Here is a 216,441-nt window from a genome sequence, read left to right as displayed (position 1 = left end):
TGAGGCATGCCGGGAGCAAGAAGCAGAAAGGAGAATTACTTTGAAATGATTCTATCATGCATTAATTACATTGTTTTCATGTGAATAAAACTTAATCATGAAAATCTATCCCCCTGGATATACCTCTTCTGCGAAGACTTTTGTGTATGAGATGATGATCGGCTTTGTTTCATTTATCCATATATGTATATATATATATATATATCCATTGTCGTCCCCTTTTGAGCCTATAATATTTTTCTTCTGATTCAACCCTAACCAAGGACCACCCTCCACACTAGGGGGCAAGGTGGAAAGAATTTGCTCACATGAGTGAAGATATCAATTCAATGGAGATATCAAAAAGTGAACCAATGCCAAGTGCGAAGATCCAATCAGAACAAAAACAAAGCAAAAAAGTGAAGAAAAAAATAAAGACAGGAAGCACATGTAAAGATTTTCTCGAGTCAAAGCATCAAGCTTCCAACTATGAGATTGATCAAACACAATTACTCAAAAATCACTTCACTCGAAGACCATAGAGCATCGAGAAAGACACATACGGGAATATTCAAATTGAGCAAGACGGGATTGAAAGCATCAGAATGAATTAATCCTTGGTTCAATACCTTGAAACACTTGTTTGGGCCTATTTATCCATTTCTTTCAAAACCATGAACCATGACCTACATTACGTGCCTTAAAAAGTCCCTTCTAATCATACGTGGATTTCTAAACAGAATAGACTATCTTCATATTTCATTCCGCCCATCAGGATTAATCTTTATTTGCAAAAAGTTTTCTAAAATCTTTAATGCATGATAGAGAAAATAACAAAGGGGGTTCAAGACGTAAATTATGATGACATCTTGAAACCAAAGGAGGATTCGAGTTGAAAACCTGAAAAGGCAGCTCGAATGTAAAAATTGTGCAGTTGAGGTGATCGCACAAATTCCTTGATAAGGCATCACACAATCTGAGCGTGACCATGGAAGTTGGGAGCCGGTGAACACTTCCAGTAGAGGAGCATACAAGCTACCACATCAAATCAGTGAACATCAAAGAAAAACCATTGACCAAACACAATAACCTGAGTTTCATTTTACCCTTTCCTTACCTAACCATTTCCCAAAGATAGCTTTGATCTTGACACTTGTCAAAAAGTTATAATTTATTGAAGGATTAATAATGTAATTAATTCTTTGATGTCTAATGAACTCTAATTTTATGATTCATCTCAATTGTGAAACCTAAAAGGGGCAATATTTTCAAAACTTTTTGATTAAACATTTTTCAAAACTTTTCTAATACATTTTCAGAACTTTTGAAAATAAAAGAAGAAGAAAAACACTTTTCAAATAATACAATATCTCTAGAGTGGATATTGGTATTTGACATGTAGCTCTCAAACACAAAGCTCATTCTTAGAATCAGTGCTGAAGCAATCAATGAGGAACAATGGGCATCTTTAAAGATTCAACAACAAATGTTGGGGCATATTTGGAGATTCAACATTGAATATTGGGGCATATTTAGGGATTCAACATCCTGATGCAAATGATCAGATCTTCTGAAGGCATTTCCCCCACATGCAGAATCAAACAGACAAAACACGAGGAGATAAAACTAATTCATGTTGCATGCATCTTAGACATACTTAAGATCATCACATTCGTCACTTTTTATACATATTTTTTGCAACTTTTAGAGTTAAGTTTCAACTTCAAGAAGAAAGATACTCGATTCAAATGCACACTCAGAAATTGATGGTGGATGCTCAACTTTACAGCGAAGGGACTTCCCAGTTTCATTCAGAGTCAATTTCAACTTCACATTGAAGGATATTGAACTCGAGACAACACAAGCTCAACTTCACAGCGAAGGGGCGACTGACTGTCAACAAACAACTTCCCAGTTTCATTTAAGAGCCAATTTCAACTTCATAGCGAAGGATATTGGACTCAAAACGACACAATTTGCTCGAGAGTAGATTTCAAATTCACGACGAAGGATATCTAACTCGAAGACAAACTTCACAACGAAGGGGTCATCCACGGTTTTAACTTCACGACGAAGGGAATCGTGTCCACCCACAACATACAATACTTGGATTTCAATTTCACGACGAAGGATATTCAAGTCAAGGCTCAACTTCACGACGAAGGGACCATCCACGATTTCAACTCCACGACGAAGGATATCGTGCCCACACATCCACGGTTTCAACTTCACGATGAAGGGAATTGTACACACAAGCAACATCCATCTCTAGATTGGATTTCAACTTCACGACGAAGGATATCCAACTCAAAGAATGAGTGTCGATCAATAAACTTTCCAGTTTCAGAGTCAATTTCAACTTCACGGTGAAGGATATTGGCCTCGAAACAACGTAACTTAACTTGGATTTCAACTTCACGACGAAGGGAATCGTACCCATAAGCTACATTCATTGGATTTCAACTTCACAACGAATGATATCCAATTCGAGGCTCGACTTCACGACGAATGGGCCATCCACGAAACAAAGTTTTGTCTCTCTTGAGACAGTTCTCTTGAAACAAATTTCGTATCTTTTGAGACATTTTTCTTGAAACAAATTTTGTCTCTCATGAGACAGTTTCCCTTGAAACATATTTTATCTCTTTTGAGACAGTTTCTCTTGAAGCATCATTTGTGAGTCGGGTTCTCTTGAAACCAGTATCCCGAAAGATGGTCTGTCATCCTCATCACGTAGGAACTGTGTTATCCCTCGACCATATCTCTTCATCACGTAGGAGCCGTGTCAACCTTAGATAACCAGTCGTCCTCATCACGTAGGAACCGTGTTATCATCCGTAAAGATGGCATGTCGTCCTCATCACGTAGGAACCGTGTCATCTCTCGACCAGATCTCCTCATCACGTATGGGTCGTGTCAACCCTTATACGATCCGAACTCTTTTAAGTTTCAAAAACAAAAAATAGATCTGGACAAAAACTAGTTGTATTTTTCGTCTTTACCCTATTCTTGTTAACACAAGAATGTGCAAAGAGGAGCAGCTGTAGACACCCATTTTTGTCCGGGTCAAAAAAATATTATTAAATATTATTATTATTATTACTATTATTATTATTATTATTATTAATTATTACTATACCTAAACCACTAAATAAATTAATCTCCACCCACACCACTATCCACCAAATCATCCACTAAATATTAAAAAATACCACACTAAAACCCACCAAACATTAAATAAGGCCCCCACTTATTCCACTATACCCATTAAAAACCACATTATTCTCCACTAAAAAAAACCCATAAAATAACATGCAATTATCATTCAATTATCATTTTGCAGGGAGAGCCAAACGTGGGGGAGACCAGATAATACACCAGGGGAGCAAAACGTGGGAGGCCAGATACGAGAGAGAGAAAAGGAAAAAAGGCTTCAGTGATTCTGTCAGATTCTCGCCAGTGATCAGAATCTACGATCAATATTCTGAACTGTCAAAAGTTGCGCAAGACCATCACGAACAACATACTGAAAATTCATGACGATCAGACGGTGGACGGCGGTGGATCGGAGAAAATAATCCGAACGGTTTTTGGCCTCTTGCCTGCGATCGGAATCTCTGATCAACATTCCGAACGGTCAAAAGTTGCGTGAGGCTAGCACAAACAACATACTGAAAATTCAAGACGATCGGACAGTGGACGACGGCAGATCGGAGAAAATAAGCCGAACGGTTTTTAGCCTTTTGTCGGCGATCGGGATCTCCGATCAATATTTCAAACAGTGAAAAGTTGTGTCATGTCAACACGAACAGTATACTGAAATTTCATGATGATCGCACGGTGGTGAATCGGAGAAAAAAATCTGGACGGTTTTTGGCCTCTCGCCGGTGATCGGGACTTCCGATCAACAGTCCGAACGGTCAAAAGTTGCATGAGACCAGCAAAAACAGTATACTAAAAATTCAGGACGATCGGACGGTGGACGACGGCAGATCGAAGAAAATAAGCCAAACGGTTTTTAGTCTCTTGCTGGCGATCGGGATCTCCGATCAATATTTCAAACGGTAAAAAGTTGTGTCATGTCAACACGAACAACATACTGAAATTTCATGACGATCGGACGGTGGACGGTGGTGAATCGTAGAAAACAAATCCTGACGGTTTTTGGCCTCTCCTCGGTGATCGGGAACTCCGATCAATATTCCGAACGGTCAAAAGTTGCGTGAGGTCAACACGAACAACATACTGATATTTCAGGACAATCGGACGGTGGCACGGCATCACATCAACACGATGGCCGGTGAATCATTTATGACACATGTTATGTATTTTTGGTATAATTTATGCTTAATCCCTGAACTTTTATGTGTGTTTTTCATTCCAGCATATGAATATATATGTTTTCTTGATTTTAACACTTTAGTTTCTGTTATTTTATTTTAGTCATTTAATTTTATGTTTTTGCTATTTATGTCATTTAAATTTTTGTTTTAGCTATTTTAGCCTTTTGGGTTTATGTTTTTACCATTTAATCATTTAAGTTCATGTTTTTGCTAGATCTATTATTCAAATAAATAGTTTCTTTAATTAATTAATTTGAAGCAAGTTATTAATATTTAATAAATAGATCATATTTTAACTTGATATTTGACTCAGGATTTCCACCATTACGACAACGTGTAAGCGAAACAGTACCAATTTTAGACGCTGTGGGGGTGCTAATCCTTCCCCACGTGTAATCGACTCCCGAACCCGTTTTAATCGAATCTTTGGTAAACGCAGACTAACTTTTGTCTTAAAAAATTATTTTTCTTAAAATTGTTTTAAAAGACGTTTTTAGGTATTCGACCTACCTAACCCAAAGGTTGATGGAGACTCTATCCAATTTAATTAAAAATACACATTTTCCAAAATTAAAAGTCATAACTGTTTTTAAAACAATAAATAATCGTTCTAGCGGAGCCGCCAAGCTGTCGCAACCGCCTCTCGGGTGGGCCCGAAATTTGGCTTTGACTTGGAATAAAATATTGGAGTCGCCACCGATCATTTATTTTTCGTAAAAATTTGGTTGATCGGATACCATCTTACCTGATCTGCGTTTTACCAGAAATATGTCGGATTCAGGAGTCGGTTACAATCAAGGAAGGATTAGCACCATTGAACTGCCCTTTCGGTACCATTTAATTTGTCGGTTGTCTTAATTGCGAAAAATTGAAATTTAAATTAAAATTTAGAAATTCGATTCAAATTACTTACCTTTGATTGATTAATATTATCCTAAAAAGATCATAAATAAAGTAAGAAAATAAAACAAACAAATACAAAGAGTTATTATTAAAATCGAAATAAAAAAATAGTAACTAAAAGGAATAAAATAAAATTCACATTAAAAATTAAATTGAAAATAATTAAAATTTATGGATCGAATTAATTTTAGGAACGAGCTGCAAAATAAAAAACAGAAACTTAAGGGATTAAATAGCAAAAGAAATAGAAGTACAAAAATAGCACAAATAGAAAATTAAAGGATTAAAAATAGTATTAATAGAAACTAGAATGTTAAAATAAAATAACAGAAACTAAAGTGTCAAAATCAGAAAAAATACAAAGATAACCGTTTAGATGTATTTTCTCTGATCTGTTGTCGTTCACCGTCCGATTATTCTGAAATTTCAGTATGATATTCGTGTTGACCTCGCGTAACTTTTGACCGTTCAGAATGTTGATCGCAGGCCAGAGGCCCAAAACCGTCCAAATTGTTTTCTCCGATCCGCCACCATCCACCGTCCGATCGTCTTGATTTTTCAATAAGTTATTCGTGTTGACATCGCGTAACTTTTGACCGTTCGGAATAGTGATCAGAGGTCCAGATCGCCGGGGATAATTACGGCAGAATTCAAGACCCTTTTATTATCTTTCTTTCTATTTTTTCCTTTAATTTTCTTCTCTCTCACGTGTGGCTTCCTCTCTCCTCTTCTTGTATATCCTCCCCTTCTTCCTCTCTTCTATTATATATATATATATATAGCATAGGAAAATAATTAGTATAAGTGAAAGAATAAAACATAGAATAAAATATAGAAGAAAATGTTGAGTGGTGAAAAGTTTGGTGAAGACATGAAATATGAGATAGGTGGATTTAATGGATTTTTAGGTTTAGTACTTAGATAATAATAATACTAATAATAATAATAATTAATTAATAATATTTTTTCGATTCGGACAAAAACGGGTGTCTACAAGATGTTCCAAACCAGTAATTCTTCTCTGATGCATGTGAAAAGAGGGGAAAAGACAAGGAAACAAACAACCGTGGCAACACCGGCAAATGCTGCTCTCGAGAAAGTAACTAGCTTCTCTGCTAAAGTCACCGCCATTAAAAACACCGCAAGGACAACTGAAGCTCCGAGGAACTGGTAAAACACGTTCATCTCATTGGGGTGTTTAACCGGCTTCATCGTCCGAATTGTATACACAAACACGACTGAAATCGCAGCCGGAAGCCACCCGATGAGAAGGATGAGAGATTTCGAATCATTCCCGTAAACAGCGAGATAAATCTGAATCATCACAGCTCCACTGAGTCCGGTGAACCCCTTCAACAGACCCAACATCGAACCCCGGCTCTCAGGGAAGTTCTTTACGCTGGTGACAAGCGCACCAGTATCAGCAAAATTCTGGGAATTTGCCCCAATGCAAATATAAACACACATTTGCCAAACCTTCGGCTTCGCTATTCTTCCGGTCACGGCTAACCAAATCATGAAATAGCCTCCGAAGTTGAATGCAGCGCCGAGTAGGAGAACGAACCAAGTGGGAGTAACCTCGGCGATAAGGCCGGAAAACACCCCGACGTTAGCACCCAGATCCTTCGAGAATCCCAAGAGTTCATCGGCTTTGAGTCCCCTTGTCGTCGTCGAACTGCCCATTGCCTCCTCAACTATACTTCCAACTTTCTCTGTTTGTAGTCTGCAGGAATGGAATCGAGAGGAAGAAGAAGAAGAAAGGGATCTGTTGATATAAACTTTGCAGGGTTGATTAAAGAGTTGTTAAGCAAAGGATTATAGATAAAGACAAACTACTCGGGGATTAGACTTTTAAGTTTGACAGGTCACGTTATAGATATTTTATGGTGCCGTTTTCTATTTCTAATTAGGACACGTACTTTTATTAAAAATCTATTTATATAATATTTTATTTTTATTTTTCGTTTTAAGATATATTATTTATAGAGAATGTATACATGTTATCAATAATTAAGAAAATTATAGATATATATTATTTTTTAATAATCCAAACTATTAAAAAAAATGGGTAAAGTACATAAATAGTCCTCTGATTATAGGATAATGTTATGTTTAGTCCTTAAACTATCAAAAGTTATAAAATTGTCATCCGACTATTCATTATGTTCCAAACTCGTCCTTTTCCGTTAAAAAATTAATGATCGTATGAGTTGAACGTTAACATGTTGATTAAGATATGATAATCGTTTTAGATTATGAGACCAAATCTTACCATATTTTAGTTAGTTAGTTAACGTCCAACTTAGACTGTTATTAATTTTTTTAACGAACAATGACGAATTTGGAACATAATAAATAGTCGGGTAACCATTTTATAACTTTTAATAATCAATAAACTCAAATCTGATCAATTATTCTTCGAGCTTTGTGAACAAAAGGTAATCTCTCACATTCTGCTAGAGAAGAAATTAGAAAAATGATAAACCCTATTGGTTGACGCCACAAATTCCATCCCTAAGAACCATATTTTGATTGCGCCTCAACTATATCAACTGTACTTGAACTGTTAGATAATTTTAATCTATGATAACATCATTGTTTCCGTCGTTAGTCCAAATATAGAAGACTATTTTATAATTATTAATAGTTGGAGACTCAATAAAATAATATCATATAGTAATGAGACCATTTGTATACTTAACCCTAAAAATAATTTTAAAATTATTTTATTTTCAAATACTTGTTTTAATTAAACATTTTAGTTTAAATTTATACAAATTTAAATTCTATCTTCAAACTCACTAAAGTAAAACTACTTATCTGTTATAAACTATCATCAGAATAGTTTTTTTTTTAAATTTATCCACTTTAACAATTACTTGGTCATATATTTTTCATCAGAATAATCACTACAAACTATTTAAAAACAAACAAAATATATTAAATAAAATTTTGATAATTATCTAATAATTTAAATATTTAAATAAATTTGGTCTTAATTTTTTTTAAATTATTTAATATTAAGTTCTTTCTTCAAACTTATGAAGAAGCCATTCTTATCCGTTTTTAGTTATAATCAGAATAATCCTCTTTTAACTTATCCACTAATTGCCACATTTATTGTCTCCTTGGGGTGATTGGTCATATATATATAATCTCTTATCATTTCTTCGACAATTATGTATATAATTATTAGGGTAAAGTTCACAAGTAGTCCCTCGATTATAAGGTGATGCTTTGATAAGTCCCTCGACTATTAAAAGTTATAAAATAGTCATTCAATTATAAGATGTTTCTTTGTCTAGTTCATCCGACTATTAAAAGTTACAAAATGATCATCTGACTGTTTAGTATGTTTCAAACTCGTACTTTTTTGTTAAAAAAATGACAACAGTTTAAGTTGTATGTTAACCTGTTGACTGAGATATGATAGATTTTTTTTATCATATGATAGAATTTCTCATATCTCAATCATCAGGTTAACATCAAACTCATATTGTCGTCAATTTCTTAACAAAAAAGGACAAGTTTGGAACAGACTAAATAGTTAGATAACCATTTTGTAATTTTTTATAGTCGATAGACTGAACAAAACAACACACTATAATCGAAAGATTATTTTATAACTTTTAATAGTCGAAAGACTCAACGAAATATCACCCTATAATCAAGGACCATTCATATACTTGACCCTAATTATTAACTAAAAACACATTTAATTCACTATGTCGATTAAATAAAAGATATTTAAGCGATCAAATTTTTCTTTCCATTTGAACTTTGATTACCATTTTCCATTAAAAAATGCAAGGTAGCCTTGATATGTATTTAAACATACAAACAAACAGCCAATTCCCTGGCAAAGAGTCCGGTAAAAGAACAGTCACGCAAACTTCAAGCCTGTAAAGGGTTACCAAAACCGTTATTAGAGTATCACGATCATGCAATAACGATTTTAGAGGGCACCAAAACTGTTATAAAACGGCCACTATTTAAATCCCTGGATACGGAAAACACCTCCGTATCTGGTTTCGAACTTTCTATTCCTGGTCAATTCTGCATGTAAAGGGAATAAGAAGAACGATCTGCATCCCTACAACTACCTATGAAAACTAAAAAGGAAATACATAAGAGTTACTTTATTAGACAAAGATGAGTGATTCTCAAAAGTATTGCTTGTCCTCAATAAAAATAGCCTTGGCATTTCGGCGATCCACATAAGCATTTCTTTTTTCCATAATCCGCTCCGTTGCTTTCGCTCTCATCTGAGTGTGGAATGCCGTAATCGTATGTCAGCTCTGTCATCAGAGGGGTATGTCTCTTAGCAAAGAAAGCAATATGGAGGAGAACTTCATGGTTATGTTTATACATGATCGGCTGCCAGAAAACGTTTGGAGAGCAACTATCATTCATAAATCGAGCAACGTTTCCACTGTTCTTTGAAGTTATGGTTAGGGGAGATGGCATATCGTAATCTTCAGCAGTGTCGGAACTTTCCTCTCCTTCTAATTTAGTTTTGTAATTCCACTTGAAGGATTCATAGACTCGATTTGTCTGAAAACCGTACTCATTGCTTTCGCCGTCTATCCCGTCCTGCCTTGTGTTAGTTTCGTCAATTACTTCACCTGCATATTCACAAATGAATGTACCTGCACGAATAGGGTCCCATGATCACAGACCCGAACCCCTATCTTTCGTCTTAAAAACTTCGAAGTGAACCTTGAAGCCAGTCTGTGTAACCCTATTTTTGCAGTTAGGAAGGCAGTGGCACAAGGAGCCACATTCATATATCATGGGTTTTCGACAAACTATAATCTCGTACGCCGTGTAAGGTAAATCACCTTCATTCTTTTTAATGCAGCAGCAGTTTGAGTTTCCGGCTAGACACGCTTCACGACAATCGCAACCAAAAGAAGGTTACACTAACTTGAATGATTTTGAGTATTTGATCGTAGATAAATAAGTGAAATGAGCGGGGCCCTTTTCATCATCAACCTCATTCACAAGTGAAACGGGTATGCTTTCTGCACCGGAAGTGAGGTCGGGAAGTACAAGTCCATCTCTTGAAGATAAACCTCCTTTCCATTTCTGAATCAATTTTCAAGTCGCAAAACGTCTTTTTGCCTAGGGATCCTAACTAGTTTATACTTGAACATATTACAACTCGATTTTCCCTTCTCCATCCATGACTGCTGGACCTTGTAAAGCCCATCGTATACATAGACCTTCGACGTTTGGTGGGAGGTATCCTGGAAACCTCGAATGACTCTTACTTCATTGACTCGATGCAAGCTCATTTCCAAAGCAAGATTGTCCCTCACAAGCTTCTGATCGGATGCTTCTTTATCACCACTGGGCACTGGCATTCCCACCATGACCAGTATATACCAAAATATCAGGATCTTCGACATCATCATCATACTTTCCAGATGAAATGATGCTTACAGCCACTCGTTCTCCCCTCTAAATCACCCTTCATAGACATGGGGTCAATTCCAGCCATGCACTGAGCATGCAACCCCACTAAGCACAACTCCAATCGGAAGAAGAAAATGTCCCCGATTTCAACACAAGGAATGACTCTGATTCTCTTTCTCGCGTTAGTTCGCACCCCTTTGCTCATCATTATGTTGCTAGCTTTAAGCACCGAACGCTTAATAATCCCAGAATGCGGTTCAGCACTGTCTTCCATTTGGCTAAGCTTTCTCCTAAGTGCATCAAACCTCCAAAGCACATTTTCAACCAATTCCCTGTTCCCGTCATCTCGCTCAGATAAACTAATTCCAAGATTTAAATCAGTAACAGCGGTGAATGCAAACTCAAAAACTTTCCTTTTGTTCGCTTTATTTTTAACGGAACTCAACCCAACTGACTTATGTTCATGCGCATTTTGGCCATTAGAAGCCGATGGTTCCGCTCTAAATAACTGAATCGGCACAGCAGGATAGAACTCGTTTTGGTTAAGACCAGGCATTGAATGAGATCCTTGTGATATGCTAAAGGGGGAAAATGGCGAAAACCCCGACGGAAGGGGGCCATTAGGAGGAGCACAAACGAAAGGCGGACCGTTAGACACAGTTGGGAACTGAGGAACCAAAGTACGTAGCGGTTTTACATCCAAAACTTTAGATTTATCCCTTAAATTTGGTAGAACCGTGTTTATACTCGTCCATTCTTCCATTACAAATGAAAAACTGAAGCTTTTTCAACCAAAATTCTCTTCTTTTTTTCCACAGAACCCAGTGATACCCACTTCAGTTTTATAATCATTAACTAGTTTATGCACAAACCAAATATCCAATGTGAAACAAAATTATACAAAATTCAATAAATACCCACTTCATTTTTCTCCATCCTTACTTTTTTATGCACAAAACAATGGCATACACGAAACCAAATTACACAAAAATAAACCTTTTAGAACAAAACAAAAAGAATCCTTTTTTTCTGAACCAGGAGATACTCATTAATCCATGACTTCGCTATGCAAGCAAAAAATCAATGAAAATACATAAATTAACTAAGAGATTAGGGTTATGTTGCATACAAAAGAGAGAGAAGAAATTATTAAATTCGAAATGAACACAGACAAGAGGCGATTACCTGTCGAAAGAGAGACGGGAAGCTTTGTTGTAAGAATTATTTGAGTTGGAAGTGCTTCCGAGTTTCACCCGATTTAAGACGGTGACTTCTTTTCAATTTTGGGTAAACTGCATAATTATCACTTAAGTATGAATAGGTTTCGTCTTTTAGCACTAAAGTTTAAAACATAATAAAATCATCAATAATGTTATCGTTTTATAACAAATCGATCACTTAACGAATACGTAAAATGTTATCATAAGTTTAGAGATTTTTTTCATTTGAAAAACAAATGTAACATTTAGGTTATAACCGTTTTCCACAAGTAAATTTTTCGATTAGAATAGATAACATTTTAAGTTATAACCTAAAATGTTACGATGTTTATAATAAATCATGTAGTTCACGTATTTTTTTAGGTTTAAACCTAAAAAGGTATCATGAGTTTAAAATCTTTTTCATTCGAGAAATAGTGATAACATTTTAAGTTGAAACCATTCTTCTTATCGAATATGTAACATTTTAAATTGACAACCAAAAACTCATTTTTCTTTATTTCTTTTTTCTTATCAAACAATTATTATTCTATCCTTAAGAAAATCTATCCTTAAGAAAATCTTATTCAATGGCTCCTTATTTTAGGCGTTTTACCTTATACTCTCCCTAATGCTCTAGGTATGATTCACCTCCTCTCTTTTCTCATTTCAACGTATCAGACGATTAGTAGATTAGATTTATTAAATTAAAATTAAATTAAATTAATAAAATATATAAATAATAAGAAATAAAAATATACTTGTACAAATTTACTTTATTAAATAATTTGATTTATAACATTTTAATAGTTTAATGGTCAAAGTAAAATTGACCCCATAGTTCAATGACTATTTGGGGTAGTTTACCCAAAAATTTAAATTCACGTTTTAAGATCTAAATCTGAAAAGGTTTTCAAGGATGAAAATATGGAAGGCAAAAGCTTTAGAAAATCTGGGCAGCTGAAAAGGGTTTCTAACCAACCATAACTTGATATCAAAGATGCACTCCCATATGGTTTTTACGTCAAAAATAACAAGAAAATATAACATTTGAAAAAATAATAAGGAAAATTTTGAAGAAAAAAAAGGAAAGAAAATAAGATATCCAACCTAAAGCAACAACTCTAAAATCCATCACATATCACTAGCAAACACCATTCTTACGTAGTCAGATCCATTATAGCTGAAACGATATCCCCATCGGCAGCCTTGAGTGCCTTGACAGCCTTGGACCTGGAGACTCCCGCTTGTGTCATCACCAACTCAATGTCCTTTGGCTCAACTCCCGTTTCATCAACTTCTTCATCTTCCTGAGCCAAGGCTGATGACGACTCAGGTTTAGACACCACGTGGCTAAGATCAGGAGCCTTAAATTGCTCGGCAGCCTGAGTCTGCAATTGTGAGCTCAAGTCCTCAATCTTAGCCTCTCCAAATATAACATAGGTATCTGACGTGGGGCTCTTGAAGACGTCCGGCTTTGAAATGATAAATAAGATCTGAATTCAACGGTAAAATCAGTTATCATCTAGTAACATACGAGGCAGGGAAGTAATGAATGGTTTAACACTATGGAAAGGGGGCTGACATTTTTGCTCTTCTTGACGGTGACTCGGCTAACACCTGGAATTGGTTTCATCCCGAGCTTCAACATAGCTTTGCGACTCTTCTTTTCGCTTCTGCTTTGCTTTGACCTACCAGTTCCTTCTCCATCAAGATGGCCTAACAGTACATACAATAGGGACAAAAAAATGAACCTCTGAACAAATACAAGTGAAGAAATAACAACCATCCATGCATCACTCATTTATATAAAGAGCAGTTCTCCATTAACATGCTTTTCAATATTTTTACACAGTGATCCACGGAACATGTAATGCATTAATTGGTAAATAATAGATGTCGCTGGTACAAATGAAGTTGCTATGAGGTATACAAAGAATAAACTAAGAACTTTATGCATTGACAATTCAATATTGTCATCGATGAACATGAGACAGTATCTAAATTCATCGAAATAACAATTTAAGAAACTACAACAGAGCTCATTTTGTATCAACCCATAGGTAAAAATCGAGGAGGGGACAACTAGACATGCAGTTCTACAGGTTATGATTCATATCAGTAGCACTAATATAATATGGTCCAAATGCAGGAATGTAATTGATCCGATCCAAATTAAAGCAGTATAAGCTTGATCTGAAGCTCGAGCAAAATTCAAGATTCGAAAAGCTAAAACCAAATATTGAAGCACAAGAATTGAGCTAAATCAACCGGTTGAAATACTGAATATCAACTTGACTAGGAAGTGAAGTTGGTACATAACCACAAATTCAAGCTGCATTAGCCTGTGACTAATGATCCAGCTAGCTTATCTTAAAGCATTTAAAATTTGCTTACATATCACCATACATATATCAATTGAATTATATTAAAATAACAACTAAGCAAACAGAATTTAACCAAATACTGTAACATATATTTCACTCCAAATCAATTTTTTAACAAATGAACAAGATATTACTGAAATAGGAAAATTTACCGTCGGCATCATCTTCATCGTTGTCATCATCCTCCTCGTCGCCGTCTTCTTCGTCGTCGTCATCATCTTCAACTACAGGTTGCTCGGAATGTGAACCCCGAAAGGAGAGAAAATGAAAATCAATAATAAAAAAAGAAGAAATCAAAATGAACGAGTGGAAAAGAAAAAGTTACATCGATTTTTTGTTGTTCGAGATGAGCGGTGAGGATCTCTTCGATCTCTTTGTCGGTCTGAGCAGCCATTTTTGGTTCAGAGACAGAAGCAGAAGAAATAAACCACGTAAAATAAAACCCTAAAACCCAAACATGAAAGCGTCTTAAATCAACAGTGAGCGGCGGTGTGCTCCTAAATTACAACTTTGACACTCTTAAATTGTAATTTTTTAACTTTATTATAAGCTTTTTAAATCATTTTTTTAATTTACTATTTTTTAATAATTATTTTACTACTTAAATTATTATTTTATTACTCAATTTAGTCTAGATTTTGTAACGCTATGACATAATAATATTATAGGTTAAAATCTATATCTAACCTGATTTAACACACATATGTGACATAATAATAAAAAAATACTTTTAATATTTAACAAAATATTAATCATTTTAATCTTTGTTATTTTTTAAAGCTCTTTAGTCTTCAACATTTTATTTTAAGACAAAAGACTCCATCCATTTATCAAAATGCTAGTTAATTTACTATCAACGTCTTGAGATTATGTAACAGACTTACATAACATTACATGTTGATGTCGTAGTGTCACATGTACAAATATAATGACATGTTAATATTTTTTAATAATCGTAATCCAATGAAATACTGATATGTGTTACCATCTCATTAATTTAAATTTAATACACAAACACTTACCGAAAATAAAATATATTATTATCTCTTATAATTGCATCACTTTATATTCTCAACTGAAAGTCTCATGTAAGTTAGGTTTAATGAAAAAATAAGTTTTCAAAATATATCTTAAATTCGTTTTAGGTCTCTATTTTTTTGTTAAAAATAAGTGTCTACTATTTTCTTCATTACACATTTAGGTGCATATGTCGTAACAATCATTAAATTCAACTATTATCTAACAAGTGTTATATATATATATATAATTTAGTTTTTTAAAAAACATAAATTTTTTTTTGAAATTATAAAAAATCTCAAAATTCTAAAAAATCTTAATTTCAATCCCCTTATTATTGTCGGTCTCTATCAACGCCGTCAATCACTCAAAATCCCAGCAATGTGCGACTGCTCAAACACCCAACGGTTAAACCCCCATGTTTCAAGCGACGATTGCAGTGAAAAATGAATGATTGCAGTGACTAGGTGATTTGGCTAAGGATGACGATTTCTCCCGTTGTGCGTTGGAATCTGATTAGATGAAGTCGTCAATGACAAAGGGAGATAACCAAGGCAATACCGGCGGCGACCGGCATGGGTAAAAGGATTTTAAATAAGGGTTTTAGAAATTAGGATTTTTTTTAGATTTAAGAAAAAATTAGGTTTTTTATAAATAATTTAATATATTTTTTATTTTAAAATAAAAAACTTTAAATTTTCATAAGTTTGGCACGTGTCAGATAACGATTGAATTTAACAGTTGTTATAGTCCAAACACTTAAAAGTCTTACGTCGAAAACAATAAGTACTTAATTTTAACTACAAATTCTTTAAGCACTTAAAATTAATTTAAGCCCTTAAAATAACTTAGAGTGTACTTTGAGTTTTTATTTTTACATTAAATCTGTAAATTATAATACCCAATAGTGAAAATGTTGAAAAAAATACAAACAAAGAAAATAAGGCTTTAATATTTTAGAAAAATATTACCTGGAGGCATGGAAAATGAAACTAATTTTCTTTCTATACTTTTTTTTGTTAGTATAGGTAATTATAATATAATATATATTTGAAATTTTTTGAATTATTTAAAAAATATTTTTTTAACTGTTAAGATCACTTATTCATTCTTTCTATATACTATGTTGGATTTATAATATATATATATACACTATGTTGGAAATGGCCGATAAACTAATAGTGATGTTACTGCAAGCTCAATAACTCCTTCTATGATGGATGATAAAATAATAATATTATTTTAATTTTAAAAAATAAAAATAAAGTAATTACATTTGTCGTAATAGTATTCTTTAACGAACTTTACTATATATGTATTTAAAGATGTAACGTTAAAGATGTTAGACATTCATTTTGAGCGGAAAAAAATTAGACATAAAGTTAACGTTATATAGTTTAGAGATTTATTTTTGCATTAAGGCATAAAAAAGTCAAATGTAAAAGAAAGGGGAACCTCTTTATGTATGAGAGAGTAAAATTTGATTCGATTAAAAATTAAAATTTTCAACTTGATTTGATTCGACTAGTAATTTTATATATTTTTTTTAAAAACAATTCGATTAGATTTAATTTGACTTGTAATTTTATAAAATTGACTCGAAAGAATTTCAAATAAAATTTGAGTATAAAATAGGATTTGAATAACTCAAATATTTTCGTAACTAGTGGATTGATTTTCAAGTTTAAATCAGATCCTTCAACTTTACATGATATATGTATATCATATATGAAAAATATATATACATAATGTATAATCATAAGAATCATCTAAATTTAAATTATTTAATGTTATAAATATTTACAATTAAATTTAAACGTTAATTTAAATAACTTTAACAAATTTTTTTGATAATTAAGTTTAACGAAGTTAATCATCGGCAAAAGCGGTAAGTATAGTGTAATTTACAAGAGTATACACAGTAATAAGACAAAACTAAAAGTAGATCTCTTTAGGTTTTATTTTACTACAACGTTAACTTCCTCATTTCTCTTTCTCGCCGCCTTCTTTTTCTTTTTCTTTTTCTTCTTCACTCTCTCTCTCTCTCTCTCTCTCTCCCTCTGCCTCTACCTCGTTGGTACATTCCCTCTCTCTGTTTCTTCATAGGTTCTTATGCATTTCTTTATACGTACTTTTATACGTATATACCAACATAATATGTGATGGGTACTGTTTTCAGGAGAAGGAAAGTTTTTTTTTGCCTTATTTTGTTTTTGTTTCTTTCTGGGTTTTTGTTTTTTCTTCGTTTGTTTACTTTCTTGTTTTATCTTAATGGGTTGTTTGAGTATAGCTTGGAATATATTTCTTTTGCTATTTCTACTTTCATGATCATTTCTTACTTCTCATGTATGTGGGAGCATGTATCATGTATCATGTATGTGAATATGAATATGAATATCATGACGCATGCATGCATGTTGACATGAGCTTTACTTGCATGATGATATCTGAATTACAAATTTGAGGAAGGTGGAGGATTTCTTTGAATTTTCCATTGTTAGCTTTTTCTTTTGAGATGCTGCTTTACTGCTCTATTGCCCCCTCTGTTGGATCATAAACTTGATCCATTATGGGAGCCTAAACCCAAACCCAAACTAAATTGATGTCATTACTTACATCATTTAATTAAAGATGTCATTGCTTACATCATTTAATTAATGATGTCATTGCTTACATCAATTTAGTTAGGTGAGAGTTAGATATTTGTTGAATTTGTAATGGTTTAAATTAGTTTATTTGTGTGGTGTAGGATTGTTCTTGAGTAGTATAAATACCCCTTCCCATTTTAGTTTTAAGCATCAAGAAAAATTAAGAGCTTCTAAGTGAGTGAAGAAGCAAAGTCTTATAAGAGTGAGTTGTAGTTCTTGTTTTCGAGTTAGAGTACTCTTGTAATATTTGTTTGAGTTTCAATAAAAGTTGTTTGTGTGAGCGTTTTATTTCCAACAAAGTGGCATCAGAGCGAGTTGGAAAGATCGAAGGTCTCGACGAGAGGAATACGCCGCCGCCAGAATTTTCTCAATCTGAGTTCTGACGCACCGCCACGCACCGCCGGAAGACTGCTGCCAGAAAATCGAGTTGACTCACTGAATTGAGCCGATTCAGCCGAGTTGGAGCCCTTGACCGAGTTGTCCAAGTCCCTCCAAAGTTTTTTTTCATCGTTCCGGATTCATCCGTGCAATCGGATTTTACAAAATCTCATTATATTGAGAGATATGGCAAATGGTATGGCACCATTCCAAGTTCCGACACTCAACAACAACAACTACGACAATTGGAGTATCAAAATGAAGGCACTTCTTGGATCACAAGATGTGTGGGATATCATAGAGAAAGGCTATAATGAGCCTGCGGATGATGATGTTTTTGCTACTCTTACACCAGATCAAAAGACAACTTTGAAGGATTCAAGAAAGAGAGACAAGAAGGCTCTCTACCTCATCTATCAAGCATTAGATGATGATGGTTTTGAAAAGATTTCAAGTGCAAGCTCTAGCAAGGAAGCGTGGGAGAAGCTGCAAACCTCTTATAAAGGATCCGAGCAAGTGAAGAAGGTTCGTCTCCAAACATTAAGAGGTGAATTCGAATCCTTAAACATGAAAGCATCTGAGTCTATTTCAGATTATTTCTCAAGAGTAGTAGCTGTTTCTAATCAATTAAAAAGAAATGGTGAAAAGTTAGACGATGTGAGGATAATAGAGAAGATACTCCGTTCGTTGGATCCCAAATTTGAGCACATCGTCGTGACGATTGAAGAAACTAAAGACTTGGAAGAAATGAAGATCGAACAGCTCCAAGGATCATTGCAAGCATACGAAGAGAAGCATAAAAAGAAGCATGAGTTTACTGAGCAACTCCTCAAGCTGCACTCAAGGATATGCATGAGAGCCAACGCAATGATAGAAACCAACGTGGCCAAGGCAGAGGTAGAGGCCATGGACGAGGTGGAAGTCGAGGTCGTGGACGAGGCTGGAATTACAACAATAACAATTCCAACAACAACTATGAGAAAGGAGAAAGCTCAAAACGAGGCCGTGGAAGAATTAATCCAAACTCAAAGTATGACAAATCTCAAATTCGATGTTATAATTGTCAAAAATTTGGGCATTATGCTTCAGAATGTAGAGCTCCCAACAACAAATTTGAGGAGAAGGCCAATTACGTGGAGGAAAAGACAGATGGCAAAGAAACTCTTCTTCTAGCACGAAAGGAAACTGATGGTGGCCAAGCAAATTCCTGGTATCTTGACAGTGGTGCAAGCAATCACATGTGTGGAAGGAAAGACATGTTTGTGGAGCTAGACGAGTCAGTAAGTGGAAATGTTTCGTTTGGAGATGATTCCACAATAGCAGTGAAAGGGAGAGGTAACATTCTTATCCGTTTGAAAGATGGGAGACATCAATTTATTTCAAATGTCTACTATGTGCCCAATATGAAAAGTAACATTTTAAGTTTAGGGCAACTAGTAGAGAAAGGTTATGATATTCATATGAATAATTATAATCTTTCTATAAAAGATGATAAGAATAACTTCATTGCTAAAGTGCCGATGTCAAAGAATAGAATGTTCTTGATCAACATACAAAATGATGTTGCAAAGTGCCTGAAAGCTTGCTACAAAGATGCATCATGGCTTTGGCATCTTCGATTTGGGCATCTCAATTTTGGAGGTCTAGAGCTATTATCTAAGAAGGAGATGGTGAAAGGACTACCTCACATCAACCATCCTGACCAACTCTGTGAAGGGTGTCTAGTCGGGAAACAATTCAGGAAAAGCTTTCCAAAGGAGTCAGAGACAAGAGCTAAGAAGCCACTTGAGCTCATCCATACCGATGTGTGTGGACCGATCAAGCCAAGCTCTCTCGGTAACAATAACTATTTTCTTCTCTTCATTGATGATTTTTCAAGAAAAACCTGGGTATATTTCTTGAAACAGAAGTCAGAAGTTTTTGAAGTCTTCAAGAAGTTCAAAGCAGCAGTGGAGAGAGAAAGCGGTAGAAAGATCAAAGCCATGAGATCCGATCGAGGTGGAGAATTTACTTCCAGGGAGTTTCAAGAGTTCTGTGAAGCAAATGGAATTCGTCGACCAATGACAGTTCCTAGATCCCCCCAGCAAAATGGTGTGGCAGAAAGAAAGAATAGAACAATCCTCGACATGGCACGAAGCATGCTCAAAAGCAAGAAACTACCCAAAGAATTTTGGGCGGAAGCAGTATCGTGTGCAGTCTACTTGTCAAATCGATCTCCAACAAGAAGTGTATGGGGAAAGATACCGCAAGAGGCATGGAGTGGAAGAAAGCCTGGCATTTCCCACTTGAGAACCTTTGGAAGTATAGCCCATGTTCACGTACCAGACGAGAGAAGAACGAAGCTTGATGATAAAAGCGAGAGTTTTATCTTCATCGGCTATGATGCTAATTCGAAGGGCTATAAGTTGTACAATCCAGACAATAAGAAGTTGTGATTAGTCGAGATGTGGTCTTCAACGAAGAAGGAGAATGGGATTTTAACTCTCATACAGATGACTTCAATTTCTTTCCTCAGTTTGAAGAAGATGAGCAGACAATGGGGGAACAACTAGATGAATCTCAACAAGAGCTTGCAACTCCACTCACTTCACCAACATCAACCACTCAAGGAGACTCATCACCTTCATCATCGTCAAGTGGGAGTCAAAGTGAAAGAGTTGTGCAACGCACAAGAAGCCTTAGAGATCTCTATGAGGTAACTGAACGACAAGATAATCTTACATTATTTGTTTGTTTGCCGATTGTGAACCAGTGAGCTTTCAAGAAGCGGTACAAGAAAAGAAATGGAGAGATGCGATGGACGAAGAAATCAAGGCCATCGAGAAGAATGACACATGGGAACTTACCTCACTTCCCAAGGGACATAAGGCGATAGGTGTCAAATGGGTGTACAAAACAAAGCAAAATGCCAAAGGAGAGATTGAAAGGCACAAGGCGAGGCTAGTTGCTAAAGGCTATAGTCAAAAGTCTGGAATTGACTATGATGAGGTATTTGCTCCTGTTGCTCGATTGGAGACTATCAGACTAATCATTTCTTTGGCAGCTCAAAACAAGTGGAAGATACAACAGATGGATGTAAAGTCCGCCTTCCTAAATGGAGTTCTTGAAGAGGAACTTTACATTCAGCAACCATCAGGCTATGAAGTCAAAGGGCATGAAGACAAGGTGTTGAAGTTGAAGAAGGCTCTTTACGGGCTAAAACAAGCACCAAGGGTATGGAATAGCCGAATCGACAAGTACTTCCAAGAGAATGGTTTCAACAAATGTCCCTACGAGCATGCTCTATATATCAAGATCAAAGATGAAGATATTTGATCGTGTGCCTCTACGTGGACGATTTGATCTTCACTGGAAGCAACCCAAGCATGTTTAATGAATTCAAGGATGTGATGATGAAAGAATTCGAGATGACAGACATGGGGCTCATGGCGTACTACCTTGGCATTGAAGTTAAGCAACAAAATGATGGAATTTTCATTTCACAGGAAAGCTATGCAAAGGAGATACTGAAGAAGTTCAAGATGGAGAACTGTAAGCCAATAAGCACACCGGCAGAATACGGGATCAAGATGACCAAACATGAAGAAGGCGAAAGTGTAGATCCAACATTCTTCAAAAGTTTGGTAGGAAGTCTACGCTATCTAACTTGCACGAGACCCGATATTCTTCACGCAGTTGGATTGGTTAGTCGCTACATGGAATCCCCAACAACCATCCATTTTAAAGCTGCAAAGAGAATTCTTCGCTATCTGAAAGGTACAATTGACTTTGGCTTGTTCTATTCAGTTTCTAATGATTACAAGCTTGTTGGATATAGCGATAGTGATTGGGGTGGAGACATAGATAATCGAAGGAGCACTACTGGATTCGTATTTTTCATGGGAGATATTGCATTCACATGGATGTCAAAGAAACAACCGATTGTCACATTGTCCACTTGTGAAGCGGAATATGTTGCTGCTACCTCATGTGTTTGTCATGCAATTTGGCTTAGAAATCTATTGAAGGAGATTGGTTTGATACAAGAAGAGCCTACCAAGGTTTGTGTCGACAACAAGTCAGCCATTGCCTTAGCGAAGAATCCAGTATTCCATGATCGAAGCAAGCACATTGATATTCGCTACCACTATATAAGGGAGTGTGTTGCAAGAAAAGATGTGGAAGTTGAATATGTGAAGTCACAAGATCAAGTTGCTGATATTTTTACCAAGCCACTGACCAGCGAAGACTTCTTAAGATTAAGGAACCTACTAGGGGTCACGAGATCAAGTTTAAGGGAGGGTGTTGGATCATAAACTTGATCCATTATGGGAGCCTAAACCCAAACCCAAACTAAATTGATGTCATTACTTACATCATTTAATTAAAGATGTCATTGCTTACATCATTTAATTAATGATGTCATTGCTTACATCAATTTAGTTAGGTGAGAGTTAAATATTTGTTGAATTTGTAATGGTTTAAATTAGTTTATTTGTGTGGTGTAGGATTGTTCTTGAGTAGTATAAATACCCCTTCCCATTTTAGTTTTAAGCATCAAGAAAAATTAAGAGCTTCTAAGTGAGTGAAGAAGCAAAGTCTTATAAGAGTGAGTTGTAGTTCTTGTTTTCGAGTTAGAGTACTCTTGTAATATTTGTTTGAGTTTCAATAAAAGTTGTTTGTGTGAGCGTTTTATTTCCAACACCCTCTCCCTCCAGTTTCTGCAAAATAAGTTTCTTCCATTTCGTTCTTTTTTTTTGGCAAATTAGTCACCAAATTCTTAAATTTGTTCATATTTGTTATCTTGTATTGTATTTAATTCAAAATTCAATTGAGCTAACAAACACTGCAATGTCTGGAATGGTTTCTGATAATTGAAGAACTTAGTCAGCTGTTACTAAAATTTGGAATATTTGTTCAACAAACTCTTTCTGATGTCTTGTTTCAAATTCAAAATTCAATAATAGAAATGCATTTTTTATGATAGTTGGATTCCAGGCTTCAAATATGGTAGCGTTTTATACAATTTGCCTTATGTATCTGCATAATCACTGATTTCTTTCATCTTACATGGTCATATGAAATTAATGATGGTATACATTTAATGGCTTCTGCATTGTCTTATAGTTCTAACTTCCTGTGGGGGAATTCTCTAATTTCATTTCTTTTTTTCTTCTTCTTTTCATTTACCTCCTTTGATCAAAATCATTTGTGCTATTCCCGCCTTGTTTAATTACCGAATTAGCTAATAATCTAGCTGTGTTTATCTTTTAGTTCACGCGCACATTTGATTTTGGAAGATTTGAGTTTTTGAAATTTAATATAAGCTGGTTTTTAATCAGCATGAAGGTGAACCATGGAGCCATCGTCTTTGGTGCATTGCTTTTTGGTACTATGACTGTTGTATGGCTTCTGAACGGATACTGATGGATGTTAATCCAGGTAATAAACTACATTGTGCTGCAAAAGCTGCAGCTGACAAGGAGAAGACGGTTCCCTTGGATAGCTTTGTTTAAGGTGGATGAATAAGTGCAAAGAGAGCATTGATAACATGGAGGTTGTGAGGCATAAACAAAATAAGGCTCCCGAGGATGTCGAGGTTGATATAATAGGATGCACAAATAATAATGACACTACAACAGTTAAAATTGAGGATCCGGATGCAACTGAATGTTCCAGCTCATTTGCTGACACCGCATCTGATACCGATAAATGTTCTGGATTGAGTGATGCTGAAGTCGAATCTCAGTTCGTTGGTGATGCTGCTTTTGCATCTGCTAACGAACCATTTAGTAGTGTGTTTCATATAAGGTTTGCTTTCTTTCCATATTTACGACCTTTTAATCCTTATATATATGTTTGAGCATATCAATAATTTGGATATGCATGTATTTATGTATGTGTATACAGTCAATATTTGGCTACAACTAAAGATTTCCTGTGGTAAATTCTTCAGTTTTTGATTTGTTCCATCCAAATCTTTATTCATTGAAACATTACGTGATTCAAATCAATTTTCACTTTGCATAGCAAGCAGACATGTCGTAATCTTATTTCGTACTTGCCCTTCAGGAAGAAGAGGCTGACAAGCCATTGGAGGAACTTCATTCGGCCTCTCATGTGGCGCTACAAATGGAAAGAACTGAGAATCAAACAAATCGAGTCTCAAGCAGGAAAATACACCAGAGAACTTTCAGCATTCAATAAGAGAAAGTTTCTTGGAATTGATCAATCTGCACTGGAAGGTTTTGGTTCAAAATCATTGCCATTTTCTAGTCAGTATAACCGTAAAAAGGCCATCAAGCGGAGGAGAAGAAAGAGAATTGAAGAAGTAACCGATATAGCCTCATACATGTCATGTCATAACTTATTTTTGTATTTTGGTACGAGCTTTTCCTTTATTCTGCTACGTTTTTGTAGATTTTGGTTTCTCTTAGTTTTGATTGTGAAGTGATCTTTGTCATTGCTTGGTGCAGCTGATATGGACCAACATACAGATTGCAATGATAAATCCGGCATTAATAACGATCAATTGCTTTTCGAGTTCAGAGATGAAAATAATTCCTTGGAGCAAGTACTTAGGAAGATTGAAATTGTGCATGCTAAGGTTCAGAAACTCGGGAATCAATTCAATCAAATTATGTCAAAAAATGTCTCGAAGTTCTCTTCCTCTGAGAATTTAAGCTTCCGTGCTGCTTGTGATGCTCAAACCAGCGTCGCCCCTAGCCCTACGTTGTCAGCTGGCAACGGAGACACAATATCTGTCGGACCTACATTTAACTCAACTCAACAAATTTGCGAATATGCTGGAGATATGGTTATTCCTGCATGTGCCATTTCAAGTTATGGAGAGGCTTTCCATGTTCCTGATATAATCGAAAGCACTGTTGGATTATTGTCGTTTGCTGAAGTTACCTGCCACCAGCCACCACTTGTAGACTCGTGCGAAGATGTAAGCCCTTTTAACATACAGAACTACATGTGTATTCTTGGCTGATGTTTTACCAGATAAGATAACGCCATCGATTTTTATTTTGAACTGAAAGTAAGCTTAACTGATCTGCATTTTCTTTCCCCTAGATATATGATAATTCATTGCAAAGATTTCCGGAGGCATAGGTTAAAACACTGAAAAACGAAAACAATCTAGCAAGTCTGGGTCTCGTATCCCAGCATCGGTTATTTCCTCTGCTATCCGCAGGCTTCAACCTCCTTTGCACAATAAAAGACTGTTATCTGTTTGACATGTTTTTTTCGGCTTCTCATGCATGAACTACTCTCGATTTAGTTATGGCAAATGAGAATCGGTTCATTATGATACCTGATGGCATTTGCAGATTGTGGAAAATGTTCCGATACAGAATGAAGGAAATGCCGGAGATAAACAAGCTTTAATGGCAAGAAACAGTCAATCTATGAAGGAACATCATCAAACCGAGAAAGTAGGAGAGAGCTCCAACCCATCTCGTGTTGCAACATCAGAGCCTAATAACGCAACAAAAAACGTTGTGTCTCAGGATCAATCAATTCTGAGATCATGTCTAGCTTCAGACATCTGTTTCCCCAAGAGTAAAAGAAAGCGAGGGGAACGTAAAGCTGGCTCCGTCGGTTGGAGCAGGAAACCTGCAGGTGAGCCTGATAATAGCCAATGACTTCATTTCTGATGGTCCACTAAGTTTAGCAGGCTCTATATTGCTAACAAATCAAAGCACAGAGGCACTCAGTAGGCACCATAACTGGAACTCCGATTTTTTGGGAGCCACTATATTGTAGTTTCTGATATACTGGCCTCAAACAACAGTTTTCATGGGGCCAAAAAACTAACCTACAGCTCCATGATTTGCTGGCACAGTAAGCTACCCCTCCATCTCAAATGAGTTAAACAACTTATCATAGTGGAAAAGCAATGTATGCCTCAAATTATGGCTATGGTCATCTATGTTACTTAGATTGGGGAGGGAGTGTCGGATACGAGTAGGTGTCTAATACAAGTACGTTCGATTTTTTTCCCTTTTTTGTTCGAGTTTTTCCCGCTGTGGACAACTATGATAATATTGTCCCAAAAGTTGCGAGAATTATGATGCAGAAGATGGGAGTTATTGAAGCAGAAACAAGAGCAGGAGACTGTAGTTGTGCATGCTGTTAAGGATGGGGGCCATAATTCACACACACTTCAAAGAGTGTCAGCAATTGAACATGTTGCCACTTCAACACCTTTGGTTTACTGATTTCTGTTTCCGAAGTCGTACAAAACATGGTAGAAAAAGCAAAAGATGACTGCAAATCCGACTTGTATTCTTTTGACCCCGTAAAACAATATTTGTCAGTCTATGGAAAGATCATATCATTTGATATCCCCTATTCAATAAAATCAGAACAACTTCCAATTTTATGTTCAACACTTTTATGTGTATGTAAATATATTTTGAAACGGCACAAATCAACTTATCTTATTGGTTAAAATGATCGTTGTTATTCTTAGAGATCATGAATTAGATTATCAGTGATTGCAAGAGTGGTTGGACATTCATTGTAAAATAATTTGAGAATATTTAGAAGATATATATACTTTAAAACCAATAATCGCTCAATTGGGTAAAGCTCAAGTCTCGTATGGAGTGATACATGCATGTGATTTAGAGTAAGGTGTTTATGTTGAAATTTGATTTTTTTATATTAATCGTTATAGTGTCTGTCAACCATGTCATCAAAAAAAATAACAATCAATATGATTAAAGTTAATGAAGTAAATTGATTAATTAAAATTTTCATTATTTTATTTTTTTATTAATCCGAAGTAAGTACAAAATAGTATTTGTACAAAGATAATTTTCAACCTCTCAACATTGATGCTTACACCCTTGACATCTATGGTGCTTGAACCTGAGACCTCAAAAAATATTAATAATTCATTTATCACGGAGACCACTTGATTCGTACATTTCTATTTTGTTTTTCACTAAGCACAAAAAAATCCTTAAACCTAAAAAACAATGAAGTTGTTAGTGAAGTTTTATAAGCAAGTACTATTATTTAATATGGAGACAGGCAATGTGAAATTAACCCAACATCCCCAATCATTATGTCTCTCTCCGCAGCAGCTTTTGGAGTTTGTGATATTACACCACCCACGTTCTAACATTTTTTTAATTAATTATTTATATTCAAACTATTAATTCAGATTTAATTTTATATAAGTTTATTTTAAGAGCGATATTTCGAATGCAGTTTGTTTAATTCTAAATGTATTTTAACTTAAAGTATTCCGTAAAAAATTGCCATGGAAAGGTTAATCATGATTTATTCATCTTTATAGTCTGTAAACATAATTGCTCTTTGCCGTCCCTTAGCTTATCATTAGATTGCAAATATTGATTTAAGCATTCACGTATTTTATAATTAAATAAAAATTATTATAACTCTACCTATTTTTCTATTGATTTTGTCAACGATGACATCAGTCTTGATCATTTTATTTCGTTCTTGTTGTACATTTCTTTTACCTTATAGCACGTTATTTGCCTACCCCTCCAATAGATTTGCGATAGTGTAAAGGTTCTTATGTTACTTGTATTTGATTTGTGATTGTCAGTGGTCTTTCAGTAATTAGATTCCCTTTTGTTGATGTTTGTCGATGTGTTCAGATCTATTTTACGAAACATTTATTGTGGTTCGTTCGTTACTCCATCATCTGTAAAACGTTTAGTTTAATTAAGACAAATGAGTATTATTGACGATCACTAGGTTACTATGAACGATAAATGTCATATTCAAAAGAATATTTTCACTATTATTATGTCTTTGAGTTTTCTTTTTTATTTTATTTTATGTTTGAGTTTTTTTGTGGACATAGTCCCTAAAATTCTCTCTTTGATTAAATGATCAGTCGTATTATTAAAATTATATCTTATTTTATTTTAATAAAATTCAATAACGTTTCAAGATTTAAAAGAAAATATATAAATTATTATTAGCAACATTGGAGATATTATTTTTACTTTATGTGAGTTTAAAAATTGTAATATATTTTATTTATTAAAACAACTTTTAGATTTGGCCCGAACTGTTCGGCAGATTCCCACGCGTTACGCACCCATTCGCCGCTTTGTCCTCAAACAATTCTCACCCGCTGTGCGAGACAAGCTACCTTTAGCTAGTAGCCTTTTTTCCTTATTCTTAGCTCCTCGAAAACAACGTTTGACTTGCATGTGTTAAGCATATAGCTAGCGTTCCTTCAGAGTCAGAATCAAACTCTTCTTTTGAGTATGATAGAGCCCTGCAGTGATAGAACCTGGTGAACCGGCGGACGTATTACTTTTCAAACTTATGTGGACCTTTTTTCTCTAACGTTTTTTCTACTTTCTTTAGAAAAATGATTGATATCAAAGAGTCTCGGTCTAATTACTCAACTAATCCACTTGTGGTGCTATGTATAACAGTAGTGTATTTATATAAAAAAAATAGGTTCGAAAGTTGGTTATATATAGAGAATGACTAGCACCCTCACAACGTTATAAAATCAGTATCTAATCGATTAATTGTTATCTTTACAATCAATACACAATTCAAGATCTAATGACCCAATCTATTTAGCTTGTTGACCTACGAATAGTCATAATGATCGTATGTCTAACACCGTCAGCTAGAATCATTATAAATACCTCTCAGCTATAACTAGAGGTTGATGTTCTCCACAATCATCTTCACATAGACTCCCATCCCTTCAATTCTCTCACAGAAAAATACCAACCAACAATTATACTTTTACTAAATGCGACCTCCGTCTAAATCAAAAGAAGTGAACAGTCAACGACGGACGAGATAAACTTATTCTCATTTATAATTATATTTATATTAAAAATTTATTTATAATAATAATTTAAATAAAGTTATATTTTTCATCCATTAAATGAACATATAAATTAAGTCACCCAACTACCGAAATGAAATATGATCGTGCATGATTATTGTAAGAATGGGAAGCCAATGCCAAGCATGTGTTCAACTTCAACGACATTAATTACCCCAAACAATACCACTTGCTATAATTATAAAAACCTTTGGAGAGAACATGATTATAGCATCATGTAGCCTCTGCCTGTTCAAAATGATCTTCAACAATGACTTTAGGATACATCTCAAGTTCATGTTAACTTAGGATCTGCATTAAACTCTTTTCCTCCCTAGCTACTATAAACCAACGCAACAATAATATTCCAATATATAAATTAAAATTAAAATATATAAATAATAAAAAGAATTCCTAATTAAAGATTTCATTATTATACTTATACCTATAAGTAATAATATTCAATGACCGATGTATGATTTTATGTTAGGGAATACCAAATTATATTTATACTTATTTGAAGAATAAAACATCAATTATTCGAGACGATATTTTCTTAAAAGCCAAATTTATATAATCATGAATATTGAACGAATACCTATAAGTTCACGACGGTATTCGATTTTTCCGGCGAATTTTATATATTCCGAGGGTCATTGGTTTTGATTGCTTTAGTTTTGCTCTTGCATTGAATCTTGAACGAGCTGAGAATTGAGGGAAAATATGTAAACAAGTTTGAACCGTTTATATAATCATGCTTACATGGATGATTTCATGTCACATTAGTTAGATGCTGATGATTTCAAAGCTTTCAATTCTTGATTAGATGGTCTTATATTAGTAAGATGAATGTTCTTCGATAATCTGCATCTTTAAGCATTTGATATCTTTGGTACCCTTTTCATGACAGTTCAGCTTGATGAATGAAGTCAGATGAGTTTCTGATCATGGTGTTATTTCAGTATGTGATACTGTTTTTTTTTTAATTAGTGAAAACTGGATAGAGATCGGAACGATGATGGAAAACAAAAGGAGCCCTTGCTCTGTTGATCATACCAGTTTCACTTCTTTGGCATCGAAACGACAGAAGTCCGACTTATCGATCCCCACCAAGGTATTTAGCCTTCTTTACTCAAATTTATGTCTCCTCTTAGGAATATATATTCTTCTATAGTCATTTCATAGTTATACTAAAGGAATCCCTCACCCTTTTTCGAAGGAAGATGCCTAATTTATATCCGCATGGCATAAACTACATTCTCTCGACTTATTTTAGGGGTTATATTCTCGAATATGGTCACGATTGCGTCTTCTGCTATTATTATTTTATCTGCAATGTCAAATTGGTTTCTAGCAATGCAGAGTTTCATCTCTTCATTTCTTCTTTCTGCATACTAATTATTTTAACAGATACAGCTTCTGTTCTCTTGGAAGCAATGGAATACATACGGTTTCTTCACGAACAAGTTAAGGTCGGTTTTTCTTGTCCGTTTTACCTAAATTATCATAGCATGCGTATTAGTTGGTGTTAGTTGCAATTTCTAAATGCATGCTTCTAAAGATCAGCAATTGAAAATTCAGTGAACATATACAGCCTATTAATGGCTTATGATTTACCAGTTGCAGTTATGATTTTAATTATCGTTGTAACATTATTAATGGCTATGACCTTGGTCAGGTTTTGAGTGCTCCGTATCTTCAAACCGGGCCGATAAAACATGCAGCGGAACCAGGTACACAAAGAAATTAGGATATGTAAACATAAAGCCCTATTTACTTCTCATGCTCAACCATTTGTCATCATTTATGTTGAAACACAATGGAACCATGAATTTAGGGAGCCATCATTGGAAAATTATGGTCGGATTTTAAATCGGTTTTTCTTCCAGGATGTAGAGCATTATAGCCTGAGAAGGCAAGGACTATGCCTCGTTCCAATATCGTATACCGCCGGAGTTGCTCGTAGCAACGGTGCCGATATTTGGGCTCCCATCAAGACCACATCGCCAAAATTCGACAAGGCTATCTCACCATTCAATTGACATTTTTCATCGGCTACCGATAGTCTTTGAACATCACTTGAATGGAGTTTAAAAGGTAACCAACTTAATATCGGATGTACAAAATTTCCTAATGCACTAATACAGGATGTTTGTAGGCAAAAACTATTAGGCCTTGATCCGTAGGATTCTGGTATCGAAAAATGCAGTCCGACACCTTCGTCGTTTTAATTCGGTGCTCGGATTAAGCTGCATTTAATCAATTCGATTATAGAAGTTAATTATCGTCTAATTTGATACGATAAATTTATTATAAAAGCCTTTATTATTTTTAGAAAATACTTTATAAAAGTAGGTCTCCTAATCTAGGGTTGATTAAGATTAAATTAACATAAGAAAGTATATGTCACTATCAACATTATTTTTCTTTTACTTCCTATTCTTTGAGGTTAATGTTTTTTTTTTCATTAGTGCATGCTGATGAAGATACACTAGGAAAATTAATTAAAACTATCAAGGAATGGGTTTGATTTAAATCGATATATTATTTTATTATTTATTGTTTTTATAATTTAAACACTTATATTTTTAAAGTTAATTTTATTATTTATTACAAACATCATAAGTTTGAAGGTTTACTACAACCTTTATTTAAAGTTTTTATATGGGAAAAACTACAAAATCTGTCAACAATTTGCAGGGACCTGTAGTTTTACCATTTTTAAATGGCAATCGATGTGGGCAGTTTTGAATCTTTGTAATCATTTGGGAAGACAAAGTCGGTCGAGCGTAACACAAACGAATCTCCCACAGTTGCAGTCCTCCAGTTTTGTTTCTGTTACAAGCAATTTCAGGTGATGCTTTTGTATGGCTCTGAATTATTTTTATAACATCTTGAACCATATAACGGTTTCCTGGTGTAAGTCCCGTAGCTGAATCAAAATAAGTTAGAAATTGTGTTAGGAAGATGAATTATCAACTATTTAATCTTAAAAATTGTTGTATATAATAATAATAATAATATGATAGTGAAACCCATAGATAATACATCATTCCAACTTTTCAACCATCTTATACATAAACTCAATAACAGAAGATATAAAAGCAAGTACAAAGGAAACATACTCACCTGGATTTGTTAAGCCTTGTCTAAGCGTTAAGGCAGATTTGAAGTAATCAAGAGGATTATTAGGGTAATCAGAACATGTTCCATGCTTTAACCATTCAGTCTCCCAAAAGCCAGTACCCGGTTTAGTAGGGTTCTTCAGGTCCGGCCATAATGATATTAAGTTGCTTTCAATTGGAGTAAATGCAGTAGTCTAAATTAGAGAAATAAACGTTAGATCATAATATAAATTTAAATACAAATAAAAAAAGTAAATTAAAAAGTTGATGAGATGCTTACCTCAAGAACTAGTGGGTCAGTAATGGGTGCCTGGGAGTAACAGGGATTAGTGGCTGCGTTGTAAGGGGGAATCGGAACGTCGTTGGCATCTTGAGGCCATATACCGTGGATGGTTAAGACAGTCGGGATGGGAGTACCACAAGCCATGCTGCCGGAATTACACACAGCAAGAGGCCATTGGAGACTGAGTTTATAAAAATGTATGGGGGGTTGAGCTGTAACTAGAACCAAGAAACAAATCACCAAAACAACCACCAACTTATAATTCAACAACATTGTTACAATCAATACTCTCACAATCAACATTCACTATGTGTATAATATTTACAATGGTTAGTCCTTTTTATATTGCAAATGTAGCATCAAACTTGTTTCTGTTTCAGTTTCTATTTCAGTCTGTTATATTGAAAATGTGTTTCTGTTTCAGTTTGTTTTAAGTGGGATACACCTGTGTTTCAGTTTATTCAGTCTGATTGTAGTGGTGGCACACACATGGTTTCTGTTCGGAAGTTAGGCATCAATAATTTACAGCCCTTAAAACCCAAACATCAAATGTAATTTAATAAAATATAAGATTTAATTATCCATGTTATGCAGTTTGGCAGCAGCTGTGATTAATCACGCATTTGTAAACCATTGGATCAAATTAAAGTACATTTACAAGAACCAAATATTACAAAACTAAAAACCCATTTACAAATCTAAACCCAAACATATGCATAACATGCAAGAAGATTCGAAGAAGGGATGAATTTTGGAGAGCAAGAAAAAACGAAAAGAGAAATGCAACCCAATCACTATCTTCGGACAAGGGAGAAAAATCGACAGGAGAAACACCATTTTCGAACATGTTATTTATTCTGTATTTTATTTCAGTCCCTTGTATATGGCTTCATAGTGCCGGATTTCAGCCGGTTGAACTAACTGAGTTGCTGGAGCTGCTAACACAGCCAAACAATCCAGTGTCATGCTATAAATTCAATATAACATAACATTAAGACATTGCACGTGTATTACGGGTACAATATTGTATGTTGTTCTACATTCGAGATGGAATTCGAAAACATATGAGGAGATAAACAGTGAGAGTGGAAGAACAATGCATGAATACTGCAGAAGAATGGTGTAATTTCTTTTCAGTGGACTAAGCTCCATCTCTTCAATAGTATTTCACGGGAAAGTGAAAATAATTAAAGTCTTTAAAACCCCATCAACCCTTCAACTAGATTCTCTTCAAAGTAATTAGTAACAAATCTTAAACCTTTGAAGTCATCAGTTTGAGAATATGATCCTATAAGGACCCTCCAACGACATGAAAAAACTATCAAAATACTCATATTCGGCACTCACATCCAAGCAAAAACAACCTAAAACAAGACCTATGCAAGACTGCAATCCATTTACCTCTAAAACAAATAACTAAGGTCAAGAATGAAAATCATCACACAAAAAGTCTTGAATTCCAACTCTTAAATTGGAAAAACAAACATGCAAAACCAAGCTAACTCTTTATAAGCACAAACAGAAGCTCATGTGAATTATCATATATATGCAGAAAAAAGACAACAATTTCCATAAATATTCCACAAACGGAACGCTTTCAAGAAAGTAGTACTACCCCATTTACCCCTGCAAATACCCTTAACAATGGCTTCACACAAAACAAGACCAAACCATTGACACTGTTTCATTGGATCTAAAGTACATATAATAATAATAGTTCCTATGTTCAACTTCAAATTACATTCAACTATTGGGGACGTTGAGCTCTCAGAAGCAAATTCAAGTTCGAAGAGCACTCCGTGTGTGGCATATATATGCACCTGCAATCATGATATGCAGGTCAATAGAACTGAAGATCAGAGTTAAAACCTAAGAAAATCTGTAGGACGTAATTTCGTGCATCCACTAAAACAACCAAAAGCAAACAGAAACCTAAACAAGTCAATATCTAGGGCATGTATATACAATTCAAACAATAACAACAATACTTGAGAACATCACTGGACAATATAGTTGACATAAAGTGCATAGGAAGAGACCAAATCCCATTAAATCTTACCTCTTTTGTTGTAGCTCCCCATCCATCTTAGTATTCAACATCAATTTGTTTCACCTCCGGCTGGCCGTCGTATTATACATTCCTCATGCTCTGATCTTCCATTCAATGGAACCAAGCTCTCAACATAAGCAGTAATGTGCATTGTTTCCTGATAAGCGTGAATACCAAGATTTCTAAGCTCTTGTATGGACGGATCAAATAAAACTAGTTCTTGATCCGAGTTCTTGCAGTAATATGCAAGAAGTATCAACATTCTTATACGCATCTTTTACTAGTAGTAGATATCTTAATAATACATATATTCAAAGACGAAGTCAGAATATTAACTCAAGAGAAACATAAAATAGTTAAATATAAAAATAAGAAAAAATTTAGATAAATTAAAAATTGAAATATCTAAATAAATATGTATTCATATATATTTTTCAATAATAACAAATTGAGAGTAATGCCCCGGTACGATGCATAGCTTCATCCCTATATATATTTGTCTTAGCAATTTTACATTAATTTTATTCCAAAATATTCATTTTCTAAAAGTATTCATATATTTCAAATATCAAAGGGTTAAAAGAAGTAGCAACGTTTAAGGGATATTATTCAATAAATATGAACATTAACGTTGTCATTTGCCTATTGCATTGAGAAACTGCATTACAATAACCATTCTCTGTTACTTTCGCTTTCGTGGAAACCTTTTTAAGTCACATTATAAATCTATATCTTGGGAAAAAAAACTCTGGCAACGATGAGTTATCGGTCTCACCTCTGGCAATATGTGACTCTATATTCGAACGGGCAACATCTAACATTGTCTCGATCTCTTTCTTGTACTGCACAAAGATGGTAAAAATACTAAAGTCAACCTCTTCAAATTTTAAGGCTAATACGAAAGCAGGGAGAAAAAAAGGTTTTCAAAGTATGGGATTCGTCGATATGATCGGTGAAGACCATGGTTCAGCTATAGCAATACCTCTTCGACAGCGCCTGACTTAATTTTCGATTGCATCACACACCTTTTCTTAAAATGTGCACCTACAAAAAATTGAAACATCAATTAGTTCAATTCATTGATGTCGAGGAAAAGAAAAGACATGTTTTCAAACTCAGAAACTGCTTGAAGATGTTCATTACTTTCATTATAGACTGATGCATGCATTAAGAGCTAATATCATGTCAGTATAACTTGTAATGAGAGACACAAATCTCTGGAAGACCATATCTCAACAAGAGTTAGATTAGATGAAAAACTAAAGCCAACGCAAAAATGTCAAAAGATATCCCCAAGGGGACACAACCCAGCCACAAGAACTTAAAGAGTCCAACTTGGAAGTCTCAGATTGAACTATGTGAAAGTAGCGAGTTGGATTTAGCAGAATACTGATGCCATTGGTAGTTTGGTACCATAATCTCCATATGTATGGCCAACTTGGAAGTCTCAGATTGAACTATGTGAAAGTAGCGAGTTGGATTTAGCAGAATGTCGGAGGGCTACGGCCATTGTATGGCCATTGGTAGTTTGGTACAATAATCTCCATATGTACCATTAGGGATGTAAATGAGACGAGATAGATCGCGAGCTACTCGAGATCGACTCGATCAAGACTCGATAAATACTCGGATCGAATGGACTCGACTCGAGCTCGACTCGAGTTCTTAACGAGCCGAAACGAGTTATTCGATATTCGACTCGAAAAGCTCGTGAGCAACTCGAAAATATAATATATTAAGATTTTATTTTTAGAAAAAATAAATTATTAATAATATTAATATGTATGCATTGATTTTTTTTAAAAATACAGTAAGATTTTCATGTATTTAAGGTTAATGTTCGAGTCTGAGTTTGAGACTTCAATCGAGTTAAGTTTAAGAATTTTTTTTTCATTTCGAGCCTTTTCGAGCTGCTCACGAGCTTTAGTTCAGGATTTCGAGTTCGAGTCGAGCTTGAAAATTTTAAGCTCGCGAGTTTTCGAGTCGAGTCGAGTCAAGCTCCATTTCAGAGTTTTCGAGTCGAGTCGAGCTCAGCAATACTCGAGCTCGACTCGGCTCGTTTACACCCCCTATGTGTCAGTAAGAGTGAACTTTTCTTTTTGGAAGCAAGTAAATTAATGTGTCAGTTCCAAAGGGATTTTTCCTACTCCGACAGTTTGAACAGAAACTTTCCTCTTGATTGGACTTAGGTGAAGATAAATGCATGATCAATAGCAGTGAGGATGATATGCAAGAAAGTTTATGAACAAACACATGAAAAGCCAGCAAGTGAACTGGTGTGTCAAAAGGACAGTTCCTTTTGCAATAATGAGTCTTACAATTCCCCTCTTGATTGGACTTAGGTTATGATAAGTTTTTGGCCGTGCATTATGGAGCAGATTAAATATTAATCATCTGTAATACTAATGTTAGTTGTAGACACACTTCCTATTTTGTAGTATATACAAAAATTGCATCCAATAGTAGCAATGCTTTCACTAAAAGGGTTGATTTATTCTGTTTCTATGGATCAAAGTTCATTTTATTTTCCTCAAAGAATACAACACAAATAGAGGAGGATTTTTTTGTAACAATCCTTGGTTATCTTTTATTTATTTGTTTGTTTTGGGATCAAAGTTTGAATTATTTATTCATTGGAGTGAGGAACAAAATCAGACCGGAAAATAATAAGAAGGGGAATATTGCTTGCACAGGCAACAGTGAGACTGCAAGGACCTTGCACAAAACAAAAATGTGGGGTATAAAACTATATTCCAAATCAAGAATAAAGATACCCAGCTAATACTTGCTTCAAAGTAGGTGCCAAACTGAACATCATGTGCCTGTTGTACAGTTTCAAAAACCTACGAGAAGAGAGAAATTGAGTAAATTCAATTAAATCAACCAAACATAGAATCTACAATAAAGATGCAAATGATGTTTTTTTTCACTAAACATAGAATCAGCCAAACATATGTATCACAAACATTGAAGTTTTTTTCATTAAAGAAGTAAGACAACCTTAAGTTTATTAAATAATAAATTACTAAACAGATGAAAAAAAGATGTCATACAAGCTTTTTCTTATCTGATGATAAAACAAAATGTTGATCCTCAGTCATGGCACTGTCTGGAGGGCACATAGGATTGTTACAAATGGATCTGAATGTAATCTCTCTCAGTTGACCTTCATATTCATCTGCAGCATGCCACTGTCCCATCTGAAAGTAGAACAGCAGAGTGGGTTCAAACTTTCAATTCATTCAACTAGGGATGAAGAAATCCCTGGGAAGATTACCACTAATTTATATGAGGGAAAAGATGCCATGTTTATACCATCAAAAGTTTAGAGATGTTTAAATCAAGTTTAACCTCGACATTCGGATTTTACAAGCAATATAAATGATTCTAAGACGAGCATATCAGTATAAAATGCACAATAATACGAAAGGTATGCTTAATAGAATAACCATGGAAGAATACTAAAGTGATCTTATCTTACTGTAAGATTTTTGTCTTTCCGTGATGAGCGATATTCGTTTGTGAAATTAGAGTCATCACTCAATAATAAATTATAAAGCTTCTCAGTTGTGCAAGGAAATACATCTTGCAGGAAACATTCATGAATCATAAGCATAGAAATTCACATCATAATAAAACCCACAAAGGCAGAAAAAATTGGATGCATACATTGTATACCAACTAGAACATGTTCTTTGATAAAAGGTATTTTTTCAGTTTTAGGTTTAGATTCTTTATCTGGAGGAGTTGGAGCTTGCCTTCTACTACTGCTCGCACGCAATGCTGATGCTGCTCGCTCCTACATGTTGGCAAAATAATCAAATAAATATATTTTTCATCTAATCAGTTGGTTCAAAAGGGGGGAAATTAACATAAATACAAGCAAACAAGGATTGAGACAAGAAACAATCATTTTGTGAACCTAAAAGCAAAAAGTTCAGAGTTGTTGTAATATTTGCATTCACAACCAATTTTATTCACCCTGAACATTCTCATTGATCTAACCATGTAACTTTGTTTCCTGGGTAGTTGAAACACATCATTGGGGCATATCACAGTTGGAACACTGCCTCTTAAACTGTATTGTATCAATTCAGTTAAGGACTTCCCTTTATTATTCAGCTTTTACAATCTCTCCAGCCACATATTCCCATCTGTTCTTGTTTCTTTTACAATTTTAATCCTACTCGCTGAACACAAACCAGCATTTCCCTACCTCTTCAGCTTATATAAATAACATTTCCCAGCACCAATATTTCCCAGTCTTGATCTTTACCCCCTTTCTTTGAGCTCCCACAGTATTCTCAAGTTCTCCAATCCATCACAAGCAAAATTCTTCCTTTTTCACCCAATTTAGCGAGTTCCGATTACGGAAGTACATATATATATGGCTTCTTCAAAATGCATTTACAATTAAATTCTCCTCTCTCACAGTAGATGGAGAAAATAATAAGAATAAGATTGTTTCAGCACTAGTTGAATATCAAAGGCCATCTTTTTGGGGAAAAAGAAAAGCCCTCAGCTATTAATTTTCAGTGTTTCTAAAGATGATAAGAAAACTAATTTTCTGTCCATATAAAAGTGATAATAAAAAATCAGGATTGAAATTCTGCAAAAGAAACAATCAAATAAGAAGTAACAGATCACAGGGAGAACTTGAAAAAAAACCTTCTTCTCAGCTTCCAACATTGCATGGTGGTTTTTTTGTTGCACTCTGTAATGCTCATACTGTGTGGTTCCTGTTCCAAAATGATGCAAATTTATACCCGACTCTACCTGAAAAAAGAAGAAGATAGAAAAATAAACACACATTTACTCAATTCATGTTATAAACAGTCTCACTCATGCAATTTGTGTTACTCCTTACAATGTAATAACCTTAATATGGTTTTAAAATGAAAAGATTTCTGAATGGGAAACTGTAGAAAGGGGGAGGGGGAATCGACCAGTGCAAATGACCAAAATAGAAATTACATATAATTTTAAATGAAAAAGAAGAGTGTTCCTTCAGAATGTGATATCACTGCATCTTTCTTTAATGAAAAAAAAACCCTTTTTCTCATTCAAGAATATAATTGAGCACAAAATGCAAAACAACCATCGAAATAAAATTAATACAAAAAAATAATGAAAAATGTAAATTTTTGTATACGACTGTAGTATTTTTCACGTGCCAACAAAGCACCACAAGATTGGTAGAGAAAAACTTTTGCCAGCAGTTCACCACCAAAGTGTACACAAACTTGTAGGAAAGACGGGCACGAAGCAGCATTGTTAAGTATCATGTAAAACAACTAGCCATTGGAATAAAAATCATAGAAACAAGAAAGAACTGGCGTAGTATGATATGTGATAAAAATAATGTTATAAACATTCTAGCTGAATGAGAAAACTTCTCCGGAATTTCTGAGGTCCAAAAAATATTATATTTGAGATTCATTATTATGTCTAAAGCTAAAATAAAAATAATAAAAATCAGAACCGAAGTTTATGATATGAAATGCTAATAGGAAGAGAATATTTTTTTTCTTAAGAAATGTAGACCTAATATAATCTTTGTAAAACATAAGCACTAAATTTCAAAAAGGATTTGGTAATAAATAACATATGAAGTTACTGAAACACGGTGAGAAATCTCTAAATGACACTGTAGAAAAAACTGTCATATGAGGTAACCAAAATAGGGACCTGTATTCCTCTATAAGAAAATGGCTAATCCTCAACTAACAAGTGATTGCATTGCTCAAGCAAATGAGCTTTGTAAGTCACTGGAAAAAAGCCTGAAGGTAGCACACTAGGCTGACATAAATACTACCATTCCATGTTGTATCACAACCACCTTCATTGTGGAGAATATGTATTTTTTCCATTAGATTCAGTCATTCCAAAAGTGGAGGACATCAACGGATCCGGATCCAGGTCCAACGAACCCAGGGTGAGTAAAAATTTGATTCGATTGTAGGTAAGAATGATGCATAAGTACATTACCATGGTTGAAAGGTAAAGTCCAAAAAGGCTTAAACAAATAGAAGGTAGTTTTGTTGATCACCGAACCTAGAACTAATAGCAATAGGTGCAGAGGCCCTAAAATTGAATGCAAAGACAAAACAAACTGTAAATGAAGCTAATGTGAGATGAGACCACTTAACATTTATTAGTTGAACTAAAAGATGAATTTAAAAAACATTAGCCTAAGAAGATATAAAATAAATGAGCTTTGTAAGTCACTGGAAAAAAAGCCTGAAAGTAGCATACTAGGCTGACATAAATGCTATCATTCCATGTTGTAGCACCTTCATTATGCAGAATATGTATTTTTTTTCCATTAGATTCAGTCAGTCCAAAAGTGGAGGACATCAACGAATCCAGGTCCAGCGAACCCATGGTGAGTAAAAATTTGATTTGGCTGCAGGTAAGAAGGATGCATAAGTACATTACCATGGTTGAAAGGTAAAGTCCAAAAAGGCTTAAACAAATAGAAGGTAGTTCTGTTGATCATCCAACCTAGAACTAATAGCAATAGGTGCAGAGGCCCTAAAATTGAATAAAAAGACAAAACAAACTTCAAATGAAGCTAATTTGAGATGAGACCACTTAACAGTTATTAGTTGAACTAAAAGAAGAATTTAAAAATCATTAGCCTAAGAAGATGTAAAATAAAACCCATGGGGAGAGCTGGAAATGTAAAAGCATTATTGTCAATGTTGTCATCTATTTTGTTTTCTAGAAATAACAGCCACTGTTGTGAGTATATCCAAGGATGTTACCCTATTCTTCAAATGCCTAGCATTAGTTCCAATTTGTCTAGTAGCAGGAGAATAATGAGGAACGAAACATATATGCCCAACAGTTAATCAGTCTCTAAGTCATACGCTTTGAACTTCATCCTCTCCACAATAGAAGAGAATGAACAATGATAATGGTGTCACAATTTTTTTATTTTCTAGCTTTGTCAATGAAATGCATAAGGGCTTTTCTTTTTCTGTTATGTTATGCTCAACTGCTACTTCCTTGCTTTTCAACCCATTAAACAAGGACAAACCCTTATGAAGCAAATATTCAATTAAAAGCTATCCATTTAAAACAACAAAAACTCAAATTTCCCCAATGAGATTTTGACCTCAAATTAATATAAAATTTTATTGCAGTTCAATAAAAAAAATAAGGAGAAAATCCTAGTACATTGGCTAAAATTTATACCCAGAAAACAGCCAAAACAACACATTTGGTAATGTCAAGTTGATATTAGTAACTCATATCGAGCTAAGAAAGGACATAATACTCTGTTCAAAATCTTGAAAGAGTAAATCCTAAAGCTCCAATGCTTAGTAAAGAATTTAGTTGCTAACCATCATAGCTCCCTAATGGAGGTACACCATGCCCACCCACACCCGTCCGAAGAATGATTGTTATTGCAGGATTAATTAATGCATGCCGACTCTTACGAATCTGCATAGATAAAATAAAATATTATATGCATAAAATAATTCAAAATTTTCTCCAACTTGGTCAAGAAAATGCATGCAATACTTTATAGTAATTCATTTTTATTCCACAAAACCAACTTTGGAGAAGTGTTGAACAGAAAAATATAGCATACCTCATCTATATTCTCAAATGGAACTACCACCTATTATTTAAACAAAAATTGTTAAAGATTTGAACATATATCCTTTCAGTTTACAAGTGTTAAATATACATAAAATTTCCTATCTTTTTAGTTAGTTTAGTCATTTTCCCCTTTAAAAAAGAAAAATAAAGGGATTAATGCATCTCTGGATTCTACCATTACCAAACTGACTATTACGTTTCAGCTTACCTTATGAAGACAAAAAACCTTGGTAATTAATACAACAAACTGGTAAGCTAACCTTAATTTGTTTGGAGAACACATTAGAATGGAAACATATGTGCCATGCCGAGACATACATACGACCATGGTGCAAGAATGATCTCTCAAGTGCACACGAATAACTATGCTCCACAACCTGAAAGAAATGTCAGTTTGTCAACTGCAGCTAGAAGTGATGAAACAGGACTGCCCCCAGAACTAATATCTGTTACTCTAACCATACCATGCCCAATTTATTTATAAATAGTTCTAGTTAGAAATACATTCTATGAGACTTGCCTCATCTGGATGGAGGTTAAATATTGTCTGTAAAGGCCCTGGCTTTTGATGAACCACTATAGGCCCTTGTTTTTCTGAAGTGACCCTTCTTCGAGCTCCAGCTCCAGCATATCCATTTACACGCCTGTCAACAGAAGCTTTCAAACTACTCAATGAAATATAGAGACAATAAACATGATTACACCTGTATTTTCCATTAAGAGGGACTAACACTGGAAATTTTTCATCTTAATTATTTTCATTTTTAGCATATATTCGTATAAAAAGATGCAAAATTACCTGGAAGAATTTACAGGTGATTTTTGTGTTGTAATGTGTAGACAAACCTGAAAGAAGTAAAACCTCTTATTGATCGTCATAAGAATTAATAAAAGATGTAAAGAAGCCAGAACTTTTTAATGAAAGAGCACCTGTCCAGGTTCCCTGTCTAATGTATGCCATACTGGGGTGCTTTCACCTACACTTTCAACTGGAACAGTAACTTAACCAAGGATTGCACTCTTCCACACTATATCCCAGTCATATATTGTCACATTTATCTGCAGGGTGAGTCAAAAGGATTCTCTTAGACAAATAATACCACATAGGAAAAAAGAAAAGTTGTTTTAAATATGTCTTCGTAAAATTCCCTTTGATTAAAATGCCAAGAACAAGAAGTGTAAACCTGACAAATATGGTATTAGGGACATTCATGTTACATGGATTGGACCAGCAAAGATATAATCACAATTTGCAGCACCCAACTTCATAAGTGAATGTAAAATTGGTACAATTTTATGATAGGATCCTTGATTTTAGGATTTATTATTTTAAATAACCTATTTCTTAATCTTATGAACTTATATTAGAATATTTAATTTACTTAAATGTTTTTTGTTTCCCGACTCGACCCGAATATCACACTTAAAAAACCCGACCCGACCCGAACAAAATAAAGTTTCACCCGACCCGACCCGAATATATGAATTAGAAATCCGACCCGACCCGACCCGAAATAATAAAAAATTATTTTTATTTAATAAAAATAGTGACTTAATTGAAAAAAAGAGGGGTATTATTGTAATTATTCCTAAATATATAAGGTAAAATTATATATATTTTCGGGTCGGTCCGGTTTTTTTCACCCTAAACCCGAACTCGACCCGGCCCGACCCGAATATCACACTTAAAAAACCGATCCGACTCGACCCGAATATCACACTTAAAAAACCCGACCCGACCCGAACAAAATAAAGTTTCACCCGACCCGACCCGAATATATGAATTAGAAATCCGACCCGACCCGAAATAATAAAAAATATTTTTATTTAATAAAAACAGTGACTTAATTGAAAAAAATATATAGAGGGGTATTATTGTAATTATTCCTAAATATATAAGGTAAAATTATATATATTTTCGGGTCGGTCCGGTTTTTTTCACCCTAAACCCGAACCCGACCCGACCTGACCCGAATATCACACTTAAAAAAACCCGACCCGACCAAAATAAAGTTTCACCAGACCCGACCCGAATATATGAATTAGAAACCCGACCCGAAATAATAAAAAAATATTTTTATTCAATATATGAATAAGTTACCAAAAGATTGATGAGGGTAGTATAGTCAAATTTCAATTCCCTCCAACAAGGGAATTGAATTCCATCCATTTTTGGATGAAATTCACTTTCCCTCATTTGATGGAATTGAATTCCATCAGAGATTCCAATTCCCTTGAAAAACTTGAACCATGGGAAAGTGGTGGAATTGGATTCCAATTCCCACCAATTCCAAGGGATTCCATCAAACCAAACGCCACCTAAGTCATTTTCCGTGATGCAGGCATATAGTGTACCATTGTACTCTATTCAAGAAAAAAATTGCCTAAAAGAATTTCACAAAATTATATCTCAATTTTTTTTATAAATTTGTAAAGGAATTATTGTTATTCCTTGATGTCACGGTTCAAGCATCAGGAATGTCAAGAATTCGAGTGTTCAATATCAAAAGGTTGAGAGTTATCTTTGAACAGATATTACCTTGTACTTAACTGAGATTAATAAAAAAAGAAAATATTTAACTATTTAACAATGAATGTTCATATTTTTGTATATACGGTGCTCAAACTTGGTACTAAGGAATAACAATAAATCTTTTAGCCCTTAAAATCATTTAGATAGATAGATAGAGAGATGAAATTTTAAAATTTTAAGGATACAAACTTAAATTATCAATAAAAACATGAAAAATTACTTATAAAAATTTAAAATTTTAAGTGGTGTGATCGCATCCTCCAACACCCCAGGGTCCATTACTGATTAGCACAAATTACTTGGTTCGATATTAAAAAAAGAAATTGATTTTTTATCGAGTCATTAATGAATCAGTTGCAGTAATTTGAGCATTTAAGTGAGTATAATACTTCAATTGAATAGAGATAATTTTTTTATTAAACTAAAGTTAATTACAAAGTAGTATCTATTTTATATATTATCAACCATTTGATAATAAATATCTAATTACTCTTGCAGTCGTTGGTGTCCCGTGACGTTTAAGTTACAAACGAAATTTGATTAAACTAAAAGCATAACAACAATGAAAAAGATGGGCAATATAATAACATTAAGTCGAGATTCGAAGAATACTGATATGAATCTCAAATCAATCCCAAATTCATAAAATAGAATATTCAGGGAGGAGTTTATCTAACATTATCAATTACCAAATGAAACAATATTCATAGATATGATTAAAATAGAAAAATTAGGATGAGTTGCTACTTTATTTTCAAACACTAGTTTTTTTTTTTTACAAATAAAATTCGTTTATTTTTTTTAAAAAATGAAATATTTTATATTTAATAAATGTTTATAATCATAAACGCAAACTAAATATATAATTAGGATATATTACTATATCCATTGATACAAAAATTCAGTCATTTAAGATCAAATAAGGATTATACAAGGAAAATATTAAAAATTCATCCATAAAAACTCGAACAAAAGATCGATACGAACAAATCTGATTGCATCGTCAAATGAACCATAACAAGATATCAATCTTTTTAAAGAGCATCGATAACCACAAACCAGAGTTAAATGTCGTGAGAAAATATCTTTGAACGCAAACCGCCTATCTAAATCTACTATGAAGTCTAAAGCATAGAAGATCAACATGATAACAAATAAACATCATATTGATCAGTCAACGTCATCAAATCCAACCATGATAAAATTAAATGAAAAGAACGACTAAAACGATCGAGAAAAAAATCGAAAACATGCAAAAAAAATAGAGAAAAATGTGTCATGAAGGTAGAGGAAAGCATGTCATAAAGATAGAACCATTGAGAACTAAAAAGTAAAGGAAATGCATAGAGGCGATACAAAAAAATAAAGGAAAAATAAAGAACATCGACGATCAACGACCAACACTAATACCGTCGCCAGCCAATCAAAGAAGAAAAAAGAGGCGAGCCGTTGCACAAAGTTAATAGAAAACTTTTAGGGTTTGTATAGGTAGTTTTGCGGTATAATCTGACAATTTTCGATTGGACTTAAAATGTTATACTTTTTTATAATATTTTTATTGAGCCTATTTCTGCCGTTTTTAACCTTAAATTAAGTTATCTTTTTCTAGACTTTCTCGGGTTTGTATAATTCTTTTAGGAGATAGTAGTTTGTTTACGTTAAATGTGTAAATAATAAGAGTATAACTCTGAAAAGATAAAAGCCAGCTGAACTTCCCTTTTAGAGTCTTGGTTCATAGATATCATTCATTCAATAAAATTAGTCTGTTTAATTTCAAAACAAAAAGGAAAAAGTGAGATGTTTCTTCTTCAAAGTTGAACCTTCAATTTGTGTATTTACTTTCTCAATTCTCATTTTTCAAGTTGTATGGAGTGAAGAACACTCATCAAATTAAAGATTCGATTTTACCAACAGAACAAAAACTTGAAACAACCAATTCATTGGTAAAGAGTCAAAGACAAGTAAAATTAAAATAACAATAGTTCAAAAGTGATTCTCAAACAAGGAACTAAGTGAAATACCAAGCATTTTGGCATATCTGAAGTAAACTGAACACCATCTACCTGCAATAATAGCCTATGGAAAAACCCACCATATATGGTCTTCATAAGTTGTCACTTCTGCGAGTTATGGCATGAGTATAGTCGGCCTTCCTAGAACAGGCTATTAACACAAAAACGAAATGCATGAGGAGATCCCAGACCCAGTTCGAAAGCCAAAATCGTTGCTTGTCCTCCATGAAAATAATATTGGTTTCATCTAGAAATCTTCGAATTCAAATCTCAAAGATAAGCCTGCTGAGATTAATGAGACTGGGAGAAAAGCAAATCTCATCAAGTGGCCATAACAGATCTCTTCTCATTTCAAGCCAATTGTAGTTGTTCTTTGAGATTTGAGCAACTTTCATTCATTTTGCGTATCCTCAACAGCTTTGTTGAATGAAGCAGCAAGGTACTCGGCAAGACTTTGTTGAGAGTTAAACTTGTTTGAAGAAGCCTCTGAAACTTTTGCCTTCTTTGGGTCAATGGATTTCGGAAGCCATGAATTTGAAGTGCCCGGAGTACTCGAACTATCCCTTCCAGCTTCTTGTCTTTTCCATGGAATAGGTTCTAAATGCTGCCAAGGATCTTCCAACATGGATTGATCAAAGTAACTCTCTGGCCCTAATATCCTGTTTGATGCTGAGCTACGACCACGAAAACCTTGTCCTCGTCCGACACTCCTTCCTAAACCAGGAGTGCTGCTCCCAGTGTATCCACGACTCCTGCCTCTTCCTGGACTGAAATAAGCACTACCTCCAGATCCTTGATCAAGATTCAGCCTGTTACCAAACATTTGAGGCCTGGCTGTTCCATAGTTGAAACTAGGGCCATCTCCTAGAGAAAAGTAAGGGCCGGGCAAATTACCATAAGTTGATGTATTAGAAGGATTCCAGACCCTTTGAGAAGTTCTAGGATGCCTGGGAGGATTACTATACATTCCTCTCGGTGTTCCATCAGATACCAAGTTATAATGATCAGTGGCCTGTGATCCATTCCAAGCACCAGATTGGCCTGGATGCATGAGTGAAGGACTTCTTATTCTTGGGTTGTATGGACCATGGTTGTATACACCTTGAGCAGGTGAAAATTGGCTTTGCATCTGATGGACAGGCAAATCCCTATCGAAGTTCCTTGGTCCTGTCAAACCAGAATAGTAGGCCGATCAATTAGAAAAACAAAAAGGAATACCAACTCATGTTAATTGAAAAATTAGAGAAATTCCATACAACTAGTTTTAACTTTTAACCGATAACTCAATTCACAAATGTTCAGCTTAGTAGTAGCACAAATCAAATATTATTGCATGCATCAATAATAATATCGTGGTCGTGGTCGTGGTAGTGGTAATACGTGTCTTCGACACGTCCGCGCGGATACTATCTTTTTAGAGAAAATTCTTAAGAAACAAATGCAATACCACCAGTCGCATTGCGATTTTCAACTATCGCAATGCGAATCTGAAAATCGCATTGCGATTTTGGACTATCGCAATGCGAATCTGAAAATCGCGTTGCGATTTATACTATCGCAATGCGAATCTTAAAACCGCGTTGTGATTTTCGACTATCGCAATACGAATCTGAAAATCGCACTGCGAATCTTAAAACCGCGTTGCGATTTTGGACTATCGCAATACGAATCTGGAAAATCGCAACGCGAAATGGGGCCATTTTTGGAAACTGAGTTGCGAAGTTGGAGTTCGCGTTGCGATTTTGTTGGTCATTTTGGCAAATCCAAAAAAAGTTGATTAAAATCGTAAATTATAAGTCATTTTCGGTCACTGAGGTTATTTTCTCTTTTCTATTTTGCATGACGAGAAGAAAAGGGGTAACGACAATGTGCAAAGATTAACAATTAAATGTTCTTGGACTGCACTGACGGGCCAGGCCGAGCCCTCTACTTCTCTAAACCCATAGCTTATCCTAAATCAAATTGAATAAAGTATATAAATGATTTTCGACTATAACACTATTTTGTTGAGTCTCATGATTTTCGACTATAACACTATTTTATTGAGTCTCATGCTTCTAAAGATCAGCAATTGAAAATTCAGCGAGCATATACAGGCCGAGGGTCATTGGTTTTGATTGCTTTAGTTTTGCTCTTGCATTGAATCTTGAACGAGCTGAGAATTGAGGGAAAATATGTAAACAAGTTTGAACCGTTTATATAATCATGCTTACATGGATGATTTCATGTCACATTAGTTAGATGCTGATGATTTCAAAGCTTTCAATTCTTGATTAGATGGTCTTATATTAGTAAGATGAATGTTCTTCGATAATCTGCATCTTTAAGCATTTGATATCTTTGGTACCCTTTTCATGACAGTTCAGCTTGATGAATGAAGTCAGATGAGTTTCTGATCATGGTGTTATTTCAGTATGTGATACTGTTTTTTTTTTTAATTAGTGAAAACTGGATAGAGATCGGAACGATGATGGAAAACAAAAGGAGCCCTTGCTCTGTTGATCATACCAGTTTCACTTCTTTGGCATCGAAACGACAGAAGTCCGACTTATCGATCCCCACCAAGGTATTTAGCCTTCTTTACTCAAATTTATGTCTCCTCTTAGGAATATATATTCTTCTATAGTCATTTCATAGTTATACTAAAGGAATCCCTCACCCTTTTTCGAAGGAAGATGCCTAATTTATATCCGCATGGCATAAACTACATTCTCTTGACTTATTTTAGGGGTTATATTCTCGAATATGGTCACGATTGCGTCTTCTGCTATTATTATTTTATCTGCAATGTCAAATTGGTTTCTAGCAATGCAGAGTTTCATCTCTTCATTTCTTCTTTCTGCATACTAATTACTAAGTTGGATATGGTTTGTTTGTAGCTAATAGAATCCTAATTTACTCCTTTTTCGCAATAGGATAAGAAAGATAAGGTCGGGGAACGAATTGTGACTCTGCAGCAGCTTGTTTCGCCATACGGAAAGGTACATTGATATTTTGTGCATCCATTATTATGGACATAATTAGTGTGGCAAAATGAATTTTGGGCATCCACTGGAGTTTTTGCCTACAAACATCCTGCATTGTGACTCTCTAGTTGATGGACTCCAAAGGGAAACCTTATCATCCCTTCGTAAACACACCAATCCATTATTAGGTTTTATTTCTTTCCATATTTACGACCTTTTAATCCTTATATACATGTTTGAGCATTTCAATAATTTGGATATGCATGTGTGTGCATGTATTTATGCATGTATTTGTGTGTTTTGATTGTGAAGTGATCTTTGTCATTTCTTGGTGCAGCTGATACGGACCAACATACAGATTGCAATGATAAATCCGGCATTAATAACGATCAATTGCTTTCGAGTTCAGAGATGAAAATAATTCCTTGGAGCAAGTACTTAGGAAGATTGAAATTGTGCATGCTAAGGTTCAGAAACTCAGGAATCTTCTCGATCAAGTTATGTCGAAAAATGTCTCGAAGTTTTCTTCCTCTGAGAACTTAAGCTTCCTTGCTGCTTGTGATGCTCAAACCAGCTCCGCCCCTAGCCCTACGTTGTCAGCTGGCAACGGAGACACAATATCTGCCAGACCTGCATTTAACACAACTCAACAAATTTGCGAATATGCTGGAGATATGGTTATGCCTGCAAGTGCCATTTCAAGTTATGGAGAGGCTTTCCATGTTCCTGATATAATCGAAAGCACTGTTGGATTATTGTCGTCTGCTGAAGTTACCTGCCACCAGCCACCACTTGTAGACTCGTGCGAAGATGTAAGCCCTTTGAACATACAGAACTACATGTGTATTTTGGCTGATGTTTTACCAGATAAGATAACGCCATCGATTTTTATTTTGAACTGAAAGTAAGCTTAACTGATCTGCATTTTCTTTCCCCTAGATATATGATAATTCATTGCAAAGATTTCCGGAGGCATAGGTTAAAACACTGAAAAACGAAAACAATCTAGCAAGTCTGGGTCTCGTGTCCCAGCATCGGTTATTTCCTCTGCTATCCGCAGGCTTCAACCTCCTTTGCACAAGAAAAGACTGTTATCTGTTTGACATGTTTTTTTCGGCTTCTCATGCATGAACTACTCTCGATTTAGTTATGGAAAATGAGAATCTGTTCATTATGATACCTGATGGCATTTGCAGATTGTGGAAAATGTTCCGATACGGAATGAAGGAAATGTCGGAGATAAACAAGCTTTAATGGCAATAAACAGTCGATCTATGAAGCAACATCATCAAACCGAGAAAGTAGAAGGAGAGAGCTCCCACCCTTCTCGTATTGCAACATCAGAGCCTAATAACGCAACAAAAAACGTTGTCTCAGGAGCAATCAATTCTGAGATCATGTCTAGCTTCAGACATATGTTTCAGTAAAAGAAAGCGAGGGGAATGTAAAGCCGGCTCAGTCGGTCTGAGGGGGTTACACTCTCTCTCCCTCTGCCTCTACCTCGCTGGTACATTCCCTCTCTCTGTTTCTTCATAGGTTCTCATGCACTTCTTTATACGTACTTTTATACGTATATACCAACATAATATGTGATGGGTACTGTTTTCAGGAGAAGGAAAGTTTTTTTTGCCTTATTTTGTTTTTGTTTCCTTCTGGGTTTTTGTTTGTTCTTCGTTTGTTTACTTTCTTGTTTTAGCTTAATGGGTTGTTTGAGTATAGCTTGGAATATGTTTCTTTTGCTTTTTCTACTTTCATGATCATTTCTTACTTCTCATGTATGTGGGAGCATGTATCATGTATGTGAATATGAATGTCATGACGCATGCATGCATGTTGACATGAGCTTTACTTGCATGATGATATCTGAATTACAAATTTGATTACAAATTTGAGGAAGGTGGGGGATTTCTTTGAATTTTTCACATTGTTAGCTTTTTCTTTTGAGATGATGCTTTACTGCTCTATTGCCCCCTCTCCCTCCCGTTTCTGCAAAATAAGTTTCTTCCATTTCGTTCTTTTTTTTTTTTGGAAAATTAGTCACCAAAGTCTTAAATTTGTTCCTATTCGTTATCTTGTATTGTATTTAATTCAAAATTCAATTGAGCTAACAAACACTGCAATGTCTGGAATGGTTTCTGATAATTGAAGAACTTAGTCAGCTGTTACTAAAATTTGGAATATTTGTTCAACAAGCTCTTTCTGATGTCTTGTTTCAAATTCAAAATTCAAGAATAGAAATGCATTTTTTATGATAGTTGGATTCCAGGCTTCAAATATGGTAGCGTTTTATACAATTTGCCTTGTGTATCTGCACAATCACTGATTTCTTGTATCTTATATGGTCATATGAAATGAATGATGGTATACATTTAATGGCTTCTGCATTGTCTTATAGTTCTAACTTCCTGGGGGGAATTCTCTAATTTCATTTCTTTCTTTTCTTTTCATTTACCTCCTTTGATCAAAATCATTTGTGCTATTCCCGCCTTGTTTAATTACCGAATTAGCTAATAATCTAGCTGTGTTTATCTTTTAGTTCACGTGCACATTTGATTTTGGAAGATTTGAGTTTTTGAAATTTAATATAAGCTGGTTTTTAATCAGCATGAAGGTGAACCATGGAGCCATTGTCTTTGGTGCATTGCTTTTTGGTACTATGACTGTTGTATGGCTTCTGAACGGATACTGATGGATGTTAATCCAGGTAATAAACTACATTGTGCTGCAAAAGCTGCAGCTGACAAGGAGAAGACGGTCCCTTGGATAGCTTTGTTCAAGGTGGATGAATAAGTGCAAAGAGAGCATTGATAACATGGAGGTTGTGAGGCATAAACAAAATAATGCTCCCGAGGATGTCGAGGTTGATATAATAGGATGCACAAATAATAATGACACTACAACAGTTAAAATTGAGGATCCGGATGCAACTGAATGTTCCAGTTCATTTGCTGACACCGCATCTGATACCGATAAATGTTCTGGATTGAGTGATGCTGAAGTCGAATCTCCGTTCGTTGGTGATGCTGCTTTTGCATCTGCTAACGAACCATTTAGTAGTAATTCAAAATCTTGAAAGAGTAAATCCTAAAGCTCCAATGCTTAGTAAAGAATTTAGTTGCTAACCATCATAGCTCCCTAATGGAGGTACACCATGCCCACCCACACCCGTCCGAAGAATGATTGTTATTGCAGGATTAATTAATGCATGCCGACTCTTACGAATCTGCATAGATAAAATAAAATATTATATGCATAAAATAATTCAAAATTTTCTCCAACTTGGTCAAGAAAATGCATGCAATACTTTATAGTAATTCATTTTTATTCCACAAAACCAACTTTGGAGAAGTGTTGAACAGAAAAATATAGCATACCTCATCTATATTCTCAAATGGAACTACCACCTATTATTTAAACAAAAATTGTTAAAGATTTGAACATATATCCTTTCAGTTTACAAGTGTTAAATATACATAAAATTTCCTATCTTTTTAGTTAGTTTAGTCATTTTCCCCTTTAAAAAAGAAAAATAAAGGGATTAATGCATCTCTGGATTCTACCATTACCAAACTGACTATTACGTTTCAGCTTACCTTATGAAGACAAAAAACCTTGGTAATTAATACAACAAACTGGTAAGCTAACCTTAATTTGTTTGGAGAACACATTAGAATGGAAACATATGTGCCATGCCGAGACATACATACGACCATGGTGCAAGAATGATCTCTCAAGTGCACACGAATAACTATGCTCCACAACCTGAAAGAAATGTCAGTTTGTCAACTGCAGCTAGAAGTGATGAAACAGGACTGCCCCCAGAACTAATATCTGTTACTCTAACCATACCATGCCCAATTTATTTATAAATAGTTCTAGTTAGAAATACATTCTATGAGACTTGCCTCATCTGGATGGAGGTTAAATATTGTCTGTAAAGGCCCTGGCTTTTGATGAACCACTATAGGCCCTTGTTTTTCTGAAGTGACCCTTCTTCGAGCTCCAGCTCCAGCATATCCATTTACACGCCTGTCAACAGAAGCTTTCAAACTACTCAATGAAATATAGAGACAATAAACATGATTACACCTGTATTTTCCATTAAGAGGGACTAACACTGGAAATTTTTTCATCTTAATTATTTTCATTTTTAGCATATATTCGTATAAAAAGATGCAAAATTACCTGGAAGAATTTACAGGTGATTTTTGTGTTGTAATGTGTAGACAAACCTGAAAGAAGTAAAACCTCTTATTGATCGTCATAAGAATTAATAAAAGATGTAAAGAAGCCAGAACTTTTTAATGAAAGAGCACCTGTCCAGGTTCCCTGTCTAATGTATGCCATACTGGGGTGCTTTCACCTACACTTTCAACTGGAACAGTAACTTAACCAAGGATTGCACTCTTCCACACTATATCCCAGTCATATATTGTCACATTTATCTGCAGGGTGAGTCAAAAGGATTCTCTTAGACAAATAATACCACATAGGAAAAAAGAAAAGTTGTTTTAAATATGTCTTCGTAAAATTCCCTTTGATTAAAATGCCAAGAACAAGAAGTGTAAACCTGACAAATATGGTATTAGGGACATTCATGTTACATGGATTGGACCAGCAAAGATATAATCACAATTTGCAGCACCCAACTTCATAAGTGAATGTAAAATTGGTACAATTTTATGATAGGATCCTTGATTTTAGGATTTATTATTTTAAATAACCTATTTCTTAATCTTATGAACTTATATTAGAATATTTAATTTACTTAAATGTTTTTTGTTTCCCGACTCGACCCGAATATCACACTTAAAAAACCCGACCCGACCCGAACAAAATAAAGTTTCACCCGACCCGACCCGAATATATGAATTAGAAATCCGACCCGACCCGACCCGAAATAATAAAAAATTATTTTTATTTAATAAAAATAGTGACTTAATTGAAAAAAAAGAGGGGTATTATTGTAATTATTCCTAAATATATAAGGTAAAATTATATATATTTTCGGGTCGGTCCGGTTTTTTTCACCCTAAACCCGAACTCGACCCGGCCCGACCCGAATATCACACTTAAAAAACCGATCCGACTCGACCCGAATATCACACTTAAAAAACCCGACCCGACCCGAACAAAATAAAGTTTCACCCGACCCGACCCGAATATATGAATTAGAAATCCGACCCGACCCGAAATAATAAAAAATATTTTTATTTAATAAAAACAGTGACTTAATTGAAAAAAATATATAGAGGGGTATTATTGTAATTATTCCTAAATATATAAGGTAAAATTATATATATTTTCGGGTCGGTCCGGTTTTTTTCACCCTAAACCCGAACCCGACCCGACCTGACCCGAATATCACACTTAAAAAAACCCGACCCGACCAAAATAAAGTTTCACCAGACCCGACCCGAATATATGAATTAGAAACCCGACCCGAAATAATAAAAAAATATTTTTATTCAATATATGAATAAGTTACCAAAAGATTGATGAGGGTAGTATAGTCAAATTTCAATTCCCTCCAACAAGGGAATTGAATTCCATCCATTTTTGGATGAAATTCACTTTCCCTCATTTGATGGAATTGAATTCCATCAGAGATTCCAATTCCCTTGAAAAACTTGAACCAAACATGGGAAAGTGGTGGAATTGGATTCCAATTCCCACCAATTCCAAGGGATTCCATCAAACCAAACGCCACCTAAGTCATTTTCCGTGATGCAGGCATATAGTGTACCATTGTACTCTATTCAAGAAAAAAATTGCCTAAAAGAATTTCACAAAATTATATCTCAATTTTTTTTATAAATTTGTAAAGGAATTATTGTTATTCCTTGATGTCACGGTTCAAGCATCAGGAATGTCAAGAATTCGAGTGTTCAATATCAAAAGGTTGAGAGTTATCTTTGAACAGATATTACCTTGTACTTAACTGAGATTAATAAAAAAAGAAAATATTTAACTATTTAACAATGAATGTTCATATTTTTGTATATACGGTGCTCAAACTTGGTACTAAGGAATAACAATAAATCTTTTAGCCCTTAAAATCATTTAGATAGATAGATAGAGAGATGAAATTTTAAAATTTTAAGGATACAAACTTAAATTATCAATAAAAACATGAAAAATTACTTATAAAAATTTAAAATTTTAAGTGGTGTGATCGCATCCTCCAACACCCCAGGGTCCATTACTGATTAGCACAAATTACTTGGTTCGATATTAAAAAAAGAAATTGATTTTTATCGAGTCATTAATGAATCAGTTGCAGTAATTTGAGCATTTAAGTGAGTATAATACTTCAATTGAATAGAGATTTTTTTATTAAACTAAAGTTAATTACAAAGTAGTATCTATTTTATATATTATCAACCATTTGATAATAAATATCTAATTACTCTTGCAGTCGTTGGTGTCCCGTGACGTTTAAGTTACAAACGAAATTTGATTAAACTAAAAGCATAACAACAATGAAAAAGATGGGCAATATAATAACATTAAGTCGAGATTCGAAGAATACTGATATGAATCTCAAATCAATCCCAAATTCATAAAATAGAATATTCAGGGAGGAGTTTATCTAACATTATCAATTACCAAATGAAACAATATTCATAGATATGATTAAAATAGAAAAATTAGGATGAGTTGCTACTTTATTTTCAAACACTAGTTTTTTTTTTTTACAAATAAAATTCGTTTATTTTTTTTAAAAAATGAAATATTTTATATTTAATAAATGTTTATAATCATAAACGCAAACTAAATATATAATTAGGATATTACTATATCCATTGATACAAAAATTCAGTCATTTAAGATCAAATAAGGATTATACAAGGAAAATATTAAAAATTCATCCATAAAAACTCGAACAAAAGATCGATACGAACAAATCTGATTGCATCGTCAAATGAACCATAACAAGATATCAATCTTTTTAAAGAGCATCGATAACCACAAACCAGAGTTAAATGTCGTGAGAAAATATCTTTGAACGCAAACCGCCTATCTAAATCTACTATGAAGTCTAAAGCATAGAAGATCAACATGATAACAAATAAACATCATATTGATCAGTCAACGTCATCAAATCCAACCATGATAAAATTAAATGAAAAGAACGACTAAAACGATCGAGAAAAAATCGAAAACATGCAAAAAAAATAGAGAAAAATGTGTCATGAAGGTAGAGGAAAGCATGTCATAAAGATAGAACCATTGAGAACTAAAAAGTAAAGGAAATGCATAGAGGCGATACAAAAAAATAAAGGAAAAATAAAGAACATCGACGATCAACGACCAACACTAATACCGTCGCCAGCCAATCAAAGAAGAAAAAAGAGGCGAGCCGTTGCACAAAGTTAATAGAAAACTTTTAGGGTTTGTATAGGTAGTTTTGCGGTATAATCTGACAATTTTCGATTGGACTTAAAATGTTATACTTTTTTATAATATTTTTTATTGAGCCTATTTCTGCCGTTTTTTAACCTTAAATTAAGTTATCTTTTTCTAGACTTTCTCGGGTTTGTATAATTCTTTTAGGAGATAGTAGTTTGTTTACGTTAAATGTGTAAATAATAAGAGTATAACTCTGAAAAGATAAAAGCCAGCTGAACTTCCCTTTTAGAGTCTTGGTTCATAGATATCATTCATTCAATAAAATTAGTCTGTTTAATTTCAAAACAAAAAGGAAAAAGTGAGATGTTTCTTCTTCAAAGTTGAACCTTCAATTTGTGTATTTACTTTCTCAATTCTCATTTTTCAAGTTGTATGGAGTGAAGAACACTCATCAAATTAAAGATTCGATTTTACCAACAGAACAAAACTTGAAACAACCAATTCATTGGTAAAGAGTCAAAGACAAGTAAAATTAAAATAACAATAGTTCAAAAGTGATTCTCAAACAAGGAACTAAGTGAAATACCAAGCATTTTGGCATATCTGAAGTAAACTGAACACCATCTACCTGCAATAATAGCCTATGGAAAAACCCACCATATATGGTCTTCATAAGTTGTCACTTCTGCGAGTTATGGCATGAGTATAGTCGGCCTTCCTAGAACAGGCTATTAACACAAAAACGAAATGCATGAGGAGATCCCAGACCCAGTTCGAAAGCCAAAATCGTTGCTTGTCCTCCATGAAAATAATATTGGTTTCATCTAGAAATCTTCGAATTCAAATCTCAAAGATAAGCCTGCTGAGATTAATGAGACTGGGAGAAAAGCAAATCTCATCAAGTGGCCATAACAGATCTCTTCTCATTTCAAGCCAATTGTAGTTGTTCTTTGAGATTTGAGCAACTTTCATTCATTTTGCGTATCCTCAACAGCTTTGTTGAATGAAGCAGCAAGGTACTCGGCAAGACTTTGTTGAGAGTTAAACTTGTTTGAAGAAGCCTCTGAAACTTTGCCTTCTTTGGGTCAATGGATTTCGGAAGCCATGAATTTGAAGTGCCCGGAGTACTCGAACTATCCCTTCCAGCTTCTTGTCTTTTCCATGGAATAGGTTCTAAATGCTGCCAAGGATCTTCCAACATGGATTGATCAAAGTAACTCTCTGGCCCTAATATCCTGTTTGATGCTGAGCTACGACCACGAAAACCTTGTCCTCGTCCGACACTCCTTCCTAAACCAGGAGTGCTGCTCCCAGTGTATCCACGACTCCTGCCTCTTCCTGGACTGAAATAAGCACTACCTCCAGATCCTTGATCAAGATTCAGCCTGTTACCAAACATTTGAGGCCTGGCTGTTCCATAGTTGAAACTAGGGCCATCTCCTAGAGAAAAGTAAGGGCCGGGCAAATTACCATAAGTTGATGTATTAGAAGGATTCCAGACCCTTTGAGAAGTTCTAGGATGCCTGGGAGGATTACTATACATTCCTCTCGGTGTTCCATCAGATACCAAGTTATAATGATCAGTGGCCTGTGATCCATTCCAAGCACCAGATTGGCCTGGATGCATGAGTGAAGGACTTCTTATTCTTGGGTTGTATGGACCATGGTTGTATACACCTTGAGCAGGTGAAAATTGGCTTTGCATCTGATGGACAGGCAAATCCCTATCGAAGTTCCTTGGTCCTGTCAAACCAGAATAGTAGGCCGATCAATTAGAAAAACAAAAAGGAATACCAACTCATGTTAATTGAAAAATTAGAGAAATTCCATACAACTAGTTTTAACTTTTAACCGATAACTCAATTCACAAATGTTCAGCTTAGTAGTAGCACAAATCAAATATTATTGCATGCATCAATAATAATATCGTGGTCGTGGTCGTGGTAGTGGTAATACGTGTCTTCGACACGTCCGCGCGGATACTATCTTTTTAGAGAAAATTCTTAAGAAACAAATGCAATACCACCAGTCGCATTGCGATTTTCAACTATCGCAATGCGAATCTGAAAATCGCATTGCGATTTTGGACTATCGCAATGCGAATCTGAAAATCGCGTTGCGATTTTATACTATCGCAATGCGAATCTTAAAACCGCGTTGTGATTTTCGACTATCGCAATACGAATCTGAAAATCGCACTGCGAATCTTAAAACCGCGTTGCGATTTTGGACTATCGCAATACGAATCTGGAAAATCGCAACGCGAAATGGGGCCATTTTGGAAACTGAGTTGCGAAGTTGGAGTTCGCGTTGCGATTTTGTTGGTCATTTTGGCAAATCCAAAAAAAGTTGATTAAAATCGTAAATTATAAGTCATTTTCGGTCACTGAGGTTATTTTCTCTTTTCTATTTTGCATGACGAGAAGAAAAGGGGTAACGACAATGTGCAAAGATTAACAATTAAATGTTCTTGGACTGCACTGACGGGCCAGGCCGAGCCCTCTACTTCTCTAAACCCATAGCTTATCCTAAATCAAATTGAATAAAGTATATAAATGATTTTCGACTATAACACTATTTTGTTGAGTCTCATGATTTTCGACTATAACACTATTTTATTGAGTCTCATGCTTCTAAAGATCAGCAATTGAAAATTCAGCGAGCATATACAGGCCGAGGGTCATTGGTTTTGATTGCTTTAGTTTTGCTCTTGCATTGAATCTTGAACGAGCTGAGAATTGAGGGAAAATATGTAAACAAGTTTGAACCGTTTATATAATCATGCTTACATGGATGATTTCATGTCACATTAGTTAGATGCTGATGATTTCAAAGCTTTCAATTCTTGATTAGATGGTCTTATATTAGTAAGATGAATGTTCTTCGATAATCTGCATCTTTAAGCATTTGATATCTTTGGTACCCTTTTCATGACAGTTCAGCTTGATGAATGAAGTCAGATGAGTTTCTGATCATGGTGTTATTTCAGTATGTGATACTGTTTTTTTTTTAATTAGTGAAAACTGGATAGAGATCGGAACGATGATGGAAAACAAAAGGAGCCCTTGCTCTGTTGATCATACCAGTTTCACTTCTTTGGCATCGAAACGACAGAAGTCCGACTTATCGATCCCCACCAAGGTATTTAGCCTTCTTTACTCAAATTTATGTCTCCTCTTAGGAATATATATTCTTCTATAGTCATTTCATAGTTATACTAAAGGAATCCCTCACCCTTTTTCGAAGGAAGATGCCTAATTTATATCCGCATGGCATAAACTACATTCTCTTGACTTATTTTAGGGGTTATATTCTCGAATATGGTCACGATTGCGTCTTCTGCTATTATTATTTTATCTGCAATGTCAAATTGGTTTCTAGCAATGCAGAGTTTCATCTCTTCATTTCTTCTTTCTGCATACTAATTACTAAGTTGGATATGGTTTGTTTGTAGCTAATAGAATCCTAATTTACTCCTTTTTCGCAATAGGATAAGAAAGATAAGGTCGGGGAACGAATTGTGACTCTGCAGCAGCTTGTTTCGCCATACGGAAAGGTACATTGATATTTTGTGCATCCATTATTATGGACATAATTAGTGTGGCAAAATGAATTTTGGGCATCCACTGGAGTTTTTGCCTACAAACATCCTGCATTGTGACTCTCTAGTTGATGGACTCCAAAGGGAAACCTTATCATCCCTTCGTAAACACACCAATCCATTATTAGGTTTTATTTCTTTCCATATTTACGACCTTTTAATCCTTATATACATGTTTGAGCATTTCAATAATTTGGATATGCATGTGTGTGCATGTATTTATGCATGTATTTGTGTGTTTTGATTGTGAAGTGATCTGTGTCATTTCTTGGTGCAGCTGATACGGACCAACATACAGATTGCAATGATAAATCCGGCATTAATAACGATCAATTGCTTTCGAGTTCAGAGATGAAAATAATTCCTTGGAGCAAGTACTTAGGAAGATTGAAATTGTGCATGCTAAGGTTCAGAAACTCAGGAATCTTCTCGATCAAGTTATGTCGAAAAATGTCTCGAAGTTTTCTTCCTCTGAGAACTTAAGCTTCCTTGCTGCTTGTGATGCTCAAACCAGCTCCGCCCCTAGCCCTACGTTGTCAGCTGGCAACGGAGACACAATATCTGCCAGACCTGCATTTAACACAACTCAACAAATTTGCGAATATGCTGGAGATATGGTTATGCCTGCAAGTGCCATTTCAAGTTATGGAGAGGCTTTCCATGTTCCTGATATAATCGAAAGCACTGTTGGATTATTGTCGTCTGCTGAAGTTTACCTGCCACCAGCCACCACTTGTAGACTCGTGCGAAGATGTAAGCCCTTTGAACATACAGAACTACATGTGTATTTTGGCTGATGTTTTACCAGATAAGATAACGCCATCGATTTTTATTTTGAACTGAAAGTAAGCTTAACTGATCTGCATTTTCTTTCCCCTAGATATATGATAATTCATTGCAAAGATTTCCGGAGGCATAGGTTAAAACACTGAAAAACGAAAACAATCTAGCAAGTCTGGGTCTCGTATCCCAGCATCGGTTATTTCCTCTGCTATCCGCAGGCTTCAACCTCCTTTGCACAAGAAAAGACTGTTATCTGTTTGACATGTTTTTTTTCGGCTTCTCATGCATGAACTACTCTCGATTTAGTTATAGCAAATGATAGTCTGTTCATTATGATACCTGATGGCATTTGCAGATTGTGGAAAATGTTCCGATACAGAATGAAGGAAATGCCGGAGATAAACAAGCTTTAATGGCAATAAACAGTCGATCTATGAAGCAACATCATCAAACCGAGAAAGTAGAAGGAGAGAGCTCCCACCCTTCTCGTATTGCAACATCAGAGCCTAATAACGCAACAAAAAACGTTGTCTCAGGAGCAATCAATTCTGAGATCATGTCTAGCTTCAGACATATGTTTCAGTAAAAGAAAACGAGGGGAATGTAAAGCCGGCTCAGTTGGTTGGAGCAGGAAACCTGCAGGTGAGCCTGATAATAGCCAATGACTTCATTTCTGATGGTCCACTAAGTTTAGCAGCCTCTATATTGCTAACAAATCAAAGCACAGAGGCACTCAGTAGGCACCATAACTGGAACTCCTTCGATTTTTTGGGAGCCACTATGTTGTAGTTTCTGATAAACTGGCATCAAACAACAGTTTTCATGGGGCCAAAAAACTAACCTACAGCTCCATGATCATGATTTGCTGGCACAGTAAGCTACCCCTCCGTCCAAATGAGTTCAACAACTTATCATAGTGGAAAAGCAATGTAAGCCTCAAATTTTGGCTATGATCATCTATGTTACTTAGATTAGGGTGGGAGTGTCGGATACGAGTATGTGTCTAATACAAGTACGTTCGATTTTTCCCCTTTTTTGTTAGAGTTTTTCCCATTGTGGACAATTATGATAATATTGTCCCAAAAGTTGTGAGAATTATGTTGAAGCAGAAACAAGAGCAGGAGACTGTAGTTGTGCATGCTGATAAGGATGGGAGCCATAATTCACACACTTTGAAGAGTGTCAGCAATTGAACATGTTGCCACTTCAACACCTTTGTTTTACTGATTTCTGTTTGCAAAGTCATACAAAATATGGTAGAAAAAGCAAAAGGTGACTGCAAATCTGACTTGTATTCCTTTGACCCTGTAAAACAATGTTTGTCAGTCTATGGAAAGATCATATCATATGATATCCCCTATTCAATAAAATCAAAACAACTTCCCATTTTATGTTCAACTCTTTTATGCGTATGTAAATATATTGTTTGAAACGGCACAAATCAACTTATCTCAGTGGTTAAATGAATCGTTGTTGTTCTTAGAGATTATGAATTCGATCACCAGTGATTAAATTGAATTCTATTTTATTTTTTATTAATCTGACGTAAGTACAAGACAGTATCTGTTCAAAGATAATTCTCAACCTTTCGATATTAAACACTCACACATCTAGCATTTGTGGTGTGTGGACCCGAGTTTGTGATATTACACCACCCACGTTCTAACATTTTTTTAATTAATTATTTATATTTAATCTATTGATTTATTAATTCAGATTAGATGTTATATAAGTTTATTTTAAGAGTGATATTTCGAATGCAATTTGTTTAATTTATAACGCTAATATTTAAATCTATGATCTATTAATATTTTCTTTTATAAAATTAGAGCAATCAATCATCGATAAATATATAATATAAAAAATAAATTGTACTAGCTGCCAAAACAGAGCCCACCATTTTGGTGGATTTTAGCTTTTAGGCATATAAAATTCATCTAGTTTTAGGTAGGGCTCATACTTTAACGATATTACAGAGGTTAAATAATAAATAATTGATTAAAATATATTTTAAATCCCTATACCCTTCATACATTTAGAATTTGATCCCCTTACTTTTGTTTTCAAAATTGTATTCCTCTATTTGTTTTTGGATTTAATTGTTAAATTCAGATATATTACATTTTCTGTTAAATGAATGCTGAGCTGGTATTTTTTATTTTAAAATATCACATCAACAAATTCAAAAAAGAAAATTCAGTTTTAATAATTAGATTGGATCTTTAAATATGAAAAATTAAAGGAAGTGTTTGAAAAAAATAAAAATGAAAGGATTAAATTGTAAATGCATGAAGAGTAATGTATTTCAACTTAAAGTATTCCATAAAAGATTGCCATGGAAAGGTTAATCATGATTTATTCATCTTTATAGTCTGTAAACATAATTGCCTTTGCCGTCCCTTAGCTTATCATTAGATTGCAAATATTGGTTTATCGTTCACGTATTTTATAATTAAATATAAATTATTATAACTCTACCTATTTTTATTTTTATTTTGTCAGCGATGACATCAGTCTAGATCGCTTTATTTTGTTCTTGTGGTACGTTTCTTTTACCTTACAACACGTTGTTTTCCTACCTCTCTAATAGATTTGCAATTGTCGTTTGTATATGATTTGTGATTGTCAATGACCTTTCAGTAGTTAGATTCTCTTTTGTGATTGTTTATCGATGTATTCAGATCTATTTTGCGAAGCATTTACTTTGATTCGTTCGTTACTCCATCATTTGTAAAACATTTAGTTTGATTGAGACAAATGAGTACTATTGACGATCACTATGTTACTATGAACGATGAATGTCAGATTCAAAAGAATACTTCGACTGTTATTATGTCTTTGAGTTTTCTTTTTTATTTTATTTTATGTTTGAGTTTTTTGGTGGGCATAGTTAGGCATGTAAACGAACCGAACACACACGAACGGAGGTATGTTCATGTTCGTTCATTTAATAAATAAACGAACATAAACGAACATGAATATAAACGAACAAAATTTTTTTTTGTTCATGTTCGTTCATTAAGGAATATAACTTGTTCATGTTCGTTCATTTAATAAATGAACGAACATAAATGAACGAACATAAACGAACATATAATCGAACGTTCACGAACGTAAATGAACGAACGAGCCCTTTGTTCATGTTCGTTCATTTAATTAAACGAACGTAAATCTTGTTCATGTTCGTTCATTTAATAAATAAACGCACATAAACGAACTTCCCACCGCACGGTTCATGAACGGTTCGCTAAACGTTCAGTTCATTTACATGCCTAGGCATAGTCCCTAAAATTCTCTCTTTAATCAGTCACATTATTAAGGCTGTATCTTCTTTTGTTTTAATAAAATTCAATATGGTTTCAAGATTTAAAAGAAAATATATAAATTATTATTAGAAACATTGGAGATATTATTTTTGGGAAGTTCTACCGTAGGGCGACCTTAATATACGGTAAGGAAATGCGCTATCGGTTTTGTTATTATTTTTTTTAACAAAATCTATAAAAACAATTACCTAAAACATTATTGTTTCTACCTAAAACATTAATGTTTTTTAACATTTTCGGTAAAATGCCCAATAATAACAAAACCGGTAGAAAAAAAATAACAAAACCGATAACACTTTACCGGATATGTTAACAAAACTGGTAAAGTGCCCAATAATAACAAAACCAGTAGAAATAATAATGTTTCTGATAATTTTTTATCGATTTTGTTAAAAAAATAATAACAAAAATAATAACTTTTCTTAGCCATATATTAATATTGTCGCACGTGAAACTTTTCAATTATTTTTATTTTATGGGAGTTTAAAAATTGTAATATATTTTATTTATTAAAACAACTTTTTGATTTAGCCCAAACTGTTCCGTAGATTCCCACGCGTTACACACCCATTCGCCGCTTTGTTCTCAAACAGTTCTCACCCGCTGGGCGAGACAAGCTACCTTTAGCTAGTAGCCTTTTTTCCTTCCTCTTAGCTCCTCGAAAACAACGTTTGACTTGCATGTGTTAAGCATATAGCTAGCGTTCCTTCAGAGTCAGAATCAAACTCTTTTTTTGAGTATGATAGAGCCTTTCAGTGATAGAACCTGGTGAATCGGCGGGCGTATTACTTTTCAAACTTATGTGGACCTTTTTTCTTTAACGGTTTTTTCTACTTTCTTTAGAAAAATGACTAGTTGCTCAACTAATCCACTTGTGGTGCTATTGGTATAATAGTAATGTATGTATATCAAAAAATATGCTCGAAAGTCGGTTACATATAGGGAATTACTAGCACCCTCACAACATTTTAAAATCGGTACCTAATCGATTAATTGTTATCTTTACAATCAGTACAAAATTCAAGATCTGACGACTCAATCTATTTAGCTTGTTGACCTACGAATAGTCATAATGATCGTATGTCTAACACCGTCAACTAGAGTCATTATAAATACCTCTCAACTATAACTAGAAGTTGGTGTTCTCCACAATCATCTTCACAGACTCCCATCCCTTCAATTCTCTCACAGAAAAATACCAACCAACAGTTATACTTTTACTAAATGCGACCTCCGTCTAAATCAAAAGAAGTGAACAGTCAACGACGGACGAGATAAACTTATTCTCATTTATAATTATATTTATATTAAAAATTTATTTATAATAATAATTTAAATAAAGTTATATTTTTCATCCATTAAATGAACATATAAATTAAGTCACCCAACTACCGAAATGAAATATGATCGTGCATGATTATTGTAAGAATGGGAAGCCAATGCCAAGCATGTGTTCAACTTCAACGACATTAATTACCCCAAACAATACCACTTGCTATAATTATAAAAACCTTTGGAGAGAACATGATTATAGCATCATGTAGCCTCTGCCTGTTCAAAATGATCTTCAACAATGACTTTAGGATACATCTCAAGTTCATGTTAACTTAGGATCTGCATTAAATTCTTTTCCTCCCTAGCTACTATAAACCAACGCAACAATAATATTCCAATATATAAATTAAAATTAAAATATATAAATAATAAAAAGAATTCCTAATTAAAGATTTCATTATTATACTTATACCTATAAGTAATAATATTCAATGACCGATGTATGATTTTATGTTAGGGAATACCAAATTATACTTATACTTATTTGAAGAATAAAACATCAAATTATTCGAGACGATATTTTCTTAAAAGCCAAATTTATATAATCATGAATATTGAACGAATACCTATAAGTTCACGACGGTATTCGATTTTTCCGGCGAATTTTATATATTCCGAGGGTCATTGGTTTTGATTGCTTTAGTTTTGCTCTTGCATTGAATCTTGAACGAGCTGAGAATTGAGGGAAAATATGTAAACAAGTTTGAACCGTTTATATAATCATGCTTACATGGATGATTTCATGTCACATTAGTTAGATGCTGATGATTTCAAAGCTTTCAATTCTTGATTAGATGGTCTTATATTAGTAAGATGAATGTTCTTCGATAATCTGCATCTTTAAGCATTTGATATCTTTGGTACCCTTTTCATGACAGTTCAGCTTGATGAATGAAGTCAGATGAGTTTCTGATCATGGTGTTATTTCAGTATGTGATACTGTTTTTTTTTTAATTAGTGAAAACTGGATAGAGATCGGAACGATGATGGAAAACAAAAGGAGCCCTTGCTCTGTTGATCATACCAGTTTCACTTCTTTGGCATCGAAACGACAGAAGTCCGACTTATCGATCCCCACCAAGGTATTTAGCCTTCTTTACTCAAATTTATGTCTCCTCTTAGGAATATATATTCTTCTATAGTCATTTCATAGTTATACTAAAGGAATCCCTCACCCTTTTTCGAAGGAAGATGCCTAATTTATATCCGCATGGCATAAACTACATTCTCTCGACTTATTTTAGGGGTTATATTCTCGAATATGGTCACGATTGCGTCTTCTGCTATTATTATTTTATCTGCAATGTCAAATTGGTTTCTAGCAATGCAGAGTTTCATCTCTTCATTTCTTCTTTCTGCATACTAATTATTTTAACAGATACAGCTTCTGTTCTCTTGGAAGCAATGGAATACATACGGTTTCTTCACGAACAAGTTAAGGTCGGTTTTTCTTGTCCGTTTTACCTAAATTATCATAGCATGCGTATTAGTTGGTGTTAGTTGCAATTTCTAAATGCATGCTTCTAAAGATCAGCAATTGAAAATTCAGTGAACATATACAGCCTATTAATGGCTTATGATTTACCAGTTGCAGTTATGATTTTAATTATCGTTGTAACATTATTAATGGCTATGACCTTGGTCAGGTTTTGAGTGCTCCGTATCTTCAAACCGGGCCGATAAATAACATGCAAGCGGAACCAGGTACACAAAGAAATTAGGATATGTAAACATAAAGCCCTATTTACTTCTCATGCTCAACCATTTGTCATCATTTATGTTGAAACACAATGGAACCATGAATTTAGGGAGCCATCATTGGAAAATTATGGTCGGATTTTAAATCGGTTTTTCTTCCAGGATGTAGAGCATTATAGCCTGAGAAGGCAAGGACTATGCCTCGTTCCAATATCGTATACCGCCGGAGTTGCTCGTAGCAACGGTGCCGATATTTGGGCTCCCATCAAGACCACATCGCCAAAATTCGACAAGGCTATCTCACCATTCAATTGACATTTTCATCGGCTACCGATAGTCTTTGAACATCACTTGAATGGAGTTTAAAAGGTAACCAACTTAATATCGGATGTACAAAATTTCCTAATGCACTAATACAGGATGTTTGTAGGCAAAAACTATTAGGCCTTGATCCGTAGGATTCTGGTATCGAAAAATGCAGTCCGACACCTTCGTCGTTTTAATTCGGTGCTCGGATTAAGCTGCATTTAATCAATTCGATTATAGAAGTTAATTATCGTCTAATTTGATACGATAAATTTATTATAAAAGCCTTTATTATTTTTAGAAAATACTTTATAAAAGTAGGTCTCCTAATCTAGGGTTGATTAAGATTAAATTAACATAAGAAAGTATATGTCACTATCAACATTATTTTTCTTTTACTTCCTATTCTTTGAGGTTAATGTTTTTTTTTTCATTAGTGCATGCTGATGAAGATACACTAGGAAAATTAATTAAAACTATCAAGGAATGGGTTTGATTTAAATCGATATATTATTTTATTATTTATTGTTTTTATAATTTAAACACTTATATTTTTAAAGTTAATTTATTATTTATTACAAACATCATAAGTTTGAAGGTTTACTACAACCTTTATTTAAAGTTTTTATATGGGAAAAACTACAAAATCTGTCAACAATTTGCAGGGACCTGTAGTTTTACCATTTTTAAATGGCAATCGATGTGGGCAGTTTTGAATCTTTGTAATCATTTGGGAAGACAAAGTCGGTCGAGCGTAACACAAACGAATCTCCCACAGTTGCAGTCCTCCAGTTTTGTTTCTGTTACAAGCAATTTCAGGTGATGCTTTTGTATGGCTCTGAATTATTTTTATAACATCTTGAACCATATAACGGTTTCCTGGTGTAAGTCCCGTAGCTGAATCAAAATAAGTTAGAAATTGTGTTAGGAAGATGAATTATCAACTATTTAATCTTAAAAATTGTTGTATATAATAATAATAATAATATGATAGTGAAACCCATAGATAATACATCATTCCAACTTTTCAACCATCTTATACATAAACTCAATAACAGAAGATATAAAAGCAAGTACAAAGGAAACATACTCACCTGGATTTGTTAAGCCTTGTCTAAGCGTTAAGGCAGATTTGAAGTAATCAAGAGGATTATTAGGGTAATCAGAACATGTTCCATGCTTTAACCATTCAGTCTCCCAAAAGCCAGTACCCGGTTTAGTAGGGTTCTTCAGGTCCGGCCATAATGATATTAAGTTGCTTTCAATTGGAGTAAATGCAGTAGTCTAAATTAGAGAAATAAACGTTAGATCATAATATAAATTTAAATACAAATAAAAAAAGTAAATTAAAAAGTTGATGAGATGCTTACCTCAAGAACTAGTGGGTCAGTAATGGGTGCCTGGGAGTAACAGGGATTAGTGGCTGCGTTGTAAGGGGGAATCGGAACGTCGTTGGCATCTTGAGGCCATATACCGTGGATGGTTAAGACAGTCGGGATGGGAGTACCACAAGCCATGCTGCCGGAATTACACACAGCAAGAGGCCATTGGAGACTGAGTTTATAAAAATGTATGGGGGTTGAGCTGTAACTAGAACCAAGAAACAAATCACCAAAACAACCACCAACTTATAATTCAACAACATTGTTACAATCAATACTCTCACAATCAACATTCACTATGTGTATAATATTTACAATGGTTAGTCCTTTTTATATTGCAAATGTAGCATCAAACTTGTTTCTGTTTCAGTTTCTATTTCAGTCTGTTATATTGAAAATGTGTTTCTGTTTCAGTTTGTTTTAAGTGGGATACACCTGTGTTTCAGTTTATTCAGTCTGATTGTAGTGGTGGCACACACATGGTTTCTGTTCGGAAGTTAGGCATCAATAATTTACAGCCCTTAAAACCCAAACATCAAATGTAATTTAATAAAATATAAGATTTAATTATCCATGTTATGCAGTTTGGCAGCAGCTGTGATTAATCACGCATTTGTAAACCATTGGATCAAATTAAAGTACATTTACAAGAACCAAATATTACAAAACTAAAAACCCATTTACAAATCTAAACCCAAACATATGCATAACATGCAAGAAGATTCGAAGAAGGGATGAATTTTGGAGAGCAAGAAAAAACGAAAAGAGAAATGCAACCCAATCACTATCTTCGGACAAGGGAGAAAAATCGACAGGAGAAACACCATTTTCGAACATGTTATTTATTCTGTATTTTATTTCAGTCCCTTGTATATGGCTTCATAGTGCCGGATTTCAGCCGGTTGAACTAACTGAGTTGCTGGAGCTGCTAACACAGCCAAACAATCCAGTGTCATGCTATAAATTCAATATAACATAACATTAAGACATTGCACGTGTATTACGGGTACAATATTGTATGTTGTTCTACATTCGAGATGGAATTCGGAAACATATGAGGAGATAAACAGTGAGAGTGGAAGAACAATGCATGAATACTGCAGAAGAATGGTGTAATTTCTTTTCAGTGGACTAAGCTCCATCTCTTCAATAGTATTTCACGGGAAAGTGAAAATAATTAAAGTCTTTAAAACCCCATCAACCCTTCAACTAGATTCTCTTCAAAGTAATTAGTAACAAATCTTAAACCTTTGAAGTCATCAGTTTGAGAATATGATCCTATAAGGACCCTCCAACGACATGAAAAAACTATCAAAATACTCATATTCGGCACTCACATCCAAGCAAAAACAACCTAAAACAAGACCTATGCAAGACTGCAATCCATTTACCTCTAAAACAAATAACTAAGGTCAAGAATGAAAATCATCACACAAAAAGTCTTGAATTCCAACTCTTAAATTGGAAAAACAAACATGCAAAACCAAGCTAACTCTTTATAAGCACAAACAGAAGCTCATGTGAATTATCATATATATGCAGAAAAAAGACAACAATTTCCATAAATATTCCACAAACGGAACGCTTTCAAGAAAGTAGTACTACCCCATTTACCCCTGCAAATACCTTAACAATGGCTTCACACAAAACAAGACCAAACCATTGACACTGTTTCATTGGATCTAAAGTACATATAATAATAATAGTTCCTATGTTCAACTTCAAATTACATTCAACTATTGGGGACGTTGAGCTCTCAGAAGCAAATTCAAGTTCGAAGAGCACTCCGTGTGTGGCATATATATGCACCTGCAATCATGATATGCAGGTCAATAGAACTGAAGATCAGAGTTAAAACCTAAGAAAATCTGTAGGACGTAATTTCGTGCATCCACTAAAACAACCAAAAGCAAACAGAAACCTAAACAAGTCAATATCTAGGGCATGTATATACAATTCAAACAATAACAACAATACTTGAGAACATCACTGGACAATATAGTTGACATAAAGTGCATAGGAAGAGACCAAATCCCATTAAATCTTACCTCTTTTGTTGCAGCTCCCCATCCATCTTAGTGTTCAACATCAATTTGTTTCACCTCCGACTGGCCGTCGTATTATACATTCCTCATGCTCTGATCTTCCATTCAATGGAACCAAGCTCTCAACATAAGCAACAATGTGCATTGTTTCCTTATAAGCGTGAATACCAAGCTTTCTAAGCTCTTGTATGGACGGATCAAATAAAACTAGTTCTTGATCCGAGCTCTCGAGAAACAACTCGCCATTTTTCCAAAACCCCAAAGGCCTCTCAACTCCAACAACAGATTCAACACTGAATTGTTTAGTCCATGACCCATTCATAACCCATAAATCAAAAGACTTGTCAGTTACTTCCCTTGGGTAAAAAAGAGCACCAAGCAATCCATTGAAGTCCAAAAGTTCCAAATAATATTGTTCTAAACTCCCACCAAATTCAGGCAGTGGTGAAGTTGAAAACTTTTCATTAACCATATCAAACGAAAGAATATGGTGATCAACTGCAATTGCCTCGCAATAAATAAACCCATTGACATAATTATTAAAAAAAATAGAAGCAAAAGCATAAACCCCAGGAAATGAAATTTCCTTCCATGAATCACTTTTAAGCGAATATAACTCAACTTGTCTGGTCCAATCTGCCAACAACCCATCATCTAGATTCTCTTCAAAGTAATTAGTAACAAATCTTATACATTTGAAGTCATCGGTTTGAGAATCATACCCAAAACCAAGGAAATTAAAACTAGAGAAATCCAGTAGTCCAGGAGGGCGCTGGACTGTTGATTGAGGAAGGATTTTAAACTCTCTGGTAGATGGGTTCCAAAGGGTAACATTCTGACCAGTACTACCTCGTTCTGATAAACACAATATTCCATTACAAGGGCCATGAACGAAAGGTCCATCCACAAAATTCTCAAAAAAGGGTAAGTGAATATTGTGTTTTACTCTAAAGTTTTGGTCTTTCTCGGTCGAAAGTTGAGAGAAATAATGGATGTCATCAGGGGTGCCACCATGACAACGTTTGAGGAGGAGATTAAGGTTATTGTTTTTGAGGTTGTTCTGATGATGTTTGTTAATGAAATGAGGGGTTTCAAAAGATGAAGACCAGGGCTTACAAACGCACCTGAAACGGGTCAAGGATTTAACAGGAAGCTTTGAGAGAATCTCCAACACCAACATCTCTGGTAATTCGGTTCTAGTTTTGATCAACTCTTGCATCTTCCCTCTTTATCTTCTCTATTTCCTTTGTGTTTTTCAATAGATGATTTTGTTTGGGGGAAAGAAGATGAGAACTAAAACGAAAGAAAACCAAGACAGACAAAACTTATAACAGGTAACGTCAAACGTTTTTCTGTAACAAGAAAACTTCAATACAAACTGATCATTGGTTATACTATTTTGATGGGCCCTTTTAAAACCCATTAGCTTAGACAGGGTTTGTACAATATTAATAATATTTTAAAATAAATAAAATAATATATTTAATAATAATAATATATCTATAATCATTTATTATATTTTAAATGATTAAAATAATCGATTTTATAATAATTTACTACATTTTTTACTATTAAATAATATATTTTAACATTATAAAAATAAAAAAAAACCTCTAAAACTTTAAATATATTATAAATATAAATGAGTAAATTAACAATTTATATAAGGTCGGGTTGGATTAGTGATTTTTTTACCTAAAATATAGTCTCATCCCAACTTGAATCTATATATTATATAACTCGTCATGCCCGAACTCGAAATTTCAATAAACAAATACTGTTTTTTTCGTAACAAGAAAATAATCATAGGTGACACTACATTGACGGGTCTGGCCGAGCCTTTGGTAACTTCTAAAATTCATGAGCTTAACATAGGTAGGGTTGGCACAATATCATTCCCTAAACAGTTGAAATATCAAATATTATTATGAATTTTATTAAGGGTAAATTATACAAGTGATATCTTAAGTTTTTTATCCGTTAGTTTTTTGTCACCGGTTTAAAAAGTTTTTAGTTTTGGTCACTTTCATCTTTGGTCCTTATTGTTGGTAAAAATGGTTAAATTTTAATTTGACCTCTGAATTTAGACAAAATATTAATTTGACCTTAAACTTTACATAAAATACTAATATAACTCTTAAACTCTATATAAAATATGAATTAACCCGTAAATTCAGTCAAAGTTAACGTCTCTACTCGCCACTCATCGTCGTCATCGCCCATCGTCAGTTTTCATCACCAGTCATCGTCGTCGATTGTCATGTCAACACACGTCGCCCATCTTCATCTTCATCTTCATCGTCGTCTGTTCATCTTAACCCCTAAATTCACACTTTTTTGAATCAATTTAAATGTCTAGTGTTATTATTTAGGTGTCTCATTCCTCTTAGTCGTTAAAAATTTCATTACTAATATTTGTCGCTTTTTTAATATTTTTAAATTTGTATTTAAAATAAAATAAAAACTTAAAATTATATTTTTTTAATTAAAAAAACTTAAAAATTCTAATACTTTGAAAACTCTAATTCAAGTAGTCGGTGAGAATTTTGAGAAGGTTTGTCAGTGAAGTAGGGTGTGAAAGTCAAAGTACAACAATGGCATTAATGCAGAGTTTGAACTTTTTGTTAATTCTAATAGGTCAAAGTTTTCTCACTCCGTTGTACTACCACACATGGTGCATGTTCCTAACGGCATTTTGTTAATTCGGCCACAATTTTCTTTAACAAATTCTAAATGTAATTCTAATAGTATCAAAAAGAGAGGGAAAAATTTTAGTGAATAATAGAATGGTTCTAGTGAGTTTAAAACTCATGATCGGTCAAATATGTTTGTTCTAATTTAGCCATAATTAACTTAAGGGTGCAAGGCGAGTCAGTTTGGATTAATCAAGGCAATGCTTTAAAATTGGGAAGACAATCAAAAAATATATGTTTTTTAGAGTAAATACTCATATATTAAAAAAATATCTTCAAGATAGATATAAATTAAATTTTATGATATATATAATTTATAAAATAAATAATTAATTAGAAATTTTGAATTTCAAAATGTGCAATTACCCTGAATATATATTAGTATATATTAAATTAAAGCTCTTTATTTAATCTTATTGTTCTCATCTTCTATAATTAATTATATATTATATCCTCATATTTTATGAGTATTTATACTTTATCTCCTTAAATTAAAATCATAATTCCGTCCTCATAAACGTGGTTCTACCGCTGTTACTTCTTATATATATTCAACGAATTTTAATAACATTTACATATATATATTCAATGAGTTTTAAAATAGTGGACATAAATCCCGTGAATCTTACAATGATCCTATCATAAACTCGTTCATATATAAAAATTATGTTCAATGTTACAAATATATTAGGGACACATGTCAACATTCTTATACGCATCTTTTACTAGTAGCAGATATCTTAATAATACATATATTCAAAGACGGAATCAGAATATTAACTCAAGAGAGACATAAAATAGTTAAATATAAAAAAATAAGAAAAAAATCTAGATAAATTAAAAATTGAAATATCTAAATAAATATGTATTCATATATATTTTTCAATAATAACAAATTGAGAGTAATGCCCCGGTACGATGCATAGCTTCATCCCTACATATATTTGTCTCAGTAATTTTACATTAATTTTATTCCAAAATATTCATTTTCTAAAAGTATTCATATATTTCAAATATCAAAGGGTTAAAATAAGTAGCAACGTTTAAGGGATATTATTCAATAAATATGAACATTAACGTTGTCATTTGCCTATTGCATTGAGAAACTGCATTACAATAACCATTCTCTGTTACTTTCGCTTTCGTGGAAACCTTTTTAAGTTACATTATAAATCTATATCTTGGGAAAAAAAACTCTGGCAACGATGAGTTATCGGTCTCACCTCTGGCAATATGTGACTCTATATTCGAACGGGCAACATCTAACATTGTCTCGATCTCTTTCTTGTACTGCACAAAGATGGTAAAAATACTAAAGTCAACCTCTTCAAATTTTAAGGCTAATACGAAAGCAGGGAGAAAAAAAGGTTTTCAAAGTATGGGATTCGTCGATATGATCGGTGAAGACCATGGTTCAGCTATAGCAATACCTCTTCGACAGCGCCTGACTTAATTTTCGATTGCATCACACACCTTTTCTTAAAATGTGCACCTACAAAAAATTGAAACATCAATTAGTTCAATTCATTGATGTCGAGGAAAAGAAAAGACATGTTTTCAAACTCAGAAACTGCTTGAAGATGTTCATTACTTTCATTATAGACTGATGCATGCATTAAGAGCTAATATCATGTCGGTATAACTTGTAACGAGAGACACAAATCTCTGGAAGGCCATATCTCAACAAGAGTTCGATTAGATGCAAAACTAAAGCCAACGCAAAAATGTCTAAAGATGTCCCCAAGGGGACACACCCCAGCCACAAGAACTTAAAGAGTCCAACTTGGAAGTCTCAGATTGAACTATGTGAAAGTAGCGAGTTGGATTTAGCAGAATGCTGGAGGGCTACGTTCATTGTATGCCAATGGTAGTTTCGTACCATAATCTACATATGTATGGTCAACTTGGAAGTCTCAGATTGAACTATGTGAAAGTAGCGAGTTGGATTTAGCAGAATGCCGGAGGGCTACGGCCATTGTATGGCCATTGGTAGTTTGGTACCATAATCTCCATATGTACCATTAGGGCTGTAAATGAGACGAGATAGATCGCGAGCTACTCGAGATCGACTCGATCAAGGCTCGATAAATACTCGGATCGAATGGACTCGACAGAAGCTCGAGCTCGACTCGAGTTCTTAACGAGCCGAAACGAGCTATTCGATATTCGACTCGAAAAGTTCGTGAGCAACGCGAAAATATAATATATTAAGATTTTATTTTTTTTTAAATAAATTATTAATAATATTAATATTTATGCATCGATTTTTTTAAAAATACAGTAAGATTTTCATGTATTTAAGGTTCATGTTCGAGTTTGAGTTTGAGACTTCAATCGAGTTAAGTTTAAGAATTTTTTTTTCATTTCGAGCCTTTTTGAGCTGCTCACGAGCTTCAGTTCAGGATTTCGAATTCGAGTCGAGCTTGAAAATTTTAAGCTCGCGAGTTTTCAAGTCGAGTCAAGCTCCATTTCAGAGTTTTCGAGTCGAGTCGAGCTCAACAATACTCGAGCTCGACTCGGCTCGTTTACACCCTTATGTACCATAATAAATGTCACTTTAAAGGGAACAAAACTCACCTGCTTTGATATCTAAAGTAGATGAATTTTCACCATTGGTCTCTGCAATCCATTGACAATGTACCTGATGCAGCACAAATAAAATAGTGTCCATTTTAATGTTGAAACTAAAACATATATAATAGAACAGAAACAAGAAAACATCAGACACACACAAACACGAATATATAAGTTGATAGTTCTTCCAAGAGGTTAAACTGTTACTCATACAAAGTTGATAAGATGTCACTCATATATTTGGTCTAATCTTATATTGAACATAAATCACTATTCCTGTTGCCAGTTGGCAAGTGACCAGTTAATCTGCAAGATGGTCTGATCGTAACTGACAGGTATGGTCATTCATTTTAAATATCTAACACTAGAAAATTTTCCTTTGACTCACCTTTAACTCCCCACTTTATATCCGATGGGGAATTAACAGGAAAGGCTAGAAGATGGTGGTTATAGGTTATAATTAATACCAGTAAGAGTGAAGAAAGTTTACAAGCAATTTCATGTGAAGCCAGCGAGTGAACTTTTCTTTTTGGAAGCAAGTAAATTAATGTGTCAGTTCCAAAGGGATTTTTCCTACTCCGACAGTTTGAACAGAAACTTCCCTCTTGATTGGACTTAGGTGAAGATAAATGCATGATCAATAGCAGTGAGGATGATATGCAAGAAAGTTTATGAACAAACACATGAAAAGCCAGCAAGTGAACTGGTGTGTCAAAAGGACAGTTCCTTTTGCAATAATGAGTCTTACAATTCCCCTCTTGATTGGACTTAGGTTATGATAAGTTTTTGGCCGTGCATTATGGAGCAGATTAAATATTAATCATCTGTAATACTAATGTTAGTTGTAGACACACTTCCTATTTTGTAGTATATACAAAAATTGCATCCAATAGTAGCAATGCTTTCACTAAAAGGGTTGATTTATTCTGTTTCTATGGATCAAAGTTCAGTTTATTTTCCTCAAAGAATACAACACAAATAGAGGAGGATTTTTTTGTAACAATCCTTGGTTATCTTTTATTTATTTGTTTGTTTTGGGATCAAAGTTTGAATTATTTATTCATTGGAGTGAGGAACAAAATCAGACCGGAAAATAATAAGAAGGGGAATATTGCTTGCACAGGCAACAGTGAGACTGCAAGGACCTTGCACAAAACAAAAATGTGGGGTATAAAACTATATTCCAAATCAAGAATAAAGATACCCAGCTAATACTTGCTTCAAAGTAGGTGCCAAACTGAACATCATGTGCCTGTTGTACAGTTTCAAAAACCTACGAGAAGAGAGAAATTGAGTAAATTCAATTAAATCAACCAAACATAGAATCTACAATAAAGATGCAAATGATGTTTTTTTTTCACTAAACATAGAATCAGCCAAACATATGTATCACAAACATTGAAGTTTTTTTCATTAAAGAAGTAAGACAACCTTAAGTTTATTAAATAATAAATTACTAAACAGATGAAAAAAAGATGTCATACAAGCTTTTTCTTATCTGATGATAAAACAAAATGTTGATCCTCAGTCATGGCACTGTCTGGAGGGCACATAGGATTGTTACAAATGGATCTGAATGTAATCTCTCTCAGTTGACCTTCATATTCATCTGCAGCATGCCACTGTCCCATCTGAAAGTAGAACAGCAGAGTGGGTTCAAACTTTCAATTCATTCAACTAGGGATGAAGAAATCCCTGGGAAGATTACCACTAATTTATATGAGGGAAAAGATGCCATGTTTATACCATCAAAAGTTTAGAGATGTTTAAATCAAGTTTAACCTCGACATTTTGGATTTTACAAGCAATATAAATGATTCTAAGACGAGCATATCAGTATAAAATGCACAATAATACGAAAGGTATGCTTAATAGAATAACCATGGAAGAATACTAAAGTGATCTTATCTTACTGTAAGATTTTTGTCTTTCCGTGATGAGCGATATTCGTTTGTGAAATTAGAGTCATCACTCAATAATAAATTATAAAGCTTCTCGGCTGTGCAAGGAAATACATCCTGCAGGAAACATTCATGAATCATAAGCATAGAAATTCACATCATAATAAAACCCACAAAGGCAGAAAAAGATGGGATGCATACATTGTAGATACCAACTAAAACCTGTTCTTTGATAAAAGGTATTTTTTCAGTTTTTAGGTTTAGATTCTTTATCTGGAGGAGTTGGAGCTTGCCTTCTACTACTGCTCGCACGCAATGCTGATGTTGCTCGCTCCTACATGTTGGCAAAATAAATCAAATAAATATATTTTTCATCTAATCAGTTGGTTCAAAAGGGGGGGGGAATTAACATAAATACAAGCAAACAAGGATTGAGACAAGAAACAATCATTTTGTGAACCTAAAAGCAAAAAGTTCAGAGCTATTGTAATATTTGCATTCACAACCAATTATATTCACCCTGCACATTCTCATTGATCTAACCATGTAACTTTGTTTCCTGGGTAGTTGAAACACATCATTGGGGCATATCGCAGTTGGAACACTGCCTCCTAAACTGTATTGTATCAATTCAGTTAAGGACTTCCCTTTATTATTCAGCTTTTACAATCTCTCCAACCACATATTCCCATCTGTTCTTGTTTCTTTTACAATTTTAATCCTACTCGCTTATCACAAACCAGTATTTCCCTACCTCTTCAGCTTATATAAATAACATTTCCCAGCACCAATATTTCCCAGTCTTGATCTTTACCCCCTTTCTTTGAGCTCCCAGAGTATTCTCAAGTTCTCCAATCCATCACAAGCAAAATTCTTCCTTTTTCACCCAATTTAGTGAGTTCCGATTACGAAAGTACATATATATATGGCTTCTTCAAAATGCATTTACAATTAAATTATCCTTTCTCACAGTAGATGGAGAAAACAATAAGAATAAGATTGTTTCAGCACTAGTTGAATATCAAAGGCCATCTTCTTTGGGAGAAAGAAAAGCCTTCAACTATTAATTTTCAGTGTTTCTAAAGATGATAGGAAAACTAATTTTCTATCCATATAAAAGTGATAATAAAAAATCAGGATTGAAGTTCTGCAAAAGAAACAATCAAATAAGAAGTAACAGATCACAGGGAGAACTTGCAAAAAAAACCTTCTCAGCTTCCAACATTGCATGGTGGTTTTTTTGTTGCACTCTGTAATGCTCGTACTGTGTGGTTCCTGTTCCAAAATGATGCAAATTTATACCCGACTCTACCTGAAAAAAGAAGAAGATAGAAAAATAAAGAAGATAGAAAAATAAACACACCTTTACTCAATTCATGTTATAAACAGTCTCACTCATGCAATTTGGGTTACTCCTTACAATGTAATAACCTTAATATGGTTTTAAAATGAAAAGATTTCTGAATGGGAAACTGTAGAAAGGGAGAGGGGGGAATCGACCAGTACAAATGACCAAAATAGAAATACATATAATTTTAAATGAAAAAGAAGAGTGTTCCTTCAGAATGTGATATCACTACATCTTTCTTTAATGAAAAAAAAACCCTTTTCTCATTCAAGAATATAATTGAGCACAAAATGCAAAACAACCATCGAAATAAAATTAATACAAAAAATTAATGAAAAAATGTAAATTTTTGTATACGACTGTAGTATTTTTCACGTGCCAACAAAGCACCACAAGATTGGTAAAGAAAACCTTTTGCCAGCAGTTCACCACCAAAGTGTATACAAACTTGTAGGAAAGACGGGCACGAAGCAGAATTGTTAAGTATCATGTAAAACAACTAGCCATTGGAATAAAAATCCTAGAAACAAGAAAGAAGTAGCGTAGTATGATATGTGATAAAAATAATGTTATAAACGTTCTAGCTGAATGAGAAAACTTCTCCGGAATTTCTGAGGTCCAAAAAATATTATATTTGAGATTCATTGTTGTCTAAAGCTAAAATAAAAATAATAAAAATCAGAACCGAAGTTTATGATATGAAATGCTAATAGGAAGAGAATATTTTTTCTTGAGAAATGTAGACCTAATATAATCTTTGTAAAACATAAGCACTAAATTTCAAAAAGGATTCGGTAATAAATAACATATGAAGTTTTTGAAACACGGTGAGACATCTCTAAATGACACTGTAGAAAAAACTGTCGTATGAGGTAACCAAAATAGGGACTTGTATTCCTCTATATGAAAATGGCTAATCCTCAACTAACAAGTGATTGCATTGCTCAAGCAAATGAGCTTTGTAATTCACTGGAAAAAGCCTGAAGGTAGCACACTAGGCTGACATAAATGCTACCATTCCATGTTGTAGCACAACCACCTTCATTGTGCAGAATATGTATTTTTTTCCATTAGATTCAGTCATTCCAAAAGTGGAGGACATCAACGGATCTAGGTCCAGCGAACCCAGGGTGAGTGAAAATTTGATTTGGTTGCAGGTAAGAAGGATGCATAAGTACATTACCATGGTTGAAAGGTAAAGTCCAAAAATGCTTAAACAAATAGAAGGTAGTTCTGTTGATCACCGAACCTAGAACTAATAGCAATAGGTGCAGAGGCCCTAAAATTGAATGCAAAGACAAAACAAACTGTAAATGAAGCTAATGTGAGATGAGACCACTTAACATTTATTAGTTGAACTAAAAGATGAATTTAAAAAACATTAGCCTAAGAAGATATAAAATAAATGAGCTTTGTAAGTCACTGGAAAAAAAGCCTGAAAGTAGCATACTAGGCTGACATAAATGCTATCATTCCATGTTGTAGCACCTTCATTATGCAGAATATGTATTTTTTTTCCATTAGATTCAGTCAGTCCAAAAGTGGAGGACATCAACGAATCCAGGTCCAGCGAACCCATGGTGAGTAAAAATTTGATTTGGCTGCAGGTAAGAAGGATGCATAAGTACATTACCATGGTTGAAAGGTAAAGTCCAAAAGGCTTAAACAAATAGAAGGTAGTTCTGTTGATCATCCAACCTAAAATTAATAGCAATAGGTGCAGAGGCCCTAAAATTGAATACAAAGACAAAACAAACTGTAAATGAAGGTAATGTGAGATGAGACCACTTAACAGTTATTAGTTGAACTAAAAGATGAATTTAAAAAACATTAGCCTAAGAAGATATAAAATAAATGAGCTTTGTAAGTCACTGGAAAAAAGCCTGAAGGTAGCATACTTGTAGAAATCAGAGTAATGATATAGAAATCAGAGTAATTCTCTGTATTTTCTCTTATTCTTTTCAATATGACAGATTACATATTTATATACAAAATATCTCTCTAAAGTAGGAAACTCTAAGAAAGGAAAAATAATAATCCTAGGATATGATCCCTTAAAATAACGGATTGTAGAAATCTATTTACAAAATCATATCTCTATAGGAATGGTAACAAATCATATCTCTATAGGAATGGAAACAAATCATATCTCTATAGGAATGGTAACAAATCATCTCTATAATTCCTACACTCGCCCTCAAGCTGGAGAATATACATTGTATAATCCCAGCTTGAATAGGAATTTATTGAAAACAGGCTTTGGCAAAGCCTTAGTAAGAATGTCTGCAACTTGTTCTTCTGAAGGAATGTATGAAAGTGTGGCTGTCTTTTTGTTAACTTGATCAGCAATAAAATGCCTATCAATCTCAACATGCTTTGTCCGATCATGTTGAACTGGGTTCTTGGCAATTTGAATGGCAGATTGATTATCACATAAAACTTCAAAGTGATCCTCTTGATTAGTGACAAGTTCTTTCAGTAGTTTAAGTAGCCAAATTCCTTCGCATATTCCCAATGTTAGTGCTCTGAATTCAGCTTCAGCACTACTTCTTGAAACGACAGATTGTTTCTTACTTCTCCAAGTTGTAAGGTTTCCCCAAACAAAGGTGCAGTAGCCACTAGTGGATCTCCTTTCAGTAAGGTCTCCGGCCCAACTAGAATCTGTAAAGATCTTAACAGTTATGTCTTGTGTCTTCTTAAACATTAAACCGTGTCCTGGAGTTTTCTTCAAGTACTTGAGAATTCTATTTGCTGCTGCCATATGCTCTTCAGTAGGATTGGTCATGTGTTGACTTATCACATTTACAGGAAATGCTATATCTGGCCTTGTCAAGGATAAATAAATTAGTTTCCCAACTAATCTTTGAAATTTCTCTTTGTCTACTAAGGACCCATCTTCTTTGTTGAATTTCAAGCTCGCCTCCATTGGTGTATCATTCGGCTTACAACCAAGAAAACCAGTTTCTTTGAGTAAATCAAGTACATATTTTCTTTGGTTGATTACAAGTCCTTCTTTTGACCTTGCCACCTCCATTCCTAGGAAATACCTTAGCTTTCCCAAGTCCTTGGTTTCGAATTCCTTATTTAACAACTTCTTCAAATTGCAAATCTCTTCTTCATCATCTCCGGTAAGAATTATGTCGTCCACGTACACAATAAGGATAGCTTTCTTATCTGTAGAAGTTACCTTGATGAAAAGAGTATGATCGGCGAGGGACTGCTTGTAGCCGTTTTTTAGGATGACTTTAGTGAACCTCTCGAACCAAGCTCTGGGTGATTGTTTTAACCCGTATAGAGACTTGTTGAGCTTGCAAACCTTATTGCTACCTTCAGCAGACTGTAAGCCAGGTGGCATTTTCATATAGACTTCTTCTTCTAGCTGACCATTAAGAAAAGCGTTTTTTACATCAAGTTGGTGTAATTGCCAATCGCAATTTACAGCCAAACTTAGGAATACTCGAACAGTATTCAGCTTCGCCACAGGTGCAAAAGTTTCTGTGAAATCTATCCCATATGTTTGCGTAAAACCTTTGGCCACTAGTCTCGCTTTGTATCGTTGGATGCTACCATTAGAGTTATACTTTACAGTAAAGATCCATTTACAGCCAACAACCTTTTTTCCTTGAGGAATGTCTGTAACAGTCCAAGTAGCATTTTTCTCTAGTGCAGAAATTTCCTCTTCAACAGCCTTTCCCCATTTAGAATCCTTTAGAGCTTCAGTTATGCTTGTGGGAACCTGTTCTTTATCCAAGGTTGCTGTAAATGCTTGAAAAGAAGGCATCAGAGAATTATAACCAGCAAATTTTTCAATAGGATGCTTGGTGCACTGTCTAACCCCTCTTCTAATAGCAATAGGGAAGTCATCTAGAGTAGTGGAAGTAGACTTACTGATTTCTTCTTCTATTTCGGCAGCTGGACCCAAATCCAATTCTCGGCAAGAATCAGATTGCAAAACAGCCTCAGGAATGTGTTTTCTTTTCCTTGTATAGAAACGAAGCTGTTTGATTGGTGTTGTTTGTGGGAGATTTTGAATGGGAGTAGGTGTATTTTCAGGAAGGGTATTTAAAGTGGGTATGGGTGAAGTAGTGATAGGAACTACCGGTGGATCAATGGGAGTAGTTACAGGTAACAAATCTATAGGTAAAGACAAGGATGATGGCAATTCTGAAGGTTGAGAATGAAAAGTGGGTGGAGATACCTGATATGGCTGAAAATCTCTCTATGTCTCCCCCTGAATTTCAGCCTGAATGAAATAGGGATCCTGCTCATAAAAAGTGATATCCATAGTGGTGAAAAATCTTTTAAAAGGAGGATGATAGCATTTATAACCCTTCTTGAGTGAAGAATACCCAACCAATACACACTTTATAGACTTAGGATCTAACTAGGACTTATTAGTAGCAGTGTTTTGGATAAAAACAGTACAACCAAAGATTTTAAGAGGTAGAATGGAGGATATAGGTTTAAAATGTGGAAAGTATTGCAAAAATATAGATTGAGGTGTTTTAAAGTGTAAAATCTTACTAGGCATTCGGTTAATTAAATATGTGGCAGTTAATAAGGCTTCCCCCCACAAATATTTTGGAACATTAGTGGTAAATAGAAGTGAACGAGTAACTTCAAGGAGGTGTCTATTTTTCCTTTCGGCAACGCCGTTTTGTTGTGGGGTACCAACACAAGAACTAAGCTGAACTATACCTTTTCCTTGAAAAAAGCACCCAAAGACTTAGAAAAAAATTCACTGTCATTATCAGATTTAAAGAGCTGGATTTTGGTTCCAAATTGAGTGAGAACCATGTTATAAAATTGGGCAAAAACACCAGCAGTTTCGGATTTATCTTTGAGCAAATAAGTCCAAGTTATCCTACTGTGATCATCAATGAAAGTGATAAACCACTTACAATTATCAACATTCTTCACCCGAGAATGACCCCAAATATCACTGTAGATCAAGGCAAAAGGGTGAGAAGGTTTGTATTTAGAAGGAGAATAGGATGATTTAGTGTGTTTGGCAAGAGAGCAAACTTTGCAAGAAAAGGAAGTTGGTTTTTTATCAATGAATAGAGCAGGAAACAACTTTGCAAGATAATGGAAACTAGGATGGCCTAAACGAAAGTGCCATAGCATAATGGTATCATTTTGTTCGAAAGTGGTGAACGATTTAGAGATCTCGGTTGTAGTAGATGAAGGGAGGATGTAGAGGCCATTCTGCAAGCTGGCCTTACCAATCATCTTCTTCGAGTTCAGTGCCTGCAAAGTACAGTCAATATCAGTAAAAATTGCAGAGCAGTGCAAGTCGATGGAAAGTTTACGAACTGAAATGAGATTGCAAGCCAGAGTTGGTACAAAGAGAACATTTTTAAGTGTCATATGTTCATTGAGAACCACAGTGCCATGACCTATTTTGCACATGGAACCATCAGCCGTTTTGATTGCTTTACCGACGTTTGGGAAAAAATTATAAAACAACCCCTTGTTACCAGTCATATGATCTGTTGCACCAGAATCGAGGATCCAATCAGGAGTCAATTGAGAAGATAAAAAAGCTGTAGGAGATGTAATAACCAGACCGGATGATTCTGTTTGAGTGTTAGAATCAGAAAAATTTTCTGGATTTGAAATAATCTCCTGAGTTAACGAAGGAGATGTAGGAGAAGAAGTTGCGGACATGGTCTAGGTTGGAAAGAAATCGTAACCTAAGCTGATACCATGCAGAAATCAGAGTAATGATATAGAAATCAGAGTAATTCTCTGTATTTTCTCTTATTCTTTTCAATATGACATATTACATATTTATATACAAAATATCTCTCTAAAGTAGGAAACTCTAAGAAAGGAAAAATAATAATCCTAGGATATGATCCCTTAAAATAAGGGATTGTAGAAATCTATTTACAAAATCATATCTCTATAGGAATGGTAACAAATCATATCTCTATAGGAATGGAAACAAATCATATCTCTATAGGAATGGTAACAAATCATCTCTATAATTCCTACAATACTAGGCTGACATAAATGCTATCATTCCATGTTGTAGCACCTTCATTATGCAGAATATGTATTTTTTTCCATTAGATTCAGTCAGTCCAAAAGTGGAGGACATCAACGAATCCAGGTCCAGCGAACCCAGGGTGAGTAAAAATTTGATTTGGCTGCAGGTAAGAAGGATGCATAAGTACATTACCATGGTTGAAAGGTAAAGTCCAAAAGGCTTAAACAAATAGAAGGTAGTTCTGTTGATCATCCAACCTAGAACTAATAGCAATAGGTGCAGAGGCCCTAAAATTGAATAAAAAGACAAAACAAACTTCAAATGAAGCTAATTTGAGATGAGACCACTTAACAGTTATTAGTTGAACTAAAAGATGAATTTAAAAATCATTAGCCTAAGAAGATATAAAATAAAGCCCATGGGGAGAGCTGGAAATGTAAAAGCATTATTGTCAATGCTGTCATCTATTTTGTTTTCTAGAAATAACAGCCACTGCTGTGAGTATATCCAAGGATGTTACCCTATTCTTCAAATGCCTAGCATTAGTTCCTATTTGTCTAGTAGCAGGAGAATAATGAGGAACGAAACATATGTGCCCAACAGTTAATCAGTCTCTAAGTCATACGCTTTGAATTTCATCCTCTCCACAATAGAAGAGAATGAACATTGATAATGGTGCCACAATTTTTTTATTTTCTAGCTTTGTCAATGAAATGCATAAGGGCTTTTCTTTTTATGTTATCTTATGCTCAACTGCTACTTCCTTGCTTTTCAACCCATTAAACAAGGACAAATCCTTATGAAGCAAATATTTAATTAAAAGTTATCCATTTAAAACAACAAAAAACTCAAATTTCCCCAAGGAGATTTTGACCTCAAATTAATATAAAATTCTATTGCAATTCAATAAAAAAATAAGGAGAAAATCCTAGTACATTGGCCAAAATTTATACCCAGAAAGCAGCCAAAACAACACATTTGGTAATGTCAAGTTGATACTAGTAACTCATATCGAGCTAAGAAAGGACATAATACTCTGTTCAAAATCTTGAAAGAGTAAATCCTAAAGCTCCAATGCTTAGTAAAGAATTTAGTTGCTAACCATCAGAGCTCCCTAATGGAGGTACACCATGCCCACCCACACCCGTCCGAAGAATGATTGTTATTGCAGGATTAATTAATGCATGCCGACTCTTTCGAATTTGCATAGACAAAATAAAATATTATATGCATAAAATAATTCAAAATTTTCTCCAACTCGGTCAAGAAAATGCATGCAATACTTTATAGTAATTCATTTTTATTCCACAAAACCAACTTTGGAGAAGTGCTGAACAGAAAAATATAGCATACCTCATCTATATTCTCGAATGGAACTACCACCTGTTATTTAAACAAAAATTGTTAAAGATTTGAACATATATCCTTTCAGTTTACAAGTGTCAAATATACATAAAATTTCCTATCTTTTTAGTTAGTTTAGTCGTTTTCCCCTTTAAAAAAGAAAAATAAAGGATTAATGCATCTCTGGATTCTACCATTACCAAACTGACTATTACGTTTCAGCTTACCTTATGAAGACAAAAAACCTTGGTAATTAATACAACAAACTGGTAAGCTAACCTTAATTTGTTTGGAGAACACATTAGAATGGAAACATATGTGCCATGCCGAGACATACATACGACCATGGTACAAGAATGATCTCTCAAGTGCACACGAATAACTATGCTCCACAACCTGAAAGAAATGTATGTTTGTCAACTGCAGCTAGAAGTGATGAAACAGGACTGCCCCCAGAACTAATATCTGTTACTCTAACCATACCATGCCCAATTTATTTATAAATAGCTCTAGTTAGAAATACATTCTATGAGACTTGCCTCATCTGGATGGAGGTTAAATATTGTCTGTAAAGGCCCTGGCTTTTGATGAACCACTGTAGGCCCTTGTTTTTCTGAAGTGACCCTTCTTCGAGCTCCAGCTCCAGCATATCCATTTACACGCCTGTCAACAGAAGCTTTCAAACTACTCAATGAAATATAGAGACAATAAACATGATTACACCTGTATTTTCCATTAAGAGGGACTAACACTGGAAATTTTTTCATCTTAATTATTTTCATTTTTAGCAGATATTCGTATAAAAAGATGCAAAATTACCTGGAAGAATTTACAGGTGATTTTTGTGTTGTAATGTGTAGACAAACCTGAAAGAAGTAAAACCTCTTATTGATCTTCATAAGAATTAATAAAAGATGTAAAGAAGCCAGAACTTTCTAATGAAAGAGCACCTGTCCAGGGTCCCTTTCTAATGTATGCCATACTGGGGTGCTTTCACCTACACTTTCAACTGGAACAGTAACTTAACCAAGGATTGCACTCTTCCACACCATATCCCAATCATATATTGTCACATTTATCTGCAGGGTGAGTCAAAAGGATTCTCTTAGACAAATAATGCCACATAGGAAAATAGAAAAGTTGTTTTAAATATGTCCTCGTAAAATTCCCTTTGATTAAAATACCAAGAACAAGAAGTGTAAACCTGACAAATATGGTATTAGGGACATTCATGTTACATGGATTGGACCAGCAAAGATATAATCACAATTTGCAGCACCCAACTTCATAAGTGAATGTAAAATTGGTACAATTTTATGATAGGATCCTTGATTTTAGGATTTATTATTTTAAATAACCTATTTCTTAATCTTATGAATTTATATTAGAATATTTAATTTACTTAAATGTTTTTTGTTTCCTCGAGAACCCTAATCCTTGGTCACCAAGATTATGAAACCTATAAATACGTAATGTCCTATGGCTATTTTTTCTGAAGCAATCAAATATAACAAAAGGCCTTTTAGCAATTGTTTGGAGGTTAATCCCCTCCAAGTGATCAAATTTTATTTTTTTCTTGTTAGTTTTCCCAATTCCCTTTTGATAGAACCCTGGGTTCTTATCATTCTAATAGAAAATGGATCATTTAAAACAAAAATGGTGCTAAAAGAATTTTGAATACTCATCTTAAAGCACCATTGATGTTCATCATGTAAAAGAACCATAAGAAGATAAATAACAAGTTTTAAAGATTGTTACAACATACAAGTAGAGAAGAAAAAATTAGAAGAGGGAGAGAGAGAGAGAGAGAGAGAGAGAGAGAGAGAGAGAGAGAGAGAGAGAGAAAGCGAGAGAGAGAAGAGAGAGAGAGAGAGAGAGAGAGAGATGGTTTCTCACCACCAGAATGAAACTAGGATCATTAAGCTCCCACATAAAATGCATATCGAAGAATCTAAAAGAATGAAGAGTTCTTTTTTTAAAAGGAAAACATTAGTTTCTCTAGAACACAAAAAGTATAAAAGTATTCAACCTGTTGTACATCTATAGGTTAAACCAATACTTTAAAGTACTGTTTCGCATGACGGATGGAAAAGATGGATGATAGAAAATTTGTTACTCAAAATTTAGCCAAAAAGCTGGTATGTGTCTGGAAGTCCAAAAAAACTGTCTATTTGCCTCAAGAATAACATGTACATCGAAGCAGGAAGAATGATAATGCTGCTTGCTGGAGATAAAATATTTTGCTTTAAATCAGAAGCACATGCTAATAAACTGAACCCACGGTGTCGTACAGAGAACACAGGTTAAACAAAGAAAGCATGCGTGAAAATGTCCAAGTGCTGCCTATACAAATCATAACTTATAATATAAACCTGGACAGGAAACTCATCTACATAGAAATTGAACTCCCCTCCCCACATGGGGTTTCTTGAACCAGGGATCATTGAACTGGAACAACACAAGTAAATTCTTAAGAAATGTAAACATAATAGAGGTACATAAGATTATATTTCTTTTAAACAAAAAAAAAAGTGTTCTTATGCAGAAGCACAAAGCTATATTTCAGACATTTATTAGTTCTCGAATACAGCATTGTGGAAAATAAGTGTTATGCTTACAGTCAAATTATAAAATTTCATTAGTTTAAAGTTTATACATGTATCACATACACGGTTATCCAGTTCATCAAAGAATAAATGATAGAAGAGTATCAATATCACAGACCTAAGATCAAGAGATCCAAACAACAAAATGAACTTTGTGCTTTCTTTAGTTATCAACCTTTAACCCTATCACTAGTTTTAATTCATATGAACTCTGTATCTTTGCCTTAAGCCAACAGATTTTACAAAAGCTTCAATGCACCACAGTTGAAATTTCATCAATCCACCTTTGACGAGGAGTGTGGAAAGCTGCCGAGATTAAATAGCTGTCAAGATAAGGAGTTTATGTTTATCATAAATTCTAGTTCTAAATTGCAATTTGCTTGTACTTTTATGAGTATATTTTATCTTCTTAGAATATAAAATAAGTTTTTTTTAGGAAATAAAGGTTAGGGAAAAGATACCTAGTAGTACTTTACATCTATAATTCTCAGCCTGTTTAAATAGGCTGTTTTTTTTTAATCTTTTCAGCATGCAATTTTTTTTTTTGATAGGAAAAGTAGGACTCATTAGAAACCCCCTTCATGATTAACGGAAACTCGGAAAGAGTTCCTTAATCATCAAAAGGAGGATCAGAGTACCTTGAATTTCATTAATAAACGAAAACATAGGAATACAATACCCTGAACTCCTTTAAGGAGGTCGGCAAAACTAACCAAACAGACCTTAAAAACAACAAAAACAAATCAACCAATACCAGCTTTGGCTAGAGTATCAGCCTCTAGATTAGCTGCCCTATTAACCCTTCTAATAACACCTTCAAAATCTCTAAGTTTCCCAATAATATCCTTAACAACGTGAGCATAAACGACAGGACAAGAAACTGGGTCCTTAACCCAGTCGACGGCCACTCTGCAGTCACTCTCAATTATAAGGCGATCCTTGATCCTGTGTCGAAAAGAGTCAAAGAAAAATAAGCCCTTGGAATATCTACACCTACAACATACAATGGTTAACCCCCCCCCCCCAAATAGCTGTCTTATTTATAGCACGAACATCAAATAAAAAACACTTTTTTTCCTTAAAGAATCAAAAGTGCAACTATATATCTATAAAAATATTGAACAGACAAAAATTAAAGAGAAAATTAAAAAAAAAACTCAAGATCAAGTAACTGGTTAGTTACATGCAATTTCTCAATTCTCATTTTTCAAGTTGTATGAAGGAGTGAAGAACACTCATCAAATTAAAGATTCGATTTTACCAACAGAACAAAAACTTGAAACAACCAATTCATTGGTAAAGAGTCAAAGACGAGTAAAATTAAAATAACAATAGTTCAAAAGTGATTCTCAAACAAGGAACTAAGTGAAATACCAAGCATTTTGGCATATCTGAAGTAAACTGAACACCATCTACCTGCAATAATAGCCTATGAAAAAAACCACCATATATGGTCTTCATAAGTTGTCACTTGTACGAGTGATGGCATGAGTATAGTCGGCCTTCCTAGAACAAGCTATTAACACAAAAACAAAATGCATGAGGAGATCCCAGACCCAGTTCGAAAGCCAAAATCATTGCTTGTCCTCCATGAAAATAATCTTGGCTTCATCTAGAAATCTTCGAATTAAAATCTCAAAGATAAGCCTGCTGAGATTAATGAGAATGGGAGAAAAGCAAATCTCATCAAGTGGCCATAACAGATCTCTTCTCATTTCAAGCCAATTGTGGTTGTTCTTTGAGATTTGAGCAACTTTCATTCATTTTGCGTATCCTCAACAGCTTTGTTGAATGAAGCAGCAAGGTACTCGGCAAGACTTTGTTGAGAGTTAAACTTGTTTGAAGAAGCCTCTGAAACTTTTGCCTTCTTTGGGTCAATGGATTTCGGAAGCCAGGAATTTGAAGTGCCCGGAGTACTCGAACTATCCATTCCAGCTTCTTGTCTTTTCCATGGAATAGGTTCTAAATGCTGCCAAGGATCTTCCAACATGGATTGATCAAAGTAACTCTCTGGCCCTAATATCCTGTTTGATGCTGAGATATGACCACGAAAACCTTGTCCTCGCCCGACACTCCTTCCTAAACCAGGAGTGCTGCTCCCACTGTATCCACGACTCCTGCCTCTTCCTGGACTGAAATAAGCACTACCTCCAGATCCTTGATCAAGATTCGGCCTATTACCAAACATTTGAGGCCTGGCTGTTCCATAGTTGAAACTAGGGCTATCTCCTAGAGAAAAGCAAGGGCCGGGTAAATTACCATAAGTTGATGTATTAGAAGGATTCCAGACCCTTTGTGAAGTTCCAGGATGCCTGGGAGGATTACTATACATTCCTCTCGGTGTTCCATCAGATACCAAGTTATAATGATCAGTGGCCTGTGATCCATTCCAAGCACCAGATTGGCCTGGATGCATGAGTGAAGGACTTCTTATTCTTGGGTTGTATGGACCATGGTTGTATACACCTTGAGCAGGTGAAAATTGGCTTTGCATCTGATGAACAGGCAAATCCCTATCGAAGTTCCTTGGTCCCGTCAAACCAGAATAGTAGGCCGATCAATTAGAAAAACAAAAAGGAATACCAACTCATGTTAATTGAAAAATTAGAGAAATTCCATACAACTAGTTTTAACTTTTAACCGATAACTCAATTCACAAATGATCAGCTTAGTAGTAGCACAAATCAAATATTATTGCATGCATCAATAATAATATCATGTTTACACAGACAAAAATAGTAGGAAAAAGAGTACCGGGATGGGATGGTGTGTGCCAACCACTGGTAGTTGGCGATGTAAACGATTGTTGCACAGTCTGGTTATGAATGTTGCCCCTCTTCTTGTTAGCAGAAAATGCTGCCATGGGGTCAGTATAGTAGTCGAAACGTGGAGCTCCGCCAAAGTCATCCTGCATGGTCGACGGTGTCTCGATCAACGGATTCGAAAGGCAACCAGGCATTGCAGAAGTCTCGAGGTCATTAGACACTTGAGCTTCCATGCGCATTGCTTTCAACCTTTCCTTTCTTTTCTCAGATTCCTCCATTTAACTAGAAGAGGGAACGTGCAAACTTCTTAAGAATGATACCAGCTAGCAAAATCTAAAAACAAATCCTGTCTTTTGCGCATAAGATTCAAAAGCTTTTGAAAGATGGATATAAGTTTCAACCTCTAGTTTTTAAATTTACTTAATTATAAGGTAGTTTCAATTACCACTAAACCACTCAATGATTTCAAATTTTAAATATTACAAATGAGAATACTTCCACCTGCAAACCGTATTGTTCACTTTCACTTTACAAAGGAGGAGAGTAGATAACACAAACCGAACCATGACTCAAAAACGCATGAGTCGAGTACAAATCAATGTTCAAATAAAGTTTAGGGTTTCAAAGATTACCTTGTTGAATTTTCTGGTCTGTTGGAAACTTGAAGGCAATAGAGGGGTTGGATTACGGACCAGAGGAGGAGGAGGAGAGGGTCGGAGTGGGAATAAACAGGAGAAAAGAGAAGATGAATTCCTGCCAGAGCGGTGGCGTATTTGGCGATGCCACTACTTGGGAGAATTTTAGAAAAACTTTTTTTTCTCTATCTTATTCGGATAATACAGAAATTTTCAAGTTAAATTTATATCACTAGTATAATATAATTTAGGGTAAAATACTATATTCCTCATTAAACTATACTCTCTCTCCTATTTTACTCATTGTACTTTTAATTTTTTAATTAACTCACTGAACTCTCAAATTGCTCATGTTTTGATCACTATGAATTATTTTATTATTATTATTGAATAACGTGACTTTTTTTATTATTTAATATAAAATAATTGAAAATATAAAATAAAAATAGAAGGTGGTCAGACACCACAGTCAACTGTGGTCGTTCAGTCTCAAATTTCATGAGTCTTGTTTGTCTCGATCCTTGAGTTCAAATTTGGTGGTTTGTTTCACTGGAAAATGTCTCAAAACCCATGAAAATTGACTGACACATTTTGGCTTCCTCACTTTTGATCTCCAATTCGTGGACTTCATAACAAGTTCTGGCAAAATGTAGGGTGGATTCAGACTCGGTGTCGAAATTAACAAGACCCTTGAAATTTGGGACATAATGACCACCATCTATGGTGGTCGGCGATGATTTCCGACTACCTTCTATTTTTATTTAATATTAAATAATAAAAATGTCACATCATAAAAATAATAAAATAATTCAGAGTGATCAAAACATGAGCAATTCGAAAGTTTAGTGATTAAATTAGAAAAAGTAAAAGTACAATGAGTAAAATAGGAGAGAGAGTATATTTCAGTGAGGAATTGTGTTATTTACCCTTATAATTGAAGGTAAAGTATGCAAATGGTCCCCGACTATAAGATATTGTTTTGTTAAGTCTCCAACTATTAAAAGTAAATAGTCCTTCAACTATAGGGCGTTGCTTTGTTCAGTCTGTAGACTATTAAAAGTAACAAAATGGTTATCCGACTATTAATATGTTCTAAACAATATTTTTTTCGTTAAAAATGATGATTGTCTAAGCTAGACAATAACATATTGACAAATGATTGTCGTTGTTTTTTTTTTCTTCTCTACTTTTCCTTGATTTTTAGTCACTAGATTTTATCTAGGCCTGTAAACGAACCAAATGTTCAGTGAATCGTTTGTGAATCGTTCGACGGGAAGTTCGTTTATGTTTGTTTATTTATTAAACGAACGAACATGAACAATATTTTGTGTTCGTTTAATTAAATGAACGAACATGAACAGAGGGCTCGTTCGTTCATTTACGGTCATGAACGTTCGGTAGTATGTTCATTTATGTTCATACATTTATGTTCGTTTATGTTCGTTCATTTATGTTCGTTCATTTATGTTCGTTTATGTTTGTTTATGTGCGTTCATTTATGTTTAGCCTAATCTCTCTAGACCCATTTAAAATATTAAAGCCTAATAAATTTTAATATGATACCCATAAATATTTTAAAATTCAATTAGTTTTAAATACAACTAAAAAAGCTCAAACCAATTAAATAAAATATAATCTTAAAATTGTTAGGAAAGAAAAAAATCTATTTTCATTTATGTTCGTTCATTTGTGTTTGTTTATTGTGTTCGTTTATATTCGTTTGCATATGTTTGTTTATGTTCTTTCATTTGTGTTTGTTTATTATTTAAATGAACGAACACGAGCAAGCTACATTCCTTAACGAACGAACACGAACAAGAAATTTTTCGTTCGTTTATATTCGTGTTCGTTCATTTGTTCGGTTAAAGTTAAACGAACTAAGATGAACATACCTCGTTCGTATTCGTTCGATTCGTTTAGAAGCCTAATTCTATCGACGGTGCAACCCACTTAACTCAATCTTCAATGCCAACCCCATAGATATTACTTAAACTTAAAGGCATGTTGTGCTTGAGTCACCCACATAGATATAAGATTCAACACTCTTTGTTGAACACCAATACATTCCTTATTTTTCAAAGAATCCAACAAGTTATGGAAAATATAGGATAGAAGAAATGGGTTAGTGGTGGTTTTTAGCGGATTGTTTGTTTTGATTTAGATGAAAAGTTACAAACGGTAATTTAGTGGACTGAAGGAGTTGATAATAGAGAGTTTAGAGAGAGTACATGTTCCTTCTTTAATGTTGATTTGTATATATGTCTTTATTGTTGATTGTAGACCTAAAACGATAATATTTATTTATAGGTTGATAACATAAATAGATTTGACTGTCAGATAATAAATTTAGTTGATCGTGTGAATTTTTCGGCGATAACATACAAAGACTGTAATTATAAAAGAAAGATATTTTTGAAAGTTTTGAGAAACTTCAAAAACCTTGTGACTCGATAGACAGAAAAATAACAATGAAAAGGATACGGAGGAAATAAAATATAAACATTATATCAAAACCATAAATGTCAAAGAGGAGAAAATCTCTTGGACATGAGAAGAACAATTCGTTTTTAAAAAGTCCATCGGGACATGGATCGAACTTTCTAAGCACTCAACACTGATTATCATCTGTTAAATTAGAAAATTAGAACAAAGTTCTCGCCTTATTAACTTTTAGGATAAATTACGTGTTTAGTATTTAAACTATCATTTTGATCCATTTAAGTATCTAATTTTCAATTTTTTTAAAAAATCATACATAATATGTAGTTTTTGTTTCATTTTTAATACCCGTTAAAAAGTTAATATTAAATTTCGAAAAAGAAAACTAAAAGTTTAGGAACTAAAACGGATCAAAATTTATAGTTTAGGTATTAAATGTGTTAAGTTTTTAACGGCCAGATACTAAAATGAAACAAAAAATAAACGTTAGGCAAGATTTTCAAAAAAAATAAAAATTTAAGTATTAAAATGGACAAAAACTGATATTTTATTCTAATTTTTACGAAAAACTCCACACATTAATTTTCAAGTAGAAAATCAGAACAAAGGATAATATATTTTTTAGGTGATTGAGATTTGAATATTATTATTTATGATAATATTATTTATGATAATAATATGATGTTTGTTTCAATTTTTTAATAAATGTTTATGTGTCATTAAATAAATAGAACTGTCCACTAATAATAATAATAATAATAATAATAATAATAATAATAATAATGCAACTTGTTCTTAAAAAGATAAATTTTAATATGATGTTTGTTTCAATTTTTTAATAAATGTTTATGTGTCATTAAATAAATAGAATTGTCCACTAATAATAATAATAATAATAATAATAATAATAATAATAATAATAATGCAACTTGTTCTTAAAAAGATAAATTTTTGTTAACAATATCTATATAGTATTAGGTTTAAATCCAAATTAATATAATAATAATAATAATTGCAACTTGTTTTGGAAAATATTCTTCTTGTTGAGTTCGACTCACTATTCTTTTAAGATAAACTCTATTATTTTAGATTAAGGTTTCATCCATTTATGTGGTGGATAGGCAAGAGTAACGATAAATGGGGCGAGATGGAAGGTGAATTAGGGATGGCTGATTTGGAAATATATATTTTTCTATTCAAAATCTGAATTTATTTGAGTTTAAGATGATTTTATCGGTTTTGAAATCTAATTCTTTTCGTAAGATAAAACTTAAATTTGATCCAATTTGACATAAATATATTTATATAAAAAAGTTAATTTTATTAGATAAAATAAATATCTAATTAGAAAAATAATATAGTAAGATGTATCATTACAAAAGTTAATTGTGTCATACATCCTCAAACTATGATCTTATTTTTAAATTGGTCCTTAAATTTCTAAATGTTCCAATTTTATTTCTAAACTATGACTATCATTCTAAATTTGTTCTCCAACTTCTGAACATTTTAGTTTCATCACCAAACTATATCCTTCATTCTAAATTGGTCCCAGAACTTTTTCAACATTTCAATTTCATCCAAAATTAAATGTATATACTAATCGCATTCCATGTTAATAAAATCGTTAGGACAAGCTATATTATTATATGTTTGAAAAAAAGTTTAGGTTAAATTATAGTTAAAACTAATTTCATATTTGGATGAATTTGGGGTGAACTTGAAATATTAAAAAGTTTGGGGACCAATTTAAAATGATGGTCAGTTCAAGGATAAAATTGGAATGTTCAAAAGTTTTAAAACTAATTTAGAATGAGTATCATAGTTTGAGGATGAAATTAGAATATTCAAAAACTTAGAGACCAATTTAAAAATAGGATCATTGTTTGGACACATATGTAATTAACTCTTATTACAATTATCGATATATATATACTGTATCATTATATTGTTTTTCGGATCAGGAGGATTGACTTTGACTGACCAATCAACGCAGCGAACAGTGCCCTATAACATTGGCTCAAATCAAGCAAATATGTCCTCAAATTCCATAAACAAATGATGCAGAGATCACAAGTTGTGACTCGCCAACTCACCCGTGACTCACAGAATCTTGCACACAAAGGAAAAAATATCAAAACGGGGGGAATTACCATCCCAATAAAGAAGAGTGAGCAACCAATTAAAGCCATTAAACTGAGCACCTTCGTATACTTCCTAAAGCCATTGACAAATTTGAAACTTGTACAAGCCACTTTTAAGTACATAACATATTATTCTCTCTAGAAATTTTAGATTTAAACAGTTGTATATATAGAATATACGCGTGTTATTAAGATTCTAAATTGATATTATATTATAATCACTTCAAACTAATAAAAAATTAAAATGTAATTATTACATAAAAAAATAGTAAACATATGAAAACATGGGGTGTGGGCAATTTCATGTAACCAACACTCTTCTTCATCAATGCTTTGGGAGCTCCTAAACTCTCTGCATTTTCTCTGTATTTCTTGTATATATCGCCTCTGTAATACTTTCTGGTTCTAAGAACCAAAATGAGAGAACTCAATGCTCCAAAGAAGGTAACAGCAGCCAAAATTATAAACGACAACCTGTAACAATGAGTGCCAATACAAGTCAAAGATTTCACAGATGATCGTGTTAAACCTTTCTTCGCAAGATCCTTAATCGCCTCTCGATCGTATAAAACTCCCGTGAGCCTCACGTTGAAGATGTATGAACCGAGTGGACTCAGCAATTGTCCACAATTGAACAACGTGGAGTAGTATTTCAGCCCGAATAGTTCAGAAATGATGGCGAAAATCAATGGCAATTGTGCACCGAATGAGAATCCGATGATGATGGATGCTGCATAGAGGTAGCCTGGAACTGGAAATGCAGCTAAAAGGTAGCCGATGCATGCGAGAAGAAGGACCATCGTCATCATCAATGGTCTCGGAAGCTTGTATTTTACGATCATCGTCTCCGATACGAAGCGGGAAAACACCCTTCCGAAGAAATTCTAGATGCTAACGAGGGAGACGAAAGAGGTGACTGTTTTATTCGGGTAGCCGAGTGACTCGCCGATTTGCCCCAAGTTGTCGAATGCGGTTAAGCTTGGACCCAGTCCACAGAATGTTGACAGAAACAAAACCCACATGTCGATGCTTGTTAATGCTTGTAGAATCGTGTAGTCTTCTCCTCTCTCGGGCTTGTCAAAAATGGTTAAAAAACATGACTTTACTACCTTTTTCATCGTCTAGTTGCCTCGGTTCAGCTACTATGATCTCGGTTGGAGGATCAATGAGCAGTTTTTGGATGTTCCAAACCAGTAATTCTTCTCTGATGCATGTGAAAAGAGGGGAAAAGACAAGGAAACAAACCACCGTGGCAACACCGGCAAATGCTGCTCTCGAGAAAGTAACTAGCTTCTCTGCTAAAGTCACCGCCATTAAAAACACCGCAAGGACAACTGAAGCTCCGAGGAACTGGTAAAACACGTTCATCTCATTGGGGTGTTTAACCGGCTTCATCGTCAGAATTGTATACACAAACACGACTGAAATCGCAGCCGGAAGCCACCCGATGAGAAGGATGAGAGATTTCGAATCATTCCCGTAAACAGCGAGATAAATCTGAGTCATCACAGCTCCACTGAGTCCGGTGAACCCCTTCAACAGACCCAACATCGAACCCCGGCTCTCAGGGAAGTTCTTTACGCTGGTGACAAGCGCACCAGTATTAGCAAAATTCTGGGAATTTGCCCCAATGCAAATATAAACACACATTTGCCAAACCTTCGGCTTCGCTATTCTTCCGGTCACGGCTAACCAAATCATGAAATAGCCTCAGAAGTTGAATGCAGCGCCGAGTAGGAGAACGAACCAAGTGGGAGTAACCTCGGCGATAAGGCCGGAAAACACCCCGACGTTAGCACCCAGATCCTTCGAGAATCCCAAGAGATTGAGAGTGGTCTGATCATAATCAAGAGTAGCTTTGATCTCTTTCGATTAGGTTCCAAACAGATAGGTTGCACCGGCACCGGCCATGATTAGAAAAGATGCAAAAAGTGCGAACCATCGTCCTCGAAGGAACTGTACAGTGAAAGGCAACAGTTCATCGGCTTTGAGTCCTCTTGTCGTCGTCGAACTGCCCATTGCCTCCTCAACTATACTTCCAACTTTCTCTATTTGCAGTCTGCATGAATTGAATCGAGAGGAAGAAGAAGAAGAGAAAGGGATCTGTTGATATAAAATTTGCAGGGTTGATTAAAGAGTTGTTAAGCAAAGGATTATAGATAAAGACAAACTACTCGGGGATTAGACTTTTGAGTTTGGTAGGTCACGTTATAGATATTTTATTGTGCCGTTTTCTATTTCTAATTAGGACACGTACTTTTATTAAAAATCCTATTTATATAATATTTTATTTTTATTTTCGTTTTAAGATATAATACTTATAGAGAATGTATACATATTATCCATAACTAAGAAAGTTCTGGATATGCATTATTTTTTAACAATCCAAACTATTAAAAAAAATAGTAAAGTACATAAATAGTCCTCCTATTATAAGATAATGCTTTGTTTAGTCCTTAGAATATCAAAAGTTATAAAATGATCATTCGACTATTCATTATGTTCTAAACTCGTCCTTTTTCGTTAAAAAATTAATGATCTTATGAGTTGAACGTTAACATGTTGACTGAGATATGATAGTCGTTTTAGATTATGAGATCAGATCTTACCATATCTTAGTTAGTCAGTTAACGTTTAGCTCATATTGTTGTTAATTTTTTAACGGACAATGACGAATTTGGAATATAATAAATAGTCAGGTGACCATTTTGTAACTTTTAATAATCAATGAACTCAAATCTGATCAATTATTCTTCGTGCTCTGTAAGCAAAAGGTAATCTCTCACATTCTGCTAGAGAATAAATTAAAAAAACGATAAACCCTATTGATCGACGCCACAAATTCCATCCCTAAGAATCATATTTTGATTGCGCCTCAACTTTATCAATTGTACTTGAATTGTTTGATAATTATAGTCTACGATAACATCACTGTTTCCGTCGCTAGTCCAAAAACATAAGACTATTTTATAATTTTTAATAGTCGAAAGACTCAATAAAATAATATCCTATAGTTATGGGACTATTTGTATACTTTATCCTAAAAAATAATTTTAAAATTATTTTATTTTCAAATACTTGTTTTAATTAAACATTTTTAGTTTAAATTTATACAAATTTAAATTCTATCTTCAAACTCACTAAAGTAAACATACTTATCTGTTATAAATTATCATTCTTTTTTAACTTATCCACTTTAACAATTACTTGGTCATATATTTTTCATCAGAATAGTCACTACAAACTATTTAAAAACAAACCAAATATATTAAATAAAATTTTGATAATTATCTAATAATTTAAATTTTTAAATAAATTTGGTTTTAATTTTTTTATAATTATTTAATATTAAGTTCTTTCTTCAAACTTATGAAGAAGCCATTCTTATTCGTTTTTAGTTATAATCAGAATAATCCTCTTTTAACTTATCCACTAATTCCAACAATTATCGTCTCCTTGGGGTGATTGGTCATATATATATATATATATATATATTTGCCATACACATATAATAATCTCTTATCATTTCTTGACAATTATGTATATAATTATTAGGGTAAAGTACACAAGTAGTCCCTCGATTATAAGGTGATGCTTTGTTAAATCTCTCGACTATTAAAAGTTATAAAATAGTCCTTCAACTATAAGATGTTATTTGTCGAATCCTCCTACTATTAAAAGTTACAAAATGATCATATGACTATTTAGTATGTTTCAAACTCGCACTTTTTCGTTAAAAATTTGACAACAGTCTAAGTTGGATGTTAACATGTTGACTGAGATATGATAGATTTTTTAGATTATGGGATCGAATTTTATCATATCTCAGTCATCAGGTTAACATCTAACTCAGATTGTCGTCAATTTCTTAACGAAAAATGATGAGTTTGAAACATACTAAATAGTTGGATAACCATTTTGTAACTTTTGATAGTCGAGGGACTGAACAAAACAACACCCTATAGTCGAAAAATCATTTTATAACTTTTAATAGTCGAAAGACTCAACGAAACATCACCCTATAGTCAGGGGAGAATTCATATATTTTACCCTAATTATTAACTAAAAACACATTTAATTCACTATGTTGATTAAATAAAAGATATTTAAGCGATCAAATTTTTCTTTCCATTTGAACTTTGATTACCATTTTCCATTAAAATATGCAAGGTAGCCTTGACAGGTATTTAGACACACAAACAAACAGCCAATACACTGGCAAAGAGTCCGGTAAAAGAACAGTCACTCAAAAGTCAAGATTGTAAAGGGCTACCAAAACCGTTATTACGAGTATCAGGGCACCAAAACCGTTATAGAACGACCATTATTTAAATCCCTGGATACGGAAAACACCATATCTGGTTTCGAACATTCTATTCCTGGTCAGTTCTGCATGTAAAGGGCACAAGGAGAACAATATGCATCCCTACAACGACCTATGAAAACTAAAAAGGAAATACATAAGAGTTACTTGATTAGACAAAGATGAGTGGTTCTCAAAAGTATTGCTTGTCCTCAACAAAAATAGCCTTGGCATTTCGGCGATCCACATGAGCATTTCTTTTTTCCATAATCCGCTCCGTTGCTTTCGCTCTCATTCGAGTGTGGAATGCCGTAATCGTATGTCAGCTCTGTCATCGGAAGGATATGTCTCTTAGCAAAGAAAGCAATATGGAGGAGAACTTCATGGTTATGTTTATACATGATCGGCTGCTAGAAAACGTTTGGAGAGCAACTATGATTCATAAACCGAGCTACGTTTCCACTGTTCTTTGAACTTATGGTTAGGGGAGATGAGATATCGTAATCTTCAGCAGTGTCGGAACTTTCCTCTCCTACTAATTCAGTTTCGTAATTCCACTTGAAGGACTCATAGACTCGATTTGTCTGAAAAACGTACTCATTGCTTTCGCAGTCTCTCCCGTCCTGCCTTGTGTTAGTTTCATCAATTACTTCACCTGCATATTCACAAATGAATGTACCTGCGCGAATAGGGTCCCATGATCGCAGACCCCAACCCCCTATCTTTCGTCTTAAAAACTTCAAAGTGAACCTTGAAGCCAGTTTGTGTAACCCTATTTTTTGCAGTTGGGAAGGCAGGGGCACAAGGAGCAACATTCATATATCATGGGTTTTCGACACACTAGAATCCCGTATGCCGTGTAAGGTAAATCACCTCTATTCTTTTTAATGCAGCAGCAGTTTGAGTTTCCGGCTAGGCACGCTTCACGACAATCGCAGCCAAAAGAATGTTGCCCTAACTTGAATGATTTCAAATATTTGATCGTAGATAAATAAGTGAAATGAGCCGGACCCTTTTCATCGTCAACCTCATTCACGAGAGAAACATGTATGCTTTCCGCACCGGAAGTGAGGTCGGGAAGTATAAGTCCATCCCTTGAAGACATACCTCATTTCCATTTCTGAATCAATTTCCAAGTAGCAAAAGCGTCTTTTTTGTAATACCCCAAAAATTTAGCTAATGACCAAAATGCAAATTTTGAAAGTTTGGTGGTCAAAGTATAAAACTTGGAAGAAATTTTAGGGAATTAAGTGATAAAGTTCCTAAAAAGAATTTTATTCCATAAATGGATTTATTTAGTGACAGTTTATAATTTGGTAAAGTCTGGTAACCAAAGTATAAACTTTGAAAAGTTTAGGGACCAAAATGTAATTTTGGAAAAATTACAAGTGGGTCACGAAAATAAGAAATAAAAATATATTATTTTCACATTTTTTAAATGTTGGAAAATAATATTTTATGGTTTAATTTCATGTTTAAGTTGAACTGTTTGATTAAAGTGACTGAATTATAAATTTTGGAAATTTCAAGGGCAAAAAGGTAAAGTGAAAAACTAATTTGTTCATCTTTGACTATTGAAAGATGACAAGGCTGATATTTATTTGATTTTGAAGATGATAAGGATATGTATCTTGGTTTAATGGTGATTATGAAGTTTCATTAAGGGTAAATTGGTATTTTCCAAGTTAATGATTTAAATAATTTTATTTAAAGGATGATAAGGATGATATCAATCAAACATATCATTCCAAAGTGTTCTTCTCTTCTCCATGGACGTGAGAAAGCTTTCAAGGTTAGAAAAATATTTTTATTTTCAATTTTTGAGCTGATTCCTTTGGAATTGGAGTTATGTCGTGAGATAGGAAAGTGATCTAAGCGAAAAACGCTATCATTTAGTACCAATATTGCTTTCTAATCTTGTTGGATTTAAAAGATCCCAAATCTAAGGGTTTATGTTCATGATAGGATTCATGAAATTGATGATAAATCTTGATGATTTACATGTTGTAGATTCATATTCAAGTATGTATGATGATTAGAACATGTTTAATCTTTCTAAAACGTGTTCTTTAAGTTTTGGCCATGGAATGTTTGAGTAAGAATAATTATGGAAAAATTATATATGGGTTGGAAATGATGAAGGAAGTATTCTACAAGCTTTAGAAAATTTGGTGACTATTTCGTAATTTTTGAAAAGTTTGAGATCAATTCATAAATTCTGGAAAATTGAGGGGTTGTAGTATAAGTGTTGTATAATTGATGTTCTATGTTAGAAATTGTTGACTGGGAATTTAAATGAAGGTATGTGATAAAATGGTGAAGGACCATTTTATGTAATTGGAAAAGTTGGTGCAAATGTTAAAGGGAATTAGTAAGTGTTAAATACTTGGTATAAAATGAGTTTCAAGTATATTATGGAATTGTTAGGGGATGTGTTTATGTTAGTACAATACTGACATAATTATTGATATGAATTTGTGATTTAATACAGATTGTGATTGATTTGTAATCGAAGCAAGTCAAATAGAAAAGGGTTTATTGTGGACAAATAGTGAGGATCATATTGTGGACTATATAAAGTGTCAAGGTGAGTGCAATACATGTATGATATTATACATGGATGTTGTATACATCATTGGAAGACTTGCGATAAGTCGACCTTGTTTATATCAGCATGATATATGTCATTTTAATACTTTGACATGATATTGAAATGTCATAGTATGAAATTTAAAATGAATTGATCATGAAAAATGTAATATTTTACCATGAATATTTTCAGGTATGAACTGCCCAATGTTCAATATTGATAATATACTTTGCCGTGGATGGATTGAATAAATATACTATATGCCCAAGTAAGTCATTGAGGGACAGTGTATAGTTGGCATGCCATAGAGTATAGCAACTGCAGGTTTATAATAACACTATAGTGTAAAAGGGCACTAAGTGCGGGAAGGTGGATACGACCTAATGTATCATGTCCGGATTAACACTATAGCGTAAGCTTAGTGTAGGTGGTGGGCACGACCTTATGTGTCATATCCGGATTAGCACTATGGCGTAAGCTTAGTGCAGGTTTAGCACTACGGTGCAGGTATTTTACTCGAATACCCAGGGTCCTCAGGGTTTTATATGGGTTATGGGCTATGGTTTTATAGATTATTGGTTAATAAATGGTAAGTATGCAAATAAGCCTACGAGCTTATGGAATAAATGGAAAGTATATGGGAAAGAATTTTTATATTCAGTTATAATGTTTTGAACATGGTAAAATAATGGATATATTAGTAACATGACTTTTATGACAATTGATTTTTGACATTGGAATTCATGCATGAATTGTATTGCACTGTTTATTATTATAATTGTCTCACTAAGTATATACTTAGCGTGTGATGACTTTCACACGTAGGTAAAAAGCCAGTAGTAGAATAAGGAGTTCAAAGCGACATCAAGTATCGAGAAGTATATTTCAATATCAGTAAGACATCCTAAGTTGTAATATAAATTTTATTAGTGGCATGTAATTATAAATGTTTTATTTGCTTTGTTGAACAAATTTGGAAACAAAATGATAATTTTATGAGTTTTGTATAATGCTGAAGTTACTGTAGCAGTTATTGTAGCGGTACTATAGCTGTGCATCGATGCACTATAGCAGTGCATCGATACACAATATTAATTCGAAGTTTGGTGCATCGGTGCACTGTTCACGTCACTGTAGCAGTGTAGCGGTACACTGTTCACTATTCACGATACTGTTCATTACTGTTCACGGTACTGTTTATCACTATTCATAAAAAAATCCTTTGAATTAAATTTGTTATAATGAAATATAAATTATATGGAATGATATTTTTTATAATATCAATTATCATTTTAAAGAAAATAAATTTTAATCACTTTTGAATGAGAAATAGTTTTTAAAATTCGGAAAACATCTATAATCTGTATATGTTTAATTATACGGATTATGGGTGTTACATTTTTGCCCAGAGATCCTAACTAGTTTATACTTGAACATATTACAACCCGATTTCTCCTTCTCCATCCATGACTGTTGGATCTTGTAAAGCCCATCGTATACATAGACCTTCGACGTTTGGTAAGAGGTATCCTGAAAAACTCGAATGACTCTTACTTCATTAGCTCGGTACAAGCTCCTTTCCAAAGCAAGATTGCCCCTCACAAGCTTCTGATTGGATGCTTCGTTATCACCACTGGCATTCCCACCATGACCAGTATATACCAAAACATCGGGATCTTCGACATCATCATCATACCCTCCAGATGAAACGATGCTTACAGCCACTCGTTCTCCCTCTAAATCTCCCTTCATAGGCATGGGGTCAATTCCAGCCATGTACTGAGCATGCAACCCCACTAATCATAACTCCAATCGGAAGAAGAAAATGTCCTCGATTTCAACACCAGGAACGACTCTGATTCTCTTTCTCACGTTAGTCCGTACCCCTTTGCTCATCATTATGTTGCCAGCTTTAAGCACTGAACGCTTAATAATCCCAGAATATGGTTCGAAGTTATCTTCCATTTGGCTAAGCTTTCTCCTAAGCATCAAACCTCCAAAGCACATTTTCAACCAATTCTCTGTTCCCGTCATCTCGCTCAGATAAAATAATTTCAGGATTGAAATCAGTAACAGCGGTGAATGCAAACTCAAAAACTTTCCTTTTCTTCGCTTTCTTTTTAACGGAACTCGACCCAGCTGACTTATGTTCATGCACAGTTTGGCCATTAGAAGCCGGTGGTTCTGCTCTAAATGACCGAATCAGCACAACAGGATAGAACTCGTTTCGATTAAGACCAGGCATTGAATGGGATCCTTGTGGTCTGCTAAAGGGGAAAAAATGCGAAAACCCCGACGGAAGGGGGCCATTAGGAGGAGCACAAACGAAAGGCGGACCGTTAGACACAGCCGGGAACTGAGGAACCAAAGTACGCAGCGGTTTTACATCCAAAACTTTAGATTTATCCCCTAAATTTTGTAGAACCGTGTTTATACCCGTCCCTTCTTCCATTACAAACGAAAAACTGAACCTTTTTCAACCAAATTTCTCTCCTTTTTTTCCACAGAACCCAGTGATACCCACTTTAGTTTTATAATCCTTAACTAGTTTACGCACAAACCAAAGCTCCAATGTGAACCAAAATTACACAAAATTCAGTAAATACCCACTTCAGTTTTCTCCATACTTGTTTATGCACAAAACAATGGCCTACACGAAACCAAATTACACAAAAATTAACCTTTTAGAACAAAGTAAAAAGAATCCTTTTTTTCCTGAACCAGAAGATACTCATTTATCCATGACTTCGCTATGCAAGAAAAAAAAAGCAATGAAAATACATAGATTCACTAAATGATTAAGGTTATGTTGCATATAAAGGGAGATAAGAAATTATTAAATTCAAAATGAACACAGACAAGAGGTGATTACCTGTCGAAAGAGAGACGTGAAACTTTGTTGTAAGAATTATTTGAGTTGGAATGCTTTCGAGTTTCGCCCTATTTAAGACGGTGACTTCTTTTTAATTTTGGGTAAACTGCATAATTAGTCATAGGTTTCGTCTTTCAGCAATAAAGTTTAAAAAATAATAAAATCATCAACAATGTTATCATTTTATAACAAATTGATCACTTAACGAATACGTAAAATGTTATAATAAGTTTAGAGATTTTTTTCATTTGAAAAACAAATGTAACATTTAGGTTATAACCGTTTTCTACAAGTAAATTTTTTGATTAGAATAAATAACATTTTAAGTTATAACATAAAATGTTTCGATGTTTATAATAAATCATGTAGTTTAAATAATTTTTTAGGTTTAAACCTAAAAGGCTATCACGAGTTTAAAATCTTTTTCATTTGAAAAACAATGATAACATTTTAAATTGAAACCAATATGTTTCAAACATAGTAATATTTTAAATTGACAACCAAAACCTCATCTTTCTTAATTTCTTTTTTTCTTATCAAACAATTATTATTCTATCCTTAAGAAAATCTTATTCAATGGCTCCTTATTTTAGGCGTTTTACCTTAGACTCTCCCTAATGCTATAGGTATGATTCACCTACTCTCCCTAATGCTCTAGGTATGATTCACCTCTTCTCTTTTCACATTTCAACGTATCACATGATTAGTAGATTAAATTTATTAAATTAAAATTAAATTAATAAAATATATAAATAATAAGAAATACAAATATAATTGTACAAATTTACTTTATTAAATAATTTGACTTACAACATTTTAATAGTTTAAAGGTCAAAATAAAATTGACCCCATAGTTCAGTGACTATTTGGGGTAGTTTACCCAAAAATTTAAATTCACGTTTTAAGATCTAAATCTGAAAAGGTTTTCAAGGATGAAAATATGGAAGGCAAAAGCTTTAGAAAATCTGGGCAGCTGAAAAGGGTTTCTAACCAACCAAAACTTGATATCAAAGATGCACTCCCATATGGTTTTTACGTCAAAAATAACAAGAAAATATAACATTTGAAAAAATAATAAGGAAAATTTTGAAAAAAAAAAGGAAAGAGAATCCATCACATATCACTAGATAACACCATTCTTACGTAGTCAGCTCCATTATAGCTGAAACGATATCCCCATCGGCAGCCTTGAGTGCCTTGACAGCCTTCGACCTGGAGGCTCCCGCTTGTGTCATCACCAACTCAATGTCCTTTGGCTCAACTCCCGTTTCATCAACTTCTTCGTCTTCCTGAGCCAAGGCTGATGACGACTCAGGTTTAGACACCACGTGGCTAAGATCAGGAGCCTTAAATTGCTCGGCAGCCTGAGTCTGCAATTGTGAGCTCAAGTCCTCAATCTTAGCCTCTCCAAATATAACATAGGTATCTGACGTGGGGCTCTTGAAGACGTCCGGCTTTGAAATGATAAATAAGATCTGAATTCAACGGTAAAATCAGTTATCATCTACATCTAGTAACATACGAGGCAGGGAAGTAATGAATGGTTTAACAATATGGAAAGGGGGCTGACATTTTTGCTCTTCTTGATGGTGACTCGGCTAACACCTGGAATTGGTTTCATCCCGAGCTTCAACATAGCTTTGCGACTCTTCTTTTCGCTTCTGCTTTGCTTTGACCTACCAGTTCCTTCTCCATCAAGATGGCCTGACAGTACATACAATAGGACAAAAAATGAACCTATGAACGAATACAAGTGAAGAATAACAACCATCAATGCATCACTCATTTATATAAAGAGCAGTTCTCCATTAACATGCTTTTCAATATTTTTACACAGTGCTCCACGGAACATGTAATGCATTAATTGGTAAATAATAGATGTCGATGGTACAAATGAAGTTGCTATTAGGTATACAAAGAATAAACTAAGAACTTTATGCATTGACAATTCAATATTGTCATCGATGAACATGAGACAGTATCTAAATTCATCGAAATAACGATTTAAGAAACTACCACAGAGCTCATTTTGTATCAACCCATAGGTAAAATCGAGGAGGGGGACAACTAGACATGCAGTTCTACGGGTTATGATTCATATCAGTAGCACTAATATAATATGGTCCAAATGCAGGAATGTAATTGGTCCGATCCAAATTAAAGCATTATAAGCTTGATCTGAAGCTCGAGCAAAATTCAAGATTCGAAAAGCTAAAACCAAATATTGAAGCACAAGAATTGAGCTAAATCAACCGGTTGAAATACTGAATATCAACTTGACTAGGAAGTGAAGTTGGTACATAATCACAAATTCAAGCTGCATTAGCCTGTGACTAATGATCCGGCTAGCTTATCTTAAAGCATTTGAAATTTGCTTACATATCACCATACATATATCAATTTGAATTATATTAAAATAACAACTAAGCAAACAGAATTTAACCAAATACTGTAACATATATTTCACTCCAAATCAATTTTTTAACAAATGAACAAGATATTACTGAAATAGGAAAATTTACCGTCGGCGTCATCTTCATCTTTGTCATCATCCTCCTCGTCGCCGTCTTCTTCGTCGTCATCATCTTCAACTACAGGTTGCTCGTACTGTGAACCCCGAAAGGAGAGAAAATGAAAATCAATAATAAAAAAGAAGAAAACAAAATGAACGAGTGGAAAAGAAAAAGTTACATCGATTTTTTGTTTTTCGAGATGAGCGGTGAGGATCTCTTCGATCTCTTTGTCGGTCTGAGCAGCCATTTTTGGTTCAGAGACAGAAGCAGAAGAAATAAACCACGTAAAATAAAACCCTAAAACCCAAACATGAAAGCGTCTTAAATCAATCAGGGAGCGGCGGTGTGCTCCTAAATTACAACTTTGACACTCTTAAATCGTAATTTTTAACTTTATTATAAGCTTTTTAAATCATTTTTTTATTTTACTATTTTTTAATAATTATTTTACTACTTCAATTATTATTTTATTACTCAATTTAGTCTAGATTTTGTAACGCTATGACATAATAATAATATTATAGGTTAAAATCTATATCTAACCTGATTTAACACACATATATGACATAATAATAAAAAATACTTTTAATATTTAACAAAATATTAATTATTTTAATATTTGTTATCATTTAAAACTCTTTAGTCTTCAACATTTTATTTTAAGACAAAAGACTCCATCCATTTATCAAAATGCTAGTTAATTTACGATCAATGTCTTGAGATTATGTAACAGACTTACATAACAATACATGTTGATGTCGCAGTGTCACATGTACAAATATAATGACATGTTAATATTTTTTTAATAATCGTAATCCAATGAAATAATGATATGTGTTACCATCTCATTAATTTAAATTTAATACACAAACACTTACCGAAAATAAAATATATTATTATCTCTTATAATTGCATCACTTTATATTCTCAACTGAAAGTCTCATGTAAGTTAGGTTTAATGAAAAAATAAGTTTTCAAAATATATCTTAAATTAGTTTTAGGTCTTTAATTTTTTTTTGTTAAAAATAAGTGTCTAATATTTTCTTCATTACACTTTTAGGTATCATTAAATTCAACTATTATCTAACAAGTGTTATATATATATAATTTAGTTTTTAAAAAACATAAACTTTTTTTTTGAAATTATAAAAAATCTCAAAATTCTGAAAAATCTTAATTTCAATCCCCTTATTATTGTCGGTCTCCATCAACGCCGTCAATCACTCAAAATCCCGACAATGTGCGACTGCCTGAACACCCAACAGTCAAACCCCATGTTTCAAGCGAAGATTGCAGTGAAAAATGAATGATTGCAGTGACTAGGTGATTTTGGATAAGGATGACGATTTCTCCCGTTGTGCGTTGGAATCTGATTAGATGAAGTCGTCAACGACAAAGGGAGATGACCAAGGCAATACCGGTGGCGACCGACATGGGTAAAAGGATTTTAAATAAGGGTTTTAGAAATTAGGATTTTTTTAGATTTAAGAAAATTTTAGATTTTTATAAATAATTTAATATATTTTTTATTTTAAAATAAAAAACTTTAAATTTTTATAAGTTTGGCACGTGTCGAATAACGACTGAATTTAACAATTGTTACAGTTCAAACACTTAAAAGTCTTACGTCGAAAACAATAAGTACTTAATTGTAACTACAAATTCTTTAAGCACTTAAAATTAATTTAAGCCCTTAAAATTAAATTAGGGGTTGTTTGTTTACTTCAGAATGATTAAGCGCTGAATGATTCAAATGCTGAATGATTCAGATGCTCTGTATGAATTAGCTCTGAATATGACATGCTGTTTGATAATAGCTCTGAATCATTCAGAATGTACTTTGATGTTGAATCATTCAACACTGTTTTGCTGAATCAATCAGCACTGAATCATTCAGAGGTGAGAAACAAACACGCTGAATGCTGAACGGTTCAGCATTCAGCGCTGAATGGTTCTATTCAGAGCCAAACAAATAGCCCCTTAGAGTGTACTTTGAGTTTTTATTTTTACATTAAATCTGTAAATTATAATACCCAAAAGTGAAAATGTTGAAAAAATACAAACAAAGAATATAAGGCTTTAATATTTTAGAAAAATACCTGGAGGCATGGAAAATGAAACTAATTTTCTTTCTATATTTTTTTTTGTTAGTATAGGTAATTATAATATAATATATATTTGAAATTTTTTGAATTATTTAAAAAAATATTTTTTTAACTGTTAAGATCACTTATTCATTCTTTTTATATACTATGTTGGATTTAATATATATATATATATATATACACTATGTTGGAAATGGCCGATAAACCAATAGTGATGTTACTGCAAGCTCAATAACTCCTATGATGGATGATAAAATAATAATATTATTTTAATTTTTTTAAAAAATAAAAAATAAAGTAATTACATTTGTCATAATAGTATTCTTTAACGAACTTTACGATATATGTATTTAAAAATGTAACGTTAGGGACGTTAGACATTCATTTTGAGCGGAAAAAAATTAGACACATAAAGTTAACGTTATATAATTTAGACACTTATTTTTGCATTAAGACATAAAAAAAGTCAAATGTAAAAGAAAGGGGAACCTCTTTATGTATGAGAGAGTAAAATTTGATTCGATTAAAAAATTAAAATTTTCAACTTGATTTGATTCGACTAGTAATTTTATAATTTTATTTGAATTTTTTTCGAGTAGATTTAGTTCGACTTGTAATTTTATAAAATTGACTCGAAAGAATTTCAAATAAAATTTGAGTATAAAATAGGATTTGAATAACTTAAATATTTTAGTAACTAGTGGATTGATTTTCAAGTTTAAATCATATCCTTCAACTTTACATAATATATCATAAGAATCATCTAAATTTAAATTAATTAATATTATACAACAACAACAACAACAAAACCCTATTCCCATATGCAATGGGGTAAGGGGGAGGTAGAGTAGTAGGCTGCCCCCAACGCATAGTTAAGAGCAGCTTCCGTGGAAGACCTCCGGCAGTCAGAAAATTAAAAATAAAGATAAAATGCAATGCATGTATAAATAAATATTTGAACAGTCTTCATATACAATCTTCATATGCGCGTCATATAATGGGAAGTAATCCTTGCTAATAAATCCCTGCATAATAATCTCAGCATATAGACAGAAACCTAAGACCCGACTAAAATTAAAGAGAGGAAACATGAAGAGAATGATACACAGAAGTTGAACGATAGCAAACTACGAGAATTAATAAAGTTAAAAGGGTTAAAACCTAAACTAAGGCAACATTAATCCGCTACCCTAGTTCTAAGCCTTCATTAATTCCAATGACAGAAACGTATAAAAAGTAGAAGTCATGAGAATTACTATAAAGACATTAAAAGAAGACAGAAATGCTACACCCTATGGATGTGACCCGCACTAATCGACTACCCTGGTCTTAAGTCTCCATAATTTCCTATCAGAGGTCATGTCCTCGGTAAGGGCTAAATCCTTCAAATCAGATCTTAAGCAGTCTTCCCACTTCCGCCTTGGTCGTCCTCTCCTTCTGGCACCGTCGACTGTAATCGACTCTACCCTCCTGACCGCATCCGACGGGTGTCGCCTAAGGACATGCCCAAACCACCGTAGTCTTCCCTCTCTCAATTTTTCGGATACAGACACCACCCCCAAGGACATCCTAATAGCAGAGTTTGGTGTCATGTCCCATAGAGTCTTACCACATGCCCATCGAAGCATTCTCATTTCTGCGGCCTCCATCCTCCTTACGCGATCCTTCTTGATTGCCCAACATTCTGATCCATACAACAGCGCTGGTCTTATTGCCATTCTATAAAATTTTCCCTTAAGTTTTTGAGGCACCTTCTTGTCACACAAAACTCCAGTAGCTGCCCTCCACTTTAGCCATCCCACCTTTATACGGTGTGTAACGTCATCATCTACACCCCCATCCTTATGTATCATAGACCCTAGGTACTTAAAACAATCCTTTGAGGGGAGAACGTGTCCTTCGATGCATACTTCTACATCTCCATCGTTTTGGTTCCCACTGAAGTTTGAACATAAATACTCTGTCTTTTCAATATTGATCCTAAGACCTTTTTCTTCCAAAGCAGTCTTCCAGGTAGCCAGTCTACTATTCAGCTCAGTTTTTGTTTCAGCAACTAGGACAATGTCGTCAGCGAAAAGCATACACAGTAATAAGATAAAACTAAAAGTAGATCTCTTTAGGTTTTATTTTACTACAACGTTAACTTCCTCATTTCTCTTCCTCGCCGCCTTCTTTTTCTTCTTCACTTCACTCTCTCTCTCCCTCTGCCTCTACCTCTACCTCTACCTCTACCTCGTTGGTACATTCCCTCTCTCTGTTTCTTCATAGGTTCTTATGCATTTCTTTATACGTACTTTTATACGTATATACCAACATAATATGTGATGGGTACTGTTTTCAGGAGAAGGAAAGTTTTTTTTTTCCTTATTTTGTTTTTGTTTCCTTCTGGTTTTTGGTTTGCTCTTCGTTTGTTTACTTTCTTGTTTTATCTTAATGGGTTGTTTGAGTATAGCTTGGAATATATTTCTTTTGCTATTTCTACTTTCATGATCATTTCTTACTTCTCATGAATGTGGGATATGTGAATATGAATATGAATGTCATGACGCATGCATGCATGTTGACATGAGCTTTACTTGCATGATGATATCTGAATTACAAATTTGAGGAAGGTGGGGGGATTTCTTTGAATTTTTCACATTGTTAGCTTTTTCTTTTGAGATGATGCTTTACTGCTCTATTGCCCCCTCTCCCTCCAGTTTCTGCAAAATAAGTTTCTTCCATTTCGTTCTTTTTTTTGGCAAATTAGTCACCAAATTCTTAAATTTGTTCCTATTTGTTATCTTGAATTGTATTTAATTCAAAATTCAATTGAGCTAACAAACACTGCAATGTCTGGAATGGTTTCTGATAATTGAAGAACTTAGTCAGCTGTTACTAAAATTTGGAATATTTGTTCAACAAGCTCTTTCTGATGTCTTGTTTCAAATTCAAAATTCAAGGATAGAAATGCATTTTTTATGATAATTGGATTCCAGGCTTCAAATATGGTAGCGTTTTATACAATTTGCCTTATGTATCTGCATAATCACTTATTTCTTGTATCTTATATGATCATATGAAATGAATGATGGTATACATTTTAATGGCTTCTGCATTTTCTTATAGTTCTAACTTCCTGTGGGGGAATTCTCTAATTTCATTTCTTTCTTTCTTTTCATTTACCTCCTTTGATCAAAATAATTTGTGCTATTCCCGCCTTGTTTAATTACCAAATTAGCTAATAATCTAGCTGTGTTTATCTTTAGTTCACGTGCACATTTGATTTTGGAAGATTTGAGTTTTTGAAATTTAATATAAGCTGGTTTTTAATCAGCATGAAGGTGAACCATGGAGCCATTGTCTTTGGTGCATTGCTTTTTGGTACTATGACTGTTGTATGGCTTCTGAACGGATACTGATGGATGTTAATCCAGGTAATAAACTACATTGTGCTGCAAAAGCTGCAGCTGACAAGGAGAAGACGGTTCCCTTGGATAGCTTTGTTCAAGGTGGATGAATAAGTGCAAAGAGAGCATTGATAACATGGAGGTTGTGAGGCATAAACAAAATAAGGCTGACAAGCCATTGGAGGAACTTCATTCGGCCTCTCATGTGGCGCTGCTAATGGACAGAACTGAGAATCAAACAAATCGAGTCTCAAGCAGGAAAATACACCAGAGAGCTTTCAGCATACAATCAGAGAAAGTTTCCTGGAATTGATCAATCTGCACTGGAAGGTTTTGGTTCAAAATCATTGCCATTTTCTAGTCAGTATAACCTTAAAAAGGCCATCAAGCGGAGGAAAAGAAAGAGAATTGAAGAAGCAACCGATATAGCCTCATACATGTCATGTCATAACTTATTTTCGTATTTTGGTATGAGCTTTTCCTTTATTCTTTATCGTTGTTGTTTAAGTGTTTTTCTTGTCTGGCCTTAACCCTGATGCTCAAGTGTGGTTTGCTTGTAATATATTTCGGAAAACAAGAAAACCATTGCAGATGGTGCTTATATTGCCGACGATTTTCCCAACAGAGGTAATATCATTTCCCTTTCCCTGAATCGATCTCCTATATTTTAATTTCATTCATAACTATTCATTTTGCAAAAACCTAGTCCTATGGATCCTAGGATGACACTGAAAATCATTATCATATGTTAACTGTCAAGGCTACGTTTTTGTAGATTTCGGTTTCTCTTAGTTTTGATTGTGAAGTGATCTTTGTCATTTCTTGGTGCAGCTGATACGGACCAACATACAGATTGCAATGATAAATCCGGCATTAATAACGATCAATTGCTTTCGAGTTCAGAGATGAAAATAATTCCTTGGAGCAAGTACTTAGGAAGATTGAAATTGTGCATGCTAAGGTTCAGAAACTCAGGAATCTTCTCGATCAAGTTATGTCGAAAAATGTCTCGAAGTTTTCTTCCTCTGAGAACTTAAGCTTCCTTGCTGCTTGTGATGCTCAAACCAGCTCCGCCCCTAGCCCTACGTTGTCAGCTGGCAACGGAGACACAATGTCTGCCAGACCTGCATTTAACACAACTCAACAAATTTGCAAATATGCTGGAGATATGGTTATTCCTGCAAGTGCCATTTCAAGTTATGGAGAGGCTTTCCATGTTCCTGATATAATCGAAAGCACTGTTGGATTATTGTCGTCTGCTGAAGTTACCTGCCACCAGCCACCACTTGTAGACTCGTGCGAAGATGTAAGCCCTTTTAACATACAGAACTTGCATGTGTATTCTTGGCTGATGTTTTACCAGATAAGATAACGCCATCGATTTTTATTTTGAACTGAAAGTAAGCTTAACTGATCTGCATTTTCTTTCCCCTAGATATATGATAATTCATTGCAAAGATTTCCGGAGGCATAGGTTAAAACACTGAAAAACGAAAACAATCTAGCAAGTCTGGGTCTCGTATCCCAGCATCGGTTATTTCCTCTGCTATCCGCAGGCTTCAACCTCCTTTGCACAATAAAAGACTGTTATCTGTTTGAGTTTGACATGTTTTTTCGGCTTCTCATGCATGAACTACTCTCGATTTAGTTATAGCAAATGATAGTCTGTTCATTATGATACCTGATGGCATTTGCAGATTGTGGAAAATGTTCCGATACAGAATGAAGGAAATGCCGGAGATAAACAAGCTTTAATGGCAATAAACAGTCGATCTATGAAGCAACATCATCAAACCGAGAAAGTAGAAGGAGAGAGCTCCCACCCTTCTCGTATTGCAACATCAGAGCCTAATAACGCAACAAAAAACGTTGTCTCAGGAGCAATCAATTCTGAGATCATGTCTAGCTTCAGACATATGTTTCAGTAAAAGAAAACGAGGGGAATGTAAAGCCGGCTCAGTTGGTTGGAGCAGGAAACCTGCAGGTGAGCCTGATAATAGCCTATGACTTCATTTCTGATGGTCCACTAAGTTTAGCAAGCTCTATATTGCCAACAAATCAAAGCAAAGAGGCACTCAGTAGGCACCATAACTGGAACTCCGATTTTTTGGGAGCCACTATGTTGTAGTTTCTGATATACTGGCCTCAAACAACAGTTTTCATGGGGCCAAAAAACTAACCTACAGCTCCATGATCATAATTTGTTGGCACAGTAAGCTACCCCTCCATCTCAAATGAGTTCAACAACTTATCATAGTGGAAAAGCAATGTAAGCCTCAAATTTTGGCTATGGTCATCTATGTTACTTAGATTAGGGGGGAGTGTCGGATACGAGTATGTGTCTAATACAAGTACGTTCGATTTTTCCCCTTTTTTGTTAGAGTTTTTCCCATTGTGGACAATTATGATAATATTGTCCCAAAAGTTGTGAGAATTATGTTGAAGCAGAAACAAGAGCAGGAGACTGTAGTTGTGCATGCTGATAAGGATGGGAGCCATAATTCACACACTTTGAAGAGTGTCAGCAATTGAACATGTTGCCACTTCAACACCTTTGTTTTACTGATTTCTGTTTGCAAAGTCATACAAAATATGGTAGAAAAAGCAAAAGGTGACTGCAAATCTGACTTGTATTCCTTTGACCCTGTAAAACAATGTTTGTCAGTCTATGGAAAGATCATATCATATGATATCCCCTATTCAATAAAATCAAAACAACTTCCCATTTTATGTTCAACTCTTTTATGCGTATGTAAATATATTGTTTGAAACGACACTGTAAACACTAATTTTTTCATTTCGTTTTATTATTTTTATTAGTAAAATTATTATTATTATTATTAATATTATATATATATTATTATTAATAATATTATTAAATATTATTATTTAAAATAAAAAAGAATTACAAATACCCAAGACCCAAAACCCAGAGCCCGTTTACATGCTCAAACCCAACCAGAACCGGCCCAAAAGATGACCCAAACCCTTCTAGGGTTTGTATCATTTCCAGCAGCCGTCAACATCATCAGTCGTTGGATCTGGCAAGATCCAACGACCCAAAAGGGTTCCAGATTGAAAACCCTAGGGTTTCTAACCCTAGCAGCCAGCCGTTTCCAGATGCTTCCAGCCGCCTCTGATGATTCCAGGTGTCTCCTCCCGCTGCTGCCGACAGTCAGCCACGCCACGTCTCTGCCAGGTGGTCCAACAGCTACTGCCGACACTCCAGAACGTCACGAAGCCACCCACGTCGAGCCCTATGGTGAGTCACCACCATAGCTATGGTGACTCATCGGGCCTTTCATCCTTTGGACCGGTCTGAAGCCATCACCGGTGGTGGCTATAAAAGCCACCGTCCCCTGCAAGAAAAGGAGAGAGCCACGAGATAAGAGATACACAAAGAACGGGAGACACAGAGAACGGGAGACGAACAGAACGGGAGACGAGAAACAGAGACGAGCCACGAACCCACAACCAGCAGTAAACCAAAACAGAAACGAAGAGAAGAAGAGGAACTTACCCTTGAAGCCTTGCTCATTGCCGGAAATACCGAGCGTCACCGGAGTCTCATTTTTCGAAGGTAAAAAAATTAGATCTACGTCGATCTAAAGAGATTTAGGGAAAAAAGGAGACTAGAACCGTCATTAGGGCGTTCAGATCTATCTTCTGGGGGTTTTGTAAATTTCCGGCCACCGTTTGACGGTGCCCGGCGGCGGCGATCGCCACCGGAGAACAATGGCCAGTGGCTGCCGGGATTCTCTCCGTTGAGAGAGTTAGAGAGAAGCCAGAGAATTTTTAATTCTCTCTCAGTTAGAGAGAGAAAGTGAAAGAGGAAATTGAATAGAATGGCCTTAAGGCCGTGTATTTTAGGGTTTATAAATCCCTCCCCGAATGACGTCGTTTTGGGGAGGGGTGTATCTGTAATTTTGGGTATGGCTAAACCCTTTCCGCAGGACCTTCTGTTTTGTAACATTACAAATTAGTCATTGAAATCATTTTTGATAAGTTTTAATTCGGTTTTCTAACTTTATTAATTTATAATTTAGCCCATAGCAGTATTTATATATTTTAGGATAAATAACAGATTTAGTCCTATAATTCTAATTAATTTTATTTTAATCCCGAATGCATGTTTTAATCTATTTTAATCTGATATTCAAATTTGATATAAGTTCATTTTAGTCACTAAATTAATAAATAGGTATAATAGTATGTTTAATCCCTGTAATATTAAATAGTTAATTACGAATTAGGTTATTAAATTTTAACATATTATAATTTAGTCATATTTTCATAAATTTTACATTTTACTACTATAGTTTTTATTTTATTTATTTTAGTCACTGTTATTTATATTTTAATTTAATTTATTATTTTAATTTTGTATATTTATTTGCAATATATTTAATTATTATTATTAAATATTATTATTTAATATAAATATATAATAAGTAACATTTATCTATTTGTTTTATATAAATATCATATTTTTATATATTAATCTATTTTTCATTATTATTTTAAGAAAATGTTTTGGATATTTAATTATTTTTTAATATCAAAGAAAAGAGCTGTCTTAAAGCACCTAGAAACCCTTTTCTGATATTTCTAAATAAGTAAATATCTTACTTTTATAAATTATATCAATATATTTTTTATTATTTTTAGAAAAAATGTTTTTATATTTATTCATTTTTTTAATATCGAAGAAAAGAGCTGTCTTAAGGCACCTAGAAGTCATTTTATGATATTTCTAAATAAATAAATATCTTAATGTATAAATTAATAGATTTTCTTAAAAATAAGTTTGAAATAACAGAATTATTAATTAAATATATTTTTGAATTTTTAATTTTCCAATAAATAGAGACAATTTATAATTAAAAAGTACCAATTTTGAGCGTTGTAGGGGTGCTAATCCTTCCCTAAACGTAACTGACTACAAATCCCTTTTTATTATTAAAAAGAACGAATTTTTGGTTAAAACGCAGATCAATTCATCTTTTAACTGATGTTTTCTTAAAAACTCTTTTAAAAGATAATTTTTAGGTAATCGACCTACCTGACCCAAAAGGCCGATGGCGACTTCGAATTATTTTTTTTAAACCATTTATTCACATCACTTTTCCCGCCAAGTATTTAAAAATTCGTGCCCAGACGAAAAACGGTTACGACAGCTTGGCGACTCCGCTGTGGATACTAGTCAAACTTTAAAATCAATTGTAAATTGTATATATCAGTTAGAAATTAAAAATTCATATATTTAATTTTTAATTCTTTTCTTTCAACTTTTTATTACTTATTATTTTTATTACTTATTATTTATTATTTTATTTATTTATTTTATTCAAGAATTAATTATTTTATTTGTTTGTTAGAGGTTTTAACATTTCTCCTCACACACAACACTTGCATAACATAAAGCTCTATAATTGAGTTTGTCCCTTTTAAGTGGGAGTGAAAGCGACGTCTTCGTGAGAATTCATTCTCCGTGTCAGACCTAGCAAGTAACTTTCGGGGTTCATATACTCTATGTCTTCGTGAGAATTTATTCTTCGTGTTAGTCATAGAGAAATGTATCCCCTCGAATTGAACTCAATCCACTTTAGTCTGTAGTGGACTAGGATTGAGGGTTGGCAGCCTAAGGGGGCACTAACAAGGACAATTCGAGTAACTTTACTCCTAGAACTAAAACCCTGCATATAATAAACCTTAGAACTTCTCCTGATCTAAGACAGTACTGAACCTCTGTCCTTAGGTGTACACAAAGGAGAAATAAGCTTTAGCTTTTAATTTTTTAATTTATTATTTTTTCGGAATAAATGCATGCGAACTAAAAATCATGCGATTAGGTTACTTTTTCCAAACAAAGCATGGAACTAGAAAGCATGAGGTTAAGATTTATACCTTGATAGATAGATTTTTTCATTAGTTGGTACTAACTATTTTATTTTTTCTCATTTCTTTTGTTTGTATTGCATGATCATAGCATAACCAAAAGGTGTTTACTTGAAAGACTGTTCATTATATTGGAAAGAAATCGTAAATGGACAAAAAGTTCTATGATCAAACAAAATATGATGCGACCAAGAAAAGACATCCCGAGGGAACTCTGAAGATAGAGAAGAGATATGCACTCAAAGATCGTATGCCCATTGAAGAGCAAAAGGAGATACGAGAAATAAGAGAGCAGATGTCCAAGATGATGGATAGAATATCTGTTTTGGCCAAAAGAGAAGAGATTCCTGCGCAGAAAGAGAGAAAGCTTAATGAAGATAATCATGCAATTTCAGATATGCAAGGGACTTCTGATCCTAACCAATTTGAGAAGTTGCAGACAGTCATCATTCGTATTCACAAATCATCTGGAGATACCAAAGAAATGGTGACCACTGTAAAAGCTCCCAGAGAAGAGAAGAAATCATGTAACCTGAAATCATCGAAGTTTAGTCTGCTCCCGACGTCTAAAGCTCAATCCAAGACAAAAGATGGTTCTCATTTTGATACTATCCCTATATCATATAAAGAGTTATATAAGAAGCTACTTGAAGTGCGAGAAGTGGCTCCCTACTACATAAAACCATTCCAACCTCCGTATCCAAATTGGTATGACATCAACGCTTATTGTGAATATCATGCCGGAGCTCAAGGACATACCATTGAGAATTGCCTTTCTTTCGAACGTCGAGTTCAAAGTCTTTTGGATCAGGGAATCTTGCAGTTTATGATAAATGATCAACCTAGTTTGGTAACTGAAGATCTTGCCAGATCAACACCAAATGTATTCAAAGGTAAGAGCATCAGTAGGGGCGTCCAAAAGGAAGAAGATTTGCTTAGATTCGAAGTTCAAATACGTCATTTGAAGGATCAAAACAATGAATTGAGCACCAAAATGGAAACCATGCAGAAAGATTTCCAGAAGATCAGTCAAGCTTTTCGAAATGATGGCATAGGAAACACCTCAGAAGAGTAAATAACAGGGGTCACCAAACTGAAAAAGAGTTGCAACATACATGAAGATCTTGTCCAAAAACTTTTTGAACATAAAGGTTATTTCACAAGGGAAAATGAGCAACTCCGAGAATTGACACAGGAGATGGAAGAACACTAGAATGTCATGGAAGAAGCTACAGTCCAGACAAGCAATATGACTCATAAGCTGATAAACTAACTTGGTTTTAGAGAAGAAAATAAGAAAGTTATTCCCTATATGTAAAGTTTTGTTGAAGTTAGGACTGAAAGTTGTCCCCTATATGTAAAAGTTTTGTTTAATACACGGAGACTTTTTTGTTCAATGAAATCTGTTTTAAGATGATCACTCTTGAGTAACACCTTTTCATATATGCATTTTCATTTTGCATCTTTGCATTTTTCATTTTGCATTCATACTTTTATGTTTGCCTTTGAATTGCACATTTTTCATTCTTATTTTTCCATTTATGCATTTTTCACATTTGTATTTAAGTATTGTTATGTACTTTAATTATAAAAACATGTAAATAATTCATGAAAGGTTTCTGTAACAGTAAAAACCAAGATCATTCATTTATTTTACTGTACCATCATCATGAAAACAATGGAGAAATCTTATGAGGGACTACAAGATAAGTGGCCAGAACAATTGACAGGGTTACCTCGGGATACAAGGAAAGAAGCGTCAGATTCAATACCAGATGGATCAAATCAAATTATTCAGTGTGTGGCATCTGATAAAGAAGAGATAACTGCTACAGAGAAATCATGCTATCAGATTGAAGAGTCGAGAAAGATAACATACCCTGGGGCATCCCACTCGAACCCAAAGAATAGCCTCATTAATTATTCACAATATGAGGAGAGAGTCAAGAAGGCGGAGAAAGCAATCAGAAACATGAAAGATGTTAGTGCCCACCACAAAGAATTAGAAGCAAGAGAGCTCAGCTTGGTTCCAGATTTGATTATTCCCCATGAATTCAGGATGCCTGATTTTGAGAAATATGATGGCACCAGTTGTCCCCTAATTCACCTGAGAATGTTTTGCAGAAAAATGGAAGGATATTTGAGTTCTGATGATCTGTTAATTCACTCTTTCCATGATAGCCTCATTGGCCCCAACAGTAGTTTGGTACAATCAGTTGACCCAAGAACAGATCAAGAGATGGGTAGATCTAGCTGATGCATTTTTGGGACAATATCGGTATGTTAAAGGCTTAGCTCCAACACGTATGGATCTTCTAAGAGTAAAGAAGAAAGCCAATGAAAGATTTCAAGAGTATGCCTTAAGATGGAGAGGAGTGGCAGCACAAGTTCAACCTCCCATGTTAGAAGAAGAGAATGTAATCAGTGAAGAAAACTCAAAAGTCACATCCAAGAGCCCGACGGATCAAAAAGTGAAAGCTGATGATGTGAATGAGTGTCGCATCCAGAATCTCCGCAACTGCAAAAGAAAAAGAGCAAATAGTTGTTCGGATCGACCAAAGAAAGTCACACGATCAAGAAAAACTTTGGAAGTGATCCAAACTTCTATTTCAGACTTATACCCTCATTTGGTTAAAGGTCAGTACATCACACCAAGACCAATGAAAATGTCACCAAACCCTTCTGCTCATAGCTATGATCAAAGTAGTGTTTGTGATTTTCACTTGGGAGTATTTGGGCATTCCACGGGCAATTGTAGGCAACTATTGAAAAAAATAGAGATGCTTGTTGACAAAAGAGTCTTGACACAAGAAATGATCAAGAAATGGGGGGCAAATGAAGACAATGACTCTGATCTTATTACACACCCGACATTAAGGAGTAATAATGCATAAACAAGTGGAAGTGTTATCTACCACTGTAGTACCTTTCATTTTCAGCATCTTGTTTGAACTTGTTTTTTGTTCCTTTCTCCGCTTTTGTGCAATAAATAAATATGTGTTGCTTTTATGGTTACGAGCAAGGAATCAAGTTTTAATCTTGAGATTATTGAGTATCAAGTAGATTAAAATATTCTTTTAAATTTTCAAGAGTAATAGATCTTTGGCAAGTGGTAAAATTATATCTTCCATATCCCATCCAATGTCAATTACTCGACCCTTACCAAAACCAAATCCTGACACTACAATTATCTGAGACTCTGAAGAAATGTCCCTACCTATTTTTGAGACACTAACTCCAGATGTTTACCTTTTCGGGTAGAGTTGATTGATTCATGATACTACCTTCTACCATATACATGACTTCAAAAGTCACACATTTTTCTTTCCAAATACAAAACCATCACAACCAAAAAAACTTCAAAAGAACCAAACTTTCAATTATCCGTGAATCTTCCTGCAAGAAGAGACGAGATGAGGCATCATGGACCAACTCATTGAAGATGATTTCGAGTGATTGGGGCATACTCAAAGAAGAAGGGAAAAGTGATTGATTGAAATAAATATATCATGCATTAATTACATTTTTTCATGTAAGTAAAGTTAATCTTGAATATTCATCCCCCTGGAGATACCTCTTTTTACAAGGACTTCTATGTATGAGATGACTAAACTTCGCGCACAGTTTGAGATCAAGCATGCAAACTTAGTGTCATATCGCCTAAAGACGAATGGGGCATTTGCAGGAACAAATAAGAACTTTAAGAGGATCATTACAAAGACCACTAAAGCTTACAAGGATGACACGAGAAGCTACCTTTTGCCTTATATGCATATTGAATTACTGTGCGAACATCTACTGGGGAAACACCTTATTGTTTAGTCTATGGAATGGAAGCAATATTACCAATTGAAGTTGAAATCCCATTATTTTGTATCCTTAAGAAGGAAAAATTGGAGAAGACTGAATGTATCCAATTTCGATTTGATCAATTAAACCTTATTGATGGGAACCAATTGAAAGCTATTTGCCATGGGCAGATGTATCAGAAATGGATGATGAAAGGTCACGAACAGAAAGTACATCCGAGAGAGTTCTAAGTGTGATCTAGTATTGCCTTTACATAAAGATTTCCGTGGGAAAAAGAGTCCTTTTCCCGAGAAGTGTTGATCTTGGCAAAAATGGATAGGAAAGTTCTGAGAAACCAAATAAACTCGGATTTGTCAAGAGATATTATGCTTGAAGAAGAAAAATGACAAAAGGAAAAGGAGGTGTTCAAAGCAATTGAAGTCTTATACTCCTCCAGCAAAGACATCAAAGAAAGAAAAAAAAAGGAAAGAAAGGAAAAAAGGGAGAAATTGAATCCATATAGGTGACTCATGGAGCCTCAAGTTACAAGTTGATCAAGTACAATTAGTTCAAAGATTCATATTCAGCAAGAAGAGCAAGAAAAGTTGAAGATATGAGAAAATGGAAATGGACCCAAAAATTTGCAGTCTAGAGGGATCCAGATGATGAAAAAATCCCCAGCAAGACTGATACAAGTCAAGCAAAGCAAGATTGAAGGCATATAAGGAGAGTATCTTCAGAATTCATTCCGCCTCTCAAGATTGATTTTTATTTACAAAAATTGGTTTTTTAAAATCTTTAATGCATGATATGAAAAATGATAAAGGGGGTTCAAGATGTAAATTTTTAAATAACATCTTGAAACCAAAGGAGGATTCGAGTTGAAAACTTAAAAAGGTGGCTCGAATAATGAATGGTGCAACAATGACATAAGAGACGATCTTAAAACTCTTAATGAAGTACCGCACATCCCAAAGATGTTCCTGAGGGTCTGGAAACAAGAAACATCTCTACAAGATGGGCATAAAAACCATTTCTTCAAGTTAGTGGAAGCCTAAAACAACATACTGAACCAACTTGAAAGAACCTACTTTACCAGAATCAACCTACACCCTAAAACAGTCAATAATTTTGACACTTGCCATAGGACTATGATTTTTGAATGATTTAAAAGTGTAGTTGATTTATTTGATATTCATTAAACTCATTGTTTATGATTTGATTTTATTGTGAACCTGAGAAGGGCATTATTTTACAAAATTCTTTCATTCTTCAATAAAGAAAGGAGAAAAAATATTTTCAAACAAGACAGTCTCAAATGCGAAAGGTCCTTGAAGCAATTGTTGTTTATTCTACCTCTTTTGTAGAAGAAGAATGAACGAAGCCAGAATGATGAAACATTTCACATTTTTGAAGGCAAGTAGTCCAAGAAGCCAGAAATTCTGAAGAAGTGAACTTGTGACACTCTCCTATGACATTATTAGCAGCTCATCAAGAAATATTATCGTTTATTTCATGCTGAGGGCAATAAGCATCACCAGACAAATTATTTTCCCCAACCATCAATCCATGTTCTCTAGAAGATTACATCATAGAGCCATGAACAAGTCACTACCTGCACTCTGGTTATACTGTGATGCTGGCTCAAGTCTTGATACATCATTGTTGCTTCTTCCATGCTGATCAATTTCTTTGACAAGATTATATCCATTATGTCCTTCAGAAGATTGCTGAATTTGAATTTGAGGACTTATGGCACAGAATAAGACATTGGAACAGAATCTACCCTTATAGGCCTTTTATATAGGGTAACATTGGTTACAGGATTCCAAAAGTTGAAGATGACCAGTTTTACTGTTAACTAAACTGTTCCATGATTCGAAAAGAGTGGGATATATTGAAACAGCAGAAGAGATAGTCACTGTAGTAATCATTGCAAGGAAATGCCCCAACAAAAATCGTCTAGCTCATCCTGATGATGTTTATTTCTTCCAGTAAGGTTGTTACGCTGGATGCCACCGATAACAAGGTCGAATTCGACAAATCTACTCATCAATTGCTCCAATCAATCACCATTCAGTTCTTGCACATATTTTTTCAAAAATATGCCAAGACATGTAAAAGGCAACCTCTGCACCACTGATCCCAGAGAAAAGAGACAGGACATTGATATCACTGGGGAACTCGTCTCTAGCAGCTCCTCGTGTATGGTTTTTAGGGAAACCTAGAAGCATTTCCACCTTATCAGGTTCAAGTGGAGTAACTTTATTCCTTCCAATCCATACCAGATTCCATTTTCAGCACTCATCAAGAACATACTTCTGGACACTCGAATGTGGCTCATCGTCATAAGCTTTAAGAGCCTTACAGATCATTTCTGTCAATTTGGCACTTCCTGTACATGTTTATAAACAGTTTAACTTTGTTCTTGGAGCCTAGGAAGGCCACTATTTTTTGTCAATAGAAAAGCATCATGTATGGCACATGAAGGAAGTAGAATAAGAGGAAATCTGTTTCTCAATTAGCAGATTATGAACATAGCCCCTTTTCAGTACAGCAACATTGAAAATACTTTGAATCTACAAATTCTGGCTCTACATCAGTACTATGACATTTCAGTCCAAACACCAAATGGATCAAGTGACACTTTCTCGTAGTAGAAATAAGGAGGCCCAATAGCATCTTCTGGAAGTGTTCTTTGAGTTATCTGATCTGGTCATTGGATGTAGAAGATGAACTGCATGATCGTCTTCATTAAGAAGCTTCTTTTCAAGCTTCCTCTGCTTCTTCCTTCTCAAAAAAATCATATCCCGAGTTTCGTCTTTTCTTGTAATTAGAGTTATTGCATAACGACTTCATATCTTCTCCTGAAAGAAGTGTGTCAGCAGCCTTAGCCATTTGAGCAGCACATATAAAATCTGTCAACTCTGTAATTGATGAATCTAGACCACATCTCTCCATGGCTATTGAAGCCTCAGCCTCTGAGAATCTCATTTTTGTCAAGTATAACAGTTTACTCTCCTCATCAGAATCAGAATTCAAGATTTCCTCGGTATTAGAAAGAACTATCAATATCTGTGAAATCATCCTGAAAGATCACTTCATAATCAGATGAGTTTGTTATCAGAATCAACATGTTGCATGGGTGTGGATTTTTCAAGAGCCTGTACTACTGTATATGTAGTCTTGCTATTGCACCAAATTACTGTTCACATAAATTGGTTTCTCTCCCACAGAAAAGTATATTTCAGAGATGGCCTTCACTGAAAGATGATAAGCCACTGTGTCAGCCTGGAACGGATTACCAAGCTATTTTTACTACTATGTCTGATTAAATCCCTATATATACAGAAAATGGTCACTTCATTCAAAAGAGGCACATATCTCAAATGTTTCTGTCAAAATGATTGATTGTTTCTTAAGTCTGTGACAACGTGAAGAGGATTCCTCCAGTTACTTGACAACACTGCTGTTTAGTGACACCATAATGAGAGCATTCAAGATAAACAGATTTGGGGCACGAATAAATCCACAAGTACCTACAACAGTATATTGTCAAAATTAGACCTCGTGGGGATCATGATATTCAAGTCAAACAGACATTGAGAGTAAACCAGAAGCAGAATATTGGGGCATCTCGAAAGCCCATTTCAGACAGAAATGTTTTATGTGGGACATCTTGAGGGCTCATTTCCACCAGAAATAGAATACTGGGGCATTTTGAAGGCTCACAACAATATGAATATTTGGGCATTCTTAGAGGCTCATCTCAACAAGAAGTAATGTTGAGCATACTTTTAGCATCTGTATCAGCAAATATTGGGGCATTTTAATGGTTCCTTCAGACAGATCCATGTGGGGCATTTTGAAGGCTCAGATTAACAAGAAGCAAATGTTGGGGCATGCTGAAAGCCCATTTCAATCAGAATCAAGAATGTCGATGCATTCTGCACGCTTGTATTAGCCCATGTTGGGGCATGCTGAAGGCCCATATCATCCTGTGTCAAGATCATTGATTTGAAAAAATATTTCCAATGAGACAGAAAGATATGAAGAATAAAAATAGTAAAACAGTGACAGTCGAGCTGACTATACATAATTGCTTCGTTCATCAGGCAGTTACATTATGATCATATTGCTGAACAAATGTTTACTCAGCAAGTATGTTTTCAAATACCTAATCTTCTTAACCGTATGTCACATGATAGTATGTTCTTTGTTAAGCTACATTACGGTTGCATGAATAAAGATGATCCCCAGGCAGACTACTCGATCCAGGGTTCAGTTCCTCAAGATCTCAACTTTGAATTTTGCATTCTGTGTGTCGGTGACAATTGAAAATATTTCTTTGAGATTCCTGGCAGTTAGTTTCAACCATACTATTGGGATTATGAAGCTGTTTTTCACATCAGTTTTTGCTTACTTAATGACATTGAAGAGAGAAGCTCGACTTACATATATTAACATTTCCCGTTGTTACTGGGATCATCATTGCTAGCCAGGGTGAACTGAGTTTTCATCTATTTTGGTTTTATCATTTGTGTTTCATCCCCAGCTGCAAAAATTCCACGGATATCTTTCTGTACATTGATCCTATAGCTGGAGTGTTTCTACTTTCTACAATGCTCATTATGAAAGAAAGCATGATCAGTATCACATTTGTCTTTGCCAGAGATGATATCAAGATTAGTTGGTATTTCGTATTCAATTCGACACCAACACATTTTGTGAATTTGACCAACTTTTTGGTCATACCAACATATCACTTGTATCCCCATTGAGTTTTGTTCTCAAATGGTCTTGTGACATCATACAAAAGCTTTGAACACTAGGTAAAGAACTTCAATGATTGAGAAATCTTGGCAGAAGCCACAGAAAAGGATGAATGTGTTGTCAAATGCTTCCTTGACCAACAATCCGAGCAGAAACCACAGGAAAAGATGAATGTATTGTCAAATGTTTTACGAACCAGTGATTATGGTGCTGAACCAATATTGCAATCATATGGTTTCCATTTATTGATCCAAGATGAAGTTTGTCTTCTTCAATCCCAAGATTAGAAGTGAGATATAATGAAGATTTCTTTCTAAGGAGAGCTGAAATTTTAACAATAAGAAACTAGTGGAGCCAACTAAGGTTAAATGACAGGTTTTTGTTAAGCATCTCGACATTATATGGTCCAAGTTGCCTTATTCGAGATCTGATTATATGTGGAGACATGAAATGAATTGGAATAAATCTTCTTTGTGATGTGTTTCAAGAGTCAAATCAGAACAGACTCTACTCTCCTGATTAATCCCTGCTGAGTCAGGCATATCTACATCTACACTTTTTAAAGATGATAGATTCTCACTTCAGAGATGACAAATTTTCTTTTTAAAGATGATAGATTCTCTTTTCAAAGATGAAAACTTTATGGGATTTCGACACAAGTCCAAGCAAAAAGGTTGGTTTTATCCAATACAAGATGGGGCATCAAGGTCATAGCTCTGACTACGGCAAGAGTTCCACAAATGAAACATTTCTTTTGAGACTTTCATGAAGCAAAGAAGATAGCAAAGATACAAGTTGATCAGATGATTATGCAGAAATGCAAACTTGATAGCATAAGTTGCTACACTGATATCCATAGGTAACCCTGACAATAAATGATGAACTGAAGGAAGACTGAGTTCACCACTTTGAAGTCAAATGAAGATTGCATCAACATTCATGCATTCATAAAAACATCATTTACACAATAGACAATGCATTACATTGATACATCTAAGTGCATTCAAACATGAAGTTTTACAGATCTTCGGAAAAACAAGAAGATTCATGGTAAGAAATACCTTACAAGAAGAAGGTATTCAAAACCGCAAATACAGGAATCATGTAAACATCTGAAGAAGTGATGGATGCAATCCACAAGAATGAAAATTATCTTGAGATTGGGGCATGTTACCCAATCAACATGTTATTAAAAAAAAAACAGAATATGAAAACGATTTTCATAGTTTCTCATTTTATCTTTTCTAAAATGAAATTGTTGAAAAGTAAGAAAACGATTTTCTTAGTTTTTTTTACTTAGTAAACTATTTCCAACAACCTTATCTTGAGATTGGGGCATGTTACCCAATCAACATATTATTTTGAAACATAATGAGAAAACGATTTCCATAGTTTCTCATTCAATCTTTTCTAAAAATGAAATTGTTGAAAAGTAAGAAAACGATTTCCTTAGTTTTTTACTTAGTAAACTATTTCCCACATCTGTAAGTCCTGCAGTGCATGATGTCTCCAAAAAGCCTTCGGGAGCTTTTTGATGTTTTCAAACCCTCAGGGTCATCTGTAAGTCCTGCAGTGCATGATGTCTCCAAAAAGCCTTCGGGAGCTTTTTGATGTTTTCAAACCCTCAGGGTCATCTGTAAGTCCTGCAGTGCATGATGTTTCCAAAAAGCCTTCGGGAGCTTTTTGATGTTTTCAAACCCTCAGGGTCATCTGTAAGTCCTGCAGTGCATGATGTTTCCAAAAAGCCTTCGGTAGCTTTTTGATGTTTTCAAACCCTCAGGGTCATCTGTAAGTCCTGCATTGCATGATGTTTCCAAAAAGCCTTCGGAAGCTTTTTGATGTTTTCAAACCTTCAGGGTCATCTGTAAGTCCTGCAGTGCATGATGTTTCCAAAAAGCCTTCGGGAGCTTTTTGATGTTTTTAAACCCTCAGGGTCATTCATAAGACCTCTGGCAGAATGTTTTCAACATTTCCATATTACTTAAAATAAGCCGAATGAAAAATTATTGTCTTTTTTGTCTTTGCTCTATTCTTGTTAACACAAGAATGAGCAAAGAGGGGCAGCTGTAAACACTAATTTTTCATTTCGTTTTATTATTTTTATTAGTAAAATTATTATTATTATTAATATTATATATATATATATTATTATTAATAATAATATTATTAAATATTATTATTTAAAATAAAAAATAATTACAAATACCCAAGACCCAAAACCCAGAGCCCGTTTACATGCTCAAACCCAACCAGAACCGGCCCAAAAGATGACCCAAACCCTTCTAGGGTTTGTTTCATTTCCAGCAGCCGTCAACATCATCAGTCGTTGGATCTGGCAAGATCCAACCCCAAAAGGGTTCCAGATTGAAAACCCTAGGGTTTCTAACCCTAGCAGCCAGCCGTTTCCAGATGCTTCCAGCCGCCTCTGATGATTCCAGGTGTCTCCTCCCACTGCTGCCGACAGTCAGCCATGCCACGTCTCTGCCAGGTGGTCCAACAGCTGCTGCCGACACTCTAGAACGTCACGAAGCCACCCACGTCGAGCCCTATGGTGAGTCACCACCATAGCTATGGTGACTCACCGGACCTTTCATCCTTTGGACCGGTCTGAAGCCATCACCGGTGGTGGCTATAAAAGCCACCGTCCCCTGCAAGAAAAGGAGAGAGCCACGAGATAAGAGATACACAGAGAACGAGAGACGAACAGAACGAGAGACAAGCAACAGAGACGAGCAACAGACGAGCCAGACCCACAACCAGCAGTAAACCAAAACAAAACGAAGAGAAGAAGAGGAACTTACCCTTGAAGCCTCGCTCATTGCCGGAAATACGAGCGTCACCGGAGTCTCATTTTTCGAAGGTAAAAAAATTAGATCTACGTCGATCTAAAGAGATTTAGGGAAAAAGGAGACTAGAACCGTCATTAGGGTGTTCAGATCTATCTTCTAGGGGTTTTGTAAATTTTCGGCCACCGTTGACGGTGCCCGGTGGCGGCGATCGCCACCGGAGAACGGTGGCCAGTGGCTGTCGGGATTCTCTCCGTTGAGAGAGTTAGAGAGAAGCCAGATAATTTTTAATTCTCTCTCTTAGAGAGAGAAAGTGAAAGAGGAAATTGAATAGAATGGCCTTAAGGCGTGTATTTTAGGGTTTATAAATCCCTCCCGAATGACGTCGTTTTGGGGAGGGGTGTATCTGTAATTTTGGGTATGGCTAAACCCTTTCCGCAGGACCTTCTTTGTAACATTACAAATTAGTCATTGAAATCATTTTTGATAAGTTTTAATTCGGTTTTCTAACTTTATTAATTTATAATTTAGCCCATAGCAGTATTTATATATTTTAGGATAAATAACAGATTTAGTCCTATAATTCTAATTAATTTTATTTTAATCCCGAATGCATGTTTTAATCTATTTTAATCTGATATTCAAATTTGATATAAGTTCATTTTAGTCACTAAATTAATAAATAGGTATAATAGTATGTTTAATCCCTGTAATATTAATAGTTAATTACGAATTAGGTTATTAAATTTTAACATATTATAATTTATCATATTTTCATAAATTTTACATTTTACTACTATAGTTTTTAGTTATTTATTTTATTTATTTATTTAATTTTTTATTATTTTATTATGTTTATTTGCAATATATTTAATTATTATTAAATTTATTATTTAATATAATATATAATAAGTACATTTATCTATTTGTTTTATATAAATATAATATTTTTTTATATATTAATCTATTTTTCATTATTATTTTAAGAAAATGTTTTGGATATTTAATTATTTTTTAATATCAAGGAAAAGAGCTGTCTTAAAGCACCTAGAAACCCTTTTCTGATATTTCTAAATAAGTAAATATCTTACTTTTATAAATTATATCAATCTATTTTTTTATTTTTAGAAAAAATGTTTTTATTTATCATTTTTTAATATCGAAGAAAAGAGTTGTCTTAAGGCATCTAGAAGTCCTTTTCTGATATTTCTAAATAAATAAATATCTTAATGTATAAATTAATAGATTTTCTTAAAAATAAGTTTGAAATAACAGAATTATTAATTAAATATATTTTTGAATTTTTAATTTTTCAATAAATAGAGACAATTTATAATTAAAAAGTACCAATTTTGGGCGTTGTAAGGGTGCTAATCCTTCCCTAAACGTAACCGACCACGAATCCCTTTTTATTATTAAAAAGAACGAATTTTTGGTTAAAACGCAGATCAGTTCATCTTTTAACTGATGTTTTCTTAAAAACTCTTTTAAAAGATAATTTTTAGGTAATCGACCTACCTGACCCAAAAGGCCGATGGCGACTCCGAATTATTTTTTTTAAACCATTTATTCACATCACTTTTCCCGCCAAGTATTTAAAAATTCGTGCCCGGACGAAAAATGGTTACGACAGGCACAAATCAACTTATCTCAGTGGTTAAATGAATCGTTGTTGTTCTTAGAGATTATGAATTCGATCACTAGTGATTAAATTGAATTCTATTTTATTTTTTATTAATCTGACGTAAGTACAAGACAGTATCTGTTCAAAGATAATTCTCAACCTTTCGATATTAAACACTCACACATCTAGCATTTGTGGTGTGTGAACCCGAGTTTGTGATATTATACCACCCACGTTCTAACATTTTTTTAATTAATTATTTATATTTAATCTATTGATTTATTAATTCAGATTAGATGTTATATAAGTTTATTTTAAGAGTGATATTCGAATGCAATTTGTTTAATTTATAACGCTATATTAAATCTATGATCTATTAATATTTTCTTTTATAAAATTAGAGCAATCAATCATCATATATAATATAAAAAATAAATTGTACTAGCTGCCAAACAAAGCCCACCATTTGGTGGATTTTAGCTTTTAGGCATATAAAATTCATCTAGTTTTAGGTAGGGCTCATACTTTAACGATATTACAGAGGTTAAATAATAAATAATTGATTAAAATATTTTTAAATCCCTATACCCATAATTTTGTTAAGTAATATTATTATTCAGATTATTACTTTTCTGTTAAATGAATGCTGAGCTGGTATTTTTATTTAAAATATCACATCAACAAATTCAAAAAAAAAATTCAGTTTTAATAATTAGATTGGATCTTTAAATATGAAAATTAAAGGAAGTGTTTGAAAAAATAAAAATGAAAGGATTAAATTGTAAATGCATGAAGAGTAATGTATTTCAACTTAAAGTATTCCATAAAGATTGCCATGGAAAGGTTAATCATGATTTATTCATCTTTATAGTCTGTAAACATAATTGCCTTTGCCGTCCCTTAGCTTATCATTAGATTGCAAATATTGGTTTATCGTTCACGTATTTTATAATTAAATATAAATTATTATAACTCTACCTATTTTTCTTTTGATTTTGTTGGTGATGACATCAGTCTTACCGTTTTATTTCGATATTGTGGTACGTTTCTTTTATCTTATAGCACGTTGTTTGCCTACCTCTCTAATAGATTTGCAATTTTCGTTTGTATATGATTTGTGATTGTCAATGACCTTTCAGTAGTTAGATTCTCTTTTGTGATTGTTTATCGATGTATTCAGATCTATTTTGCGAAGCATTTACTTTGATTCGTTCGTTACTCCATCATTTGTAAAACATTTAGTTTGATTGAGACAAATGAGTACTATTGACGATCACTATGTTACTATGAACGATGAATGTCAGATTCAAAAGAATACTTCGACTGTTATTATGTCTTTGAGTTTTCTTTTTTATTTTATTTTATGTTTGAGTTTTTTGGTGGGCATAGTTAGGCATGTAAACGAACCGAACGCACACGAACGGAGGTATGTTCATGTTCGTTCATTTAATAAATAAACGAACATAAACGAACACGAATATAAACGAACAAAATTTTTTTTTGTTCATGTTCGTTCATTAAGGAATATAGCTTGTTCATGTTCGTTCATTTAATAAATAAACGAACATAAACGAACACGAACGAACGAACATAAACGAACACAATAAACGAACAACACAAACAAAAAAAAAACTTATTCGAACACAACAAACGAATGTAAAAAAAATAAACAACAAGAATAACAACTTAAAATTCATTAATATAACCTGCAACTTTAGAGTTAATTTGTTCGAATACGAAAAAAACATACATAAATCATAAATAAGCTATATGAACATAATAAAATCTTAAAGTTAATTTGTTCAACAAAACAATCTTCTTGAAATCCAAACAACTTCAATAATCTTCGTAACATATTCAACTTGCCCTCTGTTCGAACATAAATGAACGAACATAAATGAACGAACATAAACGAACATATAATCGAACGTTCACGAACGTAAATGAACGAACGAGCCCTTTGTTCATGTTCGTTCATTTAATTAAACGAACGTAAATCTTGTTCATGTTCGTTCATTTAATAAATAAACGCACATAAACGAACTTCCCGCCGCACGGTTCATGAACGGTTCGCTAAATGTTCAGTTCATTTACATGCCTAGGCATAGTCCCTAAAATTCTCTCTTTAATCAGTCACATTATTAAGGCTGTATCTTCTTTGTTTTAATAAATTCAATATGGTTTCAAGATTTAAAAAAAATATAAATTTATTAGAAACATTGGAGATTTATTTTTGGAAGTTCTACCGTAGGGCGACCTTAATATACGGTAAGGAAATGCGCTATCGGTTTTGTTATTATTTTTTTTAACAAAATCTATAAAAACAATTACCTAAAACATTATTGTTTCTACCTAAAACATTAATGTTTTTTAACATTTCCGGTAAAATGCCCAATAATAACAAAACCGTAGAAAAAAATAACAAAACCGATAACACTTTACCGGATATGTTAACAAAACTGGTAAAGTGCCCAATAATACAAAACCAGTAGAAATAATAATGTTTCTGATAATTTTTATCGATTTGTTAAAAATAATAACAAAATAATAACTTTTCTTAGCCATATATTAATTGTCGCACGTGAACTTTTCAATTATTTTATTTTATGGGAGTTTAAAAATTGTAATATATTTTATTTATTAAAACAACTTTTTGATTTAGCCCAAACTGTTCCGTAGATTCCCACGCGTTACCACCCATTCGCCGCTTTGTTCTCAAACAGTTCTCACCCGCTGGGCGAGACAAGCTACCTTTAGCTAGTAGCCTTTTTTCCTTCCTCTTAGCTCCTTGAAAACAATGTTTGACTTGCATGTGGTAAGCATATAGCTAGCGTTCATTCTGAGTCAGGATCAAACTCTTTTTTTGAGTATGATAGAGCCTTTCAGTGATAGAACCTGGTGAATCGGCGGGCGTATTACTTTTCAAACTTATGTGGACCTTTTTCTTTAATGGGTTTTTCTATTTCTTTAGAAAAATGACTAGTTGCTCAACTAATCCACTTGTGGTGCTATTGGTATAATAGTAATGTATGTATATCAAAAATGCTCGAAGTCGGTTACATATAGGGAATTACTAGCACCCTCACAACATTTTAAAATCGGTACCTAATCGATTAATTGTTATCTTTACAATCAGTACAAAATTCAAGATCTGACGACTCAATCTATTTAGCTTGTTGACCTACGAATAGTCATAATGATCGTATGTCTAACACCGTCAACTAGAGTCATTATAAATACCTCTCAATTATAACTAGAAGTTGGTGTTCTCCACAATCATCTTCACACACTCCCATCCCTTCAATTCTCTCACAGAAAAATACCAACCAACAGTTATACTTTTACTAAATGCGACCTCCGTCTAAATCAAAAGAAGTGAACAGTCAACGACGGACGAGATAAACTTATTCTCATTTAATTATATTTATATTAAAAATTTATTTATAATAATTTAAATAAAGTTATATTTTTCATCCATTAAATGAACATATAAATTAAGTCACCCAACTACCGAAATGAAATATGATGCATGATTATTGTAGAATGGGAAGCCAAGGCCAAGCATGTGTTCAACGACATTAATTACCCCAAACATACCACTTGCTATAATTATAAAAACCTTTGGAGAGACATGATTAGCATCATGTAGCCTCTGCCTGCTCAAAATGATCTTCAACAATGACTTTAGGATACATCTCAAGTTCATGTTAACTTAGGATCTGCATTAAATTCTTTTCCTCCCTAGCTACTATAAACCAACGCAACAATAATATTCCAATATATAAATTAAAATTAAAATATATAAATAAAAAAGAATTCCTAATTAAAGATTTCATATATACTTATACCTATAAGTAATATTCAATGACCGATGTATGATTTTATGTTAGGGAATACAAATTATATTATACTTATTTGAAGAATAAAACATCAATTATTCGAGACGATATTTCTTAAAAGCCAAATTTATATAATCATGAATATTGACGAATACCTATAAGTTCACGACGGTATTCGATTTTTCCGGCGAATTTTATATATTCCGAGGGTTATTGGTTTTGATTGCTTTAGTTTTGCTCTTGCATTGAATCTTGAACGAGCTGAGATTGAGGGAAAATATGTAAACAAGTTTGAACCGTTTATATAATCATGCTTACATGGATGATTTCATGTCACATTAGTTAGATGCTGATGATTTCAAAGCTTTCAATTCTTGATTAGATGGTCTTATAAGATGAATGTTCTTCGATAATCTGCATCTTTAAGCATTGATATCTTTGGTACCTTTTCATGACAGTTCACTTGATGAATGAAGTCAGATGAGTTTCTGATCATGGTGTTATTTCAGTATGTGATACTGTTTTTTTTTAATTAGTGAAAACTGGATAGAGATCGGAACGATGATGGAAAACAAAAGGAGCCCTTGCTCTGTTGATCATACCAGTTTCACTTCTTTGGCATCGAAACGACAGAAGTCCGACTTATCGATCCCCACCAAGGTATTTAGCCTTCTTTACTCAAATTTAGTCTCCTCTTAGGATATATATCTTCTAGTCATTTCATAGTTATACTAACCCTTTTTCGAAGGAAGATGCCTAATTTATATCCGCATGGCATAAACTACATTCTCTCGACTTATTTTAGGGGTTATATTCTCGAATATGGTCACGATTGCGTCTTCTGCTATTATTATTTTATCTGCAATGTCAAATTGGTTTCTAGCAATGCAGAGTTTCATCTCTTCATTTCTTCTTTCTGCATACTAATTATTTTAACAGATACAGCTTCTGTTCTCTTGGAAGCAATGGAATACATACGGTTTCTTCACGAACAAGTTAAGGTCGGTTTTTCTTGTCCGTTTTACCTAAATTATCATAGCATGCGTATTAGTTGGTGTTAGTTGCAATTTCTAAATGCATGCTTCTAAATCAGCAATTGAAAATTCAGTGAACATATACAGCCTATTAATGGCTTATGATTTACCAGTTGCAGTTATGATTTTAATTATCGTTGTAACATATTAATGGCTATGACCTTGGTCAGGTTTTGAGTGCTCCGTATCTTCAAACCGGGCCGATAAATAACATGCAAGCGGAACCAGGTACACAAAGAAATTAGGATATGTAAACATAAAGCCCTATTTACTTCTCATGCTCAACCATTTGTCATCATTTATGTTGAAACACAATGGAACCATGAATTTAGGGAGCCATCATTGGAAAATTATGGTCGGATTTTAAATCGGTTTTTCTTCCAGGATGTAGAGCATTATAGCCTGAGAAGGCAAGGACTATGCCTCGTTCCAATATCGTATACCGCCGGAGTTGCTCGTAGCAACGGTGCCGATATTTGGGCTCCCATCAAGACCACATCGCCAAAATTCGACAAGGCTATCTCACCATTCAATTGACATTTTTCATCGGCTACCGATAGTCTTTGAACATCACTTGAATGGAGTTTAAAAGGTAACCAACTTAATATCGGATGTACAAAATTTCCTAATGCACTAATACAGGATGTTTGTAGGCAAAAACTATTAGGCCTTGGTCCGTAGGATTCTGGTATCGAAAATGCAGTCCGACACCTTCGTCGTTTTAATTCGGTGCTCGGATTAAGCTGCATTTAATCAATTCGATTATAGAAGTTAATTATCGTCTAATTTGATACGATAAATTTATTATAAAGCCTTTATTATTTTTAGAAAATACTTTATAAAAGTAGGTCTCCTAATTTAGGGTTGATTAAGATTAAATTAACATAAGAAAGTATGTCACTATCAACATCATTTTTCTTTTACTTCCTATTCTTTGAGGTTAATGTTTTTTTTTCATTAGTGCATGCTGATGAAGATACACTAGGAAAATTAATTAAAACTATCAAGGAATGGGTTTGATTTAAATCGATATATTATTTATTATTTATTGTTTTTATAATTTAAACACTTATATTTTTAAAGTTAATTTTATTATTTATTACAAACATCATAAGTTTGAAGGTTTACTACAACCTTTATTTAAAGTTTTTATATGGGAAAAACTACAAATCTGTCAACAATTTGCAGGGACCTGTAGTTTTACCATTTTTAAATGGCAATCGATGTGGGCAGTTTTGAATCTTTGTAATCACTTGGGAAGACGAAGTCGGTCGAGCGTAACACAAACGAATCTCCCACAGTTGCAGTCCTCCAGTTTGTTTCTGTTACAAGCAATTTCAGGTGATGCTTTTGTATGGCTCTGAATTATTTTTATAACATCTTGAACCATATAACGGTTTCCTGGTGTAAGTCCCGTAGCTGAATCAAAATAAGTTAGAAATTGTGTTAGGAAGATGAATTATCAACTATTTAATCTTAAAAATTGTTGTATATAATAATAATAATATGATAGTGAAACCCATAGATATTACATCATTCCAACTTTTCAACCATCTTATACATAAACTCAATAACAGAAGATATAAAAGCAAGTACAAAGGAAACATACTCACCTGGATTTGTTAAGCCTTGTCTAAGCGTTAAGGCAGATTTGAAGTAATCAAGAGGATTATTAGGGTAATAATAATAATAATATGATAGTGAAAACCCATAGATATTACATCATTCCAACTTTTCAACCATCTTATACATAAACTCATAACAGAAGATATAAAAGCAAGTACAAAGGAAACATACTCACCTGGATTGTTAAGCCTTGTCTAAGCGTTAAGGCAGATTTGAAGTAATCAAGAGGATATTAGGGTAATCAGAACATGTTCCATGCTTTAACCATTCAGTCTCCCAAAAGCTAGTAACCGGTTGGAGTAACAGGGATTAGTGGCTGCGTTGTAAGGGGGAATCGGAACGTCGTGGCATCTTGAGGCCATATACGTGGATGGTTAAGACAGTCGGGATGGGAGTACCACAACCATTCTGCCGGAATTACACACAGCAAGAGGCCATTGGAGACTGAGTTTATAAAAATGTATGGGGGGTTGAGCTGTAACTAGAACCAAGAAACAAATCACCAAAACAACCACCAACTTATAATTCAATTCTACAGGTATCCCGTATCCTGTGTTCGTACATTTCGGATATAGGTACGAGAATAATCCTATAAGGACCCTCCAACAACATGAAAAAACTATCAAAATACTCATATTCGACACTCACATCCAAGCACAAACAACCTAAAACAAGACCTCTGCAAGACTGCAATCCATTTACCTCTAAAACAAATAACTAAGGTCAAGAATGAAAATCATCACACACAAAAAGGTCTTGAATTCCAACTCTTAAATTGGAAAAACAAACATGCAAACCAAAGCTAACTCTTATAAGCACAAACAGAAGCTCATATGAATTATCATATATATGCAGAAAAAGACAACAATTTCCAGAAATATTCCACAAACGAAACGCTTTCAAGAAAGTAGTACTACCCATTTACCCCTGCAATACCCTTAACAATGGCTTCACACAAAACAAGACCAAACCATGACACTGTTTCATTGGATCTAAAGTACATATAATAATAATAATAATAGTTCCTATGTTCAACTTCAATTACATTCAAACTATTGGGGACGTTGAGCTCTCAGAAGCAAATTCAAGTTCGAAGAGCACTCCGTGTGTGGCATATATATGCACATGCAATCATGATACGCAGGTCAATAAAACTGCATATCAGAGTTAACAACTAAGAAAATCTATAGGACGTAATTTTGTACATCCACTAAAATAACCAAAAGCAAAGAGAAACCTAAACAAGTCAATACCTAGGGCATGTATATACAATTCAAATAAAAACAACAATATTTGAGAACATCACTAGACAATATAGTTGACATAAAGTGCATAGGAAGAGACCAAATCCCATTAAATCTTACCTATTTTGTTGTAGCTCCCCATCCGACTTAATGTTCAACATCAATTTGTTTCACCTACGGCTGGCCGTCGTATTATACATTCCTCATGCTCTGATCTTCCATTCAATGGAACCAAGCTCTCAACATAAGCAAACAATGTGCATTGTTCCTTATAAGCGGGAATACAGCTTTCTAAGCTCTTGTATGGACGGATCAATAAAACTAGTTCTTGATCCGAGCTCTCGAGAAACAAACTCGCCATTTTTCCAAAACCCCAAAGGCCTCTAATCCAACAACAGATTCAACATGAATTGTTTAGTCCATGACCCATTCATAACCCATAAATCAAAAGACTTGTCAGTTACTTCCCTTGGGTAAAAAAGAGCACCAAGCAATCCATTGAATTCCAAAAGTTCCAAATAATATTGTTCTAAACTCCCACCAAATTCAGGCAGTGGTGAAGTTGAAAACTTTTCATTAACCATATCAACGAAAGAATATGGTGATCAACTGCAATTGCTCGCAAAATAAACCCATTGACATAATTATTAAACAAAATAGAAGCAAAGCATAAACCCCAGGAAATGAATTTTCCTTCCATGAATCGCTTTTAAGCGAATATAACTCAACTTGTCTGGTCCAATCTGCCAACAACCCTTCATCTAGATTCTCTTCAAAGTAATTAGTAACATATCTTATACATTTGAAGTCATCGGTTTGAGAATCATACCCAAAACCAAGGAAATTAAAACTAGAGAAATCCAGTAGTCCAGGAGGGCGTGGACTGTTGATTGAGGAAGGATTTTAAACTCTCTGGTAGATGGGTTCCAAAGGGCACATTCTGACCAGTACTACCTCGTTCTGATAAACACAATATTCCATTACAAGGGCCATGAACGAAAGGTCCATCCACAAAATTCTCAAAAAAGGGTAAGGAATATTGTGTTTTACTCTAAAGTTTTGGTCTTTCTCGGTCGAAAGTTGAGAAATAATGGATGTCATCAGGGGTGCCACCATGACAACGTTTGAGGAGGAGATTAAGGTTATTGTTTTTGAGGTTGTTCTGATGATGTTTGGTAATGAAATGAGGGGTTTCAAAAGATGAAGACCAGGGCTTACAAACACCCCTGAAACGGGTCAAGGATTTAACAGAAGCTTTGAGAGAATCTCCAACACCAACATCTCTGGTAATTCGGTTCTAGTTTTGATCAACCCCTGCATCTCCCTCTTTATCTTCTCTATTTCCTTTGTGTTTTCAATAGATGATTTTGTTTGGGGGAAAGAAGATGAGAACTAAAACGAAAGAAAACCAAGACAGACAAACTTATAACAGGTAACGTCAACGTTTTTCTGTAACAAAAAACTTCAATACAAACTGATCATTGGTTATACTATTTTGATGGGCCCTTTTAAAAACCCATTAGCTTAGACAGGGTTGTACAATATTAATAATATTTTAATAATTAAAATAATATTAATAATAATAATATATCTATAATCATTTATTATATTTTAAATGATTAAAATAATCGATTTATAATAATTACTACATTTTTTACTATTAAATAATATTTAACATTATAAAAATAAAAAAACCTCTAAAACTTTAATATATTATAAATATAAATGAGTAATTAACAATTTATATAAGGTCGGGTTGGATTAGTGATTTTTTTACCTAAAATAGTATCTCCCAACTTGATCTATATATTATATAACGTCATGCCGAACTCGAAATTTCAATAAACAAATACTGTTTTTTTCGTAACAAGAAAATAATCATAGGTGACACTACATTGACGGGTCTGGCCGAGCCTTTGGTAACTTCTAAAATTCATGAGCTTAACATAGGTAGGGTTGGCACAATATCATTCCGTAAACAATTAAAATATCAAATATTATTATGAATTTTATTAAGGGTAAATTATACAAGTGATATCTTACGTTTTTTATTCGTCAGTTTTTGTCACCGATTTAAAAAGTTTTTAGTTTTGGTCACTTTTATCTTTGGTCCTTATTGTTGGTAAAAATGGTTAAATTTTAATTTGAACTCTGAATTTAGACAAAAATATTAATTTGACCTTAAATTTTACATAAAATACTAATCTAACTCTTAAACTCTATATAAAATATGAACTGACCCTTAAATTCAGTCAAAGTTAACGTCTCTACTCGCCATTCATCGTCGTCATCGCCCATCGTCAGTTTTCATCACTAGTCATCGTCGTCGGTTGTCATGTCAACACGCGTCGCCCATCTTCATCTTCATCTTCATCGTCGTCGGTTCATCTTCACCCCTAAATTCATACTTTTTTGAATCAATTTAAATGTCTAGTGTTATTATTTAGGTGTCTCATTCCTCTTAGTCGTTAAAAATTTCATTACTAATATTTGTCGCTTTTTTAATATTTTTAAATTTGTATTTAAAATAAAATAAAAACTTAAAATTATATTTTTAATTAAAAAAACTCAAATTTTAATACTTTGAAAACTCTAATTCAAGTAGTTGGTGAGAATTTTGAGAAGGTTTGTAAGTGAAGTAGGGTGTGAAAGTCAAAGTTCAACAATGACGTTAATGCAGAGTTTGGACTTTTTGTTAATACTAATAAGTCAAAGTTTTCTCACTTCGTTGTACTACCACACATGGTGCATGTTCCCAACGGCATTTTGTTAATTCAGCCACAATTTTCTTTAACAAATTCTAAATGTAATTCTAATAGTATCAAAAAGAGAGGGAAAAAAACTTTAGTGAAAAATAGAATGATTCTAGTGAGTTTAAAACTCATGATCGGTCAAATATGTTTGTTCTAATTTAGCCATAAATAATTTAAGGGTGCAACGCGAGTCAGTTTGGATTAGTCAAGGCAATGCTTTAAAATCGGGAGGACAATAAAAAAAATATTTTTTTAGAGTAAATACTCATATATTAAAAAAATATCTTCAAGATAGATATAAATTAAATTTTAAGATATATATAATTTATAAAATAAATAATTAATTAGAAGTTTGAATTTCAAAATGTGCAATTACCCTGAATATGACATTCACGGATGAAACATAGTTTCATCCAAGGCCACTATCACTTCTAATTTTTTTTATTAAAATTATATGTATATATTAAATTAAAGCTCTTTATTTAATCTTATCGTTCTCATCTTTTATAATTAATTATATATTATATCCTCATATTTTATGAGTATTTATACTTTGTCTCCTTAAATTAAAATCATGATTCCGTCCTCATAAACGTGGTTCTACCGCTGTTACTTCTTATATATTCAACGAATTTAATAACATTTACATATATATATTCAATGAGTTTAAAATAGTGGACATAAATCCCGTGAATCTTACAATGATCCTATCATAAACTCGTTCATATATAAAAATTATGTTCAATGTTACAAATATATTAGGGACACATGTCAACATTCTTATACGCATCTTTTACTAGTAGCAGATATCTAATAATATATTCAAAGACGGAGTCAGAATATTAACTCAAGAGACATAAAATAGTTAAATATAAAAAATAAGAAAAAATTTAGATAAATTAAAAATTGAAATATCTAAATAAATATGTATTCATATATATTTTTCAATAATAACAAATTGAGAGTAATGCCCCGGTACGATGCATAGCTTCATCCCTACATATATTTGTCTTAGCAATTTTACATTAATTTTATTCCAAAATATTCATTTTCTAAAAGTATTCATATATTTCAAAGTATCAAAGGGTTACAAGAAGTAGCAACGTTTAAGGGATATTATTCATTAAATATGAACATTATCGTTGCCATTTGCCTATTGCATTGAGAAAATGCATTACAATAACCATTCTCTGTTACTTTCGCTTCCGTGGAAACCTTTTTAAGTTACATTATAAATCTATACCTTGGCAAAGAAAAACCATGGTACCTATACATATGACTAACATTTTCATATAGAAAATTACAAAAAAAAAGGAGAGAGATAAGAAATTATACAATAAAATCGAAGGAAATTGATTACCCCAGTTAGCTGATATCGTTTGTAACTGAGGGTGGCGACGATGAGTTATCGGTCTCACCTCTGGCAATATGTGACTTTATATTCGAACGTGCAACATCTAACATTGTCTCAATCTCTTTCTTGTACTGCGCAAAGATGGTAAAAATACTAAAGACAACCTCTTCGAATTTTAAGGCTAATACGAAAGTAGGGAGAAAAAAAGGTTTTCAAAGTATGGGATTCGTTGATATGATCAGTGAAGACCATGGTTCAGCTATAGCAATACCTCTTCGACAGCGCCTGACTTAATTTTCGATTGCATCACACACCTTTTCTTAAAATGTGCACCTACAGAAAATTGAAACATCAATTCATTGTTGTTGAGGAAAAGAAAAGACATGTTTTCAAACTCATAAACTGCTTGAAGATGTTCATTACTTTCATTATAGACTGATGCATGCATTAAGAGCTAATATTATGTCGGTATAACTTGTAATGAGAGACACAAATCTCTGGAAGGCCATATCTCAACAAAAGTTCGATTAGATGCAAAACTAAAGCCAACGCAAAAATGTCAAAAGATGTCCCCAAGGGGACACAACCCAGCCACAAGAACTTAAAGAGTCCAACTTGGAAGTCTCAGATTGAACTATGTGAAAGTAGCGAGTTGGATTTAGCAGAATGCTGATGCCATTGGTAGTTTGGCATAATCTCCATATGTATGGCCAACTTGGAAGTCTCATATTGAACTATGTGAAAGTAGCGAGTTGGATTTAGCAGAATGCTGATGCCATTGGTAGTTTGGTACCATAATCATCTGTAATACTAATGTTAGTTGTAGACACACTTCCTATTTTGTAGTATATACAAAAATTGCATCCAATAGTAGCAATGCTTTCACTAAAAGGGTTGATTTATTCTGTTTCTATGGATCAAAGTTCAGTTTATTTTCCTCAAAGAATACGACACAAATAGAGGATGATTTTGTTGTAAGTAACAATCCGTGGTTATCTTTTATTTGTTTGTTTGTTTTGGGATCAGAGTTTGAATTATTTATTCATTGGAGTGAGGAACCAAATCAGACCGGAAAATAATAAGAAAGAAGGGGAATATTGCTTGCACAGGCAACAATGAGACTGCAGGGACCTTGAACAAAACAAAAATGTGGGGTATAAAACTATATTCCAAATCAAGAATAAAGATACCCAGCTAATACTTACTTCAAAGTAGGTGCCAAACGGAACATCATGTGCCTGTTGTACAGTTTCAAAAACCTACGAGAAGAAAGAAATTGAGTAAATTCAATTAAATCAACCAAACATAGAATCTACAATAAAGATGCAAATGATGTTTTTTTCACTAAACATAGAATCAATCAAACATATGTATCACAAACATTGAAGTTTTTTTCATTAAATAAGTAAGACAACCTTAAGTTTATTAAGTAATAAATTACTAAACAGACGAAAAAATAGGTCATACAAGCTTTTTCTTATCTGATGATAAAACAAAATGTTGATCCTCAGTCATGGCACTGTCTGGAGGGCACATAGGATTGTTACTAATGGATCTGAATGTAATCTCTCTCACTTGACCTTCACATTTTCTGCAGCATGCCACTGTCCCATCTGAAAGTAGAACAACAGAGTGGGTTCAAACTTTCAATTCATTCAACTAGGGATGAAGAAATCCCTTGGAAGATTACCACTAATTTATATGAGGGAAAAGATGCCATGTTTATACCATCAAAAGTTTGGAGATGTTTAAATCAAGTTTAACCTCGACAGTTGGATTTTACAAGCAATATAAATGATTCTAAGACAAGCATATCAGCATAAAATGCACAATAATACGAAAGACATGTTTAATAGAATAACCATGGAAGAATACTAAAATGATCTTATCTTACTGTAAGATTTTTGGCTTTCTGTGATGAGCGATATTCGTTTGTGAAATTATAGTCATCACTCAATAATAAATTATAAAGCTTCTTAGCTGTGCAAGGAAATACATCCTGCAGGAAACATTCATGAATCATAAGCATATAAATTCACATCATAATAAAACCCACAAAGGCAGAAAAAGATAGGATGCATACATTGTAGATGCCAACTAGAACCCGTTCTTTGATAAAAGGTATTTTTTCAGTTTTAGGTTTAGATTCTTTATCTGGAGGAGTTGGAGCTTGCCTTCTACTACTGCTTGCACGCAATGCTGATGCTGCTCGCTCCTACATGTTGGCAAAATAAATCAAATAAATATATTTTCATCTAATCAGTTGGTTCAAAAGGGGGGAATTAACATAAATACAAGCAAACAAGGATTGAGACCAGAAACAATCATTTTGTGGACATAAAAGCAAAAAGTTCAGAGCTGTTATAATATTTGCATTTACAACCAATTGTATTCACCCTGCACATTCTCATTGATCTAACCATGTAACTTTGTTTCCTGGGTAGTTGAAACACATCATTGGGGCATATCGCAGTTGGAACACTGCCTCCTAAACTGTATTGTATCAATTCAGTTAAGGACTTCCCTTTATTATTCAGCTTTTACAATCTTTCCAGCCACATATTCCCATATGTTCTTGTTTCTTTTACAATTTTAATCCTACTCGTTGAACACAAACCATCATTTCCCTACCTCTTCAACTTATATAAATAACATTTCCCAGCACCAATATTTCTCAGTCTCGATCTTTACCCCCTTTCTTTGAGCTCCCACAGTATTCTCAAGTTCTCCAATCCATCACAAGCAAAATTCTTCATTTTTCACCCAATTTAGTGAATTCTGATTACGGAAGTACATATATATATGGCTTCTTCAAAATGCATTTACAATTAAATTCTCCTCTCACAGTAGATGGAGAAAACAATAAGAATAAGATTGTTTCATCACTAGTTGAATATCAAAGGCCATCTTTTTGGGGAGAAAGAAAAGCCTTCAGCTATTAATTTTCATTGTTTCTAAAGATGATAGGAAAACTAATTTTATGTCCATATAAAAGTGATAATAAAAAATCAGGAGTGAAGTTCTTCAAAAGAAAGAATCAAATAAGAAGTAACAAATCACAAGGAGAACATGCAAAAAAAAACCTTCTTCTCAGCTTCCAACATTGCATGGTGATTTTTTGTTGCACGCTGTAATGCTCGTACTGTGTGGTTCCTGTTCCAAAATGATGCAAATTTATACGTGACTCTACCTGAAAAATATGAAGATAGAAAAATAAACACACCTTTACTCAATTCATGTTATAAACAGTCTCACTCATGCAATTAGGGTTACTCCTTACAATATAATAACCTTAATATGGTTTTAAAATGAAAAGATTTCTGAATGGGAAACTGTAGAAAGGGGGGAGGGGGGAATCGACCAGTACAAACGACCAAAATAGAAATACGTATAATTTTAAATGAAAAAGAAGAGTGTTCCTTCAGAATGTGAATCAAATAAGAAGTAACAGATCACAGGGAGAACATAAAAAAACCTTATTCTCAACTTCCAACATTGCATGGTGGTTTTTTGTTGCACGCTGTAATGCTCGTACTGTGTGGTTCCTGTTCCAAAATGATGCAAATTTATACCTGACTCTACCTGAAAAAAATAAAAAGATAGAAAAATAAACACACCTTTACTCAATTCATGTTATAAACAGTCTCACTCATGCAATTAGGGTTACTCCTTACAATGTAATAACCTTAATATGGTTTTAAAATGAAAAGATTTCTGAATGGGAAACTGTAGAAAATGGGGGAGGGGGGAATCGACCAGTACAAGCGACCAAAATAGAAATATGTATAATTTTAAAAGAAAAAGAAGAGTATTCCTTCATAATGTGATATCACTGCATCTTTCTTTAATGAAAAAAACCTTTTCTTATTCAAAAATATAATTGAGCACAAAATGCAAAACAACCATCAAAATAAAATTAATACAAAAAATTAATGAAAAAATGTAAAATTTTGTATACGACTGTAGTATTTTTCACGTTCCAACAAAGCACCACAAGATTGGTAGAGAAAACCTTTTGTCAGCAGTTCACCACCAAAGTGTATATAAACTTGTAGGAAAGACGGGCACGAAGCAGCATTATTAAGTATCATGTAAAACAACTAGCCATTGGAATAAAAATCCTAGAAACAAGAAAGAACTAGCGTAGTATGATATGTGATAAAAATAATGTTATAAACGTTCTAGCTGAATGAGAAAACTTCTCCAGAATTTCTGAGGTCCAAAAAATCTTATATTTGAGATTCATTGTTATGTCTAAAGCTAAAATTAAAATAATAAAAATCAGAATCGAACTTTATGATATGAAATGCTAATAGGAAGAGAATATTTTTCGTGAGAAATGTAGACCTAATATAATCTTTGTAAAACATAAACACTAAATTTAAAAAAGGATTCAGTAATAAATAACATATGAAGTTCCTGAAACACGGTGAGACATCTGTAAATGACACTATAGAAAAACCTGTCGTATGAGGTAACCAAAATAGGGACCTGTATTCCTCTATATGAAAATGGCTAATCCTCAACCAACAAGTGATTGCATTGCTCAAGCAAATGAGCTTTGTAAGTCACTGGAAAAAAGCCTGAAGGTAGCACACTAGGCTGACATAAATGCTACCATTCCATGTTGTAGCACAACTACCTTCATTGTTCAGAATATGTATTTTTTTCCCATTAGATTCAGTCATTCCAAAAGTGGAGGACATCAACGGATCCAGGTCCAGCGAACCCAAGGTGAGTAAAAATTTGATTCGGTTGCAGGTAAGAAGGATGCATAAGTACATTACCATGGTTCAAAGGTAAAGTCCAAAAAGGCTTAAACAAATAGAAGGTAGTTCTGTTGATCACCCAACCTAGAACTAATAGCAATAGGTACAGAGGCCCTAAAATTGAATACAAAGACAAAACAAACTGTAAATAAAGCTAATATAAGATGAGACCACTTAACAGTTATTAGTTGAACTAAAAGATGAATTTAAAAATCATTAGAATAAGAAGATATAAAATAAATGAGCTTTGTAAGTCACTGGAAAAAAGCATGAAGGTAGTGTGGACACTCGTTTTTGTCCGGGGCTCTCACTCGAATTCTTACTCCGTTTTTTTATATATATATATATTACTATTTAGTTATTATTCCGAAGTTTTGTATGTGATTATCTATTTATATTATTATGAGTGTGTTTAATTGCCTTACGTTTGTTTATATATCTGTGGCTATGTTTCTGATTATATGTATTTACATGGATAAATATGGCAAATCAATTTACTAAGTAAATATTTTATGTTTACAGGTTCGGTTTACAAAAGAGTTTTGTTACATCTGGCTGGACCAGGCAGGCCCAAACTAAAATAGCAGCCCAAGCTGCTAGGGTTAGAGAAACCCTAGCCTCCCTCATTTGTCCCGCCGCCGTTTGTTTTGGACCGTTAGATCTGTTTCTCATCTAACGATCCAGATCAAAGGACCTTTAGGGTTTTCTGTGCCGGTTCCAGCGCCGCAACTCGTATTGGCCGTTGGATCTGGTTTCACGATCCAACGGCTCATGATGAGCCATCGTGCAGATCCACCATGAAGAAGCCCGAGGCAGTGCTCTACCGACGCGCGAATCCACCAAGTAAACCCGTGCTTGTCGGCCACACTCGAGCAGACCGAGACTATGCTCCATCTCTCTAAACGCCCATGACCTGCAACACGCAAATAAGGAAGCAGATAGGGATGGGGGCGGACATCCAAGAATCATCAGCGATTACGAGGAAACAAAAAGAAAAGGAGACATATATCAACCAAAAGAATGGGGGGATGAAGGAGGAGGACACAACCAAAAGATAACGAGAGAATATCAACAAACAGTAGGAATGAGAGAAAACGAAACCCATCAGCAATAAAAAAACTCAGAGCAAACCGAAAAAACCCCATCAAAGCCATTATCAACCAAACAACAGAGAGTCTAACAAAGAGATCCACAGAAAGAAATCCATAAAAAAACCCTAATCTACCAGCCATTAACGACAACCAGAAGCTTGATAAAACAAAACAAAAACCCTTACCTCCTTTAGTTGAAGAGAGAAACCATCACCGCCGCTTGAAACCCGAATCCCGTGAGCCGCTGAGGGTAAGCCCTTTGGTCTTCTAGTGTTTCCTTGTTTGGTTTCAGGTAACGTCAGGGGTCTCGTTGGGGTTGGGTTGTGGTTTTAGCGTTTGAGGTTTGAGGTTCGGTCTGGTTTAGTCTCGGCCTTGCTGGCCGTCGCGAGGGTGGTCACCAGAGAGGTTTTCTCAACCTGAGGGGTGGTAGAGATTTCAGTTAGGGTTTTGTGAAGCTTTGATTTGGGTTGTGGGTTTCTTAAGAGTGAAGGTTTAAGGATAGAAAGGGGATGAGGCGTTCATCGGGGTCTTCGTTGGAGTTGATAGAGGCGGCCATGGTGGCCAGGGAAGTTGTTGGGTTTCTCTGATGAGAGAGTAGGGTTTGGGGGAGAGAAAACCAGAAAAGATAGGGGAAACGGCGGGGTCTGGTTGGTGAGGTTGAGAATAAGAGTGAATTAGGTTTAGGTTTTACCCTAAATTTCCCATATATGTGTCTGATGGAACGACGTCGCTTCGGGTACGGCCAAAACGGCAACGTTTCGATCCAGGGGTATTATCCATGTTTTAGGATAGTTGGGGGTAATCATGCGCGAGGTCCTTCTTTTTTATACCAGTTGTATTTCAGTCCTCAAATCGTGGTTTTCCCATCTTTTAATTTTGGCTCTCTATGTTACGTATGTTACATTTCAGTCCTGAGTTGATGTTGTATTTTATTTTCGAATGTGACATGTAATTTTGGATATTCGACAATTTAATCACTTAGCAAGTTTGTTTATTTTAGTGGTTAAATCCTATTCTTGTATGGCTAGTTTATTTTTTTGTTATTTTGGTCCCTAATTCGAGATTATTGGAATGTGAATTTTGTTTTCTAATTTATCGCGCGTTCTGTTTTAATCCAATATCGTGTTGAGGCCTGTTTTCATGTTGTTTTACATTGGATGTGTAGTTTCAGAAATTATCATTTTAGTCCTATGTAGCGCTTGGGTTATATTATGTTTGCAGTATTTGGAATTGAAATTTTTATGAAAAAGCCCTGTAGTTTATTTTCTTCATATTTTAACCTTAAATATTTACTTTTATGTTTTGACCTCCTTTGTTTAAGACATTCTTCATGTTGCAGGGTTAGTTTAGTTTCACCTTAAGTGTGTACTAGCCATAGGATCGAACTAGCATGATATGTATGCATGGATATTTTATTTCTAGCATGTTGTTCATACGCATTAGGTTAAGGTGTAACTTTTTTATTTTGTAAGCATGTTATCCTCATGAGCATAACTCGACATCATCACATAATTTGACTAAGGGTAATACTCTTTTAGTTTAAAATCGTTCTAAGTAGGCTGTCATAACTGATTCGAGGTCCGCTTTTGACGATTTTTAATTAAAAGTGTATCCCATCAGTGACACATAAGAAATTGATTTATCACTTAAAAATTTGGGAATGAAAGAAAAAGAAATGTTCGGCTATTTAAATTTATCGAGAAAAGGTTGTTATAACTGATTTAAGATCTCGTCTCGATATTTTTAAATAATCGAACATTCTTTATCTTTCTAAATGTCGGGTAATTTTAATTTAATCTGCTTTTGTGTTGATGAATGTTGTAAATATGTATGTTATTGTTTTGTTGGGGATCATAAAGCAAATTAAAATTGAATTTGTAAATTTCATTGCAAAGACATTAATTAATCTACGAGGTACCGATTTAGGGCGCTGTGGGGGTGCTAATCCTTCCCCACGCGTAACCGACTCCCGAACTCGAATTTTGGTAACGTAGACCTAAATTTGTTATTTTAATTAAAATTAATTTTTTAGTTAAAATGGAAAAACATTTTTGGGTGCCCGATCACACCCGAATCAAAGATTGGTGGCGACTCTTCGAACCGTTTTTACTCGTGATAAAATCCCAAATTTTCGAAACGAGAGGTTTTCTAAAATCGTATTGTTTTTAATTTAAAATTCAATCAAACGAGAATAATTAAAATTGACGCGGTTTTTCAAAATCTCGCCCCTCCACCTTTTAAAAAAAATCGTTTCGACAGCTTGACGACTCTGCTGGGGAATTTTTTTAGAGAGTCAGGGCTATAGTCGATTAATTAATTGTTTTTGCAGTTGAAAGTTATAAATTCGTTTTAATTTGTTTTTTGATCCCCTGTTTGGTTTTAATATTGTTTGTTCATAACTTGATTAACAAATAAATAGTTGTACTAATCTATTTGCTATTGGTTTCAGATTAATTATTGTGTTGAAAGAGGTGATTGATTTTTGAATGTTTTGTGAATGTGTGTTGTCTTTTTTCGCTTTTCCTCATATACTGCACAGTTGCATTTGCATAACATGAGCTAAAACCCCGCTCTGTCCTAATTAAGTAGGAGTGAGAGACTACTCCCTCGTGTGGTTTTCACCTCCGCATGGGATAGTGGATCGCTCCTGGAGCTTACGCCTTATGGTCCTCGTGATGGTATTCACCTCCGCATGGACATAAGGAGGTGTATTCCCTCGAAATTGAACTCGATCCCTAAAGCCTGTGATGGGCCAGGATTGAGGGTTTGGCAGCCCAAGGGGGCACTGACAAGGACAATTCGAGAACCTAATACTTTAGAACTGAACCCAGCATATAGTGAACATAGAGCCTGAACTTAGGTCGAGCCTAACCCGAACCTTAAGAATCCCGTGAGGAGGGTACACAAGGAAAAGCTTTTGAGTAATTTATTTTCTCTTTTTTGAATAAATGCATGCGAACTAGAGATCATGTGGTTAGGTTGAATTAGATACCATGCGGTTAGGATTTTTTGTGAACAACAAAACATGGGTAGATATCATGTTGGGTAGGATCTACTAAGCATGATTGGGTAGTCAGCATGTGAGGGTAGGTTTTATTTAATGATTATGATGTTTATTATTTGGTGTTTTTATTATGTGTACTAACCCATTTTCATTTTATGTCTATTTTATTTTTAAGATTTATTGCATTTGCATCTTCATGTCATCCAAAGGTATTAATTCGCAAGTGATTGACTAATAAGAAGGTTGGTCATAATGAGGCAAGATATTCTTAACCATGTAATCAAAATCGAGAGATCCAGAGGCGTTCAGACGATTCATGACGAAGGACATCCGATGAATGAAGGAAGTTTGAAGTTGATCGAAGACTTCTTTCAAAGGGGCGAAGGCTGAAGATTTTCCCTCAAGAGATAGATGCGGTAATACCAAGGACGGAAAGACCCTTCACAAAGACTTGAAGAGCACTTTCTATTGAAAGTGAAGATGGAGATCCCAAGATTCAATTTAAAGACGTCCAACGTCATCAAGGATGATAAAATACGCCGACTATTTTGGAGGTGCAATGTCAGATTCCATTAAGAGTGCGGCTCAAGGAAATGAAAAGATGACGAATCACGATTGTATTTTGGCTATATGGTGTAATGAAATCTTGTTGTCTAAATGAAATGTTGTTCTATAGTGGTCACTTTTAGAATTAACACCTTTTTGCATTTTCATTTGGCATCCACATTTGCATTCGCATTGCTTTAATTTAAGCATTTTTACATGCATCAATCATGAAAACATGAGAGTAACTCGTGAAGGAACTGTGACAGAGAAATACTGGGGAAGTCCAAGCATCACTATAATACAAGGTAGAGAGCCATGGAAGATAGGATTGCTCAAATTGAAAAGGTTCAACTGCAGTTGCAAGATGATCTAAGGAAAATGAGAGAGGATATGCTTAAGGCTCAAGAGGATATGTTGTCTAAGTTGGCAAGTTTGTTGGAAGGGAGAAACCCATAACATAGAAAGGCCCTTGAGCAAATAAATGGAGAACCACTTTATCCTCCAGGGTTTACCCCGGTACAGTCTCAAAATGTCCAAGGCACGTCTGTCCCTACCAAAGTGCATGTCAATCCTATTGGTGTTGCTGTGAATCTTCAACCGGATCCTAGTTCGTACCCCGAAGAAAGTCCCCGTCACCAAGTCTCAGACCTTGATGACGAGGCCAAAAGGAATGAAAACAAACAATTTCAGGAGCAATACGAACAGTTAGCAAGTGAAGTCCAGGTTATGAAGGAATGCACCAGTATGTATCGACTGGACGCTAAAGAATTTAGTCTAGTTCCTGATTTGGTCATGCCTCCAAAATTCAAAACTCCCGACTTCGAGAAATTTGACGGTATTAGATGCCTTTTCCGCCCATATTACAATGTTCTGTAGAAAAATGACTGGGTACATAGGGGACTATCAGCTGTTGATTCATTGTTTTCAAGAAAGCTTGACAGGCTCAGCATTGCGATGGTATAACCAACTAAAAAGAGCCGATATTAGGTCATAGAAAGACCTTGCTAAATCCTTTCTCGACCAATATGAATATGTGAAAGAGGTCAGGCCTAACAGATTGGTGTTGTAAGGAATGAAAAAGAAGCATAGTGAAAGTTTCAGACAATATGCTCATAGATGGAGAGAGGTAGCAGTGCAAGTGCATCCACCATTGGAAGAGGAGGAAACGAATATGCTTTTCATTAGTACTTTGAAGGCTCCTTTTCTCTCACACCTTATCGGCAATCCTTCCCGAAGTTTTGTTGATATAGTTACGATAGGAGAAATGATCGAAATGGCAATTAAAAAGCAGGAAGCTCGAGGGAGGAGAGTCTAGCAACAAACCGTCGATAAAGAAAAAGGAAAACGAAGTCACCCATGTGAGCCAGTACGATTCCAGTAACATCACAATGTCCCGATCTCAGGGAACGGTAGCACCACCTCAAAACGATAATAGACAAGGGGCAAGGGACCCGAGGAGAGGGAGGCCTCAATTTGATCCAATTCATATGACTTATAAGGAGTTATTTCGCGATTTGTACGATCGACATATAGTCTCTCCTTATCATGTGGTACCCATACAACCTCCTTATCCCAAATGGTACGATGCTAATGTTAAGTGTGATTACCATGGTGGGAATCCCGGACATTCTATTGAAAATTGCACTGCATTCAAAAAGGTCATCCAAGCTTTGAGAAGGAGGAATGTTATCAATTTTGATGACAGTGAACAACCAAAGGTAGCCCAAAATCCGTTGTCAAACCATGCTGAAGCCGGGATTAATGCAATCGCTGAAGAGAAAGGAGGGAGGATTATTAAAAATGTTAGTGTGGTAGAATCACCCATGCTCTGGGTATGGGTGCCAAATGGTTAAAGTGGGATTATTGAAGCCCAGTCTGTCATGTGACCAGTATAGCAGTGAAGAGGTGTGCCACTACCATAATTGCGCAGGACACAATATACAGAAGTGTCCTGATTTCTTAGAGTTGGTACAAGGGATGATGGACAAGAAAGAAATCGAATTCTTCAAAGAAGTGGCTGAAAAAGGAAAATCAGAAATTTGCGCTTCTGAAGGATCATCCAAAGGGATATACAGTGTTGGTCGTCCCCTCATCACTCCTCCCAAGAATCAAGTGAACAAAATGGTAGTTTCTCCAGTTCCGTTCCCATACAAAGATAATAAACAAGTGCCCTGGAAGTATAACTGTCAAATGAGAAAAGAGGTAAAGCAACAAGAAGAATCAAATGAAGTGGGACACTTGACCAGAAGTGGTAGGTTCTTTTTTAAAGAGCCTGAGAAGAAAATTGCTGTTGAAAAATGAAAGGGTATTGATGTGCCGATAAAAGAAGATGAGCTCATTATCAGCGAATCGGTGACGAAGGATGAAGCAGTGGAGTTCTTAAAATTCTTGAAACATAGTGAGTTCAACATTGTCGAACAACCGCACGAGCTGTCTGCACGTATTTCTATCCTATCACTTCTTCTGAGTTTAGAGTCTCATCGCAACGTCTTGTTAAAAGTTTTGAATCAAACCTTTGTCCCGAAGAAGTTACCCACGGAAAAGCTGGAGCGACTAGTTGCCAAAATACAAGCCGATAACTCTGTATCTTTTTCTAAGAATGAGATCCCTTCGGGGATGATTAACAATCATAAGGCTCTGCACATTACAGTTAGGTGCAAAGGGCACGTTTTATCCAGAGTACTTATAAGTGATGGTTCAACATTAAATGTAATCCCCTTGGTGACTCTAAAAAAGCTGCCAGTGGACAGTACCCTGATGAGAAACTGTCAAAGCATAGTTCAAGCTTTTGATGGAGCAAAAAGAGAAGTGCTAGGCAAGATTGATATTCCTCTGACTATTGGTCCAGCGACATATGAAGTGGAGTTTCTTGTGATGGACACCAAGCCTACATACAACTGCTTATTGGGAAGACACTGGATTCATCAGGCTGGGGCAGTTTCATCAACTTTACACCAGATGCTAAAGTTCGTATTTGTGGAAGGTTGGTATGCATTCATGCGGAAGAAGACATTATTGCTTCAGTTTCTGCAGCCCCATATGTTGAACTGGAAGAACAAGCTGTTGAATGTCCTTTCAGATCGTTTGAAAATGCCACATTTGTGGCCGAAGGCAAGAAAATCTCAGAGCCTAGATCGTCGTACTGCACCAAAACGGTGCACAAACTGACCCTTGGAAGAGGGGTCAAAGTTGGCCAAGGGCTAGGACGTCAGTTGCAAGGACCAGTTGGGCCAAAATACCCTATTTCTAAAAGAGACATATTTGGTTTAGGGTATCAACCAACTTTGAAGGAAAAACAAAGGGGCATAAAGAGGAGTCGGGAATTGAGAAAGACAAGGTTGACTGGTGAAGACCCATGTTTGGAACCCATGACCTTCCCGCCATTGAGTAGCATCTTCACATCACGAGGGCATATGTTTCAAAGGACTCCGAGAAGTGGTAAAATGATAGTTGAGAATGCCTTGGAGGATTTTGGCATTAATGTTGTAACCAATGAGGAGTTTGAAGAAATGAGAGCTACGGGTGTCTACCTTGCGCCATCAGGCTTTGTGTTGAACAACTGGACTATGGAGGAGCTGCCTGTAGTTTACAAATATTTTGCAGAGTAGCGCGCTAGAACTTTTCCCTATTGTTCATACCCTGGGGCAATAGGCGATCTAATGTAAAGGGTTAAGCTGTGTGTTTTTACTTGCTTTCAATAAAAGATGCATTTCATTGGTCCAAAATGGCAAACATTCTCCCATGCATTTCATTTTTGGTTGTATAATGTGTATATTATTTCTTTCTATTTATTTATATGGGAAAAGATTCTCCCATATATATGTATGTATATCTTCGCTTCCGTTATTCTTTCAGGAACTCAGATATCAATAATACAAATGCTGATGACTCTGACCCGGAGATTGATTTCGAGATGCCCATGTGTCAAGGGGAAATCGAAGGTTGTGATGATGATAAGGGATGTGAACTACCTTCGGAATTACTGAAAATGATGAAACAGGAAGATAAACAGATTCTGCCTCACGAAGAGCTTACGGAGATCTTGAATTTGGGTATGGATGAGGATAGAAAAGAAGTAAAGATTGGACCACCCTGTCTGCGGAAGGAAGGAAGAGCTTGATAGAACTACTAGCAAGAATTCGAGGATGTATTTCTTGGTCGTACGAAGATATGCCAGAACTGGATACATAACTATTTATCCATAAACTGCGACAAAGCTGATTGTAAGCCCGTACAACAGAAACAAGAAGAATGAGACCTGAGATGTTGCTCCAAATTAGAGAAGAAGTGAGGAAACAATTTGATGTCGGGTTTCTCACAGTGGCCAAATATCCTGAGTGGGTGGCGAATATTGTCCTAGTGGCGAATATTGTCCCAGTGCCAAAGAAGGATGAGAAAGTTCGAATGTGTGACTACCGAGCAAGTCCAAAGGATAATTTTCCTTTTGCACATAAACACTTTGGTGGATAATACTACCAGAAATTCTTTGTTCTCATTTATGGATGGTTCTTTGGCTACGATCAAATTAAAATGCACTCTGAAGATACGAACGATGTTTGTCACTACTTGGAGTACATGCATTGTCTGAAAGATTAGCCAGTTGGCAAATCCTGTTGTCCGGATTAGATATCCAGTATGTAAGCCAGAAAGAAGCGCCATAGTAGAATTCATTGCAAGTAGGGCTTCGAAAATATGAACCGTTGAATTTTGATTTCTAAGCTGATGATTTAATGGCTATCTCAGTGGAAGAAACAATTGCATCCACTAGGAAATGCAAGAAGATGAACTTTGATGGCGCTTCAAACGCCTTGGGGCATGAGATTGGGGCAATCTTGGTCTCACTAGATGAAGAGCATTATCCTTTTACCAGTCGGCTCAATTTTGATTGTACAGACAATATGGCTGAGTACAGAGCTTGTGTCATAGGCTTAAGAGCTGCTATTGAACTCAAAGTGTAAATGCCCAAGGTATATGCGATTCAACTCGCGCAATTTACCAACTCAGAGGAGAATGGGAAACGAAAGTCCCAAACCGGTGGAATCCGCAAATTAGTCCTAGAACTTATTGAAGAATTTGAAGAAGTGACTTTCAATTACCTCCCCATAGAAAAAAATCAAATGGCAGATGCCTTGGTTACTCTGGTAACAGTCTTTAAGATGAACAAGCATGCAAATATGATGCCTATCGAGATGAAGGCTTATGATTATCCAGCCCCATTGCTTTAACGTTGAAGAAAAGGAAAATGTGAGACTTAGTACTATGATATCTTGCAGTATATAAGGTATCGAAGTTATCCCAAACAGGCTACGGAGAATGACAAAAGAGCCATTAGAAGAATGACAGTGGGGTATGTACTCAATGGGGAGACCCTGTACAAGAAAAACTTGAATCAAGTCCTATTAAAGTGTGTGGACATTGAAGAAGCCAAGACCATTCCTGAAGAAGCACATGAAGGAGTATGTGGTATCACGCTAATGGATTCATGGAGATAGAATGCATACCCTCCTCATCAGTTGCATGTGATGACAGCCCCGTGGTCGTTTTCTATGTGGGGCATGGATGTTATTGGACAAATTTTGCCAAAAGCGTCAAATGGCCACCGCTTCATTCTGGTAGCAATAGATTACTTCACCAAGAGGGAAGAATCATCTTCCTATGCGAGTGTTACCCAATCAACTGTATGTAAGTTCTTAAAGATGGAAAGCATCTGCAGATATGACTTACCGAAAAGGATTATCTCTGATAATGCATTGAACTTAAACAACAAGATGATGGACTCTGTCTGTGAGCAATTCAAGATAAGCATCATAATTCCACTGTTTATCGCCCAAAGATGAATGGGGCAATAGATGCGGCCAATAAGAACATTAAGAGGCTTATAGAGAAGATGACTGAAACTTATAAAGATTGGCATGAGAAGTTCCATTTGCTCTGTTTGCCTATCGGACTTCTGTACGGACATCAACTGGGGCAACTCCGTTATCTTTAGTTTATGGGATGGAAGCTGTCCTCCCTATTGAAGTGGAAATTCCCTCGCTCCGGGTTTTATCAGAGGTGGAGCTAAATGAGGCAGAGTTGGGTACAGGCCAGATATGACCGATTGAATTTGATTGAAGAAAATAGATTGAAATATTTGTCACGGTCAGATGTACCAGAAGCGGATAATACGAGCACACGATGAGAAAGTTTCCCTTGAGAAATCCACAAAGGGGATCTGATGCTCAGGAGGATATTGCTCGTTCCAAAAGATTTCCGAGGAAATTGGATGCTAGGGGGAATACCCTATGTTGTCAATAAAGCCTTTTTGGGAGAGATCTAGTCTTAACTGAGATAGATGAGTCTGAATTACCTTATCCAGTGAACTCCGATGCAGCTAAGAGGGGTTTGCTTGAAGATGAAAGAAAAAAAAAAAAAAAAAAAATGAAAAAAATGAAAAAATGAAATAGAAAAAATGAAAAAAATGAAAAATGAAAAAAGAAAAAAGAAGAAAAAGAGAAAAGAAGAAGAAGAAAAAAAAACAAAAAAAACAAATAAAAGGGGGGTTCAAGATGAAAACTCGAAAGGTCTTGAAACCAAAGGAGGTCTCAAGTTGAAAACCGCAGAGGGCGGCTTGAGTTTTAAATTCAGAATTTGTGCACGGTGGAGGTTCTGAATTGTTTTGGAAAAGGAAAGAGCTCATGACATGGGTCGTAACGACGACAGTTGGTGATCAGGATTGAGACTAAAGATTAATGAGTCTCGATGAAAACAACCAGAGGAGAGATTGAATGCACATGGGATTCAATACTGGTTTACGGTATCTAATAATGGGAGACTTTGGGGTTCAGAAGTAGCTTTGCACTCTTAGGTGTCATCACAATTTTGGAGTTCCTTTTGACAGAAGCTACGCTCAGGTCATTCTAACGGCGTGCCAGTTCAAAAGCATTTGTGTTATTGATATTTGAATATGCCTATCCTTTTGTTCTTTTTCCAGTTAAAAGTTTGCCATATAGTTGCTAAAAAATCTTTACATTTATAAATAAAGAGATATTTTTCCTTTTCAATTCCCTTTTACAAGCATTTGATTTTGAAAAAAGTTAAAACATATAGCTTAACTTGTGGTACATGAGATCATTTGTATTGTTATGCAAAAGATGTTGAAAAGACATGTATTCTGAAGCTAACATGGTTTTAGCATGTATGTTTGTATGGTTATGGGAAACAGAAACCTTGGGATTCATAGAAAATTCCAGTCATTAATTGATGACCCAAAGAGGACTGTCATTCATCAAGAAGTTGGTCATGGGTACTGGCGGGTTTGAAGAAAGAAAGAAGTCAAAGTCCTGTCAAATCGAGAGACATTGAGATTGTTAACTGGGGTGAACTGGTCAAATGTTCGGTGCCCAAGACGGAATCGAGGTCCATCAGAATCAAAGAAGATGTGTTCCTTCGAAGAAAATGTGTTGAATTGCATAATTGTATACATTTTAGGCATGAATAGGATCATGGCATTACATGATGACTTAAACGTCTACAGGTTTCCCAATGATAGTGGAAGATTGAATATATTGAAGCATCAAGACAAGGATGATTAGTTTGAAATCCTAAAAAGAATGATGACAACAATTGAGCCAGAATAGATTCACATATCTAAGGGCTTTCAGACGAGCTTTCGCAATGAAGATGAATTTTCAGAAATTTTTCTCGAACTCAGAATGTTCGAGTATAATATTTCCAACCATACATTAATGATTGATAATGTTTGATTTTCAGGTTCTACCTTTGAAGCAAATCAAACTTGAGCCTTAACGAAAGGGTAGTGAAGCAAATCATCTGAAAGTCTTCACAAGGAAGTAGTGAAGTAAATCATCCAGAAGCCTTCACAATGAGGTAGTGAAGCAACAGAAGATTGTTCGAGTTCTACTCCCTGAAGAAAAAGAGAGCGGACCCGTAGGAAGATTATTGTTCGAGTTCTACTCCCTGAAGAAAAAGAGAGCGGACCCGTAGGAAGATTATTGTTGAGTTCTACTCCCTGAAGAAAAAGAGAGCGAACCCGTAGGAAGATTATTGTTCGAGTTCTTACTCCCTGAAGAAAATAGGGCAGACCCGTAGGAAGATTATTCTTCGAGTTCTTACTCCCTGAAGAAAATAGGGCAGACCGTAGGAAGATTACTGTTCGAGTTCTACTCCCTGAAGAAAAAGAGAGCGGACCGTAGGAAGATTATTGTTCGAGTTCTTACTCCCTGAAGAAATAGAGAGTGAGCCCGTAGGAAGATTATTGTTCGAGTTCTTACTCCCTGAAGAAATAGAGAGCGAGCCCGTAGGAAGATTACTGTTCGAGTTCTACTCCTTGAAGAAAATAGGGCGGACCCGTAGGAAGATTACTGTTCGAGTTCTACTCCCTGAAGAAAAAGAGAGCGGACCCGTAAGAAGATTATTTTTTGAGTTCTTACTCCCTGAAGAAATAGAGAACAGACCCGTAGGAAGAAGATTTTTCGAGTTCTACTCCCTGAAGAAAGAGAGAGCAAGCCCATAGGCAGATGATTGTTCGAGTTCTACTCCCTGAGGAAAGAGAGAGCGGACCCGTAGGCAGAAGATTGTTCGAGTTCTACTCCCTGAAGAAGAGAGATCGAGCCCGTGAGAAGAAGACTGTTCGAGTTCTACTCCCTGAAGAAGAGAGAGCAGACTCATAGACAGAAGATTGTTCGAGTTCTTACTCCCTGAAGCGATAGAGAGCGAACCTGATTTTGGAGAATTTTTCAAGTCCCACTTACCCTGGAGGAGTGGAGCAGATCCCTTGTCAAGTTTCAAAGCGAAGATGAAATTGGACAAAAATGCGTCGTCTTTTTATCTTTGCCCTATTCTTGTTAACACAAGAATGAGCAAAGAGGGGCAGCTGTGGACACTCGTTTTTATCCGGGGCTCTCACTCGAATTCTTACTCCGTTTTTTTTATATATATATATATTACTATTTAGTTATTATTCCAAAGTTTTGTATGTGATTATCTATTTATATTATTATGAGTGTGTTTAATTGCCTTACGTTTGTTTATTTATCTGTGGCTATGTTTCTGATTATATGTATTTACATGGATAAATATGGCAAATCAATTTACTAAGTAAATTTTATGTTTACAGGCTCGGTTTACAAAAGATTTTTGTTACATCTGGCCGGACCAGGCAGGCCCAAACTGAAATAGCAGCCCAAGCTGCTAGGGTTAGAGAAACCCTAGCCTCCCTCATTTGTCCCGCCGCCGTTTGTTTTGGACCGTTAGATCTGTTTCTCATCTAACGATCCAGATCAAAGGACCTTTAGGGTTTTTGTGCCCGGTTCCAGCCGCAACTCGTATTGGCCGTTGGATCTGGTTTCACGATCCAAATGCTAACGATGAGCCATCGTGCAGATCCACCATAAAGAAACCCGAGGCAGTGCTCCACCGGCACGCGAATCCACCAAGTAAACCCGTGCTTGTCGGCTACACTCGAGCAGACTGAGACTCTGCTCCATCTCTCCAAACGCCCATGACCTGCAACACGTAAATAAGGAAGCAGAGAGGGATGGGGGTGGACATCCAAGAATCATCAGCGATTACGAGGAAACAAAAAGAAAAGGAGACATATATCAACCAAAAGAATGGGGGGACGAAGGAGGAGGTCACAACCAAAAGATAACGAGATAATATCAACAAATAGTAGGAAGGAGAGAAAACGAAACCCATCAGCAATAAAAAACTCAGAGCAAACCGAAAAAAACCCCATCAAAGCCATTATCAACCAAACAACAGAGAGTCTAACAAAGAGATCCACATAAAGAAATCCATAAAAAAACCCTAATCTACCAGCCATTAACGACAACCAGAAGCTTGATAAAACAAAAAAAAACCCTTACCTCCTTTAGTTGAAGAGAGGAACCATCACCGCCGCTTGAAACCGAATCCCGTGAGCCGCTGAGGGTAAGCCCTTTGGTCTTCATTTCCTTGTTTGGTTTCAGGTAACGTCATGGGTCTCGTTGAGTTTGGGTTGTGGTCTTAGCGTTTGAGGTTTGAGGTTCAGTCTGGTTTAGTCTCGGCCTTGGTGGCCGTCGCGAGGGTGGTTACCGGAGAGGTTTTCTCAACCTGAGGGGTGGTAGAGATTTCAGTTAGGGTTTTGTGAAGCTTTGATTTAGGTTGTGGGTTTCTTAAGAGTGAAGGTTTAAGGCTAGAAAGGGGATGAGGCGTTCATCGGGGTCTTCGTTGGAGTTGATAGAGGCGGCCATGGTGGCCAGGGAAGTTGTTGGGTTTCTCTGATGAGAGAGTAGGGTTTGGGGGAGAGAACCAGAAAAGATAGGGGAACCGGCGGGGTCTGGTTGGTGAGGTTGAGAATAAGAGTGAATTAGGTTTAGGTTTTACCCTAAATTTCCCATATATGTGTCTGATGGAACGACGTCGCTTCGGGTACGGCCAAAACGACAGCGTTTCGATCCAGGGGTGTTATCCGTGTTTTAGGATAGTTGGGGGTAATCATGCATGAGGTCTTCTGTTTTATACCAGTTGTATTTCAGTCCTCAAATCGTGGTTTTCCCATCTTTTTAATTTTGGCTCTATATGTTACGTATGTTACATTTCAGTCCTGAGTTGATGTTGTATTTTATTTTCGAATGTGACATGTAATTTTGGATATTCGACAATTTAATCACTTAGCAAGTTTGTTTATTTTAGTGGTTAAATCCTATTCTTGCATGCCTAGTTTATTTTTTTGTTATTTTGGTCCCTAATTCGAGATTATTGGAATGTGAATTTTGTTTTCTAATTTGTCGCGCGTTCTGTTTTAATCCAATATCGTGTTGAGGCCTGTTTTCATGTTGTTTTACATTGGATGTGTAGTTTCAGAAATTATCATTTTAGTCCTATGTAGCGCTTGGGTTATATTATGTTTGCAGTACTTGGAATTGAAATTTTATGAAAAGCCTTGTAGTTTATTTTCTTCATATTTTAACCTTAAATATGTGCTTTTATGTTTGACCTCCTTTGTTTAAGACATTCTTCATGTTGCAGGGTTAGTTTAGTTTCACCTTAAGTGTGTACTAGCCATAGGATCGAACTAGCATGATATGTATGCATGGATATTTTATTTCTAGCACGTTGTTCATACGCATTAGGTTTAGGTGTAACTTTTTTATTTTGTAAGCATGTTATCCTCATGAGCATAACTCGACATCAACACATAACTTGACTAAGGGTAATACTCTTTAGTTTAAAATCGTTCTAAGTGGGCTGTCATAACTGATTCGAGGTCCGCTTTTGACGATTTTTAATTAAAAGTGTATCCCATCAATGACACATAAGAAATTGATTTATCACTTTAAAATTTGGGAATGAAAGAAAAAGAAATGTTCGGCTATTTAAATTTATCGAGAAAATGTTGTTATAACTGATTTAAGATCTCGTCTCGATATTTTTAAATAATCGAACATTCTTTATCTTTCTAAATGTCGGGTAATTTTAATTTAATCTGCTTTGGTGTTGATGAATGTTGTAAATATGTATGTTATTGTTTTGTTGGGGGTCATAAACCAAATTAAAATTGAATTTGTAAATTTCATTGCAAAGACATTAATTAATCGACGAGGTACCGATTTAGGGCGCTGTGGGGGTGCTAATCCTTCCCCACGCGTAACCGACTCCCGAACTCGAATTTTGGTAACGTAGACCTAAATTTGTTATTTTAATTAAAATTAATTTTTTAGTTAAAATGGGAAAACATTTTTGGGTGCCCGATCACACCCGAATCAAAGATCGGTGGCGACTCTTCGAACCGTTTTTACTCGTGATAAAATCCCAAATTTTCGAAACGAGAGGTTTTCTAAAATCGTATTGTTTTTAATTTAAAATTCAATCAAACGAGAATAATTAAAATTGATGCGGTTTTTCAAAATCTCGCCCCTCCACCTTTTAAAAAAAATCGTTTCGACAGGTAGCATACTAGGCTGACATAAATGTTATCATTCCATGTTTTAGCACCTTCATTATGCAGAATATGTATTTTTTCCATTAGATTCAGTCAGTCCAAAAGTGGAGTACATCAACGGATCCTGATCCAGCGAACCCGGGTGAGTAAAAATTTGATTTGGCTGCAGGCAAGAAGGATGCATAAGTACATTACCATGGTTGAAAGGTAAAGTCCAAAAAGGCTTAAACAAATAAAAGTAGTTTTGTTGATCATCCAACCTAGAACTAATAGCAATAGGTGCAGAGGCCCTAAAATTGAATACAAAGACAAAACAAACTTCAAATGAAGCTAATGTGAGATGATACTACTTAACAGTTATTAGTTGAACTAAAAGATGAATTTAAAAATCATTAGCCTAAGAAGATATAAAATAAAGCCCATGGGGAGAGCTGGAAATGTAAAAGCATTATTGTCAATGTTGTCATCTATTTTGTTTTCTAGAAATAACAGCCACTGCTGTGAGTATATCCAAGGATGTTACCCTATTCTTCAAATGTCGTAGCATTAGTTCCTATTTGTCTAGTAGCAGGAGAATAATGAGGAAAAAACATATGTGCCCAACAGTTAATCAGTCTCTAAGCCATACGCTTTGAACTTCATCCTCTCCACAATAGAAGAGAATGAACATCGATAATGGTGCCACAATTTTTTTATTTTCTAGCTTTGTCAATGAAATGCATAAGGGCTTTTCTTTTTCTGTTATCTTATGCTCAACTACTACTTCCTTGCTTTTCAACCCATTAAACAAGGACAAATCCTTAAGAAGCAAATATTCAATTAAAAGCTATCCATTTAAAACAACAAAAACTCAAATTTCCCCAAGGAGATTTTGACCTCAAATTAATATAAAATTTTATTGCAGTTCAATAAATGATTCACATGGTTTTCTGTGATTTTACAAGAAATATAAATGATTCTAAGACGAGCATATCAATATAAAATGCACAATAATATGAAAGGCATGTTTAATAGAATAACCGTGGAAGAATACTAAAATGATCTTATCTTACTGTAAGATTTTTGGCTTTCTGTGATGAACAATATTCGTTTGTGAAATTAGAGTCATCACTCAATAATAAATTAGAAAGCTTCTCAGCTGTGCAAGGAAATACATCCTGCAGGAAACATTCATGAATCATAAGCGAAATTCACATCATAATAAAACCCACAAAGGCAGAAAAAGATAGGATGCATACATTGTATATATCAACTAGAACCTATTCTTTGATAAAAGGTATTTTTTCAGTTTTAGGTTTAGATTTTTTATCTGGAGGAGTTGGAGCTTGCCTTCTACTACTGCTCGCACGCAATGCTGATGCTGCTCGCTCCTGCATGTTGGCAAATAAATCAAATAAATATTTTTCATCTAATCAGTTGGTTCAAAGGGGGAATTAACATAAATACAAGCAAACAAGGATTGAGACCAGAAACAATCATTTTGTGGACATAAAAGAAAAAAGTTCAGAGCTGTTGTAATATTTGCATTCACAACCAATTGTATTCACCATGCACATTCTCATTGATCTAACCATGTAACTTTGTTTCCTGGGTAGTTGAAACACATCATTGGGGCATATCGCAGTTGGAACACTGCCTCCTAAACTGTATTGTATCAATTCAGTTAAGGACTTCCCTTTATTATTCAACTTTTACAATCTCTCCAGCCACATATTCCCATATGTTCTTGTTTCTTTTACAATTTTAATCCTACTCGCTGAACACAAACCAGCATTTCCCTACCTCTTCAACTTATATAAATAACATTTCACAGCACCAATATTTCCCAGTCTCGATCTTTATCCCCTTTCTTTGAGCTCCCACAGTATTCTCAAGTTCTCCAATCCATCACAAGCAAAATTCTTCCTTTTTCACCCAATTTAGTGAATTCCGATTACGGAAGTACATATATATATATGGCTTCTTCAAAATGCATTTACAATTAAATTCTCCTCTCTCACAGTAGATGGAGAAAACAATAAGAATACGATTGTTTCAGCATTAGTTGAATATCAAAGGCCATCTTTTTGGGGAGAAAGAAAAGCCTTCAGGTATTAATTTTCATTGTTTCTAAAGATGATAGGAAAACTAATTTTTTGTCCATATAAAAGTGATAATAAAAAATCAGGAGTGAAGTTCTGCAAAAGAAAGAATCAAATAAGAAGTAACAGATCACACGGAGAACATGCAAAAAAACCTTCTTCTAAGCTTCCAACATTGCATGGTGGTTTTTTGTTGCATGCTGTAATGCTCGTACTGTGTGGTTCCTGTTCCAAAATGATGCAAATTTATACCTGACTCTACCTGAAAAAAATAAGAAGATAGAAAAATAAACACACTTTTACTCAATTCATGTTATAAACAGTCTCGCTCATGCAATTAGGGTTACTCCTTACAATGTAATAACCTTAATATGGTTTTAAAATGAAAATATTTATGAATGGGAAACTATAGAAAAGGGGTGAGGGGGAATCGACCAGAACAAACAGACAAAATAGAAATATGTATAATTTTAAATGAAAAAGAAGAGTGTTCCTTCAGAATATGATATCACTGCATCTTTCTTTAATAAAAAAAACTTTTTTATTCAAGAATATAATTGAGCACAAAATGCAAAACAACCATCGAAATAAAATTAATACAAAAAATTAATGAAAATGTAAATTTTTTTATATGACTTAGTATTTTTCACGTGCCAACAAAGCACCACAAGATTGGTAGAGAAAACTTTTTTCCAGCAGTTCACCACCAAAATGTATACAAACTTGTAGGAAAGACGGGCACGAAGCAGCATTGTTAAGTATAATGTAAAGCAACTAGCCATTGGAATAAAAATCCTAAAAACAAGAAAGAACTAGCGTAGTATGATATGTGATAAAAATAATGTTATAAACGTTCTAGCTGAATGAGAAAACTTCTCCGGAATTTCTGAGGTCCAAAAAATCTTATATTTGAGATTCATTGTTATGTCTAAAGCTAAAATAAAAATAATAAAAATCAGAATCGAAGTTTATGATATGAAATGCTAATGGGAAGAGAATATTTTTCTTGAGAAATGTAGACCTAATATAATCTTTGTAAAACATAAGCACTAAATTTCAAAAAGGATTCAGTAATAAATAACATATGAAGTTTCTGAAACACGGTGAGACATCTCTAAATGACACTGTAGAAAAAACCGTCGTATGAGGTAACCAAAATAGGGACTTGTATTCCTCTATATGAAAATGGCTAATCCTCAACCAACAAGTGATTGTATTGCTCATGCAAATGAGCTTTGTAAGTCACTGGAAAAAAGCCTGAAGGTAGCACATTAGGCTGACATAAATGCTACCATTCCATGTTGTAGCATAACCACCTTCATTGTGCAGAATATGTATTTTTTTCCATTAGATTTAGTCATTCCAAAAGTGGAGGACATCAACAGATCCAAGTCCAGCGAACCCAAGATGAGTAAAAATTTGATTCGGTTGCAGGTAAGAATGATGCATAAGTATATTACCATGGTTCAAAGGTAAAGTCAAAAAGGCTTAAACAAATAGAAGGTAGTTCTGTTGATCACCCAACCTAGAACTAATAGCAATATGTGCAGAGGCCCTAAAATTGAATACAAAGACAAAACAAACTGTAAATGAAGCTAATATGAGATGAGACCACTTAACAGTTATTAGTTGAATAAAAGATGAATTTAAAAATCATTAGCCTAAGAAGATATAAAATAAATGAGCTTTGTAAGTCACTGGAAAAAAGCCTGAAGGTAGCATACTAGGCTGACATAAATGCTATCATTCCATGTTTAGCACCTTCATTATGCATAAATGTATTTTTCCCATTAGATTCAGTCAGTCCAAAAGTGGAAGACATCAACGGATCCTGGTCCAACGAACCCAGGGTGAGTAAAAATTTGATTTGGCTGCAGGTAAGAAGGATGCATAAGTACATTACCATTGTTGAAAGGTAAAGTCCAAAAAGTCTTAAACAAATAGAAGGTAGTTTTGTTGATCATCCAACCTAGAACTAATAGCAATAGGTGCAGAGGCCCTAAAATTGAATAAAAAGACAAAACAAACTTTAAATGAAGCTAATGTGAGATGAGACCACTTAACACTTATTAGTTGAACTAAAAGATGAATTTAAAAATCATTAGCCTAAGAAGATATAAAATAAAGCCCATGGGGAGAGCTGGAAATGTAAAAGCATTATTGTCAATACTGTTGTCTATTTTGTTTTCTAGAAATAACAGTCACTACTGTGAGTATATCCAAGGATGTTACCCTATTCTTCAAATGTCGTAGCATTAGTTCCTATTTGTCTAGTAGCAGGAGAATAATGAGGAACGAAACATATATGCCTAACAGTTAATCAGTCTCTAAGTCATACGCTTTGAACTTCATCCTCTCCACAATAGAAGAGAATGAACATCGATAATGGTGCCACAATTTTTTTATTTTCTAGCTTTGTCAATGAAATGCATAAGGGCTTTTCTTTTTCTGTTATCTTATGCTCAACTACTTCCTTGCTTTTCAACCCATTAAACAAGGACAAATCCTTAAGAAACAAATATTCAATTAAAAGCTATCCATTTAAAACAACAAAAACTCAAATTTCCCCAAGGAGATTTTGACCTCAAATTAATATAAAATTCTATTACAGTTCAATAAAAAAATAAGGAGAAAATCCTAGTACATTGGCCAAAATTTATACCCAGAAAGCAGCCAAAACAACACATTTGGTAATGTCAAGTTGATATTAGTAACTCATACCGAGCTAAGAAATGACATAATACTCTGTTCAAAATCTTGAAAGAGTAAATCCTAAAGCTCCAATGCTTAGTAAAGAATTTAGTAAATCCTAATGGAGGTACACCATGCCCACCCACACCCGTCCGAAGAATGATTGTTATTGCAGTATTAATGAATGCATGCCGACTCTTACGAATCTGCATAGACAAAATAAAATATTATATGCATAAAATAATTCAAAATTTTCTCCAACTTGGTCAAGAAAATGCATGCAATACTTTATAGTAATTCATTTTTATTCCACAAAAACAACTTTGGAGAAGTGCTGAACAGAAAAATATAGCATACCTCATCTATATTCTCGAATGGAACTATCACCTGTTATTTAAACAAAAATTGTTAAAGATTTGAATATATCCTTTCAGTTTACAAGTGTCAAATATACATAAAATTTCCTATCTTTTTAGTTAGTTTAGTCGTTTTCCCCTTTAAAAAAGAAAAATAAAGGGATTAATGCATCTCTGGATTCTACCATTACTAAACTGACTATTACGTTTCATCTTACCTTATGAAGACAAAAAAACCTTGGTAATTAGTACAACAAACTGGTAAGCTAACCTTAATTTGTTTGGAGAACACATTAGAATGGAAACATATGTGCCATACAGAGACATACATACGACCATGGTACAAGAATGATCTCTCAAGTGCACAAGAATAACTATGCTCCACAACCTGAAAGAAATGTCTGTTTGTCAACTGCAGCTAGAAGTGATGAAACAGGATTGCCCCCAGAACTACTATCTGTTACTCTAACCATACCATGCCCAATTTATTTATAAATAGCTCTAGTTAGAAATACATTATGAGACTTGCCTCATCTGGATGGAGGTTAAATATTGGCTGTAAAGGCCCTGGCTTTGATGAACCACTGTAGGCCCTTATTTTTCTGAAGTAACCCTTCTTCGAGCTCCAACTCCAGCATATCCATTTACACGCCTGTCAACAGAAGCTTTCAAACTACTAAATGAAATATAGAGACAATAAACATGATTACACATGTATTTTCCATTAAGAGGGACTAACATTGGAAATTTTTATCTTAATTTTCATTTTAGCAGATATTCGTATAAAAAGATGCAAAATTACCTGGAAGAATTTACAGGTGATTTTTGTGTTGTAATGTGTAGACAAACCTGAAAGAAGTAAAGCCTCTTATTGATCTTCATAAGAATTAATAAAAGATGTAAAGAAGCCAGAACTTTTTAATGAAAGAGCACCTGTCCAGGTTCCCTGTATAATGTATGCCATACTGGGGTGCTTTCACCTACACTTTCAACTGGAACAGTAACTGAACCAAGGATTGCACTCTTCCACACTATATCCCAGTCATATTGTCACATTTATCTGCAGGGTGAGTCAAAAGGATTCTCTTAGACAAATAATGCCACATAGGAAAAAAAAAAGTTGTTTTAAATATGTCTTCGTAAAATTCCCTTTGATTAAAATGCCAAGAACAAGAAGTGTAAAACTGACAAATATGGTATTAGGGACATTCATGTTACATGGATTGGACCAGCAAAGATACAATCACAATTTGCAGCACCCAACTTCATAAGTGAATGCAAAATTGGTACAATTTTATGATAGGATCCTTGATTTTAGGATTTATTATTTTAAATAACCTATTTTTAATCTTATGAATTTATATTAGAATATTTAATTTACTTAAATGTTTTTGTTTCCTCGAGAACCCTAATCCTTGGTCACCAAGATTATGAAACCTATAAATATGTAATGTCCTATGGCTATTTTTTCTGAAGCAATCAAATATAACAAAAGGCCTTTAGCAATTGTTTGGAGGTTAATCCCCTCGAAGTGATCAAATTTATTTTTTCTTGTTAGTTTTCCCAATTCGCTTTTGATAGAACCCTGGGTGCTTATCATTCTAATAGAAAATGGATCATTTAAAACAAAAATGGTGCTAAAAGAATTTTGAATACTCATCCTAAAGCACCATTGATGTTCATCATGTAAAAGAACCATAAGAAGATAAATAACAAGTTTTAAAGATTGTTACAACATACAAGTAGAGAAGAAAAAATTAGAAGAGGGAGAGAGAGAGAGAGAGAGATGGTTTCTCACCACCAGAATGAAACTAGGCTCATTAAGCTCCCACATAAAATGCATATCGGAGAATCTAAAAGAATGAAGAGTTCTTTTTTTAAAAGGAAAACATTAGTTTCTCTAGAACACAAAGTATAAAAGTATTCAACCTATTGTACATCTATAGGTTAAACCAATACTTTAAAGTACTGTTTCGGATGAAGGATGGAAAAGATGGATGATAGAAAATTTGTTACTCAAAATTTAGCCAAAAAGCTGGTATGTGTCTGGAAGTCCAAAAAAATTGTCTATTTGCCTCAAGAATAACATGTACATCGAAGCAGGAAGAATGATAATGCTGTTTCCTGGAGATAAAATATTTTGATTTAAATCAGAAGCACATGCTAATAAACTGAACCCATGGTGTCGTACAGAGAATACAGGTTAAACAAAGAAAGCATGCGTGAAAATGTCCAAGTGCTGCCTATAAAAATCATAACTTATAATATAAACCTGGACAGGAAGCTCTACATAGAAATTGAACTCCTCTCCCCACATGGGGTTTCTTGAACCAGGGATCATTGAACTGCAACAACAACACAAGTAAATTCTTAAGAAATGTAAACATAATAGAGGTACATAAGATTATATTTCTTTTAAACAAAAAAAAGTGTTCTTATGCAGAAGCACAAAGCTATATTTCAGACAATATTAGTTCTCGAATACAGCATTGTGGAAATAAGTGTTATGCTTACAGTCAAATTATAAAATTTCATTATTTTAAAGTTTATACATGTATCACATACACGGTTATCCAGTTCATCAAAGAATAAATGATAGAAGAGTATCAATATCACAGACCTAAGATCAAGAGATCCAAACAACAAAATGAACTTTGTGCTTTCTTTAGTTATCAACCTTTAACCCTATCACTAGTTTTAATTCATATGAACTCTGTATCTTTGCCTTAAGCCAACAGATTTTACAAAAGCTTCAATGCACCACAGTTGAAATTTAATCTATCCAATACAAGATAGGAAACCCATAAATTTCATCAATCCACCTTTAACGAGGAGTGTGGAAAGTTGCCGAGATTAAATAGCTGTCAAGATAAGGAGTTTATGTTTATCATAAATTCTAGTTCTAAATTGCAATTTACTTGTACTTTTATGAGTATATTTATCATCTTAGAATATAAATAAGCTTTTTTAGGAAATAAAGGTTAGGGAAAAGATACCTAGTAGTACTTTACATCTTTAATTCTCAGCCTGTTTAAATCGGCTGTTTTTTTTAATCTTTTCAGCATGCAATTATCGAACAAGACCTATGTTCTTTCTTCTTCCTTGGAATATCTACACCAACATATAATGGTTAACCCCCCCCCCCAAATAGTTGTTATTTATAGCACAAACATCAAATAAAAAACACTTTTTTTCCTTAAAGAATAAAAAGTGCAACTATATATCTATAAAAATATTGAACAGACAAAAATTAAAGAGAAAATTAAAAAAAAAAACTCAAGATCAAGTAACTGGTTAGTTACAACTTTAAATGCTCCAAAGCCAAAAAAAACAGCCAAAGTACTAGGTGTGATGATGGTAATGACCATATTAGGGGGGGAGTTGTTATTATAATGTGAGAAATATTCTGCTATTCCCAGCTAGTGCATCTTCTGTTTCACTATTTGTCTAGCCTACTTACAATCCAAAGAAAATAAACAATATTTAGATGAAAAAAATATTGCTAAAAAGAGATGGAAATCATCATCGTCAGAAACTTGTAATGCAAAAAAAAACAACAACTTGAATCTCATTTCAGAACCACATGTAATGATAGCATAAGGATCTGATGTGCCATTCAAGTTTGCACCAATGAGATTCTTGGCTGCCAGCAATTCAACCTGGAAAAGTTAAAAAATACAAAAAGGCAAAAACAATCTCATTTTGAATTCATAACAAGCCTTGTTACATGACATTAAATCACAGAAGTACCTTGATTGTATAGGCAGCATTGGTTGGAAGATCTCCTTTGAACTGGACTATCTACAAAATAAGTGCACAACTGCATGTCAAAGAAGTGGAAAATTACTCCATGAAAAGAGCAGCACCCAACACTGTGAACTACAGTAAAATAAGATTCAAAATGTTTGTGTGTACTGATGGTACCAAGTTCAATAGCTATAGCAGTGTGTTAAAGGGACAAAATCAAAATTACACCTAAAATATTTACTTTTAACGGATGTATAGCATAAACCAAAAAGTGTATGATGCCAAGCAGAGAGGTTGTTTGGCCCTTCATCAGAGGAACATCAAGATCCCTATTCTTACATATTTTACCAACAATAAATAATAGACATCATAAAGAAGAAACTAAGTCATTTTCCGTGATGCAGGCATATAGTGTACCATTGTACTATTCAAGAAAAAATTGCCTAAAAGAATTCCACAAAGTACAAGACAAATGGGTATAAGATTAACGAAAAATTAATAAAAATAACCTTTCAAAAATGCGCACTCAATATATTCCATAATTGAATAAAAAGAGAAACCCAGAAAAGAAACTCACTTCTGAACTAAATAAAATAAAAATTATTTACTAGGAAAAATGATCACTGAATAAGGAACATGAAATGAGCTTCACTAAAAGAAACCAATAAGGTCTTAGAATTTAAATTAATAAGAAAAACTTGATTCTTATTAGTATTTGGAAAATCCATAAAACTTCACTGAGAATCAAAACTAACAAAATTGAGAAATGAGCAACTAAATTGACATTGAAAGTTACCCAACACTTTCCGAAAATTAAAATAGAAAAACGTAATTGTTACAGAGTGAATAGAAGATCCAGAAAAGATCAACCAAAATACACAGAAAAAAAAAGGCGACATTGCCTTCAGCCAACGTTACCGTCCATAAGAAAATGCATAAACAAATAAAATTCACAAAACTAAAACCATCAAAATTCATTGAAACAAAAAAAATCTTTAAAAGGAAAAGAAAAAGAAAATTGACCTTGTCTTTATCGTCAAGAATAATTTCAGCGGTAAAATTCTCCTGAAGCAGCGATCGATCACCGCCACCCCCACTTCCAACTTGGAATGTATAAATCCAATAAGAAATGATCAAGAACAGCGACGTGGCCACCGCCACTTTGACCTCCCACGAAGACGGCACCAGATATTCCACCACCAACGCCGCCTCAATCATCATTAATTAACTATTATCTCTATAAAATTATAGTAAATTAACAAAATAATTCCAATAAACATTTGGTTAAAATTTGAAAGGGTTTAATTTTAGGGTTCTTTGACTTGTAAAATAAACCATCTGTGGATTTGGGGGGTCAAAGAAGGAGGCCGTTGGAGGTTGAATGGCTTGGAAATGGACCGTTAATGAGTTTTAATGACTTAATACCCTTACTCTTCTCTGTAGTTGCATGCAATTTCTGCCTGTTTGTTTTGTGGTTTTGGTAGGTGGATTTGTAGGGTGGATTTGAAGATTTGCATGAAACGGATTGTTTGATGGCGATGTTATAACTTTGAATAACGGATTAGATAATAAATCCACAAAACTATATCTCAATTTTTTTTTATAAATTTGTAAAGGAATTATTGTTATTCCTTGATGTCACGGTTCAAACATCAGGAATGTCAAGAATTCGAGTGTTCAATATCAAAAAGTTGAAACAAAAATTCAGTCATTTAAGATCAAATAAGGATTATACAAGGAAAATGTTCCTGACAGTACCTCGAGAGATTAGTCTCCGGCGAAAGCCGGGGGATACCTTTGGGATACCAAAAAAAAAAAAAAAACTCAAACGAAAGATCGATACGACTAAATCTGATTGCATCGTCAAATGAATCATAATAGGATATCAAACTTTTTAAAGAACATCAATAACCACAAATCAGAGTCAAGTGTCGTGAGAACACATCTCTGAACGCAAACCGTCTATCTAAATCCAATATGAGGTCTAAAGCATAGAAGATCAACATGATAATAAATAAGCATCATCTTATCAGTCAATGTCATCAAATCCAACCATGACAAAATTAAATGAAAAAAACGACCAAAACGATCGAGAAAAAAATCGAAAACATACAAAAAAATAGAAAAAAATGTGTCATGAAGGTAGAGGAAATCGTGTCATAAAGATAGAACCATTGAGAACTAAAAAGTAAAGGAAATGCATAGAAGCTATACAAAAAATAAAAGAAAAATAAAGAATATCAACAATCAACACTGATATTGTCGTCAACCAATCAAAGAAGAAAAAAGAGGCGAGCCGTTGCACAAAGTTAATAGATAACTTTTAGGGTTTGTATGGATAGTTTTACGGTATAATCGGGTAATTTTCGGTTTGACCTAAAATGTTATACTTTTTAATAATATTTTCAAATGAGCCTATTTCCGCCGTTTTTAACCTTAAATTAGGTTATCTTTTTTTCTAGACTTTCTCGGGTTTGTATAGTTCTTTTAGGAGATAGTAGTTTGTTTACGTTGAATGTATAAATAATAAAGAGTACAACTCTGAAAAGATAAAAGTCAGCTGAACTTCCCTTTTATAGTCTTGGCTCATAATTTACATATGTTGGTCAAGCTTTGTAATTTAGGATTCAGATATCATTCATTCAATAAAATTAGTCTGTATGAAGGAGTGAAGAACACTCGTCAAATTAAAGATTCGATTTTACCAACAGAACAAAAACTTGAAACAACCAATTCATTAGTAAAGAGTCAAAGACAAGTAAAATTAAAATAACAATAGTTAAAAAGTGATTCTCAAACAAGGAACTAAGTGAAATAGCAAGCATTTTGGCATATCTGAAGTAAACTGAACACCATCTACCTGCAATAATAGCCTATGGAAAAAACCACCATATATGGTCTTCATAAGTTGTCACTTCTGCGAGTGATGGCATGAGTATTGTCGGCCTTCCTAGAACAGGCTATTAACACAAAAATGAAATGCATGAGGAGATCCCAGACCAGTTCGAAAGCCAAAATCGTTGCTTGTCCTCCATGAAAATAATATTGGTTTCATCTAGAAATCTTCGAATTCAAATCTCAAAGATAAGCCTGCTGAGATTAATGAGAATGGGAGAAAAGAAAATCTCATCAAGTGGCCATAACAGATCTCTTCTCATTTCAAGCCAATTGTGGTTGTTCTTTGAGATTTGAGCAACTTTCATTCATTTTGCGTATCCTCAACAGCTTTGTTGAATGAAGCAGCAAGGTACTCGGCCAGACTTTGTTGAGAGTTAAACTTGTTTGAAGAAGCCTCTGAAACTTTTGCCTTCTTTGGGTCAATGGATTTCGGAAGCCAGGAATTTGAAGTGCCCGGAGTACTCGAACTATCCATTCCAGCTTCTTGTCTTTTCCATGGAATAGGTTCTAAATGCTGCCAAGGATCTTCCAACATGGATTGATCAAAGTAACTCTCTGGCCCTAATATCCTGTTTGATGCTGAGCTACGACCACGAAAACCTTGTCCTCGTCCGACAATCCTTCCTAAACCAGGAGTGCTGCTCCCAGTGTATCCACGACTCCTGCCTCTTCCTGGACTGAAATAAGCACTACCTCCAGCTCCTTGATCAAGATTCGGCCTGTTACCAAACATTTGAGGCCTGGCTGTTCCATAGATGAAACTAGGGCTATCTCCTATAGAAAAGTAAGGGACGGGAAAATTACCATAAGTTGTTGTATTAGAAGGATTCCAGACCCTTTGAGAAGTTCCAGGATGCCTGGGAGGATTACTATACATTCCTCTCGGTGTTCCATCAGATACCAAGTTATAATGATCAGTGGCCTGTGATCCATTCCAAGCACCAGATTGGCCTGGATGCATGAGTGAAGGACTTCTTATTCTTGGGTTGTATGGACCATGATTGTATACACCTTGAGCAGATGAAAATTGGCTTTGCATCTGATGGACAGGCAAATCCCTATCGAAGTTCCTTGGTCCTGTCAAACCAGAATAGTAGGCCGATCAATTAGAAAAACAAAAAGGAATACCAACTCATGTTAATTGAAAAATTAGAGAAATTCCATACAAATAGTTTTAACCGATAACTCAATTCACAAATGATCAGCTTAGTAGTAGCACAAATCAAATATTATTGCATGCATCAATAATAATATCATGTTTACACAAACAAAAATAGTAGGAAAAAAAGTACCGGGATGGGATGGTGCGTGCCAACCACTGGTAGTTGGCGATGTAAACGATTGTTGCACAGTCTGGTTATGAATGTTGCCCCTCTTCTTGTTAGCAGAAAATGCTGCCATGGGGTCAGTATAGTAGTCGAAACGTGGAACTCCGCCAAAGTCATCCTGCATAGTCGATGGTGTCTCGATCAACGGATTCGAAAGGCAACCAGGCATTGCAGAAGTCTCGAGGTCATTAGACACTTGAGCTTCCATGCGCATTACTTTCAACCTTTCCTTTCTTTTCTCAGATTCCTCCATTTAACTAAAAGAGGGAACGTGCAAACTTCTTAAGAATGATACCAGCTAGCAAAATCTAAAAACAAATTCTGTTTTTTGCGCATAAGATTCAAAAGCTTTTGAAAGATGGATATAAGTTTCAACCTCTAGTTTTTAAGTTCACTTAATTATAAGGTAGTTTCAATTACCACTAAACCACTCAATGATTTCAAATTTTAAATATTACAAATGAGAATACTTCCACCTGCAAACCGTATTGTTCTCTTTCACTTTACAAAGGAGGAGGAGAGTAGATAACACAAACCGAACCATGACTCAAAAACGCATGAGTCGAGTACAAATCAATGTTCAAATAAAGTTTAGGGTTTCAAAGATTACCTTGTTGAATTTTCTGGTCTGTTGGAAACTTGAAGGCAAGAGAGGGGTTGGTTTATGGACCAGAGGAGGAGGAGGAGGAGGAGGAGGAGAGGGTCGGAGTGGGAATAAACAGGAGAAAAGAGAAGATGAATTCCGGGCACTGCTGTGGCGTATTTGGCGATGCCACTACTTGGGGGAATTTTAGAAAAACTTTTTTTTTCTCTATCTTATTCGGATAATACAGATTTTTTCATACAAGTTAAATTTATATCATTAGTATGATATATTTTAGGGTAAAATACTATATTCCTCATTAAATTATATTATCTCTCCTATTTTATTCACTGTATTTTTAATTTTTTAATTAACTCACTGAACTCTCAAATTATTTATGTTTTGATCACTCTGAATTATTTTATTATTATTTTTAATGATGTGACATTTTTTATTATTATTTAATATAAAATTATTGAAAATATAAAATAAAAATAGAAAGTGGTTAGACGACACAGTCGACTATGGTCGTTCAGTCTCAAATTTCATGGGTTTTGTTTATCTCGACCCCTGAGTTCAAATTTGGTGGTTTGTTTCACTGGAATACGTCCCAAAACCCATGAATCTTACCTGACACATTTCGGCTTCCTCACTTTCGATCTCTAATTCGTGGACTTCATAACAAGTTCTGGCAAAATGGAGGGCGGATTCAGACTCAGTGTCGAAATGAACAAGACCCATGAAATTTGAGACAAAACGACCACCATATATGGTGGTCGATGGTGGTCGACGATTATTTTCGACCATCTTCTATTTTTATTTAATATTAAATAATAAAAATGTCACATCATAAAAAATAATAAAATAATTCAGAGTGATCAAAACATGAGCAATTCGAAAGTTTAGTGTGTAAATTAGAAAAATTAAAAGTACAGTGAGTAAAATAGGAGAGAGAGTATAGTTCAGTGAGGAATTGTGTAATTTTGTAACCCCCAGACCGATAAGGGTAACCCAATCCGATCCGAGAAGTCACATTAGGGCCACCGGAACGACCCAACGTAAAGATGGCGGAAAATTTAAAACTTTTTATCAAAACATGTAACTCGTAAAATCATTTATCAATATTCAGAAATATGACAAATTTTCAAACTTGTATATAAAACAAAATACAATTACATGCCCCCTAATCACATGTACCATACTCTGTAATCAACACTGGAAGAACTCCCTTACTGATGTCGATAGCTGCACTGGTACAATTCTTTTAACCTGCAATATTGAGTAATAGAGTGAGCTTCGAAAAGCTCAGTAATACAGAACTACCAGATGATGCTGAAGAACGTGCAGATACAGATAAACATATATTTTCTTGTTGGTTCCGAACATCCATAGATTTTTATGCTGAACGAAGATCCTACTGATATTTCAGTCAGTAACGAACAATGAGTTTTTCGGTTCAGATGGAAATATTTCGGTTGTCTAGGTTCAGGAGATCAGAATAGATTTTCTAGTGTGTTCCCGTAAAACCAGTAAAAATATACAGATCTTTTAAAACATATATATATATATATACCCCCATCCGTTCACATCATAATTGTGTAGGTTCCCCAGAACCATACACCCAACCGCACATGCCATTTAGACCCTGAGCACAAAGCCGAGGAATCTGCAAATAATTTTCCTCCAACAATAAACCCCCAGATAAAACATTTCTCCGTCGGTAAACGGAGATATCAGAAATCAAAACATAATTCAGATCAGATATCAGAATAGAATCCAGGTTAGGAATCAGAACTGATTTCAGATCAGATGTCAAAACAGAATTCAAATAAGAAATCAGATAAAATATTCATATAAGTAGGGAACACACCAAAGTTTTCAGATATTATTTAGAGATAAAGGATAATCTTATCGGCTAGAGAAACACAAATCTTCAGTTTACCGATAGAATGCCGAAAATTAGAATTACTATTGGAAGAGTTCAATAACTGACAGAATCATCAGTTATTCAGAATATGACTTGAGCTGGTAAGGAAGAAATGAAAGTTCAGGACCTTTACAATCTATGTCGATTACTCGGTTTATCGAACAACTCCAGATAAATAGCTCCCATAACTAATATTTATCAACTTGTCAAATCATTAACCTTCCAGGGTATTTACACCTTAATACCACAAATTCTAGTCCATATATAATCTTCGGAATCATCGCTGAATAAATCTTCCAATGTCTTTATTTTATGTTCACGCTTCCACTATATCATGAAATGCTGACTGCTTGATTTGTAGTTCATGATCCATAAGGACAATACATCTTATAAACTCATCAGAATTTCCAGACTTATCCAATTCACTTACTTAATCCTCAGTCATTGAGGTTACTTATCTTATTTAGCAGTCAAGTCCATTTCAATTACTTTGGGATTTTCCAGAGTATTTCAGACGTTCCTGAATTTCAGATACATGTTGTACTTCCGTTCCATTCAATTTGGTCTTCGTGGTTGATTTGACAAACAAACGTCCAATTCTTAGTACTGAATGCGATCTAGAGTTGAGCTGAGTTGAATACTTCCAAAATTATCTTTGAGCCAAACTTGAGAAGACGAACACGCATTCAAGTAATATCTATGCTGTTCAGGTACTGACATATCATTAAGGTTGATCGACTCACTTAAGTTGTGTTCCATAACTTTTAAAGGTTGTCCAATACCTATGCTTATTTGTATTTCTTAATTAATCCAAGGCATTTACTTAGTATATGCCATAAGGGTATTTTGGTAATTTTGGTGTTCAGTTTTATTCCATTCATTTCAGAGCTCGAGGATATCCAATCATTCCTGAGCTTGGTGATATTCTTGGGTCATTTCCATTACATGGGTATTTTGGTCATTTTACAGATTCAGTGTATTTCAATCTTTTCCTTCCGTCCGATCTTACTATTAAATTCAATCTTATCATTTATTTCAGTCATTTCGAACAATTTTGACAACAGAACACCCCCGATAAATTGTTCTTCATGTATTTACTCATAACTTGGATATTTTCGGGTCAAGTGCCTTCTCAGATTTTACAAACGGAATAGCAGGAATTTTCTGCATTTAGACAAGATCTTAACAATCAAATCCGTACTTAATCGAGTTAAGTACGAATCCTCAAAGTACTTTCTCATTCAGGGTCAACTCAGACTATTTTATCTCTCAAGGGCATTTTCGTAATTTCTTAACCAAATAATTTCGATATTAGCTCTTAATAAAAATAATTATAATTTAAAGATCCTATGGTTAATTGCTTTCCCGAATATTCTCTGATCTTGAAATGATTCCTTAACAGACTTCTAGTATCTTGCATAAACTCTCTTCGGGTTAAAAATCGGTTATCTGCCTTTCCTAAGCAAAACTAACATTTCTTATGCCATCAGTAATTTTACCGGATCAATATGTCTTTTTTAGAGTTATTAACCAACTTCCAGGGACAATTCTTGTCATCTTACAACATAAGGGTAATTTCATAATTTTACCCAACCAGAGTATTCTCCTAATTTCTCATCCAAGTACCTTTAATATTTAACATTTGTTGATTTAAAATATAAATTACAAATCCAATGCCGATTTCTTTATCACTAATCACAAAAATTGTAATTTAATTCTAACAATTCCTCAATCTCTTATATTAATCATTCGATCCGTATTCATTTACCGAATTTCTACCACATTCATATCGAGTGTATAAATTATTCAGTTACCTACTTTCTACCGTATTCGTATCTAGTGTAATTCTTCATTAATTACACATATGAGACCATACATTTCCATTCATGCATTTACCAATACAAACATGTTCTATAAAGCATAAAGAGGTAGTAAAGTATTACATCGATTTTCGTGCAATAATGATCTACCATAAAAATTCCATTCGAATGCCTTTGATCTTCAATTCAACCTCCAATAATTCCTCAAATACATATCAACATAAATTATATCAGAAACGGAGCTTAATTGCAATAAACGGATCGAATCGGGTGATAAATTAGTGAAAAACAGCTTACCGACTTTCGAATTTGGCGAAACGGACTTCGGATTCGGATTCAAGACGTTGAAAGCATAAAATATGACTTTTCAGAAATTTGGAATTTTCGGTCAAAATCAAAGTCAACGGGTTTGACCGGTAATTTCGAGGCATTTGGGTTCGAATTTCGAAATACGGACAGCGGAATCGGATTTGAAACGTCGAAAACTATCAAGATAGGTATACTCGGTCGAAGTCAAAGGTCGTTTAATGCCCGGTCAAAGCTGGTCAAAGTTTTGGTCAATTGTGGTCAACGCCGGTCAATGGTCAACGGTCAACAGTCGACCATTTTACACAAAGATCACCCTAACAGAAATTAATTACTAAATTAGTCACATTCTGCAAATATTTACCAAAATAGCACCTTTCTAACTATTTACCAGAATAGCACCAAAACCGAATTATTTACCAGAATAGCACAAAAACCGAATTATTTACCAGAATAGCACCAAAATCGAATTATTTACCAGAATAGCACGAAAACCGAATTATTTCCCAAAATATCACCATTTTCGAATTATTTCCGTACGACGGTTTCCGGGGTCCTAAAAATCACGGAAAAATTTCTAAAAATTATTTTAAGCGGTTTCGAGATACTTACAAAGCTCGGTTCAAATTTTTGAACGGCGGAGAGCTCGATTCCGAAACGTCGAAAACTTTGACTTTCGCACTCCTCCACTCGCCGGCGACGAAGGAGAAACGGAAAACACCGGCGGACTCGGAACGATGCAAGGAACATGATGGTGCGGGAGGTGTCGTAAACGGATCATCGGATCGTCGTGAATCAACGAAAAACCAATTGAAATCGAGTTATTACCGACGATACTTTCGACAGAAATTAACGACGAACGACGACGATTCACGATGAACGGTTTGAGGGGTTTTGTTCCTCGGTTGACAACGAACACGGTGGTGGTTTCGGCTCGTCGATCGGAGGTCGGACGTCGAGTAGATCGGAGTTGAAAGGAGGGTAGTTGGAGAGGAAAATCTGGAAAATTTTCCAGAAAACATACGGGAATGGGGATTTATAACATCTCATAATTAAAAATGGCTAAACCAAGAGTTTAGCCAGTGAACTTCCTGCACTTCATAAAATGGTCTGCCAACTTTAAAAATTTACAATTTAATCCACTGTTTCTTTCAAAATACCAAATTAAATCCACCACTTTATAATTTCTTAATTTTAGCCCCTAAATTGGGGTGTTACAAATTTACCCTTATAATTTAAGGTAAAGTATACAAATGTTCTCCGACTATAGGATATTGTTTTGTTAAGTCCCCAACCATTAAAAGTAAATAGTCCTTCAACTATAGGATGTTGCTTTGTTGAGTCCGTAGACTATTAAAAGTAACAAAATGGTTATCCAACTATTAATATGTTTTAAAATGTATTTTTTTCGTTAAAAAATGACGATTGTCTGAGCTAGACAATAACATATTGACAAACGATTGTCGTTGTTTTCTTTCTTCTCTTCTTTTCCTTGATTTTTAGTCACTTGATTCTATCTAGGCCTGTAAACGAACTGAACGTTCAGCGAACCGTTTGTGAACCGTTCGGCGGGAAGTTCATTTATGTTCTTTTATTTATTAAACAAACGAACATGAACAGAGGGCTCGTTCGTTCATTTATGTTCGTGAACGTTCGGTAATATGTTCGTTTATGTTCATACATTTATGTTCGTTTACGTTCGTTCGTTTATGTTCATTTATGTGCGCTCATTTATGTTTAGCTCAATCTCTCTAGAAACATTTAAAATATTAAAGCCCACTAAATTTTAATCTCATACCCATAAATATTTTAAAATTCAATTAATTTTAAATACAACTAAAAAAAGCTCAAAACAATTCAATAAAATATAATCTTAAAATTATTAGGAAATAAAAAATTCATTTATGTACGTTCATATGTGTTCGTTTACGTTCGTTTATGTTCGTTTATATCCGTTTGTTTATGTTCTTTCATTTGTGTTCGTTTATCATTTAAATGAATGAACACGAGCAAGCTACTTTCCTTAACGAACGAACACAAACAAGAAATTTTTCGTTCGTTTATGTTCGTGTTCGTTCATTTGTTTGGTTAAAGTTAAACGAACTAATATAAACATACCCCGTTTATATTCGTTCGGTTCGTTTACAGGCCTAATTCTATCGATGGTGCAACCCACTTAACTCAATCTTCAATGCCAACCCCATGGATATTACTTAAACTGAAAGGCATGTTGTGCTTGAGTCACCCACATAGATATAAGATTCAACACTCTTTGTTGAACACCATTGCATTCCTTATTTTTCAAAGAATCCAACAAGTTATGGAAAATATAGGAAAGAATAAATGGGTTAGTGGTGGTTTTTAGCAGATTTTTTTTTAATTTAGATGAAAAGTTACAGATGGTAATTTAGTGGACTGAAGGAGTTGAAGAGTTTAGAGAGAGTACATGTCCCGTCTCCAGTCTTGCATGTTGATTTGTATATATGTCTTTAATGTTGATGTTAGACTTAAAACAATGATATTTATTTATAGTTTGATAACATAAATAGATAGATAGAAAAATAACAACGAAAAGAATACGAAGTAAATAAAATATAAACATTATATCCAAACCATCCGAACCATAAATGTCAAAGAGGAGAAAATCTCTTGGACATGAGAAGAACAATTCGTTTTCAAAAAGTCCCTCGGGACATGGATTGAATTTTCTAAGCACTCGACACTTACTATCTTCTGTTAAATTAGAAAATTAGAACAAAGTTCTATCTTATTAACTTCTAGAATTACGCGTTTAATATCTAAACTATTAGTTTTGGTTCGTTTTAATACCTAATTTTCAATTTTTTTTTCAAAACCATACATAATATTTGGTTTTTGTTTCATTTTTTAATACCCGTTAAAAATTTAACGTTAAATTTTTAAAAATAAAACTAAAAGTTTAGGAACTAAAGCGGACCAAAATTGATAGTTTAGGTACTAAACGTGTTAAGTTTTTAACGGTCAGATACTAAAATGAAACAAAACCTAAATGTTAGACATGATTTTCAAAAAAAAATAAAAATTTAAATACTAAAATGGACCAAACTGATAGTTTATTCTAATTTTTATGAAAAACTCCACACATTAATTTTCAAGTAGAAAATCAGAACAAATGATGATATATTTTTTTAGGTGATTGAGATTCGAATATTATTATTTATAAAATGTACGTGAATTATATATATACATATTAATCATATTTACATTTGATGCTAGATCATGTATAAAATTTTAATAGGATGTTTGTGTGTCAATTTTTTTAATAAATGTTTATGTGTCATTAAATAAATAGAACCGTCCACTAATAATAATAATAACAATAATGCAACTTGTTCTTAAAAAGATAAAATTTTTGTTAACAATATGTATATATTATTAGGTTTAAATCCAAATTAATAATAATAATTGCAACTTGTTTTGGAAAATATTCTTCTTGTTGAGTTTGACTCACTATTCTTTTCAGATAAACTCTATTATGTCCGATTAAGGTTTCATCCATTTATGTGGTGGATAGGGAAGAGTAACGAGAAATGGAGCGAGATGGAAGCTGAATTAGGGGTGGGCTGACCTGAAAATATATATTTTTCCATTCGAAATCTTATTTCATTTGAGTTTAATATGATTTTATCTGATTTCAAATCTAACTCTTCTTTTAAGATAAAATTTAAATTTGATCTAATTTAACATAAATATATTTATAAAAAAAAATTAATTTTATTCGATAAAAATAAATATCTAATTACAAAATTAATATAGTCAGATGTATTATTACAAGAGTTAATTGTGTCATACATCCTCAAACTATGATCTTATTTTTAAATTGGTCCTTAAACTTCTAAATGTTCCAATTTTATCCCTAAATTATGACTATCATTCTAAATTTGTTCTCCAACTTCTGAACATTTTAGTTTCATTACCAAACTATATCCTTTATTCTAAATTGGTACCCAAACTTTTTCAACATTTCAATTTAATCCAAAATTAAATGTATGTATTAATCGCATTCCATGTTAATAAAATCGTTAAGCCAAGTTATATTATTATGTTTGAAAAAATAAAGTTTAGGTTAAATTATAGTTAAAACTAATTTCATATTTAGATGAATTTGGGGTGAAATTGAAATATTTAAGAGTTTGGGGACCAATTTAAAATGAGGGTCAGTTCAAGGATAAAATTGGAATGTTCAAAAGTTTAAGAACTAATTTAGAATGAGTATCATAGTTTGAGGATGAAATTAGAATATTCAAAACTTAGAGACCAATTTAAAAATAGGATCATTGTTTGGACACATATGTAATTAACTCTTATTACAATTATCGATATATATATACTGTATCATTATATTGTTTTTCGGATCAGGAGGATTGACTTTGACTGACCAATCAACGCAGCGAACAGTGCCCTATAACATTGGCTCAAATCAAGCAAATATGTCCTCAAATTCCATAAACAAATGATGCAGAGATCACAAGTTGTGACTCGCCAACTCACCCGTGACTCACAGAATCTTGCACACAAAGGAAAAAATATCAAAACGGGGGGAATTACCATCCCAATAAAGAAGAGTGAGCAACCAATTAAAGCCATTAAACTGAGCACCTTCGTATACTTCCTAAAGCCATTGACAAATTTGAAACTTGTACAAGCCACTTTTAAAATCAAGTCCTTAACAGGATCAAATTTAAACAGTTGTATAGGTAGAGTATACACGTGTTATTAATATTTTAAATCAATATTATATTATAAACACTTCAAACTAATAAAAAATTAAGTTACAAGAAAATTTAATTATTACATAAAAAAATAGTAAACATATGAAAACATGGGGTGTGGACAATTTCATGTAACCAACACTCTTCTTCATCATTGCTTTGGGTGCTCATAAACTCTCTGCATTTTCTCTGTATTTCTTGTATATATCGCCTCTGTAGTACTTTCTGGTTCTAAGAACCAAAATGAGAGAACTCAATGCTCCAAAGAAGGTAACAGCAGCCAAAATTATAAACGACAACCTGTAACAATGAGTGCCAATACAAGTCAAAGATTTCACAGATGATCGTGTTAAACCTTTCTTCGCAAGATCCTTAATCGCCTCTCGATCGTATAAAACTCCCGTGAGCCTCACGTTGAAGATGTATGAACCGAGTGGACTCAGCAATTGTCCACAATTGAACAACGTGGAGTAGTATTTCAGCCCGAATAGTTCAGAAATGATGGCGAAAATCAATGGCAATTGTGCACCGAATGAGAATCCGATGATGATGGATGCTGCATAGAGGGAGCCTGGAACTGGAAATGCAACTAAAAGGTAGCCGATGCATCCGAGAAGAAGGACCATCGTCATCATCAATGGTCTCGGAAGCTTGTATTTTACGATCATCGTCTCCGATACGAAGCCGGAAAACACCCTTCCAAAGAAATTCCAGATGCTAACGAGGGAGACGAAAGAGGTGACTGTTTTATTCGGGTAGCCAAGTGACTCACCGATTTGCCCCAAGTTGTCGACTGCGGTTAAGCTTGGACCCAGTCCACAGAATGTTGACAGAAACAAAACCCACATGTCGATGCTTGTTAATGCTTGTAGAATCGTGTAGTCTTCTCCTCTCTCGGGCTTGTCAAAAATGGTTAAAAAACATGACTTTACTACCTTTTCATCGTCCATTTGCCTCGGTTCAGCTACTGTGATCTCGGTTGGAGGATCAATGGGCTGTTTTTCGATGTTCCAAACCAGTAATTCTTCTCTGATGCATGTGAAAAGAGGGGAAAAGACAAGGAAACAAACCACAGTGGCAACACCAGCAAATGCTGCTCTCGAGAAAGTAACTAGCTTCTCTGCTAAAGTCACCGCCATTAAAAACACCGCAAGAACAACTGAAGCTCCGAGGAACTGGTAAAACACGTTCATCTCATTGGGGTGTTTAACCGGCTTCATCGTCCGAATTGTATACACAAACACGACTGAAATCGTAGCCGGAAGCCACCCGATGAGAAGGATGAGAGATTTCGAATCATTCCCGTAAACAGCGAGATAAATCTGAGTCATCACTGCTCCACTGAGTCCGGTGAACCCCTTCAACAGACCCAACATCGAACCTCGGCTCTCAGGGAAGTTCTTTACGCTGGTGACAAGCGCACCAGTATTAGCAAAATTCTGGGAATTTGCCCCAATGCAAATATAAACACACATTTGCCAAACCTTCGGCTTCGCTATTCTTCCGGTCACGGCTAACCAAATCATGAAATAGCCTCCGAAGTTGAATGCAGCGCCGAGTAGGAGAACGAACCAAGTGGGAGTAACCTCGGCGATAAGGCCGGAAAACACCCCGACGTTAGCACCCAGATCCTTCGAGAATCCCAAGAGATTGAGAGTGGTCTGATCATAATCAAGAGTAGCTTTGATCTCTTTCGAGTAGGTTCCAAACAGATAGGTTGCACCGGCACCGGCCATGATTAGAAAAGATGCAAAAAGTGCGAACCATCGTCCTCGAAGGAACTGTACCGTGAAAGGCAACAGTTCATCGGCTTTGAGTCCTCTTGTCGTCGTCGAACTGCCCATTGCCTCCTCAACTATACTTCCAACTTTCTCTGTTTGCAGTCTGCAGGAATGGAATCGAGAGGAAGAAGAAGAAAGGGATCTGTTGATATAAACTTTGCAGGGTTGATTAAAGAGTTGTTAAGCAAAGGATTATAGATAAAGACAAATTACTCGGGGATTAGACTTTTAAGTTTGGTAGGTCACGTTATATAAATTTTATCGTGCCGTTTTCTATTTCTAATTAGGACACATACTTTTATTAAAAATCCTATTTATATAATATTTTATTTTTATTTTCTTTTAAGAAATAATAGTTATAGAGAATATACATGTTATCAATAACTAATAAAATTCTGGATATGCATTATTTTTTAATAATCCAAATTATTAAAAAAATGGTAAAGTACATAAATAGTCCTCTGTTTATAGGATACTGCTTTGTTTAGTTCTTAGACTATCAAAAGTTATAAAATGGTCATCTGACTATTCATTATGTTCCAAACTCGTTCTTTTCCGTTAAAAAATTAATAATCGTCAGAGTTGGACGTTAACATGTTGACTGGGATATGATAGTCGCTTTAGATTATAAGATCAAATCTTACCATATCTTAGTTAGTCAGTTAACGTCCAACTCAGACTGTTGTTAATTTTTTAACGGACAATAACGAATTTGGAACATAATAAATAATCAGGTGACCATTTATAACTTTTAATAATCAATGAACTCAAATCTGATCAATTATTCTCCATGCTTTGTGAGCAAAAGGTAATCTCTCACATTCTGCTAGAGAAGAAATTAGAAAAACGATATATCCTATTGGATGGCGCCACAAATTCCATCCCTAAGAACCATATTTTGATTGTGCCTCACCTATATCAACTGTACTTGAACTGTTAGATAATTATAGTCTATGATAACATCATTGTTTCTGTCGCTAGTCCAAAAACAGAAGACTATTTTATAATTTTTAATAGTTAGAGGACCCAATAAAATAATATCCTGTAGTTCTGGAACCATTTGTATACTTTACCCTAAAAAATAATTTTAAAATTATTTTATTTTCAAATACTTGTTTTAATTAAACATTTTAGTTTAAATTTATACAAATTTAAATTCTATCTTCAAACTCACTAAAGTAAACATACTTATCTGTTATAAATTATCATCAGAATAGTTACTTTTTAACTTGTCCACTTTAACAATTATTTGGTCATATATTTTTCATCAGAATAATGACTACAAACTATATAAAAACAAACTAAATATATTAAATAAAATTTTGATAATTATCTAATAATTTAAATTTTTACATAAATTTGGTTTTAAATTTTTTTAATTATTTAATATTAAGTTCTTGCTTCAAACTTATGAAGAAGTCATTCTTATCGTTTTTAGTTATAATCAGAATATCCTCTTTTAACTTATCCAGTAATTCCAACATTTATTGTCTCCGTGGGTTGATTGGTCATATATATATATATAATCTCTTATCATTTCTTTGACAATTATGTATATAATTATTAAGGTAAACTACACAAGTAGTCCCTCGATTATAAGGTGTTGTTTTGTTAAGTCTCTCGACTATTAAAAGTTATAAAATAGTCCTTCAACTATAAGATGTTTCTTTGTCAAGTCCTCCAACTATTAAAAGTTACAAAATGACCATCTGACTATTTAGTATGTTTCAAACTCGTACTTTTTCATTAAAAAATTGACAACAATCTAAGTTGTATGTTAATATGTTGACTGAGATATGATAGATTTTTTAGATTATGGGATCGAATTTTATCATATCTCAGTGTGTCGTCAATTTCTTAACAAAAAAGGACGAGTTTGGAACATACTAAATAGTTGGATAACCATTTTGTAACTTTCAATAGTCGGGGGACTGAACAAAGCAACACCCTATAGTCGAAAGATCATTTTATAACTTTTAATAGTCGAGAGACTCAACAAAGCATCACCCTATAGTCAGAGACCATTCATATACTTTACCCTAACTATTAACTAAAAACACATTTAATTCACTATGTTGATTAAATAAAAGATATTTAAGCGATCAAATTTTTCTTTCCATTTGAACTTTGATTACCATTTTCCATTAAAATATGCAAGGTAGCCTTGACAGGTATTAAGACACACAAACAAACAGCCAATACACTGGCAAAGAGTCCGGTAAAAGAAGAGTCACTCAAAAGTCAAGCCTGTAAAGGGTTACCAAAACTGTTATTATTACGAGTATCACGATCATGCAATAACGATTTTAGAGGGCACCAAAACCGTTATAAAACAGCCACTATTTAAATCTCTGGATACGGAAAACACCACCATATCTGGTTTCGAACTTCTATTCCTGGTCAGTTCTGTATGTAAAGTGCATAAGAAGAACAATCTGCATCCTTACAACGACCTATGAAAACTAAAAAGGAAATACATAAGAGTTACTTGATTAGACAAAGATGAGTGATTCTCAAAAGTATTGCTTGTCCTCAATAAAAATAGCCTTGGCATTTCGGCGATCCACATAAGCATTTCGTTTTTCCATAATGTGCTCCATTACTTTCGCTCTCATCCAAGTGTGGAATGTCGTAATCGTATGTCAGCTCTGTCATCGGAGGGATATGTCTCTTAGCAAAGAAAGCAATATGGAGGAGAACTTCATGGTTATGTTTATACATGATCGGATGTCATAAAACGTTTGGAGAGCAACTATGATTCATAAACCGAGCTACATTTCCACTGTTCTTTGAACTAATGGTCAGGAGAGATGGGATATCGTAATATTCAGTAGTTTCGAAACTTTCCTCTCCTACTAATTCAGTTTCGTAATACCACTTGAAGGATTCATAGACTCGATTTGTCTGAAAAACATACTCATTGCTTTCGCCGTCTCTCCCGTCCTGCCTTGTGTTAGTTTCTTCAATTACTTCACCTGCATATTCATAAATGAATGTACCTGCACGAATAGGGTCCCACGATCGCAGACCCCAACCCCTATCTTTCATCTTAAAAACTTCGAAGTGAACCTTGAAGCCAGTTTGTGTAACCCTATTTTTGCAGTTAGAAAGGCAGGGGCACAAGGAGCCACATTCATATATCATGGGTTTTCGACACACTAGAATCTCGTGCGTCGTGTAAGGTAAATAACCTCCATTCTTTTTAATGCAGCAGTAGTTTGAGTTTCCGGCTAGGCACGCTTCACGACAATCACAGCCAAAAGAAGGTTGCACTAACTTGAATGATTTCATGTATTTGATCGTAGATAAATAAGTGAAATGAGCAGGGCCCTTTTCATCGTCAACCTCATTCACAAGTGAAACGGGTATGCTTTCCGCACCGGAAGTGAGCTCGGGAAGTATAAGTCTATCCTTTTGTAACATTCCAAAAAGCGGGCTAGTGACAAAAATGCAAATTTTGAAAGTTTGATGGTCAAAGTAGAAAATTTGGGAAAAGTTTAAAGACATAAGTGGTATTTTCCCCCCAAAAAGAATTTATTCCATAAATGGATTTAGTTAGTGACCAAATTATAAGATTTTGTACAGTTTGGTGACCAAAGTATAAACTTTAAAAAGTTTAGAGACCAAAATGATAATTTTAAAAAGTTAATGTTGGTTTCGAAAATAAGGAAATAAATATATTATTTTCACATTTTTAAATGTTGGAAAATAATATTTAAGGATTTAATTCAATATTTAATTTAGACTGTTGGATTAAAGTGACAGAATTGTAAGTTTTGAAAATTACAAGGGCAAAATGGTAAAGTGGGAAAATATTTTGTTCATCTTTAGCTTTGAAAGATGATAAGGTTTCTGTAGCTTGGTAATAGTGTAAATATCAAGTTCATTAAGGGTAAATTAATATAGATATTTTGATTTCAAAGGTGAAGTGGTAATTTGACATTTAATGAATTTTATATTCAATATTTAATTAAGAAAGATGAAGAAATATCATATGATTTCTTCATCTTCTCCAACAGCAAATGTGAGCTCCTCCCAAGGTAAGAAAACATTTTTTGTTTTCAATTTTTGAGCCAATTCCTTTGGAATTCGAGTTATGTCGTGAAATAGGAAAGTGATCTACGCGAAAAACGCTATCATTTGTTATCAATATTTCTTTCTAATCTTGTTGGGTTTCAAAGATCCAAAATCTAAGGGTTTATGTTCATGATAGGATTCATGAAATTGATGATAATTCTTGATGATTTAGAGGTTGAAGATTCATTTTCAAGCTTGATTTATGGTTAAAACATGTTCAATCTTTCTAGAAATTATTCTTTGAAAATTTGAACATGATGAATTTTGAGAAAAATTATGGAAAAATTATATAAGGTCTGAAATGATGTAGGAAGTATTCTACAAGCTTTATAAAATCCAGGGACCATTTTAATTTTTGAAAAGTTGGGGGACCAATTCGACAATTTTAAAAAAGTTGTGAATGATTGTATAATTGTTTAATAGTTGATGTACTATGCTGGAAATTGCTGTTTTGGAATTAAAATGAGCATTTAGATGTGAAATATGACCATTTTGGAAGTTTGAAAAGATTGGCGATTTAAGTGCAACATTCACATAGTTAGTGTATCGATACACTAAGGAAGTGTATCGATACCCCCTTAAAAGGAAAATTTTCGAATGTAATTTGTGTACCGATACTGATAACTCCTTAAAAGACTCAATTTCTAGTATTTTCACTTAAGTTATTGCTCTTCTAAACAAAGTATGCACTGCATTTTAGTCGCATTTAGTTGCATATAGGTTATATTAGCTTGTGGTGGATAAGTTTTGCTTATGCAAGATTTATTTGGTTTGACTGATGCTGCGGAGGAGAAAGGGTTGTTGGGTTGTATTTGTGCAGGAAACCTACAGAGGAAGAACATTTCAGTCGTGACAACATAAAAGTGCAAAGGCCAACGGAGCAGATGAGAACGTGAGGAGCATATTTAACTCGCCGAGACAAGGTTTATCTGAAGAAGTCTGAAGCAGGTGTGGTGAAACCGCCTATGTCACACGCCAGCTGGATGACCTACTTCACGTGCAAGCAAGCCTTAATTATTCTGACAGCTGGCAACCACATTTCCTTTTTAAGTCTGGGCAATTAATAACGGCTAGTTAAGGAAACTCCAAAAGTAGACAAAACCCTAGGAGATCTTTCCTTATAAATAACCAGCCGAAGCCGCCAAAAGAAAATAGGCAAGGAAGAAGAGAGAAGAGCTTTACCTAAGGCGTGAGCAATTAACTGCAGTGCTTTCCCACCGTCTACCTACCAACCTTACTTGGTGTCCTCTATAGTCAGACGATAGCAGAGCGGTGATCAGGTCTTGAGAGAGGCTGATTACCAAGGCAGGTGCGTTGCTGATCAGGATTGTCGCGACAGTGCCCCCTGTTTTCTGAGTCGTTCTTCCTTTGTTCTTAACTCTTTATTTATTTGGGGTTGTATTAAACGATTAAATCTTGGATGATCTTTGATAGCACCATGAATGCTTTACTTGGTGTTGAACTTTGTTTTGCCTGAACAATATTTTTATGTTTATGAATGGTGAATTATGTTTCGCTTATGATTGTTTTGCTCATAGTTTAAATATTTTACCTTAACACTATAAGAGCATCGAGATACTGCCTTGAGTTTTGGTAAAACATGTCTTGGCAATGTAAGAGCATCGAGAGATAGCCTTTTGTCTAGATAGTGATCCTTAGATTCGAGAGAATTAAGATAGATCCACGTGAGCAATGGAATGAATCTGGGATGGTGAAGTTCTAACTTGTTTTCCTTAGAGAGAAGGAGTGAGTTTCAAACGACTAAAAGGGATAGATGCTAGAGTAGGATAGACAACGCCTATAGTTTACGCTAAGAGGTATTATTACAACAACAGTTTGACAAACCAAGGGTTGTAGTTCACGCTGAGGAGTATTGTCGTAGCAACCGTCTAAGAATACCTAGTAATCCTGTCGGGCAACTTGAGCGAGTCATAATAATTTATTCTAGACTTAGAATAATTGTTGTCAAGACAATAGTTTAGCATAAGTGCTCTGTGACACGTATGAATATGTGAGGTTGTTTGCATTATATTTAAACCAATACTTGTTTATTTTATTCAATTAGTCTGCACATTTATTTTGTCTCGATCAAACTTTTCTGAAAGCATTAAATCATTCTTCTTAGTTCATTAATATTAGTTCTTTGGTTGATACTTAGTAGGATTGGCAACTAACGAAATTTTTAGCCATAAAAAGTTCTTTTTGTGTTACTTTATATTTACTTAGTCTAACGTAGTTTTTATTTTCTTTTGTAGGATTTTATTATTGCATGACATTGAGATCTGTTGGTAAGCCTTTAGAACCATTCAACCCCAAAGTTGAGCAATCGTTCAGACAAAGGTTGCGTGCCCAAAGAACCAGAGAACATTTGAACTAAATTCAAATACAGAACGGCATGGGAGATCTAGGAGACCCAGATACAACAATTAATATTCAAGTTGTAAGATCGAGAGCGATATGAGATCATTTGAACCCAATTCTCAATGAACTCAATCCAGGCATAGTGGCACATGAGATACAAGCCACTCATTTCAAACTTAAACCAATGATGTTTAATATGTTGAACTCTATTGGCCAGTTTGGTGGTACGCCCAATGAGGATGCTATGCAGCATGTTAGTGCTTTCCTTGAAGTGTGCGATTCGTTTCGATAACAAGGATTACATGAAGATATGCTCAAACTGAAACTTTTTTCTTACTCCTTACGCGATAGAGCAAGAGCTTGGCTCAGTGGAGTTCCCTCTGGCTCAATGGAGTCGTGGGCAGATTTATGAAAGAGGTTCCTACTCCGATATAATCCGCCCAATATGAATACACAACTTCGAAATGAAATTGCGAGTTTTCGTCAAGGATATCATGAATCAATGTACGAATGTTGGGATAGGTATAAAAGTCTACTTCGCAAATGTGTTAACCATGGATTTCACGATTGGTCGCAAGTGGTGATGTTTTACAGTGGAGTCAATGCACCAACTCGAATGATGCTAGATGCCTCAGCAAATGGCACCTTATTAGACAAATCACCCGAGGAAGCTTTTGACATCCTCGACAGGATATCAAATAATGATTATCAATTTCCAAGTGCAAGATTGGGGACTGACAGAAAAACATCTGAAGCATATGAATTAGAGGGTAAGGATTCTGTAGCAACTCAACTTTCTGCTATAACCAATATGTTGAAAAATTTGCAACGTCCTAATGAGGTAAGAGAAGTCAAGGTGACCAATAATGTATGCCTATTTTGTCATGGCAATCATCATGAGAGTGAATGTCCTGAAAATCATGAGTTAACCAATTTTGTGGGAAACTATAATCGGAGCAATAATAACCCCTATTCGAACACGTACAATCCTAGTTGGAGATAACACCCAAATTTTTTATGGAATAATCAAGGAAGCAATAACAATCATGCAACAAATTACAGGCCACAGCAAAATAATTCTGACCATCAACACTTTGTACCATGAACCTACAACCGAGATGTATGAAGCAGAAAACTTTAGCCTAGACGAATTAGTTTCAGAAGATGATTCTGAAAATCATGGGCCTGACAACGGAAATCTGAGCAATGCACGCCTTGAAAATGATACCAATGCAAGATACGAAGGAAAGAAAAGGGACCAATCGAGACTTCTTCATAATAGATCAGGTATGAAATTTGAACCCTTAGATTATGATGAAGTTAAGTCTTAAGAGTCATCCTCGCAACATGCATCGAAATTGGAACTGAAAACTTTGCCATCACATTTGAAATATGCTTATCTAGGAGTTGATGAAACCCTACCAGTGATAATTTCTGCCAACCTAACCTCCGAACAGGAGAATAGTTTGTTGAATGTTTTTGTCACAGAACATGAAAGCTATAGGATGGACAATGGTAGACTTGAAAGGAATCAGTCCGACCATATGAATGCACAAAATCAATCTCGGAGATAGCCACAGCACCTCGGTGGAACCCTAAAGACGGCTCAACTCGATCATGAAGAAGGTAGTCATGAAGGAAATTATAAAATGGCTAGATGCGAGAGTAATTTATCCTATATCTGATAGTTCATGGGTTAGCCCAGTACAATGTGTGCCAAAGAAAGGTGGTGTGACCGTGGTTAAAAGCGAGCATGACGAGCTCCTCACCACGAGAACAATCACGGGTTGGCACATATGCATGGATTATAGGAAGCTCAACAAAGCCACAAAGAATGATTATTTTCCCCTCCTTTTTATCGACCAAATGTTAGATAGATTAGCGGGAAAAGTATTTTATTTGCTTCCTCGATAGATACTCGGTGTATAACCAAATAGTCATAGCACCAGAGGACCAAGAGAAAATAACTTTCACATGCCCTTATGGTACCTATGCATTTAGACGAATTCTGTTTGGACTGTGTAACGCTTCAGCTACATTCCAAAGATGCATAATGGCCATCTTTTCAGATATGGTGGAAGAATGCATGGAAAAATTTATGGACGACTTCTCCGTCTCTGGTGAAGATTTTGACCGATGTCTCGGCAATTTGTCCAAGGTGTTGAAACGATGTGAAGAAGCCAACCTAATACTGAATTGGGAAAATGCCATTTTATGGTAACCGAATGAATAGTGTTGGGTCACAAAATTTCATGCCATGGCATCGAAGTCGATAAAGCCAATGTGGATGCAATTGCAAATCTTCCCCCACCTACTAATGTGCGAGGTGTACGCAGTTTCCTTGGACATGCAGGCTTCTACAGGTGGTTCATAAAAGACTTTTCTCAAATCTCTAAACCCTTATGTTTTTTGCTTCAACAAAATCATCCATTTGAATTTACTAATGATTGTTTGAATGCCTTCATAGATTTTAAGAAAAAGCTTTCAGCAACACCAATTGTTATCCCACCAGATTAGAACAGACCATTTGAGCTCATGTGCGACGCAAGTGAATATGTAGTCGGAGCAGTGCTAGGGCAACGAAAAAGTAAAATTTTTCATGTTATCTACTATGCAAGTCGTACCCTTAATGATGCACATGTAAACTATACCACCACTAAAAAAGAACTCGTAGCAGTAGTATTTGCATTCGATAAGTTTAGGTCATATCTAATAGGCACTAAGGTAATTGTGCATACAGATCACTCTGCCATTAAATATCTGATTAATAAACAAATGCAAAGCCTAGACTAATTCGGTGGATATTATTACTACAAGAGTTCGATTTAGAAATCAAGGATAGAAAATGTATAGAAAATCAAGTAACGAACCATTTGTCTAGGCTAGATAACAAATCTGATTTTCCTGACATCACAGAAATTAAAGAGGATTTCCCTGATGAGAAAATATTACTTTTCACGGCTGCACCGTGGTATGCTGACATAGTTAATTATCTTGTTAGTGGTATTGTTCATCTTGATTTATCTAGCCAGGGCTGAAGGAAGTTTCGACATGATGTGCGACATTACTACTGGGATGAACCATTTCTATTCAAGCAATACGGAAACCAAATAATCCAAAGATACATTCTAGAAAAAGAGCAACAAGATATCTTGCACCAATGGCACTTGTCACCATATGGAGGGAATTTTGGTGGGATGAGAACAGCAACAAAAGTGCTTCAGTCCGGATTTTACTGGCCAACCTTGTTCAAAGATGCGCATGAATTCTATAAGTCATGTGATAGATGCCAACGAACAGGAAACATCTCGAAACGATATGAGATGTCATGACAGAATATTCTGGAAATTGAACTTTTCGACGTATGGGGAATAGATTTCATGGGACCCTTTCCAACATCATTCAGATATTTGTACATTATTTTGGCAGTGGATTATGTATCAAAATGGGTTGTAGCCATCGCAACACCTAAGAACGATTCCAAGACGGTGTTAAAGTTTTTGCACAAAAATATATTCACCCGCTTTGGAACACCACGAGCTATCATTAACGATGAAGGCACACATTTTGACAATAAATTGATTGGCAAGGCACTGAAACGATATGGAGTACGACATAGGATCGCTATGGAGTATCACCCTCAGACGAATGGACAAGCTGAAGTGTCTAACCGGGAAATTAAACAGATCCTTGAAAAATTTGTCAACCCAAGTCGGAAAGACTGGTCACCGAAGCTAGATAAAGCACTATGAGCTTATCGCACAATATTCAAGACACCGCTGGGAATGTCCCCGTTCAAGATGGTCTACGGAAAGGAATGTCATCTACCGGTTGAACATGAATATAAAGCCTACTGGGCCATCAGAAAGATAAACGTGGATGCTCAGCTTGCTGGAGAAAGAAGACTCTTCGAGGATCACATGGAGATCTACTTCGAGTATTTCAAGGCTAGGGATGCCCAGATCAACACATTCTTCAAAGAATTGTGCCCCAACACAACAACCAATCTGCCGCCCTTCCCTAGCGTCCTCCTCAAATACAATGTTGGTGGCCGTACATTCTACGCTTCGACATCAAATATACCTCAAGAGGTTCCCCCCAGTGTATCCACAGATGTGCCACCACTAGCAACCCATGTCTCGCCTGTACAAGAGGAAGGCCAAGGCGACACAGAAGAGTTCCTCAGCTCCTCATCTTTCTCGACCACCAAGAGCAGTGATGATACTCCACCCCAATTCTTCTCCGACGAAGATTTCACACCAGAACCGAAGCAACCCGAGCACGATCCTACTCAGTCCCCAGTTCGTCCAGCCCCGCCAGTCCCAGCAGCAGTTCCCAGTCCAGCAGCAGTTCCAGAACAACCGACTCCTATAACTAGGCAATCTACTCCAGCACGAGCCTCAACCAACAAGAAGTGCTACAAGAGAACGAAAAGCCTTATACTTCAGCCGTCTCCTTCTAAGACAACAACAGTAGACTCGGGATCCGAGAGTCCCTCTCCTCCCAAACGACGCCGAACGAGGGCGTCCAGATAAGCCACCCCACCACAGTAAGTTTTTTTTAGTTTTCGTTACTTTTTTCGCATCTGCATATAGCATCAATTAGTTTAATTTTCATGCATTGAGGAAAATGCATCCCTCAAGTTTGGGGGATGTATTGTACCATATTCTGCTATACTTTGTTAAAAAGCAATTGATGATGATTGGTTGAAAATTTTGGTTGTCATGACATAAGCATATTGAGATTATTGTTAGGAATGAATTAGGGATGTCCAATGATGAATGTAAAATTTTATTGTCTAGGCCAGAATTATTGTTAAGACTGTCTAAAGAAGAGAACCAACCCTAGGCTTGATTCTTTGAAATTTATAAACACGATTGTAGGTTGTCTTTGCTCTAGGTAATCTGTAAAATTTTAGGAAAGAACTTTCTATTTGCCGAGACTTCAAAAATATTCTAAGGGTAAAGTGAAAACTATCTAGTGTTTAAAAACTTGAAAAACTCGAAAATACAAAGGGACACTCCTCTGTGCAAAGGCATGAACAAGAAAAACTCCAAAAGAAATTAAGAGTAGCCAAGGCATATGAGTGAATGAAAGTAGTCACAGGATGACTCTGCCCGACTAGCTTGGGGGTGGAAGGTATGCTCCCTTTCACCTATAGTGTGGAACGGTAGGTGTGATGAGCTGACTCCCCTATGAAAAAATGAATAAAGAGAATAAAAGTTGATAAATAACTAGGAGTATAAACTAAGCCTGACGAATAATTTGTTTCCTTGACAAACCAGAAGTGCTTTCTTTAAGTTTTCTAATTACCTCTATGCATAGACAGGTTACAATCACGCACACACGATAACAAGGGATCCTGACTAGGGAAGGGACTTGACTGATATGACTGTCAAACATATTGAGGCCAAACAATTTTTGTTGAGGGCTGAAATCTCAAACCATATGATTTTCTTAACACTGTTTTGCCATGACAATTTTAATTTTCTTCTAGCTATTATCCATTGCTTGAGGACAAGCAATAGCTTAAGTTTGGGGGTGTGATAACTCCGTAAAAAGACTCAATTTCTAGTCTTGTCACTTAAGTTATTGCTCTTCTAAACAAAGTATGCACTACATTTTAGTCGCATTTAGTTGCATATAGGTTATATTAGCTTGTGGTGGATAAGTTTTGCTTAGGCAAGATTTATTTGGTTTGACTGATGTTGCGGAGGAGAAAGGGTTGTTAGGTTGTGTTTATGCATGAAACCTACAGAGGAATAACATTTCAGTCATGACAACGTAAAAGTGCAAATGCCAACAGAGCAGATGAGAACATGAGGAGCAGATTTATCTCGCCAAGGCAAGGTTTATCTTAAGAAGTCTAAGCAGGTGATGTGAAACCACCTATGTCACACGCCAACTGGATGACCTACTTCACGTGTAAACAAGCCTTAATTATTCTGAAAGATGCCAGCCGCCTTTTCTTTTTAAGTCTGGACAATTAATAACGGCTAGTTAAGGAAACTCCAAAAGTAGACAAAGCCTTAGGAGATCTTTCCTTATAAATAACCAGCCGAAGCCGCCAAAATAAAAGATGCAAGGAAGAAGAGAGAAGAGTTTTACCTAAGGCGTGAGCAAGCAACTGCAATGCTTTCCCACCATCTACCTACCAACCTTCCTTGGTGTCCTCCATAGCTAGACGATAGCAGAGCGATGATCAGGTCTTGAGAGAGGCTGATCACCAAGGCAGGCGCATTGGTGAAAGATTTCTAGGTGTCAATTTCTAGTATTTTCACTTAAGTTATTGCTCGTCTAAACAAAGTATGCACTGCATTTTAGTCGCATTTAGTTGCATATAGGTTATATTAGCTTGTGGTGGATAAGTTTTGCTTAAGTTATTTTTATTTGGTTTGACTGATGCTGCGGAGGAGAAAGGGTTGTTGGGTTGTATTTGTGCAGGAAACCTACAGAGGAAGAACATTTCAGTCGTGACAACATAAAAGTGCAAAGGCCAACAGAGCAGATGAGAACGTGAGGAGCATATTTATCTCGCCGAGACAAGGTTTATCTGAAGAAGTCTGAAGCAGGTGTAGTGAAACCGCCTATGTCACACGCCAGCTGGATGACCTACTTCACGTGCAAGCAAGCCTTAATTATTATGACAGCTGGCAACCACATTTTCTTTTTAAGTCTGGGCAATTAATAACGGCTAGTTAAGGAAACTCCAAAAGTAGACAAAACCCTAGGAGATCTTTCCTTATAAATAACCAGCCGAAGCCGCCAAAAGAAAAGAGGCAAGGAAGAAGAGAGAAGATCTTTACCTAAGGCGTGAGCAATTAACTGCAGTGCTTTCCCACCGTCTACCTACCAACCTTACTTGGTGTCCTCTATAGTCAGACGATAACAGAGCGGTGATCAGGTCTTGAGAGAGGCTGATTACCAAGGCAGGTGCGGTGCTGATCAGGATTGTCGCGACAGTGCCCCTGTTTTCTGAGTCGTTCTTCCTTTGTTCTTAACTCTTTATTTATTTGGGGTTGTATTAAACGATTAAATCTTGGATGATCTTTGATAGCACCATGAATGCTTTACTTGGTATTGAACTTTGTTTTGCCTGAACAATATTTTTATGTTTATGAATGATGAATTATGTTTCGCTTATGATTGTTTTGCTCATAGTTTAAATATTTTACCTTAACACTATAAGAGCATCGAGATACTGCCTTGAGTTTTGGTAAAACATATCTTGGCAATGTAAGAGCATCAAGAGATAGTCTTTTTGTCTAGATAGTGATCCTTATATTCGAGAGAATTAAGATAGATCCACGTGAGCAATGGAATGAATCCTGGATGGTGAAGTTCTAACTTGTTTTCCTTAGAGATAAGGAGTGAGTTTCAAACGACTAAAAGGGATAGATGCTAGAGTAGGATAGACAATGCCTATAGTTCATGCTGAGAGGTATTACTACAACAACAGTTTGACAAACCAAGGGTTGTAGTTAACGCTGAGGAGTATTACTGTAGCAACCGTCTAAGAATACCTAGTAATCATGTCCGGCAGCTTGAGCGAGTCATAATAATTTGTTCTAGACTTAGAATAATTGTTGTCAAGGCAATATTTTAGCATAAGTGCTCTGTGACACGTCTGAATATGTGAGGTTGTTTTCATTATATTTAAACCAATACTTGTTTATTTTATTCAATTAGTCTGCACATTTATTTTGTCTCGACCAAACTTTTCTGAAAGCATTAAATCATTCTTCTTAGTTTATTAATATTAGTTCTTAGGTTGATACTTTGTAGGATTTAGCTTGTGACATTAGTTATAGTTATGGTGAAAATATATTTCTAATTCAATCCTTGTGGAGACGATACTCACTCACTACTATATTGCTTGCATCGATTGTGAATACTTGCACAGATTTGCTTGCCTTATCATATACATTTACAAGCGATCAGATACATAGGCAGTGTATCGATACACCAGTGAAGGGATGTATTGATACCCTATAATGGGTACCGATACACTGAAAAGGGAAATTGAATAGATCTTTTCTTTAGTTTAAGAAATGAAAACTAGAGTATGCTATTGGGAATACTGATATGTATAAATGTATGATTGTGTAGATATCGAGCACAATCAAGTTTTGAAATGATCGCAAAGTTAGGACCCATCCTAGGAGATAAATCATAGAAGTGGATTTGGATATATAAAGTGTCAATGTGAGTGCAATTTAATTTGTACTTATGTTATCGAACAAACATTGGCTTGTGATGAGTCAGTGACGGAGTTATTATGATAAGAAGTGACTCCTAAAATATTATTTGATTTGTGATTGATGGAATTATTATGTGTACATGAATACATGAAAATGTGTATATGTGTCATATGTTATTATATGTGTGACATAATTTACATGATTACATGTATATGCGATATGTGATATTGACATAAGTGACTATAGGATCACGAACTATGGAAAATAACAAGGACTTATATGATAACAAGTGAAATTGATATAAGCTAGGTGGTATAGATATAAATGATAAGTTAAACGACATGGACATATGTGATTATATGAGAAAGAATATAAGCTATGTGATTATGAACATGTGGATATAAGTCTAGTTGAAGATATAATATCAATATATATAAATTACATGAGTTAGATATATAGGAACCGATATAACCAACTTATGAGATTAAATGAAAAGTGAGATAAGTTAAATAACATTGACCTATAGGATAATATGAGAATAATATATAAATTAGGAGACATTGATAGAAGTGACTATACGAACATGCAAGATAAGTTATATGGGGAAGAGTTATGGGCTTAAATGAACATATAATATATGAGTCATATGGTAAAGATCTATGAAGCTATAGGAAAATGTTATGGGATATATATATATATATATATATATATAGGTAACAAGCTATGTGAAATTGAATTAAGTAAATATATGAAACTAGAATATAAATAGTGTGAGATAAATGATTATGTAAAACTGTGAGATAAGTTATAGAGCATTGATATACGAACTATATGAAAGTATGTACATGAATACATGTATAAGTTTATATGTTATTCTATGTGTTATATGATGTATATATGAACATATGTGAACAAGATATGACATGTGTGTTTACATGAACACATGAGAAATGATATAAGTTATATGATACAATCTATGTGATTACATGCACATGTGATATATGTTATATGATATGAACCTATGTGATATAGGTTATATGACAAGAATATTATACAAGGATCTATGAGATCATACAAGAATGATATACAAGCTACATGAGAACGAGTTATGAGATTAAGTATTTACATGATACAAGTGATATGAAATGTTATAAATGATAATGCCCATGTTATATGATATGAGAGTTAGGGGTATAGTTGGCATGCCAAGAGTCGAGGGTCTACGCGGTCATTCGGGACATATATGTATTCTTTGGAACATTTATGATGTCCTTTGAGACACACACTTGGTCATTGGCATATTTATATGATTCTTAAGGAATTTCTATGTGGTCCTTATGGACATTTTATATGGCACTACGGCAACTCTACGCGGTACTTCGGTGAAATTCTACGTGGCACTTCGGTGCATTTATACGAGCTGTGGTGACAGCATATGTGCACAACCTCAATGTACTCGCATACTTTGAGTTCTCAGTAATGTACATGGGATATAAAATATATTAAAAGTGTTTGCATTATTATATGATGTTATGTGTGTTTCTTTGTGAAATGATATATGTGTTATATGATATACATAAATGATAAGTACAAGATCATATGTTAAATGGGTTAATAATAATGATAGAGATCATGATAATGATGTTGATGATGATAATGATGGTATATGTGTATGTATGCATTTTGTTATATGAAATGTTCTATGGTTCTATTATATGTTTTATATGCCTCACTACGTTAACGACTTAGCGTGTGATTGTTTCACACGTAGGTTCCGAGAAGAAGGAGTAAAGTTAAGCAAGACATGTCAGTTTTTCCTTTCCAAAGATCAGATCAGAAAAGAATTGAATAGTATGTATTTTGTAATACTGATTGTGGTTGGCATGTAAATAAAGATTTAAATCTGATATGCTCTAATCGGTTTTATAAAATCATATGATTATATTTTATGTAAATTATTCAGTTGTACTTAGTAAAAGTTTAAAATTATTCACTATTACGTACAAGTAAATGTTTTGAAATGTCAATGTGACACCTCGGATTCATATCCGGGTCGAGTACGGTTTAAGGGTGTTACACCCTTGAAAACAGACCTCATTTCCATTTCTGAATAAATTTCCAAGTCGCAAAAGCGTCTTTCTACCCAGGGATCCTAACTAGTTTATACTTGAACATATTACAACCCGATTTCCCCTTCTCCATCCATGACTACTGAACCATGTAAAGCCCATCGTATACATAGACCTTCGACGTTTTGTTGGAGGTATCCTATAAACCTCGAATGACTCTTACTTCATTGGCTCGGTGCAAGCTCCTTTCCAAAGCAAGATTTCCCCTCACAAGCTTATGATCGGATACTTCTTTATCACCACTGGCATTCCTACCATGACCAGTATATACCAAAACATCGGGATCTTCAACATCATCATCATACCCTTCGGATGAAATGATGCTTACAGCCACTCGTTCTCCTTATAAATCAACCTTCATAGGCATGAGGTCAATTTTAGCCATGCACTGAGCATGCAACCACACTAAGCACAACTCCATTCGAAAGAAGAAAATGTCCCCGATTTCAACACCATGAACGACTCCAATTCTCTTTCTCGCGTTAGTCCGCTCCCCTTTGCTCATCATTATGTTGCTATCTTTAAGCACTGAATGCTTAATAATCCCATATTGTGGTTCGTCGTTGTCTTCCATTTGGCTAAGCTTTGTCCTAAGTGCATCAAACCTCCAAAGAACATTTTCAACCAATTCCCTATTCCCGTCATCTCGCTCAGATAAACTAATTCCAGGATTGAAATCAGTAACAGTTGTGAATGCAAACTCAAAAACTTTCCTTTTCTTCATTTTCTTTTTAATGGAACTCGACCCAGCTGACTTATGTTCATGCACATTTTGGCCATTAGAAGTCGGTGGTTCCGCTCTAAATGATTGAATCGGCATAGCAGGATAAAACTCGTCTTGGTTAAGACCAGGCATTGAATGGGATCCTTGTGGTCTGCTAAAGGGGAAAATGGTAAAAACCTCGACGGAATGGGGCCATTAGGTGGAGCACAAACGAAAGGCAGACCACCGTTAGGTACAGTCGGGAACTGAGGAACCAAAGTACATAGCTGTTTTAAATCCAAAACTTTAGATTTATCCCCTAAATTTAGTAGAACCATGTTTATACCCGTCCCTTCTTGCATTACAAACGAAAAACTAAAGCTTTTTCAACCAAAATTCTCTCTTTTTTTTCCACAGAACCCAATGATACCCACTTCAATTTTATAATCCTCAACTAGTTTATGCTCAAACCAAATCTCCAATGTGAACCAAAATTACAGAAAATTCAGTAAATACCCACTTCATTTTTCTCCATCCTTACTTGTTTATGCATAAAACAATGGCCTACACGAAACCAAATTACACAAAAATAAACCTTTTAGAACAAATAAAAAAGAATCTTTTTTCCTGAACCAGGAGATACTCATTTATCCATGACTTCGCTATGCAAGCAAAAAGCAATGAAATACATAGATTCACTAAGAGATTAGGGTTATGTTGCATACAAAGAGAGAGAATAAATTATTAAATTCGAAATGAACACAGACAAGAGGCGATTACCTGTCGAAAGAGAGACGAGAAGCTTTGTTGTAAGCATTATTTGAGTTTGAATTGCTTCTGAGTTTCGCCCGATTTAAGACGGTGACTTCTTTTAAAATTTGGGTAAAATACATAATTAGTCACTTAAGTATGAATATTGACAACTGTCGTTTTCGATGACAAAATAAAGTTCCTTCTTCTCGATTAATAAATAAAGGAAAATTCGTAGTATAGAGAAGTAAGGGTCGATTCCTCAGGGACTTAGAAAATTCTGAATTTTTGTCTGAATTATTTATGTGAGGCGTGATATAGTAAATGGGGGGTTTTGATAAAAAATTATTAAGTAATACAAGATTTTTAAAAAAGTGCTTAAGGTAAAAAAAAAAGAGAAAATAAAGATTGTAAATAGATTTGGTAAAAACAGACTCAAGCTTTGTTTTAACTCAATTTCTTTTAGATCATCGAATTAGATTTTTCCTTCGAGATTCACGTCGGTTACTTTGTCTACAAGGGCTATCCCCGTGACTCTATTTTGTATACCGAATACACAAGGCAATCTTTTATCCCGACTTCAAAAATTGATCTAATCAACATCAATTGTCGTAGATCAATTACCGTTTAAGTTCATAGCGATCGACTCGGATTGTTGCTTCTATAACCGTAAATTCCAATCTCAATTCCCTCTTGGCGAAGCTATTTCGCCAAGTGTGTTCCCAGAAAGTTGAATGTGCTTTCTATAAGCCGAATCTTCCTCCCACACGTTTAATCGCAACAACAATCTACACCAAAGTATATCTTTGATTTTGAAAACTGTTTTGATTTTGAAAAATAAGCGCAGAGATTGAGAGAGATATTTCGAAGATATTAAGGGCATGTTTCAATTCTCCCGTTGGAATTGAGTCATCGCTTCAACTCTCGGCTTATGAACAATTTAGCTAAGCATGACAAAAGTCATACTTAGCATATTTAAAAAACAAAGCTTGAATATAAAAGAAGAATGAAAAACTTGAAAAGTAAAATAAAAGAGAAATCTTTAATAAAACTAGAAAGAATAAGAGAATTGTAATATGAGATGTGTGTTTAGGCTTACCCCAAGAGGGTATTTATAGTCTCTCAAAGCCTAAGGATAAACAAAGAAATTAAAATAAAATAATCCTAAAGATAATTGTTTTTTTTAAATTCAAACTTTAAACAAGTCTCCTAATGTAACACCCCAATTATTGTAATTATTAAGGCCACCTATTTTGGCCCGTAGCAATTATGATGGCCACTTGTTAATACCATTATTATGTGTAGACCCTGAGCCAACCACTCCTCAATTATGAAAGAGATGGAGAGTGTGTAATAATTAAGTTTGGTTCAGTTTTTTTATATCTATTTTCAGGAAGCTTCATTTGGTTGAATAATTGAAGACTTTGTTATTTACTGAAGACCAAGCTCGTTGTTGCCCTGAGAATTTTGTGTTTCATGAACTTCATCTCTTTTGCTGCCACCGTCGTGATTTGGTTGTTTCCGGTCGTGGTAAGATCGGTTCTTCATCTGGGAAGGCTCGGCTAGCTTGGTTCACTGTTGAACAACCTCGGTTGACAGTGAAACTCCTTCTTCGGTCCTGTTTATGTTGCTGCCGCAGCTCTGTTTCAATTTTGCTTTTTTTTTTGTCGTTTGAGGTCACGGCTGGCCTGGATGGGAGGTCGTCGGATCTGTGTGGCTACTGCCTTCTAATTTTGACGTCGGCAGCCCCTAGTTCTCAAACTGGAATATTATATTATGGATCTGGTTAAGAACTACAAGGGCGTATATTAGAGGAGGGAGGTGGTTGTCGACGGGAATGAAGGGGAGGAGGAAAGTGGAGGAATGATGCATAAGGTTCATGGCTAACGTGTATAGAAGAGGAGAGGTGAGAGATGTTTGAATTTTTGTAGCATAATTCGTAGATCAAAATCAATGGAGATTTTGAAAACAAATAAATTAATAAACAAATGTATATTGGTTCAGATTGCACATGGCTTTGGAAAGTGAAAAGGGAGTAATGAAAGAATTCACGTGGTTGTGGGGAATTGTAGATAACATACAAAAAAAGGGTAAACAACAAGGTATGTCATCCAAGTTTGGTGAGATCTTTACCTTGTCTCTTAGTTTCCAAGTGGTTATAGTTATGAAATAATAGTTTTTACAAGAGCAATTTAGTCCATGATGTTAGTAATTAAATATTACTAGCTCTTCAAGTTTTTAGTTATGCAAATTGGGTTTCCAAATTAATAATTAGATTCTAATTAGTTATTTTTTTATGGCAAGAAAAATTATTGGAAGCTGTATTTGTACGATAAATTGTTTGTGTTCGTTAGAAAAAGATTAGAAGCTAGAAATCAAGTTGGTGAGCTGGAATTTAAGAACTAACATTTTGGGTTTTGTTGATGTTCCGATTTTGAGGTCTGTTTCGCCAAATTCAAACCCGATAAGCTGTTTTTCATTGATTAATCACCCGATTCGATCTGTTTTAAGAATTAAACTCTGTTTTGATAAAATTTATGTTAATATGTATCTGAGGAATTATTGGAAGTTGATTTCAAGATCGAGGGCGTTCAAATTTAATTTAAATGGTCGAGGAATATGACACAGAAATCGAGGTAATACATTAGAACATGTTAGTATTGGTAAATGCATGAATGAATATGTTTGGTCTCATATGAGTAATTAATTAATTCATACACTCAATATGAATGCGGTAAAAATTCAGTAACTGAATACGGCTCGGATGACTGATATAAGAAATTGAGGCATTGTTAGAATTAAATTACAAGTTCCGTGATTAGTGATAAAAGAATTAGCCTGGATTTGTAGCATATAATTTATTTCATCAAAGGTTAAATTTTAAAAGTACTTGGATGAGAAATTATGAGAATACTCCGGTAGGGTAAAATTACGAAAATACCCTTATGTTGAAAAATGACAAGAATTGTCTCTGGAAGTTGATTGATATCTCTAAAAGATTTTGATCTGATGAAATTACTGATGTGCATAAGAAATGCTAGTTTTACTTAGGAAATTTGGATAACCGGTTTTAACCCCAAGAGGGTTTATGCAAGATACTAGAAGTCTGTTAAGGAATCATTTCAAGATCAAAGAATATTCGGGAAAGCAATTAACCATAGGATCTCAAAATTATAGTTATTTTCGTTACGAGTTAATACCAAAATTATCTGGTTAAGAAATTACGAAAATGCCCTTGAGTGATAAAAATAGTCCGAGTTGACCATGAATGAGAAAGTACTTTGAGGATTCATTTTTAACTCGATAAATTACTGATGTACTTGTTGAGATCCTATTTTTGTATGGAAAATTTCTGATAATTCGTTACTAACATCTGAGAAGGTATTTAACTCAAAATTTTTGAGTTATGAGTAAATACCTGAAGAATAAATTATCGAGGATGCTCTTCTGTCAGAATTGTTCGTATAGAATGGAATAGATGATAAGTTTGAATTAAATAATAAGATCAGACGGAATGAACTAATTAAAATACGTGGGATCTGTAAAATAACAAAAATACCCTTATAATGGAAATGACTCAAGAATATCATCAAGTTCAGGAATGAATAGATATCCTCAAGCTTTGAAATGAATAGAAAAACATTGAGCACCAAAATGACCAAAATGCCCTTATGGTCTATACTAAGTAAATGTCTTGGATTAATTAAGAAATTCAAATAAACATGGATGTTGTACTGCTCTTTAATGTTATGAAACACAATTTAAGTCGGTCAAACAATGCTAGTGCTATATCAGTACTTGAATGGTATAGGTACCACTTGAATGCTAGTTCGTCTCCTCAAGTTTGGATTGATGATAATTATGGAATTACTCAGCTCAGCTCAACGCTAGAGCTCATTCGATATTAACAAGTGGATATTCATGAGATAAATTAACCAAAAACACAAAATAATGATTTTAGTAAATGAACAAAGTGAACTAAACGGAAGTACAACATGTATTCGAAACGCAGAAGCATCTGAATTACTCGGAAAGACTCTAAAGTAACTAGGATATTGATTTGAATACTAAATGAACCGAGTAACTTTAATGACAAAGAATTTAGTAAGTGATTGAATGAGTCTGAGAACTCCAATGATATTGCATGATGTATGATTACTATAGGTTATGAACCAAGAATTAAATACGTTGACAATTCGTGATATTGTTGCCATGTGGATAGAAATAAAGATTATTTGGATCCTCTATTGCTTCCTTTAGATGTATTCAACGATGATTCTAAATATGATCTATAAACAAGAATTGTTGGTATTAAAGTGTGAATACCCTATAAGGTCAATGAATTGACCAGTTGAAATATATCATTTTTAGGAGTTGTTGATAGTCCGATCGATTGACATGGATGATAAATGCCCTGAATCTTCGTTTCTACTTTATCAACTCAAATTACCCTGGTCATACTTGAACACTTTCTTGAGATATATGAATCATAGAGGGATTCGAAAGTATCAACCTTAAATGTCTGATTAGATTGGTTATTAATCGATTCTCTTCAATATGACCTCGTTCCTGGAATCCGATCAAATTTCATAAGTTTCGTGTTATCTATATTGATAACTACAATGGCCTCTGAAAATACTTGGATCTTCTAGTGTGTTCCCTATGTACTACATAATTGTTTTATCTGTTTTGAAATATGGTACATTTAAATATATGATTTACTGTTTATTGATACACCGACTTACCAGTGATGGTTTATGGACTATGACTAATATATGATTATTGATTTTCACTTATATATGATAACGATGATTACGGATTTATGGAAATTATGCTTACTGCATAAATTGTATTTTGAAATATTGATTTTGGATGGATTGAATTACGAAGTATAGCTCTGATCAAGCTGGTAAACCTTACAGACCTAATGTGACTCTTGGGTAGGTTCACGGGCCCCAAGATGCTCCATTAGGTTGGCTCCATTTACTGTGTACTTAGGGTAAGCCCTACAGACTTACAGACTTAAGGATACAGGCCCAAAGCCTATCCTTAGGTTGGCTTCCTTTTTGCTGTGTGCTTAAGATAAGCCCTGTGGACGCAGTTCTGGGAACTGCGGATGGTGAACAAGAGAATTGTTTAAACTACGAGTTTCAAAAGTTAAACTTCATTATGATTTTATGAGATTTACTGAACTATCATTTGATAAGTGTACCTATTATGATTTTATTGTACTGTTGGAACACACTAGACATCCTATTCGATCTCCTGAAAACGTCATACCATGAATGCTTCTTATGAACTGAGATCTTTATAGTTTATACTCGATGAACTACTAATGGAATCCCGGATTATTTCGCAAACTAGTATACGTCTGATTCAATAAGGAAATTATATGGCTTTTTAGTTATTTGCATGTCCTGTAGCATCAATTGATAGTTTTGCATTACTGAGCTTTTCGAAGCTCACTCTATTACTCACAGTTGCAGGTTAAAATAATTGTACCAGCGCAGCTATCGACATCAGTAAGGGAGTTCTTCCGGCGTTGCTTGCAGAGTATGGTACATGTGATTAGGGGCATGTAATTGTATTTTATTTTATATACGAGTCTGAAAATCTGTTTTATTTCTAAATGCTGATAAAGCAATTTATAAGTTACATGTTTTAATAAAAGTTTTAAATTTTCTGCTATTTTTACAATGGGTCACTCCGGTGGCCCTAATGTGACACTCCAGATCGGATCGGGTTAACTGCATCGATTTGAGAGGGTTACATTTAGTGGTATCAGAGCTTAGGTTTGAGTCAAAATTTTTCCAAATAGACCGGCGGTCGAATGTCAAAAGATTTCTGATCATTAAATGCCCCTAGAATACAATCGTACATCTCTTAGCCGGAACTCTAAGGTTGAGTCCTTATCTGTAACGAGTAAACCTAAGTTTTCTATCTGTTAGGACTCTACCATTACATAAAGGAATATCAGTAACGTTTTTCTAAATTCTGTAAAGTACTTCACGAGCCATGTGATAGTTACTCATTTGAGAAATTCCGAACTAACTCCATAAATGAGTTTGGGATATGTTACCGCTCTATGAGCCTATTCTCATAACTAAGGCTGAATTGATTCCACAAGGATAAATTTGTTCTGATTCTTTTATTGGAATGAGGGAGAGTTT

At 34.6% G+C, this 216,441-nt stretch overlaps 16 protein-coding genes, 5 long non-coding RNA genes and 4 pseudogenes across 27 annotated transcripts in view; 7 read left to right on the top strand and 18 right to left on the bottom strand.

The window, feature by feature from the left end:
• Window positions 1-6,983, bottom strand: part of LOC120168887 (protein NUCLEAR FUSION DEFECTIVE 4-like) — a 12,070-nt gene extending 5,087 nt beyond the window's left edge. Inside the window, exon 1 of the mRNA XM_039177156.1 lies at window positions 6,225-6,983. Within this exon, the coding sequence (XP_039033087.1) occupies window positions 6,225-6,908 (684 nt within the window). The 5' untranslated portion in view covers window positions 6,909-6,983. The remainder of the gene's footprint in view (window positions 1-6,224) is intronic.
• Window positions 6,984-9,216: 2,233 nt separating this feature from the next.
• On the bottom strand, window positions 9,217-11,406 carry LOC120168930 (annotated as a pseudogene).
• A 1,575-nt stretch (window positions 11,407-12,981) lies between these two features.
• On the bottom strand, window positions 12,982-14,679 carry LOC120168893 (nascent polypeptide-associated complex subunit alpha-like protein 1). Its single transcript, XM_039177160.1, has 4 exons — window positions 14,557-14,679; window positions 14,382-14,471; window positions 13,428-13,561; window positions 12,982-13,338 (listed from the first exon to the last, which is right to left on the bottom strand). Exons 1-4 carry the CDS (start codon window positions 14,621-14,623, stop codon window positions 13,003-13,005), a joined length of 627 nt encoding a protein of 208 aa, XP_039033091.1. The 5' UTR covers window positions 14,624-14,679; the 3' UTR covers window positions 12,982-13,002.
• An 8,908-nt stretch (window positions 14,680-23,587) lies between these two features.
• On the top strand, window positions 23,588-26,119 carry LOC120168929. Its single transcript, XM_039177182.1, has 4 exons — window positions 23,588-24,062; window positions 24,324-24,610; window positions 24,728-25,203; window positions 25,589-26,119. Exons 1-4 carry the CDS (start codon window positions 23,773-23,775, stop codon window positions 25,901-25,903), a joined length of 1,368 nt encoding a protein of 455 aa, XP_039033113.1. The 5' UTR covers window positions 23,588-23,772; the 3' UTR covers window positions 25,904-26,119.
• Window positions 26,120-29,714: 3,595 nt separating this feature from the next.
• Window positions 29,715-30,816, top strand: LOC120168899. Its single transcript, XR_005520614.1, has 4 exons — window positions 29,715-29,825; window positions 30,091-30,214; window positions 30,511-30,572; window positions 30,779-30,816. It is a non-coding gene; the product is annotated as an uncharacterized LOC120168899 (long non-coding RNA).
• A 944-nt stretch (window positions 30,817-31,760) lies between these two features.
• LOC120168928 (ribonuclease S-4-like) lies at window positions 31,761-32,999 on the bottom strand. The gene is made up of 3 exons (XM_039177181.1): window positions 32,506-32,999; window positions 32,230-32,419; window positions 31,761-32,032 (listed from the first exon to the last, which is right to left on the bottom strand). Exons 1-3 carry the CDS (start codon window positions 32,809-32,811, stop codon window positions 31,761-31,763), a joined length of 768 nt encoding a protein of 255 aa, XP_039033112.1. The 5' UTR covers window positions 32,812-32,999.
• A 2,287-nt stretch (window positions 33,000-35,286) lies between these two features.
• LOC120168927 lies at window positions 35,287-43,438 on the bottom strand (annotated as a pseudogene).
• A 3,667-nt stretch (window positions 43,439-47,105) lies between these two features.
• LOC120168926 (protein SICKLE-like) lies at window positions 47,106-47,940 on the bottom strand. The gene is made up of 2 exons (XM_039177180.1): window positions 47,937-47,940; window positions 47,106-47,881 (listed from the first exon to the last, which is right to left on the bottom strand). Exons 1-2 carry the CDS (start codon window positions 47,938-47,940, stop codon window positions 47,106-47,108), a joined length of 780 nt encoding a protein of 259 aa, XP_039033111.1.
• An 873-nt stretch (window positions 47,941-48,813) lies between these two features.
• On the top strand, window positions 48,814-49,721 carry LOC120168898. Its single transcript, XR_005520613.1, has 3 exons — window positions 48,814-48,890; window positions 49,157-49,280; window positions 49,630-49,721. It is a non-coding gene; the product is annotated as an uncharacterized LOC120168898 (long non-coding RNA).
• A 459-nt stretch (window positions 49,722-50,180) lies between these two features.
• Window positions 50,181-52,470, top strand: LOC120168925. Its single transcript, XM_039177178.1, has 3 exons — window positions 50,181-50,492; window positions 50,877-51,047; window positions 52,285-52,470. Exons 1-3 carry the CDS (start codon window positions 50,181-50,183, stop codon window positions 52,468-52,470), a joined length of 669 nt encoding a protein of 222 aa, XP_039033109.1.
• A 331-nt stretch (window positions 52,471-52,801) lies between these two features.
• On the bottom strand, window positions 52,802-53,456 carry LOC120168974. The gene is made up of 3 exons (XR_005520629.1): window positions 53,326-53,456; window positions 53,055-53,084; window positions 52,802-52,903 (listed from the first exon to the last, which is right to left on the bottom strand). It is a non-coding gene; the product is annotated as an uncharacterized LOC120168974 (long non-coding RNA).
• Window positions 53,457-53,639: 183 nt separating this feature from the next.
• LOC120168975 lies at window positions 53,640-54,122 on the bottom strand. Its single transcript, XR_005520630.1, has 3 exons — window positions 53,997-54,122; window positions 53,866-53,912; window positions 53,640-53,709 (listed from the first exon to the last, which is right to left on the bottom strand). It is a non-coding gene; the product is annotated as an uncharacterized LOC120168975 (long non-coding RNA).
• Window positions 54,123-57,961: 3,839 nt separating this feature from the next.
• On the bottom strand, window positions 57,962-58,835 carry LOC120168924 (protein SICKLE-like). The gene is made up of 2 exons (XM_039177177.1): window positions 58,832-58,835; window positions 57,962-58,776 (listed from the first exon to the last, which is right to left on the bottom strand). The coding sequence occupies exons 1-2, from the start codon at window positions 58,833-58,835 to the stop codon at window positions 57,962-57,964; spliced, it is 819 nt and encodes a 272-aa protein (XP_039033108.1).
• An 873-nt stretch (window positions 58,836-59,708) lies between these two features.
• On the top strand, window positions 59,709-68,288 carry LOC120168971 (transcription factor bHLH153-like). 2 transcript variants are annotated; one of them, XM_039177212.1, is made up of 6 exons: window positions 59,709-59,785; window positions 60,051-60,174; window positions 60,524-60,589; window positions 67,453-67,518; window positions 67,725-67,782; window positions 67,939-68,288. In XM_039177212.1, exons 2-6 carry the CDS (start codon window positions 60,076-60,078, stop codon window positions 67,953-67,955), a joined length of 306 nt encoding a protein of 101 aa, XP_039033143.1. In that variant the 5' UTR covers window positions 59,709-59,785; window positions 60,051-60,075; the 3' UTR covers window positions 67,956-68,288. The 2 variants fall into 2 exon arrangements, with proteins under 2 accessions (XP_039033143.1, XP_039033144.1); XM_039177213.1 differs by lacking the exons at window positions 67,725-67,782; window positions 67,939-68,288 and having other exon boundaries at window positions 67,457-67,679.
• Window positions 68,289-68,707: 419 nt separating this feature from the next.
• On the bottom strand, window positions 68,708-69,945 carry LOC120168923 (ribonuclease 1-like). Its single transcript, XM_039177176.1, has 3 exons — window positions 69,453-69,945; window positions 69,177-69,366; window positions 68,708-68,979 (listed from the first exon to the last, which is right to left on the bottom strand). Exons 1-3 carry the CDS (start codon window positions 69,597-69,599, stop codon window positions 68,708-68,710), a joined length of 609 nt encoding a protein of 202 aa, XP_039033107.1. The 5' UTR covers window positions 69,600-69,945.
• Window positions 69,946-71,537: 1,592 nt separating this feature from the next.
• LOC120168967 (F-box protein CPR1-like) lies at window positions 71,538-79,325 on the bottom strand. Of its 2 annotated transcripts, XM_039177205.1 has the most exons (3): window positions 79,321-79,325; window positions 72,078-72,733; window positions 71,733-71,926 (listed from the first exon to the last, which is right to left on the bottom strand). In XM_039177205.1, exons 2-3 carry the CDS (start codon window positions 72,726-72,728, stop codon window positions 71,858-71,860), a joined length of 720 nt encoding a protein of 239 aa, XP_039033136.1. In that variant the 5' UTR covers window positions 72,729-72,733; window positions 79,321-79,325; the 3' UTR covers window positions 71,733-71,857. The 2 variants fall into 2 exon arrangements, with proteins under 2 accessions (XP_039033137.1, XP_039033136.1); XM_039177206.1 differs by lacking the exon at window positions 79,321-79,325 and having other exon boundaries at window positions 71,538-71,926; window positions 72,078-72,179.
• LOC120168972 lies at window positions 75,256-177,921 on the bottom strand (annotated as a pseudogene).
• Window positions 91,281-181,621, bottom strand: LOC120168965 (protein SICKLE-like). Of its 3 annotated transcripts, XM_039177202.1 has the most exons (4): window positions 181,603-181,621; window positions 93,368-93,488; window positions 92,725-93,031; window positions 91,281-92,502 (listed from the first exon to the last, which is right to left on the bottom strand). In XM_039177202.1, exons 3-4 carry the CDS (start codon window positions 93,011-93,013, stop codon window positions 91,727-91,729), a joined length of 1,065 nt encoding a protein of 354 aa, XP_039033133.1. In that variant the 5' UTR covers window positions 93,014-93,031; window positions 93,368-93,488; window positions 181,603-181,621; the 3' UTR covers window positions 91,281-91,726. The 3 variants fall into 3 exon arrangements, with proteins under 3 accessions (XP_039033133.1, XP_039033135.1, XP_039033134.1); XM_039177204.1 differs by lacking the exon at window positions 181,603-181,621 and having other exon boundaries at window positions 91,281-92,436; window positions 93,368-93,548; XM_039177203.1 differs by lacking the exon at window positions 181,603-181,621 and having other exon boundaries at window positions 92,725-93,017; window positions 93,368-93,548.
• LOC120168969 (histone-lysine N-methyltransferase, H3 lysine-9 specific SUVH3-like) lies at window positions 106,263-107,626 on the bottom strand. Its single transcript, XM_039177209.1, has one exon. The coding sequence runs from the start codon at window positions 107,296-107,298 to the stop codon at window positions 106,828-106,830; it is 471 nt and encodes a 156-aa protein (XP_039033140.1). The 5' UTR covers window positions 107,299-107,626; the 3' UTR covers window positions 106,263-106,827.
• On the bottom strand, window positions 108,736-110,543 carry LOC120168968 (nascent polypeptide-associated complex subunit alpha-like protein 1). Its single transcript, XM_039177207.1, has 4 exons — window positions 110,410-110,543; window positions 110,241-110,325; window positions 109,289-109,422; window positions 108,736-109,193 (listed from the first exon to the last, which is right to left on the bottom strand). The coding sequence occupies exons 1-4, from the start codon at window positions 110,476-110,478 to the stop codon at window positions 108,858-108,860; spliced, it is 624 nt and encodes a 207-aa protein (XP_039033138.1). The 5' UTR covers window positions 110,479-110,543; the 3' UTR covers window positions 108,736-108,857.
• On the top strand, window positions 116,859-117,668 carry LOC120168970. Of its 2 annotated transcripts, none has more exons than XM_039177211.1 (2): window positions 116,859-117,031; window positions 117,447-117,668. In XM_039177211.1, exons 1-2 carry the CDS (start codon window positions 116,894-116,896, stop codon window positions 117,651-117,653), a joined length of 345 nt encoding a protein of 114 aa, XP_039033142.1. In that variant the 5' UTR covers window positions 116,859-116,893; the 3' UTR covers window positions 117,654-117,668. The 2 variants fall into 2 exon arrangements, with proteins under 2 accessions (XP_039033142.1, XP_039033141.1); XM_039177210.1 differs by having other exon boundaries at window positions 116,870-117,031; window positions 117,423-117,668.
• On the top strand, window positions 138,942-140,716 carry LOC120168973. Of its 2 annotated transcripts, XR_005520628.1 has the most exons (5): window positions 138,944-139,094; window positions 139,374-139,435; window positions 139,639-139,696; window positions 139,853-140,060; window positions 140,702-140,716. It is a non-coding gene; the product is annotated as an uncharacterized LOC120168973 (long non-coding RNA). The 2 variants fall into 2 exon arrangements; XR_005520627.1 differs by lacking the exon at window positions 140,702-140,716 and having other exon boundaries at window positions 138,942-139,094; window positions 139,853-140,036.
• LOC120168964 (protein SICKLE-like) lies at window positions 179,372-181,693 on the bottom strand. The gene is made up of 3 exons (XM_039177201.1): window positions 181,493-181,693; window positions 180,847-181,139; window positions 179,372-180,631 (listed from the first exon to the last, which is right to left on the bottom strand). The coding sequence occupies exons 2-3, from the start codon at window positions 181,133-181,135 to the stop codon at window positions 179,856-179,858; spliced, it is 1,065 nt and encodes a 354-aa protein (XP_039033132.1). The 5' UTR covers window positions 181,136-181,139; window positions 181,493-181,693; the 3' UTR covers window positions 179,372-179,855.
• An 8,743-nt stretch (window positions 181,694-190,436) lies between these two features.
• Window positions 190,437-192,122, bottom strand: LOC120168952 (protein NUCLEAR FUSION DEFECTIVE 4-like). Its single transcript, XM_039177196.1, has one exon. It carries the CDS (start codon window positions 192,111-192,113, stop codon window positions 190,437-190,439), a length of 1,677 nt encoding a protein of 558 aa, XP_039033127.1. The 5' UTR covers window positions 192,114-192,122.
• A 2,333-nt stretch (window positions 192,123-194,455) lies between these two features.
• On the bottom strand, window positions 194,456-209,883 carry LOC120168951 (annotated as a pseudogene).
• Between the last annotated feature and the right edge of the window lie 6,558 nt (window positions 209,884-216,441).

Source organism: Hibiscus syriacus, unplaced genomic scaffold (genome assembly GCF_006381635.1).
Source record: "Hibiscus syriacus cultivar Baekdansim isolate YM2019G1 unplaced genomic scaffold, ASM638163v2 tig00111741_pilon, whole genome shotgun sequence".
Taxonomy (NCBI): domain Eukaryota; kingdom Viridiplantae; phylum Streptophyta; class Magnoliopsida; order Malvales; family Malvaceae; genus Hibiscus; species Hibiscus syriacus.
This window is presented reverse-complemented; position numbering and strand designations above follow the sequence as displayed.

Excerpts from the sequence above, each read along its gene's own strand:
- LOC120168965 (XM_039177202.1), bottom strand. The coding sequence starts at position 93,013 with ATGGAGGAATCTGAGAAAAGAAAGGAAAGGTTGAAAGCAATGCGCATG. Across the intron at positions 92,503-92,724 it reads GCACACACCATCCCATCCCG|GACCAAGGAACTTCGATAGG; the intron begins GTACTCTTTTTC and ends CTGGTTTGACGG.
- LOC120168952 (XM_039177196.1), bottom strand. The coding sequence starts at position 192,113 with ATGGGCAGTTCGACGACGACAAGAGGACTCAAAGCCGATGAACTGTTG.
- LOC120168968 (XM_039177207.1), bottom strand. The coding sequence starts at position 110,478 with ATGGCTGCTCAGACCGACAAAGAGATCGAAGAGATCCTCACCGCTCAT. Across the intron at positions 109,423-110,240 it reads AGATGAAGATGACGCCGACG|GCCATCTTGATGGAGAAGGA; the intron begins GTAAATTTTCCT and ends ATGTACTGTCAG. Across the intron at positions 109,194-109,288 it reads CCATCAAGAAGAGCAAAAAT|ATCTTATTTATCATTTCAAA; the intron begins GTCAGCCCCCTT and ends CGTTGAATTCAG.
- LOC120168923 (XM_039177176.1), bottom strand. The coding sequence starts at position 69,599 with ATGGCTTGTGGTACTCCCATCCCGACTGTCTTAACCATCCACGGTATA. Across the intron at positions 69,367-69,452 it reads CTGACCCACTAGTTCTTGAG|ACTACTGCATTTACTCCAAT; the intron begins GTAAGCATCTCA and ends TCTCTAATTTAG. Across the intron at positions 68,980-69,176 it reads ACAAGGCTTAACAAATCCAG|CTACGGGACTTACACCAGGA; the intron begins GTGAGTATGTTT and ends ATTTTGATTCAG.
- LOC120168925 (XM_039177178.1), top strand. The coding sequence starts at position 50,181 with ATGTCGAAAAATGTCTCGAAGTTTTCTTCCTCTGAGAACTTAAGCTTC. Across the intron at positions 50,493-50,876 it reads TTGTAGACTCGTGCGAAGAT|ATTGTGGAAAATGTTCCGAT; the intron begins GTAAGCCCTTTG and ends TGGCATTTGCAG. Across the intron at positions 51,048-52,284 it reads CTAATAACGCAACAAAAAAC|CATGAAGGTGAACCATGGAG; the intron begins GTTGTCTCAGGA and ends GTTTTTAATCAG.
- LOC120168967 (XM_039177205.1), bottom strand. The coding sequence starts at position 72,728 with ATGCAAGAGTTGATCAAAACTAGAACCGAATTACCAGAGATGTTGGTG. Across the intron at positions 71,927-72,077 it reads AGGAAATTTCATTTCCTGGG|AACAATATTATTTGGAACTT; the intron begins GTTTATGCTTTT and ends GTGGGAGTTTAG.
- LOC120168893 (XM_039177160.1), bottom strand. The coding sequence starts at position 14,623 with ATGGCTGCTCAGACCGACAAAGAGATCGAAGAGATCCTCACCGCTCAT. Across the intron at positions 13,562-14,381 it reads CGATGAAGATGATGCCGACG|GCCATCTTGATGGAGAAGGA; the intron begins GTAAATTTTCCT and ends ATGTACTGTTAG. Across the intron at positions 13,339-13,427 it reads CCGTCAAGAAGAGCAAAAAT|ATCTTATTTATCATTTCAAA; the intron begins GTCAGCCCCCTT and ends CGTTGAATTCAG.
- LOC120168971 (XM_039177212.1), top strand. The coding sequence starts at position 60,076 with ATGATGGAAAACAAAAGGAGCCCTTGCTCTGTTGATCATACCAGTTTC. Across the intron at positions 60,175-60,523 it reads ACTTATCGATCCCCACCAAG|GATAAGAAAGATAAGGTCGG; the intron begins GTATTTAGCCTT and ends TTTTCGCAATAG. Across the intron at positions 60,590-67,452 it reads TTGTTTCGCCATACGGAAAG|ACAGATACAGCTTCTGTTCT; the intron begins GTACATTGATAT and ends CTAATTATTTTA.
- LOC120168970 (XM_039177210.1), top strand. The coding sequence starts at position 116,894 with ATGGTTATTCCTGCAAGTGCCATTTCAAGTTATGGAGAGGCTTTCCAT. Across the intron at positions 117,032-117,422 it reads TTGTAGACTCGTGCGAAGAT|ATTGTGGAAAATGTTCCGAT; the intron begins GTAAGCCCTTTT and ends TGGCATTTGCAG.
- LOC120168964 (XM_039177201.1), bottom strand. The coding sequence starts at position 181,135 with ATGGAGGAATCTGAGAAAAGAAAGGAAAGGTTGAAAGTAATGCGCATG. Across the intron at positions 180,632-180,846 it reads GCACGCACCATCCCATCCCG|GACCAAGGAACTTCGATAGG; the intron begins GTACTTTTTTTC and ends CTGGTTTGACAG.
- LOC120168969 (XM_039177209.1), bottom strand. The coding sequence starts at position 107,298 with ATGGAAGAAGGGACGGGTATAAACACGGTTCTACAAAATTTAGGGGAT.
- LOC120168929 (XM_039177182.1), top strand. The coding sequence starts at position 23,773 with ATGAATAAGTGCAAAGAGAGCATTGATAACATGGAGGTTGTGAGGCAT. Across the intron at positions 24,063-24,323 it reads AGTAGTGTGTTTCATATAAG|GAAGAAGAGGCTGACAAGCC; the intron begins GTTTGCTTTCTT and ends CTTGCCCTTCAG. Across the intron at positions 24,611-24,727 it reads TATAGCCTCATACATGTCAT|CTGATATGGACCAACATACA; the intron begins GTCATAACTTAT and ends TGCTTGGTGCAG.
- LOC120168928 (XM_039177181.1), bottom strand. The coding sequence starts at position 32,811 with ATGTTGATTGTGAGAGTATTGATTGTAACAATGTTGTTGAATTATAAG. Across the intron at positions 32,420-32,505 it reads CTGACCCACTAGTTCTTGAG|ACTACTGCATTTACTCCAAT; the intron begins GTAAGCATCTCA and ends TCTCTAATTTAG. Across the intron at positions 32,033-32,229 it reads ACAAGGCTTAACAAATCCAG|CTACGGGACTTACACCAGGA; the intron begins GTGAGTATGTTT and ends ATTTTGATTCAG.